Source organism: Balaenoptera ricei, chromosome 14 (genome assembly GCF_028023285.1).
Source record: "Balaenoptera ricei isolate mBalRic1 chromosome 14, mBalRic1.hap2, whole genome shotgun sequence".
In the NCBI taxonomy this organism is placed as follows: Eukaryota; Metazoa; Chordata; class Mammalia; order Artiodactyla; family Balaenopteridae; genus Balaenoptera; species Balaenoptera ricei.
Genome location: NC_082652.1, coordinates 78084135 through 78363301, shown reverse-complemented (window position 1 = coordinate 78363301; position 279167 = coordinate 78084135). Strand labels below are relative to the sequence as shown.

Below are 279167 nucleotides of genomic sequence, written 5' to 3'. Positions count from 1 at the left end.
GACCTCAGGGGCGAGGGGCGCAGCTGGGGTGGGGGAGATAGAGAGGGATGTGCGCCAAGGATGGAGGCTTTTAGGCTGGGCTTTGCTGGAGGGGACCGGAGCCCGGATTGCAAAGGACCTCTGATTCTCAGACTTTCCCCCTTTGTGGACCACCTCCCTCCTCGCGGTCCCTGCCCATGAACCTCCCGACCTTTGCCTGCCTCCCACAGGGCGCCGTCGCTTCACCGCCGCCAGTAAGACCCTCCCTCACCCCACCTGGGGTTTCGGAGCCGTCCCTGCCCATTTGTAGGGTGCGACGGAGGCTGGAGCGGGAAAGACATGTAACGTGATCGGAGTTAACAATACTAACAATAGTTTTACTATACTCCTGGGTCCTTGCACCAGCATACGGCATCCACATAATAGATGAAGCGTTTGTGGCAATTTCCCTAGGCTGCCTCTACCAGAAAGCTCAAACTGTCCCTAAACTGCCATTTACACACTTCTCTAGAGCTGCCCAACCTTCCCCAGCTCCTTCTGTTCTCAGATATGAGGAATGGTCACCGGCCCAACCCCCGAGGTTCTCAATGCCATGGATACAAAGGGGGTGGGCACCATAGCAATGCAACAGTGAATAGAAGCTGGTAGGACGCTGTTGCCCACGATTCGGCTGTCAGAGCTGGGGGTGTGCTGGCGTGCTCCTGCATGCCTATTCCTCACCGAGTGCTGGTGAATGGTCTCGCTGGTTCCTGCTGGTGTTCCAAGTCAGTACTGGGCGTTGATACCAATTAGGTTGAAATCATACATCTTTCGGGATATCTGGTGATTCAATACATCTGTGCCGTTCTTAGAGGATATGTGCATATTGCATGACTGAGTATTCTCGGGCTTGGAAGAGTATTTCCATGCATGTGTCTGGCTAGAAGGTTAAATGCTAATTTCAAGATCACTATTATTAGCCAAGCGATAGAGTAATACTATCCTGAGGGAATACCCCGGGTGAAAATCAAGGGGAAAAAAAGCCTACAATTGGCTTGGACTCCATCCTTCCGGGTTCCCAGGCTCTGCTCATTAGTAGGCAAATGTTCCACAGTCAGGTGATCATCCGTAGGCTTACCACTTCCCACTTGGCAGTGAGCTTGCAGGAACACAGGGACTTGGTCTTGTTCCCCTGTGTGTCTGCAAAGAGCCTGGCTCACAGTGGTGTTCAACAACGATTTGATGAATGAACAACTAACCTAAGAAATGCTTGGGTCTAAAGGGCTTTTGCAACCTTGGGCCTTTGGAGGGGCATTAAACCTTTAGCTCTCCAGACTAAGTTATAGAAAAATGTCCTTTCCCCTTAGTTTAATCAAGATTATTTTAGAATCTTTTAATGAAGTTTTCCCCACTATGAAACCAAGGGAAAACTACTGTAAATACAATGAAGTGTGGGAACAGCTCTACAGAAAGTGCAACTCTCCTGCAAATTCAGGCAACACACTCTTGGGTCTATTGCAGACCAGGAGCTACCCAGGTTCCTCCATTCACTTCAGCTCTTGCTCTAAGCACCCTAGTCTACAGGCTTTCTGCACCTGGTCTCGGGCTTAGACTTGTCATTTGCTTTGGCATCCCACAAGGGCAGAGAGTGTGTCAGTCTTGCTCAGGGCTGAATCCACAGCGTCTGACCCAGTCCAAGGTACAGAACAGGGACTCAAGAGATGTGAATGGCTGCATTGTCCTCCGGGTATAGCAGCCTGAGTCCAGTCCTCTAACCAGAAAAGACAATGGATTGTTACAAGTTAGAGAAAGAAACCATTGCAGGTTTCATTCAGCCAGTACTGAATGAGCCCCAGTAGATCCTGGCTGGGTATCTTTTCATATCGCTTTTAAAATCTTAAGCACAGCCCTGCCAGATAGGGATGTCTTGTTCCTCTTTTTTGTTATAGTCTAGCGCTCTGTTCCACGTAGATATTCAGGAACCCAGGTTCATTCCATCTTGTGCCTCTACCCCTCCCTAGTGCTCTGCTCCTCAAAGGGATGCTCTGCAAGGAGATAAGGAGCTTGTGGCAGCATGTAAATCAATGCATTGCTTCCTTCATCGAGAATATCTTGCTTTGTCAGCTGAACACTGTGTTTAATGATTTGTGTTTAGTGCTGTTGATTTGCATTCTGGCATAAACTCTTTATCTTGTTGTGGATGGGTTACAAACGGTTCAAGGATGAGCAGCTGATGCATGGACCACACTTAATTAGCAGTGTCCTAAGTGTACTGTCCCTGCCTGCATGGCCTAGATAGCAGCTGGCACGACAGGGCAAATGGGGAGGCACGCCGCTCTCTTAATGTACCAGCCCAAATGTACCACTCATCTTTTCTGCTCATATTTTATTGGTAAAAACTCAGCCACAGGGTCACAGGGAGCTGCAAGAGAGGCTGGGAGCTGTAGCCCTGATAATCAGTCAGGTGCCTGGCTCTGATTGCACCACTGCGGAAGAAGGAATAAGTGGAGTTTGATGGACGGTTGATAAACTGCCAGAACCAGCCTAGTGTGCCTCAGGCACGTGGAGATCTTACAAATTCTATTTAATGAAGTAAAACCTCCCCTCATGGGGAGGAAAGACTGGGTCTCCAGTCCATCTCCTCTGCCCCAGAGTTCTGTGTCCCTTAGAGAATCTCTTGCTAACTACCATACCAGCACCCCTTAGGCTCAGTGGGGCATTGCACCCTCTTATCACTGTGGCACAAATTAGGGTCCCCCTTCGTTGGATTCCCCATTTGGGAACGTTTAGTCTAGTCTTTCTATAATAAATGGATCTTAACCCTTTAGCTATTTCCACAAAAGATCTATGTAGCCAGCAGCCATGATATTTCAGTGGCATTTTTTGCACCTATGTGGGGTGGGCTGGGGTCCTGGCCTCCTGTCTTCCACCTCTGCTGGAAACTGCCTCCATCTCTCAGTTTCCCAACTCCTGGTTTCCAAGAGAGAAACACCATAGACCCAGCTCATTATTGTGACCCAGCTATACATGCTCTAGATTGCCCAACAGCTTAAAGATGAGTGAGTCCACAGTGTCCAATCCACTCTTCTAGAGGCTAGGACACATGGTGGCGGATATGGCAGCGTCCACTCCACAGGGCTCTGGGCAAAACAGTGTTCCCTGAAAAGAAGGTGTGGGTAGGGCGGGCACCCTGATGTCTCATACATAATGGCCCTGCTCCCCAGGTCCTCAGGCACATGCTGTCTTGTGCCTGATATTTCATGACGTCTGCTCTTTCTTTTTAGCTCAGTGACTCCCAGACATCAGTAAGGGCATTTTTTTTTTAACATCTTTATTGGAGTATAATTGCTTTACAATGGTGTGTTAGTTTCTGCTGTATAACAAAGTGAATCAACTATACATATACATATATCCCTGTATCTCCTCCCTCTTGCGTCTCCCTCCCAGCCTCCCTATCCCACCCCTCTAGGTGGTCACAAAGCACCAAGGCGATCTCCCTGTGCTATTCGGCTGCTTCCCACTAGCTATCTATTTTACGTTTGGTAGTGTATATATGTCCAAGTAAGGGCATTTTTTAAATTATTCTCTTCCATGGAGTTTAGGTTTTGATGGACTTTTTACTGTGAAACAAGCCATATTGCTTAGATTTCTCATTTTTACTCATCAAAGACATAGGAACTGTCTGTCCATCAGAATTTCTAATCAGGTTGAAGTCACCAGTATTACCTAGAGAGTAGATGTCATTCCAGCTTAAATCAGTGAAACACTGCATCTTAATTAATTTTTTCAGCTTCATCAGGGGTAAATGTATGGTGTTTTTTGTTTTGTTTTTTTTTTGCCACACCACGCGACTTATGGGATTTTAGTTCCCCGACCAGGGATGGAACCCAGGGCCCCGGCAGTGAGAGCACAAAGTCCTAACCACTGGACTGCCAGGAAATTCCCCAAATATATGGCTTTTTGAAATATTGAAAATAGCTCATGGATCTCTATCTTTGCCCTAAGTAGAGTCTAGGTTAGGAGTCTTAAGGTTTAGGGGGCTGTTTTTGCTGTCACTGGTCATTTATACCTTGGTGCCTATGAAGGCTTTGAGGACAAGTCTTGCTGCAGTGAGATGCTCCAAGATCCCCAGATCCAGTTCAAAGCCAAGGAAGCAGGCTGTGAAGGCAAATGGAAAGGAACAAGGAGGCATTGGTGTCCTGCAAGCACATGGGTTCTGATTCTGCCTCTGCCACTTAGGAGCTACTATGTTACCAGGCCAGTGACTTAACATCTGCATCTCAGTTTCTTCATCTATAAATTGGTAATATCTCCCTCCCTAGGGTGTGTATCTGTTGACTGACAGCTACTTATTTGTTTTAATTAATAATAATGGAGAACTATAATTAGGGCAAGCTAATTTTTATCTTAGATGTGAGTGTCAAGATGGCATAATTTTCTTGCTCAATGCCTAACCCAATGTCACACGCTATTTAGATCTCCCGAAGAGGTAATCATACAAATAATAGCTGCCACTCAGTGAGCGTCTGGCAGGTACCAGGCGTTGTGCACTTACTCGTGTAACCCTCACAGCTGTCCTATGACATAGATATTATTTGTCCTGTTTTATAGATGAGGAAACTGAGGCACCGGAGGGTTAAATAACTTGCCCAATGACCCGCTGGTAACTGACAGTCGAGAGTCAACCTCAGAGCCATCTGATTTTCAAGCTTTGAGTGTGATAAGTCTGGCAAAAATGAGTTTCTTTATAGTCACAGGACTTTTCTGGGGGTCGATCAATTTCATCACCCAGAAGGCATAAAAAGTATATTAAAATAATTTTAGAGGAGATATTGGGAATAATTTTTAGAGGTCTTTGGGTGAAACCTCACTGCAGATTCCTCCCTTTGCTTGTTTTCAGCTATTCCCCACCCCACGCCCACCCACCTCTAGCTCTATGGACATGGTTTTGCAACCTGTACGTGGAAGTGGGTGGAAGTGGTGGGAACATATAAATTTGCTTTTTGGAGAATAACATGCTCATAGTTTTGGCTACAGCAGGGATGGCCAGAGTCCCAAAATGTAACCCTTGATGTCTGAAACTGCAAATATATTTCTGATGTCAACTTGAACATCCTATTTTGCAATCTTCCTTGAAATCCAGTTATTTCTGGCATTTCACTGATTACCTTCCATGGTCTTCTGAGCTCCTGGACAGATTGCAGGGGCGATTACCCTAGACTCCAGCCTTGGGGGCTTTCCTGGTGGTGCAGTGGTTAAGAATCCGCCTGCCAGTGCAGGGGACATGGGTTTGAGCCCTGGTCCGGGAAGATCCCACATGACACAGAGCAACTAAGCCCGTGAGCCACAACTACTGAGCCTGCGCTCTAGAGCCCGCGAGCCACAACTACTGAGCCCGCACGCCTAGAGCCCATGCTCCGCAACAAGAGAAGCCACTGCAATGAGAAGCCCGTGCACCTTAACGAAGAGTAGCCCCCCCTCGCCGCAACCGGAGAAAGCCCTCATGCAGCAAAGACCCAACGCAGCCAAAAATAAAATAAATAAATAAATTTATTTTAAAAATATTAAATTAGGCTCCAGACTTCCAGTTTATCTACTCCAGGGTTTCTCAGCGCTGTTCAGATTTGGGGCCAGATAGTTCTTTGTTGTGGGGACTGTCCTGGACATTGTAAGGTATTTAGCAGCACCCCTGGCCTCTACTCAGTAGATGCTAGTAGCACGTCTCAGTGTGACAACCTAAGAGTCTGCAGACATTGCAGTATTTCCTCGGTGGGGGAAAGTCACTCCCAGCTGGGGGTCTGACCTAGCCCAGCTTCTCATCCTTAACTCCTTCCTTGCCTGGTGCTCCTGGTGGTCTCACTTGAACCTCTCCAGCGCTGGAGAACTCACTTCTTCTCATCTTTGGAGACTACTGATGTTGGAAAACTCTTCCTTATAGTGAACTTACTTCCTCATAGTGTCTCTCTAGCTTCCCCTCATCGTGTGGATCACGTGGTCCTCTTCTGCCCTGCCCGGTCCTCCTGACCCCCCCTCATGTTTACAGACCCCATCGCGCCTGCCCCGTTCTTCTCTTCGCTAGATATTCTCTGTATTGTCAACGCTTACTCAGATGCAAGGACTGCTCCTCCTCTCCCATCCTGACTGATCTGAACATCCTCCAATGTTCCCTTTATTGATTTATTACTTTTTATCGAAGCATAGTTGATTTACAGTGTTTCGGGTGTACAGCAACGTGATTCAGTTTTATATATATATATACAGATAGATAGATATTGAATATAGTTCCCTGTGCTATAGAGTACGTCCTTGTTTTTCTATTTTATATTTAGTAATGTGTATCTGTTAATCCTAAATTCCAAATTTATCCCTCTCCCCACCTTTCCCCTTTGGTAACCATAAGTTTGTTTTCTATGTCTGTGAGTTTATTTCTGTTTTGTAAGTAAGTCCATTTGTATCACTTTTTTTTTTTTTTAGATTTCCACATATAAGTGAGATATATTTGTCTCTCTGTCTGACTTACTTCACTTAGTGTAATAATCTCTAGGTCCGGGACTTCCCTGGTGGCGCAGTGGTTAAGAATCTGCCTGCCAGTGCAGGGGACAAGGGTTTGATCCCTGGTCTGGGAAGATCCCACATGCTGTGGAGCAACTAAGCCTGTGAGCCACAACTACTGAGCCCACGTGCTGCAACTACTGAAGCTCACGTGCCTAGAGCCTGTGCTCTACAGCAAGAGAAGCCACCGCAGTGAGAAGCCCATTTACCGCAATGAAGAGTAGCCCCCACTCACCACAGCTAGAGAAAGTCCATGCGCAGCAACGAAGACCCAATGTGGCAAAAAATTAATAATAAATAAATAAATCTCTAGGTCCATCTATGTTGCTACAAACGGCATTATTTCATTCTTTTTTATGGCTGAGTAGTATTCCATTGTATATATATACCACATCTTCTTTATCCATTCATCTTTTGATGGACTTTGAAGTTGCTTCCATGTCTTGGCCATTGTAAATAGTGCTACTATGAACATAAGGGTGCATGTATCTTTTTGTGTTCCCTTTAAAGTTGAGAAAGTGAGAGACACGGGTGCTGAGCATTGTTCAAAGGATCCAGTGAGCAAGGGGCACTATTCTCCAGAACTTTCCACAGGTATATGCCTATGTCACTTGGCTTCCTGGGGAAATGAAAGCTACTGTACAAGCAGCTGCCTGTGCCAGGTCAAATGTGCCTGGAAGGCTGGAAGGCTTCAGATGTTGCCCCCACCCCTCAGGTAGTAGAGAGTTGAGCACCAAGGCAGCAGGAGGCCGAGGACAGAGTTGGTGATGGTACAAAGGGCAGGGCCGTTCTGGGCTTGAGCGACTCTGGTTCTTTCTTCTAAGGACCTATCCACAGAGGCTGTGCTCCTCATCCTGCCACTCCCCTGGGGTATTTGTATGGACAAGAATTAAAAAGACCATGAATGTGAACCATTTTACAGACTCTATGTGAAGAGCCAACTGCACACATGTGACATGTGGTTATCTCCAAATCATCGTCCCCCCAGCCTGCCAACTTCTCTGTACCAGAGTCTCTCAACTCCAAGCAGGCCAAGCTGCAACCGAGTTTAGTAGCAAGTTCATAAGGAAAATATTATTCAGGAAAATCTCTGAAATTCCATTAGTTTAATCTGATTTGACTTATCGAATCAACATACATTTGTCTATCTCTCTTGTACTCCTCTTGATGGCACCTAGCGCTGTGGCACCCAGGTATTCAGACCAGCATATTACGTTACCGCAGAAACGAGGGTGTCTGGTGGGTCATGTACACACATGGAGCCTCGCAGCACAGTCCCCTGGGAACACGGGGGAAGAGGTGGGTCCTGATGGTAGAGCAGTGTCATGGGGCATGAGTGCCCGCTGCCAACAGTGATGACGGTAATAGGTCAGCTCAAAGGAACTATCTGGAAGTTGCTTAAGACTACTTATCATAGCACCAATATTATAACAGTAAAAAATACAGGAAATATAATGATAAATTACAGTTTCACAAAGAATTGTAAACATTTTGCATACTTGTCAGTCCTTTCTTTTAGGCAAAGTGCTTTTTTTTTTTTTTTTTAACAATGGTTTCATGAGCAGTGATGGGGGGCCTCTGTGTTTTGTTTTTTTTTGTTTTTTAAATTTATTTATTTTTATTTATTTATGGCTGTGTTGGGTCTTCGTTTCTGTGCGAGGGCTTTCTCTAGTTGTGGCAAGCGGGGGCCACTCTTCATCGCGGTGCGCGGGCCTCTCACTATCGCGGCCTCTCTTGTTGCGGAGCACAGGCTCCAGACGCGCAGGCTCAGTAGTTGTGGCTCACGGGCCCAGTTGCTCCGCGGCATGTGGGATCTTCCCAGACCAGGGCTCGAACCCATGTCCCCTGCATTGGCAGGCAGATTCTCAACCACTGCACCACCAGGGAAGCCCAAAGTGCTCTTTTGATGACAAATAAATTAACAGATACACACTCGAGTGAACTATTTTCATACAATACAAAAAAGTTTTAATTTGATAAGTTAAATAATCCTTTCTACCAAAATTGGAATTTGAATCCAAGTTTAGTGTTGGTCCTCTTAAAGTTCAAAGTAGTGTAGACAGTTTGGTTGTCATTTAAGACAAAGGAGGGGATATTATATAGGTATCCAAGTACAGGCAAAGAGCAGTGTTCCAGAAGTCGAGAAGCTTAACTATGCAACCCTCTTGTAGTCAATATCATCTATGCTAAAGTGAGAATTGCTTTGTGTCAGTATCTCATTTAACGTTTATTAATGAATAGATGATTTTATTTTTCCCTTTTGCGGGGAGGAAGAGTCTTAGAAAACATAAGCGCTTGTCCATGGTCAAGGAGCTGGCATTAGAACCCTGGAAGTGTGGTGCACACAACTCTTCATTGCTAACCCTTGTGCAGCAACTTGTACTTTGAGAGCCTAGAGCTCTACCTAATTTCACAGCTCTGTCTTACCTGTCTGCTTTAGTCAGGGTTCTCCAGAGAGACAGAACCAACAGGATGTGTGTATGTGTTTATATATGCAGATACAAACACACAGATATCTGTATCTATAACTATATCTAACAATTGATCGATTGATCAACTGATCAATAGATAGAGGTTTTAAAGAATTAATGGCGAAGGCTTGGCAAGACCAAAATCTGATAGGGGTAGACCAGCAGGCTGAAGACACAGGGAAGAGCTGCAGAGTCCAAAGGCAGACTGCGGGCAGTATTCCTTTTTGCTTGGGGGAGTTCAGTCTTTTTGTCGTAAACCCTTCAACTGATTGGATGAGGCCCACCCATATAGTGGAAGGCAATCTGCTTTACTCAAAGTATACTGATTTCAATGTTAATCTCATCTAAAAAATACCTTCACAGAAACACCTAGAATAATTTTTTACCAAATATCTGGGTCCTAGGACCTAGTCAAGTTGACACATAAAATTAACCATCATCCTGTCTCTCCCTGTTGTCAAATGTGGGTAACTGCCATGAATGCCCTCTAATCTCTAAGGCATTCTGCATTTCTTGTAAGTATTGGGAAAATACCACTTTTCTTGAAGTTCTGCCAAATAAAGTTGGAATTTTCCAAAAGGAACTTGGCCAGGAACAAAGGAAACAAAAGGAAGAAGAAAAAGAAGAAGGAGGAGGAAGAAGAGGAGGGGTAGGAGGAAGAAGAAAACATGAAAATGAAGACATAGATAGGATTTTAAAAACAAAAATCAACTTTACTGAGTTATCATTTACATATTAAAATGCCCCCATTTTAAGAGTATACTTTTTTGAGTTTTGACAGATATATGCAACCACCACAATCAAGATCTGAACATTTCCATCCCCCCCAAAATTCCAGTAAATCACTGATAAACTTTCTGTTAGTACATATCAGTTTTGTCTTTTCTAGAATTTCATATAAATGGCATTGTACAGTATGTTGTCTTTTGCATCTGGTGTCTTTCATTTACCATAAAGCTTTTGAGATTCAGGCACATCATTGCATGTACCCGATGTTGGTTCCATTCTACTAATAAATAGTATTCCACTGTGTGGCTATTTCTCAATTTGTTTCCTCATTCACCAGTATCCAGTTGATGGATACTTGGGCTGTTCCCAATATGGGGGGGTTTTGGGTTCTCTTTTGTTTTTTGTCTGTTTGTGTTTTGGCTATCATGAATAAAGCTGCTATGAACATTCATGTCTTTGTGTAGACATATGTAACATCATTTCTCTTGAGTAAATACCGGGGAGTGAATTCCTTGGTTGTATAGTAATTATATGTTTAACTTTCTAAAAAGCTGCCCAGCATCCGCTCCTGATACAGAAGCCAGTTCTCCCTGTTTGAATGATCCAGTTATTACTGTATGTTTGGGATGTCTCTAATTCTGACTTTATTTACTGGCCAAAAATGCCCGGTAGATATTTACCCTGGTGAACATTCAAATCCCTCCATGAATGCTGGCCCCTGCAAAGGAATGGTTTTCCAGAACCCATTCCTACAGATTTGTGATTTAAGTTCCTTTGGAAACACTCTACTGAAAATGAACACTAGAAATAGGCACATCTTAGCTCTTTGCTGGCTAACACTTTAGCCAGAACACGTCAGCTGCTCAGATCAAGGCACTGTTGGAATCAGGTTGTTTGGCTGAAGGGAAAAGAAGAGAGAAGGAAGTCATTGTAGATACATATAGTTGTCTACCCAATGGCTGATTCAACTCAGTCATAACAATCCTGTTTCCTACTTTCCAAATCTCTTCCCAGGCAGGTGTGCTCATGTGACCCATTTTGGCCAAGGGGACCTTAGTGGAAGTCAGCTTGTGGTGGCTTCTGGGAAAGCTTCTGCCTTCATGGTAAAGGAAACTCCCACCTCCTTCCTGCTTTGAACACAGACACTCCACCCAGCTCTGGCACCATCTTGCAACCGTGAGAGAAAGATCAAGAAACACACAGAGACGTCAGCCCAGGCATTGCTGAAATGGGTAATCATCACCAGTATCTACCTCTGTCTTCTTGTTACTTGTGACAGATCAAGCCCTATTTGTTTAAGCCACTGTGAATAAGGTTTTTCTTACAGCCAAATAAATCCCTAACCAATATAGGGAGGTTCTGAAAAAGGAAATAGGAGCATATTGAAGGCAAATGTCATGTTTCTTTCACTAGAGCCAACAAACAGAATTTGCCTTCAAATAGAATTTACCACTTCTCTCAGATTTGCCAGGAAACTTCTAGGTTTTCTCACAGATTCCCCCTGTTACAGGTTGTTCCTCAAGGAATATGGGTTGATAATCCCCTCTCTGCCGGTTCCCGCCTGGCTCTGGGCAAAACACTTAACCTCTCTGCGCCTCGGTTTCCTCACTTGTAAAACATGGCAATTGTAAGGATATTTTTTATTTTGTTTATTTTTATTTTTTTAATAAATTTATTTATTTATTTATTTATTTATTTATTTATTTATTTATTTATTTTTTGGTTGCATTGGGTCTCCGTTGCTGCGTGCGGGCTTTCTCTAGTTGTGGTGAGCAGGGGCTACTCTTCCTTGCGGTGCGTGGGCTTCTCATTGCAGTGGCTTCTCTTTGTTGCGGAGCATGGGCTCTAGGTGCGCGGACTTCAGTAGTTGTGACATGCGGGCTCAGTAGTTGTGGCACATGGGTTTAGTTGCTCTGCGGCATGTGGGGTCTTCCCGGACCAGGGCTCAAACCCATATCCCCTGCATTGGCGGGCAGATTCTCAACCACTGCGCCACCAGGGAAGCCCAGGATATTTTTTAAAAGCTAGAAAACTAACTGAAGCATTTTAAAGTTCTTTTATATTATTCTATGTTATCAGGGAAAGAAGTCTTTTCCATTACACTGGTCTTTATCTTCCTCTTATATATTTTGCTAGGAGTGCTCTGTTCTTCGATATACATGTATATGTTTAAGTAACAAAGTAATGTTCACCAGCCTTTGTTTTAAATTTTTTTAAACAAAATAAAGTCCTTATGACAGAATCTGGGCTATCTGTAGGAACTCAATAGGTGATGATGATGATGATGATAGTTTGCAAAGCACTGAATCACCTTGCAGCCATTACTAGAGTATCAACTTCATCAAATTTCCATTTTCCTCTAGCAAAACTCTATACCCCTGAACTAAGATTGCAGGGGCAGCAGATTCATATCAGCCACGTCCCACTTCCTCTGCTGCAAAATCTCCTTCAGACACAATATGCTAAGTTATTAAGCCGATCTTCCAAGGTGTGTTAGAGGAATACCAAGTTTCCCTTTAGTTTATCCACCACCATCCCGACCTCTCCCTCGTGTGTGTTATCTGATTACGCAGACCGTCAAGTGTAATCAAACCTGACCATGTAATAGCCTCCCTTTGCTCATTAAATTCCATCTTATTAACTTCTGATCAAGATTCTCTAACGTCCAGGTCTTTGGTAATTTTAACTTTAATTTATCTTCTGCATTTGCCATTTGTCACTCATTTTTTATTATCGGCAAATTTAATCTAGGTCAAATTTACTTTCCCCTCCAGGTTGTTAATGAGCACTGTCTATTGGATAATACAGTTTCCTGTCCTGAGCCCTCTGGGATCCTTGATTCTTATTCACATTCAGATTTAATTTAAGATGCCACTAATTTTTAGTTCTACTGACCATTTGTCAACAAAACCCAAAACTATGTTACCGTCAAATCTCCCAGACCCTACTTCTTTAATTGCTCTATGAATTGCTTGGGTCAGATATTTCACATCAAATAAATGTTTAAATGATTTCCACTGAATTCCCCTGTGGGGTTTCAAGTCCATAATTGTGTTCAAAAATGGCTGTGCCGGTATTAGGGAGAATAATTTGAGGCTTTTGAATTTGCCTGGCTTGTTGTTCATTAGATTCTCTTCTACCATGCACGGACAGATCAATTTTCTTATTAAATTTCTTGAATTCTTACCTGGAATGGCAGGCAGACCATGAGAATATTCATTTCCTGAGTCATCATGTTGATGAATATTCCTCTGCTTCTGGAGTTTGGAACCTTCCCAGATCCCAAGATTCTGGTTCTCTCCACAGTATGTGCAATGGTTTTGAGCACCCCCGAAAGCCTGAAATGTCCCCCACTTCTGTTTAAGCACTGGAGTTTAATTACTCCTTACTCAGTTAGTAGCTCATCGTTACCTTATCTTCTAATCCAGTGGTTCTTGACCTTGGCCAGTTTTGCCCTGTTCCCCACCGCCATCCCTTTGTCCCGAGACACTGGCAATGACTAGAGACATTTTCAGTTGTCACAACTCAGAGGTGGGTGGTGGAGGCAGAGCTACTGACATTGAGGGGGTAGAGGCCAGGAATGTGGCTAATCATCTTAGAGTGCACTGTAAGTGTTTTCTGGCCCAAAATGTCAATAGTGCTGAGATTGAGAAACCTCATAAAATCTAAGCTATTCTCAAATCTGCCCCTCTCCTCCCCCCTCACCACCACCCAAGAAGGATGGAGTAGTTAACCTAGTTGAAGAGTGAAGAGGCCTGTTCCCCTTGGCTGGTCACTTACCTCTCTGGATGGCAGCGTTATGTTTGGGTGGGGAGGGGGATTGAATTAGAGATAGCATATTTCTAAATCTCATTTCAGTTCTCTCCCTCCTTCCCTCCCTTCTTCACATCCTCCTTTCTTCCTTCCTTCAACGAGTGTTTATTGGGTGCCAACCATGGGCCATGCACTTCCACAGACACTGTAGATACAGATGTTAACAAAACAGTTGAAATCCTTACCCAGTGGGAGCTGATGTTCTAGCTGGGGAGTGAGACAATACTCAAGAGAAGGCATTTCAAAGACCATTAAGAAAGAGAATGAAGAAAAAAGGGCAGGGTTCTGAAATCTGTACCATGACCACCCTATTTCAGTGGCCTGAAACCCAGTTTCCTTTTTATATTCAAGTATAGTTGATTTACAATGTTGTGTTAATTTCTGCTGTACAGCAAAGTGACTCAGTTATACATATATATACATTCTTCTTTTTATTTTATCCAGTCTTGAGGAAAAAGGCTAAGTGTTTTATTACAGAGGTGTCTGTTGTTGTTATTGCTAGAGTATGGCTATTTTTTGATTACATGCGCTAAGACATAGTTATTTTCCATGGAGAAGAAACTTTCCAGCCAAACATGAATTTAAGCTATACTTCATCTGCAGAGCTACCATGATTTTTTTTTTTAACGTCTTTATTGGAGTATAATTGCTTTACAATGGTGTGTTAGTTTCTGCTTTATAACAAAGTGAATCAGCTATACATATACACATATCCCCATATCTCCTCCCTCTTGCGTCTCCCTCCCACCCTCCCTATCCCACCCCTCTAGGTGGTCACAAAGCACCGAGGCAATCTCCCTGTGCTATGCGGCTGCTTCCCACTAGCTATCTATTTTACATTTGGCAGTGTATATATGTCCATGCCACTCTCTTACTTTGTCACAGCTTACCCTTCCCCCTCCCTGTGTCCTCAAGCCCATTCTCTACATCTGTACCATGATTTTTATCTAGGCCATGCAAAAGCTTATGGAGACAGACACTAGGATTTGACACCTGGCTTTGCTACTTATGAGCTATGTGACCTTGAGCAAATTTCTTAATCTTTCTGATGCTTAGATTTTAAGAAAATAACAACACCTATCTCATACAGTTACTGTAAGGATTTAATGAGATGCTGTATATTGAGAGTTTAGCACATTTCTCAGTACTTTGCAAAGCACTCAGTTAAGGGCTTATGTTCATATGGGGGGGAAATCCTCACTCACATTTCAGCTGTCTTTGGCATAGTGAACCACAGCTACCCAGTTCTCCCTCTGATATTTACTGGGAGGCAGAGATTAAGTAATTACCACGAGGGTAAATGCCAAGGCCTCCCTTCCCCATGGTCATGGCTTTCCCTTTGATGAAGTCCTCCCTCACCAGTGGTGTCAAAGAGAAACAGAGGTGTATAACAATTAAAGGTGACAAGACAGATTTTATTGAGACTACTGCAGTAGGGGAGAAACTTCAGTATAACACTGAGCCCAACACCACTAAAATAAGAGGTGAGAGACTTTTTAAACACTGGATTGTGCTAAAAGAAAAGTACTAGAGGATATATAAGGGGGGAGGTGGTCAATGTGATTAGGCCATCTGTGTTTGCTGGCACTTATCCAGAGGAGAAACAAACTTCTCACATCTTTATGACAGGAGGTAGTTTGCAAATTGGAGCAAGGCACCCACCAAGTGAGGCCCCTCCCCTCCCACAAGACCAGGAGACATGGGACTTATCTCCCTGGATGTTTGCATTTCGAAGAGATGGCTCCCAGATCCTTGAGGAGACATTTCTGGGTGGTAGAAGGTTTACGTCTCAAAGGAGCAGAGAAAGGATTTATAATTGCAAGTTTTCTAAAGTGAATGCTCTAAGAAAAAAGATGTCAGGAACCTATAGTCAGGTTTTAGCCTGAAAAAATGATAAATCCTTTTGACAGTGTTGTTTCTTAGGCAGGCATTTTAAGGGGCTGGGGTCATCCAAGCAACGTGGTCTTGAGCTGATAGAAGACCATGCTTGAGTTTGGTCAGCTCACTTAGTGTGGGGAGCTGGACAGAGTCATTTGTGGTAAGATTTTTGTGGTTCTCAGTGGGCCTTTTGGGTCCTGTGGACCAAGAACTTTCTCTCCTAGGAGGAGAGTCTCAGGGTGTCTAGGGGTCCTGATTGAACTGATAAATATCTTCACCTTTCACTAATCCTCAGTCAACCAAGGGTGCAACCAGAGTCATCATCTGTTGATAGATGGCTTCTAGCTCAGAGAGAACATTTTTTTTTAAATCAGTTTAAACATTCTTGCAAAAAAAAAAAAAAAAAAGTTTGGAAGTGAATACGGTTAAAAAAAAAAAAGTTCTCCTCTCCCCCAAGTCTAGCTCCCTGAAGTTGATCATTATTAATAGTTTGTCTGATATTTTATGTGAAAGCCTATCATGTGTCTATGAGGCAGGTAGTCTTACCGTTTCCATTTTACGGATGAGAAAACCAAGGCCTCCTCCACGTGCTTATGCTGACCAGCTGGTGCTCAGTAGAGCAGGAGTTAGAGCCCAGGCAATCTGACCACAGGGTGTATACTCTTACATACAACAGCATGTGTTGATGCTTTTCTTTTTTCTGATTTTCCACTGAGATCACATTCTAGTCTGAAGCTTGCTTTATTCACTAAAAAATATGCCAGGAATGTTTTCCTGTCACTACATAGAAATCTACCTTCTTCTGAAGAAATATTATCCCTTTGTGTGAAGGTACTATCATTGATTGTTATTTAAGTCACTGCCCACTTCTTGTTATTGCAAGTGACATGGTGATAAACATCCTTGTGCATGATCTTTGTACGAATTTTTATCTCTAAGGTAGAGTCCTAAGAATGGAATTTCTGTGTCTAAATACACGCACATTTAGAATTTCCTGATTATTTCCAAATTGCCCAGAGGACACCTTTAAAATAGTGCTGTGTCACTGGGACCTGATGATGCCTCACTTCTTTCACTTCTGTCTGAAATATTTGGCCTTTCACCATGGACTTCACAGGTAAAACAGTTGGTGTGCTGTCAGTAAATTGGTGTGCCGGGCCCAGTGTACCCGGGGAGACTCTCTAGAGTGCCTGTTTATATTGATTTTGAATTAAAATTAACTGTTAATCCTTCTGAATGGGGTGGGGATTACAAACCTGGCTTCAGCTTGCCTAGAGGGGATCCCAATCACCTTCCATAATTCCTGAATAGTGGCATAAATTTAATTGCAACTCAGACTCTGTTTCTCCCTTGGTGTTGAGTTTTACTCTTTATCTGAGGCTTAAATATCCTAAGAAGACAGGTTGAATTAACAGCAGAGTTGGCCGTGAGGAAATTCTTTAATTCAAGCCCAAAATCCATGACTGCTAGACTTTCCTGTGTATTCTAAAGAAGACAGATAAACCAATTTTAATTTACTTTAAGAATATGAATACCAAGGAATATCCTCCTAATTTAAAGCAGATGCTTTACTGTTTGGGTTTTTTTTCAACCTCAGGCAAAATTATCCGGGAATGAGCTTGGGAACAGGAAGACGCTGATGGCTTAATGCCCGTAATCTCATTGCTTTGCCATTAAAATAGTAGGTATGGAAATGACAAAAAATGAGAGATGAAAACTGCCACATATTTGTCATCATTCAGCTCTCAACATGGTGGCTACCGTGACTTCCAAAGGACAGGGCTGATAAGATCTGAATATACTAGGATCCGACACCAAAGGACATGACTGTCCACGCATGCTTGATGCAATGAAGGGAAATAGATAGAAAATGGAGTCAGAAAGCACGCCAGCTCAAAGTCTTTTTTTTTTTTTTTAATATGTGGATTTATTATCTGATTTCTCAAAAGTTTGTAATCTTTTTTTTTTTTTAATTTATTTATTTTTGGCTGAGTTGGGTCTTTGTTGCTGCACGCGGGCTTTCTATACTTGTGGCAAGCTGGGGCTACTCTTTGTTGTGGTGCGCGGGCTTCTCACTGAGGTGGCTTCTCTTGTTGCAGACGGGCTCTAGGCACATAGGCTTCAGTAGTTGTGGCTCACGGGCTCTAGAGCACAGGCTCAGTAGTTGTGCTGCACGAGCTTCATTGCTCCGCGGTATGTGGGGTCTTCTCGGACCAGGGCTCGAACCCGTGTCCCCTGCATTGGCAGGTGGATTCTTTTTTTTTTTTTTTTTAATTACTTTATTTATGGTTGTGTTGTGTCTTCGTTTCTGTGCGAGGGCTTTCTGTAGTTGTGGCAAGCGGGGGCCACTCTTCATCGCGATGCGCGGGCCTCTCACTATCGCGGCCTCTCTTGTTGCGGAGCACAGGCTCCAGACGCGCAGGCTCAGTAGTTGTGGCTCACGGGCCCAGCTGCTCCGCGGCACGTGGGATCCTCCCAGACCAGGGCTCGAACCCGTGTCCCCTGCATTGGCAGGCGGATTCTTAACCACTGCGCCACTAGGGAAGCCCCAAAGTTTGTAATCTTTATGGAGAGCTAGGTTAAGTTATATTTTTATTAGCAGTAGAATTCTTTAGCCCTTTAAACAAGGAATGACCAAGCAGGAAAACTCCTATCCACTTGGTGAGACCCCAGTTTTCCTAACTCAGGTGTGGGTTTTGACCTGACAGGACCCCACCCAAGCATGTCCTGCTTATCCTTTCTGAGGTGTCACCCTCCGCCTGGACAAGCTGCCTTGACATTCCTGCCCTTCCATGCCCTTCATTTCTTCCCCGCCCCTTGAGAATTCAACATGTCTTTCACCACTCCTGGGAGTCTGACTCTGAACTTCACCCTGTGAGAAACTTCCCAAGGTAAAGCCTCGGCTGGGACTGACTCATCCCTCGACAGACACAAGCACTTAATTCAGGGGAACAGGTCTCCCCCACTGAGTGATCCAGGCTCCCCGTTCTATTCTTGCTGTTCTGCTGTCAGGAATGCCCTCTCCACTTGCTCTGGCTGTACAGACCTTGCCCTTCAAGTGCCACTCCTGCAGGGGGCTCTGGCTGCCCCAGCCCTGGGGTCCCTGTTACCAAAGCACCGTGAGTCCACAGCACCTCCCAGTTCAACCTGTCACCATCTTCTCATTGCTTGCTGGTACTTAATCTCCCCACCCTGACAGTATATGGCTTGAGGGCAGAGACCAGTCTCAACCTGGAATCTACTTAATTATCATTTGGCCTGGAAATGAGGTTCCTTTACCGAAGACAAAAATCCACAGATATGATTGGAAGCTGAGCCACCTGCTTCCGTAACTGGCAGGAGGATCATGCTTCACTGAGGTTGGTCACCGTCCTGGACCCGCTCATGGGACCCAGAAGTGCCTCTGGGCAGGGTCCTGAGCCTGTGCATCCCTGTGTGTTCATTTGCCAGCCTTGGCTGCTGTGTTCCTTTCCTTTTCCCCTCTTTCACCTTCTCCGCCTTTAAGCCCCTCAATTTCCTCTGAGTTCTCTTTTATTGTTCTCTTATATAAGTAGAAATTCTGCCATTTATGTGTTGAATGAATCTTTTACACTCATTTGCATGGGTGGACTCATACTCGTTGCTATTTGTTGATGGTTTACAAACGTGACTGCACAAAAAATGTATGGGCTCCTTTAATCCCTGCAAGGAAGGTGTAAACTGTAGTCCTCAATTTAAAGATTAAGAAGATGAGGCTCAAAAAGTGATAGAAATCACCTTAGAAGCAAATGTCAGAGCTGGGATGGATCCCAGGCCTCACAGAATCCAAAGCCTGTCCTTGAACTTCTGTGTGGTGTCATCTCCCTTGGTGGGCCCTGCTGCGTTTTAAGCCTTATCTCAAATTGTGGTATAAAAGCATTTCTCTGCTACAGACATTTTAGGCATTGACCAAAAAAGAAATTATCTTTTTATGGGGAAGCAGAGGGGGACACAGAGAGATCCCTGAAATTGTAATTGGCTAAGATTTGGAGGCTGCCCCCGAATCCCATGCTTTGCCAGACCCTTTTACACACAGGGCCCTGACCCACTAGGAAACCTGTCTGTCCTAGTAACCAGCCATCCTGGGGTTATAGGGGAACCTGTGTCTTTTTCCATGATCTCTCTCAGCACCTGGGACCCCCATGCCACCCCACACTCCCTAAGCACAGCTGGTCCCCTTTATTCCAACCCTCCTGGCAACTGGTTCAAAATCAGGCCCTTCTTTCTTCTTAAACCCAAACCCCCCTTTCATCTGAACCCAAGATTCCCGGCGTCAAATATACGTGTGTGTGTGTGTGATTCCACATATAATGATATTCCGTAGTTCCCACATATCAACACTAATATACCGCCCGCCTCACTCCCTCTCTGCCTCTCGTCTTATTTCTACCTTTGCCTGGGACGGTTCTCAGAGCGCCGGCTGTCCTGACAGCACAGCCTCCTAATCAACTGAAGAGCAGCTGAGGATTTTTCTTGAGTCTCCACAGCAACACGTGAGGAGCAGAGTACAGGAATCAAGCAGGAGTTCAATAAACACCCCCTAGTCGGGTGATTGCCCACCAGCTCGGGAAAAGGCGGGTCTCTGCTTCTGGCTTCACGAACATAAAACTTACACACACACAGCCATAAAGTCCAGGGAGAAGTAGGGAAAAGCCAGCAGGAAACACATATGTTTATCCCACTTAACTGGCTACAAGCACAAGAGGCTGTCATACATTCCCCGGGACACAGCCCAGGCCAGGCTCATCCGTCTCTGCTCTGAGCTGTTTTAGTGGCTGCGTCCATGAGGACCCTCCTCTGACTGGCATCTTCAGAGGGTCGGTTTCTGGGTATCGATTACCAGCCTTGCAGCTGAATAACTTCCGTTTCTTTCCTGTCTATAAACACCATCTGTTTGGGAGAGCGTGGTGACAGGGAAAGGAAAGAGTGCTAGGCAATTAGAGAAAGGCAAGCTGAGTGTGGGGTGGAGCTGGAGAAGGGGGTCTACTTCAGTTGAGAGCAAGCTCCAAAGGCAGGCGGCTGCGATGGGATATTTCCAAGCAACTCGAATTCCCCCAATGAGGCAAAGGTGGGGAAAAGCACTGGCATTGAATAACCTTCACTGTGACCTTGAGCACGGTCTGTAATAAACTAGGGGAAAGATTTTATGTCAGGAGGACATGGGGGAATGTCTCCACGTGTGTCTCATTCCCCCCAGATCCATCAACCTGCCCCCACTGTATAGAGAGGATATATCTCCAGGGGGGCTGCTCCTCCCGGCACACACCCACAGTTACCCCAGTCATGGTGCAGTGGTGGCATCTGAATACACACTGATTTCCCTTCTCTGCAGCTGTGTTTCCTCAGGACCCTGAGCTTTTGGAACTCACACCCTCAGGCTCAGTCCTCAGTGGTGTGTTTTCCCCAGAGTCATCAACAGATCCACCGTGAGAGCAAACAGAGGCGTGTCAAGGGTGCCGGTTACCCAGTTCTAACTACATTGGATCTGCCGCACTGGATGACACAGGGATAATCTAAAATACTCTTCCGGGCAGGAGCTTGGAATAGAGTCCACTGGAATGGAGGAAAGCAGGAGTTTCACAAAGATCAATGTAAACTCAGTTGCACAAAGAGAAGCTGTGATGTCACAGCAGTTTTTGTAAAACAAGAGATTTGGGGGACTACTTCCTAACAGAATCTGCATAAGGCAGTAGTGTCATATAGGCTGCTAAAGGAGCTGAGGCCATTTTAGGCCATGTATTAACAATTATGGTACTTAAGCCCAGATTAACTAGGGTGGATCAGTTCTTAATGCTGGTGAGATTCTGGATCATGGGTGGGCATCTTGAGCAACGGGAAAGACTGATGCTGAATGTGAAGATTTGGGTTTGCACCCAATTCTTCCACTTAAAGGTTGGTTGATTTGGAGGGAGGGGGGCATCCATTGTACTGAGCCTCAGTTTCCTGATCTGTAATATGTGAGCGCTAATGCCTTTCTTACATATTCAGTGGTTTGGAGAGAGGATCAAATAAGGTAAAATATTCTAACGGGCTATTAGAAGTCATGACGTCATGTCCAGTTCTCAGTAGCACATCCCAGGGTGCATGTTTGAGCACGCAGGGAGCAGGAGAAGGCAGGGTGGGCTTGCAGGGTCCTCCGAAGACCACACATCTCACAAACAACATAGAGGAGCAGAAAGCCCAGGGGCTTAGTCAAACTTGCCTAGATTTGCTGCTTTATTAACCTTAGGATCTTAGGCTAAGTTATTTCAATTCCCTGAGCCCCAGTTTCCCTATCTGCGATGCAGATAATCACAGGGAATTTGAAGATTATCACACCCTCTATCTAAGGCACTTGGCATGTATAACAGGTATTCAAGAATTGCTCGATTCTTTCCATTCTGAAGGAACTGAGGACGTGTTACCAGCAGGAGGGAAGTCTGAAGAGGGACCAGATTGTTGTTTTCCAACACTTGAAGGGTTGTCATCTGGAAGTGAGTAAACTTTTGATGTGTTGCTTTAGAAGCTAAAAGCAGTGGGTGAGAGTCCCAGGGACTTCTGTTCAATAGGAGTTGAGCTTTTTCCGTTGTTCCACAGAACACACTGTTCCATGACATTGTAAAAGGCCTCCCTGTCGTGGGAGAGAGGACAGACAGGAGTTCCCTTTCCACCTTAAAATTCTAACGTCATGTTCCTTTAATTCCCTCATATGTTTTCACGCACAGAGACAAAACCCGTGAAGGCAATCCTGTAGAGGCTTATGACAGCTACTTCAGCGTACATATGGCTTTAGCAAATAAACTCCCTCAGCTCTACTTACAGGAGGATGGGTGCAGTAATTTAGGGACATTCTTCTGCCACCTTCTCTGTAATAAAAACAGCAACTTGATGTCTTTGCCAAAAAGCTAAAGCCCAGGCAGGTCAAGTAAGGAGCCAATGGCCAAAATCAGACTCTGCCCCTGAGAATCTGGAGTAAACTTAACGCTGGCAAAATTGTGATCTAGGCAAAAGCGTTTTCCAGCCCCTCATGCCCAGTATTTTACTTTACTCTTTCAATCACATAGAAAAGTACAGAATAATATAATATATACTTCATGTATATACCAGACAGATTTAACAAATCTTCACTTGTGTCATATTTGCTTTAGACCTTTAAACAAAACTACTATTTCTTTGTTTTCTATTTTATTAATTTTCCCTTGATTTTATGATTTTCTTCTCTGTTCTTTGGGTTTTCTCTGCTGTCTTTTAAGAATCTTAAATTTTAAAATTCATTAATTTTTATATCATCAGTGTATGATTCTATTATTGAGATCCAATTCTAACTATCTTACCACTTCCATCATGGAATTATCTTTAAACCATGAGTTCTTTAAGAGTGCCTGCTTTAGTTTCCAAGTATGTTAAATTTTTCAGTTGATTTTTCATTTAATTGCTTTTAAAAATTGAAATTTGTTTGAAAACTGTGTCCTTATGTGTGATTCTTAATTTTTCATGTGTTCTTTAAAGGATACATATTATCTATTTTTACTGGAAGCAGACCTCTATATCTGTATTTCTTATGTCAAAATTTTTTTCATCATGTTGAACAAATCTTCCATACACTATCTAATCATTGTTTACTTGATCTGGCACTTTCTAATAAAGATGTGTTAAAAATCTTCCATGCTGACTGTGCTTTAGTTGATTTCTGATTCTTTTAATTTTTACTTTATATATGCCAGGGTTTTATGTTACGTGCATACAAGATTATGCTTACTGTACCTTGTGGATTGATTTTTAGCATGATGTAATGTCTTTCTTTATCCTGAGTAACTTTTTAAAAAATTAAATTCTATTTTATTTGTCATTAATACTGTAGAAGCTCCAGCCAATTAATATATGCCTTGAATATCATTTCCCAGACTTTTCTTTTTAACCTTTCACTGTTCTAGAAAATTTCTGGATTTGGTTTGTTGTTCATTTGGTTTAATCCAATTTGATGGTCTCTGTCCTTTAATAGGTAGGTTGATTCAATTTATAGTTATTGTGATTAGTGTTGATACATTTGAACTTATTTCTACGTTCTGGTTTCTCATTATCAGCTTTTACTTTTCTTCTCTTTCTTCTTCTCTAACTTCTGTTGGGCTAATACAATTTTCTATATTCTCTTTGTTTTCTTCTCTTTTTTCTGATACTCTTGATGGCATTTCTATCCTTTTAGCATTCACCTTATTTTTATCAGTATCTCTTGTCCCCTAGAGAACAAGGCAAAAACCTGAGTATACTTGCCCATTGAATGTCTGCTTCTACCCGACCTCATTCATTCATTCATTCATTCAGTCAACAAACACTTACTGAACACCCCCTGTGTGGCAGGCACTGCGCTAAGGTTTGGAGGTACAGCAGAAGGCGAAGCAAAATCCTGTCTCTTGGGTGCTGATATTCTAGTGGGAAACTGATATATACTCATGCCTATTTCCTCTTATTATTATCCAGAACTTCATCTTTAAAAGAATAAAATGCACAAAAGTTTGCTTATTTTTCTTCTTCTAGTAATCAGTAATTAATTGAGTTAGCCGATTTCTACCAATTGCTTGTTTATTTCTGTGTTTGCTGTTGTTTCTTGATTCCATTTGTTTTTCTGTCTGGATTTCTTCTTGCTAAGTGGCTCTTCTGTGAGGCTCAACGGGTAGTGAGCTTAGTCTTTGTCTACGAAGGTCACGCATCTGTCTCCACACTTGTACAACACTAAAGCTGAGCAGAATTCCAGGCTAAGAGATATTTCCCCAGCACGTTGCCCATTAACTGCTAAAATCAACTGCTGCTCAGGAGAAGCAGGCTTTCGACCTAATTGTTCCTTTATAGGTAACAGGTCATTCCTCTCTGATAGGGCCAAAGATTTTCTGTTTATCATTGATGTTCTTCAGTTTCACCAAGATGTGTGTATGTGTGGATTGAATTTTATTTATTTTTCCCAGTACATAGAGAATACCTTTAATATGAAGTCCACAGCTTTATTCAGTTCTGGGATACTCTTCTTTTATTCTTCTTACCTATAAGTTCTTCAAATAATGCTGCTCTGAAATTTCCTCTTTGATGCTTTCTTGGATTTCTATTGGTGCATGCTAGAGCCTCTCCATCTAGCTTCTGTCTATCTGTTTCTTTCTCAATCTCTGTTTCTCTGGCCTTCATTCTGTTGTATAGTATTATCTTCATTTACTCTTTGCCTGTTTCTAGTCTAGATTTTACCCTATCCATTGAGTTTTTCAATTATAATCACCATGTATTTTTTATTTTTCAGATTTCCAATTGCTTATTTTTCATATACTCCTGTTCTTCATTCATTTATGGTTGGTTATTGTTTTGTCATATTTTGTTAATGTCTATGAATGATTTTTCTTCATGGGCATTTAAAGATCCTAAACATAATGAGTTTTAAAATACTTTTATTTAGTTATATTATTTTAATTTCAAGTTGAATGAATGATGAAATTGATCTTCCTGATGAAATTTGCACAACATTTTATTTTTCTGCCTAGAGTTCAAGTTTCCAGTTTTGTTTTCTAGGCTCCTGTTTTGTGGGAAGTTTCTCTCTGCCTCTCCTAGTTCTGCTACTGTCTTTCCTGGCTCCCCACATCTCCATAGCAAACAATTCAGAACTGGGTCCTACAAAAACCTCAGGGATGTTTCAGAATCAGGCAACAGCTCAGCTCAGGTCCTCTTAAAAGGATGTGTCTCTGTCTTCCCACCTTCCTCCCTGCACATCAGCTATGAAAAAACAGAAACCTTGTCACCTGTTGTGGCAGCTTTTTCCAGCCTTTCGTTTTTCACACGGGGGAAACTCTGCTTTTAGGCAGAGACCCTGTTTCCATTTCCCTACCATATAGCACTCTCTATCCCTGTGGTCCCTGGGGAACTGTACCCCAGACCAGCACTGCCTACTTATGGCCAAGAGCCCAGCAGGCCAGCAAGACTTGTGTTTGGTGCAGAGGTGCTGGTAATGAGGGGAAAGTCTTCAAATCCTGAACAATCAGTGCCACCAAAGTCCAACCCTCTTCCCATTTTGGCAGATTCTCCCCAGGCTCTCAGATCGCATCAGCAGTCCCAAATGGCACTTCATAACGGGTCTTCCCTTCCCGCCAACAAAATATGCCCTTCTTCAATATCACTCTGCTGGAACCCTGATCTTCTCTATGCAAAAGTTAACTAGACTTCCCTAATTCCACTCACACTGCAGCTGTGAAAAATTATACGTAAGGGAAGGAGGAGTCACAAGTGTGATTTCATATTTGTAGCTCTCTCTGGTTCCAAGATGGTGGAAACCGTTCTTAGGGACCAAATTCAATGTCAGTGAGACAGAGAATCTCTGATGTCTTCATTGTAATACTCCACAGATATCTGAGTTGCTATTTTGTTGTATTTATTTTTAAATTTTATTTCTATATTTGATTTCAGCTACTGAAACTTGTCATAGCTAACAACATTAGCCTTTGTCCAAAACTGGAAATTAAAGGAGTACATTTATTAATGTCCTATTTAGACCTTTTTCTTTTTTCTTTTTGTTTTGGCTGAGTTGGATCTTCGTTGCTGCGTGCAGGCTTTCTCTGGTTGCAGAGCAGGGGCTACTCTTCGCTGCGGTGTATGGTCTTCTCATTGCGGTGGCTTCTCTTGTTGCAGAGCATGGGCTCTAGGCGCACGGGCTTCAATTGTTGTAGCTCGCAGGCTCTAGAGCGCAGGCCTCAGTAGTTGTGGCACATGGGCTTAGTTGCTCCACGGCATGTGGGATCTTCCCAGACCAGGGCTCAAACCCGTGTCCCCTGCATTGGCAGGTGGGCTCTTAACAACTGAGCCACCAGGGAAGTCCCTATTTAGACATTTTGACAAGGATATTCATTTTTTCTCAAGAAAGCAAGAGCTTTGGTGTTTACTACAAGTCACTTAATAAACCCCTCAGCAAGTGAAAATATATTTAAATTCCACAAAGAGGTCTCACTTTCATATACTGCAGGGACCAGCAGTGAATCCTATTGAGTGCTGACCCCTTATTAATTCCCAAGGTCCCACTAAAATCACCAACGGAACTTTGCATTATAATTGACACTAAAAATAGGACATGGTGGAAGGATTTATTTTTTAATTTAAAATAATAATATTTAGATTCCACATGTAAATGATATCATACAGTATTTGTCTTTCTCTGTCTGATATTTCACTTAGCATAATGCCCTCCAAGTACAACCATGTTGCTGTAAATGGTGAAATTTCATTCTTTTTTATGGCTGAGTAGTATTCCATTGTCTGTCTGTCTGTCTCTCTCTCTCTCTCTCTCTCTCTCTCTCTATATATATATATATATATATATCACATCTTCTTTACCCATTCATCTGTTGATAGACACTTAGGTTGCTTCCATATCTGAACGTTGAGGTACATGTATCTTTTCGAATACAACCAACTAGTGAATATAATAATAATAAAAAAAGAAGCAGACTCATAGATATGCAGAGCAAACTAGTGGCTACCAGTGGGGAGAGCAAAGGGGGAGGGGCAATACAGGGGTAAAGGACTAAGACATACAAACGGTATAAAATAAGCTACAAGGACATAATGTACAACACAGGAAATATAGTAAATATTTTACAATAACTATAAATGGAGATTATAATGTTTAAAAATTGTGAACACTATATTATACACCTGTAACATATAATATTGTACAGCAACTATACTTCAATAAAAACAAAATGAAGCATGGACTTCCCTAGCGGTCCAGTGGTTCAGACTTTGCCTTCTAATGCAGGGGGTGTGGGTTTGATCCCTGGTCAGGGAGCTAAGATCCCACATGCCTCATGGCCAAAAAACCAAGACATAAAAGAGAAGCAATATTGTAACAAATTCAATAAAGACTTTAAAAATGGTCCACATCAAAAAAATCTTTAAAAAAAGAGAAACAAAAGATAATAATATTTATTATTGTTGTGCTCATGTGAAGTCTTCAGCTATAACAGATTCACATCAAGTATGCATGTCACAGATGTCACCCAACCATGGATGCAAGAAAAGGTTTGTGTCCACCATAGATAAACTGGATGCCTTGAGTTGACGAGCAACAGACAGTAACCTTGGAATTCTTCACTGCCCACATTTTTCCCACCAGAACTTTGAATGAGTACAAAATATATTGACTTGAGTTTCATCTCCCTTCATTTTTCTTCATTTGCATACATTAGCCAGAAGCAGGCAGCAGAAAAATTCAAATGTTTGGCCCATTTACAGACAGGATAATCAATCCCTAAATGTGCAACTTACTTGTCTTTTCACAGAATTTTTAAATGGAGATGGAGCCAGTGTTTCTGGGGGACAATAATATAAGGAAATTAGAAGTGTAATATATTGACCCATCATAGTCAAAGAATTCTGAACCAGCTAATCGAAACCTAGTGTACTTTTGCAAATTCCAAGGGACAAAGGCAAACGAGTTTCATGCAGACTTTAAATATGCTTTCAAAACCTACAATTTATTGCTATGCTCTGGCTTTTAATACTTTTTATTAATGTTCCATTTTCTGGTACAGGAACTTCACTCGTCATTCTTAATATTTCTGCTTTACTTGGAGCTGTCAGTAGTCATTTCCTTGTGGTTAGAGACGCAAATAGCTTCAGCCTTCTTCAGAGGGTCGCCAGGTCCTGCCTAATCCCTCTGCCGGGGAAACGGCTGAATGAAGAACCACTGAGAAGATGGCAAGAGGCTGAAAACTCAGCAGCAATGAAAGGCAGTGTTTGGGGAAGAAATGAAATCAAAGAAATCTTTTCAGTGGTAGCTATCACGGAGATGATCGCAGCATGGGGCCCTGCTGAATATTTCCTGTTAAATGACACCACTGCATTCTGCTGCTGGTGCTTTGGAAATATTGAGCAGAATATTCGAGCAACTTATTTTATTCACATTCACCCAACAAATGTATTTATTGAGCACCCACTCTCAGCTCGAGACTTTTATGTACATTGCCTCCTATAATGTCTCCTGGAGCTTTTAAGGAAACAGGCAGGGTAGGAACTGGCTCGTGCTGGAGGGAGAGGTGAGAGCAGGTGATTCCAGTACAATCAGGTCAGTGTGAGCGCAGATGGCGGCCTTACACGGGCAGTCACAGAGGGCATGGGAGGCGGTGCTATCCTTCCATGTTGCCTGGAGGTCAAGGTTGATTTTCTGTGGATGAGGTCACAGCTCTGTCACCAGGTCCAGAGAGGACACACCTCACCTGGGCGCTAGTCTAGAGCAGCATCACGCCTGCAGCCTCGTCTGAGCCGAATCGATATAGTCTCTTCCTACCCTGAGTAAGGATGCCAGGCCCCGTCATTCCTGGTCCCCTAACGTTTGAAGCCACCTAACCCAGTTGGTCCAAACCCCAAAAACTTCCAAGAAAGAGGTGGAGGGAAGTAGCAACCTAGAGCCTTGCTATTCCAACTGGCGGCATCAGCACCACCTAGGAGCTTGTTAGAAACGCAGAATTTCAGACCCTACCCCCGGCCTCCTGAATCAGAATCTGCATTCTAACAAGATGCCCAGGCGATTCCTATGCAGAGTCAAGGTTTGGGAAGCACTGACTTAGGGACTCCTATACAGGTAGGGAACAAAGTGCCCACCTCCCGCCCCCCACCCCGGCCCCCAGTTTCTCCATACACTGCCCCAAGTACCCCTCCCAGATGTCGACTGCTGTAGGCAGGGAGGAATTTGGTGAGATTGCTCCAAGGAGGAGGTGGGCGAAGAAGGCTGCTCTCCGGGAAAGGCATTTGCCCCATGGTAAAGGCCAGGTGGGTAAATCAGGTTCCAGACGTTCTGGCAGCTGAGAGGGCTGGGATGCAGGGATCTCGTGCCCTAGAAAGATCCTCCGCAAGAGGAACTCTTGACCTGCTTCGTGGACACCCCGTCCCATGCAGGGTAAGGAAGCTGCTCTCAAGCCAGCGAGGCCCCAGCTGCTCACTGGAGTCACCTGGGAGCTTTAAAACGGCAGCATCGGGTCCCACCTGCAAGGACTCTCTTTCAAAACGGTGTGGGACAGGACCTGGAAACCCTGATTCTTCAAAGTGCCCATGTGGTCCTAATGGGTGGCCGGGACTGAAAACCACTGAGGAAGGCAAACTTAGAAAAAGTAATATAGAAACTCAAGTTAGAAATGCAGAACTCTAGGCCTACTCTAGCTGCTTCCTTCGCACTGCTGGCCTCTTCTTCCTCCTCTTCCTAACTCCCCACTCGGCAAAAGCTGGAAATAGTGACGGAGGGAAGGAGAATGTGGTCTAAGGTGCAGTGGAGGCTCCAAGAGCTTAGGTTCTGGTGGCAGACATCCTGTCACATCTGTCGTGGCCACAGGGCCTGGGTTCAAGTGAGAGGCCTTTCTGATGGGAAAACCCAGCAGGGCGCTGGAGGGGACCTGGTGCGGCTCCTGCGGACCCAGGGCGCCCAGCTTAGAGCAGGGAAGAACTAGAGCATCTGTGTGGCACTCCACTCCCACACAGTTTCTCCTGGATCGTTCTATCTTCGGCTGTTTTTCAAGTTTCCTCTTAATCTCCCTTTTACATTTTAGCTGTCAGAGTCCCGCTGGGATTCTCATTTTGTAAGTTCATATCACTTGCCTGAGTGATACAAACTTGTTACTTTGATTTTTTTATTTAACCAATTTCAGACCGAAATTTTAAACTAGCTAATCCATCAAAAGCCACTTACCTGCACACATGTGGGCGTGTGTATGGCAGCAGGGTGGGTTGGTGGCAGGCATTTTGCATAAATCCGTTTTCAGCAGGTCGTGGGCATGAGCAGCTGTGCAAGGGCTGCATCAGCTCAGACATAATCCCTGCCATGTAACCAAAGCAAAAGTGTGATGCCAAAGACTTGGGGAACTCCCACTCCTCCAAACCTCTGATTTTTCTATCTCAGCTATTCGGGCATCCGTAATGACCCCACATGTAAGGCCTTGAGCTTTTTCACAAATTCATGACTAAAATGTAAATACTCCTGAGAGGTAGACAATAAGCCCCTATTAGTTACTACTGTTTGCATATTCGTTTAGGAGCTATGTCCTCAAGGCATGAGATCCCAGAGAGGCCACCTGGGGCCCCAGAGCACCTGAGAGAACCAAAGAACATTTAGGAGTGGAGTAGAGAGGGTGTCCAGAGGATTTTCTTTTTTGTTTTGTGGTGTTGCTTGTTTTACATTCTGTAAAAGGCAAAACTATGGAGACAGGACCAAGATCAGATGTTGCTAGAGGTGGGGGGAGGGATGGATGAATAGGCAGAAGATTTTTAGGGTAGTAAAACTATTCTGTATGATACCACAATGGTGAATACATGTCATGACACATTTGTCAAAACTCGTAAGATGTACAACGCCAAGAGTGACCCCTGTAGAGACACAGATGTAGAGAACAAACGTATGGACCCCAAAGCGGGAAAGTGGAGGGCGGGAGGTGGTGGTGGGATGAATTGGGAGATTGGGATTGACATGTATACACTAATATGTATAAAATGGATAAGTAATAAGAACCTGCTGTATAAAAAAATAAATTAAATAAAATTTAAAAAAAACCAAAACAGTGAGCCCTGATGTAAACTATGGAATTTGGGTGATAACTTCGTGTAATGTAGGTTCATAAATGTAACAAATATACTACCATGCTGGCTTTGATAGTAGGGGCTTTGATAGTAGGGGAGGTTGTGCGTTTGTGGGGCAGGGAGGAACGTCTAGTACTTTCTACTCAATTTTTCTGTGGACCTAAAACTGCTCTAAATTGTTCCAAAAAATTCCTGCCATATGGCAAAAGCTAAACACCTGTGGGGAGACGATTACACCTGACAAGAGGCATGTAGTGGATAGTGTTTGGGTGAGGATTGAAGGGGAAGAAGCCCAGAGAAAACTCTACAACAGAAGGCTTCGCCACCAAGATCACGTGGCAAAGGGCCTTCCCCTCTCCTACATCTTCCTGAAGGTTCATGTGGCTAAAAGCAAAGGCTCTGGGGGCAAATGTCCCTATCATTGATATGTCTGCAACAATGCAGGGAAGCAGATTTAAAATCCAGAGAAAATGTAGGTAGAATTCACGGCCAAAAATGATAGGGAAGGATGTTCAAGAGGATTTGGGAGCTTAAAAAATAAACAAATTCTAAGTGGTCAAACTCCAGTGATCTTGAGGAAGAAAGCGTAAAGCCCTGTTTGATGAAAACCAAGCATCTAACAAATCCTTCACCCCCCTGGACACTCATTCTGGACGTAAGGAAACTGAGTCTCATCAGTTACAAGCTACATGTCTAGTAGGTGGAGGCAAGGCTTAAACCACGGTGACTCCAGATCCTCTTTCCACCCCCCGTCCCCATGCCTCTCATGGGAAACTAAGGGAACTGCTGAACCCACAGAGTGGGGATGGATGGATCTCCGCCTGGATTTTCAGGATGAGACTAAACAGACCAACCAGTGCGCTGGGCCAAAGGCTACTTAGTAAGACGAGGTACTGAAGCAGAAACCGGGAGACCGCTAATCGAGATGGCTAGCATCAGTTGGGTGTGGGAAATGGAGGGGAGAGGGTAGCACATAGAAACGGTGCATGTCTGGCTTTTTCCTACCATGCAATCTGCAAATGACTTCATGAAGACGAAATGGAAGATGTGAACAATCAAGCATCCTAATCACATTTCCTCCCGACTAATCTGTGCGGACATTTCTCAGTGGTCTTCAACCCTGGCCGCATGAGTCACCTGGGGAGTTTTCAATAGCGCAGAGGCCAGGCTTGCTTCTCTTTATTGAAAGATTCTTCTGCCCGGCTTACTTAGAAGTCAGACTCCTTCCACTTCACAAGAATGTTTCATCTGCCCAGGCTTGCTTGCTGGGGACAGTGGCAAAAATTTTATAGAGGAGTTTAGAGCCCACTATCTGGTCGTTTCAGGGTGTGTGTGTGTCTAGCATCTGCATAGGACTGACACATTCATTGTCAAAGGGAAAAAGGCAGGACTGAGACCTGTGGGTTGGGAAATCCGCTAACCTTTTTAAAAAACTGAAGCTTAATTCCACAGTAGAAAATTTCCAGTTTCTGATAGAAACCTAAATGGATCTTAAAATACAGTATAGCAAACACCATTTAGCTTCTGTGTAAGTGTCCTTGTGTTATCACTGAGGCCTTTGTGAACTGAGACATGGGCTGTCTGTCCCTCCACTAGGTGGTGTCTTGAAATCCTTCCACTGTTTTGTTTTTTTTTTTATAAATTTATTTATTTATTTTTGGCTGTGTTGGGTCCTCGTTTCTGTGCAAGGGCTCTCTCCAGTTGCGGCAAGCGGGGGCCACCCCTCATCACGGTGCGCGGGCCTCTCACCGTCACGGCCTCTCCCGTTGTGGAGCACAGGCTCCAGACGCACAGGCTCAGTAGTTGTGGCTCACGGGCCCAGCTGCTCCGCGGCACGTGGGATCTTCCCGGACCGGGGCACGAACCCGTGTCCCCCGCACCGGCAGGCGGATTCCCAACCACTGCGCCACCAGGGAAGCCCTCTTCCACTGTTTTTTATACTTGGTCTTCTCCCTTCTCAGTGGGTACCCTTGCTTGGCCAGTGTCCACCAGACACCTTCACCTCGAGGTTTCTAAGCTGTCGTGAAGTGGAAAAGCAGTTGCTCAACCACGTGAGAAATGTGTGTCCCAGAGGCATACAGAAGCTCCCAGCAAGAGGTCCTAGCCGGTGAATCCACTGCCACATCGCAGTGCTAGTTTTGTCTGCCCAGATACAGGCCTGGTTCTCGTTCCAGACATCGAGGCTGCAACTGAGACTCCAGATAAAAGAACATCGATCCAGCATTAACTCCCATCATTTCCATTTGATAAAGACCAGTAGCCTCTAAAAGGCCAAAAGAGGTCATACTTTCTAACGAGCCACAATCAAATGGCACTGGCTGAACTGTGTCTGGGTTCTTACCTGTCTTTGTGAAGTTTATTTCAGAATGTCAGGCATGTTCAAAGGATTACCGAAAAGCTTAGCCACATTACGGAGCTTTTAAAAGTTTCTATTAACCAACTACAGAACCCCAGAAAGATGATAAAATAATAAAGTTTTGACCCAACATTTTGAAATTCCACCTTTAGTTCAGGGAAGAAAAACTTATTTTTCTTAAAAAAGAGTTTATTAAAGGGCACCAGAGAATAATGTTTTTAGAAAGTATCCTGTAAATTTTTTTTTCTTTCACTTCACTGATTTCAACAGGATGAGGTCCATTATTGTTGCAACAGCCTATTTTAGCAGAGATTAAGGATTAAAGGGCAGGCTGTCCGCCACGGGTCACTCCTGCTGGTCTTCACCAAACCAGAGCTCAGTCAGAAAGTGACCGTACAGGTGTGTGAGGGCACAGGTTATGCCGAAGAGGAAAACACACGTAACCACGGGTGACATGTACTGAGTGCAAACTGCGTACATGGGCAGCATCGGGCTAAGGAATCATCTACTAATTCCTGGGGACACGCAGGGAGGTGAGAGCCGTTCTCATCCTCCATCTGAGGTTGAGGGAAGCTATGCTCAAGGCCCATGGGTGGTTAAGTGACCAGGCAGGATTCTAAATTGTTAGATCAGAATTGAACAAACCTGAAAGAATGAGGTAGATTTCTAAGTTCTGACTGAAAAGGATGTCAACATTGTATTGTTCGGTGAAGAGAGAACGTTTTGGCAAAACTGAAGAGAGTATCTGAAAATACCACTGGCCTCCTTTTTATTCCCTTGACACTTTGCAGTGTGGTCCAGGCACCAGCAGCACCAGTGTTCCCTGGGAGTGTTCCTATTTTTTTCTTTTTTTTTTTGGCCCTTAGTTCCCCAACCAGGGATTGAACCCTTGCCGAACCCTTGCCCCCCCTCTTGCCCCCTGTAGTGGAAGCACAGAGTCTTAACCACTGGACCACCACGAAAGTCCCTTCCTCTCGTTTCTTTTAACTCTGCTCAGTGTCCCCTCCTCAGAGGTCTTCCCTGACCCATGTGAAAAGCACCCGCTATCTGCTTCTTTCCCACAGCAACTGTTCCTCCTGAAATCACACGTCAGTTTATCACCTGTTCCTTCTACTACACTGGAACCTCCATCCAGGCTGGGACTCAGTATCCCCAGCACCTAAGGCAGCAGCTGGGACACAAGGGTCTGAAAGATGGTTTAACGAGGGACTATTTTATATTCAGGATTGCGTATAGTGCAAAGATAACGAAACTAAACTGTAACAGTGGAGATCCCTGGGAAATGGAGAGGGAGACTGAGGGGAAAAAGGACACAGCCCTTCTACCCTTCTGTGCTTTGTGCGGTTTGTCAAAGGAGTATGCACTGTTGTTATAATTTATCAGACACTTTTCAAATAATTTATCCAACCATCTCAAGATACACCAGACCACAAGAACAAAGCAGATTACACCTTTCCTTCTAAAAAGGTTTTAGGTTTTATTCATTTATCAGACTACACTTCAATAAATAAGAAATCATTTTCTTTTAAGGGCCTGTTTCCCCTGGAAATGCTATGAGCAGAATTTTATTTTTGAAACTCAGGTGTTACAACTATATCACGTTTGGACTATGCATTATCCCACTGGCAGGCCAGGCCCAGAGACGGCCTGCCTGATTCTTGAAGTGCTGCAGACCCTCAAGCTTGGTTTAGAATGATTACCACGAGAAGCAGAGAGACTGAGCACATTCAAATCAGAATCCACAAAAGAAAACAATCTTCACTGATGAATCATTTATTCAAACAAGACAAAAACGTCTCCACATTGTTTCCTTTTATACAGAAAGTGGAACATTTCAAATATATTAGCTTTTCTCTTTTTCAACAGAATTTATTTCTGTCTGGTCCCAGGAATTGCCTTTCATTTTAGGATTCACGTTTTAGTAACACATATGCACCCATTACAGCCAAAAGAGCGTACTGCAAAGAAAACACAGTGGAAAATTACCGTGAGGACTACAAATAAATTTGGTCTATAAATGTATTCAGATAAAGTCTGGTCAATACTGGACTGAGGAGAGGATCAAAAGATGACCTCTTCCACATGCTTTGTTCTCCAAATGAGCTGCTTAATAACACATTAACAGTTAAAACCCCCAAATATATTGATGGACCAAGGAGCACACACCCAACACACACTGCTAATGTACTACTCATTCATGTGTAGGTTTCCTACTGTGTTTCAAGTGATTAAAAAAAAATATGGATACTATTTTTGTTGAAGTTGGGAGATGAGCATTACTGGGCTTATTGTACAACTTTTTTCATATGTTTAAAGATTTCCATAATAAAAAGCAAAAAATATATAGGTGCCATTTTAGAACACACTGTATAAACATAAAAGGTGGAAGTACTTACTTTCAATAATTAATTTCAATAATTTAAAATTGATAATTTAAATGAGTATATTAATTTGTAATTAACTACAAATACTCTGCAGAAGAATTAGCTAGCAAAACATTCTTAACAGACTGCATCTTTACAGTTGCATGTGTAAAAGCGCCAATATTTTCTTAAAAAATAAAGACGTACACATAAATTCCTACCTTGAATTTTGGATAGTCGTTCATTATTATGGTGACCATACCAACATATGGTAAAAACCTAAATTGTGGGATAAAAAGCCAGAAGTGTAAAAAGTGTTTGTAATATAATGATAGCAATACTTGAAAACACTATAAATCAGCATAGGAAAAAGTCTTCCTTGGGAACAACACTGATTGGGGCCATAAAAACAATATTCACTCCTGCCTCAGAAGGTTTTATTAGTAAAAAGCATCAGCGCTAACAGCCAGGACAACTTTTTAAGAAGGCAAATTAGGATCTAGAGATGCTACTTGTCTTCACTTGCTGCATTTCACCCTAACAGAATGAAAATAATTAGTTGAGCCACTTGTACAACAGAAAGGGCAAATCGAGTTCTTAATTTTTCTTAGTAGAGATGTAAGATTCAGATAGCCTATATATAAACTGCTGTGAGAGAGAGCTTTGAAAGCACATGAATAATTATTGCCTTGGCCAAAAAGTTCGTTCGGGTTTAGATCTTACTGGAAAACCCGAACAAACTTTTTGGCCAACCCAACAGTTTGTAACTGAAGGAATCCTCATCATTTTCATTGCACAGCACTTTTCAGATGTAACAAAGAAGTCGGTTGGGCAGTGAACACAAATGTGAATCCCGTAATTTATACCCAAACATGATTATGATCCCAGAGAGAATAAGCCAGGATAAACCAGCCAATGATTATGCTAACAAAATTAATGTTAATATGGAATCAGTTTGACCCAAGTCTCAATCATGTCACTGATAGGAAACAAGGTAACACCCCCTTAGTACCCTCCAGTCTGCTTAAAAATCAGTAGCATCAACCTCTCACTTATACAAAGCCTCTCACCAGAGTGTCTAAAGATACAGGACTGACCAGCTGCAGGTCTCTCTCATCTCCCTGCAGATATTCAGGTGGAATTGCAATAGAGTAGAAATGGTTAAAAGGTGAGCACAGGGAGAAAAGGGGTAGAAAGAGGCCTTAAACTACGAGCTGATGAATAAAGCTGTATCTTAGAAAATGGCCACCGGTGTTCTCCAGCCTTACACAGCTGGTGGGATTTCAATAAAAGGAGACATTTCTAGCAAGGGTTAAATATAAAAAGGGTCACCAAGAGAGGGGGAGAATCTCCTTTTTTGGTATTTAATAACAGGACAGACTCTCTGCTGTGTCAATCAGAAGCAGAACTCATGGCTGGAACAATTATGCAAAGATGGGTATTAAAAATTTTATCACAGAACTTTTCTTAGTAGTAAAAACCAGGAGATAATCTAAATGTTGACCAAAAGAGGACGAGTGAAATCAGCTATGATTCTCAGAGGAACACCATGCAGCCGTTTAAAAAGATATAGGTGTAGATTTGACACAGAAAGCTATTTGCAACTTTCTGCTGGGTGAAAGAATAAAACTCTTCTATGTAAAATTATGTATTACATATGCATACACACATCTATATAGGTACAAGGAATATCTAGAATATTCATCACAGTGTTACACAGTAGTTATTTCTGAAAGGATTTCTTATAATTGTTATTTTAAATCTATAAATAATCTCTAGGTGAGGATTTATTTCAAAAATAGAATTAAACCCATGATATAGATAGCGTACTTGCATTCAGCTTTAGATTTTAGGTCCTTAGGAAGTTCTGAATTTTGTTTAGTCTTCACAGTACAAAGTAAAACTGCTGACAACTCTCCTGACGTATAATCTTTGTAATGAATGATTCTATTAACCTTGGTTTCTTTGTTGCTGAATATTTTTCTGGTTTCTGAATCTTCTGCATAACTTAGAAGTTAATCCTCACTCACCCTCTGGCTCTCCCCACCACATCCTTCTTTTCGAGCCAGTTCTGGCCTTCTTTGTACAAGCCTCTGTCGTCAACTTCATTATTATCTCCTTTAGTCAGAAATTTGATGTCTCCATTATCTCTGGAAAGCAAAACAATGTCCTTTCAAAAATTATTTTCAGCACAGCATCGTTAGAAAAGTATTAGCTTGGCCAACACTTTACAGGCACATATGGGCAATGAGAAAAGCAGTCAAAGATAACTTGATCTTTCTTGGTCTAAGATGCTTGCTGGCAGACAACCATTCAACCAAAGCACAAATCTAATGACAATTTTGTAGACTTAAATTCTAAAATACTTAAGTTACCCTGATAACCAAAAAGCATGCAAAGCACAAGGGCACCAGGAAGGCAATGATTAGCTCCAGCATCTGTTTCCATCCATTCTTCATCCCCATGGACCAACTGGTTAACACAGATTATATTCCTCTTCACTCGACACATGAACTTGGTCCCAGATTACACAGATTTGAGCACAAGGTAATTCAAACACAAATGTGCTCTTAGCTCTCCCCAAGCTTATTTTTCCTTACCAAATGTGGGATGTGTTAATGCCTTATTTCCTTCACCACTGAGCAAAGTGGATTACAATCCAGTTTGCAAACAAACAGGAATTACAAACGGCATAAAACCACTGTGTTAAAGAGACAGGGGGGATTCATTTTAAACATTGTAAACTGGTGCTTACACAGCCTTGATACTAGAAACACAATATTATAGCCTTATAGAGCTATAAAGAGGGTCTTTTTTCAACAAGACAAATGAGAAAATGCACTAAATAATTTGATAAAATATTAAAAGCCCACAAAGATTTGAAACCACGCCAGAAAGAGTAAGCTGATTTGCAACCATGGTTATAAAAGAAATTAAGAGTAGAAAAACCCGGGCCATCTCTCACAATTCATGCAAATTACAGCAAAGCATCATTATTTCCTTAACTTTGAACAACTTCTCATCTTTGTTTTCTTTTTATTTTAATAATATATTTTATTTAACTCAATATATCAAAAATATTCCTTCAACATATAATCAATCTAAAATTATTATTGAGATATTCTCTTTTTGGTACTAAGTCTTTGAAATCTTGTGTATATTTCACACTAGTTACATTTCAAGTGCTCAGTAACCATATATTGCTGGTGGCAAACTCATTGGCTAGTGCAGCTCTACAGGGAATGCACAATTTCCCATCTTTGGAAATTGTTTTAAAATCAGGTGAGAGTTCTGTCGCATCATGACTGAGCATATTTCTTCATCAGTAAGTTAACAAGTACTACTAACAAGGTAATGTTAGTGCAGTACCAGTGTATTAACACAAACTGAAACAGGGTCATTCTAATGTTTAGAGTAAAATGAAGTGAATATTTTTAGTATCAAACATCTTTGGGGAACACCTGGAAGCAGTGAATGGAATGAGAATCTCATACCAGAAATGCACAAATAGTTAGACACACAGACACAGACAGACACACACACACACACAGAGGATGAGCAATGCTCCATTATTCAAAAAATACAAATATATATACCTAACTTTAATCCCATAACTCATGCAGGTAAAATGTTATACTAAGCTGCATAAAGGTAAATGAATAACCACGTATGTAATGTTTTCGCTAATCACGTGACTGTACTCTCTCATGGAAACTTAATATGTTTGAGCTAGAAGTCATTGTTTCTGGTTCCCAAGAGGTGTTTTAATAAGTCATCACTGGCATTTAAGGAAAAGGCAAAGCCATTTGTGGCGGGGAGAATTAATGCAGGATATGCAATGATCAAATCATGGGAAGAGATGGGGAAAGGAATTTTTATTCATCCAGGGGTAATATAACTGCTGAGAATGCCAGTTTGTCCAAAGTGACATGAGAAACAGGTAGCTTTCTGCATTTCAGAAGATAATTCTCTTACGAAAATTATCCTCACTTACCATGAGATCTGATTTTCTTTGAGACTCCTTCAAATAACTAATATTCTGCAAGAATACATTCCAGCGTACATTGTGCAGCAATTCAAGTTTTTCAAGTGCTTTAGTAAACATCAGTTCATTTCATTCACATAATCACCCTGTGAGTTACTGTGGGTAAAGTATTATTCCCATCTTACAGACTCAGTTAAGTAGCAGGTCCAAAGTCACCCAATTACTAAATGGCAAAACTAGGAACATAATCCAGTGTTTCTGCTACTTTCTAATCAACCATTCAAACTGTCCACAGTTTTGTCTACAAAACAAAACCAAAGAGAAGTAAAGCCTCTTTACTTTTCATGAACTTTGATTACTCTGTGAACTATTGGAATGTCTCGGCCTTCGACTTTAAAAACAACGATTTCACCAGCTCTAATCGGGTCTTCCCGGAAATTTGTTAGGAACAGAAGGTCGCCCCTGTGAAAGGCTGGCTCCATGCTGCCACTGGAAAGAAACACAAAGTCACATCAGAATTATGTTCACACCAGGTGAACATTTCAACCCGTAAAGAATACAACAAACATACCACTTAGAATATCAACTTTCATCAACAGTCAAGCAGGTCTATGAGCTATAAAACAAACCACAGCAATTTCTTTCTGACTGCTCAAGGTGATAATAGTGAGAAAGGGAGCGATTTCTTCTTGGATTTCAGTATGAGAAGGGCACTAGCGGGTCCCTCTGCAGTTTGTATTAGGTAGAAAAAGAACTAAGAAAAATGTGGACTCTTTGAAGTAAAAGCCAATGACGGCTAAAATGCTTAGGATAATTTCTTCATCTACTGCTTCATCTTTATTCCTTTGACAAAATTCCTGAAGACACGCAGTGGGAAGAAGTTTCTAGAAAACCATCTCAGTCTGTGATAACAAGGACAGCAGTTTTAAAAAAAACCTCCCTGAACAAGTCTCAGAGGCAGGATAAGTGCACTGTGGTTTGGCAGCAGGAGTCATTATCGTGCCCCATTAGGAAGGCAGTCCTTTGAAATGTTTCACTAATAACAACTTACACTTGCTTTCCTCAAGGGCCAGGGATTTTCCCAAGGTCAGTGTTCCCCAAGGTCACACATCCCTCGTGACGTCAACAGTTTATGCTGACAAACCAAATTGCTTTAGAATTGTAAAGGATGCTTTAAGAAAAAAAAAAGTCCCCATGTACTGCAATTTCACAATAATCTCTGCACGCAAGTGTGTCTGTGTGATTGAAGGAGGGCCGGAACACCTCGGACGGAGTTCTGGCTCTGCCGAAAGTAACTGAGATGCAGGCGACTTGGCCTTGTTGGACCTCAGCTTCCATATTTGTTGAGTGACAGGGCCCATCTGAATTTGAGGGGTTTAATTTTTTCTTTTTTCAAAAGCCTTAAAATCCTTCCTTCAAATGAAATCTTACCAGGTAAAGTATAGTCACATAAAGTACATAAAAGTGGAGCTGTCACAACCGAAGCAAGGCTAAGGCGTCTATAGTCCGTGAGCTTGGTCACCTTTTCCCTCCTAACCCATCCACCTGGACCCTCGGGCACCCCTGGAGCACAGTGTAAACACCAGTGAATTAGAGGCCCCCTCAGCTCTGTGTGTGAACTATGTCATCCTCAGGCTCCTAAGTTTATGAAAATGCTGCATCTCTAGAAGCAGGTCCCTTGGCCAGCCACAGAAGGGCGGCCTGGTGAAGCCCGGGCCAGAGCTGTTGCCCCATCACGTGACAGCGGGGCCCAGAGGAGGGAAAGGGCACTGGCTTGGGAGCCAAGAAACCTGCGTGCTGGTTCTCCTGCTCTGGCCAGCGGTGACCCTGGCTGCGCCACTGCTACAGCCCGCTGCCCCCCCTGTGGAATAACAGGGCTCTACGCCCACTGCAGGGAGACTCAACGACCTAAGGCACCATGAGCAGAGCATCTGCAAGCTCCTAATGGCTCACAAACATGCTACTTCATTTCAAGTTGATTGTGAAGTTTCTCCCCTTGGATGACTTCATGGCTCTGGGAAGTTAAAGTATAAACTTTTCTCAGATGAACACGCTGTGCTTTCTAAGAGTAAAAGTCTTGAGAAGAGAGGAGTCAGCCTCCACGCGCTGCTGAAGAAACTTGAGGAAACACCAGACACCATGCTGGGCACAGACTCCCTGCCCACGCGGGACAAAGTGAACCAAGTAAGAGCTTTAAATTGGCTATGTTTAAAAATCAACGCGTAGGGCTTCCCTGGTGGCGCAGTGGTTGAGAGTCTGCCTGCCAATGCGGGGGATGCGGGTTCAAGCCCTGGTCTGGGAGGATCCCACGTGCCGCGGAGCAGCTGGGCCCGTGAGCCACAGTTACTGATCCTGCGCATCTGGAGCCTGTGCTTCGCAACAGGAGGGGCCGCGACAGTGAGAGGCCCGCGCACCGTGATGAAGAGTGGCCCCCGCTTGCCGCAACTGGAGAAAGCCCTCGCACAGAAGCGAAGACCCAACACAGCCATAAATAAATAAATTAATTAATTAAAAAAAAAAACAAAAAACTGCAGATTTCATTTAAAAAAAAAAAATCAACGCGTACACAAATAATGCATTGTTACTATCTTATTAAAATGTCATTTAACATGGATTAAAACATTAAAACATGAAAGTAAATCACACTGCACTGGACCACCAGCATCAACATGATGAAAGGCCTCAACTGTCTATTGAAAAAGATTTTTCAGCAAAAGCCAAAAAAAAAATGAAACCTTCTCAAAACAGGTATCAATAAAGAAAACTATAAAACTTTATCCAATTAAAACACCGAGTTTGGGTTGTCCACGCTGCTCCTGGGTCCTGGGCAGCAGCAGGACGGCCGGCGGGACCCACCTCAGCACCACCACGATGGGACTCTCGCTGCCAGTGAGGACGATCAGGCCTTTCCAGATCATGAGCGCAGAAGATACAATCATGGCAAAGTTTAAGACCTGGTAATAGAGCTGGAACGAAAAAGGCCAAACCAAAAGTAAGAACCGGTGACAGAATATTCACTAACCCAAAGCTGGAGATGTGCTTGTTTAAAAAAAAAAAAAAAAAAAAAAGCTGTTATTTTAGGACATGAAACTAGTTCACACAAGCTACAAAATTAGGCAGAATTTCAACTTCTGACCATGGAATGCCCATGTATCTTCTCTCCTTCCATGAGAGAAAAGGAAAAAAATAAAAAACCAGAGTAGTCTGTGGGACCTGCTTTGTTAAGGCCTCGGTACAACTCTTCCTACCTCTCCAGAATCCCCCAGAACCTTCAACCCTGAGGGGCCCCACCACTCAGGTTCTATGGCTCGGCCTCCCGCTCTAGCGCAGAGGCCGTAGGTCTAACCTGAGAGCCCCGACGTGCCCACGGTTCACCTAGAACACTCCGCAGCCCCACGGCCAGAAGGGTCCCAAATGAGGGCGCAGAATCCTAGTCTCACAGCACTCTGTCCTACATGAGGTTATTCTTCATCGGAAATTACAATTCAAAAGGGAACAGAAACTGTAAACACCTAGATGTTTAGGGTTTTCTTAAATGTTTTAAATGATGAGCACCCAATATGTGGTGAAGAACACGGCAGGAAGGCCACCCGCGTCCGCATCTAGTCCTAAGCCGCCCTCGCTCCACCCGAGACCACGGAGCTAGGGCCCACAGGGCTGCCCGCCCTCACTGTGCTCCAGGACGGCTCCGACTGTGGTACCTGCCTCAGCCCGCCTCCTGCAGGTGCTCTGGGTGATGTGAAGAGTGTGGATGGCCCACCCAACACTCTGGTGTCTCAATTCCTGGACCTCCTCACCTCCAGTGACCCTCTCCCTCCACCTGAACCGTCCACTCTCAGCGGCATACCTGGCCCTGAAACTACTCAATCCCCCACCACGTCTCGAGCTCAAGTAGCCCCTCCACCCGGGCACGTGAGCCTGCTCTTCTGGCCTGTGTGTTCACCTACACGGCCAGACTCTCGCCCTCCAGGGGCCTCCACCACCCACTTCCGTCTCTCCACCCTCGGCATGCAGCGTGCAGCCCCCATGAGGCCTGGCAGCCGCCCTACTACAAGACCGTCTGTCTACCCCTCCGGAGAAGAAGCTTTCAGACCTCTACCCGCGAGGGGAAACCTCTGAGTAGAGTCGGAGAGGACAGCTTGGGCTCTAACTGCTTCTCAGCTTTTCTGCCCATCTCATTCAGTTTAGCCCCACCTCCCCCTCACCCCTCCCGCCCGTTCTGGAGACACCTGGAACTGCCGGCTCTTGGGTCTTGGAGGCACCTGCAGCATAAGCAGTGGAGACTTACGCCTCCACGTCGCCCCACTGCTGGTTCCAGCTGTCAGTTGCCACCCTTCTGTTTTCCAGCTTCTAGTATTTGATTGCTCTTGTTTCCCTTTCTGGGCTGTCTATCTTGGAGTAACTGATGACTTTTTAAAGTCCCTTTACTATATATAGTTTTAGTGGTGTTTCAGAGCAAGTGAGATTAGATAGGTTAGATCCCGTCTTAACTACCTGCCAGCTTTCCAGAACATCCTTTGGAAGTGAGTTAGGAACTAGGACTCAGATCACATGGCTCTGGACAGTACTGTTTTCCTCAAATATCCAATGATAATTTTAACTGAGACAGAATGCAGGGTTATGGACTCTTTTTGAGGATCGAATACAGTTTAAAATGCAGTTTTAAGCACAGCTTAAATATAGTTTTAAATAGTCTTTAAAATGCACAAGGCCTGGAGAAATGGGGGCTGAAGACACTCAGGAAGGCCCAGGAGGCACGTGGCAGGTGGTTTTACACGGTTCTGACTTCTGAGAGTGTAGACCAGCCTTTACAGCAGCGGTTCTCAAACTTCAGTGTGCACCAGCATCCCCACGTGGGGCCTGAGAATTTGCACTTCAAACAAGTTCCCAGGTGATCCTGAAGCTGCTGGTCCGGGGACCACAGTTTGAGAACCGCTGTTCTCTACCATCGGTTCTCAACCTTGGCTGCACGTTAGAATCACCTGGGGAGCCTTTGGAACATGGTCTACCTGGTCTCCATCCAAGACCGAGGGAACCAGTGGGAGGGGAGGGGTGCTGGCATCCCTGTTTCTCAAACGGCTCGCAGGTGGTCCTGATGCAGAGGCTGGACCACTGTTCTACACCTTCTCCCTCCCCTGGGCTTCAGTCTCTCCCACCTTCAATCCTCCTTCCACCTCACATCCTCCATAAGGCTTCTTCACTCTCTCTTCACAGCCAAACCTCAGGAGCTGCTACCCCAGGTTTCTCCCCTTCCTCACCATCTACAGTCACCCCTCAGCCTACACACCCAGTCACATGCTCACTAAATCCAACGGACAACTGTCAGTCCTCACCTTGCTGACCTTTCGGCAGCGGTCAACACAGACGATCACTTCTACAAACTCTCCGCCCCTGGCGTCCCGGGTGGCACACTGCCCACCCTCTGACCACTTTCTTTCTAATCTTCCTGCCAGTTCCTCCTCCTCTAACTGGACCTTCAAATGCCGGCACCGGCACCATCATGCTAACCGCTCCCAATACTGAGATTTCCAACTGCCTCCCTGACAGTCTCACTCGGATGTCTGTAAAGGCAGCTCCAACCCAACACGGTCAAAACTGGACTTATCTTCTCCAAAAAGGCTTCAGTGCTCATGATCTCATCTCAATACATGGCATTCCCATCCACCCAGCTGTCTGCAGTCACCCCCCACCCATTCGTTCAATCCTCTCTATCTTCTAAATATGTCTGGCATTTGTTCAGTTCCTTCTATTCCCACTGCCACCACGCTCCTAAGTCACCAGCACAGCCCGCCGGACACTGCGAGAGCCTCCTAACCAGGCTCCCGATGTCCACGCATGCATCTTCCGACGTGTTCTCCACGCTACACTCAGCACTGGTTTTCAAATGCACCTCTGGTCATCGGGTCATCTCTATGCCCTGCATAAGGCTCTTTGATTGCATCCCACACTCTGTGCATGAATATGGTCTCTAAGTCCCTGTCTGATATACGCCCTCTCCTCTCCAGTGTCCGCTAGTAAAGCTCACTGCACTCCAGCTCCACTGCTGGGCTCTGTCAGTGATTCAGAAAGCACATGCTCCTTTCCACTCCAGGACCTTCACCGGCTACTGTCGTGGCCCAGAAGGCTCTCCTTAGGCTCCTTAGCACACCTAATACTCACTCACCTTTAAGTCCTACTTTAAACATCAGTTCCCAAGGGAAGCCCTCCCTGACCCATTAGACCAGGAGTTAGCAAACTTTTTCTGTAAAGGGCCAGGTAATACATATTTTAGGTTTATGGGCCTTATCATCTCTGTTGAAATGACTCAACTCTACCATTGTAGTGGGAAGGCAGCTACAGACAATACGTAAAAGAATGAACATGGCTGAATTCCAATAAAACTTTATTTATAAAAACGGGCAGTGGGCTGGAGTTTGCCAACCTCTGCTATAGACCAACCTGGGTCCTCCTGCTATATATTCTCACTGCATCCTGTATTTCTTTATACCATCCATCACCTTGATAATTATGCATATAATTATTTAATGCATCTTTCACACTAAACTGTAAGCTCCACAAAGGCAAGGATCATTTCAGCCTTGTTCACAGCTGTATCCCCAATGTTCAACACAGGCCTGGGAAAAAGTAAGTATTCAGTTTGTTGAATAAATAGTGAGAAATACACGGTGGACACATACAAACTAGTAGTAAGAAAAACACTAAAATCTCAACAACAAAAAAGAAGTACAAGCTTAAAACTATTAATATTCCAAAGAAGAAACACAAGTGGCAAATAAACACAAAGTGTTTAAACCAAATCCTGCCTCCCCCTTGCCCCTTTTCGGCCTAGTAAATGTAAAGGTTTTTTGTTTGTTTCTGTGTGTGTGTGTGTGTGTGTGTGTGTGTGTGTGTGTGTGTTTTAATGCTAATACTCAGAGCGTGACAAGCATGTATGCAAGTGGTGGGGACGCAAGTTGGTATAACCATTCTGAAAGCAATTTAGTGTCAAGCATTAGTATCAAGAGGTTGCTCTTGGCCCAGTAACCCTACTTCTAGGAATTCAGTCTAAAATAAAGGCAGATAGGGAATTATGGCGCAAAGATACTTATTTTTAATAACAGGGAAAGGGAAATAAATGAGCAACAACAGAGAAATGACTGAGTAAATAACGGCAAATTACTGCACTATTTGAAACAATGAATAAAGAACTTTAATGGCAGGACCGAACACTCAAGATATATTAGGTGAAAAATGTAGGCTGCAGTAGGATCTCCACAAACTGTAAAACAGTTTATAAAGCAAACACAAGGAGCTCCCCCGAGATGCTGAGTCTATCTTAGCATGGTGGAATTATGAATGATTGGACTGTCTTATTTAAACTACTTTAAACTACTCTCTATTCTTTAAAATTCCTATGATGAGCATAGATTAATTTCAAAATCTGGGAGGGGGTAGGGAAGTATTTAAGAAGAGCAATTTGACAAGATAGAGGCCGTTAAAATAATCATTTTGAAGAGTGTGACAAAACATGAAAACATTCTGATATGATAGGAAGGAAAGAAAAGCAAAGCTCAAAACTGTCTCTTGCTAAAATTACAACTGTGTGCAAGTATGTAATTTGATTGAGGTAATCGTGAAGGTTACAAAAGTGGGGACAAAAGGTGCATTAAAATAACTTATTTTGATGTAATAAATGAAAATAGGATAATAAATGTAATTCAAAATTAAAGTTACATAACATTTTTTTAACTCCTTGGCTTAAGTGCCAACAGCAAATTATCAAACTAAATTAAATTCCCAGGAGAGCAAAAAAGGAAACTGGAGTGCTAAACGGACATTGTTCAAGTGTTGGGCTATAATATGTTAAACTGTTGCTTAAAGTAAAATCAGCCTTGCTAGTCACATCAGCCTGAAGCAGAAGTTGTTCACCGGAGTTCACGTTCAAAAACTTCGCCACCTGCTCTGCTTGACTTAAAGGATTTAATAAAGAACTGTTGTTTCATTATGAGCTGCAGCTCTGATTAGGAAACCCCCAAGGCATGGTTTTCTACAGAGATTGCCATCTCTATACACGTTTTCAAACCATCGGACTCCACCCTGATAAAAGCAAATTATACAATATTGCCACTTATCTAATAAAGACCATGTACTAAGAATATAGTTTCCAGTATGATTTTCTATGCTTGAAAAATTCATTGAGAGGAAATAAAATCAATTCCTCAAAAAAAAAAACTTCTCTGAGCAAGACATTTGCTCAAGAGATAGCCAATTATATAGAAACCTAACAATCAAGCTAACTGCAAAACCACACATCACCCTTCCAGCACCCTATCTTTAAGGGACTTAGTATCTAAGTCTAGGATTGAAATCCTGGAATCTAGAAAATGTAATTTTGATGGAACTACTGACAAGCTGATTGGAAATATACACCCCACATTTCACTGGTGCCTTTTCTTATTGTTCATCTTTGCCTACCAACTCTGTATGCTTGGCACTTAATCATCCCAGCAGAGTTTAGAAGCAAGCTCACAGTCTTTGTCAAGCAAAGATGAAATAGCCAATGTCTAAGGGTTTTAAACAAACGTTTCAGACCAGATATTGTGGCTGACAGAGCAGCAGAAATGCCAGTGGCTGTTTTTCTTCCTCTCTTCCTCACTGCAGAAACAAAGAATCCTTGTTTTTGCATGTGGCTCTTTCCTTAATTAACTGTAAGCAAGGGCAGCAGAAACAGGAGGTCCCTCTTCCAAGACTGGTGGAGCGAGCATGCCTGACAAGGTGTCATAGGATGCTATTGTGGAGGGAAAAAGAAAAAAGCAAAAGGACAAAGCTTTAAAAAGAAAAACAAAGTACAAGGAGGCAGCAGATTTGAGCTTCTGAATTTTAATTAGAAGACTAGCAAAACACAGACAATGCAACCAGCTACTAACAGGCCTTATCACTGAGAGTGGGAATATACAGAGCTTTCAAAAGGCAAACTGGCTTAGCGACTGACAGATTCATCAGAAGGCCTTCACTGATAGTCTGCAGTCGGTAATCAGTACCAATTTCAGAGACATTTTTAAAACCTACCCAATTAAGTCGAGATTTTTTAAGTAAAGCTCTGCTTCCTGGAGGATTTTCTTGTAAACCACATCAATGTTCAGGGCATTAGCTGTTGGTTTTTCCAGGTAGTGAGAATCTCTGCCACAACTCATCTTAATCACAGAAATTCCCAGGAGCTCAACTGACATGCACACCTAGAAGGTTCTCAACACGGTTCAGGAGATTCAAGTCACCAAATTCCCCCACGCTACTGCACTAGTCTGAAATTCTACTCGGAAAAAAGAGAGAGAGAGGGGGGACGGGGGCGGGCTAAGGAGAGGCAAAAAGGAAGTCTTCTTCCGAGGCCCTCTCCCAGAGGGATGAAACATCAACTCCAGCCGCCCAAAGACCCCACGCTAGCTGCCTCCGATATTCAAGGTGCTGCCAGACGACGGAATCCAAGAATGAAGTTAGAGAAGACATCTGGAATCCCTTTTGGAATACTGATTCAGTCCACAATGATGGAGCACCACCAGTGAGCTCTCCCGCGCGAGGAGTTTTATTTAGTCCCGACGCCCGGCCGGGAAAACACTCCCCGGGATGGGAAGAAACCGCGTCGGGAGGCATGACTGGACAGCTCCCATCGCTAGGAAGTTCTCCCCTTTCGCCTGCCTTTCTGCCACTTCCATCCGCGGGCAGCCTCCTTCAGGACGTCAGGCCTCAGGAACCCCACAGAGAAATCTGTTCCCTTTTCCACGGGATGGCCCTTCAAATACGTGCAGAAGGCTGTCACTCGCGGTAGAGTCATCTCTCCCCGCTTTCTCAACCACACGACCTCCAAAGGACGGGGTTCCTATTCTCTTCCCCTTCCGGGCCACCCTCCCCTAATTGCGCTTTTGTCAGTGCAAGAAAGTGCCCACACGTGGGTCTGCGCGGATTTGAACCCAGGGCCTCCGAGAGCCCAGGGCGGGAGCCTCGGGTCGCCACCGGCCCCAGTCGCGGGGCGCTGTCCTTGCGGGAGCCCCATCCGGGGAGCTCCGACTCCCCGCTGTCTCAGCCGGTCGCGGCTCCCGGACGCGCCCCCCACGCGGGACTCCGTTACCTGGCGCTTGTTCATCTTCCTCAGATCCCCAAAGATGTCCAAGCCGGACGCAGGGAGATGCGACCCCACGGCGCCCGCGCGTACCATGCCGGGCTCTCTGGGGGCCGAAGCGGCCCGCGGGCTCCGGGTGTCACAGACAGCTGCGGAGCACCGGCCAGGCCCCCGCCCAACGGCCTTGCCGGCCACATGACCTGAGACTCGCTCGGGCGTCTGGGAATCGTAGTCCTGCGAGTCTTGGCCACCAGGGTACCTGGAAGGAACCAGGAGGAAGAAAACTACCACTCCCAGAATTCCGCGGGCCGAGAGCCTCGTCCAGTGAAGACCCAGGGCTCCCAGAGAGGCGGGCGACCGGGCTCGGGAGCTTCGTCTGACCCTTGCGAGGGAACCTCGGGAAGCTGGTGATGCTGCATATGGCTCGGCCAGCTCGGGGAAGTGACTACTCAAGAGCAACCGAGTTCCCCAAAACTCTGGTCAGGCGCCAGGAGGACACCTAAAGCTCCCTCGGTATTCACCTAGCCGTGTATCTAGCCTATTGGATGACTGCGACTAGGGAAGGCGGGGCTTCTGCCCTGGGGTAGGCTGTGCGGACTAGGGGAGGAGTCTAAACATGGGCTTGGCGGGTGGGCGGGGCCTGGAAGAGGCGGGAATTTTGAAGCCTCCGAGTTACGCGCTCTGCAAGAGTAACAGGATTTGAAAGCAAGGAAACAAGAGAATACAATGATGTATCCTCTGATCATAGCTGTGTCGCAACGGATGTTAATTGAATGAAAAAATAGCCAATTAATTTTATGCACGAGGAAACAGAAGCCCAGAAAGGTTAAATGACATGGTCAAGGTAAAGTGGCAGAGTCTGGAATAGAACTCAAATTTTAAAATTTCCAAATACTGGATTATGGTAATCCTGATCCTAGATTATATTTAGTTTATTCACTCACTCATTTATGCATTATTTATTTCATTCATTTATTCACAAATCTTTTTGGAGCATCTACTATGCACCTGGCCCTATTCTAGACACAAGAAACAGTGAACATCTAGCAGCGGGAAACATAATAAATAAGTAAATTATACAGTACCTAAGGAGCGGTGGTGCTATGGAAGTAGGAAAAGCAGATAAGAGAGAGGAGAAGCTCTGCGGGAAGGGAGCAGGTGGCAATTTAAAATATCCCACAAGTTGACTTACCAGGAAGCTACTGAAACGTACACTTCGGGACACTTCACTTGCAGAGGCCCCTTCCGAAGCCTTGAAGAAAAATGGTCATATGGTTTTGTAAGAGTTTAAAAAGCAAGATATTTGGGACTTCCCTGGTGGTCCAGTGATTAAGACTCCACGCTCCCAGTGCAGGGGACCCGGGTTCGATCCCTGGTCTGGGAACTAGGTCCCGCATGCTGCAACTAAAGGTCCTGCACACGGCAACGAAGATCCCATGTGCCACAACTAAGACCCGGTGCAGCCAAATAAATAAATAAATTTTTTAAAAATTATTTAAAAAGCAAGATATTTGAATTGCTATTGGTTGATTTCCATTTCTTTGTGTTCCAACTTCCCCTCCATCATACTTCCCTTCATGCCGGAGGGACAAGGAACGTTTTGAGGATCCAGCTAAGGAGAAGTTGAGTTGGAGATACATTTAGTTTGGGTTTAGTAGATATATTTCTGTGGTTCATGGCTATTTCCTGCCATCCTTGTGCAGGAATGGCTTCTAGGAATACTACCACCCACTGTACCAATTCACCTGACATCGTGGCAGGAAGTTGCACTAGAGGTGGTATCCTGATATGAGGGTCTCCTACAGCACCTGGTCTTGGAAGTATGTGGATAATAGAAAAGAAACAAGGTTTGAAAGGTATGGAGCCAGAAGCTAATCTGCATACAAATTTGCCAAACATCAGATGTATAATATAAAATTGTCATCAGTCAATCAGGAAGATAGGGTGATCATTAAAACCAGCACTAACAGTTGCTGGAACCAAGATGGTAGAAATGAAAGTATTTAGATGTGTTCAGATTCTGGATATATTTTGAAGGTAGAGTCCTCAGGATTTTTTGAAAGAATAGATACAGAGTATGAGAGAAGAAAAGAAGTTAAGGCTGACTCCAAGGTCTTTAGCCTGAGGAACTGGAAGGATAGAGTTGCCCTCAACTGAGGCGAGGAAAGCTATGGGCAGAGCAGGTTTGCGGGAGAAGGGTGAGAATTCACATCGCTGTGACCAACAAACGTGGCGCCCAGGTTTTACCCATCCAATATCCTTAGGGCACATCCTTCAGACTTTGCCTCCATGCGCCTGCATATGTTGAGCACTGGGTAAGAAGCAATGCAGAACGACATGGAGTGGAAATCCCCAGGTACCTTCCAATCTTGGACTAGTTGATTAACTTCCATGAACCCTTTTCCTCATCCATAAACTAAAAACTACATTGGTTACAGTCACTTTGGAAGACAGTTTGTTAATTTCTTACATAGTCTTAACTATAAGATCCAGCAATCATGCTCCTTGGTATTTACCCAAAAGAGTTGAAAACCTATGTCCACACAAAACCTGCCCATGAATGTTTATAGCAGCTTTACTCATAATTGTCAAAACTGAGAAGCAACCAAGATATCCTTCAGTGGTCAGATGGATAAACAAACTGTGATACATCCAGACAGTGGAATATTATTCAATGCTAAAAAGAAATGAGCTATCAAGACATGAAAAGACATGAAGGAAACTTAAATGCATTCTACTAAGTGAAAGAAGCCAATTTGAAAAAGCTACATATGATATGATTCCCACTATATGACATTCTGGAAAAGTCAAAACTATGGAGACAGGAAAAAGATCAATGGTTGCCAGGGGTTAGTGGGGACAATGAAAAGGCAGAGCACAGAGGGCAGTGAAACTACTTTGTCTGATGCTATACGGGTGGACACATGTCATTATACATTTGTTCCAGTGGCATGTGAGACACCCAGTGATCCTCAGCCTCCAACAAGTCTCCTCGGCACCACAAAGGATGGTTCTCTAGCAAGTGTAAGTAGCACTCCAGGGTGTAGCTTCCCAGGGAGTCTCATCAGCTTCCTCCTTCCCAGCCCCAGTCTGTCACACCTCAGAGAACTTCTCCACAATCAGGTGGCATATATCTTAACTCTTTGCCTAGGACCTATGGCTATTTACAGGAGTGACTGCACACTGAGGAAGAGGAAATACCCAGGTCTTTGGGAGGTTACTCTACATTGTCTCTGAATTGACTTTATATTCCTAGAGACCTAAAATGTGACTGTGCCCACAAGTCAAAGTAGGAGCTTATAGTGATCAGGTGATAGACTAAGTCTTAGCTCAAATTTGACTCACAGTGGAACTTGTTGGTGTATGGACTCACCTGTGGTTATTTCCTCAGTTCTTGGATGTGTATTTGGAATAGATATACTTGCCCACTCTCAGAATCCCCACGTTCTCTCTCTGATCCAGTAAGGGCCATTACTGTAGGGAGAGCTAAGTAAAAGCCAAAAGAATGTCCCCTCCCTACCAAGATATTAAACCAGAAGCAAAATCCCATCCCTGGGGGAGTTACAGTGATCCAGGCCACCATTAAAGGATTAAAAGATGCAGGGATGGTGATATCCATCACATCTCCATTAACTCACATGTTCAGCCTGTGCAGAAGTTGCATGCAGAACAAGAAAAAAATTTTTTTAAAAAAAAAGCAAAAAGAAAAGAAAAGAAAAAAAAAAAGAAGTTGCATGGATCTTGGAGAATGGCTATGGACTACTGTAAACTTAATCAGGTGGTGACTCCAATTGTAGCCGCTATCCCAGACTTTTTCCATGAGCAAATCAACACAGCCCCTGGCACTTGGTATGCAGCTATTGTCCTAAATAAGTCTTTTTCCATGCCAATTTGTAAGGACCACCATACGCAATTTGCTTTTACCTGGCAAGGCCATCAGTATACCTTCATAGTCTTGCCTTGGAATTATGTCAACTTTCCTGCTCTCTGCCATAATGTTGTTTCCAGAGATCTTGGCACTCTTGACGCAGCATGACACTCTGAAGAGCATCACATTGTTCCATTACATTGATAAAATTATACTGGCTGGAGCTGATGAACATGTAGTAGTAAGCAACTTTTTTTTTTGGCTGCACTGTGCAGCTTGTGGGATCTCAGTTCCCCGATCAGGGATTGAACCCAGGCCCCGGGCCACGGTAGTGAAAGCCCAGAATCCTAACCACAAGACCACCAGGGAACTCCGAGGAAGTAGTAAGTACTTTTGATGCCTTGCATGTTGCCTCAGAAACATGCAAGCTAGAGGGAGTGAGAAAAAAAACTTTTCACTTTTGCCATCTTAGTGAAGTTTCTGGAAGTTCAATAGTCTGGATCGTGTTGAGATATCCCTTTCAAGGTGAAAGACCAGTTGCTGCACCTCTAAACAACTACCATGAATAAAGAGAACAACACTGGGGGGTATTTTTAGAATTTGGAGTCAATGCAGACCACTTTGAGTGCGTTATATTGACCCACCTACAAAGTGACCATAATGCTGCCAGTTTTAAGAGGGAACCATGACAAGAGAAGATTCTGCAGCAAATTCAGCTCCAGTGTAAGCTGCTCTACCACTTAGATTGTATGAGCCGACAGATACAATAATAAAGTGTTATAACACAACATCAAAGTGTTGGTGGCAAATAAGAATGCTCTTTGAAACTCCAGCAAGCACCAAAAGAGCATCACAGAGCAGACTTTTAGGATTTTGGAGTTAATGTATGCCCTCCTCTGTAGACACCTATTCTTCTTCTTCTTTTTTTTTTTTTTGGCAATGCCCCTTGGCTTGTGTGTTCCCCAGCCAGGGACTGAAGCCCAGCCATGTCAGTGAAAGCGCCAAGTCCTAACCACTGGACTATCAGGGGACTCCCATAGATACCTACTCTCCTCTTGAGGAACAACTTCTGTATTGGTCCTCCGAAGATCCTTAAAGCCCAACTGTGGTACATCAGTCGACCATGCAGCCCGAATTTTCCATCATGTACTAGGTGTTTTATGACCCACCAAAACTACAAGGATATATAGGTGCAGCAGCAATAGATTCTCAAGTGGGAATGGAAACTAACAAGATGGGAGAAGTTTCCTGCCCTGAGCTTGATGTGTAGTCTTCCAACCCCAGTCTCTTCTCTCTTGTTAATTTGTTTCTAATTTATGCTGCAGTGAGTGTATATGTATATGTGTGTGTATCTGTGTGTCTTGCTAGTTCTATAAGATAAAATGCCTAGAAACTGAATTACTGAGCCAAAAAGTATGAACATTTAAAATTTTGAATTCGTTCCAGAAAGGCTAATTTCTAATTCCATACAATAGAGATTTTGGACAGTCATGGGCTGTCAAGTTTGGAAGAGACCATAGAAATCACATGCTTAAAAGCTCTTTGCCTTTTTGGTGGTGAACGTAAGGCTCAGAGAGAGAGATGACTTTTCAGTGTCACACTGTTAGCTAAACTTGGAGGGGGCAAAATACTTAAATTGTTGTACTAGGCTTTAAGGAATTATATTTACCATAATGGTCAGATATTGAAATCTTGTCAACCCAAAGTAAAGTGGAGCCCTGAGGCAATTCTTGGTGTGACACTCTACAGTCACAGAACAGTCCTACGTTTCAAATGAAATACTCTGTGTGCTTCAGTCGTGGGTGATTTTGGAGCCTGAATCACCCAGCTATTGACCAACTGCTCCATTTAGAAGCACAACCTCTAATACTTCAAAGGGATTCAGAATCCATCTGGGTCAAATTTCAACCCACAGGGGACGTCCCCTCTGAAAGACTGGACAACCATCAAGCCTCTATTGAAACATTATTGAACAGCTCCTAAATTCTCTAGGTCTGACAAATCCAAACAGGTACTCTGGGTGGTGCAGCCTGTCCTCTGCTCTTTTCTGCCCTTTGAAACCCCCCGGGACTGCATGAGCAGACACAGTTCCAGGTGGGAGTTTCAACTTTCAGTTCGTAAGTTCAAGTTGCCACCTACAGACCAATGGTGTTGGAAACCAATGTCAGCCCCGCATCACGAACACTGAGGAACCTCGGCTCTACTTGTGCTTCGCGGAGAGAAATGGGACTCAAATGGATGACAAACAGGAAGACATCTGACAGATGACTTGGAATCTGGTCAGCCCAGGCAGGAACACTGGAGCCTGGCTGGGTAGGAATGAATCTCATCATCTCAGATCTGAGTCAGCTGCACCTGGTTCATGGTACCAGACACCAGCTTTCTGAGCTGCACTCTGCCTTCACTGTTTTCTGCATCTGTGGAAGGATACGGCTCAGAAGGACTGCACTGTTACCCAGGGATGTCATCATCAGAAGGTGGAAATTTGGGCTGCCTCTCCCTCCTCCTCAATCTCTCTCCCCCTCGGATGCCTAAGCGCGCCTGTCAAAATAAGCCACTTCTCAAACTGCCACCCTCTTGTATCCCAGCTGACTCTTCTGAACGCCTCCCTGTGATTTAAGGTTGTTACAACCAGCCTTGAGGAATTGTATGCTAAGAAATGTGTCAGGAGTAGAAAGGAGAGAGGGTGGGGAGGGGGAGGGAGAGAGAGAGAGAGAGCAAGAGGGAGAGAAAGAGGGAGGGAGGGAGGGAGGAAGATGACATTCATTAACCAAAAATGCTCATTTTGATTTATGTCTCTTGTTACTTGACCATCATGAGACAGTGAAATTTGGTTTCTAAGCTTAACTGTATGCTCTATTAAAAAAAAAAAAAAAAAGCTAGAGAGATGTTTTCTTACATTTGCTACATCTGTGAGGCTGATACGTTCTGCAAGAGTTTGATAGACACAGGAAGCAACCCTCTGTGATGCTGGGTACCCTGGAATAAGACTCAGAAGTTCTGGGCTGTCCTTCTGGCTGTGCCCGCACATAGCAGTGTCACCATGAATCACCCATCTTTCTCCTTGGGACACAGTTTCCTCATCTATAGAAACAAAGTTGTGACCTCCGATGCTCTATGGTAAGTGTTAAGTCTCAATCATGGCTGCTGGGGAATAAAAATCTATATTCCTATAACTTAGAAAAGTTATATTAAAGCCCCTTTTTTCCTGGTTTGCAGTCACTTTGAGTTTTAAAACTAGGTCACTTTGAGATTTTTGAAACATTCTCTCCTACCCCCTTCATTGCTTCCCCAGATGGCAACTGAGGTAAGGGACGCATACCCTGAGTTTCAGGAGCCATTGTTTGCATCTGCTTCTCCCTCTTGATCTGTCTCACACCTGTTCTAGCATCTTTGGAAATGTAGTCTGTCTCATCCAGCCCTTAGATGTGACCACTTCCACTGCTGAGTCACTGGCTTCTGTCCTCACTGCCCCCACTGAAGTGCCCGTCATGGCCTCCGGGCTTCATATACACGTGCATCACCTCAAGTCCCAGGCTTTTTTGGGTCCACAGTTCTCTCTCTTTTGGTCTTTCTTGGCTAACTTCCTGAGTGTTTCTGACGCCCAAGTGGTTATCCAGGTGATGGATGCACTTCTGCTCTGGAATTCTCCATCTTAGAAAAAGCATATATCTAACCTTGCTCCATCTTCAGGACTCAGATGGAAGGGGGTAGATGCAAAGACAGCCCTTTGTAATCTCTACTGATTCTCCTCTAAACTTTCCTCTCCATTCTCTCACTTAGAATTTTGAAGGGGACTCAAAGAAAAATTGATTACGCTAAATAGCATCCCCCTTCATAACTTTTTGGTTTTACATCGGAATGGTAACTTTGATCTTAGAAGTCAAGAATTCACCACCTTAGTCTCAGACTTTGAAACTAACTCACCTTAGTCTCTCATCCCCCAAAGTGGGTAACTCATCTTTGGCTGTCTATGATGGGACAAGGACAGACCTTGGGGAACAAAGGAAGAGGTTTAAAAAGTAGGACATAAACAGGAGGTGAAAAGCTACTGATAATACATATGACAACTCTACGACTGGATGACTTGACCCTACTAAAGATGACTTCTAAGTTTAAATTTAAAGGTTTGTTGTTCTTAAAGATACTCATTAAAATGTATATGTTTATTGAATCCTTACTACCTGCATCGTTCTTAAACTTGGAAATTAACAGTGCAGAAAACAGGTAAGGTTCTTGCTTGCGTGGCATTTTAGTCTAGTAGGGAGAGAAACAATGAACAAGTAAACAAGTAAATAATTAGGATAATTTAATTTTTTTAATTTTTAAAATTTATTTTATTAAAGTATAGTTGATTTACAATGTATTAATTTCTGCTGTACAGCAAAGTGATTCACTTATACATATATCTACATTCTTTTTTGTAGTCTTTTCCATTATGATTTATCACAAGATATTGAATATAGTTCCCTGGGCTATACAGTAAGACCTTGTTGTTAAGATAATTTTAAACATTCATGTCATGAATCATGAGGAGCCAGCCATGCCATCTAAATCCTGGGAAGATTTAGAATCTGAATTCATGTCTACCCTCTGGGGCAGGACAGCTTTGGGGTCTTCAGAGCTCATGGCAGGTCCTGGGAGACAGTACAGGGCAGTATCGACATGGTCTAGTGCCCCCACATGGTGGAAGAGAGAGCTGTAAAGCAAGCCAGCCCTCAGCCGGGGGCTACCACCCAAGAACAGGGTATGGAGACGGGTAGGAGAGCAGGGAAGAGCCAGGGGCAGGTTGGCCAACCATGAACAGGAGCAGCCCCCGTGTTCCAACAGGATCCCAATCCCAGCCACAGATCCTGGCGTAGATGCCCGACCACACTGCCTATCCGTCCCCTCATGGCTTTAATGGTCCAGTCCAGCGGTGGGCACTGACGCAGTTTCCACGGTGAGTTTTCCTCCTGCATTTTTGTGTTTAGGAGTCTTTCCCTCAGTGCCTGGAGCTACCTGCAGTCATGTTTCCTCCATGAACCAGTAAAGAAGAGACAATGTGAAAGAGCGAAGGAGAGCCTGATGGGATGCACAGGGCAGGACAGAGATGAGAGACGGAGCGCGAGCCCTGACCACACTTGAGTTCCATCTTCCAGAAAGTCCAGGCAAGACTCCATTCCTGTCCTGGGTTCCATGAGATCCCTGGTATTTTTATTTATATATTTTTAAATAAATTTTTAAATTTATTTATTTTTGGCTGCACTGGGTCTTCGTTGCTGCGTGCGGACTTTCTCTAGTTGCGGTGAGCAGGTGGGCTACTCTTCCTTGCCGTGCGCGGGCTTCTCATTGCGGTGGCCTCTCTTGCTGCAAGCACGGGTTCTAGGAGACCGGGCTTCAGTAGTTGTGGCTCGTGGGCTCTGGAGCACAGGCTCAGTAGTTGTGGCACACGGGTTTAGCTGCTCTGCGGCATGTGGGATCTTCCCGGACCAGGGCTGGAACCCGTGTCCCCTGCATTGGCAGGTGGATTCTTAACCACTGCATCACCCCTGGTATCTTTATAATGAAGTCCCCTTTTGGTTTTTTGTTTGTTTGTTTTGGTTTCAACTGGATAATACTAGGTTTCTGTCACTGGCTACCAATAAAGGCTTAATCAATAGAGAACACTCTTACAATTGTACAGGTGGGCTCGGATGTAAAGAGGGAGAATGGAAAAGTGGTGCTGGCCTTAATAGAGACATTCTTCCTTTCTTACCTCCTGTTGACCCTTTCTCTGCCAGGGGCAGCCCAGGATGAGAAGCACCGCAGGCTGCTGCCTGAGGATATGCTCAAGGGCCGATTTACTCAGAAGCTGGTAAATGGGTCACAGAACAGATGCTACCCAGAATGTTATTTAATTTCATTAGCAATTTTGCATTAGCCAAAACATGTTTTTGCCAGAAGTGCCAGCACATCAGGGTTGTGTGTTCGTTAAAATTGAATGAGATCCCAGGGAGCCCTGGAGAGGGTCACAGCCACCTGGCAGATTGTCCCCCAGTTCCCCGCAGCAGGGAGGAAACACAGTAAGCCCCACAAAGCTGAGGCTCCCTCCTCATCCCACACTGAGCTGGGTCTGCCACCCCGCAGGCTCAGTCTCCCCAACATCCACACTTTCCTGGACCCCATGCTGCTCGTTCCCCACCCCTCCCCAAGAGGGAAAGTCGGCCGCACACTTTTATCTGCCATTTATACTCAGTTCTCTGTGATAATACTGCCTTTCCTTCTCTTCTTCGCTACACTTTCAATGATACTTAATCCACCACTCCCTCCCCTTACACATGCGACAGAAAATAATGCTCTTTCCATGAGGTTTAGTTAATTTCTTAGGGCTTTTCTTTGAGGCCAATTCTCTTCTTTAGTAAACTTTGTTATAAATAATAATGGGTTCAAATTTGTCAAAAGGAACCTCTCAGCGATGTGCATACTGCGTTTATGGCAGAACTCAGCCTCCATCAACGGCTTCACACACCATGAGGAACACGGTCCTGACAAGTTCAAGGATCTTCATGAGACATCCGTCACCAGCAAACGTGCCCCCCCCCCAGGGGGGTGTTTTAGTCCTTTTCTGGATTTGTGTGTTTATGAGTATGTTTTCATACACGAGAACTATATATTCCAAATAAGAGTCCCTATATCTTCCTTGTCCCTGAATGCAGAAGCTGCTTAACACTGATGATTTTGTCATATATTTACATAGTACTTTTAGCTTAAATTTACATAATCCTGTGGAATCTAGAAATAATCCTCGTGGTCAGGAGTCACCAGAATTGTCTGGGTTGCAGGTGACGGAAATCTGACTCAAAGTTGATTATTCACAGAGGGGCATTTATTGGTTTTATAGCTTGTCTGGGGGAAGAGCTGGGCAATTGGGCCTCAAGACCCAGGCTGTCTCCCTTCCCCTCCCCCTCTCCTTCTCACTCCCCCTCCCTTCTCCCTCTCTCTCCCTTCCCCTTTCCCTTTCCCTCTCAGCCTGTCTCTCTCTCCATCTTCCAAACATGTCAGTTTGATTCTCTCAGATTGTCTTTCTCCACCTGCCCCACTTCACCGATAGAAGGGAAATGAATTATTTAATTCCAGAAGATAAATTATGGAGGATTCTAACTGGTTTGGGATATATGCCACTCCTGAGGCCAGGGGTAGCAGAAATCATGACTGGAGCCCCCTCCAGAACCCCATGACTGGGGGGCTCCAGCGGGACAGGGGCTGTTCCCCAAGTGGAGGGGCTTCCAGGCGGAACCAGGGAACAGACACCCACTCTGGAGGGATTTCTGCATTTACAGAAGGGGAGGCAGAGACTGAGAGGGAGGGTGACTTGTCCGTGCTTATTTAACCAGTATATAGCAGATTCCAGACTAGAAAGAACGGACATCTTCTGGGTACAATTACATAGTTTCCAGTGCAAACATGGAGACAAAATTCTGACAGCTACTCTGATATTGGGGCAGAATCTTTGAAATCAGGACTGAATTGGAAAATCTTCAATTTTTCCTTAAGAATCATTTACTCCCCAAGTAGCTCTTCCCATATGGTAGGTGCTCAAAAACACTGAACTTCACAACCTGGAAGTGTTTTATGATTTTACCTTTATTTTAAATTCCTTATCCTCCCTTTGCCAGAGTTTGCAAGGGGCAAACTGAAGGCTCAGAGCTTCATGGCAGTACAATCAGGACCACAAGCTCAGTCCCAGAGCTGTTACCTTCTCTCGTCTGCTCGTCACAGGCAGTCCCCAGAACCCAAGGAGCCAGCAGGACTCTGAGAGTGAACGCGGTGCAAACCCAGCCTTGGTGGAGAAAGCACGCAGTGCAGGGGTCCTCCAGCTGGGGGACAGCACAGGAATCCACTGCCAGCCCCATGGCTCGGGAGGCAGCATTTTTGTTGCTGGTGATGTTTTTTACCCTCAACAGATCCAGGCACGTTGAAGTTCCAAGTTTCACTCTAGGGGAGACCTTGGGTAGGGGTGTGAAGCGCCTCGCCCCCTACAGCTCTTCCCTCCTTCCTTTGTCTCTACCCTCACTCCTGTGCCTTAGGATCCAGAGCCTCCATGCTGCCCAAACCCAGGCTCAGAATGACCCCACTCTTTCCCTTCCTACCTCTGCCTTCCTCCCATCCTCTAGGGCCCAGAGCTAAACTAGAAGTGTGGATGATGAGAAACCCACAGAGGCATTTTCCTTGTCCAGGAAGGTCCTGGTTAGCAAAATATAATGAACATCTAACTGCTTAAAAAGTCAATTGGGAGGACTTCCATTTTGATCAATATGGCAGACTAGATATTCAGAGAGATCTCTTTCAACACAGCACACTGAACTTTTTTTTTTTTTTTTAAATTTAATGTACAGTTGAACTGTCGGGAAAGTAACGGAATCCCTTCGAGAGCAGAAATGATGATAAAGCTTGAACTCAGAGGACCAGCAATACTGTTGTTGGTATTTTTTGATCCCTGGTAGCCTAGAGCTTGGATTTTAATGGGCTGCGTGCACTGAAGATAGGAATATCCAAGTATACTTTCCAAAATGTTGAAATACAGTCTCATAAAATACATAGGGAGCACATGTCAAAGTTTTATGTAACTCACTAATGAGAAAACCATCAGACTGACAAAGCCAGTTTAAGGGAAGATACAAGAAATTCGGGTAGGTAAAGGGATACATAGATAGATAATAGATAGAATAGATAGAATGTTGGATTATGATTTCTGAATTATATTTTTTAAGTGGCTTAATATCCTATAGGGCAAAAAAAAAGTCAACTTTTGGATTTATCTCCTTTACCAACAAAAATCATTTGCACTCATCAGCAATTTTATACAAACTAACATCTAACTTTCTAGATAAGGTTCTGGGCCCTAGTCAATCGGAAATAATAATGGGAACAAAGTTGCATTCCCCTATCTAGAGAGTCAGATGATCTTTGGGAAGCTTGTAAGACAATGCCCTAAAATGACAATGAAATTAGGCCCTTTCACTGGTGGGCTTGTCCTACTAGATGAAATGAGATTTATTCTCAAATACGACACTCTTAATTGCATCTTTTTAAAACAATATTTATTTATTTATTTATTTGGCTGCATCTGGTCTTAGTTGTGGTGCAGGCTCTTCGTTGCGGTGCACGGTCTTCTCTCTAGTTGTGGCGTGCGGGTTTGCTCTCTCTAGTTGTGGTGCGCGGGCCCCAGGGCACGTGGGCTTTGTAGTTTGCGGCACGCGGGCTCTCTAGTTGAGCTCAGTAGTTGTGGTGCACAGGCTTAGTTGCTCCGCGGCATGTGGGATCTTAGTTCCTTCCTGGACCAGGGATCAAACCTACGCCCCCTGCATCGGAAGGAGGATTCTTTACCACTGGACCACCAGGGAACTCCCTTAAATGCATCTTAAATTGTGCGTCCTGCCTTTGACAGGGAATGGGGTAGAAGTCATTAGGAAATTCTTCCTTCTATTCTAACATAGTAACCTGGTTCTCAGACTCTTCCTTGCATCTTTTGACTGTCTTAGGGCATCTTCCTCTGAATGATTAAAGATGATCTGCACTTGGAGCAAGGATCTATACCCACACATGCTCTCCGTATTTGGTGAGCAGACCTTCCTCGGTGCCGCCAATCAGTTGAACTTAATTTCAATTTGCAAAATAACGTTATTACCCATCACTTTATTTGCCTTGCTGGTTAGAGGCTTTCATACTAATACAGGATTCCAGCTATTTAACTGGCAAAGAAAGCAACAATATTCTAGGGCTGTTTGTCTCTGTGAAGCCTGGCTATTAGCCAGAAGTGTGTTCCTGCATTGAAGCAATGGAGGTTAACAGGGACCAACCTTTGCAAACAGCAAACAAGGTCCAGCAGAGAAAAGCAGGGACAAAACTGTGTTTGCAATTACCTATTTGTCCAGAAACCATGTGGCCATGTCTGGGGAGCCTTTCATTTGAAAAACACTCCCCCATGCCTGTTGCCCTTCTTGGCATCAATCATCAAACTTGGCAACAGCTATGTTTTTCCTGCCTCTTCTCACCACCTGTGCCAGGAACACAGAAGGTACAGAAAACAAAGTCTTGAGGGTCAACTCACCCAACGCCACCTCTCCCCATTCCCAGTGGTTCTTCTAGAACACACAGAACTCTATTGTTTAATGTGTTGTTTAGGACTCTGTCTTTCCCGCCCAGCAGCCTGCCTTGGCCTCACAGTCTGAAGCAGGGACACTGGAGCCCGGCCTGGATTTGCTACCTGGCTCTATTGCAGGCCAGGTATACTTGTTTTCTAAGGCTAACGCACCAAAGATCCACAGACTGGGGGGCTTAACCAACAGAAATTTATTCTTTCACAGTTCTGAAGGCAAGAAGTCTGAGATCAAGGTGTGGGCAGGGCTGGCATCTTCTGAGGGATGTGAGAGAGAATCTGTTCCAGGCCTCCTTCCCGGCTTCTGGAGGTTTGCTGGTCATTTTTGGCATTTCTTGGTTTCTGCTGCATCACCCTGATCTCTGCCTTCATCTTCACATGTTATTTTCCCTGTGTGCGTGTCTGTGTCCAAATTTCCCCTTTTTATTAAGACACCAGTCCTATTGGATTGGGGCCCACCCTGCTCTAGAATGACTTCATCTTGACTAATTACCTTACAATGACCTTATTTCTCATAAGGTCGCAATGTGAGGCACTGAAAGGGAAAAGGACCCTGTGGTCCTTCCCCACCATGTCCTCAGCCTACCTTTTATTTATTTATTTATTTATTTTTGGCTGTGTTGGGTCTTCGTTTCTGTGCGAGGGCTTTCTCTAGTTGCGGCGAGCGGGGGCCACTCTTCATCGCGGTGCGCGGGCCTCTCACTGTCGCAGCCTCTCTTGTTGCGGAGCACAGGCTCCAGACGCGCAGGCTCAGTAGTTGTGGCTCACGGGCCTAGTTGCTCCGCGGCATGTGGGATCTTCCCAGACCAGGGCTCGAACCCGTGTCCCCTGCATTGGCAGGCGGACTCTCAACCACTGCGCCACCAGGGAAGCCCCTCAGCCTGCCTTTTGTCTGTGGAAAAACCTTACCCAAAGAATAAGTTTAAGCAGAGAAATTAGAAAATACAGAAGCAAAGAAAAGCAGTCAAACAGGACAAAACAATAACAGTTTAGTCAGTAAGCAAAGTCAAGGACCTTTAGCTCCTCTTCCTGGGCCATGGATAATATTCTCAGCCATATCCTGTGAGCTGTCTTTTATTCAATAGATACTGAAATGCCCACCAGGTGGAAGAAGTTAACTACATGATGACCAGACTGTAACCATGACATAAGCTGCCACGGTTCCAAGAACTGGCCTCAAGAAAATAGAAACAAACTGACCCCGGAACTGAAGATTAATTGTACTTAAAACAATCAAGATGATGCTGGTCAGACCACTGCATGACCAGTTTCAAGATGCCTGTCAGAGCTGACTGTGCTGTTACTGCGTGTAGCCCCTTCCCTTCACCTATGAAAGCTCCTGCCCCCTGATTGTCGGGGGAGGGAGAGTCGGCCTTTGGACAGGAGTCCGCCCCCCCCCCATCCTACCCCCCGGTTGCCAGCATCCAAAATAAAGCAAACTTTCCTTTCCACCAACCTTGCCTCTTTATTGGCTTTTGAGTAGCAAGCAGCCGGACCCCACTTTCAGTTACAGTACTGGGGGTAGGATTCCAACACACGGATTTGGAGGAGACACAAGCCAAATTCATAACACAGAGTGAGTAACCCGGACAAGTTTCTCAACCTCTTAGACCCTTGTCTTCTTAGCTCTAAAATTAGAACATGCCTATCATGTGGGCACCTGGGGCAAGTGAATTTGCTAGTTTAGCACTGTACCTGGCACACAAAAGACATTCGAGTTCTCTCACATAATCACAGGACTTCAAGCTTCTTATTCTATTGCAACTAGATCAGTTTGGTCTTTGATGGTTTTATTTCCTACGTTCCACTTCTGTTTAGAGAAAAAGTTCTGCTGTTTTAGAAAAACAAAACACACTGATGTGAGAAAAGTAGCACACTTCACAGCAAAGAGTCCTACACTAAGATCAGAAAAACAGGGTCCAACCTCAGCTTGGTCACATTCTAGCCAGCGGGGTGACCCTGAGCTTCAGAGCCCTCATATGTGACATGGGACACCTCCCAGCCCTCTCCACTATATGGAGCAGTAAGCAAATAATTTACATAAAAGCCCTCCATGAAATGTATATTGTGAAAAAAAAATGTAACGTGCTGTCCTGCCACACACTGAGATCAGAAATACGGGAGGGGTTCACTGCACATCCGAACAAGTTCTCTCCGATTTGCAACTCCGTATTTCATTGGTCCCGCCCATCATGGGGTCCACTGTTTCATATTGATTCACAGGGGCGAAGGAGACCTGTAAAGCCCATGTCATTCATTACACCTCGTGCTGCCGCAAAGTCAGTATAAATGTTCCAGGAAAGCTCAAAAGTCTTCACAGTCAGCTTCACACCCATAAACTAAGCAAAGTTCTGGCATCTGCCTCTCAATTCAGCCATAAAGTGAGAGCAGGAAGCTGCAGGGAAGAGAAGGAACAATGTCAAGACAAATCAGGGTCCCAAACACAAGGCTTTGGGACTCCGTGGCTCGCAGTGGGTTCTGGAGCTTGGTGGGCTCTTAGATTCATGGCCCTCAATGATTCAAAGTTTTTCCTACCAAACCATCCATGTAACCCCAAAGACCTTCCAGGGAGAAGAATCCAAGTTCTAACACAATTTAACTAAACTATTTTCCATGGATCAGGTCGACCGTGGTTATGCAAATCAGATGCCTTTTTCAGTGATGACCAAGGTGAGCCAGGTCCTGTAAGAGCCTTGGGAGGAGGGAGCCAAGGCAGATCTGTCTTCAGGTGCCCACAGAATGGTCTGGAATGAGAGGCACTTGCTCGTACAGGAGATCTGCCAGGCCAACCAGAAGCCGGGTTTTAAATACCACCTTAGGCCTTCCGAATCCACCCAATCTCAGCAGATGTCTCTCTCCCCATTTCATCCAGATTCAACACACGTGGTTTCTCACTTCCATCCACACCAGCCCCAGCTGGCTCTTGTCTCAGGTTTTTCTCAAGCTGGGGATTTTGCTATTTCTTTGGCTCAGATTTCAGCACTGATTCTTGACATTTCCTTCCTGACAAAGGCCTTTCCCACCTAAGCTCGACTCTCCTTCAACCCGTCTACCCATGTCTGACTCCAGCACGGGTGCCAGTCCCTGGTTACAATACTCCCGCTCAGTCTACAGATTCTAGAAGGACTCCCATCATGAGCAATGGGATGATCAAATCAGATTAACAACCAGGAATCCATGAGAAAGAGGGGGTTTGAGGCAAACCAGGCAGAAAGTTAAAACAGAACCCTGAGAAGAATATGGACATTGGGGAGGAAGGCAGGGCAGTCAGGGGTTGAAGGGCAACACGATTCCTGGATAAACAGGAGGCTGGCCAGACATCCCTGAGGACCCGGGAGAAGCAGGTCAGGAAACCCAGGGACAGTCCCAGCACCATATCGTGTGCACTGCTGTTGAACAGACAAATTGACCCTGGAAGTGAAAAACAAGAAAGCCTTGACCCTAAGGCAAATGTTGAGCCCATCAGAGGAACTTTTCTAGAACTCTTTCTCAGGGAAAGGTCAAGACAATGGAGAGAGGAGGTGGGTAATGGCACCTGCCTGGACGCGGAGAAAGGGCAAAGGCAGGGATGAGGCAGGGCGTGGACACCAGTCTGCTTGGTCCCCTTCCTTCCTTAGCGTTCAGCCAGGCCACACAACGGGTGTTGGAAGCAGCCCCATGTGCCCAAGTGAGCCACCAGCCTTATTCCAAATGAGGTCCCAGTCCCAGTGAGGGTGATGTTCCTGTAGCCAAGGGGCAGGTATCAGGTGGAATGGGGCTGCCCAATGGGTTACAGCCTCTTTCTGTACTTGACCATCTTTGTTCTCGGTACCTGCAATCTACTGCGCTAAGGACTGACTTCTATTCTTTGTTTGAGTTCAGATTAAGAGCAAAAGCCCAAGAATCAGCTGGCCCTTGTTCAACCCCATCTCTGTCAGTTAATAGCTGTGTGACCTTGGGCAAGTTACTTCACCTCTCTGAGTCTCACTTTCCTCAGTTATATTATGGAAATTATAGCAGTGACTTTGGGTCGGGTTTTCAGTCAAATAATCCATCTTAAAAGGATTAGCACATCTTCAGGTACACAGCAGGCCCTCCATCCTTGTTAACGCCTTGATAGGGTCACTTCCACACCTGATAAAAATATCACCCCCCCTCCCCTCCCCTCTGGAAAACATCCCCCATCTTGCTTAACCAAACTCTTTCTCCTGTTCACAGCAGCAAGTGAAAGTTCCCTCTCTGTTGTAGTGGACTGGAGCAGACCCCATTAGAAACTGATCATGAGATATCTGTTAGACTTATTTTTATTAGTGGATGAAAGGAAATCGTGTTTAGTGGATGAAATGGAAACTCTCCCCACCCCATCTAAGGTACAGGAGCAGTTATCTGCCCATCCACAGGTCAGAGAATTAGCCGCTTGTTCTTTTGCATATGCAGAGGGACCATTTTTATGCTTTAAGGAGATATGGCATAGAAGTAATGTGAGTAAGCTGGCTGACCAGAGAAACACTAGGAATTGCATTCTTTCAGAGCTAGTCTGCATCTGAATTCGAGAGGAGTAGAGTAACTAAGAGCAGATGAAATGGGTGTTACTGAATTCATAAACAGCCAGCACATCTCTGCCCACACAGCCAGGTGTCAGGCAGACTCCACCTGGATTATACAGAGCAAATGTGTCTGTCTCTAATTGTTGAGTCAGGAAATACTAAGTACTTTTATTGGCACATGTATTAAATAAATAGACATGGATTTTTGGTAAACTACATTAAAGAACTTTTTTTTTTAATACTTTTTTAAAAAAATTTATTTATTTTTGGCTGTGTTGGGTCCTCGTTGCTGTTCATGGGCTTTCTCTAGTTGCGGTGAATGGGGGTTACTGTTCACTGAGGTGTGCAGGCTTCTCATTGCGGTGGCTTCTCTTGTTGCGGAGCACGGGCTCTAGGTGCTCAGGCTTCAGTAGTTGTGGCACACAGGCTCGGTAGTTGCGGCTCGCGAGCTCTAGAGCGCAGGCTCAGTAGTTTTGGCGCATGGGCTTAGTTGCTCTGCGGCATGTGGGATCTTCCTGGACCAGGGTTCAAACCTGTGTCCCCTGCATTGGCAGGTGGATTCTTAACCACTGCGCCACCAGGGAAGCCCTAAAGAACTTTTTTTAAAAATTTACTTTATTGAAGTATAGTTGATTTACAATGTGTTAATTTCTGCTGTCCAGCAAAGTGATTTAGTTATACATATATATACATTCTTTTTCATGTTCTTTTCCATTATGGTTTATCACAGGATATTGAATATAGTTCTCTGTGCTGTACTGCAGGACCATGTTGTTTATCCATTCTCTATATAATAGTTTGCATCTGCTAATCTCAAACTCCCAGTCGATCCCTCCCTCACCGCTCCTCCCCCTTGGCAAGTATAAGTCTGTTAAAGAACTTCTTAATATACCAACTTTAATTTTCTTATATGCCTGCCATTACCGAGGGATTATTTTTCTTTTTTATGAATTCATAGATGCTTTTTTTTAAATACCAAAGAAAAGAATTTTCCTATCATGTGCTTTCAGAGTTATCATTTGTTTTGTAATGTCAAAATCAACAACTGAAACATGAATATAAGACACAAATTGATAAAGTTACTCTGGAAGCAAATTTAAATGGATATTTAAATTTGTTTAAGGGGAAAATGAATGCCTACGTAGAAAAAAATCCTGCAACTGTACACACCAAAATGTTAACAGTTATCTCTCCACCACTTTGGGTGGTACAGTTGTGAGTGATTTATTTTCTTTGGTTTCTTTCTTTTTTTTTTTTTAATTGAATTTAATTTATTTTTTTTATACAACAGGTTCTTATTAGTTATCCATTTTATTTCTTTTCCTTTAGCTTTCATTAATATCTCTGAGTTTCCGAGTTGAAAATTCCTCCTTTTTAAGGACCTTCTGGGAGCAATTTTAGATTCACAGCAATACTGAGCAAAGATACAGAGATTTCCCATATATTCCCTGCCCTCACACATGTACAGCCTCCCCCATTATCAACATCCCACTTGAGTGGGACATTTGTTCATTGATGAACCTACATTGACACGTCATCATCACCCAGAAGTCCGTAGTTTATATTACAATTCACTCTTGGTATTGTGCATTCTACAGTTTTGGACAAATTCATAATGACATGTCTCCACCAGTATAGTATCATACAGAGTGGTTTCCTGCTCGAAAAAATCCTCTGTGTTCCACCTATTCATCCTTCCTCCCCAGTAACCCCTAGCAACAACTGGTCTCTTTACTGTCTCCATTGTTTTGCCTTTTCTAGAATGTCATATAGATGGAGTCATACAATCTGCAGCCTTTTCAAATAGGCTTCTTTCACTTAGTAATACACATTTAAGATTTCTCCATGTCATTTCCTAAGTTGATAGCTCATTTCTTTTTAGTGCTGAATAATATTCCATTGTCTGGACATACCAGTTTATCCATTCACCTACTGAAGGACATCTTGGTTCCTTCGAAGTTTTGGCAATTATGAATAAAGCTGCTATAAACATTCATGTGCATGTTTTTTGTGGACATATGTTTTCAGCTCTTTTCGGTAAATACCAAGGACCGTGATTGCTGGATCTTATGGTAAGAGTATGTTTAGTTTTATAAGAAGCAGCCAAACTGTCTTCCAAAGTGGCTGTACCATTTTGGATAATAGTCCTTTATCAGATGTGTCTTTGGTAAATATTTTCTCCCAGTGGGTTGTCTCCTCATTCTCTTTCCAATGTCTTTTACAGAGCAGAAATTTTTAATTTTATAGTCCAGCTTATCAGTTTTTTTTTTCATGGATCATGGCTTTGGTGTTGTATCTAAAAAGTTATCACAGAAAAAAAAAAAAATTATCGCCAAACCCAAGATCATTTAGATTTTCTTCTATGTTATTTTCTAGGATTTTCATAGTTTTGTATTTTACATTTAGGTCTGTGATCCTTTTTTTTTTTTTTTAATTTATTTATTTATTTTTGGCTGTGTTGGGTCTTCGTTTCTGTGCGAGGGCTTTCTCTAGTTGTGGCAAGCGGGGGCCACTCTTCATCGCGGTGCGCAGGCCTCTTACTATTGCAGCCTCTCTTGTTGCAGAGCACAGGCTCCAGACACGCAGGCTCAGCAGTTGTGGCTCACGGGCCTAGTTGCTCCACGGCATGTGGGATCTTCCCAGACCAGGGCTCGAACCCGTGTCCCCTGCATTGGCAGGCAGATTCTCAACCACTGTGCCACGAGGGAAGCCCTGTGATCCATTTTGACTTAATTTTTGTGAAGGGTATGAGGTTTGTATGTAGGTTCATTTTTTTCTCTTTTTTGCATGTGGATGTCCTGTTGTTCCAGTGCTATTTGTTGAAGAGATTATCTTTACTCCATGTATTGCCTTTGCTCCTTTGTCAAAGATCAGTTCGCTATGTTTATGTGGGTCTATTTCTGGATTATCCATTCTGTTCCATTGAAGTACTTGTCTGTTCTTTTGCCAATATCACATTGTCTTGACTACTGCAGCTTTTATAGTAAGTCTTGAAGTTGGATAGTGTCAGTCCTCCAACTTTATTCTTCCTTTGTATTGTGTTGGCTATACTGGATCTTTTGCCTCTCCACGTAAACTTTAAAATTAGTTTGTTGGGGGCTTCCCTGGTGGCGCACTGGTTGAGAATCTGCCTGCCAATACAGGGGACATGGGTTCGAGCCCTGGTCTGGGAAGATCTCACATGCCACGGAGCAACTAAGCCCGTGCGCCACAACTACTGAGCCTGCACGTCTGGAGCCTGTGCTCTGCAACAAGAGAGGTCGTGATAGTGAGAGGCCCGCGCACCGCGATGAAGAGTGGCCCCCACTTGCCACAACTGGAGAAAGCCCTCGCACAGAAACGAAGACCCAACACAGCCATAAATAAAAAAAATAAATAAATAAATTTAAAACGCACCTCAAAAAAACAAACAAACAAAAAAAAAGAAAATGATTCAAGAATCAAAGTAAAATTAATTCATTGGAATCATGCACAGTTAAAAAAAAAAATTAGTTTGTTGGTTGCCTCTTTGAGAGGCTATGCATGGTTGTGCTTCTGAAGCCCCTGGGCCACTGTGGGGTGATGGCCCCCAAACCACCAGCCCAGGCTTCCCAGCTCAAGAGGAGGAGAAAAGTCAGGAGGGGGAGAGGTGGTTTTTGCACAGGGAATGGAGGGGACCAAAGTAAATGGTCACTAAATACTACCTGTCATTAATAGTCCTCTTGTAACACGGTGAAGGCAATAAGTAAATGGTGCAAAAGCAAAAAAAAAAAAAAAAAAAATCAGTTTGTTGATATTCACAAAATAACTTGCTGGAATTGGACTGAATATATAGCTCAGGTTGGGGAGAACTGATATTTTTAAAGTATTGAGATTTCCTACACACAAACATGGATTATTTCTCCATTTACGTAGTTCTTTGATTTCTTTCACCAGAATTTTATAGTTTTCTTCATATAGATTTTGTACATACGTTTTTAGATTTATATCTAAGGATTTCATTTTTCTGGGTGATATGTACATAGTGGGTTTTTTTTTTTTTTTTTTTGGTTTGGTTTTTTAGTTGGTGGTTGTGGTGGTGGTGGGTTTTTTGTTTTTGTTTTTTTTGCCATGCCATGCGGCATGAGGGATCTTAGTTCTCCGACCGTGGATAGAACCCGTGTCCCCTGAAGTGGAAGCATGGAGTTTTAACCACTGGACTGCCAGGGAAGTCCCAGTGTTGTATTTTTTTTTTTTTTTTTTTTTTTTTTTTTTTTAAATTTTTATTTATTTATTTATTTTTAATTTATGGCTATGTTGGGTCTTCGTTTCTGTGCGAGGGCTTTCTCTAGTTGTGGCAAGTGGGAGCCACTCTTCATCGCTGTGCGTGGGCCTCTCACTATCGCGGCCTCTCTTGTTGCGGAGCACAGGCTCCAGACACGCAGGCTCAGTAATTGTGGCTCACGGGCCCAGCTGCTCCGCGGCATGTGGGATCTTCCCAGACCAGGGCTCGAACTCGTGTCCCCTGCATTAGCAGGCAGATTCTCAACCACTGCGCCACCAGGGAAGCCCCCAGTGTTGTATTTTTAAATTTCAAATTCCACTTGTTCATTTTGGAAAAAGGATTTATTGGAAAATGATTTATTTTTGTATATTGAATGGGAAATTATTTCTTTTGTATATTAACAAATGAGTTATTTTTGTATATTAACCTTGTATCCTGCAACCCGGCTATAATCACTTACTAGTTCCAGTATTTTTTTTATAATTAGAAAATAATTCACTTTTAACAGTTCTTTGAGATTGGTCTTCTGAGATGGAGACAGTCAGCTTCACATTCTCCCTTTCTATTAATTAAGGTAAAGGGAGCCCTCACATTTATGTGATTGTCAAGAAGTTTCAAGCAGAGCTGGTTCTAGGACCCTGCGGGTCGATGGGAGGTGACGATGGAAAAGAACGAAGAGTGTGAAGCAGTAGAGGCGGGGACAAGGCAGGGGGGAAAGCTGTATCATAGGGCCATACAAGGCTGCTCTAGCAAAGAGACTCAACAGTAGAGTGTTTTAAAGAACAAAGTTTCTCTCACTCTCATGAGACGGGTTGCAGGAAGGCTCCCCTCTGTATCTTTTACACTGGCACTGGCATTGTATGGCTGGTCAAGGATGGGTCTCTGCCATGTCCAAGGTCCGGGCTGCAGGAAGAAGGAAGAGCACACAGGAAGCGGGCACAGCAGCTGTTACACGTCTCAGCTGGTGGTGCACACCACTTCCGCTCATCTTCTATTGGTGGGAGCTTGGTCACGTGACGATACCTGCAAGGAAGGCTGGGAAATGGCATCCAGCTGGGCAACCATGTGCCTCACTATTAAGTATCTGCTCTTACGTGTCTGCTCTTATGAACGAAAACGAACATGGGTGTTGGTGGATAAATAACCATCTCTCTCACAAAGAGGGAAAAGGTGAGAAGATGGAGGCAGGATTCTAAGTGAAAGAGAAATGAGAATGGAGAAGAAGAGAAAATTACAAGTGGAAGAAAAAAACTCCGTTTGCTGAGGGAAAGCCCTGGGGTTAGATTTCTACCAGTCCCTGCCGTATCATAGCCCAGCTCTGGTTGTTATTCTGGGGCTTGGGGTGTGGGAAGGTCTGGGACAACAGTGGGGAAGGAGGGCCAGTTTTATTGCTCTGGCCATACCGGCCTGCGCACAGGTTCATCTTATAGCTTCTAAGTTTGTGCTTCAGACTTTTAAAATTGTTTTCCTTTGGTTCTCTCTTATTCGACCGCTTTGGTCGAACAATTTCACCAGACAACTTGAACAGAAACAGTAACTGGGCAGAGATGATGGAAAGTGTGGGGTGAGGTGAGGGCCTACCACCAGCTTGAAAGAATCGAGTGCGTTTCCTTCCCTTCACGTGGTGGTTTAACTTTTCCAAAAGGTTCTTACAGATGTTGTTTCATTTCTTTCTTATAACATAACTGCAAGGTAGGAAGAGCCACTGTCAGTAATAAGTCATGTGGAGGGCACATCCTCTGGGGGCATATGCCTGATAAGAATCCCAGCTCCGCCATTTACTAGCTGTGTGATCTTGGGGAACTCACTCAACTCCTCTGAACTTTATTTCCCTCAATATAAAATGGGGGTATTAATAGCATCTACTTCAAATGTTGTTTAGTACTTATTTCAAAGGGTTGTTATGAGGATTTGAAGAGGTAATCCTGTCTGGTACACGGTAAGCACTTTACAGATGGGGAAACTGAGGCTAACTCAGGTGGCTTGCTTCACGGTTCAAAACCAGGCCTTCCAACTTCCAATTCTACTAACCCTCAAGGCAGAGATTTTGCGGGGCTCAAACAAGACAGGGAAGTGGATCGCTGGATGAAATGAAAATTAAGATTACAAAACAGCACAGTCTCTCTCACAAAGATGGAAAAGGTGACAAGATCAGTGAGAAGAATGAGGCAGGAATTAGAGAGTGAGAGAGAAATGAGAATGGAGAAAAAGAGAACATTATAAGTGGAAGAAAAAACTCCATTTGCTGGATCCAAGAGAGAAATTCAAGGAGTAGGGATAGCTGTCAAACAGAAAAGCGCCAGAGAGTAATGAGAGGAGAGAAAAGGAATAAAGATGAACAGAAGGGGCACAGTGGCTGTCTGGGGTAGGAACACCCCAAAGTGATCAATTTCCAGAAACAGAAACTGAGGCACAAGGCAGCCACACGCCCCTCTGGCAGCGAGAGCTGCAAAGACCTGGAAGGTATCACTTCACGCTGGTGAACGTTCTCATTCCAGGTGTGGGGAGCTGCTGATCGGCCACCTGCATCAGCTTCAGCCTCCTGGGCTCCTGGTGATATTTTCGGGAAGCACTTCGGAATCTTCCCCCTGACTGTCCACAGCGGCAGTCAGCCAGGCCCGGCCAGTGGAGGGAGGAAAGCACACACCACATATCACAGCATGTTCTCCTCTCTTTTGTTTTATTTTAATCCCTATAGGAACAGGAGGCAGATAACCTTTCAATAATCTGAAATTCCAATAAAAAGAAACTCACTCTGAAAAGTACACAGTGTTTGGGAAGGCTTTGGTATTTAGTAGACTTTAAAGATTTTCATCAGTTCTCCAATTTCTCTGTGTGCTTTGGAGGCCATGAGAGGAGTAATATTAGCTGAATAAAAGGTCACTAACCCAAGAGTTGTTTTTAGCCAAATAAATTTGCCATAGCAGGGTGGAAAGCTCTGGATAGATATTCAGCTGCTGACAATGTTCTAGAGCAGGTGCAACTTATAGTTTCCCACACACCCAAGCAGGGAGCTCTCTTCCCCTACACTTGCTTGAAAATGTTTCTCTTCTCTGTTTTTACTCTTTTTTTATATTCTCACTTTCGTTTTCTCTGTCATTTACTTCCAGCTTCATCTGGCTTAGCAACCATGAACAAACCACTTAAATATTGCTTTGCTAGTTCTTAAACTTGAGTGTGCATCAGAATTATCCCGAGGGGCTGTGGAAACACTGACTGCTGGGCTCCACCCCCAGAGCTTCTGATGCAGGTGGTCTGGGGTGGAAACTGAGACTTTGCATTTCGAGCATGTTCCCGGGTGATGCTGCTGCAGGGACCGGGCCAGAAAGAAGTACTTGCTCAGCCAAAGCTCTGCCTTAGCCAGTGTCACGCTGCACTGTTGTCTCATTGTGATGCCAAGGACAGCTTCATCATCAGTGTTGCAGGACTCCGTTCAAGACCCAAAGATGTACCAATGAAGCTTTTAAGGGGGACTGTGGAAATCAGGCTGAGGGCTGCGCAACACCAGAGGGCCCCAAGTCTTGAGCATCTGGTCCCAAGTGGTCCCAGAGGCACTTGAACGTTTCCTCACTCCTCAAGTGGGTGTGGGTTCCATGTTTCCTTGGGTACGTGATATCTCTGAGCTGACCCCCACGGTCGGCTTTGATCAGAGGTCCTGGAACACCCAGGGCAGCCTGGAGCTGAGCAGTTCCCCAAGCTGTCCTCTCACCAGAAGCACCAGCGCCCTCCACGACGTCTCCATCACCAAGGATGGAGGTCCAGCATCATCCCTCAGCTCGGGTGGGGGTGGACGTGGGGAGGGCACATCCGGGCATTTGTCTGATGCAATGGGTATTAAAAGATGCAGGAACTTTGAGGTCAAGTCAGACAGGCAGTCCTCATGTTAACGATTGAAAAAAAAAAATGAAACATTAGTTTCATTTCAACTTCCTTAGGAAGAAGGCAGTGGAAATCACTGAAAAGACATAAGCTGTTTTCAGTTGAAAACTATCAGACATATTAGGTTAGAAATCATAGGTATATTTCCAAAAGGATTAAGTAGAAACCTTATTTTGGTCCTCATGACAATCAAAATTTCCTCGTAGGCTGGAAACCATGAATCCTCTGATGCTTCTAATTCACAGTTCAAGTCTGCAGTTTTTCTAGGAAGCTTCTGGTGAGTTTCAAAAGGCAATGGAGCCCTGCCCTGTTCTCTCAGGTGCTGCCCTCTCGTGGCCACCTGAACACCTGCAACTAAGGCTTTCTCTTGGATTCTGCACGTCTATTCAAATCAAAGCAAGCAGAGCCCAGGAATTGACTTCTCCCACCAAAGGGAGGAAAGATGATGAAAGTCTGCCATAACACAGATCCACAGGTCTGAAACTGTTGTTATGCTTGTTTCATAACGTCTTGCGAGCAGAGAAGGTAAGAGAAATCATCGAAGCAGGTAATAGTGATTTTTCTAGGCTATGTTAAGAGAAAATTTGGAAGGTAAGAAAGAAAACATGTTTACGTATATGAATATATATGTCTGTTATATCATATATATATGTTGTATGTATATGAGTATATGCAGGTATCTTACCATGTCCTTCATTTTTGCAAATTATAAATTCTTGCTCAGTAGCTGTTGTGTTGGGCTTTATCCCAGAAACCCTCTGTTAGGCAGGATATATTTATGACCAGAGTCATTTATTGCTTTAATTTGCATATTATTTAGAGCAGTGATTCTCAAAATATGATCTTGGTACCCGCCCATCACTCCACAACCCAGAGTCCCTGAGAGCCTTCCAGGGGATCCACAAGGTCAAAACTATTTGCATAATAATACTAAGACATTATTTCCTTTTTTATCCTCCCATTCACTCGTGAGTATACGCTGGAGTTTTCCAGAATCTACACGATGTGTGATATTGCAATAGACTGAAAGTAGTAGACGATAGAAGAAGCAGATATATCTTCCATTAAACTGGACATTACAGAGATTTGCAAAACTGTGACACAATGGCATTCTTCTCACTAATTCTGGTTTTGAAAATATAGGTACTTTCTCATTAAAATATGTTATGTTAGCATGTAATAAATTTATTATTGTATTTAAATAAATTAATATTAAATTTTTTCAGTTTTAGTTTCTAATACAGTAATATCAATAGGTATAACCCTCATAATAAACAAAGGCTCTATGGGACCCCAGATAATTTTGAAGGTGTTAGGAGGTCATGAGATCAAAAGTTTAAGAACCACTGACGTGGAGGAGCCGTGGGACTGTGGGATTATTCCCGAATCTCAGTTTGCACACGTGTCCTGGGCACTGATTTAATATTGGAGGAGAGATTTGGAAGGCAGAGGTGAGATAAACACAAAAATTCTGCTGCTTCTGTAGTATCTGCTGGAAAACTTCTTGAACCTGCTTGGTTCTCTGTGGCAGCTTCCTGGCCATGGCTATTCATAGGTGGTTCCCCAGGACCAGATAACTAAGAAGAAGAGGTTGATTCTGAAACAAGGCAGAAGACTGATGTGGTATTATAGCCCCAGTCAGGGGTAGCCCTGCAAGACAAAGAAATCCTTGCAATGAGCAGAACTTCAACTTCCTTAAAGGAGAGATGGTCAGAGATATGGTTCTTCACTAATTCCTGGGCAGCAACTAACCATTTGGCTGGATGATTGGAAGCTTGGAAGGAACAAGAGCAGAGGAAGTATTGACACCGTCTGCGGGAAAGTGACATGTAAAATACTCTCAGAATGAGCCCCAAGTGTGACAATGATTGTATCCCATGTGACTGTCACCAAAGAGCACCACTGCATATGAGGTCCTTAATAATCAGGTGAGCAAGATGTCTGGTACATTGGATGTCAGCCAGTCGCTCCCTATGCAGCCAACAGGTCACCTTGTTGATGAGTTTTTTCATGAGCAAGCACTGAGTTTCTGGAGAAAGAGGTGGAAGCAAGGGAGGCCTGGAGATTTTGCAGCTCCTGTTGCTCTGGTAACAGCACCGTCGGGGGAGGTACCCAACGGCGGAAGCCTCCTGATGCTAGCGCCTTCCTTCTCCTCATCCCTCTCCGTGGGGTGGGCGCTGATTTAATATCCTATACTCCTAGGACCATATTTTGGAACATCCTGCCCCTTAGTGTCAATATCAGTGTTTCTTAAAGTGTGGTCGTCAGAATCACCTGCTTTATGCTTGCAAACAAGCAGGAATCAGGAACCTGATTTTTATCAAAATCCCCAGGTAATTCTTACCTTCACTAAACTTTGTGACAATGTAGCCTTGAACAAAGGAAAGTATTTGAGGTCTCTCTCTCTCTCTCAACTCTATGCTGCCCTCTTAGTTCAGTTTTCCAGTCTTAGGACTTCCTCTTCCCTAGTAACTGGCCCCAGGAATAATCTCTTCTTAGGGGCAGAAGCCCCCCAGCAGCAAGGTGGAGGCTTACACTTCAGGAGAACCATCTGCCAGGTTAGCGTAGCCTCGATGTTCCCGTGAGAAATATTCCCATCCAAGAACAGAGTGGGTTGAGCCCTAAAGCACCCTCTTTGCCATCCCAGGAATCAGCATCATGACACAGAAGTCAGGCAGCTGGGGAAAAAATGCTGGAGATCTCTGCTAACCAGTCACTCCTCTCTGAGACGGGGCTGAGATTCAGGCCATCCTCATAGGAGACACAACTCCTAGATTCCCAGCTGGGACGGCACAGTCTGGGGAGAGAGGAGCTCTCCTTGCAAATCCATTGCAAAGTGCAGAAAGCGTTCTCCTGTTGCCTCCAGTGTATAGCTTTCTGCAGCCACTCAGGCAGACACTGCTGCTGGCATTCCCATTGCATCCCTCTGTCACCAGCTCCCCACCTACTCCTTGATGAAGTCCTGATGATACTTGCTTAAACCTAGACACTCTCACCCTTGTTATCCTCTTCAGCAGGGTCATTGCAACCTGCCTCATTTCTCTGTACTGAATAGTAACTGACAAATCAAATTTCTGGAGCTGGGAATGGTTACTTCCCCAACCAAATGTCTACAGGTCAGACCACGCTGGAACACAATATTCTGGAACCTTAACATTTGATGATTGGGTAAACAGTGTTTTGCTAACACTCCCAACAGCAGGCACTGAAGGGTAGAATATCTAGACAGTTAACAGGCTCCTGACCCTTATAAGACAGACCCTTATAAAATCCCTCCTAGGGGGGCTTCCCTGGTGGTGCAGTGGTTGAGAATCTGCCTGCCAATGCAGGGGACATGGGTTCGAGCCCTGGTCTGGGAAGGTCCCACATGCCGTGGAGCAACTGGGCCTGTGAGCCACAACTACTGAGCCTGCGCGTCTGGAGCCTGTGCTCCGCAACAAGAGAGGCCGCGATAGTGAGAGGCCCGCGCACCGCGATGAAGAGTGGCCCCCACTCGCCGCAACTGGAGAAAGCCTTCACACAGAAACGAAGACCCAACACAGCCAAAAATAAAAATAATAAATAAATAATAAATTTAAAAATTAAAAAAAAAAATCCCTCCTAGGATTTTTATTTGTTTGTTTGTTTGTTTATTTATTTATTTATTTATTTATTTATTTATTTATTTTTGGCTGTGTTGGGTCTCCGTTGCTACACGCGGGCTTTCTCTAGTTGTGCTGAGCGGGGGTTACTCTTTGTTGCGGTGCGCGGGCTTCTCACTGCGGTGGCTTCTCTTGTTGCAGAGCACGGGCTCTAGGCATGCGGGCTTCCGTAGTTGTGGCTCACGGGCTCTAGAGCACAGGCTCAGTAGTTGTGGCGCACGGGCTTAGTTGCTCCGTGGCATGTGGGATCTTCCTGGACCAGGACTCGAACCCGTGTCCCCTGCATTGGCAGGCGGATTCTTAACCACTGCGCCACCAGGGAAGCCCCCTCCTAGGATTTTGTAAAGTGAGATCATGGGGTATGATCGTCCTTCCAGTGCAGATCTAGTTAGAATAAAAGACACTCCTTGGTTGATTGCTCATGTCGGACACCGATTTGCTGTGTGTCCTGAAGCACAGCTTGCCTCAGGTCCAGTCTCTGTAAAATAAGACGTTTCCTAAGATGGGGCTCCTCCATGTCTGAGAAGGCTTTCCGAGGCCATGAGCCTCATTTGATGCCAGAGGAAGAATTACCAGCTGTCTAGTCACAAGTGCATCCCATTCCCAGCGTGGATCTGGAAACCACAGGGCGCTAACCTCTTCAAGGGTCCTCTGCGTTTTCTGGCCCAGAGCCGTGAAGACCCTGAGCATGTGTGCAGAACCGGGAGGGAGCGAGGGGCCTCCTGGGGGCATGCGGGGAGACTGAGCGAAGCTGTGGAGGAAGCAGCACATTCAGAGGAGCCCTGGCTTCCCAGGTCTGATGGCAAGACCCTCCCTTAAGCTTCCTTGGTCCTCATTCTCCTTCAAGTGTTGAGAAAACACAAAATTCCTCTCAAAATCCTCAAGGACTACAAACGTGCTAAATCATTCCCACCTTCAGCGCCCATAGCACACTGCAGCAGACAAACTTCTGGAGAGGATTTCTCATAAACCCCCTGAGAGGTTAACTCTACTCGTCTGAAAGCCACCAGAATACGGTGGCCACAAGTGTGGGCTCCGGACTCAAACTGCTCGGATTTATATCCGGTGCCCCCACCTGGCTGTGGCCTCGGGTATGTGACTTATCTCCGTGCCTCAGTGTCTCCATGTGCAAATGAGGATGAGAGGGGTGCTTATTTCAGAGTCTGTGCTGGGATTAAATCAGCCTTGGTTTCTGTCAAGTGCTTAGAACAGTACTTGGCATGTCATGAGCCCTCAACAAATATTGCTTATTATTGTTTTTCAAATTCCAGTTTAAGGCTAGTTTCCCAGAAATTCTATCTCCAGCCTCCCACTTAGGATCAGGCTTTCAGAGTTCTCAGGTCACTGTAATTAGGTACTTGGGGCGTGGTTTATGATCACCCTCACCCCAGGACACTAAGAGCAGGGAGAGCAGAAATTGCGTCCATGCTTGTCAACGGTGTATTCCCAGTGCTTTGCACAGTACCTGGCACAGAGCAGGGGCCAATAAACACTTGCTGAATGCACAGAGGAGGGGGTGAATGAATGCCCACCTGTGTCCATGAATGAATGGAGGCTGCTGCAGGGACCCGGCGTCCCCAAATCCCTTCATGAACTCACAGTGGCAGAGACCTTTGGCCAAAGGATGTCCAGGGGTTGAAAGGCTGAGGATGGCTCCCGAGGAAAACCTTTTAAGAACCCTCTTCAGGCACAAGAAACTCACTTTGAATCAAAGACTGTTCATGGGGGCTTCCCTGGTGGCGCAGTGGTTGAGAATCTGCCTGCCAATGCAGGAGACACGGGTTCGAGCCCTGGTCTGGGAGGATCCCACATGCCGCAGAGCAACTGGGCCCGTGAGCCACACCTACTGAGCCTGCGCATCTGGAGCCTGTGCTCCGCAACAAGAGAGGCCGCGATAGTGAGAGGCCCGCGCACCGCGATGAAGAGTGGCCCCCACTTGCTGCAACTGGAGAAAGCCCTCGCACAGAAACGAAGACCCAACACAGCCAAAAATAAATAAATGTAAATAAATAAATAAATAAAGGAATTCCTTAAAAAAAAAAAACAAACTGTTCATGTCTTGGAGAAGTTGCTATTCACTCATGAATGTCATAAATCCAGACTCCATGATGTAGAACCAGTCCTACCACTTATTGAGTCCAGTGGTTCAAAACCACCATTAGTAGGATTTTCCTGGTAGTCTAGTGGTTAAGACTCCACGCTTCCACTGCAGGGGGTGAGGGTTCGATCCCTGGTCGGGGAGCTAAGATCCCACATGCCACACGGTGAGGCAAAAAAGCAAAACAAAACAAAACAAAACAAACCACCATTACTCATTAGAAAGCTTCGGGAAGTTTTGAGGAAAGTCCAGATTACTGAGTCCCACCCAAGCTGTCAATCTCCAGGAATTTATCCTGTATTTTTTTTTTTTTTTTATCCTGTATTTTTTAAAAGCACCTCAGATGACTCTGCTGCAAGCAGCCTACACAGACCAGCATCTGAGAACCATGAATCTTGTCAAATTCCAGCATTTTTCAGAGAAAGAAACAGAGGCATGCTGACACCACATCAGGATGGAGAGCATGATTTTTTTAATGAACAACGAAGTGAACCGATAACTTGTTTGGGACCAGAAAATATGATACATGCTGTGCCTTTCCAGAAACAGCACATAATACATTTTAGGGCTCATTAGCATGGCAGTAAGGCCTGATTAAAGAGCTGTGGCAGCACCGCCTCCCCTCCTACTGTGATTAGAGCAAATACTAGGTTGTTTGGCAGATTCGGTCAAGTTCCCTCCTGTGTAGATTTAACGCACTTGGCTTGGGCATATTTACCAAGTTCAACACAGAATGACCCAGTGTTACTTGTCTAAGTGCTGACAGTCCCAGACACGACCTCAGTCCTCCCCACACAGGAGCTTTGAATGTGAGGGTCCTGGTTTGTGTGAACCCAGCAATCATCACTGTTGTTCTCTAACTCAGAGTTTCTCAACCTGGGCACTATGGACATTTTTTATTGGATATTTCTGCGATTGAGGTTGGGAGGTGGCTATCCTGTGCATTGTAGGATGTTTAACAGCATCCATGGCTTCTACCCACTAAAAAACAACAAATGTCTGCAGACATTGCCAAATCTTCCCTGGAGAGACAAAATGGCCACCCTCCCCTATCGAGAACTGCTCTAACCTTACAAATCCACCTTACAAAGAACTCAAAGAACTCGCAGCACGAGATCAGGAACTTACATGGAGGCTTTTCTCCCCCCATGGAAAAAGTACAAAAGAACATTTCTATGGATTTCATGAACAAGATCCGAAAAGTGCAAGCCAAAAGGAAAGGATTGATAATTTTGCCTGCATTAAAAGGTAAAGCATTCATATCATATATGAAGTTTCCACAGCCTAGGAGAACGTATTTGCAGCACAATCGATAAAGTAATGATTTGTCTTCAGAATACATAAAGGACATCTCAGAATCAATAATAAAAAGACACACACCCAATAGCAGAATAGGAAAAGGATAGTCAGGCAGCCGGAGAAGGGGAAACTCTAAATGGCCAAAACACACATGGAAAATGCTCAAGCCCCTTGGTAGACAGGGACATGCAAAGTGAAGTGATGAGATGCTACCTTAGACTCATCTGGTATTTAACAGTAACTTAACAGGTCAATAGCACCAAGTGTTGGGGAGGATCTCTGAGTCATAATATCTATCCCCAGTCACCACTAGTGAAGGTGTAAATTTGGAAAATCACTTTAGGAAACTGTGTGTCATTATCAGGTAAGGTTGAGTATACATACACGCTATAACTCTGCAATGACTCTCCTGACTATATACCCTGGAAAACGAATGTATCTCCATGAGGAAACACATACAAGGAGTTGGTTACAAACATGTTTGCGATAACAAAAAACTGAAAACAAACCAAATATCTACCTACCAGCTGGTGAATTGATAAACATTTAAGGCACACATGCACACAATAGAACACCATTCGCATTCAAAGTGAATGGGCGAGCTAGGTGGACTATGTTTAAAGGGGAAAATCATGTTTCCCAAGGATATTACGGTATGGATCAAATTACATAGCGTTTAAAAACAAAGTACTATATACCATTGATAGACACGTGCATGTTATTAGTAAAAATATAAAAATGTGGGGACTTCCCTGGTGGTCCAGTGGTTAAGACTTCGCCTTCCAATGCAGGGGGTGTGTGTTCGATCCCTGGTCGGGGAGCTAAGATCCCACATGCCTCGTGACCAAAAAACCAAATCTTAAAACAGACACAGTATTGTAACAAAATTCAATAAAGACTTTAAAAATGTTCCACATCAAAAAAAAAAAAATCTAAAAAAAAATGTGGATGAAACTTGGATGAGAAGGGAGAAGCAAATGGGATGCAGGGAGATCTATCATTGTGCTCACAATGTTTTATTTTTTAAACAAAAAGAAACACATCCAAAGGAAAAGTGGCAAAATGTTAACCTATGTTTATTAGGCATGATGGCTATGTGGGGTACCCATTGTTTCATTTTTTAGACTTGTCTGAATAGTTGAAATATTTTATATTTAAAAAAAAATAAACATTTAAAAATAAATACATCTGGAAAAAACAAAACTATAGAAATGAGAAGCGGATAGTTAGTTGCTAAGGGTTGGGGGTGAGAACAAAGGTTGACTATAAAAGAACTCCAGAAATTTTGAGGGGTGATGGAATTCTTCTATATCTTGCTTTTGGGTGGTGATTACACAACTGTATGCATTTGTCAAAACTCACAGAAACATATACTTTTATGCTTGAATTTTACTCTATGCAAATTATATCTTAATTTTAAAGAAAGAAAAATGAAAACATAGTACCTAATAGTGACAGGAACAACTCTAAATAACACTGTACTCTCACAAGATTAATAGAAGTGAGGACAGAAAGGACTGTCTCCTTGAAGCTCCACCCTCCTCCATACTCAGGGAAGACAACCCTTCCTAGAAATCTCCAGCGCACTTCTCCTTACATCTCATTGGTCAGAGCTGAGTCACATGACCACACTTGGACCAACCATCGGCAAAGGCACACGGGAAGATGAAATTGTCTTATACTAAATATGAAACTTTCCCTCTGTCTGGGCACATTGATACTAGAACAACTTCAGAGTTTGTTTTGCAAGAGAGGAGGGGACACGAATGTGGGTAGGTTACCAGAAGCGGCTGCCTCCCAGCCTGTATCAGCACAGCGTTGATTCAAATTCCACTCGGGGTCCAGGGACTAAAGTTATAAAGGCTTCTCACCCCTTCAGATGCCCTGGGGCTTCTCAACTTTGAGCTTCCCTGGAAGGGGTCTGGTTGGGTCATTTGGGGGGAAGATTCCTATAAAATTGAACATATCTGAAACCTAGTTGAGAGAGCCTGCCTATCTGTGAAAGAAGCCTCCTGAAAAAAACAAACAAAAAAACTCATCTAAAGGAAGAAAGGGTTGATTCCATCACTGTGTCAACTGACACTTCTTTCACACCGACTGTGTGCCAGTCATGGTGGTGAGGTAGAGATGTACTGGTGAACAGGACAAATGTAAAGAGGAAGTGATTGCCACACAGGTCGCCTCCATACCAGCGGCCATAGACTTAGGGCATCCAAGGGAGACAGACCTATATTAGAAAGAGGAAAATTGCAAGAGCAGTTTCTATAAAAACACGATGAGCACCCAGCAGCCCTGCGTCAAAGCCTGAATGAGAAAGCACAGATGGCTCAAGTCGGGGCACGGGGATTTATCTGCTTGTGGCATTTGTGGAGACCCTGAGCACCAAGGCAACTCAGCCCACATCCTGCACAGACAAGTCACGGGAGGAGGCGGCATGCTTTGGAGAGTGGCGTGGGGACATCAGCGGGTGTAGGAGGCTCTGGCCACCGCCAGCAGCTCTCAGCAGCAGCTCTGATGGCAGGGAGGGGAGGGGTGGTGCAGCTGAGGAGAGCCGGCTCATTGAAAAAAGAAATAGCAGAGCCCCGGTGTTCTCAAAACAAGCAAGATGTCCCTGGACTCTCCCAAAACCAGTCAGGAGGAATTTAAGGAGGGCTGAGTTCCTTTAGATCTGCTGGGGGTGATCCTGTACTGTTGATGTGACCTATTTTTATCCACAGGTAGGTATGTGGGGATGAAACACGGATTTCAGAACTTAGGAGGAATTAGAGGAGACACCCATCAATTGACACTCTACTCCAATCTTGCTGCCTCTATAAATTTGACTTTGTTATTATACACGCTTCAAACATACACAAAAATAAGAAAATAGTGTAATGAGGTCCCATGTACCCATCACCAGCTTCAAAAACTATCACTAAATGGCCAATCTTGTTTCATCTATCCCACTTCCGATATTATTTTGAGATAAATACTACATTTTATATCATTTTGTCCATAAATACTTCAGTCGGCATCTAACAGATAAGCACTCTAAAAACACGTAACCACAATACCACTATCACATTAAAAGATTACAAAGTCCTTCATATCATCAAATACCCAGGCAGGGCTTAAATTTCCAGTGGTTCCATAAATGTCATACGCTTTTTTACAGTTTGTTTTAGAATCCAAATAAGGTCCACACATTCTATAAATCTTAAACTTCTAGGGAATTCTGGGTTGAAACAATAGCCAGAACAAAATTGGACTTCTTTATCCCTACTTTATGTTTTGTGAAATTGCAATCGTGGGGAGAGTATTTTTTTCTTATTAAAGAAACGTTCAAAGGCTTTGTTGGTAATTGGAAAGCTGTTTCCAAGGGCCCCGGGTTTCCTGACTCATAACTAGAAGCACTTGGCAATTGGACTGCCGAGCAATGTTGGCAGGCGAGTCATTTCCCACTGGGGTCCATCGGGATGGCAGTGTTCCTTCTGTAAATGTCACCCACCCTCAAGTTCTCCTCTGAGGCCTAATTAAGTCAGAGGGTGCAGGTGCCGAATCGGCCACCAGGGGGCTCCCGAGGAACCCAATGAACTTCGCAGTCGCCCAAAAAGCCAACTTGGTGCGCGTTTTATTACAGACTGAACACACCCGGGTGGGACTTGGCTTCTCACTCAGGTCAGATTCTGCCAGCAGAGCAGATCAGACCTCGGGGAGATGTGGTTCGTTCCCCAAGGCCGCCTGGAAAAGGACAAGATTAGCTGTCAACTGCCCTGTCAAAGGATGTGGGGATGGCAGCCCTCCTCACCCCAGTGGTCTTCCTTGCAAATTCACTTGAAGGCAAAGAGAGCCTACACAGATGGGGAGCATTCTGGGCCAATACGCTCCTGGTAACCCCATGGTTGTTAATAAATCCTTTGATTATTAAGTACACAAAAGGCGTTATTATAAGTAATGTTAGACATATGTAAGTAGGGACGGTCAACATGAAATTACACCCCCTCCCCCAAAAAAAGAAGAAATTACACACTCAGGAAGGAACACAAGCCTGAGAACTGGGACATCCATGTTCTCCACTTGGCCTTACAAGTCTCTCCCATCTCTCTACCTCTTTGCTGGAAACCGAGGGGGTTGGGATAGAAGCCACTTACTAGGGTCTCTTCCTTCTCTGTTAGAGGTTGTGTTGAGGGACTGTGTGCATTTGCTAGGGCTCCTGTAACAGAGCACCACAAACTGGCTGGTTCAAAACAACAGAAATGTATCATCTCATTGTCCTGGAGGCTGGAAGTCCTAAATCAAGGTGTCGCCAGGGCCATGCTCTCTCTGAGGGCTCTAGGGGAGAATCCTTCCTTGCCTCTTCCAGCTTCTGTGTCTGCTGGCAATCCTTGGTATTCTTTGGCTTGCCAATGGCCATCTTCTCCTTGTGTCTTCACATCATCTTCCCTCTGTACACGTCTGTCTCTGTGCCCAGATTTCCCCTTTTAGTAAGGACACCAGTCATATTGGATTAGGGCCACCCATTCCCCAACCCCCATGATCTCATTTTAACTTGATTACCTTATTTCCAAATAAGGTCACTTTCTAAGGTACCAGGGGTTTAGGACTTCATATCTTTTTCAGGGGACACAATTCAACTCATAACATAGACCATCTCGGGAATTCCCCGGCAGTCCAGTGGTTAGGTGCTTTCACTGCCGTGGCCTGAGTTCAATGCCTGGTCAGGGAACTAAGCCGTGAAGCGTGGCCAAAAAATGAAACAAAACAAAAACCAAAAACAAAAAAACAAAAATAGACCACTTTGTAAAATGAACAATGTTTGAAAGACCTATAATGACAAACCCATGAATCGTGCACACTAGTGGGTCGTACCATCCAGGATAAAGTTACGAGTCTACAAAGGTGTCATAATAACACAAAAACAATTATAATGTACAAAACGACATACTGTGATTTTACCAAGAAAAGTGAGCATTAAAACCTGAAGTACATTAAATTCACTACATTTGATGTTCTCCTATGATCACTGATATAGAAAATACATGCAGTATGAGACTCAAAAAATCCAGATTTTTTTGCTAAAAAGTTACATTGGAGGGCAATTACTGTGCTACTAAACAGACTAACACAACTCTTTCATACAGTAAACACTCAGAACTTTTTTATATATTAAAGAACTTGTATACCTTAAACATTCACAAAAATCAGATTCATACCCTTTTTTGGGAACACAAGCATTCATTACATAAACAAGGCCACACTTGCCTTTGCTCATCAGCACCCACAAAGGGCCATCCACTCTTTCGGGTTTTACCGGAAGCTCACGGCCCTGCAGGCACTGATCCCAGCAGGCACCGCTTCAGTTCCTGACATGGTTTCTCAATGAACAGCGTAAGGGCCAGCCCAGTGATGAAGGTCAGCAAACAGTGTCCAGAGAAAAGATAGAACTAGGGAGAAAGAGGGGCAGAGTGGACACAGTCTTACTACAAGATTCCTATTGCATTTGGAATAAGTGTGCCATCCTGGCTATATGAAATAGATCTGTAAGACAAACAGCCCTAAACATTAAAAATAAAGAGAAGAAAAGAAAGATATTATCCTGGGCTGAAGTCCTCCCTCCAATAAAACAAAGAACAATAGGCTTTTGACAAACAAACAAACAGAAAATAAGGTTCTAATGAAGCCAATAGTTTGCTCTGCTCCAGGGGAGAGCAAATTGCGTTGCTACAATGAGCTGAGAGCTGGGGCTGCCTCACCATGTTGATGTCGGTGGAGTGAATAAGCGTCTCCTGAAGCCCAGGCAGAGGATGATGAGGATGGGGTGCACCAAGTAGCAAGCGTAGCTCAAGCTGGCCAGGAAGCTCCAGATATCCCAGGAAAGCAGCCGGTGCCCCAGACCTGGAGGGACTAGGCACCGATTCATGGAGCTTCGAGCCCCTCCCTGGGCCTGGGAAGATGCTGTACCATCACTGCTCCCCCTGGGTTCTGCCTCTAAGTCTGTGAACTTTCTACTGAGAAGGTCTTTTTTCATTATAATTTTTAAGAGAGTGTACTGAAACCAACAAAAACAAAAAAAACCCAACTTCCCATTGCAGCAATATGAAAATAATAATAAGGGAGGCTAATATTGAGTTTACGGCCAGTTTAATCCTTAGTGGGTTTCAACCTCTGAGCACAAAACATTCCACATATAAAACTTGCAACCTCAGAATTGGAAATAAGGGTCTTTGCAGATGTAATTAAGGTAAGGAATGGGTGGTGAGATCATCCTAGATTACGGTGGGCCCTAAATCCAAAGTGTCCTTGTAACAGACAGAAAAGGAGACACAGACACAGTGGAGAGACACAGGGAGATGGCCACGTGAAGATAGAGACAGAGATTGGAGTGATGCACCCACAAGCCAAGGAATGCTGAAGACATAGGAGAGGATGGAAGAGATTCCCCCTCAGAGCTTCCAGAAGGACCTTGCCAACACCCTGATTTTGAATTTCTAGCCTCCAGAACTGTGAGAGAATCAATTTCTGTTGTTTCAAGCCATCAAAAAAAAAAGAAAGAAAACATTCAGAGTAATCTTTTAAAATCACAAACCAGATCACGTCCCATGGCATTTAGAATAAAATCCAGATTCTTCCCCATGGCCGCGAAGGCCCTGCATGCCCTGACCACTACCTTCTTCTCTGTCCTCATTCCCGTCTCTCTCCTGCCTTGATCTTTGATCCCCATCTCACTGGACCTCTTGCTGTTCCTCTCACCCACTAAACATATTCCAGACTGAAGAACGCTGCCTTAGCATTCCCTCTGCCTGGAGTGCTTTTGTGCCACATATTTGCAAATGCACCCCTAATCCAGTTAACCTCCCACCCCTGATTTTTTTTTTTTTTTTTTTGCTTTTAATTTTTGGCCTCACTGCACGGCTTGCAGGATCTTAGTTCCCCGACCGGGGATCGAACCCACATCCTCGGCAGTGTAAGCACGGAGTCCTAACCACTGGACCACCAGGGAATTCCTCTGATTTACTTTTATTCACCATATTTATGTGCATCTGAAATTATATTACAAATACATTTACTTAATATGGCTCTGGATTCATTTCCTATGGCTACTGTAACAAATTACAAAAACATGGTGGCTTAAAACAACAGAAATTTATTCTCTCAACATTCTGGGGACCAGAGGTCCAAAATCAGTATCAGTGGCCAAGATCAAGGTGTTGGCAGGGTCACATTCTCCTTAGAAGCTCTAGGGGAGAATCTATTTCTTGTCTCTTCCAGCTTCTGGTGGCTTTGGCATTCCTTGGCTTGTGGTCGCATCACTCCAATGAACATCAGCATTTTCATATCTCTCTCTGCCCCATCTTCATATCACCATCTCCTCCATGTGTGTGTCAAATCTCCCTCTGTCCCCCTCCTATAGGGATACATGTGATTGTATTTAGGGCCCACCCAAATAATCCAAAATAATCTTCCCTTCTCAAGATCCTTAACTTAATCACATTTGCAAGTTCCCAGGGATTAGGACCTGGTAACTTGGAGGCCATTATGCAGGCTACTAGAGTCTCCTGGTCTCTCACTTCCCCTTTCCCATTGCAATCTCCTACAAGAGGGGGATTTTTCTTGCCTATTGTGATATCCCCAGCATCTAGAGCAGTGCCTGGCATAGAGCAAGCATTTAATAACTATCTTATATAATCAAGTAAATAAATAGAGATGGACTCATAGACAAAATGTGCATTTGCACCCAACTGAATCCCAAATGATAAGATGAACCAAGATATTTACTGTGGAACAAACAAAATAGCTGTAGAATTAAGTCAGTAAAAAACCCATGTCATACAGGTAAGCCAAACACAAAAGAATGTGCCCCAGCACAAACAATACCATGTCATGAACTATGATTGGCTCCAGCCAATTAATCACATTAAATTAACATTAATTCAGATTTTATTGGTTTTATGGTTACTTTATAAATTTGTTTTGGCTTTATAAATATATGTGCTATAAACATAAAAATTTGCATCTAGGTTTATGTTTGCTAGTGTTTAGGTAAAATTAGGATTAAAATAATTTAAGCCAATACTAAGGATCCAAAAGAATTCTTATTCCTTTAGAATGGGTCCGCCTATTATTAAAGTTTGAGGACCGTTGGTGTAGGTGACAGGGCATCACTGAGAAGTTTGTTTGTTTGTTTTTAATATTTATTTATTTATTTATTTGGCTGCGCAGGGTCTTAGTTGCGGCATGTGGGATCTTTTTTAGCTGCGGCATGCAGGATCTTTAGTTGTGGCATGCGGGATCTAGTTCCCTGTCCAGGGATCGAAACCAGGCCCCCTGCATTGGGAGCACAGAGTCTTAACCACTGGACCACTAGGGAAGTCCCAGCACTGAGAAGTTTTAATCGAAGGAGTGACATGGTCAGAAGGTGATTCTTGCAACTCAACAAGACCAGCATGGTCTGCATTGGCCATGACTGAAGATGATGGAAAAGATGATCTGAACCATCAAGATCCCTCCTTGTCCTGACCGTCTCAACTGAATTCGTCTTCTTCCTCAAATGTGACCACATGACCCAGCAATTCCACTACTGGGTATATATCCAAAAAACCCCAAAAACACTAATTTGGAAAGATACATGCACCCCAATATTCATAGCAGCATTATTTACAATTGCCAAGATATGGAAGCAACCTAAGTGCCCATCAACAGATGAATGGATAAAGAAGATGTGGTGTATATATAAAATGGAATACTACTCAGCCATAAAAAAGAATCAAATCTTGCCATTTGCAAGAACATGGATGGACTTGGAGGGTATTATGCTGAGTGAAATAATTCAGACAGAGAAAGACAAATACTGAATGATATCACCTATATGTGGAATCTAAAAAATACAACAAACTAGTGAATATAACAAAAAAGAAGCAGACTCAGATATACAGAACAAACTAGTGGTTACCAGTGGGGAGAAGGAAGGGGGGAGAGGCAAGATAGGGGTAGGGGTTAAGAGGTACAAACTATTACATATCAAATAAGCTACAAGGATATATTGTACAACACAGGGAATGCAGCCAATATTTTATAATAACTATAAATGGAGTATAACCTTTAAAAATTGTGGGGCTTCCCTGGTGGCGCAGTGGTTGAGAGTCTGCCTGCCAATGCAGGGGACATGAGTTCAAGCCCTGGTCTGGGAAGATCCCACATGCCGCAGAGCAGCTGGGCCCGTGAGCCACAGTTACTGAGCCTGCGCGTCTGGAGCCTGTGGTCTGCAACAAGTGAAGCCGCGGTGGTGAGAGGCCCGCGCACCGCGATGAAGAGTGGCCCCCGCTTGCCACAACTAGAGAAAGCCCTCACACAGAAACGAGGACCCAACACAGCCATAAATAAATAAATAAAATAAATTTTTTAAAAAAATTGTGAATCACTGTATTGTACACCTGTACCTTATATAACATTGTACATCAACTATACTTCACTAAAATAAATAAATAAAATTATGAAGAAGAAAAACATGTTCTTTTATAAGTATACTTTTCTAAAGGTCATCAGGTGGACACATTTTTAAAAAATTTATCTAACCCATCACCTCCTACATTCACCTACTGATCAATCTTGGTATCTTACAGATAGTGCTGGAGATACAAACCTAGAACGTCAGTCACACCTATAATTGTGGTTGGCTAATAACAATACACCTTTGAATGATAAATTGCTCAAGAATGAGCCAGAGGGCTTATTCATCGTTTGGATTAAAAGAGGTATGTATTATACACACTCAGGTTAATGACTGATAGTATTTACTAGCTCCACCGTACTGGTAATACTGCCAATTCGTTTAATCTTCTAACGTAACCTAAGTCACTCCTCTCTAATCCTGCTGGACATTACCCAGTTTGACCCAGCAGGACTGTCACCTTAGACAGGGATACTGTGCTGTTTGTCACCACATCAGAGGTGGCCTGTACCAGGCCAGGGGGAGCAGTTGTGTATGTTCTGAGGCTCTGTCAACAGCTCAGGGCCACCGTCACCAAGTGGAGGTCATGTGATCCAAACAGTGGCCCATAAATGCAGATACATCAGTCAAGGAGAACGCAACCCGATGCCTCTTCAACGTCATTTCTCCATAGAAGGGAAAGCTTTTTAAATGGAAGTGAAAGAACAAATCCCTCATCCTTATATACTCATAAAACTCAAGAACAATTTGAACAGTCAAACATCTTGGGGGTGGGCGTGGCTAGTGTACAGAAATGAAGAGCAGGGCCTGTGGGCGGTGCCCTCAGGCCTGGGCTCACTTTCTAGCTGAGTGACCTTCCCACGCTGCTTCATCTCCAGGCACCATTTTCCTCACTGAGAAACAGAGCTAATTATAGTTCTACCTGTAGTGGTGTGGCCAGTGTTGCCCGAGACCACAGGGGTGAAGTTCTCCACGGGGCCTGGCGTAAGCTTGTGCTCAGTAAGCAGGACTTTGTTATGTTCACTTCGTCAGGCTTCTCCAGCCACCTTTGCTGAGGTTAACGGCTTTGGGTTCACAGGAGAACGTTTTAACTCACCCTGCTCATCTCCCAGGGGTATAAAGTTGTGTTGCCTCCACCTGGCTCTAATTCCGTCGTTTCAGGGCTCCTGGGCAGTGCAGGGCCAGAACCTTTGCTGGGTGATTCCCACCAGCCTTTCTCTGTCATTTGCTGACACCTCAAGCACCTCATGCCAAATAGAGAGGAAAGGTGGAAAACGTCGGGTGACTTGAATAGACAGTTCTAATCTGGAGAAGATCCCTTTCTTTCCATTTAAGCTCTTTTTCTGCCCGACCCTGAAAGCCAGGCTCTACAGAAACAGTGTCCCCAGTCATCAGAGGGCTGAAGGGGGTGTTGCCAACTCTTCAGTCTCTACGCTCAGATGAGGAGACCGAGGCCCAGGCTGGGTGTGGTCAGTACTCTTGTCCCAGCGCTGGTAAGTTTTTTTCTCACGACATTACCCCTTACCCGTTCTTTTCCAATTTCTAAACTAGCTTCATTGGAGAGGCTGCAATTTTTTCTTTCAGAGCCTGCATTTGTATATAAACCAGTGTAAACATCTAAACCAGAATATGTGAGTGGGTTTCCCCGAGTGTACAGACAGATGGATGTTTTTGAGTCACTATCAGTCATTCAGCATCAAATAAAAGTCTCTCTGGGTACATGCATTTTCACACCGTCGCCTTTAACAGGCCAGCGTGTGAGCCCGGAGCAAGCCCCGTGCTGCGTCACCGCATCCTACTTGCGTGGCTTCCTGACGCGCGAACGATACCCAGCCCTCAGGGGCCGCCCACAGGGGCCGGTGGAGGGCACGGTGACAGCAGCGGCAACTAAGAGGTGGCAGACGCGTCACGCACCGTGTATGCCAGGGCAGCCACTAGGGACAGGGTCGACAGAGAGCAAATCCACTGCAGCAGAGCCTGCACCTACAGGGAAAGGAAAGGCACCGTTCACAGCCCGTTTTGGCCATTGTGTATTTAATTCTTTTTACGCTCACTTTTTGTGTGTTATTAGTGACTTTAGGGGTCTATTTGTAAACCTCAGTCAATGACCAAATCTGACCGAATAGAAAGTTCAGATTAGTGGTTACTGGGGTGAGGGTCGGGGTGGGGTAGGGGACAGTAGGCGGTGTGGCCATGAAGAGGTAGCACAAGGGTGACCTTTGTGGTGGCAGAGGAGTTCTGTACCTTGATTGTGGTGGTGATGGTTACACAAATCTACAGACGTGATAAAATTGCACAGAACTATACACACACACAAACGAGTGCACATGGAACTGGTGGATCTAAGGTCTATGGATTGTGCCAGTGTCAATGTCTTGGTTGTGATCATGTGCCATAGTTACCTTAACATGTTCCTGGTGGGGAAACGCAGGTCAAGGGTACACAAGATCTCCTCTACTATTTTTGTGACTTATGGTGATTCTTGAATCATTTTTAGATGAAAGTTAAAAGAAAAAAGTAATGCTCTAACCCACTCCCACCACTCCTAACCTCCCATTCTGTTCCTTAGCCAAATAAGGCTCCTTGATTGCTTCTGCCCCCTACCATAAATGTGAGGGGCCCCAGCACACAGCCTGTACCTGGGCTGCACCTGTCACTGGGGACATAAAATGGCAGAAGGAATGGGAGAATGGAGATGTTTCCAGCTCACAGAATAACCCTGTGAGATAAATCCTATTACTGCGCTCAGTTCAAGATCTTAGATGTCACCTTACTTGACCTTTTTAGACCCAGACCTATCTTCCAAGGGTCTCTCTTGCTTCTCTGTTCCAGTTCTCAAGGTGCTATGATGACATCTACATCAACCTGAGCTAGCATCTTATCACGCTACCGTCTTGTCTCTAAAGAGAAGCTCTCCCCTCCTTGGGTCTCAGGTTCCTGCCCTAGGTTCTGGCTACAGGGAACAAAGTTACTTCCTCAGGGGCTCTCCACAAGCCTCCTCTTAGCCTAGGGTCCCCTTCACTCTTACTCAGAATGCACACTGACTTACTCCTACCACATGGAATACGCCTCAGCTGCCTCCAGCTGGGACTCTGTGTTCTTATTTTCTGGCTTCTACAGTTTGTGCTTGGCCTACTCATCCCATCGAAGTCATTCCTCCAGCTCTGCTTGACTCGGGTTCTAGCTCCATGCTCCCTGGTCCTGACCTGGTCCTCTGAGTGGTTCCCAAATGCCCCGTCATCATCTTAGGCTTTCCCCTCTGCTCACACCCAATTTCTCCCTGGGCACCATGAACCTGGACTCTGCTAAAGCACCTCTTGAATGGTCCTCTGTTGTAATCTACAACTGAATTGTGCATTTTCAGGGGAATATCATAACTCCAACCTATAGGAAGATACACCTGTAGCACCTGTGTATCCATTCCTTCCAGTAAAGCCCTAGCTCCTGTTCCTGCTATGAGCAACACAAGATTTTCCAAGGACCAGCGCCTCATCTCTAGAACGTTTTGGTGAGGTACCCACAAGCCCAAGGCAAGCCAGGGTAGGGCCTAGCAGTGGGGATTTGGGGTCAACATTGCCCCCTAATAATGCAAGGGAGTTCTTGGCCCTTCTTCCATTGAGAAGCAAATTATCCGTCATTCATTTATGGAGTGATTTCAGAACCAGGTGCTAGAAATTCAGAGGTGAATAAGACATGTTCTGCCCTCAAGGTCTTATGGACCAACAAAAGTCATATGAAAAGGTTTTGCACAGTTCAAGGCCAAGATAGTATTTTAACTAGATTGCCCTGTGGGTGGACTTGAGATCAAGAAGACAAGAGGCAAGAAAACTAGCGAAGAAATCCAAGTAAGAGATGAGACGAGCTTCAACAAGGTCAGTTGGAAAGGCTACGAGAGGATGGCAGGAGAAACAACCCATGGGGCTTGGTGGGTGATCGGATGGGGAGGAGCGGGCAACGAGGAGGAGGCATCCCACCCGTCAGAGCCTTGGTACAGAGCCAGAGAAACCACTGATATGGGAAAACACACCCAGTAGGAAGGCAATGGCCATGGTTCATGGTTAGGTGGGTTGGATTTTTAATAGCACAAGCTCTTTGGTTTCCAGAGATAAGATTCTTGGTCAGATTGGACAGTTCCATCTGGGAATCAGGTCGTGAGGTGTCTAGAGGGAGGAAAGCTGTTACTTTGCCTTCCAGATGGAATTTCTTTCCTGTGGGTAATCATTCTGATTCACCATCCAATGTCATTAGTCAAGCCAGAAACCTGTGTTCATCTTGGACGCCTCCAGTCCCAAGCAGACCCAGTCCTTACAGTGAGGTATGGGGAAACCATATACCTCGGTTTTGAGAATGTTTGCCTCGTGGTTTTGGTGCATGAAAATGCTCAGAAAGAGGCCCACAAGGAATGGCCCAAATTGGCCGCAGGGCTTCGTGTAGTACTCCAAGATATATAACACAGCTGCATTTTCACTGAAGAACACAAGGACGTAAGGCCAAAGGTTACGTTTGATCTGGACATGGAAAAAGGAATCCCTCAGATGTCCACTGGGGCAATCAGCAAACCCAAAGGAAAACTGGGTGTACATTTGTTCATTTCCTCAGTAATAATCCACAGACAGTGACCTCATGATCCTGCCTTGGGCCACAGCTGGCTTCCGAAAATTCCAAATTCCCTTGGGCCCCTCCACACTGGATCCCAAGGAAATATGACGGCTGTGTTCATTTTAAATAGTTGTTTCTGGTGGCTGGTATGCTGGGATAGCTCTAAAAATGTGGTTCCCAGAGGTGAACCTCTTCTGAAAGGAGTGAACCTCTTCATGGAAGCACTGACAAAATTCGGTTGCTTGGGCCACACCCCCGGAGATTCTGACTCAGTTGGTCCAGGATGGTGCTTGCTGGAAGCATCAGTGGGATTTCAAATCTCCCCAAGTGACTCTCATTTGCATCTGGAGTTGAGAACCACTGGGCTACACAGGAGCGATCCTCCTTCTCGGTCACCTGGCTATGCCCACAGAGGCTGATGTCATGATGAGAAGGGCATGATGCTTCCCTGGTCAAAAGGCCTGGGGTGTAGTCAGTCACTCATTCATTCATCTATTCCACTCACAATACATTTTGAGCACTTTTGTGCCAGACACGGTTCTGGGCTATTTTACATCAGGAGGTCAGTGAAGGCTGCTCTGAGAAGGTGATGTATGCACAGACACCTATAGGAAGTGAAGGAACTAGCCCTGCCAAGATTTAGATCCTAAAGGAAAAGTATTCTCCTGTGAGGGAATGGCAAGTGCAAAGGCCCTGAGGAGGGAGCATGCTGGGTGTGTGGAAGGAAGGAGGCCAGTGTGGCTGGTCCTGAGTCAGCAAGCAGGGAAGTGATAGATGAGGTAAGACGGGGATTCTGCCTTGACACCAATGGAGGAATTTGAGCAGATGACTGACAGGATCCGATTTTCATTTTCATCTCTCTGACTGCTGCCTTGAGAATAGATTAGCAGGAAATCTTACCAATTTTTCCTGTAGAAGACACAGGGTGTTTATAAGGAAGAAGTGTTATATATACCCCCATTGGAAAGGCAAAATAGCATAGTGGGTAAGGTCCTAGGTTCAGCTCACAACTGTGTCACTTACTAGGCGTGTGACCTTGAAGAGGTAACCCCAGCTTCCTTAAATTTCAGTCTCTCTATTCCATAATAGAGATTCCAAGCGGCAGTTCGCCGCTGGAGGAGAAACGCAGTACGGCCACTTGGGGGCGCTCCTTTCCTCCGAGAAGTACTTCAATGGGCAACAGTGAGTTCCCTGTGTTTTCAGAGCAGACCCCCAGCACAAGCTGAAAGGTTCAGCAGTTTGGAAACAAACACGCAATCAACTTTCCCATCAAGGCCGAACAGTTCCCACCCAGTTTTTCCAGGAGCCGATGTGCACGGTGCAAAGAGCCTGGCATCCATACAGCAGCCCTGCCTGGGAGGTCCTGGCCAGTCCGAGGGCAGGCGAGGGATAGAGCAGGGAGGGCTGGGAACCGCGGTTACCTTGCATCTGACGGAGCTGCCACTGGAAGGTTATAAGCCAGTGTGAGCAGAGCAGAGGCGGTGAAAGATGCCAAGAACAGCGTGGCCCCGAGGAGGACAAGGGTGTGTTGATTTCTGCAAAGAAGAAAGGACGTTCACTTTCCTTCACCGCAAAATTTGTGGACACGAAAGACTTGCAACCTTGGCCATCAGAGGCGCTTCCTGCCAGCCTGCCTTTGAGAGAGGCTGCCGTGGGCGCAGCTGTGGCCGAGTGGGGCCGGAGCTGGGCTGGAGTTAGAGAGCCTCAGTTAGCCTTTAGTCTTGACCATTTTACTAGCTGCCGGGCCCTGGGCAGGACCTTGAACTTGAATTTCTTCATCTTCACCCTGAAACTTACTGTGCAGCTCAAAATGAGACCATGCCTGGGAATCTCCCTTGCCACGCATGAAGCGCTGTATGGACAGATGTGGTGGTTGATTCAGGAGAGAGGTGACTGTCAGGCACAGGTGGGACACAGGGATCCTCCGCCCACCCGAACGGAGAATCTGACAAATATCAGGGTGCAGGTAGTTCATGTGGAGGTAGGAATAAGGGATGGGGTTGGAACAGGGAAGCAGGGAAGGCCAATGCAAAGATGCAGTATCACGGTGGCCAATGCCAGAACGTTCTGTGGAGGCTTATGAAATGCAACTCAAAACTAACTGTCCTGGGGGATGAAAGAAATAAGCATTTTCCTACTGTCTTCTATACCCCCTTGGGTCAAAGGTGGCCCCACAAAAATTAATTCCTCCACAGTCTGGGACTTTGCATGTGTAAGGCTGAGAGGGTTCCTGAAGGAGTCCCAGCTGTAGTATGTGGGCAGTTCTGGGGCAGGAAATGAGATTTCGGGACACAGGCTCAGAGCAAGGCACTGTTTGGTTGTATCTACTTGGAATTGTGAGGGTCGGGACCAGGAGGCTCTGCAGTGGTATGGAAGAATTGTCAAACATGAGTGCCAAACCAACCAGCACAACCCTGCCTTTAGCAATCCTATTCCAGTGCTTGAAGTTGCCATGGTTCTTCACGAGGAAGGGATGAGATACCGTTTGCTTAACACCACAGTGATACAGGGAGCAAATTATTTTTATCTAGAGTGCCAATTCTAGTTTAGTGTTAATGCTTGGAATGGAAGAGGAGTCCTAGCTCAGTGGTGCAGTGATTGACTAGTAATGTCTGCCATGAGTGTGGGCATGAGAGGTATGGCAACAATGCTGTATGTTTACCGTGCCTTTTGCCAGACCCTCCAGTTCAGTCCTCCTTGAATTATTAGAATTCTATAAGAGTGTGTTATCTGAAGGAAAAAAGCCCTATCTTTTATACCTCTTTCCATTTAGAGGCTAAATGCAGTAGCATAGTCACAAGTTTGGGTAGTGCTGGTTTTTAGCTGAGGAATTGAAATCTACCTTCCATGACAACCTCTCGGAAAGATGCTGACATTGGGGCCAGGATGCCTCAGTCATAAGGACACTCAAGTAGGTTCCCACCAGGTCTAGAGTGGGGAGGTACTAAGAACTCACTGTCCTCGGTGGGTGGTAAACCATCCTGTCAGGCCATCCAGTAAAAACCCACATCCACCCAAGGAAATATTTGTTTAACTCCCTGGAGGACTGGAGCCCAAACCATGGCACCTCTTCTCAGGAGTCAGACAAGTCTCCACTAGCTACCACCGCTACAAAGACTCTAATAAAATCTTCCTAATACAGACTATTAAGGGCTGGATTGTGTCCCCCCCCCACACACACACACCCACCCACCCACATTCTAAACCCCGGGACCTCAGAGTGTGACTCTATTTGGAGATGGGGTCTTTAAGAGATAATTAAGGTGAAATGAGGTCATTGGGGTGGACCCTAATCCAATATGTCTGGTGTCCTTATAAGAAGAGGAGATTCAGACACAGATACCCCAGAGGGAAGACCATGTGATGACCCAGGGAGAAGACAGCCATCTACAGGCCAAGGAGAGAAGCCTCAGAAGCAACCAACCCTTTCTCCACTAAACACCCTGACCAGCAGTCAGGGCATCCTGCTGCCAATGCACCTCGGAGGGAGCCAGCAGAGGCTTGCCCTTTCTCCTCGGCCGGGGCTTCAGGACTGGCTGAGCCACGCACCTGCCCACCTGTACCTGCAGGCACCCGCCATGTGTCCAGAGCCCTTCCAGCAGCCATAGCCCATCACAGAGGGCACTGTGCTAGCTCCCATATGTACGATCTCGCTTTCTCCTCTGGCCCTGATGTGAAGTGTATCATCTCCATCTCATAGACATGAACAATGAAGATGAGAGTCCAGCGACTTACACTGGGTCCCCCAGCTGGTAATTTATCAGTCATGATTTGGACCACATCTTCTGACTCAAGCTCACTATACCAGCAAACCACCTCTGTACCTAGTGGAAGCATGGAACGATGTTTTTTAAGTGGTCAGCCAAAAACTCTTCTACATTTGAAGTTAAGAAGCTTCACGTACTTCAGATATGCATGTAAATAGACAGATCTGCCTTTTTAAAAATTGTTCAATTCTCAGGATACATTAAAATTTGGAGGGACTTCCCTGGCAGTCCAGTGGTTAAGACTCCACACTCCCAATGCAGGGGGCGTGGGTTTGATCCCTGGTTGGGGAACTAAGATCCCACATGCCGTGCAGCGCCACCAAAAAAAAAAAAATTGGATGCATTTTCCTTGCCCAGGATGCTTGAGTCTTTGCATGTGGCTGGAGTGGGCAACATCATGGGTCAGCCTGTGATTTAAATGTCTCCTTGCAAAGGGCATTAACAGGTAATCGTGAAACAGAGCTGGTCAACACATATTTGGAATTCAGCTCCACTGCTAGTAATCAAAGACTTACAAATTAGATGTGAAAAATGAATTTTTCTTACATACCTTAAAATAACAAGGTTTGCATTTTGGGGTTTTGTAAAATTATGAATAGTCCATATTGACAATGGTGTAATTAGATGGCCAGAGGACTGAATATTGATACAACCTTTAAGGAAAGCAATTTGTCATCATACTTCAAAAGCCCAAACGACTCATGCCCTTTGACCCAGTAATTCTTCTTAAGGATATGCATTCTAGAAATATCAGAGTTGGAGACAAATGGTTACCACGAAAATGTTTATGAGACTGTTATTTGTAAAATTGGAAATAATCTAAGTATTTAACACTAGGGGAAGATATAGGTAAACTATAGTTCATTCATGAAATGGAATGTTATACAGACATTAAAAGTATGTTAACTTAAAAAATAAAATAATATAGGAAAATGCTTATATCATAAAACTATTAGAAGAAAGATCTAAAGTATATATGCAGAATCCTTTCGTGTATAAAACACTGTGCAAAATAAAAGATCAGAAGAATAAACATCAAAATATGGATAGCAAAATCACCTCTCCCTGAGTGAGGAAACAGGTCTAAAGTGATTGTTTTTTCCCTTTTTTATCCTAATATTTTCCAATGTTTCTTAAATTGAACATGTATTTTAACAAAAAGAATAATATATCTTTTAAAATATGGCATGGACAATCCACAAACTATAATTCTCCCGTGAAATACCGAGGCCTTAAGAGTTTTTCTAAAACTAACAAAAATTAAGGTGATAAACATGCAGCGTGGGGAAGCAGGTACACTGATGCATTGCTTGGGACACTATAAATTACTCCACTCTTTCTGAAGAGTAATCTCACAATATGTAACAAGCACCGCAAAATTGTTCCTACCCTTTGACCTAGTAATTCCACTTGGAAATAACCCCCCAAAGGAAATAAATACAGAAGAGGAAAAAGTAGCATGTTCAAAGACATCCGTTGAGGTGCCATTTATAATCATAAAAAATTGGAAACAATCTAGGTGCCCACCATAAAAAATGGTATATAAATCCTGAAACTGACAAGTAAGCAGGTCATGTCCAGATGCGGAAATGTTTCTAAGAACAGTGAAATGGAAAAAAACTGAGACTAGATATAACAGACACACTGATTATAACTCTGCAAAAATACAGACTGATTGTGTAGGACAAAGATTAGAGGAGAACTTAGAAGAAGTAAACAGTGGCGGGTTTGGTGTCCACGCTCTTCTGGAAAGTTCGTTTCCTAAATCGTGAAAGCTGCTTTGCCCAGAACTGGATACTCTCTTAACAGTCTTATGAAAGAGGCCACACGGGGAGAAACACTTGTTCCAATTAGACTCACTTTCCGTGGAAGAAGAGGATCACCGGGGGTCATGAGATGGAACTGAAAGTCATTGGCAAGATACCACGTCCAGCCGTTGCACTGGAAAGGATCCAGCAAAGGTCACTTCTCTCCTTCATGTACCAGCTCTGCTCCACATCGGTTCACCTTCCTGGACCAGGGGGAGGAACTCAGTAGGCGGGTGGGCGAGATTTCCACGGGAATAGAAAGGACTTTGAGTTACAGACATTTCACATACCTCATCTCAACTAATCGTTATAACAATCCCGGGGGAGTAGATATTATTACCATTTTACAAACTGGAAATTCAGACAACTTTTCTCTCTTGTTGCAAACAACAATAATAGCTAATCTCCCAGGACAGTGGTGGGAACTAAATTCCATCACGTTTCACGGATGTAAGGATTAATTATCCTTATGGTGCGCTGGAGTCAGAGGGTCGATGTTGTTCTCTCTTCCTTGCCTTCCTGCCCTCCCGCAACTCCTGGTGGAGAGAATGTGTTCATTTAGAACGGAGGCCTGGCTGCAGGCGAGCTTTTGTGGGAAACCCCAGAGGTCCCACGCATGATTGACAGGAGATCGGCCGGCCAAAGCCACCAGGCGGTTACCTGTATTTCTAACTCAATGTGAGGCAATTCCTGCGGGCAGTTCTCTCCAGGGCTTCAGAGATAAAAGGCGCCTTGGCCTCTCCTCCCACGCCCTCGGTCCCAGGGAGACCAGACTTATCCGAGAGAAGTGACAGCTTTCCTTGTCCCACGTATGGCCCAAGCCAGTCTGACTCTGGGAAAACAGCCCAGCCTCTCCTCCTGGACCCCGTCACAGACGTGGGTCCACCTGAAGGCAGTTAGACAGCGATGTGCACCCCGTCGAAGCTGCTGGGCACTTGGGAACTAAAGGCAGCCGTCTGGTTGGCCAGCGGTTATGCGGCCCCGCTGTAGCGATGCTCCTTTCAGCTGTGCTTTCCAGGCGAAAGCAGTGACATGGTTTAATTACAGCTATTTCACTTCCAGTTGCTCCAGGCTCATTAGGAGGAAACTAGGGCTTTAAGGAAGCCAGGACCAATATATACAGGCGTTGTTGCTCTGTCAGATCTGGCTGGACATGGGATAGGATTCATTCTGGGGAGGGGGTGGTGCCACGTTCCGTCTCATTACTGGTTCTCTGGGCGGAGGTGAAGAAAGCGTCCTTCCCCCTGGGGCGACATGGACCGGAACGGAACCGTGATGGGGCAACAGCAGCTGCATCCGGGGCAGGCACAGAGATGGTTGCCCCCCCAGACCCACTCCCCTGCCCCCGCTCCGCTTTCACAGCAACTGCCCCGTCAGGGATGGTGCCGTAACTCCCACCCCATCACCAGAGGCGAGTCTTCCCACCCACAGCATCACTATTACTCCAGAGAATATGCCAGAAGAAAGCGGATCAGACTCAGGTTGGCTCTGGGAAGGTTCACCAAACCACGTGAAGGGAGACACCGGATTGCACCTCTCTGCCTTTTCACGGCCAATGACTTAAACTCACCGCATCCTGGACCGACAGGAAGTTATCTAGCAACAGCAAATACGGCCAGCACGCTTGCTGGCAGTTCTCCAGGTGGAACTCGGGCACTTCCCAGACGGGTCTCCAGGGCACAAGGGAGAACAATCTAACCGAAAAGCACGCTGAATACAGGTGAAGAGGCTGCAACCTGGCAGGAAAAAGCTGGGCAAGAGGGTGACTCTCCACAGAGGCTCCGTTCGGTCCCCTGGGTGGGCACATAGCGATGACAGATAAGATGTTCGAAAACAGATTGTACTGCGTGGGCGACCACCTCCCCACACACCCCTCAAACCTGCATACATTTGTGTTCAAAAGCTTTTCTTGAGCACCTGTCATGTGCTGGCGCAGGTGCTACTTATGCAAAACTACTGTTATTCACTGAGCAAGTCATACGTGTCAGCCACTGCGCTAGGAGCTTTCTAAAGCTCAAAATACTCCTGTCAGGTAACTATGACCTCGATTTTACTAATGAGGAAATTATAGCTCAGAGAAGTTTGAGTCACTTGCCCCAGATGGTCCAACCACATAGCAGTACTGAGATCTGACATTGTTGCGTGTTCCTTCCACGAGGCCTCCCTAGACGAAAATCGCTTTCCAGTCTCCCTCTTCTCCTCCCTCCCTTCCTCACTTTATTTCTTCTTTCCATCCCTCATATGCTACCTGCTTCCAAGCAGGATTTGCAGCAGCTACAATGATGATGAATAAGGCACTAGATGTCTAGACCGGGGCTGATCAATAGAATACAACTGGAGACAAGTCGGCCACTTAGCTAACATCTCCTAGTGGCCACATTTTAAAAAGTCAAAAGTACAATTAATTTTAATAATATACTTTTGTAGCCAATATATTCAAAATATTATCATTTCAACAGATAACCAATATAAAAAAATATTGAGCTATTTTACATTGTTTTTCTTTTACTGAGTCTTTGTTTAGCCGCACCATGCCGGCTTGTGGGATCTCAGTTCCCGAGCCAGGGATTGAACCCAGACCACGGCAGCGAGAGTGCAGAGTCCTAACCACTAGACCACCAGGGAACTCCCTTACCAAGTCTTTAAAAGCCGGTGTGTATTATACATTTGTAGTACATCTCACTGGTCCACCCGTGTCTGGTGGCCCCTATTGGACACCGTGGGAGGCGCGTGCAATTCTGGCGTGGATTCTGGGTGGGCCTCCATCAGAGCCCTCTTTTTTTAAAGAACCTATGTAAGACTGCAGGTTTGTGCAACAAGGATAGAGCACGTGGCCCAGCAGCACCTCTGAACATCTTGGAAGGGGCGTCAGGGCCTGGGGTGGGGTATGACAGACAGGGAGGGCAGGGTTGCTGGAGGAGCAACCCCCCGCAGAGATGGGGGTCAGCACCCTGCCTCTGGTCTGCACCCAGACCCGGACCTGTGGGACTCTTCTCCTCCCCACAGTGATAACATCCTTCACAGAGAGCGCCAGGTGGGCGGGAGGGTGGTGGGTATTGAGGAACAGAGCTGAAATTGCTGATCAGATTCAGAGAGAAAGGACACCAGCTATGCCAAGATGCGACTTCCCAGATCAGCTCAGGCGACAGCCACAGAGCCCTCACTGGGTCCTGGGTCCTGCCAGATGAGCCATCTGACCACGCTGCTTTGCAGCTGCTCCCACAGGCCCTGGGCTCTCACCTCCCGGCCTCCCTTCCCACCATCTGTCCCCTCCATCTCCCCAGGGAGAGTAAGTCAGCGCCCTGCTCCCCTCTGAACCAGGGTTCAGGTCAGATGTCCTCAGGAGGGAGCAGGGTAGAGGCCAGTGTCCAGCCCCAGGCAGCCTCCGAGCTGGGGCCAGTGGGGGTGGATGGAGGCTGCAGGGTGGACCGTGCCTGGGGAGGTACAGGGGAAGGAACGTGAAACATGATTTCTAGTTTTGTCTAAATTTTCCACACTGAGAAAATCATATAATTTCTCGCTTTGCTCTTCTATGGAAAAGGGGGCCAATGGTTCCTTAAATTCTTCTAAGAAGGTGGATGATTCCTGCCTCCTAAGATTCTCTGAGAATCAAAGGAGATCAATAAGAAAACTGAAACGTGGGAAGCGTCATATAAATGTACATGCGCTTCATTTTTGTCCGAGCTTGAAGATTTAAAGTTAAAGTGGGTTTTCAAAGATTAAAAAGTGTGATACCAGCCAGTGTCACGGGGCTGTGAGAAGCAGGCCTTCTCGTACCTGGCGGGTGGGAAAGTCCATTGGAAGACATCCATCAGAACGTTAGATGCACCAAATTATGGATTCCACTTGTAGGAATTTACCCTGCAGACGTGCCCAGACAACTGCGCAAAAATGTATAGACTTTGTATCATCGTCTAAGATTACAAAAAACTTGGAAATTACCTTCATGCCCATTCATGGGGACCGGTTAAATACGTGATAGATGGGCCACCCACATGGCGCCATCCCAGGCAACCTTAAAATCAGTGAGGTGAGCCCTTGCATGCAAATAGAGAAACATGCCAGCACTAAATCGTTAAATAAAAAAAGCTATGTGCAAAATAATGCTGCATTAAGTGTAATCCTATTCATGGGGACAGGGTAGGGGGTGGGGAAAGTACATGTAAATAATACGTGGAAAATCCCTGCAAGAATGAATTCATAAACTGTTAACACAGGTGTCCTGTGGGAGGTAAGACTGGAAGATGTGCCTTTATTTTTAGTACGTGACCTCTGTTTTAGTTAGACATTATTATCAACAATTTTTTTAATCTACTAAACTAATTTTTAACATGTGGCTCCTAGTTGGAATAATCACACAGCTGTAAGGGTCTGGAGCCTCTACTCTCCTCGTTCCCGTGAGATAACATCTGTAAGGGCTTACCCCTAGAAAGTGGGTTTTTGCCTTTTCTCTAATTTGCAGTAGCCCGCACTTGGGCCCCCCTCTTCTGCCCTCTCCCCAGTCTATTCTCTGTCCTGCAGCCAGAGTGATGCTTACAAAATGTAAATCTGACCATGCCACTCCCCTACAGGAATCCTCCGAAGGCTTCTGCTCTCAGAATAAATGGAAAGTCCTAAAGACAGCCCACTGGCCCTACAGACCTGGGCCATCACCTGCTCCCCCTCCCCTCCCCTCCCCTCCACCTCTCTGCCCTCATTCCTTCTGTTCCCCAAGATGCTTGCTCCACTCTGGCACCTTTGGGCTCTTTGAGATTCTGCAAACACATCAACCATGGCTCCCTCCTCAGGACATTTGCTCTTGGCTCCCTTCCGTGGATCCTTCTTTGCTCACGGAATTTTTTTTTGCTTAGAACATTCCTTTAATTCCTTCAGGGTTCTCGATAAATGTCACCTTCCCTGACTACCTTTCCAGAGGAAGACCCTCTGTCTTGCTTCCTTCTCCAAATTATCACTTTGTGGCACTTATCATCACCGACCTATTATAAATGGATTTGCATATTGCAACTTAGTGTTGCATATTTGTTGATTTATCTATTGTCTATCTCTAGTCACTAGACTGTAACCACCATGCCAGAGGCACTTGCATGGCTTCTCAACTGCTGAATCCTCAGAGCCTAGAACGGTGCCTGGTACATAGTGGACCCTCAATAAATACAGAAAGAGCGAGTGAGCAAATGATCTCACTTCCACTCTTCTTGGCGTTAAAAAGGCAAGTAATAAATCATAATTGAGTAAGAACAGTGGGTCTTGCCATCATGAATGAGAACATCAGAATAGCTAGGAGCTGGCTGCTTTTTCACTGGGTTTACCTTAAAGAGGGTGTTTTAAGGTTGGTGATGCTTCCCTTATTTTTCTTTTGTGTGTGTGTTTCTTTTGTTTTGTTTTTGGTGTGTTTGCTTGTTTTATTAGCCACACCACTCAGCTTGTGGGATCTTAGTTCCCCAACCAGGGACTGAACCCGGGCCCTCGGCAGTGAAAGCGCAGAGTCCTAACCACTGGACCACCAGGGAATTTTCCTACTTCCCCTATTTTTCAACAAGGTTTTGCCCCGGGTTGGGCTCACTCTCTTCCTGGCTCCCATCTGGCACTCTTCCAGAGCTCCCCATCTCAAAAAATCATTACCATCCTCCATGTCGCTTGAGCTGGAAAAGCTGAGTGTCCTTGATTGGCCCCCTATCCATTCCCACTGCCCATCGCCAGTGCACATCCTGCAACAAGTTACTCACTGGGGTCCTCGCCACCATCTTGCTCCGTGAGGCCTCACCACCTCACCCCCCCGCCCTGTGCTCCCTCTGCCCCCCACGACTGCTTTATCTGCCTAGTAAAACACGTCTTGCTCTTCAATCCCCAGCTCCAGGATTTTTCTTCTGAAGCAAGTTTCCCAGGCAGAACCCACCATGCCATTGGATCGCACACCCCAACCCCTAACAACCCGTCTTGGCATTTATCACTAAGAACCCTTGGCCTGCATGCCAGTCCCTCTCCTCCAGAAGACCACAGGGCAGGACAGGCTACTCAACCCAGTGCCACGTGCCCAAAAGATATTGAAAGAGTTAGCATTCTGTCAAGCGTTCAGAACGAGGACTAGATTTATAGAGCTTGGGGCATGCGGGATCTTCTGCCGCGGCACTCAGGCTCTTTGTTGTGGCGCGCGGGTTCTCTCAAGTAGTGGCGTGCAGGTTTTAAAATTTTTTTCTCTCTATACTTGTGGCGTGCGGGCTCCAGAGCACGTGGGCTCTGTAGTTTGTGGCACTCAGGCTCTCTCGTTGAGCCGTGAGGGCTCAGTAGTTGTGGCGTGTGGGCTTAGTTGCCCCTCAGCATGTGGGATCTTAGTTCCCTGACTAAGGGATCGAACCTGCGTCCCCTGCATTGGAAGGCAGATTCTTTACCACCAGACCACCAGGGAAGTCCCTATTTTCATTTTTGAGATGAGAAAACTCAAGCACAGAAAGGTTGAGACACTTACTCAAGGTCACACAGCTGGTAAATGATTGAGCCAGAATGCAAGCCCAGGCAGACCAGAGTCAGACCTTACCTAGTCCATTTGACGAACTCAGAAGACTGTTTCAACGCTTCCCTTCCTGTTTTGTGACAGTGCAGTGTAACAAGAGAGCCATGGACCCTAAGTAATGAGATCTGGGCTCAGCAACAAACCATGATTTAGAAAGTGTATAAATGAAGGGTTTGGGTTACGTGAGTTGAAGTTCCCTTTTCTCCTTAAACTTCTGCTGTCTCATTACATGACTGCCACTCTGCTGTCCCATTGGTTCCATATTCTGTCCCAATATTGTATTCCTTTCTGCTCTGACCAACCACACATTAATTCTGCTTGACAGCGGAATGACCATCATCCCAAGCTTCAAACAGCCCCTCTCCCAGTTGTATCTTATTCTATTTTTATCATTACCATTAGTCTCTTATTTACAGGATCCAATTGCTATTAATTTATATGAGCCATACAAATTCTGTCGACCATAGATTCCATGAGAATCTGACTGTATGTTTATTGAAGTGTGCTGTCCATCAGCTGAGGAATAAGGGTGTTTTTGCTGGTTTAATATAGTTCAAATTCTATTAGGACAAATACCATGAATAGGGCTTCCCTGGTGGTGCAGTGGTTAAGAATCTGCCTGCCAATGCAGGGAACACCAGAGCCCTGGTCTGGGAAGATCCCACATGCCACGGAGCAACTAAGCCCGTGCGCCACAACTACTGAGCCTGTGCTCTAGAGACCACGAGCCACAACTACTGAGCCCGCGTGCCACAACTACTGAAGCCTGCGCGCCTAGAGCCTGTGCTCCGCAACAAGAGAAGCCACTGCAATGAGAAGCCCGCGCACTGCAATGAAGAGTAGCCCCCACTCGCCACAACTGGAGAAAAGCCCGTGTGCAGCGATGAAGACCCAATGCAGTCAAAAATAAATAAATAAAATAAATAAATTTAAAATAAAATAAAATCTTAAAAAAAAAAAATACCATGAATACTGGTATCTTCCACTGGCAAAAGCCATTACACCAGCAAGAGCAACAGTATTTAAGGAAGAAAACTATTTTTCTCAGTTTATTTTTCTTTGAAAATTCTTTTAAAAGAGGGTTAAAGACTAACAAATAATAAATGATTACACAGCAATAATGAATTAAGAAGTCATATAAATAACCTACCTTGTAAGGCGACTGAGAAAGTATCTGAGTATGACTTTAGGGGTTTTTCCTTTGTCTGAATTCTGATGCATCTTTAAAAAGGACCTTGCACTTAACCAGCCACTGAAAGAAAGAGAAGAATAGATCACAGGAATGATTTATCAGTGATACAGTTCATGGGTTAATTTGGTTGTCTCTATCAGGACACAGTAAGTTATGCTGCAGTAACAAAACATCTTCAAGGCTTAAAACAATAATGGTTTTTTTCTTGTTCATGGTACATGTCCATGGCCAGTCACCTTGGGCTCAGCAACTTCCTCACTACGGGAGGCAGGCTGATGGAGCAGCCACTATCTGATAGTTCAGCAGTGACCATGGCAGAGGATAGGACAAGAGCGTTCTGGAGGGCCTCAAGTTAATAAGTAAATGTTCTAGCCCAGACGCGACATGCTTAAGGTTGTTAGCATAATAGCAAGACCAGGTACTACTCCTGGGTCAAACCTAGTGATGGAGCCCACCCAACCATCATGGGGCCAGGAAGTGGAATGTTACCAAGTACCTGGAGGGAGGAGAGCCAGAAATACTTGGTGATTGACACTAATAACTACCACATTGGTCTTTTGAAGTCATAACATCAAGGCTTTGCATTTCTGTAGTGTCACATCATTTTCAAAGCACTTTCACTAACGGTGTTGGTTTTGCTTCTCCAGCCATACCAAACCACTCTGCAGTAAATGTTTGTTGAGTGAATGACTGAATAGATGAATAAACAGCCCTGCTAGGCAAAAGGGAAAATATTACCATCCCTGCCTACCTAGTCAGGAAATTGAGACTCAAAGACTAAGTGGGTTGCCCAAGATCCCAGTTAGAATTCTTCTTAACCAACATACCCTGATGACAAATTCATTACCCAGAACATTCAGCTCAAGGAACTGAGGCGATGCCTTTGGGTTATAACTTGATGGTAAGCAAGTATGTGAGTGAGCTTCCCAACCTTTTTTTCCCCAGTTTTGTTGAGATATGATTGACATACAGCACAGTATAAATTTAAGATGTACAGCATAAGGATGTGATTTACATACATCATGGAACAATGATCACAATAAGTTCAGCGAACATCCATCATCTCAGAGACACAAAATTAAAGAAATGGAAAAAAGATTGTTTTCCTTGCGATGAGAACTCTTAGGATTTCCTTTCTGAACAATTTTCATATAAAACACACAGCCGTGCTCATTATGTTTATCGTGTTGTACGTTACATCCCTGGTACTTATTGGTCTTATTACTGCGAGTTTGTACCTTTTGAGTTTCCCAATCTTTTGACACTTATACCGATGACCCTTGTGGGTGTTTCACTAAAGAACAAATGTGTTGGACTTCCCTGGTGGCACAGTGGTTAAGAATCCGTCTGGGGCTTCCCTGGTGGCGCAGTGGTTGAGAATCTGCCTGCTAATGCAGGGGACACGGGTTCGAGCCCTGGTCTGGGAAGATCCCACATGCCGCGGAGCAACTAGGCCCGTGAGCCACAACTACTGAGCCTGCGTGTCTGGAGCCTGTGCTCCGCAACAAGAGAGGCCACGATAGTGAGAGGCCCGCGCACCGCGATGAAGAGTGGCCCCCGCTTGCCGCAGCTGGAGAAAGCCCTCGCACAGAAACGAAGACCCAACACAGCCAAATAAATAAATAATAATTAAAAGGTGCTAATAATTTAAAAAAAAAAAAAAAAAAAAAGAATCCGTCTGCCAATGCAGGGGACACGGGTTCGAGCCCTGGTCCAGGAAGACCCCCCATACCGCGGAGCAACTAAGCCTGTGCACCACAACTACTGAGCCTGTGAGCCACAACTACTGAAGCCCGCATGCCTAGATCCCATGCTCCACAACAAGAGAAGCCACCGCAATGAGAAGCCCATGCACCACAACAAAGAGTAGCCCCCGCTCGCCACAACTAGAGAAAGCCTGCGCACAGCAACGAAGACCCAGTGCAGCCAAAAATAAATTAATTAATTAATTAATTTTTTAAAAAAAGAACAAATGTGTTTCCTCTTGCAAAAGAAGGCTGTGTGTGTGTTGGGCAGGACTTGGAAGGGATCAGGGAGGGTTGGAGAATGCCTTTATTCTCTTCCAACAAGAGTTTCTTTTGAGATGCAGCAAGTTGGATTCACTATAATAGGAACAAAATTTATAGAGACATGTAAAAGAGAGTGCTGAGTTGAGGAAGTAGCACAGCCAATTCTGATTCCAGCCTCCTCTTAATTTCCGGAAAGAATGAATCAGGGTCTCACTCTGTGTGCGGGCATGCACCATCCTAAGTTCACAAAGACAGAACAAAGAGAAAGGCTGGCAGGAAAACAGACTCTGAGCAAGAGAACTCGTTCCAGGAGGCTAAACAGACCCAGTGACCTAAACAGACTGGGAAAGAATAAAATCCTGCAACACAGATGTATGAAGTCAGCCTGAGAGATAGAAAAGGATTGCAAAACCATCACCAGTGATAATCAGAAGTCTTTAGTATTACTGTGTAAATATATTAGTGACATAGTGGTTAAGACATAGATTTCCCATGAAAAAACATTATATTTCAGTTCTGATTCTAACTTCCCTAACTGGGAGGACTTGGGCAAGTTATTTCATCTCTAAACATCAACTTCCTTATCTGTAAAAATGGGCCCGATATTGCTTCCAACTTTATAGGTTCATTGTGAGATTTGTATGAGAGAAAAGATTTTAATCTCTTAGCACAGTGGCAATACTACGTATCACTGTTAGTAATATTTCCATTGTTCGAATGAAAATTTTATTTAAAAGACGATGTGCACTTTCTAAAGTAATAAAATGAAAATTGGAAGGGGAAAAAGAAAAAACAGTTACTGAGACTGGCAATGAGAAACAGAAGCAAATAGGAATAAAGAAAAAAGAAACGTATGTCTTGGTCTCTTGCACTGTGTCAGGGTCTGTTGGCACCCACCCTCTGCCACTCTCAGCTTTGCACGCCAGGGCTGGCACGGTGGTTCTCAGACGTTAGCGGGCAGCAGCATCACCTGGAGGGCTTGCTACAGTCAGAGGGCCCGATTCAGTGGACCTGGGGTGGGGCCCGAGAATCTGCATTTCTGACAAGCTTCCAGATGATGCTGGAAGAGACCATATCCTGAGAAGCACTGATAAAAGCAAGCACTCTCTGGGCCCCAGACTGAACCCAGGGTCAGGTATGTCATCTTTATAATAAAAAGGGTGGGGCTTCCCTGGTGGCGCAGTGGTTGAGAATCTGCCTGCCAATGCAGGGGACACGGGTTCGGGCCCTGGTCTGGGAAGATCCCACATGCCGCGGAGCAACTGGGCCCGTGAGCCCAGTTTCTTGGACATCTGAAATCTCTGTAGCCTTGGCCTGTGTTTTGGATAACTCAGGGCTGACCCAATGGCTCTCTGTTGTCTCTGATTCCCACTGATGGCCCTGGGATGACCAGTGGCCTTTCGTGCCCTTCATTCTTCCCTCCTAGTGGCAAGTCTCCAGCTTGAGTTTTGCTTTGGTTCCAGCCATCCTGGTCTGTCCTTGCCAGCTCCCCTCCCCGGGCTTGGAGCTCTGCCAACCAGTCCTAGCCAGCCTAAGGCGTCTTTTTCTTGTTCTTACTAGTCTCCTTGCAGGGAACAGAGTTCTGGTCTTTGAACTGCTGTCCCCTGGGCGGACCTCCCCACCCTCCAGAGCCTCCCACCCTGCACTTGGACTTCAACTGCCTGGTTAGACCCAGCTATGCCCTCTTGGAATGTCTGGTGCCCAGTGGTTCCCATATCATGGCCTTGTTCAGTGCAGACGGTAGGCTCTGACCCTTGCCTGTCTGGGCTACTCTCTGTTGTCACTCTGGCCACCTCCGAGCATGAGCTGCTGCCCTACTGGTCAGGTCTCAGCTCATTCTGTACCCTACTTCCTCTGCATTACCCCCAAGAACCTACCACACCAGAGTCATAAAACAATTAAGAAGTCATTTCGACAACTACTTATTGAGCAGTACTATAAGCCTAGCGCTGCTTTAGGCGCTGATGACAGCAGCACCCAAAACAGAGAAAAATCCTGCCTTCTATTCCAATGGAGAGAGACAGAAAATAAATATATAAACATATAAATAAAGTGGCATCTATAGTTTGTTAGATAAAGAAAAATGATAAATCAGGGGCTTCCCTGGTGGTGCAGTGGTTGAGAACCCGCCTGCCAATGCAGGGGACACGGGTTCGGGCCCTGGTCTGGGAGGATCCCACATGCCGCAGAGCGACTGGGCCCGTGAGCCACAACTACTGAGCCTGCGCGTCTGGAGCCTATGCTCCGCAACAAGAGAGGCCGCGATAGTGAGAGGTCCGCGCACCGCGATGAGGAGTGGCCCCTGCTTGCCGCATCTAGAGAGAGCCCTCGCACAGAAACGAAGACCCAAAACAAGCAAAAATAAATAAATTAATTAATTAATTAATTTAAAAAAAAAAAAATGATAAATCAGGACACATGAAGTCTTATATGTGGAATCTAAAAAAATGCAACAAACTGGTGAATATAACAGAAAAGAAGCAGACTCACAGATAGAGAGAACAAACTAGTGGTTACCAGTGGGGAGAGAGGGGAGGGGCAAAATGGGGTGGGGAAGGGTGGTACAAACTACTGGGTGTAAGACAGGCTCAAGGGTGTACTATACAACACAAGGAATATAGCCAATAGTTTGTAATAACTGTAAATGGAAAGTCACCTTTAAAAACTGTATAAACATTTTTGGGACTTCCCTGGTGGCACAGTGGTTAAGAATCCGCCTGCCAACGCAGGGAACACAGGTTCGATCCCTGGTCCGGGAAGATCCCACATGCCGCAGAGCAACTAAGCCCGTGCGCCACAACTACTGAAGCCCGTGCACCTAGAGCCCGTGCTCTGCAACAAGAGAAGCCACCGCAATGAGAAGCCCGCGCACAGCAACGAAGAGCAGCCCCCGCTCGCCGCAACTAGAGAAAGCCCGTGCAGCAACGAAGACCCAACGCAGCCAAAAATAAATTAAATAAAGAAATAAATTTATTTTAAAAATTGTATAAACATTTTTAAAAATTAAAAATATATATAAAATAAAATAAATAAAGAGGACAAGGAAGGCCTGCTGTGAAGGTGACATCTGAGTAAAAACATGAAGGAGGAGAGGGAGCAAGCCACCAGGATAGCAGAAAAGTAAGTGCTGCAGAAAACTGATGGTTATTTGTAATCCCTGTTTGGGAGCTAGTTCTCACCTAATCCAGTGGCTCATACACTTTTTAATGTCATGAACTTGTAAAAAATTTTTTTTAATGAGGCACGATCAGAAGATGGCTCTGTTGTTTGGCCAACACCAAGCTCTCCAGCACCCATCAGTATGTGTCTTCCTTTTCGGCCATTCCCAGCATCCTACATAGACATGTCCTTGAATCGCCTCTCTTTAATGACCCCTCTGATCCCCACTAACCATCTTGCTCCACTCCCCAGTCAGCGACTCCACATCCTTCCATCCTCGCCCCGATCCAGCCAGGCTTCCTTTTCCATCGTTCCCCGGCGGCACTGTGGACAAGGTCACCAGGAGACCTTCATGTTGCCAAAGGCAAAGATCACTTCTTGGCATATTCAACTCCCCCAGTGTGAGCCCCGTAGACCACACCCTTCCTTCTTGAACTGCTGTCTTCTCTTGGTTTCCTGGTCCCTGAGGTGTCTTACTTGTCCTCCCATTTCACAGGTCCCTCATTCTCAGACTCCTCTGGGGCTCCTCCCCTTTTTCCCTGCTTCTACAGATTGGGACACCAGAGGTCCTAGGATTCAGTGCCAAGGCTTTAAATGCTGCGTGGATCCCAAGGACTCCAAGATTTCCATCTCCAACCTTGACATTTCCACTGATCTCCAGACTTACACAGCGAACTGCTCACTTACCTTCTCTACATGGATGTCTAAAAGGTCCCTTTATCTTAGCTTGTCCAAAAGAGAAAGCTTGATTTTCCCTTCCAAACCCTGCTTCTCCAGTGTTCTCTGTCTCAGTGAATACCATCACCACCTACTCAGTTACCAAAGCAAAAAGCAGAAATCGTCCTCAATGCTTCTCTTTTTCTCACACTTCACATCCAATCCATCAACAGGTCCTAACATTTCCGCCTCTAAGACATATCTTGAACATGACCTTGTCTCTCTATTCTAACCACCACCACTGCAGTCCAAGCCTTATCATTTTTCATCTGAAATATGGCAAAAGTCACCTGATCGACCTCCCTGCTTCTGTTCTTGACCTTCTTAGGTCTATTATTAACACAGGAGCCAGAGGGATTGTTCTTAAAATGTCAGATCATATCACTTTCCAGATTAAAGCAATCCAGCAACTCCCCAGTCCGCCAGGACCCATGTCCAAGCTCCTTAGTGTTGCTGCAAGGTCCTACACAGTCCAGCCCTGCCTGTCTCTCCTGTCTTCATCCCCTCCACCTTCACCATGCTTCAGCCTTCCTTCTGGTCCTTTAACAAGGCTCTCCCTCTCTTGCCTTAGACTTTGGTACTAGTTGCTCCCTCTGCCTGAAACTGTCTCATCCTGATTTTCCCATGGCCGGCTCCTTCTTGCCATTTGGGTCTCAGATCAAATAGCCTCTCATCAGACAAGTCTTCTCTGACCTAGTCTAAACAGCTACAACCCCCTGTTCTATTTCTTTCCTGATGTTTATTACTATCAGGTTGTTTCTTGTTTATTTATTTGTTTATTGCCAATCATGCACACACACACACACACACACACACACACACAGAGACATAAATGGAGGCCCCATGAGAAGCCCTTGTTTGTTTTACCCATTGATGTATCCTCAGGACCTAGAACGATGCCTGGCAAATAGGCATTCAATAGACATGGTTAGATGGATGAATGCTTAGCATTTAATAAAAATAGCTGCCGCCTACCAGCACCATCTCCCTACGAAGGAAGGGATATTTAACCCAAAAGAGGTAGAGGCAGGCCAGCACAGTGGCTAGAACACAGACTCTGGAGTCAGATTGCCTGGGTTTAGAGGACGGGTCCACCAGGACTATCCTCTTCAGTCTCTATCTTCTTATCTTTAAAATGGAGATTTTGTGGTCTAGCCATATAAGGAATATTACTCACCCATTAAAAAGGAGTGAAGTACTACACTTGTGCTACAACATAGGTGAACTTCAAAAACATCATGCTAAGTGAAAGAAGCCAGGCACAAAAGGCTACATATCGTGTGATCCATTTATATGAAATACCTAGAACAGGTAAATCCTCAGACACAGACAGCAGATTTCTAAAAACTGGAGGTAGGGGGCACTGGGGAGAAACTGCTTAATGGGCATGAGGTTTCCTTTGGGGATGATGAAAATAGATAGAAGTGGTGGTTGTACAACATTGTAAACGTACTAAATGCCACTGAATCATTCACTTTAAGTGGTTAATTTTATGTGATGTGAATTTCACTTCAACCAGAAAAAGAACGAAAAAACTGGGGATTTTATTATAACAGTTGTCCCTACTGTATAGGGACATTATGAGGATTGAATGAGGTAATGCTGCAAAGGACTTAACACCGTGCCTTACATTTATCAAACATTTAAGAAAATCTACCTCTTAGTAGTTAATTTAAATAAATATAGCTTTATGTAATATCACATCATTTTCTTATTTCTTCACATTTCACTGTAGTGAGAACTGACAACTTGATCATGAATTTGCATCATACCATGAGCCAGAATTTGAGAACCACTGAAATAAACAGTTTTGATAAATAAAATCACCTTTTGTAAAAGACCCATTTTAGAGAGCCATCCTAAATCATTTAATAAACTGAAGATATGAAAGAGAGGAACCGGTGAGAACAGCACTGTCCAGAGACACACAGAAGCAAAGGCCAAGGTGAGTCAACGTGAGCCATTCGATTTTTCTCACTAAAGTGAGAAGAGCCACACATCCGCATCCACACATCCCCGAACAAGCAGCCACAAGCACAACAGCAGAGAAAACACCATATCACCTGATCAGGAAAAAATGTGTCAACGCCAAGATAGAATGGGCCACTCCGAGAATAAAGGTACAATGGATTTTTAAGCACTCTGTCTTTCCATTCAAGCACATTATCTGTCACAGACATAAAAAGCAATATCTTTTTATCTAACAGAAGAAAACCATGTGATTTATCTTTTCAGAAAAAGCAAGAAGAACACCTTTAGCTTTCAGTTGTATTGAGAGGGTTTTATGCATCCCCGTAATTCACTTAAGAGGAGAACTTGGATTGGGAATAAGACATGGTGAAAAACAAACAAACAAACAACAACAACAAATACTTCAATCAACTATACTCCAATATAAAATAAAAAGTTAAAAAAAAAAGAGAGAGAGATGGGGGCTGAGGTAGCTAATCGTAACCAGGGCTTAGCGCTCCTTTGTGCCTCTACAGGGCCAGCAGCGCCCTTGGGGCTATAGCAGCATCACCTGTCCCTCATGGTTCAGATCTCCTGGGAGGATCTTCAAACTACCCCGGGCTGGCTCCTCCCCTCAATTCTGATATGTGTGTTTGGTCCCCACTTAGAGAGTTCCACTCTGTTGATGGGAGTGCGTCAAGAGTATAGCAACAGAAAGAAGGTCGAGAAACACTGATTTCATACTAGTGCACAATATTTATTTATATTTGCCAATTTTTCCAGGAGAGAAGAAAAAAGTTTCTGGATTCATTAATCATGACGAGAGGGAACCCGGCTCTTTGGACGATGAAAATACAATACTCAGCTATCACTATTCACCTGGTAATCAGGTGCCTGATTTACACCCAAGAGGAGGTAAAACAACCACTGGACACTGGCCTGGAAAACTCATTTATGGGAAGTCATGGCTCTGTCTCTAAAACAGAAGGAAGGCTGCTCGAGTGGAAGGCTGCAGCCTCCCGTCCTAGGGCCCAACGTGATCCCCCTACACAAAAGCTCCTCTCTTCCTCGACGGCTCGTAAAGATTCCTCAGTTTTCCACACCCAAAGACAGCCATGCGGTCATCTGACCGGTGCGCCCAGACGTGATCCAGAGAAGGCTCAATACTCAGAGGCCGTTCAGGGCAGAGCACGTGCTTCCCGGCATCTTTGTGGTCCAGAGGGCCGGCACGTTCTTCTGCCAAGAAAAGCATTTCAGAGCACGGCCCATGGCTCCTAGAAATCCTGGGCGGGAGCAAAGGTGTTACTGTCCACACTGAAAGCCAGACCAGTCCACAGGCCCACCCCGCAGGCAAGAGGCAAAAGACACAAACCAGTGATCCTGGCCGCCACACGGACGCTCCCTCCCTGCGACCCTGGAAAGCTCAACTCGGTTCTCCGTGGTCCCCTCTTGATCTATCTGTGGACCTTTGGACTTGGTCTCCCTCCCCTATGAACCTTGACTTTCCCTAACAGTCTTGACCTGAGGTTGGTGACCCCACTGTCCCGTACAGAATACGCTCCCCAAGCTCAGTCCCCAAGAATGCCAACGCCTGCCACCCCCCGACCCGGTCCTGTTTTACAAAGGGTTGGGGCAAGGGAGATTTAGACATCATTAAGAAATCACATGCTCCATAAGGCCAGCATGTCACTTGAAATGGCATCCTTAGTGCTTTCCCAAGAATGAATCACTTGCCAGCAACATCCCTGCCTGTCACGGTATGAAAACAGAGCGGTCAGTGGAGAAGCAGTTAAGGGTGCAGACCTTACAGTTAGTTGGACACTCCTGGCTCTGAATCTAGCTGTCACGTATTAGCTGTGTGACCTCTGGCAAGTGAATTAACCTCTCTGGCCTAAATTTCCACATCTGCAAAATGGGAATCAAAGTAGATCTTATAATCATGGGATTATTGTGAAGAACAAATAAGATAGTGTCACAGCTACTACCACTCACTCTTTTAAGCCCTATTGCTTTAAGAATGGTAACTCCCTTCTACTTAATTTATTCCCTTTAATTTAAAACAAATTTGATCTGGCTCATCCTGAGAGCCGATTAAGTGTCTGGAATTGTGAAACAGGAGCCTCCAAAACTCAAGCCGGCTCCAAGAGACTCATTTCTTCTCCAGGACGTAGCCGGGTGCCTTAAACATTGTGGGCAGAAGAAGTCCTTGCAGAATTGAAACTTATTCACAATCGAGATCTGGCTTATAACTAAGCTCTGGAAATCTAAATCCATTTCTTAAATGGAAGGGCGTAATTAACTAGCATTTTGAGGTTCCAGCTGTAAAGATGAGTTTTTCCATGAGCGTCGCTCTCAAATGTGCCTGCCTGAAGGCATGAAGCACACCCTTGCATTTAAAAGAATTTTCTCTCCCCAAGAATTGGCATTATCACAGCACAACCAGCAGTGTCCTACACCTCGTATCCTGGCTCCCCTCGGTTCCCCGAGAAGCCACAAACTGCAAAGCAGAGTCACGGGACTTGGCTTCGCCCAGTTCTGCCAATTCCTTTACCTCTCTCCTCACTTTTAAACCGAGCACATTTTTGGCAGGGCTGTTGTGAGGATTCAAGAACAATATTTGTCAAATATCTGGCCCAATGCCTAACTTGGCAAGCAAGAACTGAATACATTTTGCTATCATTATTATTGTTTTTCATCTAAATTCTACTTGCGGGTGAACTTAACTAAGAGTAGCTATCAGATCGTCTGAAAATAACTGGCCTTTAGAGAAGACAGCCTCTCTGAGTCCCATTTCGCTCATTTGTAAATGGAAAGTATCGTAAACCACAGGAGCACAGGGAGCGTCAGGTGGAACAATGCATGTGGTTCCCTAAGTGCGGGTCCCTAGACCAGAAGCTTCAGCACCCCCTGGGAACTTGTTAGAAGTGCACAGTCCCAGGCTCCACCCCAGACCTACTGACTCAGAATCTGAGGGGACAGGGCCTGGGAATCTGTGTGGTGACAAGCCCTCCAGGCGATTCAGGTGCTCACCCAAGTTTGAGAAACATGGGTGTGACAGTGCTTCGAATTTCTGGATTTTCTCAGTGATTATTACTGTGAGCCCAGTTTAAGTAACAGACCACAGAGTAAGAGCCCTGGGGCCGAAATCCATAGCTATTTACTTCATGAAGACGTCCTCAAACGTTCGCTGGTATTTTTCTCATCTAAATAGTAAACAACAGGCTCACGTAACAGGAAACCATGCTAAGCAAATGCAATGATTATTTGGAGTATAAAGAACTAGGAATCCGAAATACCCTATTTGGCTCTAAACATCTAGAAGACACAGTGGTCTTATGTTGATTTGACTTCCTGGTGAGTATAAAAGTGGAGAGAAAAAAATGCTGAACCTAAGGGTCTCTCCATCTTGATTATTTCCAAACATTCAGGAATGTGATATTTTACTCTGATGGTATTAAATACAAAAAAAAAAAAAATTGCTAGAGCAATGGAACACAGAAACCCCCCATTTTGAGACCACAGTTAAATGTAGCTGCTGAAAAAAGTTAACACAACCTTAGTGTCCCGATCAGGGAGAGCCTTACTTTGGGTGAAGAACCTAAAGTTTCAGGGGCTGATTCCTAGAACCATACCAGGTGTGTCTGCCTGTGATCTGGTCTTAAAATGCAGGCTCTGTGGGTTAGCCTTTCACCGGATGATAAGCAATGGTGAATTTTGGTGACTGTAGGCTCACCCTCAAGCTGACAATTAGAAGCATGTGACAGGTCCCTGGAACCCAGTTGACCTCAGCAAGGTCAGTCTAGCTGGTCAAGAGGTCTTGACCAGTTAAAGCCCCTACCCATTCCTCCCTCTCCTGGTTTAACTGGGAGAACAAGGAAAAGAGGAACGAATTAGGAGGAGGTGAGGACACATTATCTCATTGAATTCCTTCAACAAATCCCATTAAATGTCCCCATTTTACACATGTGGAAACTGAGGTTCCTAGAGGTCAAACAACCTGACCAAGGGCAGAGTTAGAAACCAAGGCAGGTTTGCCTGGGGTTTGCTAAGCATATGCTCTTTCTGCCAAGCCCACCCTGGAACCTTCTAGATGGCAGCCAGGGAGCAGAGAGAGTTCTTGAACCACGTGAGGTGAGAAATAATGGAGAGGTCTGAGGCTTGGGGGAGGCCAACAAAACTGTCCTCAACATCTGACAGGGCCGTAATAGAAACAAGAGAGTAAGCAGATTTATTTTCTGAGACCCCAGAGGGCAAAAACCAGGAACCAAGAGTAGAAATTATAGGGCAGCAGGGATTGCCGCCGTGCAGAAGCCTGACAATGAAACTTCCCGTCACGATGGGTTCCGAGGGCTTCCGATTTGGGAAGGAGGTTGCACAGGGACCTCTAAGCCTTCTCAGCGCTTATATTTTATCATCTTTATACAAACATGCTTTTGCTGTTTTTCTCATTGTTGGGGTTTTTTGTCGATGTTGCTGCTATTTTTGTTTTTGCCTGAAGATCCAAATAGGATCTGATAAAGTCATCACTGTGCCTTCCACACTGGATGCATTCCCTGCAGCTACTTGAGCACATATTCATATTCTTCTGGTCCAGTCATTGAAATTTTGTTTTGTTTTTTTCCCTCTCTTTGGAGTAAAGGAAGGACAATCGCGTGGACCTCAGAGGCTCTGCCAGAAATTATTCCACATCTTCTAAAAATACTTGCATGTGAGGCTATTCTTGTTTCAGAATGTGTGTGTGTGTGTGTGTGTGTGTGTATTTGCCTTGCCATATGGGCAGGTGGAAATAAAGGTAACGCTCTTGATTTTTAACTAAAACTCAACCCGCTATGACTTATCCCTACCCAGCCTGTCACGACGCTGTGCCAGGTTGTCTATTTCCATTGTAATCCCCTCATGTTTTTTGCACACTCACTCCCCTGGCTTCAGCTTATATGTAAATCATTTACCTCAGGAACCCCAGGAAGGTTCTGTGAGTCATCTGTGTAGCTGTGACACTGAAAATAGACATCGTGCTCATGGGATGGTCCCTTAGAGGATTACCGTAGTGCAACCCAATCTCTGTTCTGACCTAGACTCTGAGTTGCACAAAAACACACTGGATAATTGTACCTAAGAAAGAAAGCAGCATTTTCAGCGACCTCGCCTGAACACACTGATGGTAAACAAAGACTGAACTGTGAAGAGCAGAGACCCAACCTTCACTCCAGCTTTTAGAAGCTCTCGGGCATCACTAGACCCCAGCTCTGCAGGGGTTATTTTCTAATAGCGTCGTCATCTAAGTCACCTCTCATGAGCGGTCTTGGTTTGTTAGCATACCTACTTTTCCCTCTGCTCGGGGTTCCTGACAGTGAGGGATGGGCAAGGCAATCAGTCCGTTGGATTCTATTTCTTCGCTCACTCCTCACCCGCTCTCTCAAAGGCAGACTCCCGTAAGTGGCCGGATGCGCTCCGTGTGTGGGCGATGCCTTGCGGTCTGACCTCCACCCAGTGGCTGCCACGTAGACAGTTCCAGCCAGAGGAAGGGTGAGGCCCAGCAAGGTGAGGAACCTGCAGGGAGATGACACGCATGTGACCAAGCCTGACCTCACCCCAGCACCACCGTAAGATGCAGAGAAAACAGCCCAGGGGGAAAAAAACCCTCTCCAGCCCCCTACTGAAATGTAGGCAAACATTAACAGGTTTAAGGGTTAGGAGTGGCTTTCTAAGAAGAAATAATGAAAGAAATTACAAAGTCAAAGATGAATGGATTCCACTAAAGTCCTTATTATAATTGTAAAAAAAAAAAAAATCATAACAAACAAAAAGCAACCAACACATTGAGGAAGAGATTTGCAGCTGATATGACTAAGGAGTCATATCCTTCATCTGTAGAATGAACCTTAAAAAATCAGTAAGAACCCAACTAACACAGACATAGAAAAGGGAGTGAAGAGTATGAATAGCAGGTAAACTTAGAAAGAAAAACCCTTATTACCAATTTTTTTAAAATGTAAATTAAACCAATTTATGAATCTATCAAATTGGCACTAGTTTTCATAAAGGGAGCTTTTGATGCTGGTGGCAGGGTGATGAAACAGACATGGGCATCTCCTACTGGGGGCAGAATAACGAGGTTTTCAGGAAAGCACCTTATAAAAGATCCGACCTCTGGGCCAGCAAGCCTACTGCCATTAGTTTGTCCTAAGAAACAATGTCTAAGACTTAACAGGCAAGTTTGCTGAGGTGTTTGGGGGAGAAGCAATGCCTCAAATAAAAGAAATTCATCTTCAGTGGTCACATGATAGGAACAGGAATATTTGGGGGTGGAATACATTTCTCAGTGATCCCAAAAGCCCATCACATTTGGGTGTGGCCGGCTCCCTCTGGAACACGTTTGAATTTTCTTGTTTAAAGTAAATGGTGGGGCTTCCCTGGTGGCGCAGTGGTTGAGAATCTGCCTGCCAATGCAGGGGACACGGGTTCGAGCCCTGGTCTGGGAAGATCCCACATGCCGCGGAGCAACTAGGCCCGTGAGCCACAATTACTGAGCCTGCGCGTCTGGAGCCTGTGCTCCGCAACAAGAGAGGCTGCGATAATGAGAGGCCTTCGCACCGCGATGAAGAGTGGCCCCCGCTTGCCGCAACTAGAGAAAACCCTCGCACAGAAACAAAGACCCAACACAGCCAAAAATATAAATAAATACATAAATAAATTTTAAAAAGGACACACTCATCTTTAAAAAAAAAATAAAATAAAAAAATAAAAATAAATAAATAAAGTAAATGGTGGACTTTCCTGGTGGCGCAGTCGTTAAGAATCTGCCTGCCAATGCAGGGGACACGGGTTCAAGCCCTGCTCCGGGAAGATCCCACATGCCGCAGAGCAACTAAGCCCGTGCGCCACAACTACTGAGCCTGCGCTCTAGAGCCCACGAGCCACAACTACTGAAGTCCGCGCACCGCAACGAAGAGTAGCCCCGGCTCACCGCAACTAGAGAAAGCCCGTGCGCAGCAACAAAGACCCAACTCAGCCAAAATAAATAAATTAATTAATTAAATTAAAATTCACCTTTAAAATAAATAAAGTAAATGGTGATCAGACATCATTCAATGAATGAAAATGAAATGGCCAAGTATAGCTAGTAAGCAAAAGTTGATAAAACAGTCCAACGTGCACATCCCAACCTGGTACCTGAGATGCCTATACTCACAGACACATGGCAACAGACATGTCCAGGGGGAATAATCCAGTAGCACATCTGGCCACACCCCCACCAGATGAGGAGAAGGAATTTATTGTAAAGAGAGGGAGAGAAGGAGCCAAAAATGAAGCATTTCTGAATCTTAAAATATCTACCAAGAAGAAAAAAAAAGATTGCATTAGTAACACTTTACTTTGCAATAAATACTTGATGCTTTTCCAAGAGCTTTCATATTTATTATTTCAAAATCAAACTTTGACAGCTTGGGCAGCTGGCTTTTAATATATCTGATTTACACATGGGGAAATTAGAGCTCAAAGGTGCAGAAACTCACAGAACTAGGAACTCTTAGCCCAGCTGGAGGTGGACCACGGGTCTCCTGAACCCTCAGCCTGCCCAGGCTCTGCATCTTTTCCCAGCACTCAGAACTGGGAATGGCAATCCACAAAGGCCTCATTGCTGGCTCAAATCTTTCTGTGAGCAGGTCTCCACAAGAGAGATATATGCGACATGAGATGGAAAAATAGGATGGAAGCCACAAGCTGGGGAAAGGTGCTGCCTGATATTGAAGTTAAGATGCACCAACTTAGGACACAGTTAATTAGTCACCACGAGAAATAGTTTGTGAAGATATAAGTGATAAGACTAGGGAGCAGAGGTCTCAAGCTTTAGCGTGCCTCAGAATTACCTGAAGGGCCTGGTAAATAGACTGCTTCCTGCCTCCCCTCCCTGCAAGCTCTGATCCAGTAGGTCTGGGGTGGGGCCTGAGAATTTGCATTTCTAACAAGTTTCCAGGTGTTCCTGCTGCTAATTGGGGTGCACACTTTACCAGACCAGGGGACTTCCAAAATCTCAGCAAAGGATGGGGGGCACAGCGTGGTCTAATAAAATAGCAACACTGGTTATAAATAACAAAAAACACTGCTGTTTATTAAATGCCCACTTGCTATGAGGCAGGTCTTGCTCATTATTTCTACTTTGTCAACATCCCTATAAGGAGCTATTATTTACCTTATTTTACAGACAAGGAAAATTCTCCTCAGGTAAGTTTATGAATTTGAGCATAGTGGTTAAGAATACAGGATCTGCAGTTTGAGAGCCTGCATCCACCCCTGACAATCTGACCATGGGTGAGTTAGTTTAATTGCCCTGTGCCTCAGTTTCCCCCTTGGTAAAATGAAGATACCTACTTCACAGGGTTGTTATGAAAATGAAATGTAGCGAGAACTCTAAAGCACTTAGAAAGTACCTGGCCTTGAGTAAGAGCTCAGTAAATGTTGGTTGTCTTTTTTATGATTGCTGCTGAGTAGCAGGGCCAGAACTCGCCCCAGGTCTGTACGAACTTGAAGGATGTGGTCTTTTTATCCCCTCAAGCTACCTCATCTCACCACACTACTAGACTCGCATTCAGGAGTTTTGGGTTCAAGCCACCTTGCTGTGTGACTCTGGGCAAGTCACTTCAGCCCTCTGGGTCTCATTTTCTCATGTATGTAATGAGGAAGGGTGGGTTGGACACAATATATTCTCATGTCCCTTCCACCTCCAGCCCCCACTGTTCCCATGAGTGTGACCAGAGGGTTTCTGAAATGTCCAAATAGGCCACTAAAAGGTTAAAAATGTGTGATTCCTGTGAGTCTTATTGTGACCTGTTAAGGGTGGAGACAAGAAGCAGGCGTTGTTGGTGGGTCCTCAGCGCTGGCCAAGAGTGAGGGGGCTCCACCAGGGGACCCCTGGGGGGACACAGCAGCAGAATTGCTTTACCCAATTCCAACCGCTTTGAATTGATGCTCCCCGAGCTACTTCCTGGTAGTATTCAATATTTTAATTTCCCCAATAAACTCTCATCCTGAAAACTGACAAGCTGACAAGTCTGCTCCCCTTTGAAGTTCTATTCTAATTTTAAAAGAATCAACTGGAGTTTTGTTTTTTCAGTGAACCACTCAAGAGCCTCTGGCCGGCTGATCAGGACCCCAGCCTGCAGACCCTGGATGAACTGAGAAAACCAGCTTCTTTGGCCTGCAAAGCAAAGCCCAGCTCCTCCCTGTGGCGACCTTCTGCAGACATCCTGCGAAGCCACAGCCACCATAACCTTCCTTGTCCCCTTTAACTGCACAGCACATATTGGAGGTCACGGGAAGATCCCAAATCAAGATGTAAAAGCTTTGTAGTTTCTCTACACTATTGAAAAAAACTTTTTTTTTTTTTTACTTTAATTAAGGGCCCTCCATGCAACAAAGAGTCCAAGACAACAGAATTAGGAATAAAACGATAAACTGTACTTCTGGGCTTCGAGATTACATTTTCTTCACCTTCCTTTGTTTTTAAAAGTGTGTTTTTTGTTAGATCTGAAGCCTCCCTTTTCAAGAAGCACAGGTTTAGCAGCAGCTGGAAAATGTACCCCAGTTGTCCCAAATGATAGTCTTTCCGCGTCTAAATCATAGAGGAACTGCCTCACTGGCCCCGAAGCCGATTAAAGCAAGTTAGAATAGACATCACCTCAGCTGCCCCGGGGGAATCCCTGCCCGCACAGTCAGCAGTTTGTCTGCGGATGAAATCTGAAGCGTTGGGCAACAGTGTCCAGACTCTGAAGGACACGGGAGGCCCAGGTCCTCACTGCTAAGCGGGCAAACCCGGAAGGTGATAACTTCTTCATCCATGGGGTGACCACTGCCCCCCTAACCCCAAAGATATTCCAGGCAGTGTACTAACTAAATGACATTCCTGGCTCTGCCCCACTCCATCACCATACCACCCTGTAGTTTGGCAGTGACTTTTAAACCTCTGAATAGCTCTGGCCCAACCAAAAAGCCAGAATAGTGCTGGAAGTGTGTGTGTGTGTGTGTGTGTGTGTGTGTGTGTGTGTTGGGGGAGATCACAGAAAGGGTTAAGCGTGGTTACACTGAAGACATCATCAGCTTAGGTCTCCCAGACACTCAGGCCCATCCCTTCTACCTCGGGCCTAGGTCAGGAGTACATGGGGGCTTCTGCAGGATCCCACCCCCTCCCCCCCCAGCTCCGGTCCCACCCCTTTTCCCCTCAGATGCTCTGTTCCTATACCACCAACTGCCTTATGGGCAGGAGTATGGACCATCTAAGCTCCACCCCGTAGGCCCACCCCCGCTGCAATTCCCAGGTCCTAGACACTCAGAGTGTGGCCTGGAAGACAAGGGGCAGGCTCCGGGGGGGGGCATGTCCCATTGGCCCTGCAGCATCTCATCCCATGCGGGGGACACCGCCAGAGGAAGGCCAGAGAAGTGTGGCGTCCCTTAAATATGGGTCCAGGATAGGACCCCTCTTGGCTAGGTCTGAGGGCTGCCTTGCAGACATCACTCCCCCTTCCTGCAAAGCGCCTCTCGTGTCGATTACAAGACTCCAGGGAGCCTAAGGGTCAGACGAGAAGGACAATGAATAGAATGTAATTGAACCCTAGAGGTCCAAACTCAAGTTCAAAGGGACCTTGAGAAGAAACTGTTATGGACTGAATTGAATCGCCCACCCCAAATTCATATGTTGGAACCCTACCCCCCTGGTACCTCCGAATGTGACTCTTTTAGAGGGGTGATTAAGTTAAATATTCCATTGACGTGGGCCCTAATCCAATCTGACTGGTGTCCTTATATGAAGAGGAAATTTGGACGCACCCACGTGAGCACGCAGAGGAAAGACCACGTGAGGAAACAGCGAGAAGGTGGCTGTCCGCACACCAAGGAGTGAGGCCTCGGGAGACACCAGCCCTGTGACACCTCGATCTAGGACTTCCGGCTGCCAAAAAATGTGAGAAAGACATTTCTGTTGTTTAAGCCACCCACCCTGTGGTACTCTGTTAAAGCAGCCCCAGCAAACTAACACAGAGACTCACCAAACGCTACGCTCAGGGGGGCAGCGCTTGGGCTGGGAACCGGGCCAAGACTCTCAGAATTGGACTGCACATGGACGGTTGGGCTTCCTGGGCTTGTCCAATGTCACCAAGTGACCCAAGCCAGTGTCCTCAGGTCCCAGGAGCACTGAGAGGAAGCACCCATACCTGACTCTCCGTCCTGCCAGAGTAAATAAAACCAACTGGCGGCCCCTGCACATTCAATCAACCTGAAGTGCGCCAGATTCCAGGTCTACACAGGGGAACATGACACCTTTGCTTGAAACCAAATAAATGATCTGTTTCCAAGATTTCAGCACAGCCCACCCCCCAACCTCTGCACTAACACAGGCCAGCTCAAGCCCTCCTTATAAATGTTTCCTGTTTACCCAGCCTGGTTCTCCCTGCCCCCGCTGCCCCTCACCCCAACGCTCCTCTGCAAGTGGGCCTGTCCCCAGCGCTCAACGCGGGGCTGAGCATCTCTCTCCTGACAGTGTTTCCCAGCAGCTCAGGCACACAGACACTCCTTCCTAACTAAATTGTAGGTTTCCCAAAACGAGTAACTCCCCATCCTTTTGATTCTCCCCCAGCACACACATGTGATGTCTCACACAAAGGCCAGATACTAAAGTGCTCAATAAATATTTTCTGAATTAAGCTGAGAACAGAAAATGGTATTCTGTGAAATGTTTTGGGTTCCTTTTGAGTCCTTAGTTGGAAAGGCATTTCTGGGGGTAATTCAAGTTATTATTATTAAAATAGGTCCATTTTCTCAGTCAGTGCTCAGGGAAATCCATGAGAGACAGCAGTGGGGGAAGAAGTCAGCCCTCGCAGTGCTAACACCATTGTTCCACTATCTAGGCCTCATAATTCTAATTATAGTAGGCAAAGTGAGATGAAATCGGCCTCACAGAGCATAGGAAAGAGAACAGCGCAGAGGAGCAAAACATGCCACCCCAAAATGTGTCTCTTTGGCACGCAGATTATTTCAAGCTAAAGACAATCAAGGCCCAAAAGTCTCAGGAAGAACCTTGGACCTTCGTCCTAACTGCCAGAAAGAATGTAGATAGCGGACATGTTCCAGAGACGGAGTCATCACCATCGATAACTACAGTATAATAGGAACTAGGGGTGTGGCAGGAAGGAACCCGGCAAAGTCTGTTTGTTAAAATTCCTCTCTGAGGGCTTCCCTGGTGGCGCAGTGGCTGAGAATCTGCCTGCCAATGCAGGGGACACGGGTTCGAGCCCTGGTCTGGGAGGACCCCACATGCCGCGGAGCAACTGGGCCCGTGAGCCACAACTACTGAGCCTGCGCGTCTGGAGCCTGTGCTCCGCAACAAGAGAGGCCGCGACAGTGAGAGGCCCGCGCACCGCGATGAAGAGTGGCCCCCGCTTGCCACAACTGGAGAAAGCCCTCGCACAGAAACGAAGACCCAACACAGCCATAAATAAATAAAATTAAAAAAAAAAATAAAGCAAATAATTTTTTTAAAAAAATCAACATTTGTTAAAAAAAAAGAGTACAATTAAAAAAAAAAAAAAAAATGACATAGCCATAGAACATGACAAAAACTGGTTAGAACCAACTAGGTCCAAGGTGGCAGAAGATTTGACTTCCAGTGGACCTTGAGCCCCATTACACGCTATTGTAATACATTAGCATAATCTAAGTGACACACCACCAGCGCCATGACAGTTCCAAAGCCGACCATCAAAGATCAAAAAGTGGGCAGTGGCCCAATTCCTGGAAATCTCCACCCCTTCCCCAAAATACTTGGAATAATCTTCCCACTCATAAGCCTATGAAATTACCCAGCCCATAAAAATTAACCACCCCATATTTCAGGGCCTCTCATCCTCTGAGATGGCCCACACTCTGTCTGTGGAATGTGCTTCTCTCTAAATAAACCCACTTCTTACCTATCACTTTGCCTCTCACTGAATTCTTTCTGCGATGAGACATCAAGAACCTCAGCTTCTTTAAGTCCTGAGATCAGGTGTGTGATCTCAATTAAAAGACCATGGGTTCAAATCCCAATCTGGGTTCTGGCCGGGTTTGAGTCCCGGCACTTGTATTCAAGTCCCAATCTGAGGTCCATGGTTTGAATACTAGGTTAGGGTAGGTCCTAAATCCAGTGTGACCAGTGTCTTTACACAAAGAGGGAAATTTGGACACAGAGAGACACACAAGGAAGAACACTACCTGATGATGGAGGTACAGATGGGAGTGATGCATTGTAAGCCACCCAGTTGGTGGTACTTTGTTACAGGAACCCTAGGAAACAGAACACAGTAAATGGTGCTAAAATACACAGACGTGAATTGTTAGGGAACTAGCCTATAACTAGGTTTGTGATCATCACACCCAAATTTTATCTAGACCCTCTGGTGTTCCATATTTTCATTATCGGGAACTCACACAAAGTCTGTTGGTTGAAATTTTATAACATCCTATGGCAGCCACACTATGCAGTTTTTTGCCTAAAAGCAATATGTTCTGACCTGCCCAGAATATTCCTTCTCTCTGCTATACCGGGCTCATTTCTTCTTGGCTTCTCTGCCACGGTCTTCTCCTCATGTTGACTCCTACCCTCGTGATCTAGATGAAAAAAATCCGCACAAACAGCTACTGCTGAGCTGGTTGCCTCCACATCTGTAATGGAAATATTGGCAACCCATCAAAAAGCTTTAAGGAATAGCTGACAAATCCTTTCCAGATGGAGACCTTTTCCCCTGGGCACAGTTGCTCCCATTTCTATCTGCTGCCTCTGTGCAGAAGCTGGATAAACACCTTGGCAGTGAGGACTAAATTCCACTAATATATTCACCTAAGTCAACTCTGCTCACCTTAATCAGGGCCCTTTATTTTTCTAGTTCCTCAAAGAGAATCATCAAAATATCTTTGTATTGATAATAATTTCTAACCTTCCATTTTATTCTAATATCAACTCTAGCTAATAAGCTTAGCATTAGGCAGAAAAACTAGACTAACAGATGAATCTCTTAAATAATAATGACCATTAACTCATTAGAGAGTCATTTATTCACTTGCTATGCTAATATAATAACAACTCTGCAAGTTTTTCTTTGTTTCTAGGATATTTATGGCTTATCCAACAAGAACTGAAATTTAAATTTGATATATAACAACTGGTTTTCTTTTTAATACCACCTGAAATATTTGGTTTAGATCGAGAGGTAATGTACCTGAAGCTGAAGCTGTTGGGATAATCATAAATTCAGAGGACAATTTAAGGTTATTGAAAACTAACTGCAGGCTTCCCTGATGGCGCAGAGGTTAAGAATCCACCTGCCAATGCAGGGGACACGGGTTCGAGCCCTGGGCCAGGAAGATCTCACATGTGGTGGAGCAACTAAGCCCGAGCGCCACAACTACTGAGCCCACACGCCACAACTACTGAAACCCACACGCCTAGAGCCCGTGCTCTGCAACAAGAGAAGCCACCGCAATGAGAAGCCCGCGCACCGCAACAAAGAGTAGCCCCCGCTCACCGCAACTAGAGAAAGCTTGTGTGCAGCAACGAAGACCCAACGCAGCCAAAAGTAAATAAATAAAAATTTATTAAAAAAAAAAAGAAAACTAACTGCAATATCAACACTTAAAAGAGGCTTTTAATACCGTGTGTGATATTGTGATATAATAAGAAATATATATTTGGTCTTCATTCCCAGTTCCTGGCACAGAACTCCTAAAGCCTTGGAATTTCCTAAGTGATGGGCTGAGAGGAGCACCTGTTGTTATTCATTATAAGCCCCTTTCAACCACACTTGAGTTTAAGCTAATAAGGTGACTCTTGGAGGAGAGGGGCTGGTTGTCAGAGGAACCAACCATGTGATTAGAGGGTTGGGAGTTTCAGACCCATCCCCAACCTCCGGGGAGAAGAGAGGGGCTGGGGATTGAGTTACTCACCAATGGGCGGTGATTTAATCAATCATGCCTACATAATGAACCCTTCATAAAAACCCTAAACAAAGGGGTTCAGAGAGCTTCCAGGCTGATGAACACACTGGGGTGCTGGGAGGGTGGTGCATCCTGAGAGGGCGTGGAATCTCTGTGCCCCTTTCCACATACCTTGCCCTCTGCATCTCTTCCACTTGGCTATTCCTGAGTTTTATTCGTTATAATAGGCCAGTAATAGTAAGTCATGTGTTTCCCTGAGTTCTGTGAGCCATTACAGCAAATTATCAAACCCGAGGAGAGGATCCTGGGACCAAATCAGAGTCAGGGGAATCCCTGATTTGTAGCCAAGTTGGACAGAAGTAGTGGGTAACCTCAGGACCCACTACTTACAATTGGTGTCTGAAGTGGGGAGCAGTCATGTGAAGCTGAGCCCTTAATTTGTGGGGTCAGCACCACCTCCAGACACTTAGTGTCACAATTTCATAATGTGAGGAGGAAACCCACACATTTGGTGTGGGAAGTTTCTGTATGTAGAGAAACAGTGTTTTCCTTTTAATGTGTCACGTTAGTTCTTATTTGGATGGATGACAAGAATAAGTACAAAAGACGCTCGCAGTAAAAATTTTAGGCTTTAAAGCTCTTCCTTTGAAAATTTTGAAAGACTTAGAGGAAATCTACCCAGTTTCCATGTGGACTAAAATGTTTTCATTCCACTTGGCTAAAGTCAGAAGGGGATTGTAAGCCTGCAGAGAGTTAGGGCCAGACTGAATAGCATGGTCCACCCCTCTTTGTACAGAGGAAGAGTCTGGAGCAGGGAGAGATTAAGTGATTTGCCCAGGATCACACAGCTGGGAGGTGAAAACCAGGACCAAATGCTGGCCTCTTAGCATTAATCCATCACAGCACATGGGCTTCACACGATGCCAGCTCAGAACGTCTTTCCGGATTTGGCATCTGACTGATTTCCACACATGGGCCACAGCAGAGAACCCTCACAATATGGAAACCATATACCATCCAGCTCCTTTCTTCAGACCTAACCAGCCAGCTGAGGCTGATTAAGGCAGTGAGGGAAGATTAAGTTAAAAATGTTATTACATAAAGATTCAGCTCCTACCTTCTCTTCAATGTCTTTCCCTTCCTTTCCACCCACTCCCTTCCTACTCCTCCACCTCCACTACCAAGACCCCCCAAACTCCATTAGTCTCGGTTTATTGGATTTAGCAGGATGAAAGTTTGGTTCAATCCCAGGAGAATGGCCAAGAGGCTCCAAGGGGCTGGGGTTTTTCAAACTTGATGCTGAGACAACAGGTTCACTGGGTATTCTATTGGACCTACCCAGCCGAGACATCTCAGTCACATCTTCTTCAGCACAAGAACTGGGGACACACACGCCCATGCTGTAGTCAGCTCCATCCTGGGAACACAATGCCACAATGTCCTTTAATGTCAGCATTCATAGAATATACGCACGATCGTTCCTAAGTAAGGCTGCTGCTGTACTACCCATGAATCCAGCAGACTGGGAGAAGGAAAAAAGAAGTTATTGAAAGAAGAAAAGTTTGCTGACTTCTTTGGAGATGGCTTTTCCATTACAGAGTATTTCAAGTCAACTTACAGAACATCAGATGCACCCATATTTAAATAAAAATATGCTCCAAGGGTTAACATAGCTGCTTATTTAGAAAGCAGCCTCGGGGCTTCCCTGGCGGTCCAGTGGTCAAGACTCTGTGCTCCCAAAGCAGGGGGCACGGGTTCGATCCCTGGTTGGGGATCTAAGATCTCTCATGCCCCACGGTGCGGCCAAAAAATTTTTTTAATTAAAAGAAAAAAAAAAAAAAGCAGCCTCTAGTGTGGGGTAGTCTGCCCCAGTGCATCTCTCTCCTATATTACAGGTCATTAAGAGTTAACAACTCATACAGTTTTCAACAAATTTGCCAAGCTGTCATTTCTTTGTAGCAGGACACAATGTACCAAGTAAAGATTTTATTAATAAATAATCAAGCCAATAATTAGAATGCCGGTCCCAATAAAGCAAAGATCAAATTATAAATAAAAATTGCTGGGATGCTTCTTCTAAGCGTATAACTTACATGATTGTGTAGGTTTCACCTTTTGCTCTGATATCAAAATCATTAGTCTGCTTGGAAAATAGGATATGAACCCTCAAGCAATCATTGTCAAATTCTCAGCGTGACAAATGGAGCTGGGTGATAACCTCCCTATCTCCATTGGTTAACAATTGTAAGACCATTTTATAGCATTAACATCAAAGAGCTTGGTTTTCTTATCGTTATTTTATACAACTGTTATTAGCCAACCAGTAATGTATTTTCTCTTAGTGTTGTGTGCCAGACATAAAGTATATCTTTGTATTTAATAGGAGGCTGTGCTGTTCCTAGCTTTTTCCCCCCCAGAAGTAAAAGAATTAACATGCTTTGAAGATAGTCAGCCCTGTGACCTCAGTCAACCTATTTAGTGATGTATTTGTAAAAGTTCCAACCCATCTGCTAGGATAACCTCAGATTCACGTCTCAGAGCTCTGTTTCTGGGAAAGGATTATGGGTAATGGGAAGTCCATTTCCTTTGGTATTCCAAACACTGATGGTGAGTCAGGAGTTAATGCTCAGGAATATTGGCTGGAACTTGACCTTGGATTCCCCACAAAGGTCATCCAGAGGTCTTGTCCCATGCAATGTGGTAGGAGGAACATCTGAAGACCTGTTTGGTTGGTGGACAACTACCTCCTATAATGTCCCATACTCAGGACATGCAAGCAAGTTTCCACCGACTGTTTAAAATTTAATTTTAACTTTTTGCAAAACATCTTAATAGTTTGGGTTTTTTTCAATGAAGATAAGCAACCAGTGGAGTTGTATCAGGTTTCATATCATGAGTCCCATGTTCACCAGTCTTTTAAGAGTGTGCGCGTAGATCCCACGCTCACATGCAGGATGTGAAGCTTGCAGTACTGCCCTTGGAAACGCCCCGATGGAGTGTGGGTGGAGAGACACTCACTGGAAGATCCCAGCCTGTCCACATTTCCATTAAAAATACTGCTTCCCATGGGCTTCCCTGGTGGCGCAGTGGTTGAGAATCTGCCTGCCAATGCAGGGGACATGGGTTCGAGCCCTGGTCTGGGAAGATCCCACATGCCGCGGAGCAACTAAGCCCGTGCGCCACAACTACTGAGCCTGCGCGTCTGGAGCCTGTGCTCCACAACAGGAGAGGCCACGATGGTGAGAGGCCCGCGCACCGCGATGAGGAGGGGTCCCCGCTTGCCGCTGCTAGAGGAAGCCCTCGCACAGAAATGAAGACCCAACACAGCCAAGAAATAAATAAATAAATGAATAAATAAAATTAAAAATATATATATTGCTTCCCAGCTTCCCGAAAGAGTCATACACTGAATTTCAAAGCAAAAGAAGTGGGCAAATTTAGCTTCCTTGTGTCACTTTCAAATGAATTTATCAGCATTCAGCTCCACCTTCTAAACCTCTAAAATTTAAACGATCGAAAAAAGAAGAGACGTATTCAGATGGCACTCTTGAGCCTGCATTCTGCACCCACAGCCCATCTCTTCACTGCGGAGAACCATGACGTACGTCCTCACACATGACCTGTTGCTGAAAAAGATGAAGAGTTTGAAATGTTTTAAAAAATAAATGCTTTGTGGGAGTAAAAAAGATGTAACTAAAATTCGGTAGCTTTTCTTTCTCCTCCATACAGCCAGGAGAAAATACTCCTGTCTTAAAATTTTTTTATCCAATTTTGTAGGACCTTATTTTGGAGAGAGGTTTTTGATTGTTTGTTTGTTTGTTTGTTTTTTAATCTTGGGAGTAAAAGCGTGCAGTAATCAAGTTCCACGGTTAATGCCTCTCTAGCCCTGGTCCTGGAAATCTCTTATTTGGTTTGTTTGTGCTCGTATATGTCCTCTTCCCTTTCATTTTAAATAATTCATTTCCTTTCCTCTTTCTTCATCTCTCCCTTTCTCTTTCCTTTCCCCCAATTCCCTCCACTCCCATGTTTGATATATATCATCTCATTTGTAGGTGTTTTTATTTTATGTAAGTGTATTTGTAATTTATATGAATGGCCTGTGCTTCAGATCTCCTGTTTCCACATATGTAACTCAGAGCTACATTTGTACTATCTATGGTGTTACTGTGCTCACCTAGTCCAGAGCTTCTGATTTCTGTGTAATAACTCATCATCATCTTAGACTTAGCTATTCCCCGGGTGATGGACACGTAGATGGCCTCCAACACACAAAAACACACAGGGACAAACTCCTCACACGTGTCCCTGTATAAACCTACGTGAGGCTTTAGCTCAGATATACACACCTGTGAGTGGGCTTGCTGGATCAGAAGGTATACAAATACTGTGTGTAAATCCCACCGGATTGTGTTCCAGAGTGACTGCCCCAATCTACATCCCCAGGGACGTTGATTCCTATCTCTTCTTTGCGTTGCCCAGCTTTCCCATCTTTGGTGGTTAATGGATATAAAATGATATCCAGTTGTTTGGATTTTTGTCTATCAAATTACAAATAATTCAGGATATTTTTGTTTAAAATAGCTAAGCCATGTAAATTTTCTCTTCTGTAAAGTACCTGTTTGTATCCTTTGCCCATTTCTTAATGAATTTTCTTTTTTTGATTTGCAAGAGCTCCGTATTATTCTATATATTGGTCCTAGTCTACCTGAGTTATCGAAAATACTTACTCTCAGTCCGTTATCTGTCAGTTCTTTATCTATGGTTTCCTTATTGGATAGAAATCTGTTCTTTTGAGCCTGTAATTTTTGTTCTAGTCTTGAACAATCTTTGTTCTAGTCAAGACTGACTACATAATTTGCAGGGCTAATACAGAATGAAAATGAAGGGCCTCTTGTTTAAAAATTAATTAAGCATTTCAAGATGGTGACACCAAATCACGCTAAAGGAAGCATGGGGTCCTTTTATGTATGGGGCGCAGTGTGACTGCAAAGGTCACATGCCTACGAAGCCAGTCTGATTCTAATAACAGAACCATATGGTTTTTATTATTACGGATTTGAGGTATATTAAGTATTCAGCCTTTAGTCATCGTTTCAAAGTTGAGCCAGTTAATATTTGTGGACTGTTAATCATTCATACAAATTTCAGAAAATTTGTATCCAGAAAATTTCAGAAAATTCATATTCAGAAAATTTCAGAAAATTTTTAGAAATTGCAGAAAATCTCAGAAAAAGTTTATTGAGTTCCTCAAAACATCCAACTAGAATACTGATTGAAATTGCTTCAAATTTATAGATTATAAGGGGGAAATTGACATCATTGTTGTATCAAGTTATCATTGGATGTCATGCAATTTACTAAAATCTTCTTTTGTGTCCTTATTTATAACTTTATATTTTTCCTTGATAATCTTAAGACAGATTACATAAACAATTCCTAGGTAGTGTAGAGTTGACTATTTTCCTCAGTGTTTTATTTTCAATGATATTTTCCAACTGATTGTTGCTGGTGTGGAAAAATTCTATCGATTTTTGTAATTTGTTCTGGTATCTGGAGAATTTGCTGAACTTTCTTAATAGTTCTACCTTCTTATTTCTTTCTTTCTAATCTTTAGAACACTATTTTTTTTTTCCTTTTCTAGTTTTGGAATCAAAGTTATAGTCAAATTTATAAAGTGAGTTTATTTTCTGGAACAACTGTCATTATAACCGTTTGCCAAGGGTTAGTGATGGTGGAGGGAAGGGGCTGCTTATGTCTATAAAGCAGTAACAAGAGGGATGTGGTGACGGATAGTTATGGTCTTGATTGTGGTATGAGTTACACAAATCTACACATGTGCTAAAATGACATAGAACTATACACACACACACACACGTACCAATGTTAGTTTCTGAGGCATAGGGAGGTCAAATCACTCGCCCAGGGTCACATCATTGTTAAATGATAGAACAAGTGAGAAAACCGAAGCACAGAGATGATATGTAATATATACAGCAATACAAATCTACCTCTTTTTAATTGCTAGCAAGAATCAGAGCTGAGTATTCAAAGCAGCTAATAAGGATCAGAGCTGTGTGTTCAAACCCATTTTAATCTGAACCCATAACTTCTTGCCCTCTAAAATATACAAAAAGACCCTGTTTTTGTTTGTCAGTTTGGTATGTTGGTTCTTATATATAGCTAAAGATAATGATCTTCCTTAGAGTGAGTGGGGAGAAAACCCCAAATACAGCTGGGCAAATTATACAGCTCCTCTTGCATTTCTGTCTCTGTCTTTACTAATAATTGGGTTCCCAAGGTGTAATGTAGAAGTCAGGTTGAAGGAACTGCATTTTGCTTACATGAGTGCTTTTTAAGAAAGTAATATGTTATTTTGAAAACCTCCTGGCCATAATTGTGCAAATGGTCTTTGCTGAGCTGCCCAGGGTAAACTGGCTTTCACCAGGAACCCTCTCCTCTTCTGGCAAGTTCTGCTGCTCTGGCCACTTGGGCTCATCCAGTGGGTGCCTGTTATCACTGGCCTCTTTTTTATGCTTCTAAGTATTCCAGGTTATTGCTGTGATGAGCGAAACTTACTCTCCCCTTTTCCCTCCCGTGAATGTGACCCTCCTTGGCTCTGACCACACCCAGAACCTTAGAGCTGGTATCCACAGTGACTTGTAGCCAGTGATCATCTTTTAAGCTAAACTGCCTGAGTCACAAGATTGACCACATCCCTCCTCTCCTTACAATGCTTCCAAGGCACCATGAACAAAGTTAAAAGGTAACTCTTAAGGGAGAGGTCATATTTACTGTATTAATAACTCAGATAAAGAATTGTATTCTGATCATATAAAAAACCCTTACAAATCAGTAATTTTTATTTTTATTTTTTTCATTATTTTTTTGCATTTATATTGGAGTATGGTTGATTTACAAATCAGTAATTTTGGGGAACTTCTCTAGCAGTCCAGTGTTTACGACTTGGCACTTTCACTGCTGTGGGCCCAGGTTCGATCTCTGGTCGGGGAACTAAGATTCCACAAGCTGTGCGGCGTGGCCAAAAGAAAAAAAAAACCAAAAACAAATACAAATCAGTAATTTTTAAAAAGTCAAAGAAACTGATTTAAAATCTGCTAAGGATATGAACAGGCAACTCTTAGAGAAGGAAATCCAAGTGACCAATCAATATGAGAAAGTTGTTCAGTCTCACCAAGAAACCACAATTAGACACCAATTTTTTCTAGCCATCTGATTGGTAAAAATTTAGAAGGTTGGTAAAATTGAATGTTGGTAAGAATATGAAGAAATAGTTCTCTCAATCTGGCCTCCTGGGAGCTAATCTCCTTCCTAATAGCAACTAAATTTTCTTTTGGAAAATTGCCACTTTCCAACTGCATGGAGTCTTGAAAAAAACTCAAGGTGCTGTGTCCTCTCATTACGGAAGCTGATGGGATCCCTGGAGGCGGCTCCTGCTCTGCCCTCCTGCTCCCTGTGACATGAGGTCCCAGGACTAGTGCGGAGTGAGTCAAGGCCTGAAGAGAAGCTTGGGCTTCATTCATCCACAGGTGGTTTCCTCAGAGGCTGTAGAATGTGCACCACTGTGGAGGCTGTTTGGACCTCACTGGTCCAGTGACCGGTTTCAAGCCTGCTTAACAGGCCTTACTCTCCCTTCTGTGAGCTGCCCATCGTCTGCCAATAAACTCCCCTTTTCGCTGAAGGTTGTCAGGGTTGATGTCTGTGGTTTAACCGAAGGCTCCTTTCTAACCGTATCCCCAGTGGCCCAGCATTTCAACATCTCAGAATCTGCTCCAGGGAAACACATAGGAGCACAGAATTGCCAGATGCTTGTGGCATTAATGCTTGTAAAAGCAGAAAAATGGACAAACTGTTAGGTTGAACCACATGAAAGATCCATTTTATGGGACAAAAACAGTTTAATGTCAGTAGTTTCAAATCGTTCAGCAGGAAAAAGTTAAATGAGTTACAGTACTTTCATATGCAACAACTAAAATGAGATAGATCTATATTTGCTGCTGTGGGAAATGCTCCAAGACACTATAACACGGAAAAAAAAAATATTAAGAGCAATAGATATATTTTTCAATTTTACAAAACAAAACAATATCTTTCTGGTAGATATAGATGAACAAAAATGCAAGGAGAAAGATCTGGAAAGTTCTAGAAGGATACACACCTATTGCTAAATAGCTGTTATCCAGGAAGGGGACTAAGAATTGAATGAGTGAACAAAAAAGACTTGAGCTTTGTCTGTATTGTTTCCATTCTTTTACAATGAGAACAGAATCACGTATTTAACAAACATAGTGTATAAACAATAAAATATGAACAGAATTTTAAAATCAATATTTTTTTAAATTCTTCAAAGGTATTCCATCCTCTAGAGTAGGAGTTGGCAAACTATGGTCCTGCTGTTTTTGTAAGTAGTTTTATTGGAATACAGCCATCTCATTTGTTTACATATTGTCAGTGCTGCTTTATTAATACAGGCAAGGTTGAGTAGTTGCAACAGAGGCCGTATGGACCACAAAACTGAAAATATTTACTATCTAGTTCTTTAGAGGAAACCTTTGCAGATCTCTTATCTAGAGAGGGGATTTTCAATCCTGGGCAGACATTAGAATCACCTGGGGCAATTTTTTAAAAATACTAACGCCCAGGCTCCACCCTCACAAAGAATGACCTAATTGGTCAGGGGTGAGGCTTGGGCATTAACTGTTTTTCAAATGTTCCCAGGAGATGCTATGTGCCGCTAGCCTTGACTGCTATGCTCTTTCAGATTAATTCCAGACTCCGAGCTCGGTTTAAAAGGCCTTTCGTGACCAGACCTGCCTCTAGTTTCATCGTCCCACACCCACGCCCATTTCCTCTGCTCCATTATACAGAATGCACCAGGCCCGCACTTGTCTGTCTTTCTGCCTGGAATGTCCCTCCTTCCTGTCTGCCTGGCAAATGCTGAATCATCCTTTGAGTCTGGGCTGAAAGATGGTCTGCCCAGGAAGCAGCCCAGACTCTAGCTTAGTGTATCAGACTAGAAGGCCTGTAGCTGTTGGCCTGTCGTCCCTGTGAGGGAGGGGCTGTGTCTTCATCAGTGGATATTTCAGAGGAGGAGGTCAATAAACATTTGCTGAGTTAATTGAATTAACTTTTGAAAAAAATAAGTGCAAATGCCCCAAATCCAGCTCCACAAATGTATTATAAGGTCCTCTCTGTGTCAAAAACAAAACTGGATGTACTTATTATACATAGACTGCATGATTCCAAATTCCCTTCTCCATCACTGAGTATTCCAAACTTGATAGCCTAAAGTTTAAGGATCTGGAACTATAAGAGCCTGTCTTGACCCTTGGATAAATCCCTGAAGGACAAATGTAGAGAGATACCTAATTCTTCACTTGAGAAGATTAAACTCTAGTTCTCTTTCCAATTGGTGTTTTGCTTTGTAAATGGATTGGATTTATGGTTTTCTAGCTGAGGTTATTTTGTATGCTGTGCAGATTTTCAATTGCATTTGTTTCCTTTCTGGTTATGAACTCGAATGGACAGGTTGTTCTTTTCCTGCCTTATCCTTAATTAGCTTCTGTCAAGAACCTGAGATGCCAGGCCATGGGCCCTATCCAAATCTAAATACATTGTGATGGTCACAGGAGGGAAGGATAGAATAAACTAATGATTAAACCCACCTGTTACTTCAAACTGCATGGCAGTTGTTCCAAGTTTTCATTTCCAAAAGATTAAAAACAATTTGTTTCAATTCTGCTGAGCTAATTAGCAGACACATTTTCTTTCTTGGCAATGATATGCAGATATTAAAATGCAGAATTGATTAATTTCTGGGTTTAAATGAAGGAAAGAGAGACCTTGGTCAATGGTCTTAAATTTTAAAATATGGATGCACTTACATCAGGAAGGTGAAGGCACCAGAAGCTTCTAGAATGCTGAGCCACAAACAAATCCTGAAAGCAGCGATCATCTTCAGCATTTACAGCAAATATTTATTAAGCACCTACCAGATGGCTGTGTTACACTGCAGATTTTTCAAAACTAGAATTGAATAGTCCTTGCCCTGCATTGGATACACATTAAACGCTGAGCATCAGTTGTCAGTGATCTCCTTGTGGATGAAAGATCTGAATGTGCTGTCGATTTGATATCCAAGTTCCTGAAGCAGGCTCTTTACAAACACCTCTTGGCAGTCCCCCTTGCCTCTGACCAACTATTAATCTTGGACTTCAAGAATGAGAGTAGTATGTGTATTAGTTTCCTGTGACTGCTATTACAAATTACCACAAACTTGGTAGCACAGAAATTTACTCTCTCACAGTGTTGGAGGCCAGAAGTCCAAAATCAGTATCACTGAGTCAAAATCAAGGTGTCAGCAGGACTGTGCTCCTCCTGGAGGCTTCAGGGGAAAGTCCATCCTTTGCCTCTTCCAGCTTCTGGTGGCTGCCAGCATCCCTTGGCTTGTGGCCACCTCACTCCGATCCCTGCCTCTGTGGTCACATCTCCTTCTCCTCTATGTGTCAAATCTCCCTCCACCTCTGCCTCCATCTTCTAAGGATACATGTGATTGCATTTAGGGCCCATGTGGGTAAGCCAGGATAAACTCCTCATCTCAAAATCTTTAACTTAAACATACCTGCATAGCTCTTGTTTCCATATACGGTAATATTCACAGGTCCCAGGGATTAGAATGAGATATCTTTGGGGATCCATGTTTCAGCCTACCACAACATGGATATTTGAAATCCAGCTAACCCAGAAATTTCAGTGAAGCCCCTTGTGTCACCCTTTCTCTATTCTGAGATTTTCTTGGTTTCAGCATCTTTTCTGCCCCTAGCTCCAGCACCAGTGGAGAGGCTGGGCTTGAGTAAAATGCCCTCTAGACTGACAGCCAGATGGGAAAAGAGGCAACATTCTGAGAACGCAAATCATGTAGATGGTCAGTCCTCCACTGATGACCAGAGAACAAAGGCAGGGCTGGGGCCAGTGATTGGCTCCCCCAGTGAGTGCCACCTATGGATTACCTCCTATGCCAGGAGTGTAAACACAGGCCTTGGCTTCCAGGGGAGAGGATGAGACACACAGATAGGAGACATGAAATAATCACCTCAAGAGATAAATGATGAAACCAAGGGAGTAAGTGATCAGAGTAGGAAGTTCGGCAACCCAGCCATCAGGGTGGGCTGAGGGCTGAGGACCAGGGAGAAGGGACTTGAAGGGTTAAGAAAGTTTCATAGCAAAAGTAGCTGCTTGGGGAAGATTTCACGGCTGTGAGGAGATTAGAGAAAACAGGAAATGAAAAACCCTGCAGGCTGCTTGGGAACCAGAAGCCTCCCTCCACCCGCCTCCTTCTTTCCCCCGAGGAACAAAGTACAGGAAAATGCAGACATCATGTGAAACCATCAGGGCCTCGATATGCTAAGCAAAGTTTTAATTCCATATAAACAGATTCCCTCTGAAAGCCCTCCGCTGTAGACAGTGCTACAAATGGGTCTGCTTGGACTTGATGAAATGACCATGGGTGGGCCTGGTATATCTCAAGGAAAATGAATTCCAGGACCTACCTGAGACTGCTTGTTTTGCTTTTTCATTTTTGTCTCAGATAATAAACACATGCTTTTTTCTTCTGGATGGTGGTTTTGAGAGGCCATAGCTCCCTCTATTTGTTTCCTAGGGCTGTCTTAACAAATTTCCACCAACTGGGTGGCTTGAAACAACAGAAATTTTTTGTCCCACAGTTCTGGAGACTAGAAGTCTGAAATCAAGGGGTCAGCGGGGTTGGTTCCTTCTGGAGGCTCTGGAGGAGAATCTGCCCACTCCTCTCTCCTCGCTCCTGGTGGTTGCCGGCCGTCCTTGGCGTTCCTTGGCTTCTAGACACATCACTTCAATCTCTGCCTCAGTCGTTACGCGTCAACTCTCCCTGTGTGTCTCCGTGTCTGTGTGTGTAGTTCCCTCATAAGGACACCAGTCACTGGGTTAGGACTCTTCCAAATCCAGCATGACCTCATCTTAACTTGATTACATCTATAAAGAGCCTATTTCCAAATAGGATCACAAATCCATGGTACCAGGGGTTCGGGATTCAACATATCTTTTTGGAGGACACAGTTCAACCCGCAACACTCTCAGAGTTGGGGTTCTAATCCAAGCCAAGGACACTACTAACTAGCTTGTGAGGGTCGTTGGGGAAGCTGCGAGCCTAGAGAGAAGCAGCTGCCCTGTGCTCGGCGAAGGTCTGACAAGTTCATGGAGAGGTAGGACCCCAGGAGGGTGGAAATTAGAGAACACAGTGGGCCATGGAAAGACCTGAAGAAATAACCGATCGGATGCCTGATGGGACCAAAGACACACAACATGGCTTCAGAGCCCCCTTTCAATAGTTTTTCTATTGTGTGTTCTGGTCATCTGCTTTTTAAATTATATACATTTATACCAACTGCCAACATAGAAGGCCATAAACCCTTCTTAGTTTCCAGGTGCCCTTCCTCCAGAGAAAAGATGGAACAAGACAAGATTTTCAGACAAGAGACGTGAAATCATTATTCTAGAACACATATGATAAAGCCAAAGGTATTAAGTTCCCAGATTAGAATGACTGAAAAGGATATATGGATATATAGATATACTTCTACCTCCACATATATTTAATAAGGATCACATATTTACTAAATAAATTCACCATTTTATACTAGAGTCCAATATTAAAAACATAGCAAGGAAAACAAGTAGGTGTCAGGAGTGCAGAACCAAAAGTGGTGATAGAACAAAAGGGTAGGAAAAACTGTAAGAAATGGGGTCACCGGGATGTGTGGCCACACTAATCAAAGTGAGCTTCCTGCAAGTCTGTATGAGTTTCCTATGGCTGCTGTAAAAAAATGTAACTTTGATTGCTGTAACTCTGTGGCTTAAAACAACATACATTATTTATCGTATTGTTCTAGAGGTTAGAAATCCAAAATGGGCTTTTACAGGATGTATGGGCTGAACTGTGTTCCCCACACCCACCTCCCCCCATCCCAATATTCATATGTTGAAGCCTTAACCCCCAGTACCTCAGAATGTGACTACATTTGGAGATAGGGCCTTTAAAAGGAGGTGATCAGGTTAATATTTATTTATTTTAATTTTTATTTATTTGTTTATTTATTTTGGCTGCACCAGGTCTTAGTTGCAGCATGCAGGATTTTTTTAGTTGCGACATGCGGGCTTCTTAGTTGTGGCATGTGGACTCCTTAGTTGTGGCATGCGGACTCTTAGCTGCGGCATGCATGTGGGATCTAGTCCCCCAACCAGGGATCGAACCCGGGCCCCCTGCATTGGGAGCTTGGAGTCTCACCCCCTGGACCACCAGGGAAGTCCCGAAAAGGGGTTTTTAGGTTAAAATGAGGCTGTTAGGGTGGCCCCTGATCCAATCTGACTGGCGTCTGTATAAAAGGGTATTTGGACACACAGAGAGACACCAGGGAGAAGGCGGTCATTGGCCATCTGCAAGCCAAGGAGAGAGGTCACAGAGGAAACCAACCCTACCAGCATCTTCATCTTGAACTTCCAGCCTCCAGAACTGTGAGAAAATAAATTTCCCTTGGTTAAGCCCCTCAGTCTGTGGTACTTTGTTACAGCAGCCCTAGCAAACTAATACAGGGGGGTGGGTATTGTGTCTACTTTTGGAATCTTGTCTGATGTATGTTTTCACCAGTAATTACCAGTAAAACTGACATCCCTATTTTCAGCTAACCATCACAATGATCAGAATCAGGTAAGAAGCTTCCTTAAAATTCAGATTCTTAAGTCCAGCTCCTAGGGACTTCCCTGGTGGCGCAGTGCTTAAGAATCCGCCTGCCAATGCAGGGGACACGGGTTCGAGCCCTGGTCCGGGAAGATCCCACATGCCACGGAGCAACTAAGTCCGTGTGCCACAACTACTGAGCCTGCGCTCTAGAGCCCGTGAGCCACAACTACTGAGCCCGTGCACCACAACTACTGAAGCCCATGTGCCCTAGAGCCCTCGCACTGCAACTACTGAGCCCACGTGCCACAACTACTGAAGCCCGCATGCCTAGAGCCTGTGCTCTGCAACAAGAGAAGCCACTGCAATGAGAAGCCCACACACCACAACGAAGAGTAGCCCCCATTCGCCGCAATTAGAGAAAGCCCGTGCGTGGCAATGAAGACCCAACGAAGCCAAAAAAAAAAAAGTCCAGCTCCTAGAGGTTTTGCTAGCAGTGGGGTGGGGCTGGGCAGTGAAGATAAATGTTTAATAATCTGCTCTCTCCCCAAAATGAGGGGGAAAAAAATATATATATATACACACACACACACACACACACACACACATACACCATAAATTATACTGATATAAAGGCTATATAGCATAGTGTATTACTTTGCTCAGGCTACCATTACAAAATACCACAGACTGGGTGGCTTAAACAACAGAAATATATTTCCTCACAGTCATGGAGGCTAAAAGTCCAAGATCAAGGTGTTGGCAGGGTTGGTTTCTACTGAGGTCTCTCTCCTTGGCTTGTAGATGGCCACCTTCTCTGCACCTTCACTTGGCCTTCCCTCTGGGTGTGTCTGTGTCCTAATCTCCTCTTCTTATAAAAGCAACAGTCATATTAGATTAGGGCCCATCCCAATGACCTCATTTCACATTAATTATCTCCTTAAAGACCCCGTCTCCAAGTACAGTCACATTCTGAAGTACTGGGGTTAAATCCTCAACATATGAATTTGGGAGGAACACAATTCAGCCCATACCATGCACAGATTACAAATAATAATTAAATCAGTAATATTCCTTGTTATAAATTCCATATATAGCCAACTGATTCTCACAGAATGCGTTCACTAATTTTTGCCAGACTCTCATATCTGTAGCCAACCTATGATTTTACCTACGACACCAGTGAGTGTCATCCCCACATAAATGTTGGGTCATATTTTTGTCCACCTTAGTGAGTAATATGGATATGAAGCCAGAAAGATATATGTCAGAACTTCACTCATTTGTCCATGATGTGAGCAATGTTTTTGCTGAATAACAGCTTTTGGGTGCTATTTATAATGCAAAGGCTGTAGACGTAACACACGTTTAAGCTTTATTTTAATTTGTAACATTTTCTCCATCAACTTCTGAAGCCTAGACAGTCAACAAAACATCAAGCCCTGACCTACAGCGATTGCTGACTTGTGTGGTGAATATACTTCTGCCACAGCTGACTTCAAGCTCCCAGCCTGACATCCCTGAACTTGAGCTTAAAGGATGATGTGCAATAGCACAGCAATACATTTCCACCACACAGACTCTGTTCAGGAGTACAGATGATGGTCAAGTGCGTACAACAGTTAGGAAGTGGTGAATGTGGGGTATTCATTCCTTTTGCTCTTAACATAGTTTACTCAATTGTTAATTTATGTGATTCAACCATTAAAAGTCACTGTGTTGGACAACCAGACTGAACATTTAACCCCGGCTGGAGCAGGTTGGTGGGTGCAGGAATTAGAACATTTTTTAAGCTGCTGCAGATTTTCAGACTTTGAGAAACACAGCCTCTCCACTTCATAGGTGAGGAAACTTGTTCAGCAAAGTGACATGGCTTGGATAGGGCCAATCACACAGCTGACTATCGGCCTAAACAGGATGAGAGCCCAGGCATCAGGACTGCCAGCCCAACACAATGTCTGTGGGTCAACACCTTGTCTCTAAAATGTGATTTGTTTACAAGAAATGTACAATGAGGAAAGGAACAGGTGGGAAGGTACAGGCGATCAGGTACAGAGAGAAAGGGCAGGAGAGAGAAGGATCCCCATCAGGAAAGAGCATCCCTGAATTAGAAACAGACGAGTTTTAAGAAGGAAGTTAATACCACAGTGGTCAAGGAGAAAGAAAATTGAGAGAAAAAAATGATTCATCCGGAGGGAGGATGCCAGAAATTTTTTTTTGAGTGTTTTCATAGTCTTTTATTAATCATTCATTTATATATATATATATGTGATTGATGTGGTATACACCTAATACACACTCTGAGTTCCAGGCACCATGCTAGGTTTTGAGTTAGCAAAGGAAAACAAGATAGACAATCTCTCTCTACAAAAGAGACATAGCACCTCTCTCTCTCTCTGTCTCTATAAATATATGTTTCTGTATAAATATATATATATATCTATATTATATATATATACATACACACATATACACACAGTTATCTCTATATGTTTTCCAAAACAGGTATTATATTATACATATTGTTTTGTATCCTGATGTTTCTCCTTAATAATATACTAAGATTATCTTCCATACCATTAAATATTTTTCAAAGGCATTATTTTTAGATCATGATATTTTATTTTCTAGATGCTCAATAGTTTTTAATCGAATTTTTCTCTTCTTGAAAATGTAAGTTGTATCTACTTGGTTACAGAGATCTTTTAGGCTGCAATTTTTATATGTGATAAGGGATTCAATGTAGATTTCTGTGGATTATGGAGTGTAAAAACAAAACAAAAAACAAAATCAGAAGCAGAGGGGCCAGAACACTGGCCTGAGGACTTCAGAAATGAAAGAAGGGATACAATCAGACAGGGACCCAAGAGGGTGGCAAAATTAAAGCATACAGATACGGTTTGATGGATTCTGTTCCCGTTAAGATGGTGGGCGTGAAAGTGAATGGAGAAGGATGGTGGGAAGGAAGCACGGGAACTTCATTTTGGAGCTGTATTACTATACTCTTCCTTCTCATAAGCTCCATGCTGTTTAATCCATCCTCCCACTGCCAGACTGAGTGTCTGTCTCAGGCTCTAATATCAGGCTCTCTCCTGCTCCTGAGCAGCAATTATGCCGATTCCCTTGTGCAAAAACATGTCAGCCTGAAGTTCAAGAACACTTTCTCTCTGCTTTATTCCTCAGACCCCACCCATATTCAGAGGTTCTCCTACTGTCATCTCTGTGCTTTGGATTGGGGATGGAGTTTTGAAACATTATTATGCAACATTTAATATCTTAAAAAGGCATAAAGAAAAACACTAAGAAACACCTACCTTTCAGTCATCCAGCTTAAAAAAACACAACTTGACCCATCGTTTGAGATCTGATGGGTCCCCAATTACATCTGCACCCTCACCATGCCCACTGCAAGGCAACCTCTAACTGAATTTGGAGGTTATCATTCTCATGAATTTCTTTCCATTTGTACTACATACATATGTCTCCCGAAGAAGTAGAGCACCTTAATTTGCATTTTTTAAACTTTACATACTATATATATTCTTCTACAACTTTTTTTTTCTTGACGTTACTTCAGTGTATTCCCTCCATATTGATACATGTATCTCTGCTTCATTCCTTTTTTTGCTGATGACTATTTTTTTGTCTTGTTTCTCTGGTTGCTGCTTATTTAGGCAGTGATTGAAAATGCAGGCTCGGGAATCAGATGATCTGGGTTGAAATCCTATCTGCATCACTTATTTTGGCAAGATACTTTACATCTTCGTGGTTCATTTATAAAATAGAGGTGATAATAACACCCTACCCATGGTGGTGGGGTGCATTAGGACTAAGTGAGACAACTTTTGCATAGGGCTGGGGACAGTACCTGCCATGTAAAAGTACTCTCTAAATATTGACTCATTTTTTTGCATCCACATGACTGCCAGGAAAACCTTGCTGAGAACAAAGGTCAGAACTACGTTCTGTGCTCAAAAATCTCAGGCAAAATGCCAAAGCAATGACGTCAAGTGTTTTTGGGGTGCGTTAGAAAGAAAATCAGTTAAAACACTAGATAGTAGTATTCATCTGTTAAATTAAGTTATTGTCATCTATCCACTTATGTACATCATTCAATTCTTTCTTGGACCATTCAACACAGGGAAATATTTTTAACTAAAAAAAAAAAAAGAATTTCAACTTTCAGATGCCTACAGATGAAACATTGTTGGTACATGACTAGAGTAAATTATAAGACAAATAAATGCTTTTTTCCTTGAAAAGCATCAACAAGGCTGTGACTAATGATGACAATAGGTACCACCACCGCATCACCAGAAATCATTGCACCCTTCTGGATTTCCTTGGCCAGCTTATTTGGCCTGGGTTTGTCAGAATGTTCCCTGTCAAACATCACCAAGTGTTGTAGCAAAACATAATCAATTCCAAAATACAACTTGAAGGTGGTTATTGAATCCATTGGATTCATATCTCCCTACCGTTTCATAAACTATCAGGACATATAATTCAGTGTAGAATGGCAATTGCTTCAAACCATTTGCCATTTTGAATTACTCAATATTAGATCAAAACTTTTGTTTTCTCTTTATAATGTACATTATGCTACTAAAGGTTTTCCAATACAAAATAAACTAGTCATGTGTACAAAACAGAAAAGGAAATTGCTATGATAGTGTTTCTGGCTTTGGAAAGAGTGAGTTTTTACATTTTTCCTTGTTAGTGGTTTACATCAGCATCAACAATGAATCATTCTCCTAGAGAGGTTATCCCACCGAAAATGAACCTGATTTCCTGCCCCTTTCCATCAGGAAGATATCAATATATGTCCCTTTATTTGTGAAAATAATTTTGGGAAACTAACAAAAATAATTACAGCAGCCTGATGTCCACCCATATCACATGCAAAGAGGTCTGGCTACCATTGAACTTCTTCCAGCTTGAGCCAATGCATTCACCAGAATACTCCTCAGAATTTACTATCCAACATATAATGGGCAAGACCTGTTTCCTGAATAATGAAGCAATTCTTTATCAAAAGCAGACTAAATGTCTAGAAAAAGAAATAAACCAAGCCATCCCCTATGACAGTGAAATGTTATCAACTTCAGAATAGTAAACAGCATCATACAGTTTACAAATAATCCTCGTCTTATTAAGAGATTGGTTCTGGCTAGATTCCTTCTGGCTAGAATACCACCCCCTCTATTGCCTTCTGCAATAAAAATTCCTCCTCCCTCCTTGATTCCTGGAGCAATTTATAAATTGAGGATCATCTTCTCTTTCCTATTTGGTTCTGGCTTTTTAATTCTCAGGAGTTTTTCTAGCCCCCAGCCCAAACCTGTCTGCCCTGTGTTCACCTACCCAACGGGTTAGGAAAAACCTACCTACTTCTTTGAGCATATTCTTTGGGTTCCACTGAATTCAGATCAGAAAGGAATTCATCAGTGTCCTGCATGCACTTGAGAGAAATGTTTCTTGCAGGAAAAACAAAAGGCAATTGAAACTGAAAAGAGAGAAGACAAAATAGTAAGGTCAGGACCATCTTTGGTCAGGATCTTAACCTGTCAGGATAAAACTCCCCTCTTAGACAAAGAGCCTCATATGTATGAAACACTAGTCTATAACGTGTTGTGGGGAAATGTGACATTCTCACCCCTTAACATGCAGAGACAAGCTGCGTCTCCTCCGCCACCTGCAAAGCGGCTGCAATGAACAAACCATGGAAACGGATTTGTATACAACTTGTTATTGTTGAGCAAAATCGTGCTGTGGGTGTGAGGGCCGCTGACCACCTGGCTTCCTTTAGTTATGCAGATTAACATTTCCAGCTAACATGGATAAAGCTAGATTTTCTCTAGTTAGATGTCTTGTGTATATCTCTGGGTTTAAAAAATAAATATACCGAGGATGTTAAGTGGCAATATTTGGTTTTTATCTGAGAATGAGTGTGAATCCAACCTATAGAACATTCAGATAAATGATAAGCAAAGAAGGACTTCTACGTCATCATCTGGGCTTTGTATGCATCTGTTAATGTGTTTGCCGGACTTGAAAGCCACACGTGGGAGTGATGAACTCCCCCATGGAAAGAGACGGCATTGCGGTAGGACAAATAAACACACCCGTCCTCTTGTGGGAGCTTAGGACTCATGTCCTGGGAAGCAAATTATGATGACAAAAGACGGTGGTAACTGCGTTCATCTACTTTAAAAAAACATAAAATGTGTGGATCTGGATTTCTCATGGTGTAAATATTTTCTCTCCAGAAAGTCTGTCCTTAAATAATAACCTCGCTAATTACATTTAAAATGTGATGCAAATTTTGTTTACACTAATGGAAAACATCCACTGTGACTCAGTTGTACTTCCTGGCGTCACAGCAGCCTCTAGCCTCCCAGACCCCTACCCTTTGTCTGAGTCCATTGGGGCTGCTATCACAAAATACCACACACTGGGTGTCTTATAAACAACAGAAACTTAGGGCTCACAGTTCTGGAGACTGGGAAGTCAAGGTCAAGTTGCTGTTCTGGTAAAGTTCCTCCTGCTGTCTTAGCCAGCACCTTCTGTGTCCTCATGAGACAGCAGGGAAGGGGGCAGGGCACAACCATTAGCCGTTGAGTACAGGACATAAACTGGTTAGAACCAATTAGGCCCAAGAAGGTGGAAGATTCGACTTCCAGAAGACCTTGAGCCTCATTATACGCTCATTGTAATATATTTGCATATGCTAAGTGACACACTCACAGTTGCCATGACAGTTCCGAGGCTGACCATAAAAGGTCAAAAAGTGGGCGGTGGCCCCGTTCCTGGAAATCCCTGCCCCTTCTCTGGAATAGTTGGAATAATCCTCCCACTTGTTAGCCTGTGAAATTACCCAGCCCATAAACACTAACCACCCCACTTTTCCAGATGACCTGACACCCTGGGACCACTCTCGCCTTCTGACAGACCACGTTCTGCCTATGGAATGTGTATCTCTCTCAGTAAACCTGCTTTCACTTTACTATGGCTCACTCTCTTGAATTCTTACCAAGGACTCTCACTTGGCAGCCCGTCCCAGGGACTCACCCAAGACCTGGGACGTGACCATCCCCTCGCACCCCATTTTCCTGGAACACTCACAGGATGGAGGTGGCAAGGGAGCTCTGTGGGATCTCTTTTAAAAGAGCACCATCCCAATCATGAGGGGTCCACCCTTAAGACCTAAGCACTTCCCCAAGGCCCCACCTCCTATTATCATCTTTAGGGGTTAGGATTTCAACATCTGGATTTTAGGGGGACACAAATATTCAGACCAGAGCACCCTTCCTTGTACACACTCCACTGTCTCTCACCTCTATTCTTTTGTTCCTGCTGTGCCCTCTGTCCCAGTGCTCTTCGCCCAGCTCACCTCCTCCTGAGCATTACTAGCCTACTTATTCTTCTATGCCCTCTCATCCAGGAAGCCCTCCTGGACTTCCCCTTGGGTCAGAATAGGTGTCTGTTCGCTGTACTCCCCACTCGCCTGGCATATTCTCTTTATCTCCTTACATTGAAGGCATCTGTTTTCTGTTTCCCTCTCTCCTACAGCCTGGACGTTCCATATGGGCAGGCAGTGTGCCCTTTTTAACCTTTTGTGCTTTTCTGAGAGGCAGTTCATATAATAGCTAAGACCCAAAGCTGACACTTCCTGTGTGACCCAGGGAAATCTCACTGCCTCAGTTACTTCATCTGGAAAATTAGGAAAACAAGTAGTCTCTACCTCTTGGAATTGCTGCGTGATTTAATTAACATATTTAAAATACTGCCAGTATCTGGCTCACCATAAATACTCAAAACAATTAGCTGTTATTCTCTTTATATTCAAAATGCCTACTACACACATGGCAGATGATAATATATATACCAGACACCCAGATAATGTATATACAAGGGGGCCTTGCAGGGTCTGACCTATAGTAGACCCGTAATAAACAGTGGCGACTGTGGCGATTTATTATTATTCTTTGTTATTGCTGTTGACCTAAAGAAAATGATTCAGGCACACAAGATGAAATAGTTACCATGCTACTGGTGAAAAGTTCCTTGAAAAAAACAGATCATTAGATCCACGTTACAAAGGGACAGTTTTGAAATAATAACGAGCTTTCTCGTCAAAACTCCCCAAAGACGAACTGGGCTCTTGCCAGTGGTGTAGAGGTTTCCAACCTTGGAGGCATCCAAATAGTGGTTGAGCACTGGATGAGAGTGTTAAAGACAAGATTCAGCATCAAAGGGTCTTTATAAAAATTACCTTTAAGGTCTTCTCTGACCTTGAAACCCTCTGAGTCTACCTTCAAAATTATTTTCTGCCATGAATACATTGGTTGTGACTACGCACCAGGGAGACTGTTCTTAAATTGAAGTAGAAGCTGAAATTTCAGTGCAAAAAATGAAGGATAACATCCAATCTGGAACTACACAGAGAAAGCAACAACTTGGACTAAAAAAGGGACCTAATTTGGCACCAGAAACCAGGGTTTAAGCTCTTCACTTTCCCCATCTGTAAATTCATAAAAGCACATAATCAGCCTACCTCAGTTGTTTCCTAGTATTACGTTAGAGTGATAGACAAACATTAGTCAGTGTTTACGGTCTCAATTCCATAGGTATCTCCTGTGCTTAACTCTCTTTCAAAGTTAAAAAAAGGTGAAGAAGGGGGAGGGTTGAAAATACTGGAGGTTTAGGTACTTTGAATATTTAAGAATGATTAAACAGAAAAATCTCTGAAACCTAGATTTATTTCCAAGTCAGTTGTTGATATTGTGTAGTCATTGAAAATATGAAATTGTTGTTAGAATTCAGTATTAAGTACTCCATCTTTTGTCAACTGGGGGCAAAATATAATGAGCGGAACACATATCCACATTTTAATCATTAGTAATAAAAACCACCTAAATGATTTTTTAAATTCCACCTAAATAAAAAGGAAAAAGAGAATCTTACTTTTCAAGATCCTTGTAATGTTTGTCCCAACTCTTAAGAATAAAATGACAAATCAAGTTTCAAAGAGACTCAGCTGTTTTATGAAGACATTTTAAGCACCTGCTTTCCACAAGGCAATGAGCTGGGCATAAAAATAGGACATGAAAATAAATAACGCCTTCCTTTCCTGAAAGCAAGCCTCTATCATTTCCTGAGGCAGCGGTAATCACTAGCTGATGCTGTTATTAATGCCACAGTCGTTTTAGTCAAGTAACTAGCTCTACAGAAAAGGAAAGAGCATTCGGCCTCTCATCATTTGGCAATGGACTTGAGAAAACAAGGCTTTGTCTTTGCTGACAAGAATAAGGATCAACCTGATGGGAAAACTAATATCTGCTGCTCCCAGGATGCAAAATTTTCGAAAAACGCCTCTTGCAATGAGAGGAAATGGTGAATGCAGATCAGAAAGCAGGCAAGAGCTTATGGAACAGCTTGGAATGTTTCACCCAGAGGATGGCACAGGGTTAACAAATAAGCATACAGTGGCAGGAGGGATTAGTGCTGGGAAGAAAAATAATGCGGGTAAAGAAATGGAGAGTGTCGAAGTGGGTGTGTGCTGTTGGCGGGCGTGGGCACTTTGAGTGAGGTGACCCGGAGATCCCTCTGAGCAGGTGACTTCAGAGCCAACCTGCAAGAAGGGGAAAGAGCCCCCATGGGAATAACAACAGGGGCACGCAGTCCAGGCAGACGGATCAGCAAGTGCCATGTCCTGTGATGGGAGGAGGAGGGGTTGGGGAGGGAAGGATTGGGAGTTTCGGATTAGCAGATGCAAACTAGTACACATAGGATGGATAAACAACAAGGGCCTACTTGTCCCTATAGCACAGGGAACTATACTCAATATCAATATCCTGTGATAAACCATAAAGGAAAATAATATGAAAAGAATGTATATATGTATAACTGAATCACTTTGCTCTACAGCAGAAATTAACACAACACTGTAAATCAACTATACTTCAATAAAATATTAAAATAAAATAAAATAATTGATATTGTCATGTTGCTTGGATGGTGTCTTATTAAGAGGGAAGGAAAAGCTTAAGCTTCAAAGTGTCCCACCATGATGGCACCCTTGGGTCCAAGATGGTCAGTGGTTCCCGGGACGCAGACTGGTTCCCAACTGGCAGAGATTCCGAGGAATGTCTACATTCTTTTCTTCCAGATCTTGGTTCTTCCTTTTCCCTGACCAACAAAAGCAATGCTCTGTGTAATTCTCCATCTGCAATCACCATGACCATCGCCCCCGTGCCACCAGAATGGGTACATTTAAACTGTCCCTACTTTGTTGTATCACCTGCTCCAGAGTCAAAGCAGGAGCACCATTTTGACCAAGTATTGGTCATCCCATGGCTAAGGTTAGGCTGCTGGGGGTCAGGGAGAGTGATCTTCTGGTTTCGGGAGTAGGAGGCAAGAGCCATCTCTCAGAGATTCATACAATGGTAGATTTCCAACCCCAGAAAGGGATCAGATACTGAACTGACAAAGTCAAGATAAATGTCCATCACCCCTACTTAGAGATGTGTCTTCTACCCTTTCCAAGACAGGGTCGTTCCCTTTGACACATGCAACTCTGCTTTCTCCTGACTCATGTCAACCTCACACCATTCTCTCCAGTCAGTGGATCTCTGCCTTCTTTGTTCTTTTTCAAAAAATAGATGATGTTTCTTCTCCAGAAATAACCGATCCAATTAAACTTGAGTCGACCTGAAGGTCAGTACAATTACTCTTAGGCTAAACCCACACTTTCTGGAACTGAGTTGGAGGTGTGATAGGGTGAACTCTAATTATAGAGTGCCTCTAGATAAAAATATCGTCTTGCAAAGGAGTGCGCTTAGAAACAGACTTGCCATGGTAGTGTAATTTACAATTATAACTGTAAGAAAAGCTCAAGGATAGCAGCTTATAATAAAAAGCAAAGCAAATTAAATAATCAGTTCCTTTAAATACTGTGAAACGGTATAAATAGTGTTGCTTTCTGAGTCAAAACTAACCTCATAAATTTAATTTGGAAACTAGCTAGGGAAGACTGACAGTAGCCAAGTCTCAAATTCGGCCTTACACCCAAAACGTGTGGACCGAGACCAGACTGTTCAGAATCAGTGCTTTGGGAGTAATGGTGACTACAAAATTACAACTGGCTAGTCCAGAAGCTTCTAGCAGCAGGAAAAGAGGCTCTTTGCAGAGAAATAAGTTCACATTGTCATATCCCAAAGGTTTATGATTAACTCTGTAGGGATGTGAGGTTCCTCACTGCAAAAAGAAACTCAAACAAGAAGGTTCAAGGATCCATTTAAGTAAAGACTGCATTGTGCAAAAGCAGAAGCCAAGTTTTTAAGGAAACTAACTCCAGGTTCTTTATTTAGAAGATGTATGCTTAAAAGTAAGAGCTACAATCTGGGATCCTTACAGCATCTGATTTGCAGAGAGAGAGGGAGAGACAGAGAGAAAGAGAGAGAGAGGGAGGGAGAGAGAGAGAGAGAGAGAGAGAGAGAGAGAGAGAGAGAGGGAAACTAAATGGCATAAATAGCATCCTGCATTTGGCACTCCCCTCTTTATTTTCAGACAATTCTCTGGGACAGATCAATGGTTCCTTTAAGTCATATTTTATTTATGAAGTTCTTTAAACACATTTCTTTTTTCCCCTTCCAAGTAGGCATCAAAAAAAAAAAAAAAAAAAGAATAACAGTGCTCACGGCATGATGAATATATTATGAAATAATATATTAACCTCGGCCAAAGTTTTCAACAGGAAATTTCCGTTGGTCAAAGATCCTGGGACGGAACTCACTAGCCCACCGACCCTGAAGAGAGGCACCCATCAGAGCTTTGGGCTGGAACAGTTGTTCTTTGGAATACTTACTGGAGCAGGAGTCAGGGATTTGCAGAAAATGTGTTCGGGAGGAAGCAGTTGTCTATGCCAGGGATTCTAAGCCTGCATTGTCCTTTTCTTCATGTTTTACCACCTTGATGGCATTCTTCTTTATGCATTACTGTTACTCAATTATTGATAATAAAATCACCCAACCACACACATTCAAACAAAAACTAACCTTGAATGTATATCTAAAGTTCATCTTCCCCATAAACAGCTCTTAACTGTGACTTCCGTATTTCTATTTAAGTAATCTAAATGTTGGGAAAAAAATCACCTAGGTTTGAACTTTCAGGCTTCTCTTCTTTCTCTGTACCCCACAGCACGAAATTTTCCTTGATGCTCCTTCTGAAATGCTACCCACAACTGCAGCCTCTTTCCAAGATTACTTCCCCCACCCTAAGCCGAGTCCTCAGGCCCATGTGGACCACTATGTTGGCACCATAGCTCCTTCGATTTAAACTTTATTCCTGTGACGGTCATTCATGCTGTGCAAATATTTTCAGTCTTCTGCCTTCTGGGCACATGGTAGGATCGCACTTCTTGACCTCCTTGTGATTAGGTGGGACCATGTTACTGGCTTTGGTCAATGAAATGTGAAAAGTGACATCTGTCACTTCTGTGCCAGAACATTCAATTGCACTTTCCATCTGCCCCAATAAGCAGCAACTTTTGTTGAAAGTGGGTTAAGGGGATAAAGAGATTTGGAGCAATGTCTCCAATCTGAGCAAGAAATAAGTCTCAGGGGACTTCCCTGGCAATCCAGTGGTTAAGACTCTGCACTTCCACTGCAGGGGGCACAGGTTCAACCCCTGGTCAGGGAACTAAGATACTACATGCTGTGGGGTGCAGCCAAAAAAAAGTCTTGTTATACGTCGTAAGATTCAGGGTTACAACCTCAGCATAACCTAACTTATGCTGATTGATACACTCCCACCATCTTTTTTTTTTTTTAATATATTTATTTATTTATTTTGGCTGTGTTGGGTCTTCGTTGCTGTGTGCAGGCTTCCTCTAGTTACAGTGAGCGGGGGTTACTCTTCATTGCGGAGCACGGGCTCTAGGTGCGCAGGCTTCAGCAGTTGTGGCTCGTGGGCTCTAGAGCGCAGGCTCAGTAGTTGTGACACACAGGCTTAGTTGCTCCACGGCATGTGGGATCTTCCCAGACCAGGGCTCAAACCCGTGTCCCCTGCATTGGCAGGCGGATTCTTAACCACTGTGCCACCAGGGAAATCCCTCCCACCATCCACCTTAAGCACCGTCACCAATTAATCTGGTTGTCACTCCCTTGTCCAAATAACTCATCTCTATCAGAGTACAAACCCCCTAGATTGTCATTCAAGGCTTTTTACACCTTGGACCCAGCCTACTCTGTCAGCCTCACCTCCCCTTCCCCACCAACAGAGGAAATGGGATTCCTAAAAATTCATGGAACATGCCCCAGTTTTCTACCTTTGGTCTATGTCCTGTTTCTCAAATGCCCACATTGACAACCACACCCAGTATCTTCAACTAATGAAAAATGGGTAGAATTCACAAGTCCTAATGTGGATTTTTTGCTCAGCATTCACCATGTTAACCCAAGTATTCATGTCTTTTCATTAACAGCCAAGAATTTTCCACACTGGCTCTCCCCAATTCCTTCTATTCCCCCTTCTGGAGCTCCTATTAAACTTGTTAGAGCTGCTTATTTTGTCCTTCCGGACTCCTATGCTCTTTCATATATTTCATCTCTTTATCTCTTTGCTGCATTCTAGGGAATTTCTTCACAATCCATCTTCCAGTTCATCAATTCTCTCTTCAGTTGAACCATCCAGGTTTCCTCCCAGGGCTACAGCATCGGGTGCTGTTTTTCTACTCTGGATTTTAGTTTCTTCTTCATTTTGGACCTCTGGGCATATTTTAAAACTTTCCTGGATGCTCATCTAGGCATTTAATAAGATGCCAATTTCATATTACCAAGCACATCTGGGTATTTATGAGTAGACAGAGTCCCAAGTTATCTTATAAAAGTCATAGTGCCACAAACAAAAATTTCTAATATTGTGTTTTGCACATACTTTTTATTTGTTGAATAAAGGAGTATTTGTGAATATGTACATAAACACATAGAGCGAGCACTAGATTTAGAGCAAGAATATCTGGGTTCTAAGACGCAAAGCCACTTACCAGCTCCGAGGCCTTAGGCCAAGAACTTAATGAGTTCAGCTTCCTCGACTGTAAAACTAGGCTATTAGACCCGTGCAGCCCACTGCACAGGTTTATTGCAAGGTTCAAATGCAGAAACATATGAAAAGTGCTATGAATACAACTAAAGAGCAATACAAGTATAAATACAACGAGTAACAGCAATTGAATTTCAAGTTGAGGCGTACTTAATCACACCCTCGGGTTATACCGATGTACTGATGGAGTCAATATGAAAGTGACAAAACAGCTGATTGCTAACGAGAATGAAAATGCCGCTCTTCTGAGCAGGGAGAATTCTGCAATATCCCGTAGGCCATCCCTGCAATCAATCACTCCCTAAACTTCATGAAGATGTCAGCGACCCACCATCAATAACTCTCTCACGGAAGCACAAGGGCCAAATGTCCCACGTTTATTTACATATGAAATGTGTTTAATACAGTTAGGATGGATATGGTTAGTGCATGACACCTGACAGCAGCAAGACCTTTTGAGGAACTGAACGTCGACTACAGTATATCATGCAAGTATATCTATATATACACAAAAGAATTTCTTCTCTTAAAAAAAAAAAAGTACAAAACATGTTTAGGGATAAATACAAGATATAAAATGCAAAAGAAAACACAAAACACAAAACCAAAAAGTATAACTCTCCCAGAGAACTATAAACGTTTGGAAGGGACAGAAGAGTACCTCGGCTGCACTAAGAAAGCGGAACTACCGATGTTAAGGATACTTATTGAAATGGCTGAACTAAACCCATGTGGCTCAGTGCTGACTCGAACGGCCAACTGCGACACGCCGGCTGCTGCATCAATAAGGTGGAAGTTGTGCATCCCAAGTCTAAGTACCAGGACGTTTGGCAGTAGCACCCTGAACAGGAAACGCCAACTCTTTAGACAGCAAAGGGTTAAGTCAACTGTGATTTTTTTTTTTTTCCCTGTCAAGAGCCAGAGAAATACTTGATATTTTTAGTTGTGTCTTTGCAAGAGTTAATAAATTACATGACAAAAGCGTGACTATATAAATCTATTGGTCTAACTACGTATTTGTAACTTTTACAGTAGTCCAGCCCTTTCGCTGCTATATCTCCTTGTGCTCTTTAGAAGTCAGCCTTGCAAATCGGCCCCGAAAGCCACCGCTGCCCCCAGCCACCCCGCACCCCCGTTTTTTCCCTTTAGGATACCCCTTCTTCCCCATTCTGAGACGGAATTAATCCACGTTCCTTACTGGATTTGTGGCCCAAGTTTTCATCCCCTCACTGGGAAAGAAGCGACCTGCAAGGCTGCTTTCGACACAGTTTGGCCTGGAGAAGACGCCACACGCCGGGCCGCGGTCCTGGCGGGGCCGGCACTCCCTGGCGGAGGAGGCACGTTGAGGATAGTGCTAAGACACTTAAAAGTCCCTAGTGTTTTTGAGACCTACAATCACCTACGATTTATGTAGTGAATTCTAAAAATTAAAAACACTAAAAAAGGCATTATCGTAGCCTGTAATTAGTTAACCCATTCAAATCTGTGACATACAAAATGGTTTATTTGAATTCAGGAACTGCCCCTGTTACTAAGAACTCTGTTTTAAAGAAACAGTACAAAAAGAAAAAGTCTAACCCAAATTAGAAAACAAAAACCAAAACAAAAAAACCAAGAACGAAACAAAAAAAAAACGTTCAAAACATTTTCCACTAAATACTGATATAAACATGTAACAAAGAGTATAAAAAGTTATTCATTTAAATATATACAAACTCTTTTCAACTCAAATACTGTTTTAATACTTAATCGGGGAGGATATACAGGAGGAGGCGGAGAAGGGAGTGGAAGGAGGATATATTGCAACAGCCTAGACAGTACTGTTAACTCTATGATAACTGCCAACTTCTTGTAAGAAAACTGTCTCTTTGCTTCCAACGCGGACCGGGACTCTCCGCGGGAAGGGTGCGCGGCTATTTCTCGGCCGAGCTCACTCTTTTGGATTTGATGAAGGCCATGCCGTGGGTCCGCATGTGGGCGTTTAAGGCAGCTTCCGTCTCGAACGTCTTTGCACACACTTTGCACGTTCTGTCCGACACGGGGCCGTCGGCCGGCGCGTCCTCCGGGCCGGGCTTGTTCTCCTGCTGGCTCTCCTCGCCGGCCCCGTTCTGCTTGGCCGCCGGCTGCGGCTCCTTCAGTTTGTGGACGATGAAGAGGTGCCGGGACAGGGAGACGTGCGACGTGTAGCAGAGGCCGCACTCGCGGCACTGGTGGGACGAGCCGTCCGACTTGTGCTGCGGGATGTGCTCGTGGAACTGCAGCAGGTTCTCCGTGGTGAAGCCGCACACGGCGCACTTGTGCACCTTGAACACGTTGATCTTCAGCTTCTTCAGGGGCTGCGTGATGGCTCCTCGGGGAGGTCTGAACTCTAAAACGGGCTCTTCCAACTTCCGCTTGGGACTGGGAACCTTGGAGAGAAAAACAGAGCGGGTGATGCACTGAAAACCGGTCTCTGGGCGGGTGACGGGCGGTCGGTGCTCGCGGGCTCCGGGGCTGCAGGGAAACGTGTCCCGGGAGCGGGGGGTGCGGGCTCCTCACAGCTGCGCGGCCGCCAGCTGTGAGGAACATTCCAAGGGTCGTGCCTTCCAGCCCCCGACAGAGGTGGACTCAGCCCCGGGATGACCCGGCATCCTCCATCAGCCGGCTCGGTAGGACAGACAGGTCCCGGCCCTCGTGGGACGCAGGCGCCAATGGAGTGACAAAGAGCCACGAAGGAGCCAGCGTGCAGTGTGGCAAGGACGGCCTGAGTCAGCAGGCCACACGGGGAAAGGGGCCCAGGAGGCAGGCCAGGGGGGCCGGGGCAGGGTGACCAGGTGAGTGCGCAGATGAGGCCAAGGAGAGGCAGGGGGCGGGCGGACTGAAAAGCACCTCGTGGAGGAGAAGATGTCCGCACGTGCGCTTTTCCCGAGACTCAGATGGAGCCACCTGAGCCTCACCGGGTCTCCTAAGCGCCCTTTCCTGCCCACTCACCTTCCTCCTACTCCTTCCCCTCTGGCCTCATCAAATCCCCTCCCTTCCAACTCTCTAAAACTCCAAGCCGAGGGGACACCCCTCCCTCCCAGCTCCGCGGCCGTCCTGGCCGTCCTGCTTTTCCCCCTTGACCTAAAGCTGCTCCTGCACATACATTCTTTAATTCCACCCCCGCCTCCCCATCACCTGAGGGAAAGGATTACAATTTAATGCGACACGAGTCTGACTTGTATTCTGATTTCAACGATTAACTCCTTGAAAGCACACACAGGCTTTTACCCAGGAACGTTCCAGACGCAGCACAGGGCCAAAGACAGCAGGTCTCCTAAGTGTCTGCTTTACGGCAACAGCACTTGCAACACACACGCAGTGTACTCAGGTTAGTATACGTTCTGTTGTCTGCTTCAAGTTCACTACCTACTGATAAGGCACTATCTACGAATCTTATCTTAATCCTTTATCAGTACAAAGAGAAGCTAAATGGAGTCAATTTTGATTAGGTACCTCTCACAACCAATACACCGCCAATGAAAAGGAGTCTAGATTCATACAATCCCCTGGCTAAGAGACAACTTCTGTGAGTCAACATAAAATTTTAAAAATTTTATATGTAAGTAGATCTATCCCTAAAGTCGTGTCTGGAAGGATACAGAAGAAACTTAATAAAGGTTATCTTTTAGGAGCAAGATGAAAGCTCAGAATCAGTGCAGAGAGAGCGTCCCTATTATTTTAAAGCTTCATGCACAGTCTGAATTTTTAAAACTGTGTAACCGTAGAATAATTTAAACGCAAAAAAAAAAAAAAAAAAAAAGGAAAAAGCAAGTGAACACAACTTCACTGTAAAGAGAACACATGCAGTGTCTGACCTTGGTATCTTCTTTTATTTCTGTTTCCTCCTCATTGGTGGCTTCTGTCATTTCTTTCAAGTCAGGATCCTTAATTCCGTGCATGAGTTGGATATGTTTCTCCAGCATTAACCGTTTCGTGAAGGTACGCCTGGAGTCTGGGCAGTGCCTGTGAGGAAGAAGACAAGGAAATAACCTACTTGCTTTAAAGGGACTCACTGAGGCACACATTCACTGCTGAAAGCCCTCAGCCGGCCGACAGCCCGCTCAGAGGGGCCACGGTCGTCCGCATGAGTACCACTGGTCCAAAGCGAAAGAGTAATTTTGCTATGAATCATAGTTTCCAAATGGTGGAAAAAAGAAAAACTCTTGCAGCTTTTGTTAAAAGTTTTCTATCAGTTTTTGTGTCCTTACAGGACCAGCCTAATTTGGGTCAGATGGAGTATTTATTTTCTGAGTTTGGTTAAAGTATTACTTAATTCGTTATTCAAGATGGCTGTAATTTTAACATGGAGAACATTAAATTTCAAAAGTTTTCTTTCCAGTGACTCAGACTGTTCCCTCAGAATGTACGTCATGAGACACTTTAATAGGAAGGAAGTCCCTGCCTGACTCCTTCACGCTGGTGTTAACAATTCCTGTCCACTCTGCCGTAACACAGACAAGACAGACTGTCTCCCCATCAAATTCCTCATCAAAGCACAAATGCAATATGCGTGGTTAGAACCGCAGCGCTCAAATACATGTGCTCAGTCAGTCGATTAAAATGTAGAAAACTCTGAACAGATATCCAAAACAGGTCAATTATTTAAATTGTCATTTCAGCTTGCGCAAAATTATATTATGATTACCGTCTTTCTTTAGAAGATATGAATTTATCGTTTTCTTCATCAAACAGGCCAAAAACAGGTAAACCAAAGCTAATGACCACGGTGATTACAGATACTCTAAGCCAGACATCAAGAATACCACTGCAGCGAGGGTGGATGGAAAGTTCCTCATGGCTTATGCAGAACCAAATTTGCTGTCTTCAGAGAGGCTTCTAAGAATTTTATAAAGATTGGCTCCAAACTCTGACGATTTCATGTTAGAGACGCTCTATGGGGCAGCAGTGGGAGCCAGCGCCAACACCAAAGAACAGACGAAATTAGCTGGACAATCCTGGCATTTTACTGCCTTACAGGCACTTCACGAGGAAATGAACACACCTGTTAGAGGAATGACTGTGCCATCCACGCCAGCCTTCCTTTCCATTTTCTCAGCCCAGGGTTTCCTCCTAAATTCACTGATTCTTTCAATGTGGTCTCAACATACAGACTGTATTTACAGAATGTTCTCATCTCACCAAATCACTCCCAGCTTCAATTTCACGGAAGGAGGGTCCCTGTTTTCCTACCCAAGAAACTTTCCTTAACTAACCAAGACACAGCAAAGCCCTGGCGATCGGGCAGCCGACTGTCTCACGTTCCCTCAGCCACGTGGTACACGGAGCCCTGCTTTCATCACGGCCACGCACTGGCTATGTGGCTTCTGTGTCGTTTAGTCCTCTTTTATGAGAAGTGCCTTAAAGTAGGTAACCCTGTTCTATCACCTCACTTCAGGCATGTTCTGAGTGGGTGAGAAAGCTTTCTCACTAATGATAATATAACAATCTCTGACCTTCATATACAAAGAAGAATCTCATGGACTGTCCTCTCAGTGGGTTGGCCCCACTCAGTTCCTTGAATTTGGTCTCTAACCAACAGTGTGTGCTGAGATGAGGGACGCACTGCAGCCGAGGGGCAAACGTCCAGCCCAGGATGACTCCATGACTGGCCCCACCAGGGCCCACCCTGAACCCTGAGTAGATCGACCAGCCCAACCGGCTTACTGATACTGCCGACTCACTGTGTGTAAGAGACCGAACAGCATCTCATCCACCCGTGCACCTACCTGCCGCGAGCCCCTTCTCCAAAGTTCTCAGTCCTAAAATGCCTAGCTCTGTATAATGGATAAGAACAGAGGTGGGAATTCCCTGGCAGTACAGTGGTTAGGACTCTGTGCTTTCACTGCTGAGGGCCCGGGTTCAATCCCTGGTTGGGGAACTAAGATCCCACAAACTGTGTGGCCAAAAAAAAAAGAACAAAGGTAACAGATAAGAACATACAAAGGGTGGGCAAGGGACTGCTCCTTTTTATTTTAATATTGTTAAGTGTTACAAACCAAGCAAGAATGGTCTGTCAAAACAAAATACAATTCCGAAAGGAAATCCATACACCATGGAGCAGAGAATGGGAAAATGGAAAGTTAATGGTGAAATGGGAAAAACCTTCGAGAAGTTCCAGGCTAATCCTTTCACTGTGCTTCCCACATTAGAAATCACGACTTACGAGCAGGTATAAACTTTCCTGATGCCTTTGTGCTTGATCCGGTTGTGACGGCACAGGCTGTGGGATGAGCTGAAAGACTTGTCACACTGGCGGCAGGGGTGCTTCTTCATTTGCTTTATTAGGAGAAAAGAGAAAGAAAGTCGCTTGAGAGAACAAAAACAGAAACACTTTACAAATTAAAAACTCTTTTGTAAGAGTCTAAGTATCACTACTGGTTTAGCAATACAGTGACAAGACTAGAAGATTTTAAAGATGTAACAGAGGACTTCCCTGGTGGCACAGTGGTTGAGAATCTGCCTCCCAATGCAGGGGACACAGGTTTGAGCCCTGGCCTGGGAGGATCCCACATGCCACGGAGCAACTAAGCCCGTGCGCCACAACTACTGAGCCTGCCTGTGCTCTAGAGCCCGCATGCCACAACTACTGAAGCCCACGCACCTAGAGCCAGTGTTCTGCAATAAGAGAAGCCACTGCAATGAGAAGCCCGCACACCGCAGTGAAGAGTGGCCCCTGCTCGACGCAACTAGAGAACAGCCCGCACGCAGCAATGAAGACCCAATGCAGCCAAAAATCAATCAACCAATCAATCAATTAAAAAAAAAATGTAACAGAAAGGGTGGGCAGGGCTGGAGTATTCATGGAGGGGCTCATTTCTAGAGAACACATTTTATCATAAGACTAAAAAACTATTTTTTTCCTTAAAAACACTTATGATTTTGATTCAACACAAACACCCAGATAGCTGAAAAGAAAACATTACACAAATTTTCTTTGCGTAAGAGACGTTATTTTTAAAAAGCAGATAACCCAGAGAAACAATTCTTCAGCAGATACCAAATAAAGCCATTACTTAATTTGTTATATCCAGAAAGAACAGGTTTCCTTCTCCAATATGTCATTTTAAATTACATCTCTGGCTAATTTTAAACATTTTAGCTTCTCCCACTAATAACTAATTATTCCTTAAATAAGGAAAGAGTTTTCCAAGAATGCTTTTTGTTTTAAATGATACCATTTGGTTATCTCAAGAACCCAAGTTTGAAACCACTTTGGGGATATTGCCTGTTGGTATATGTAGAGAGTGTGTGTGTGTGTGTGTGCATGCGCGTGTGTGTGTGTGCATGCGTGTGTGTGTGCGCGCGCATGCGTGTGTGTGTGCGTGTGTGTGTGCATGCGTGTGTGTGCATGCGTGTGTGCGCATGCGCGTGTGTGCATGTGTGTGTGTGCATGCGTGTGTGTGCATGCGTGTGTGCGCATGCGTGTGTGCATGCGTGTGTGTGCATGCGTGTGTGTGTGCATGTGTGTGTGTGCATGCGTGTGTGCGCGCATGCGTGTGTGTGCGTGTGTGTGTGTGCATGCGTGTGTGTGTGCATGTGTGTGTGTGTGTGTGTGTGTGTGTGTGTGCTGGGGAGGGACACTGAGAAAGCAACAGAGCACGATCAAGAGATATATAAAAATCAAAGTGAAAGTTTCCCACTTTGGCTAAGACATAATGTTAATTCAACAGATTCCCATGTGGAACTTTTGAAGTCAAATTAGTGGCTTAACATTTAAAACAAATTATTTGGGCATGATATGTACTGCAGTCTGGAAGTAATGTCATATCACAAGGAACTGAAATCAAGAAAGAACTGTTAGCCTCATGAATGAAACAAATTTGGCTCAGCCCTCGTAAAAAATAGGGATGAAGAAGGAATAAGTTCTCACGTGAAACTGTGTTACTATTTTTGGCAATAAGAAGAGATAAGCAAGCAACTGTGACCTAAGTGATAAAGAAATGATAAGTTTTTTTAAAAATTATTTTTACATTAATCACCTGACAAACGCATCCTTATTCAAGCTGGTAAGCAAATCTATTCAAGCGGCTGAGAGGAGCCCCAGAGGTGGGCTGGCACATTTTCTCCACCACTCACGAACCACGTGATGGGGGAAAGTGCCCCAACCTCCATAAACACCCACTCCCCAAGCTGTCAAGTGGGGATCACAGCAGTGCTGTCCTCAGAGAGGGTGCTGGGGGGAAGGGGGCCGCTGAAGGGCTAGCACAGTGTTTGGGACACAGAGAAACCCTCAATACGTGTTATTTTATTAGTAATAATAAAGTTACATATCCAAGTTTCATTTTTTTAAAAGTGGAAAATACTATCTTTTAAATAAAGCAAATCAGTCCGGCGGACGTTGAAAAGGTCTTGAACCCAGACAAAGGCAAAGGAGGAAGTTCCTTCTCCAAGTTAAAGATGAAAGTCGTACCATTGCTTGTACTGTTTTGCTAAGCATATCCCCGGGATATATGCATATACATCATATATCCCAGACTGTAAGAATCATCTCTGGGGAAAAAAAGAGAGACAGAGAGAACAAAGCAAGTGACCAACTAGTGCCTGAGATATCCTGTCCCTTCTCCTTCACAAACATTTTCAATCACATTAAATAGGCCATCCCTAGTCTCTTTTATTAGCATATGCAGCCAGAGAATGAATAAGAGGTTTCTTTTACAATAAAACTTGAAGTCAAGAACAGTCAGTTATGAATAGTTCTACTATGTTTCAATAAAGGTTTTTAACATCTACAAATACCTAACTCCTGTTGAATTTCATACATATAAGATGGACAATGTTAAGATCACTTGGGAAAGCTGAAACACAAGACATCTTTCTAAAAGCAAGACAGTTGTAGCAAATAATCATAAAGGAGGGAGACAATGGAAGTACACCTTTCTAAGCACAGAACAGGGCAGAGGCCTCAGAGACATGCAGACTGGATTTTCTATTATGGTAAAGATTTTAATATTCTACTTCTTGTTACAGTGTAGTTATATTAATATCAAATCAAAATTGTAAGAGAGAAATATCAATAAAGAAATCCTCAGAAGATAATAAAATAAATGAAGAGCAGCTTAGCTAAATCAATAATTACTATTTTCAAAGAGTTGACGATGTATGAGATACTCTTTTTCAACATCCTTATGAAAAAAAAATGCAGAAATGAACTGTGCAATCCCAAAACAATGGGGCAAGGTTTCAAAATCACTGGTGACAAGAAAATTACAAGTTAAACTCCAGTTTCCAGATCAAACCTGCCATGTTCACAATACCTAACAAGATAAATGACTTTCTTCTTTGTTAAATTTTAAACACTAACTTGTTTAAAGGTGCTTTGCCTAATTTATCTTCATAACTTGTATCTTCAATATTATAATAGTTCATACTGCTACCTTATGACACAGGAAGCAATTTTTAATCAAACATACATGGGAAAAAAACAGTATTAAGAAAGTGTAGGACTTCCCTGGTGGCGCAGTGGTTACGAATCCGCCCGCCGATACAAGGGACATGGGTTCCAGCCCTGGTCCGGGAAGATCCCACTGCCCGTGGAGCAACTAAGCCCGTGCACCACAACTACTGAGCCTGCGCTCTAGAGCCCGCGAGCCACAACTACGTAGTTGAGCCCATGTGCCGCAACTACTGAAGCTCTCGCGCCTAGAGCTCGTGCTCCGCAACAAGAGGAGGCATTTCAATGAGAAGCCCGCGCACTGCAACAAAGACCCAACACAGCCAAAAATAAATAAATAAATAAATAACTTTTAAAAAAAGGAAGAAAGAAAGTGTAAAAGTCTATCATCATTCTGTTTTCAAGACTTTTAACGTCCTTTACTTCTGCTGGCTCCAAGGCTGCATAAATTGATATTAACAGAACCAGGGCCTTAAGTGGACTTTTTATAGTTAACTAAAATCAGAAAAGAAATTTATGAATTATAAATTATTTTGTTCTTAAATAGAACTCTTTAAAGAAATAGTGAACTAATAAGCTGGCAGGGTCTGAAAATTTTGCTAAAACTTTAGAGTAAAATATCAAATACAACACTTGGGTACACCCCCTAAACTTTCTCTCTAATCTCCAATTTTTGACTCTTTTATCTTTGTGTCCTTTAGGAAAGAAAGCATTATTAACTGCTCTTACCAAACAAACTCCTTTGTTCTAAATGCCCCAGCCCTGGGCTCAGGTCTGAGCTCTGGGATTTAAAATGCCTCTGAAAGCCATTCTTTTCGGATGGCACTTGGTGGATGCGGGCGCTCTCACGATCAGACATTTCCATGCGGATAACCAGTCCCTTCCTGTCTTTTGGCTTGAAGGCCTCTGTTTCAGGTGACTCTGAAGAAGTTAGAGGGAGAAAAGCCACAACTTCACACTCCCATCTGGCCAGACACCCACTCATCTCCATCTTTTCTGAGATCCCCTCCTCCGCGAGATATCTGCCTCACACCAACATGCACAGGGCCTCCTTGAACACCAGCACACGCCCAGGAACAGCCACAAGTTTAAGATTAAATGGGAGTGAAGTTATTCCCAAAGCACGCTGACACACATCCTTCAGCTCTATCATAGCGGTTTTTATGAAAAAGGAAAACCAAACCAACTGCATAATTTACGCCTACCACAGCAGCAATCCCTCAGAATTTAACTCCTAAAACCCTGGACCCTTCCACTTGGGAATCTATTCTACAAATAAACCCACACATGGTACAGTCAGTTCTGATGTAACACAACATACATAGAACACGTGCTCTAAATCACTGAACTATGCAGAATCAGGCAACAAAACCCACAAGACTTCCAGCAACAATGAAGTTCAGGGCATAACATTCAAAAACTGCCAATGACTCATTTAATAAAAACTAAAGTAGCATGGATTTACACATGTTAAACAGTTAAGAAACAAATATTAGGTGCTGCAAAAAATGTGGCACTTTACCTTGAAAAAGACCTTCAGTTTGCTTGTGGAAGTGAGTGCCAGGGGGCTTGCTTGAGTTTTTGTGAAGTGGTGTAAGGAGGGTTATCTGAAATTGGAGGTATGGACCTGTGTGACTCAGCCCACGGGGAGATGAGGTCACTGGTGAAGGCAGAAGGTGTGTGCACAACTGTGTCAGGTGTATTCCTACACAACTCTGTTGCACGGTTTTCTGTGCTCACCTAGTGTTTCTCAGGGATGGAATCACACGAGCAAACTCAGAATTCACATTATGCTTCAATTGTTCCCTGATGTATCAACTACATTGGAACAAATCTGTGTTTTGAACACAGGCGTTACAGCAGAACTGACTGTATACACAAGGTTATTCACTGCAGCACCGTGTGTAAGGGGAAAAGATGGGAAAAAATGTGGGTCCATCCAAGGAGGAATGGTTAAATAAATGATATGTACTCAAAACAATATTCTTGTCATGCAGCTGTAGAAAAGAATGAAAGATCTCAAAGCACTGATATGAAAAGAACTGTAACATAGATTACATGGAGATGGAACCGGTGCAGAAAATTATATTAATAAGCTGTGTTCTGTGTTAAAAAGAGGTAAAAATGAGAACACAGATGCAGATAGGATGACACTGGCAGAGAGAAACTTCAAGGGTGGCAAGGGTAGAAATGAGGCTTTTAACTGCATTCCTTCATATCATTTGGATTTTTGAACCATGTGAATATAGCTCATATAAAAAAAAATTTCTTTTCTGTTGCCTCAAAAAGATCTTAGGTCAGGTTCACTGAGGTATTAATTTACGAAATGTAAAATTCACTTTTTAATGAGTTTTGGGAAATGGATACAGTTAAGTAACTGCCACTACAATCAAGATACAGAACAACAGTTCGATCACCCCCCAAATTCCCACGTGCCCCTTTAGAGTCAACCCCTCCTTCCTACACCCAACTCTTGAAAACCACTGATCTGTTTTCCATCCTACAGTTTTGCTTTTTCCATTTGTCATGTACATGGGACCATGCAGTATAGTGTGTGTGGTTTTGGGAGCCTGGCACCTCTCACTCGGCATCACGCATCGGCAGCTCCATCGAGTGTTCCGTTGTACGGACAGACCTCTGTTTGTTTATCCATTTACCAGGTGAAGGACTTCTAGGTTGTTTCCAGTTTTTGAAAATTATTAAAGTTACAGTATAAACTATAAACATTCATGGACAGGTTTTGGTGTCAACATATGATCTTATTTCTCTTGGGTAAATACCTAGGAATGGGATTACTGGGTCCTATGGTAAATGACATAAGAAACTGTCAAAGTGTCCTCCAGATGGCCGTACTCTGTTTTTCCACCAGCAATGGATAAGCGCTCCAATGGCTCTGCAGCCTTCCCAGCATTTGATATTGCCACTTTATTTTATTTTATTATAGCCATTATCAAGGGTGGCTAGTGGTATTTCATTGTGGTTTATTTATTTATTTATTTTTGGCTGTGTTGGGTCTTCGTTTCTGTGAGAGGGCTTTCTCCAGCTGTGGCAAGCGGGGGCCACTCTTCATCGCGGTGCGTGGGCCTCTCACTATTGCGGCCTCTCTTGTTGAGGAGCACAGGCTCCAGACGCACAGGCTCAGTATCATTGTGGTTTAATTTGCAGTTCTCTAATGACTAATGGTATTAAGGTAAAAATTTTTTCAGTTAACAGATAAAATACCTATTTATGTGGTGTGCCTCTTCCTCCAAAGAAAAGCCCTGAACTCTGTTTTTGGTTTTTTTTTTTAATTTCAGGAGGAATTTCACTCTCTTGTAAGGTCCTTGAAAACAGAAGCTGCGGATCATTCATCCTTATAGCCCTGGCATTCAGCATACAGAAAACACTCAGTAAACATTCACTGTGTAAATGAATAAAAGAAAAAAATAACTGAATACACAATTATCTGCTGGAAAAATTTGAGCATGTTCTACAAGGTGATCATAGAATAACAAATTTACCATAAAGTCCTGGCCAGAGAGCAAGCACTGCTTGTTTCTGGAAGATGGGTGAGACGCGGGCATGTTTAAATCCTGATAAGAGCCTCTAAAAAACAAAGACACTGAGGACACAGGTGGGGAGACAGGGAGGGACTCACACAGAAGGAAGAGCACATCTTCCTGTGTGACTGGAGGTAAGGCTCTGTCCATAAACAGGTGCAATGTTTACACGGCCAGTGGTGGGTGGGTGAAGAAGGGACTGGGAAACTGAAGGAACTCCTGCCTGGCAGCTTCCAGATCAAAGTGAAGTAATACGATGCATCTAGATGCTGCAGCCTTCACTTTCTTTCTCTTATTGTTGCCAATTATAAAAATAACAAATGGTTATTGCAAAATAAAAGAAAATGAGATTGTTTCTAATCTCACCTATTGAGGTAACCACTATCAATTTCTAGCTATATATCCTGCCCATGTCTTTTCTGGATACACGGATTCACGTGTATTTATGAGTCTATATTATACACATTGATTTGTCACCTGATTTTTTGCTTGTAAAGCACACACAGCTACACATATTTTGATGATTCCACATTCTTCTTAATCCATCATTGTATTCTATTGTATAAATGGACCATAATCCATTTAACTATCTTCTATTAATGATTTAGATTGTTTCAACTTTTCAACTTTTACAGATAAAATTTTCTATAGTCAACCAATTATTTCCTTTGGATAGATTTCTGAAAACAGACTTTCTAGTTTAGAAGTTGTAAAAATGTTAAGGCTCTGTGACCCTTCTTGCCACACCGTCCTCAAAAAGGACACCAGTGACCTAAGTCGGTGTCTCTTCATCAGGAGTCTTCAACACCAGGTCACATTCTTCAACTCTGCCAAAGTGAATGGTAAAAATTCTACTGCACTTTTCTTTGTTTCTCTTCAATACCTAGTGATGTTGGACATCTAGGCACATACTCCTGAGCCATTTATATTTCCCTGGGGAACTACCCGATCACATCCTTTCTGCAGTTTTCTATGCAGTGAGGGCTGGAGATGGCAGGTGGGGAGCTCAGAGCGCAGACAACAGAGCCTTGTACACCATGGTGAGGGCTCCGGATCGTCCACGACTGTGAGGAGGGGGCACTGAAGGGTATGAGCAGAGGACTAATATGACCGACACAGTTTAGATGGGTCACCCCGGCTGCCAAGTGTGGAAGCAGGGAGCCAGGGCACAGGCTCCAGGGGAGAGATCCTGTGCCCTGGGCTTGGGGAAAAAGGGTGATGATAAGTGCTTAGATTTGGTATGTACCTCCAGGGTAGATGTATGGATGGGCTGAATGTAGGTGACAAAGAAGAGAAAAAGAAGGGTCAAGCGTCACTCCAAATTCTTTGACCTGGTCATCGGTGGAGCAGAGTTACCAGTTACTAGTTGGGAAAACAGGGGAGAAGCAGGATTAGGGAAGGAGAGGAATCAAAAGAGTTACGTTTTGGATACGTTAAGTGTGAGAAGCCCATTGGAGATCTAAGCAGAGATGTTAAATAAATAGGTGGTTAGCGTCAAGTCCGGATCTCAGGGGAGAGGTCTGGCTGCAGATATAGATCTGTGAGTCACTAGGACATAGATGCCACTCTGAGTCATGGGCCTGGATGAGAACCGTCTGAGAGACAAAGGACACATCAACGTTCATAAGATGATAAAGACCAAGAAGAGCTATCGATGAGGCAGGATGAGAACCAAGAGAAGACAGTGCTTAAGAGGCCCAGCAAAGAAGGCACTTCTAGGAGGACAGAGCAGACGAGTGCGTCAGGCAGGTCAACGAAGACGCCAACTGAGAAAGCCAAGCCCCCTGCACTCAGGGACACGGACGCACTGGAGAGGTTGGCAAGAGTGGCTTTGGTGGTGTGGTGGGACGAAAGTCTAAACAGGAGAAGGAAGCAGGGAACAGAAGGACAGAAAACGATTCCAGGGAGACTTATTATAAACGGAGGGAGAGAAAAAATGGCAGTAGGGAAGGGGGGTGAGGGAAGGCTGCTTTGCTAGGATAAGGGTACCAGGGCAGAGCTTTATGATGCTGAGAAAGATGCAGGAGAGAGCGGACAAGTGCGGCTGTGACACCCTCGAGTGGTCAACAGGGGGCTGGATGGAGCGTGCAGATGGATGGGCTGCCCTTATGGGGGGCGGGGACACGGGATCATCCTTTGTAATGGGAGACGACACAGTATTTGAGATCAGACGCAACAGGGTTTTCACTGCACCGTCTCCTTATGTGTAAGGCAAAATCCAAACTTCTTGGCTTTCGAGACAGTCCACAATCTAATCCTCAACCCACCATTTTGACTACATCTCCTGGGACTTTATAAACCTTCCATTCAAAGCCTCCCAAACCCGCATCTTCTGAAGACCATGACACATTCCTCCCTGCTCTTCTGAGACAGCCTTCCCTCTCCTGGACACGCATTCACACCCTTTCCCCCTCCAGCCAGCTCAGCTCTCAGGTCCTTGGTGGGCCTTCCCGATCTCTCCAGCCACCTGCCTCTCCTTCTCTTGCCCACGTCCCACACAGCTACGAGTGAACCTCTGGAAACACACATCTCAATGTGTCCCTTCTCTCCCTAAAGCCCCCCTGGCGTTCTCTGTAGCTTCAGGGAATGAGGCCGTTGGACTTGCCTACCTCACCCGTCCCAGCCTCCCATCACCCCCTTCCTAGAACATCACACTCCGGTACTACGTGCTGGCAGTCACTTGGCAAGCCGTGATGGTTTGTACCACATATCCATTCTCTTCCTGCTCCTCTGCACACAGGGCAAATTCCTCTTGTGCATCCTCCAAATACCTCTGTGGAGAGTATGAGGTAGCGTTTCTTCTGTGCGGCCTTCCCTGGCATCTCCCACCCTGCCGATTCCCCATGAAACAGTGACGCTCAAATCTGCTTCCCTGTACCTTAGATGTGAGTCTAATTCTTCTCTTCCACGTATCAAAGCCAATTTTAATTTTTAATTTCACTCTATCCTCCTGTGATTTCTTTTAAGGCTGGACTGTATTTTATTGCTCGCTTTATTCACAGAGCCTCAACAGGTACTGAGCTGAAATCTGAATTGAATGCACCTTTCGCTTAGCATTTAATTACGTTAACACCTTGTGACGCTCCTAAGACTCTTGTTTCATACCCAACTCAAACTAGTTTTAGCTTTAAAAGTATTTATCCTTTCTTTTTCTACCCAACTATAAGCATCTATAAGGGCAAGAATTACATTTCACACTTTGTCTGAGCTCCCTCATAGCAAATGCTATGCAATTTGATAAATACTTATAGAATAAAAGAAAGATACATACGGAAGAACAAACATGGTGTAAAGCTAAACACTCCTTAAGTATGAATGAATGGCCTGTTCTAAATAGTTTCAGACCTGTACATTATTCTTATAATACGCAAGTACCCAGAGGCACCAAAGACTTTAAAAACAAAACAGTATAGACTGATAACCTGAACAGGTGAAAACTCTATAGTCTAATATATGCCTCCTGTAAAATAAACTAGCTTTTCTACAGAATAAAAATGTACTAAGATTACATATAAATTATAACTCAATAAGTTGATTATTAAAAAAGAAATTCACTAAAGAAACATGTATCATTAGCATATGTATTAAATAAATAAAAGGTATAATTTGCATTGTGAGAATTCTTGAAACTTTTCACCAGGATAAATAAAAATTAATGCTTCATTAAGTATTTAATTCATCTATTCATGTTAGATCTGGATATAGTCAGTATTTGCCCACAAAACTGTAAAGTTTTCACTCTATATGAATATTACCTAGTCACGGATGGTGAATCATAAGAAATAAACCTGCTCACCCAAGCCACCTATGCTCTCTTAGAAAATGGTCTTGTATGCACATAAGTAGAGTAGCCTTCCTCCGAAATCTGGAATACTGTGGGTCATAAATTCTAGTCTTCTCTGAGAGAATTTAATATCTAGGACACTAGTGAGATTTTCCAGTTTCACTACATCTAAGAATAGACAAACCAAAAGGTATTTAGATGAACACAGCACAGGAAGCTCAAACTTCATACATGTGAAAGCATCAAGAAAAATAATTTTTGAGCACTAAACCATCCAAGCTTCTACAAATTGGAACTGAGTGGTTTTGGGGAAATATATACAGAGTATAAATTTAGACCAGAGATTGGCAGACTTTTTGTGTAAAGGGCCAGATTGTAAATATTTCAGGCTTTGCAGGCCATAAAGTCTCTGCTGCAACTACTCAACTCTGCCTTGTAGTGCAAAAGCAGCCACAGACAATGACGAATAAATGAGTGGGCGTGGCTGTGTTTCAATAACTTATTTACAAAAACAGGTGGCTGGCCTGTGAACCAGTTTGCTAACCCAGATTTAGATCCCTTTCTCGTATTCTATAGAAAACAGAGCCAAGTCTCAATCATTCAGAACCAAATCTATTTAACAAAGTAAGTAATCAATCCGGGTAAAAAAAGAAAAAAGTCATAACTATAAAGTGAGGAGAATGGTTTCCTTTCACAGGAAGTGCTTAGAACATGCCCCGCACACCACCAGGATCTAGATCACGGGATGAGCACTGAGTGGGAATCTGTGACCTCTGAGTCACCGTCCAGAGCCATCTACTTTATGATTCTTATCAAGTCAACCACAGCCAAGATGGCCTTGTATTTTCTTTGATGCCCCTACTTTGGGATGTAAAATTATTTTCTGGTTGTTTTGGGCTTCAAGGTAGTATCAGCTTACTGAATCGGGTGCTGAATTCTTTTTTTTTTTTTTAATTTTAATTTTAATTTTTTATTGGGGTATAGTTGCTTTACAATGTTGTGTTAGTTTCTGTTGTACAACGAAGTGAATCAGCTATATGTATACATATATTCCCCCCCTCATGGACTTCCCCCCCGCCCCATCCCACCCATGTAGGTCACCACAGTCAGATGCTAAATTCTTAAAACTTAAAAATCTGGTCTGCCAGTTGGACTCAGGAACGTATTTTCCTAAAGAGATTACAAATGGATGTTGCATTCCTGGGCAAGCACACAAAAGCTTCCTCACATCACACCACAATACCGTACCAATATTCTAAAGCCTCACCACCATTTTCAGATCTGGTTCGATGAAGAAACCCAATCCCAGAGCAAACCTGGACACCTCAGGTCATAAAAGAAAATACTCTCCTCCCCCAGCCTCAGCCCATTGGATCTATACCTACATCTGCCTGCCGCGGATGCCAGGGGCAGGGAGGGGACGCTGGGGCACAGGAAGGGACTGAGGTTTGACAGAGAACAGGGGGTGGGACCCTGGGAGGCTTCAGTCTGGGTCTGGGGCAGTGGAAGCGGAGAGGAGGAAAATTGCTCATTGGTGACAGCGAGGGAAATAAGTCCCCGGCTTCAGGCAATGTTTTTAATAACAAATGTTCTTAGGCCAGCAAGTCCTGGTACATTCACCCAAAGCAGACGGAGATGGCCAAGTCTCGTATTTCTCCCATCTGGCAACAGCACCAGCCCAGCACGCAGGGAGCCTCCACCTCCTAAACCTCGAGAGATAAACAGAGCCCAAGGAGGAAGAGTCTTCCGCGGTCTCCAAAATCACAGCAGCCCTGCTGGGCCGTGCACCGCAGGCACCCGAACGTCTGCGAACACCTCAGTCCCTGCAGGGGCGGGAGGCAGCCCTCTCTGACCAGGTGCTGCCTGCACGCTCTCAGGGCAGAGGACCACCGAGCTGTACTTCAAGTGCAAAGACACGCTGCGCTGCAAGGAACTATATTCAACATCCTGTGATAAACCATAATGGAAAAGAATATGAAAAAGAATGTATACACGTATAACTGAATCACTTGGCTGTACGACAGAAATTAACACAACGTTGTACATCAACTATACTCCAATACAAAAAACAAAAAAACAAAAAACCGTTGTGCTGGTCGGCAGCACCAGCGCTTTAAGTTCAATGAGTTCACGCTGATCCACCCCCTTTTGGCCAGAGGCTTGCACCTGCCAGGCGGCAAGGTAAAAAAATACAGGTGCCATCCACACTTACAAAAAGGAGTGAGAGTAACCAGCCAGAGCCTGGGCCTGGCCACGCTGAAAGCCCAGACAGCCTGGTTCTCCAGCACCGCATGGGGCCCAGGGCTCTCTGATTCATTCCACAGTGTTAACTGAGCTCCTACTTTCACTCACCAGGACCTCCCTGCTCTGTAGCGGGAAGATCACAGTCTGCTGAAGAAGACAAAAAAATAATGAAGAGTGGATGTCCCGTTTACGACTGCAGTGGTCACAGGCAGGCGGAAGAACACAGAGGGGCCCCGCGGGCACAGGGGCACTGCTGCAAGCCATGAGCTGGATCCACCGGGGAGTTAACCAGGCAGTGAGCCAAGGACAGGGATTTCCAGGCAGAGGGAACTGAAGTGGCAAAGACAAGGAAGAGTGTGGTGTGTGTGCAGGGACTGTAAGCAGCTCTTTTTGCTGGAACCACAAGGCCTGGCAGGGCAGGTGTGCAAAGGCCCAGGTGAGACACCAAGGGCTTCAGGATTCCACCTTAGACAAGCCCACAAGGGTCCACCCGGGACAGACAGACAGCATTCCCAAGAGATGCTCTGGCAGTTGTGTGGGGATCTACCACTAAGCTGTGTTATCTGCTGCTGGGTCTGATCTCCTGAGTTCTGACTGCAAGGCAATTGGTTCTGTTGGGGACCCTCTATTGGGACCACTAGCAGCTCCCGCTCTGGCTCCACCAGCCCCTAAATCCTACAAGACTTTCAGAGGCAACCTCACTGACCTGATGACTGAGACTTAACACATTTGTCTACTACTTTGTTATTATGTTTATTGTACATCTTTTTTTTTTTTTTTTTTTTGGTCATGCTGTAAAGCTTGCGGGATCTCAGTTGTCCGACCATGGATTAAACCCGGGCCATGGCAGTAAAAGCGCCAAGTCCTAACCAATGGACTGCCAGGGAATTCCCTGTACATTTTTCAATTTGGGGTTTTATACTTAATACCCAATGGAACGTGCAGTAACATACCATGTCCTACAGTGAATCAGAAAACGTTCACTAAAGGAGCTCACAGAGAAAGCCATTATTATCCTTTAGACCATGTAAGTGGGCATATATAAATATATATTTAGGGCTTCCCTGGTGGCGCAGTGGTTAAGAATCCGCCTGCCAATGCAGGGGACACGGGTTCGAGCCCTGGTCCGGGAAGATCCCACATGCCGCAAAGCAACTAAGCCCGTGCGCCACAACTACTGAGCCTGCGCTCTAGAGCCCGCGTGCCACAACTACTGAAGCCCACGCGCCTAGAGCTCGTGCTCCGCAACAAGAGAAGCCACCGAATGAGAAGCCCGCGCACCACAACGAAATGTAGCCCCCACTCGCGGCAACTAGAGAAAGCCCTCGCACAGCAATGAAGACCCAACGCAGCCAAAAATAAATAAATAAATTAAATAAATAAATATATATATATATATATTTAAAGTCCTTCAACTTTGTTTGCAGAAACCTCTGGTGAGTTTACAGAAAAATGTCTCCTAAAATAGCTGCAACGGACATACGAGCAGATATAAATGTTTTACATCTAAGATCAAATCTTCTGAAGCAACTGAAAAAAAAAATCTCTTCTGGCTATAAACAAAATTTGGAATAATATTTCACAGTCTTATTTGAGTCACATTTTCAAAAGAACTTATTAATCTTTCTTGAAGGTTTTTTTTTTTTTTTCATTTTCTGTCCCTCATAAATTTCAGAAGTGGAAACTGGTCACTCAACTTGTCCTTTCATCTTCTTTGAATTTAGTGCCAAATCTCATAGCTCCTTCTCTACATCTGTAACTGTATTTTGGTTCAGTAAAACAAGGCAGAATTGCCTTGTACCGGGAAGGCAGGGGCTTTCCAAGTTCTTGTTCAGGGTTCAAAAAAAAATAGGTCTGCTAAAATAGTTTCACTGAAATATATTAGAAACTAACATCAAAGAAGTAATTATTAAACTTTTTTTTTTTGGCCGCACTGGGCGGCTTGCAGGAACTTAGTTCCCTGACCAGGGATTGAACCCAGGCCCTCGGCAAGGAAAGCGCGGAGTCCTAACCACTGGACCGCCAGGGAATTCCCTAAACTTTTTAAGTGGAAGGTAATGCCCAAGATAAAAACCTGCTGCTTTCTACCTATTCTGAAAGATATATTCACTGCTAAATTGAAGTTATTCTCCAGTGCCCACTCCCTGCTAGGCATCAGTAAGAAGTGAGTAGTGAATACTCTCAACAACTCACCATGCAGGGTCGACCAACTCCTTTAGAGCAGAACTTCAAGGGACGAATCGAGGGGAGGAGTGTGAGTAAGTGTGACGGTGTCGCAGCTACCCATGGTGGACCCCACCCAGGTCCCACCCGCCTCTCCACGCGCCAACCCCCCAGACCCAGACCATCAGCCGAAACTCTGATCCTGATTCTACCCTCCCGAGAGCCTCTGCCGTAGGTAACTCCTAGCGTCAGGCAGCGGACTCCCGCACGCATTTCTGCAGGTTTCCGAGCTCTCTTTCTGCAGGAAGATCCTCTATCTCCCAGGAAGCCCACTCACGCTACAATCCACTCAGTCACAAACACAACGCAGGCAGTCTCTAAGAAAGGGGAGCCACCCCAAGCGTCCCGAGACCCCGCAGGAAGACCCGCACAATGAATTAACGACACCTCCTGTCACTGCGACCACGCCAGGAAAGCCCCGGGTCCCAGCTAAGGAATCTGAGACTGTTACACTCAACCTTCTCCCTAAACCAGAGACACGTGCTCGTTTAAGGATGACATAACCAACTTCAATCAAGACCAAACGCCTGAATTAAAGTGATGATGGATGGAAAGCCACACATTTGCTAACTGTTCCACATCGGTATTGAAAGATCCAATGAGACGAAAGTAAGCTATTTCTGAAATATCAAGCTTTCCTGCTCTGCAGACAGTAGCTGCTCGGCATTACACTGGGGAGTCTGGATTGGAATCCTACCCCTGCTGCTTACAAGCTGTAGAGCCTGGGGTAATAAATCAACCTTCCCTAAGGTTCCATTCCTCGCCTGTAAAATGGCATTCATAACAACGTCCACCTGAGAGCCTGCTTCAAGCACAAGTGCACTACTTATTAAAATGGTGCTCACCACACAGGCAGCAAGTCCTCAACCCCTGTCATCTCGTCACCCCGCCTTCCAAATCAGCACAACTCACCAACATCATCAATAGGTGTGTCTTAATATGCTTTGAACTAAAAACTTTGACATTTTTACATTTAAAGTTTTTAAATCACATAGAAGACTTTTATAAAACCATATAAACTATACTAATAAACTAATAGAATAAATAAAATATACTAAAATGATAATAAATGTATAATTTAAATTATAAATATACATATAATATATATAAAATATATAATTAAAATATATTCTAAAATTTTACATATTAAATTATAATTAAATTATAAGAATAAATATATTAATAAAATATCAATTTCAGGGGCCAAAATTAAAAATAAGTCTCCTAAAACCAGCAATGATGTACATTTCTTGCACAAAGCATTAATATACAAACTCTAATTTATGTGACTTTCAACCCTTGGGTTCAAATCTGATGCCAAACATACAATCAAGTGGGAAACCATCCTTCACCAACAACTGACCAGGAGTAGTGCAGAATACACAACTGACTTAAATACACTTCTGAGACCCTGAGCAATCACAAATAAGTTCTAAGCCAAAAAGATAGGAGAAACTGAATTTTTCACCTCTTGCCAGGGTAGTATAATTTTGGCAGAGTTAACATCACCATAGCTAAAAGATTGAGTTTCAGGATAAAAATCTATTCCTCTTCTTACATTCATATTAATTAAAGGCCTTTTCGTATTCCTAAGTAACGCAGGCATAATGACAGCAGGATGAACTCTAAGGCTAAAAGAATGAAAGTGAAACCATCTGGCAATTAACTGCAAACAGTTCATTGCAAACAATATTTTCATATTCTTAACTAATAATCAACATCACAGTAAAGCAGGAAGACAGAAACAAAAAGGAGATGTAACATTTTATTACGTAATTTTCTCTAAAAATGTTTCAGAAAGATTAAGGGAAAAATGTATGCCCTATCATATATTTTATAAGCATGGCTAGGACCCAGGTTGGATGGGTGCTTTAAAAAAATACATACATAAACACACACACAAACGTATACACACACAGGAAACTCACCATCATTTAAAAAGGCAAATGACAGCATGCTCACATCAGTAGCTCTGCTTATCTCCCAGACACTCTCATTGTTTCATTCTCCCATTTTCCGTTTCTGCCATTGCCCCCTTTTCACCTACATCTCTGAGTATGCTGAAAGTGTATTTCACAACAGAAGAGACGAAATCATATCAAGTATTCCAGATCACGCGCAACCAGTACCAAAAAAGGAGGCGATGAGATCTGTGGACTTTTTAAAGGGTTTACAAACTCATTAGAAACAGAAACATTAAGACATCCTGGAATAGTTTCCAATTAGGCATTAAATAGTGAGACTCCAGGCCCAGCTGCTCATCTACTCACTAACGTTGAACTTCCCATGAGTTGTGTCACCTGCATTCACCCCCAACAGTGAGCATTAGGTGGAGTCTCGTAAACAAATGCACTTGGGACCAGCCTCCCCTGCACCATAAACCAGCAAAGGTGTGTGCTTCAGTCAGATGAGCGAGGGCCACAGCAGGTCCCTGGTGGTACCAGTGCTCTTGACCCTGCCTACACACCAGAATCACCTGGCTTAAAATGCCAATGCCAGGTCCCACCCCCAGCATCGCCCAGGAAATTGGCCTGGGGAGCACATGGGTGCTGGGATTTTAGTGTTCCAGGTGATTCAAATGTGCGGTCACTCTGTTGGACTCAGTTCCACTGGGGGTCACAATGACTTTGTTCTGCAAGTTCTGCTTCAATTTACAGATTAGATCACCTGTTAGAAGAAATGCTTTTTGCAGATGGATGGAATGACTTTTAGACTGTGATCGCATACAAATGCCTACTTCCTGGTAGCTATGCCACCACTGCATGTATTACTACAGACGCTTTCATTTAATCCCGGTGTGAGTCTGAAAGGCATCCTTTCTATTCCATCCCTTTACAGGTGGTCACTTGGCTGCTGCCTGAATCTACCTGCCCATGACAAGCAGGTAGGTATTTCACCCACAAGGCTCCAGCTCCCCTGTAATTAATCATGCACTGGTCCTTCTATGGAGGATACAGGTATCTAAAGACAGCTATCAAAGGTCCCTCTGACTCCAACTTCTTTTCCTCCTTACATTGTTTCCAGACCCTCACCCTTCCGGTTACCCTCCTAAGTGCTAGTGTCAATACCCACCTTCAGTCAGTGCCATGAGAACCCGGGCACACCACTTCTGATGCCGTAGCCACCGCACTGGGCATGGTAAACATTGCCTGGAGTTCCACCCCGCCGCCCCCCAGCCGGGGCACAGTGAAGACTACACTGCCAGTGGGTCTGGTCACATGACCTATCCTGGCCAGTGGTATGTGTTGTATGTCACAGCCAGAATATAAGGGCATGTGATTCTCTAGTCTTTTTTCCCTACTGCAGGGGCTCCTATGTTGAGATGATGGGGCTGAAAGAAACGGTCTTGATCAGAGTCACTGGAAGGAAAGCTGCCCCAGAGAACTGTCACACCTGTAACAAACTCTGCATGGGCAAGAAATAAGACATTTCTCGTACAAATCAATGGGCTCTAGGGGCTCTTACTGCTACCTAAGGTACACCAACGGTTCTCAAAGTGGAGACCTATAAGAAATGCAAATTATCAGGCTCCATCTCAGACCTACTGCATCAGAAACTGTGTGTGTGGGGGGGGGAGGGGGTGGAACCCAGAAATGAAGATTTTAACAAGCCCTCCCCCAGGGGATTCAGATGCACAATCAAGTTTTGAGAACCACTAGCTAGATTACAGTGCCAAATCAAAGGGCATTTGCTTCCTTGATGTGAATGCTATCTCTGCAGCCAAAAGGATGGTGGTCTTAAGATGGGCAAACAAAGGTGGAATGTTTTTTCACGTAAGATAACTAAACCCTATCTTCTCCACATAATATCAGTGTGCTTGATTTTTTAAAACCTAAATGAAAAGTCTGTTTACTTGTTAAGATTCACCTTGTGAAATCCCTCCCAGTTTCTTTCCCTATAGTCAAAAGTCATTGATAGAAATATTGGGTAAAATCTGATCCAAAATGGAAGCTTTCTCTCCAACAGAGCAATGAATCATGAGTCAGCTATAAATTCAACGTCTCATCTAGGCCCTTTTGTGCGATCCTACACAAAGCAGTACTGAGTGACTCTGTCAAAGGTTGTGCTGAAACCCCATTACTCTCCATCTCTGGTGTTATTCTACCTACCACCAAGTACCCTGGTAAACAAAAGAAAATAAAATTTACCTGGAACTACCTGTAGTTAGGATTCATCACATTCTTTTTCCTGGTGCTCAGAACCAAGCTACTCAACAACCTGTTCTCTGAAATGGTTGGGCTCCGTAAGGCCAGAGAAAGAATACAAACCCAAGTCTGTCAGGCTCTGAAACCCCAGGCTCCTCCGAACTTCTAGACACAGAACTGGACCACATCTATACCCCGAGAGAACCTCAGAAAGTCTCATAAAGTCCATTTTGATGGCATCTGAGTTCCAGAATTCAGTAAATTCAAGTCTGCTTTAGGATCTTTCTATTTAAAAGTTAATAATGGTCCCTTGATGGGTAGGGGTACCTGGCGGCAAATGAGAAAATGGCTACAGTTATCATGGATCACTGAGTAATTCTCAAGATATGAACAAGTACAGACAACTCTCACTTTTTTATTTACTATCAGGTGCCTTAAATTCTAGATTTATTTGATCTGTGAGAATGACCTCAGACACTATCTCATTGAGGGGATCCTAACTTGAGGTCCCTAGGACATCCCTATAGCAACGAAGAAAGTATCTCAGGACGTACGTGAGCCCCTCAAATTGTATATAAAATTCTGTGTATTTGTACATTTATCTGGGAGAAGGCTCATAGCTTGGACGAGATCACTGGATTAATACTACTGACAAGCTCATCCTTCTGATTTTATATTTGAGAATAGTTTAAGTTCCTTGTTGAACAGGCTTAAAGCTTCTGTAAATGATACAAGAAGCTGAAACACTTGATAAGTGGCTGGATTTCAGGGACTGGAATACAGGCAAGAAACCACAGCTGTAGACAGAGATTTGGAAGTTTTCGGCACATATATTGATATATGTGAGAAGCGAAGCTGTGAGGATACCTGAAACTTCCCAGAGAGAGAACTACCAGGAGAAAACGCAGGAGAGAGTGTACTGTTTCACACTTAAGAGGAGAAAATGCTTTTAGGAAGAACTGCCAGTCGGGTGAAATACCGCAGTGGGTCAGGGACGTAAAGACGGAGAAACGACCGCCTGCCTCCACAAGCAGGGCACGAGGGAGGTGGGTCTGGTGACGGAGCCCGCGGTGGTCAGCTGAGGAGCACAGGGGGTGGAGATGTGCGGACGGCAGGGTGCCTGCTATCTGTCTGCAGGCAGGAGAGAGAAAAGAAGGGGGCAGGAGATCTGAGGTTTGGGGACAGGAGGGAAGAAGGAAAGAGTGGGAACAGACACAAGGACGTCTGTAGGTGGGGTGTGGAAGCAGAGGGTCCAGTCTGACTCAGCACGGAGAACTCACGCTTTGGTTTCTGACTCAAGTTCAACACTCTTTTCATTTCAAAACAGCTTATAAAGACGTGTCTTTCCTTCCCTCCCCACCTCCCTTTAGTTCTTTCAGGAGGCCCGAGTGAACAGAATTGAAGCTGTAATCTAATCTGATGTGCCTCACTCCAAAAGGCAGAGAGTCTCAACTTCTTCAAAGCTAATCCTAAAATCCTGCTAAGCCAAACATTTGCTCGGTGACGAGCGGTGCCCCGAACGTCAGGGCTCACACCGCGTGCACGGCGCACATGCGCACACGGCCGGCTGTGGTCCCGCAGGAAGGTGCGACAGACATTTCATCCCACCAACTCTTTCTCCGAGCTGTCTCTTCATGTTATATTCTAGAACCAATAATTGTCAGACGTGCAAGATAAAGATATTTAAAAAAAAGAAGAAAGTAAATAATTCTGAAAGGTTCCAAGTTAGTTACAGAAATCTCAAATGTATAAGAAATGAACGGTTCGGACTAACAGATAATTATTGCCGTCTGCTCTCCTTTCAACATTTGTTAAATCCAGTTTGGGTGCCAAGAAAAGAAGACTTTTCCTAGAATCATCACATTGGGCTCTGAAAGAACTACAGGTCGTGTATTTATATAGTAGGTTTATCAAGTATTGCTGCAAAAGAACTACCCAATATTTAGCACGAATATTCTAAGATGCTACAGCCCATGAGGGGAGCCTAAGGCTGAGACAGTTAAATGAGCGATGTGCTTGCTACTAAAGCCATTTATATTCTATAAGTAACTAATTCTTATATGAGAAGATACTGAATTAAGGGTAGCTAGACAAAATATAATAAAAAAACATCTTTTTGCCATCTGTGATCACTGTGATCAATGCTCAAAGGCAAGTTTACATTGTTTGGATGGCAGGAAGGTCAAACATGCCAGCTTCATGAGTACCTCAAATAAACAGCATAAATGAGAATACAAAGTAATGCTTTTAATTAATTTGTAAATGCTATAGGAACAGACTTTTCAAGGACCTAGTATATATTAATCACAAACCAATTCTTATGCACTTTTTACACAGGTTCCCCAAGAATAACTATTTGGTTTTATTGGCTTAAATTAAAGCAATAAGATGGGTTTCTTTAAAAGTACAGTGTATCTGAACCAAAAGTAGGACAAGCTGGTATTAGGTGCCTTGGGATGTGAAACAAAAATACAGCACTGATGACGTATTCCCATCTAAAAAATTCAACCTGAATCTAATCCAATTTCTAGGAATTATGGGATAAAGAGAAACAAACAATGTCAAAAGGAAGCAATTACCTAAGTCCAGGAATGTGGGGGACAATCTACAGGACAGATAACCCAATTTTTCCAACAAATACAGCACGTTAAAAAATAAAATGAAATGGAAGGAGGAATGCTAGAGAATAAGAGATTTAAGTTATACAACAACCAAAGGCAAAGCAGACTCTTTGGATCCTAACTGGAACAAACCAACTTTGAAACAATGAGAGTTATATTAAAAAATAATCTTACTAGTTTTATTAAGTCTAATAATGGGCATTAAAAATAATCCGTAATGGTTAGAGATGTACACTTATTATTTTAAAAAGAAAAAATATGCACACTCAGATTTTTCAGAGATTTTAAGTTACAGAGCTTCTCCTGGCTGGTTTATGGATGAGGTCCTTCTCCTATCACCAAACTCAGGAGAGAATCACAGAAGTCAGACAAATGTTACAAACAGTTTTCAAAACACCCACTTTCTTTCTCTCCTCCTTTCTCCTTTATTTGTCATAGAGCTAACAGGCAAATTCAAATGTTTTTAACTTTGTCCTCAGCTATAAACACGGGTGTGGTAGATAACTCCCTGCTGGCCTCGGGGAGCACAAGTGAAGGCGTTATCAGCAAAATCACACAACAAGATTCTAAGGACTTGGAGAGTCTTTCTTAAAAATTCTTTTGGCCACAGCACGTGGCATGTGGGATCTTAGCTCCCCTATCAGGGATCGAACCCGTGCCCCCTGCAATGGAAGTGCGAAGTCTTAACCACTGGAACACCAGGGAAATCCCAGAGAGTCCATTTTATAGATTAAGAAACTGAGGCTCAGAGATAATGAGTGATTTTCGAGGTCATCCTACTCATTACCAGCAGAGCCAAGCAAGCACCCACGTCTTGGAGTGTCCTCCTTACACTGACAGGGAGGATTTCACTAGTCACTTACCTTCCCATGCTCCTTCCTCACGTGGGAAATGTAAACATCTCTTTGCGTGAATAACCGGTCACACTCCCAACACGTCCACCCAGGACTGGCCACTTTCTTGGGTTCCAAAGATTTTTTCACGGGTGATGGGGATTTCTTTTCCAATTTCTCTTTCCCGTTCACGGATCTGGTGTCCTCTTTGTTTTGATTTGCTGAATTTTGAGTTGTAGGCTTAATGCTCAAAGGCAAGTTTATACCCAAGTTTGGAGGCCCTTCAATACTTTTCAATGTTCCATGCATAGACTATGTTATAAAAAGAAAAGAAATATCTTTCACAAGTCACACCACTAAAAGAAAGCACATGTGGACTATCTTACTACATTATAGACATTTCAGTACAATTTTATTTTCACTCAGAAATATTTCTTAATACAGCAAGATGAAAATCTAAGCAAAATATACACATAAAAAGAAATAAAGGAGTATTAACTTTTATAGTTGCTCTAAGTTATGCATTTCTTGTTCCAAATAATTTTTTAAAGCTTATTTGCTTGTGCCATTTTAAAATTTGAAAAGAAAGACTTCTGTATTGAGTCCAAATCATTCCTGGCACTCTGTCATCCCCCAATGTACCAGAGTGAGTCCCCTCTACCACAGACCACTTCTGGGGAAGAACATTTTACTTTCACATCTACCCAGAAATGTTTAAATAGTCTAATATACTGGTAGGGTTTCAAAACCCTTAGCTAACCAACTTTAACAAACACCTGAGACCAATGTGTTAATAGCAAACCTTTCTCCCTCCCTTGAATGTCTTTCACATTCTTGAAATACTTCTCACAGTTTGGGTTTTTGCTGGGGGGATTTTGGGTAATTTTAATCTCTCTACCCCTATCCCAATCCATCGCTTCTTACTGATAGCACCCAGACATGTGAACTATACACAGTAGCTGCTCAAAAAGCCTTTCTAAATTGCCTGTTTATTATCATTAACATAGTAGCCTCCATAGCCTCAACTTAAACTCACAGGATTTCAAATTCCACTGGCGTAAAACTAGTGCAATTTGATCCTGAAGACCTCACTTTGGTTTCTGTTTTGTTTGTGTTCCTAGAAGCCTGGAGTCCAAAAAAAGCAAGCAAGCAAATATGTCTGTGCCTCAATTTACAAGTTATCTTTGGATGGGGCCGTCTCTTATCAGTATCCTCTGAGTTCTTGAATCTTCAGAAAGACAGCAGGACGCGCGTCCTAACTCATGTTAGCAGGGCTAGTGCCCTGGGCCACAGAGACTCACACCGCACAGACCTCAGCTCCCTACTCTGAGTGTTCAGTAAGAAGCTGTTCCTTTGGCGAACTCACCAGCATACTTTCTCAAGGCAGGCTCTTCTCTAAACTGTACCAAGAATTAACCAACCTTCTTCAATACTGTCTCACCCCAGAGGGAACAATGGGGCTTCTATAATTTCCTCATGAGCAGAGGTTATAGGTCTCCCCAGACAATCGTTAAACTGGGCTGTGAAAAGGGCCTGGGCTGAATGTCTAATGTGCCTTTGCAAAGAGAAAATCTGGGGAGAGATGTCATCTCTTGACACCAAAAACTGTGCATTTGCTTCTTTTCCACCATGCAGTGCAGAGGCCTCTGTGTTTAAAATGGTCCTTTTCAAAACAGAAGCCAAATTTTTACATTTTTAACCATTTAAAACCCAAAGAAAACAAACCCCAAATCTTCTGATATACTTTTCATAAGGTTCTAGGCAAATGCACTTTTACTAACTAAAAAGTTGAAGAGAGGGTAAAATATCAAAGTATTCTAAGATAGCCTTATGCTATAGAAACTCCAGAAAAGCAGCAAAAAGTTCTGCTGTGACCACAGAGCAATGGAATGTGTGCAGAAATGAGAATTTCTGATTTACTCCTTTTGTTTTTATATTTTAAGTAAAAATAAAATTATTTTTTTAAGGATGAATGTCTTTTTTTAATAAAAGAAATACAACTTAATTCTTCTGGAATTAATGCTTCCTTAGCTCCTGCAACAATAAAAAAACCTGAATGACCATAACTTGAAGGTTTACTTTAAATGCAGATGCCAACACGGAGCACAGGGGTCCCACACAGCGAATACATCCACACTGTGGTGGAACCAAGAAATGATACAAATTGGATTAAACTGGGCAAATAAAAATCTACCTCTAAATAAATATGTATGTAGAGAAATACGGTTCCTGGGCTCCTTTCTCTTAATTTCTTCCTCATGAAAAACTGAACAGCGCTGGTATTAGACAATGTAAATAAATTCACAAGCTAGATATATACATACATTTAAAAAAAAAAAAAAACAGGGTGCCCCTGAAACTATCTTTATTCTTACCCAGCCCCAAACACATAAAGGCAGGATAATATTTTTGAACATATAGAACATACTTGAAATCAGAACATAAGAGAGCATTCCCACTGTTTTTGTATCATGGAGTCTCGTGGAGGTTCGGATGAATAAAAACAATTCTCTCATCCTTGTGGCCACAGGGTTTTACCAGTCTTCTTCAGTCTCTATTTCTTGGAACCCTGTATTCCTCCAAATTCACTATTAACACAAGGAAGACCCTAACCACAAAGTCGGATGACCCCACTTCCAGATGTTACATGAGTTCCAGAAAGCAAATACCTTTTAAAAGCCTCTTAAGAAGCAACTTTTCTTCTTTTCCTCGCACCCCACCCAACCCGCATATCGTACATTTAAAATATCTGGGTCTAATTCCAATGTCCCTGCGTTTTTATTAGCAGTATGTAGTTTTTCCTCATCATTCATTAAATATTTATTGTCAAGATAATTTTGTAATTTTAGTAAGAATCTTTAAAACATCTTAAGAGGATTTTATTGTACTTAAAGTGAGAATGATGAAACACTTCTCCTATGCATTTTATTCGCCCTAGTAATGCCACGCCATCACTACCTTCACCTGGCTTCTAGTGAGTGGCCTCTCTGAGAGGTTTTAAGCCCTTTGCAGTAGGCAGTTATGCTCTGTGAGCTCATATACACTCAACACGGGAACTTTCAAGAATTAAGAGTCCGTTCATTTAACTAACATGAGGTTAGAATAATTTAGAGACTTGGTTTGCTCTTTAAACTGACCTTTTCTGTATAATACATTTAAAAACAGAAAAACTAAGAGAAAGAGAGATTGAGTTCATGATAATATTGGGTTTGTTGTTTCTCTTTTTAAAAAGAAGTCACTTTAATCTCTGAGAGCCGATGGATATTATCTCCTGATGACACAGGAATCAAACTGCTTAACCTCTCACAGTGGACAGTTAAGAGGCGAGGACTAAGCTCTGTCCTTAGTGAGCTTAAAAGGCTATAAAGAGATTTAGGTGCCCCTTTTGGGGACTGGAGAGTGGGTCGTCCAAACTGGACATTTATTCGTTTCATTAACTGAACACCCAGCAGGTGCCAGATACTGTGCTGTATCCTGGACATTTCACTGTCAGTTTACATGCAAACTTGATTTAAAAAGAAAAAAGACTACAAGATCCAGGGCATCAATTATAATGCAAACTTAACTGCTTAAGTAATTTCAAGGGAAAACCTTCATTTTTCTAAACACACCAATATTTATACAAATTAACATAATTCATCAGAGTCCCTGTCTATTTCTAAAGCCTACATAACACCAAGTTCTCAAAAAAGTAAACTTCACAGCCTTCATTTTCACATATAGGGGGGAAAAAAACCCTAAAGCTTGATTATTCTTTTAAAGTCAGGGCATGCATTTGTTACTTTGCTTTGATTTTTCATGGTATGCAGACCAGGGCTCGGGAATAAAAAGCATCCCTCAGTTAAGTGAACTCGTGACGACAGCATGTTGTAAATTGCTCATTACCAACGACCGGCGTCCATCCCTTCCTTCGACAGAGCACATGCTTTACCGTAATCTGCAGCTCAGCCTTGATTTATGACCAATGAATGGATCTGCGGTTCATTTAAAGGACATAAGAGATGCGCACACACCTTGATATGGTCCATCATGAGTTGCTTCTGTGCATATAAGAGAGAACAGTCTGGACACTTGAAAACAGACACCTTCTGGTTTTCGATGTGTTGGTCAAAGTGGCGATACAGCAGGGTTTGCAGGGTAAATACAGTGTCACACATGGAACACTTATATATTATTCTAAAACAGAAGAGGTGCAGGGAAATGTCAGTCAGCCCTCATCTCTCAGGCCAAAGGAACCACTACTTCACATCCAAGAATTCAGGAGGCAGAAGCAGCAAGAACAAACACACACAATAAAAAGAATAGAGCAGTTTAGCTTTGAAACAAACTTTCGAAGGCAGAGGGCATCACTGGAGTGCAGCTCAATTTAACATTTTGGGTATAGAGGCACGGGACCACATTTGCTTAAAAATCATTCTACTACTCACAGAGCTACAACTGACACATTTTTACAAGGTCTTCACTTGTGAGCTACTTTAACACAGAGCAAAAGCAACCTTGATTTTTTTTTTTTTAATATTTTTTAAAGATCAGACAAGGAACACAGCCTGATGGTGGTACCCTAACTTGAGAGAGAATTTGACTGATGAACTAAGCAGGCCCACACATCTTGGATGCCTGAACACATTGTTACTTGTTGCAAGTTTTCTTTCAGAGTTAGTAGTAATTTTACACTTGAATGTCACTATTTCTGTACCTGTTCTTAACAATGAAAGCCCTGCACCAGGAAGCAATTATGCATGAAAATAAAGACGCATAAAAGAAAATCCACAAATCAAATGTTGCTTCAACACCTGAATGTCTACTGTGCTCTAAATGGTTTAAACCACTCCCTGTCCCCTACAAACCATTTCCCTACCTAACATAACCATTTCCCTCCTTATGATAATTCAGCAGCTCTGAACCTTCTGGACATAATTCCTTTATCCATCCACACTTTCCTCTGGCCCTCAGGAGAGAGTCCTCTGGGAGAGAGTCCTCCCCGCTCCCAACCTTTGCCCCCAGGGATTTGCTGGGTCACTGGTGAGCGCATCTGCCCACAGGAGGTCACCCTTTCCCAATAGCGTCGTCCTGGGCCTTAAGGGAGGCCCTAGGGACACCTGTGTTTCCTCTGAAGAACCAGGAGCACCAGAACAAAGAATCCCAAAGGGCAGCTTAGGAAAATGGCAGAGAAACACTGACCAAAGGTGCGAGCCACGTAAGAAAAAGCTGAGGTTTTGTTTGCTATTTCCACAGAAAAGTTAAAAAAAAAGGAATGGCTTTCTTCTTGAAACCACTTGTCTCCTCGTAGGGTCTTCTTAAGAGAGCACTTCTCACGTACCTTTGGACCTCACTCTGTATTTCTATACCCCAAAATTATAGATTTAACTTTTTTTTCTCTTTTTCCACATGAAATTTATAAATTTAATTGGCGTGAGTGACATGCTTTTAGAAGGTCCTGACATGCCAGTTACCCTGGCACAGAGCACAAGCACCCTTGATGGGAGAAAGGGGGGATTTTTTTAAGATCAGACAAGGTTTACAGGATTTCATCATTCAGCCCAAAGGTGGTACATTAATGATGTGTCACCATTAAGTCTACCAGGTGCGACAAAGATGTGCATTTCCTCACTGTCTGAAATAGCTTAGAGCTGGAAATAACCCAAACGTCCAGTAATGTAAGTAGTTAAATAAGAGCAATAATGTATGAATTTTTAAAAATTATGATGTGGACATACACCAATGACATGGAATGATCTTCATGCAAATTAAAAAACGTAACAAGACAGTATGTGGGATACGATCACATTTGTTTAAAGGGTATAGAAAAGAAACAGATGGCATATAACTATCATCATCTCTGCTGGATGGTAATTTTTTATTGTTTTGCTTGCTTATATTTCCTGATTTTTCTGTAATTAGTAGAATAGCCTCAAGAAAAGTACTAAGACTTACTAGTTGGGCTAAGTATTTTCTCAGGACTCTATTCTTACACTTTCAGAAATAACTCTTTCATGAAAAATGGCACGGCTTGTTTTAGTCATGCTACATTCCTTTCAGGTTTTGTTTGTTTTGCTTTGTTGCCTTCTACTGAACTGCAGAGAAAGTATAAAACAGGACATAATCTATTTACTTCAGCATTTTTCTGAGGAACAGGTTTTTGGTGTAATACTGGAATACACCCTACAAACCACGAACAAATACCTAGGGGAAGGGACGTCCCTGGTGGTCCAGTGGTTAAGAATCCGCCTTCCAATGCAGGGGACGCAGGTTCGACCCCTGGTCCGGGAACTAAGATCCCACATGCCGCGGAGCAGCTAAGCCCTCGCGCTGCAATGAAGAGCCCGCGTGCCGCAACAAAAGACCCTCATGCCGCAAGGAAGATCCCACGTGCCTCAACTAAGACCCGATGCAGCCAAATAAAAAAATTAAAAAAAATAAAAAATTAGCTATCCTTTAAATAAAAAAACCAGGGGGAAATGGTGACCTGACAGTGCAGAAATCTAGCCGCTGCCAACCGGACTAGATGATGGAGGGTAACATCCCTAGAAGGGCAGGTAGGCGGTGAGCATCCTCGATGGGATGTGATGAGGAGATTCCTGCCAGAGTACGTATCCTGCGTCCAACTATGAGAAAGCGGGGACGGGCCGGGAAGGAGGGTCATCCTCAGAACACAAGACCGGTATCGTCTGCTGGATGAGAGGGGGAAAGACTGAGCAACTGCTCCAGATGGAAGCACGCTGATGGGACAGGACAATTAAATGCAAAATGTGCTCCTGGACTGGATTTTGTACCAGAAAGAAAGAAAAAAGAAAAAAGACAATATCTCAACAACTGGAGAAATTTTCATGGGATCTATGAACTGGATGGTAATGTGATCCATGCTGGTTCCTGGCTGGGAGGCTAGATGGTGGTAATAATGTACATGAGTGTCCTTTTGGGGAGGAGAGGCAGAACACACTCATATATTTATGTCATGAGGCCCCATTATTCCTAAATAGGAGAAAGAGAGGGAGAGATACAGAAAGAAGAAAATGAAAGGATGAAGCAAATGTCAGAAATACTAACAACTGGGGGATATGGGTGAAGGGGACACACGAGTTCTCCACAGTGTTCTTCCAACTTTTCTGTAGGATAGAAACGATTAAAAAATTAAAAACTGGTGCTAATGTCAAAAAAGAAAAGTCCAAATAAGGGTACCACGAACTTCACAGACATAGTGATAGACCATGACCACAGAGCAGACTCTCCAACTATTGCTACAGTGCAGGAAAGAACCACAGGGAGACGGGCACGCAGAGAGGAGGGAGGGCTTTTGTTCAAGACAAGGAGACCAAGACTTCCCTGGTGGCGCAGTGGTTAAGAATCTGCCTGCCGAGGCAGGGGACACGGGTTCGAGCCCTGGTCCAGGAAGATCCCACATGCTGTGGGGCAACTAAGCCCGTGTGCCACAACTACTGAGCCTGCACTCTAGAGCCTGCGAGCCACAACTGCTGAGCCCGCGCACCTAGAGCCCATGCTCCGCAACAAGAGAAGCCACCGCAATGAGAAGCCCGTGCACCACAACGAAGAGTAGCTCCCGCTCGACGCAACCAGAGAAAGCCCGCACACAGCAACGAAGACCCAACACAGCCAAAAATAAATAAATAAGTAAATAAATTTATTAAAAAAAAAAAAAAGACAGGGAGATCAGTGCGCACAAAGGCGGAGTCTACACGGGCACAGCATGCTGGGGACAGTGTGGCTGGACGCAGTGGAGGTACTTTGAAAGCTGAACCTAAAAGTTTGACTTGACCCAACTGCAAGACTGAGTGAACAGCAGGATAACTGGCCTAGAAGAAAGGAGGGAGGAGGCGGCTGAAAAAAACCTGCAGGGGCGGGGAGGCAGGGGATGGAAGGCAGGGGAAGGAAAACAAGAGGTGGGAAAGAAAAAGTAAATCCAAAAACCCACCCTCAGTCAGGACAGAGTGGTACCCTTGAAACAAACGTAAAAACACATGAGTATAGGATTCTAAGCTCAGAATTGCTGCCAACTGCCTCCATCACCACTGAGTGAGTACAGCCAGGTACAAGGCACCGTCCGAGTGGGACACGTCCCCACACCTCCATTAGGTGAATCTGCACCACTGCCCCCTCACAGATGGGACACGGGCTCAGAGATTAGAGAATCTGCTTGATGCTGTGTAAATCCCAGGGCCGTGCTTTAAATTCAGCTTCGTCTGAATCAAAGTCCTCCACCACACCGCTACTGTAGTTTTGTACTGTTTTATTTCTTAGGAACTTGCTCCAAAACTCTGTCTTTTGGGACTTCCCTGGTGGCGCAGTGGTTAAGACTCTGCACTCCCAAAGCAGGGGGCCCGGGTTGGATCCCTGGTCAGGGAACTAGATCCCACGTGCCGCAACTAAGAGTTCGCATGCCACAACTGAGGAGCCCGCGTGCCACAACTAAGGAGCCGGCGAGCCGCAACTAAGGAGCCTGCCCGGCGCAACCAAATAAATAAATAAATAAATTTTTTTTTAAAAAAGGAAAGAAAGAAAAGAAAAGAAACTGAGACATAAAAAATTAAACAACTTGCCAGTAAATGGCAGAGCGAATAATCTGGATTCAGGGCCCACATTCAACCACATAGCAATCAGCTGAGCACTAATGATAGGAGACCCAGGACTGCCATGGATGAGGGCACTCAGATTCTTTAAAAAAACAAAACAAAACAAAAAAAGAACAACTCCGTCTCATACAATTCTTCACTTTGAAGTCCTCATTGCTCTATTTATAGACATTTAGAAGAGGCAAATAGAAGGAAGGGAAAAGCAGCCAAAGAAACAGCTGGTTAATCAGACGTCAAGGAAGATATAAAAACAGTCACAAGACTGTATCACCATAAAATCTAGTAGTGGACATTCAAAATGATCTTAAATTACCCAGAAAAGATTAAAGGGTATTCAAAGTTCCCTTTGACACAGCAGGGAAACATGCCTGACCACACACTGGAAAACAAGAAACAAAGCACTGGAATGGTACCTGCACATAGTAATCACTACATAAACATCTGTGAAATAAAAATCTTATGTTGTGCTTTTCAAGTTGAGGTGCTGGGACTGCAGGTCTTCATGGGTATATTTTCAGACTGCCATATATTCTCTAATGAAAATGGGAGGTGGGATTTTTATATTGATCTTTAAAAATTAACGTAAATCATCTGCATAATTTTGAGTCATTTGCATAAAACCACCTGTTAACCAAAGACTGCTGGGAGATTTCATGCCTGACATTCTACCGGCGTGGGAGCTACTTATTTATGTGGCGCTAACTTTAACAGAACAGAGATCTAACGTCAAACGAAAGCTTCTGGGTCAAATGTAGGCCGACCAGCTTCCAGCATGGCACAGGAAGCCAGGCTTTATAGGAGTGTGCATAGGGAAAGGTGGCGCCTGTAGTACAGGGTGACAATCACAGGGCCCGAGGAGCAGCACCTGCTGCTGCAGTGAGGACTTGACTCATTTCCCTGAATTAATGCTGTTAACTGTGTTCACTGGTCTGGGAGTTTTGTTGTATTTCACCTGTAAATTTGTTTTAGTTTTTTTGTTTTTGTTTTTTTTTTAATTCATTAATTTATTTTTATGGCTGTGCTGGGTCTTCGTTTCTGTGCGAGGGCTTTCTCTAGTTGTGGCGAGCGGGGGCCACTCTTCATCGCGGTGCATGGGCCGCCCACTATCACGGCCTCTCTTGTTGCGGAGCACAGGCTCCAGACGCACAGGCTCAGTAGTTGTGGCTCACGGGCCCAGCTGCTCCGCAGCATGTGGGATCTTCCCAGACCAGGGCTCGAACCCGTGTCCCCCACACTGGCAGGCGGATTCCCAACCACTGTGCCACCAGGGAAGCCCTGTTTTAGTTTTATAGTTTAAAACTCAATCATTAATGACTATCTTTGGGCTTGCACTTGTTAAAAAAACCATTGTAGTAGAGAAAAGTTTTTAAGAAAATACTGGAATGATTATTTTCCTATACATTACTCAAATTTGAGGAATATTGTTTTAGTTTACTTTAATCGTTTGCTGTGCTGTATTCCCAGGTAACAACTACTGTTCCAGATTTCATGCACATTCCAGTGAATAAAGTTTTATTTACTTGAATAAAAAAACCAAGTCAAAAACTATATTCACCGGGGGGTTGGGGTGGGGAGAGTAGGGGGTAGGGCAGACTATGCTAGTGTCCAAAAGGCTGATGACCAGGAACACTGAAGGCTGTTTAACTGATGTTTCACTAATGTCTGTCTTCGGAGTCAAGACACCAAGTCGTATGTGGATCCCCTAATTTGTAATGTGTTTCATTTTGAAGATCTACAAAGATCAGAATGAAGGTCCTATTAGAATAAAATTCCATTTTCTCATAGTTTTTTAGTAAACAGAGTCACTTCTATCATGTTTAGCCAATGACATGTCCCCCAAACTAAATGCTACATTAAAGCCAGACATACATAATACGGCATATCCACATATCTTCCCCCAATACTTCCTTGATTATAGAGTTTAGACAAAACACACCAATAGGTTTGAGGCAGCAAATCTAGCCTCACATAATTATCAAATTCCACACTGCCACAAACAACACAGGAAGAAAGTAAACATCAGGCCGGGCATCTGATCCAGGGCTGTGTGCACATCCAGGGACCGAGGAAGCAGGGAAGGAGCCGAGGCTACGGGCCCTCCGTGCGCCAGAGAGAGGGGCCACGTGCCGTGCATTTTAAAGACCTCACCCTGCTTTATCCTCACACAAACCCGGCGACATAAGCATGACCCTCACTTTACAGGGGTCAGTGCCGGCCCAAGGTCACTCAGCTGGTGGGTGGCGGCAGGATTCTGACCCCAGCGCCCTCACTGCCTCGTCTTTGCTAAGCTGGCCACCACTGCAGGCGGGCAGCCCGTAACTGCCTGCTGAAACACCACCTCAGGATTAAAGACTCAACAAGGCAAACACTGACAAAATTAAGAGCGAGATCAAGCAAAAAATGAAATTTACTTTTTACTAATCAAGGATTTACATCGGCTATGAAGTTAAATGCAGGGACCAGTGTCTTAAGTTGACTTCATCTTATACATGTTACTGTGAAAAGTGTATACTATAAGAAACTATGAAAATTGAAAGAGCACAGTTTTTTACAGTCTTCCAAGAACCTATTAAAATCATCTTAAGAAAAAGAACAAAAATGATAAACATTCACTTGTTTAGCAGAAACTGATGACAAGAGCATAAATAGTAAGTGACATTTTAGGACAAAGATTTTCCCCTGGACAGGACTGAAAGGTTTAGGGAGTTATGAGCTATACTTCACAGAGTGTCAAAATCTGCACAGTGGCATAATTTTTCATATCTTAAATTATATCCCACAGAACTACAACCTCTTCTAAATTACTAATAAAGGAGTGGGGTAAAAGTCGAAAGGCAGCATGACTTACTTTGGCTCTCCTATCTTGATGCCGGGATGCTGCGTGTAGGCATGAGAATGTGTACTTGGGGCAGACTTAAACGCCATTGGACAAATAGGACACTTGTAGAAGACTTCACAGTGAGAACCTTGAATGTGAGACTTCAGTGCGGCCACATCAGAGTACACAACATTGCAATGCACACATCTGTTAGAAAAGAAACACACAGTCGTTAGCACGAGACCACTAAACATGTATAACTTAACTGTGTACAACTGGGTAAAATGAACAAATAGCCCTTTAAGGTTCTTAATGGCTTTCTTAAGCGTGTGGGTTTTTCTCTGTTTATAACAGATGAAATTATTTTTATGTATTTGAGAAGGAAGATCATGAAGAAGAAAAACAAAACTCCAATGGACTGTTTTTTGAGCATCTTTAAAGTTTCTAAGAATGAACATCCAGACTCCAGGCTGTGGTGAGACCAATGGACCATGGGGCCATGTCAAGGCCAGCAGCACAGCAAGACCCTACGACTGCTGGCTTTGAGAGGACTCCCGCACGCTGGATTCTGAGGTTCCCACCCATCCCCAATACCCAATGGAAGAAACCTTTGCTATCTAATCCTATATGCCATCGACACAGGGACCCAGAGGAAAGAATGAGTACTGGCTCCGAAGCCATAGCCACTGTGTCCTGACCACACTGAGGCACTGAACGTTCCTGGAGGCTACAGGGAAGGTCAACCACCTAGTGTGTTTGTCTCCTGGAAATTCAATTTAAGTACATTTACATTTGTTTAACAAATGACATGAAAGATGAACGTCTGAAAAACCAACCTCCCTATGTAAATTGCCTCTCTATCTAACCTCTTCTTGAATTTCTAATAATCTGATGATTATTAGAAATAATAATCAAATCAATAATCAATAATCAAATCAAATCACTCAAATCTAGTCCTACAGAAACACACTTCAGAACTTGGAGACACTCCTCCCCAGCCTCAGCCTCCTCATGCAATGACTCCCAGCACCACTTACAGCCCACCCATTTATCACCTAGTCTTCCTTCTTTGTTCACACCTGAAAATTATTTGAGAGTGGTCTCTCTGTCGACCCTCGAGGGTCTGCAGGGGTAGACCTTTCACACACCTGGCAGACGTGTCCTGGGTGTGAATGTGAGAGCCGACCTGGGGGAGGAAGACTGCAGTTGGGGCTGCCTTCCAAGGGCAGCGCTCGATGGCGTCAACGTGAACCTAAGACACTTCTGTTCTTAGAACCTCCCTCCAAATTCAAGGAGCAGCTTCCAAAGTCGTACAGGAGTGACACACTCTAAATGACATGTGCTCTATAAAGCATGCCATGTTAAGCTTTGCGGGCATTTCATAAAAATCATAATTAATGCCTTAGCATTTTAAATGACTTAAGGCATCATGTTCAGCAGCATATACATTAAAAGCACTGAATATAGGAGAATAAATACAGAAAGCTCCTCTGTCCTATCTACTTGACCTACTGTTTTAGGCAATAAAGCCACCCAAGCGCACTGAAACAATTTTGAGTTAACTAGAACTTGGGTTGTCTTGAACAGGTTACTGACCCTCTCTGGGCTGGTTTCTCATTTGTTAAATGAGAAGAGTTGGACTAGATAATTTTTTAGTCCTTCCCAACCCTAGAAGCCAGTAATTCCTATGAAAGAGGAAGATCACACAAAACAAAAATAGATGGGTTACTAACTATTAAACAAAAGAATCTGCTACATCGTGAATCATAAAGTATTTTCCCCATCAAGAGTACAAAGGTGTATTCAAAGGGCAAAACACCAAGGAAGGGCTGTTTCTCTGAAGTCGCCTGGAGTGAGAGGAAGATTTAATCTCTAAGAAAATAAGCAGGAGGTTAGAGAACCTACAGCTGATAAAGGAGGTGGCTAAGGCTTGGTCCAAGGAGCCTCATGGAGGCCAAGGGAAAGCCCCCCCCTCCCCTTGATGTGAGGAAAGAAAGTAGAAAAATTTAAAAGAACTTGAAAGAAAGTTGTAAAATATCTGCCTACAAGTGGAAGAAAAGAGGTCAATATGGAATGCAAATAAGATAGAAAAATAGAAGGAGAATGTGAAGGGTTCATACCGCATCCTAATGCTACTAAAAATCCAGTCTATTAATAAATATTTAATATAGCTGAAGCCCTGTGTGTTCTGGGTACCTAATTAAGTTTCTCTTCATTAAAAAAAAATTTTTACAGTATACAATCCTATAATTCCCCTTTCTAGATGCAGATCTAATGGATCAAGAAGCAGAAAAATTCAGAGAAATAAATGACTTTTACCAAATCAACCAGAAGCTAGAAATGACCCCCTCAATATTTGGGAGCTGTAATATGATCAGGAAGAGAGTAAACAAGGCACACTAAACCCAAAGAGACAAAGTCAGGCTGGGAGCCATGCTAGAGATGCTCCTCTGGCTAAAAATAAAATAAAATTTTTAATTGGAAAAACTATAAAGCCAAAAAAGGAGGGGAAAATGTACAAGGTCAACGGGCTGCTAAACCCCAGACAAGTAGCAGACTGGACCATTATTTGAAACAACAGGAAAAAAACTCAGGTCAAATTCTGTTCTATTACCTAAAGAGGTAAACATGAACTAAACTTCAGAACGTACAAACACAGTGTTTTTATAGCTCTTGTAACCCTCAAATGCAAGAAAAAAAGTCTATACTAAACACAGAAATTTTAGTAAAAATTCAAAGTGCCAAATTTAAGCAACTCTGTGAATGAGGGGGAAAAAAAAAGAAAAGCAAAGCAAGGGATGGTCTTTTCCAAGTTGAGTTAATTACTTTTAGCTTGCCGGCAGAGCTTTTGTTTTAATTTAGAAAAGATACCAGGAATAGCTAGCATTATAGGAGTCTTACTTCCTTTATTCATTCCAACTTAAGTTTACTTTCATTATATTAGAAAAATCAACTATAAATATCTGAGGAAATTGGCATCCGTTAAAAGAACTGCACTTGTAAGTTCTATATTAAATAAAGAATCCAGTAATAAGAGTTTCAAAACATGGGATAAGAACCAAAGTATCACTGTGTATGAATTCTGTGGAATCAAGGGCACCTTCAATGTGGAACATTCCTCTTAAGCGCTTAGCATGCTTTTGGATTATCCTGTTTTACTCTATAACATACCCACAGAGAAGGAGGCAAACATCACACCAATTTTACAGACAGGGCACCAAGGCACAAAGAACACATGAATTACCACACAATGAGGAGCAGAACTGGTACAAAAACCCTGGTTTCTAAATTTCCAAACCAAAGGTTTTCTACTAGGGTGGTTGCCAATCCATTAAACATCTGTGCATCACAAGTTTGGAGGCATGAGATAAAAATGTGAAATAAGTCTTAGTGTTAGAAAAATGGACTGAACCACCTAGAAATTGGTGATGCCATAACGTAAATTTAACTGAAATAAAACTTTTAAATCATACCGACTGGCCTTCGTTTTTATAAAACATCATATCTGTATCACAACTAAAAAAAAAAATCATTGTATATTAACAGTCTAACATTAACAATACCAGGTGACCAAATGTTCAAGTTTAAGATACATACAGAATACAGTAATACCTCTATTAACAAAGACACTGTATATCAATGGCATGTTTTCTTGGTGGACCTTCATTGGGTCAAAATATACAGGAATAAAATGTTTCTAAAAGGTACAGGAATGCATTTCAGAAGGTCACAAAGTGGAGGATCAAGTTCAAATGCATCATCACTCAATACTAAACTAACATTTAGATTTGTCAGATGTTGTAAAAGACTAAACTAACATTAGCCTTGTCAGATGTTGTAAAAGACACATCTGAGAATATTAAGGGGCAGTGAAAGGGGTCACGGTTAAGATGTGCAGAGATGAGGGAGAAGCCTGGACTCAGGTAATGGAGAAGAAGGAATAAAGGAAGGTGATCTGGGGTGGAAGGCTCTTCCACAACGAGCGGTGGTAGGAAAGGACATACACCCAATCCTTCAACAAGACAAGATAAAAGTAAGGGACCATCCACACCCTTTCTGTTTTGATGAGAGCAAGTATTCAGAGGTACAGAAATGCACTGCATTCTTGCAGGGGTTAAAATGCAGAGAGCACGACAACAGAAGGACGCTAGAAAGGGTGCAGAAAGTATAAAGGCTCTAACAGTCAATCAAAGCCAAACCTTGCCACCTGCACACTTTTGCCTGGAAGGATGGGCCCCACTGACCCTCGGCTTCGTGTGGACCAGAGTCAATACCACATTGCAGGATTCACACAGATCAACTCGACTATAAATGAGCCAGGTTCCCAGAGGATCTGTTAATCGAGGTATCACTGTATGACCCTGAAAACGATGTGCACAGACCACTCAGAACCTTGTACCCTCAGGCGTGAATCAGCTTTGTTTGCACAGAAATGAACGATATACTGACCGAAAACCAACTCTCCGCGTGTAGTGCAGACAGTTCTTGGTGACGTGGGTCTGGAAGTGCACCGACCTGCAGATGGCCCCGCACTCGGGGCAGGTGTAGGGAGATTTGTGCTGGTGGATTCTCTGATGAGATGCGTAACTGCACTGGTTAGGAAGCAGCATCTGGCAGACAGTGCAAGTCTTCTAAATAAACCAAAGGGGGAAACAGGGTTGGTCCTACGAAGTATTTTCTAATATGCAAAGAAGCTTGGTTAAACCTCAAAATAAGTATACAGTGGTCATTTCAAATACTACGATAATTGATTTCCAAAGAAAAAGCAAACTTACAAGTTAAATGGTCAATGTAAAATGGCCCTGTAAAATACAAACAATATGCAGTCACGCTCATCCCTCAGTACGATGTGAAGAGACTGTTAGCATTAGGTAGACTTCCAATTTTGTTACTTTTACATTTTTTTTTTTTAGTGTGAAGAAGAGGTATCCTTATAAAGTATGATAGTAAATCTACTTTAATGTATAATTAACTTTAAAATACAAGTTTATGGGCATCTATCTTGACAGTAGAGTTCTCACAACTCAAAAAAGTTTCTTCAAAATAATAAAAATTAATTAGTGGCTAATCCAGCTTTCTTTCTTTTTTTTTATTTTTTTCACTTCAGTTATTTGAGATCTGAAATACAGGAATGCAAAAAGAATGGCCACAGCAATCAGTTGTTCTTTTTTGCACATGAATTGGTTTCCTAAATGGATGAACTGAACGTTATGATTTATGATTAAAACCAACGAACCAAGTTTAGATACATAAATTCAGATATTAAATTGAAACTTCATAGAGCTTAAAATCTGATCACATATAAACTAAAACTGAGACTGAAATTCTCTTTGGAAAGGGCTCTACACCATTAACTAATAACCAGGAAAAACTGAAACATGCTACATATTTTTCATCCCCTTAGATATAAGCACTAAACATGGCATATTTTTAAAACACAAAAAACTTAAAGTAAATATAAATAGAGGACTCAATTACTTCCATTCCAAAAATAAACCTAACATAGCAGAAGACAAAATGTGTCTGAATACTATCTGGACATTCGTGCAACAAGTATCTTACTACTATCTTCTAAAATATGTAATTTTTATTAAAGTCAGTTAAAGAAAGCCTCAAAATACAGACTCCAGCTAAAACTGAAACAACCTTTTGTAATGACAACAGAATTAAGACATTTTCAAAAGACTTTTTATTCTTTTAGCTATTGCATCAAACAAATTAAGGTTTAAACTTCTGAGGAACCTAAACTAAGAAAAATCAGAAACTCACTTGAAAACTCTTTCTTGGTTCTCTCCTGAAAGGACTAAAATACAAATTTTATCCCATAAAATGTTTATTGCAGTCACAAAATAAGAACATTACAGGCAGCTTTGATGAGGTTAAGCATCATTTAAAAATAGCATTCCTTTTCTAACACATATCCCAAAGGTTAAAACAAGCCACAGCAATGAAAACCAATCAACAGATGCATTAATTTTAAGATCCTGGTGACATCTACATTATCACAGGTAGTCTGCTTCTTTGAACGAAGGTCTTCTATTCGCTTTTACCACACCGTCATTCATCCCAGGCAGTGAATTATAATGTCTGAATTTCCACAGACATCTCAGAATGTCTTGTACTTACTTAGGAATAAAACCAGTGTTTTCTACACTCAAGTCAAAACATTTTATGTTTATCATATGTATTGAGCCCATTCCACTCTAAGCCAAGCGGTGAACTAGGTCCTTTAAACAGACAAACTTCGATACATCACCTCATCTGATGCTCATAATAACCTACGAAGTGGATAATATTATCTCCAGTTTACAGACAAGGAAATGAGGGTTAGAGAAGTTAAGAAACTTGCCAAGGCCTCACAGCTATGAGGTGGAAGAACCGGGATTTGAACTGGGCTCTGAATAATTAATTCCAAGGCCAAGGGAGGAGTAGGATGGGGGTCACAAGGAATAAACAAGCAAAAATGCCACCACCACCACCACCCCCCCGCCGGGCAAATGCACGTGAAGGCCAGAGGACCGCTGTCAGGGTTACAGGCCACCCCCCATCCCACCTCCGCAGCTTCTCCTTCATGGAGAGTGATGTGGTTCTACCACTTTTATTATAGGGAGAGACAGCAACAAAAATAAAACAGGAGATCTAAAAAGGAGACAAAGTATGTGCTCCCTAAAAGCTGAAGAGAAGTTTCACATGATCTCTCATCAAGACATGTTAACACACCCCCTTCACGATACACATAAAATTCACCATGAATTACTTAAACATGCTCCCCTACTGGATGCCTGTGTGTTTGTAACTCACGTAACTATATAAATAGTTATGGACGGGTTGGTGGGGGAAGGGGCTCTGTTACTAGCAGGTCAACTAAAATAAGTATCAAAAGTATTCAAGAAGAGGTTCTGTTAATTAAAGTGCTCTTTACGATAGAAATGTCTGACTGCAAAGACTATGAAAAATGCTTTAGAGTGACAAGGTCACCTAATTACCAACGTTTCAATAGCGACCTCTCTTGCACCAAGTCCTTGGAGAGGGGACGCATTCCCCTCACACTGCACTGTGCAGCGGGGCGCTCCTTGTGGCCCCAGGGCTCTGTGAGAGCAGGTGGCAGCCTCTGCCCTCCCTGCCCCCTCCACCACTGATGAGCTACAGGAATCTGCACTCAGCCATTTCCATGGGCTGAGGCTCCTCACCCACTTTAGGTACAGAAGTACAGGCGAGAGTGGGAGCCGGAGTGGGCTACAGCCCCAAATCACAATGCTTCCATACTGCTGAAACGGGAGAATTCAGTCCCTGGGAAATCACATCAGATGAAGTTCTAATCTTTAGTTTGTACACACAGATGCATATATATTTGTGCACATACTGTGCTGACTCCGATGTTTCCGTTTACCTGCTCCCACTCCATTCCATTTTGAGAACAAGCAAGCTGTCTGGACTGCAGACGTTCTCTTCCTGGATACTTGCGTGATTGCAATAGTTTTAGGGTTTACCTAACTGTTCTCCCTCCAGTTTTATCCACCGCCCCTGTTTTAGATAATGTGTCCTCTCTGCTTCCTGAGACAACAGTGACGGATCTTCTAAGCACAGAGGAGCAGATGCCATTAGCTTCTCTGGGATACTGGGAATTCACAGTAATGACACACGCTCTCTGGATCTGGGGAAATGCGTTTGAGCATGGGGGCAGGCCAGGATTTCTCTGTGGTCTACAAGAATCTGACTGTCCTTTTTTTCGTTGTTTTAAATCAAAGAAACGAAAATGTATCTTAAAACTCTAACTCTCTACTATACAAGTTGAGGCTACTTTCGACAGGATAAAGCAGTTTAACATGACAGTACCTGCTTCTGAACAGAAAACAGTATAATAAAATGCACTTAAATAGTCTCATGTGTCTTTTGACAGTTTACTTATGTCATCTGAAAATGGAAAACGTTTGCAGTACTTAGGTAATAAGCGGCTAATTTCTAGTCTGGGGCAGACTCATTTGCCCAGCGAACTGCTACTTTTTAAAGTAAAATATTATTTTTCAATACTCAGGTAACATGAGAAAGCTGAAAATAAAGCTGAAAGGTAATCACACTCATAACTTGACAGCTACCTGTATTGCACCCTTCTCTGCCCAATCCTGGCACAGAAATTGAAGGATAGGCCTCCAACGCAGGCTGTGAGGAAGGGGGAACGGGGTACACCAGGGCCCTGGTAAGGATTCAGAGAGCCCTAGGGCTTGGCACCCTCTTTGTAGACAGGAGGAATTATCTGAGTAACAAGGAAAATAATTCTATGTGTTTCAACTCATATTTTAGGGAGAAAAGTAGCAAGGGAAAAGATGAGGAAGGCTAGGGAAATGTGAGTAAATATAGCATCTACTTATGCTTAAATTTCAAACAGACCAAAAGCCTGTGACAGCATGAAACCCACTGATCCAGAGGTCAAAACACTGTCAACTTAACAGTCAGCCCAGATGCTAAGTACACTGTTTCTGCCTCATTAACAGCAGTTTCGTAATTTTCCATATACAGTATAACTACCAAATAATAATAATAATAATAAAAGTATACCAGTTTGTTTTCTGGCTCTCACTTTCACCCAATTTCACAATGAGAAAGCATTTGCACAAAGCATTGCATTTTAGATCTCAGTTAAATGGAAGTAACACAAAGCAAGCATTATAGCAGAAATAACTGTATATACCATTGTTCCCAATGCTAGCTATTGGTGCTGGTTTTGTCCTCAAATCATTCTGCACTAAAAATCCCTAATAAAAGTTGACAGTGAAATGAGCAAATTCACAGAAAGCAGTATGGTCCACACATATAATCTACTCAGATGACAATTGCTCAAGAAGACAGATAAATTAAGAGTTGATAACACTGAAATATCAACTGGGACAGGACTAGCCTGACCAAAATTAATAGTAAACATTTAGGAGAGCAGGACCAAAAACCACGCTAATAATGGTGTTTCGGGTGGGTGCGGGAACTGAGGCAGCCCCACGGCCTCCAGAAGCAGCTGCTGGAGCAGAGTACGTCTAGAAACGAGACCTGGGGGAGGCTGCTCGGGGTAATTTAATACGCCTGGTATGTTCTATTAATGATGCCCATAAACTCCCTGAACCTAAACTGGATCAGCAACCCCCCAAAATAAGGACCACTGCAGATAAGTCACCTTTATCTGCACCCTTGAAGCTAATCTGAATGTAACCCCAGGGTCCGTTCTCAGAAGACTCCTATGGTCCCTGCAACTGTAAAGTTCTATGCTTCTACGTCTTAGGTTACCAGCATCACAAACTGGAAAGAATAACTAGCAATAAAGAAATCTTGCCTCAGGTTCTGAGTTGGCCACTGATTGGGCATTTGTCTCTTCAACTGTAAAATAAAAGAGTTGAGCAAAAGACCTGTAACATCCTCTGATTCTACGGGAAGAAAACTGATTTTACCAATTCGGAGGTTATAATACGCACTTCCAGTCTGTACTTGGCTAAGTTTAGTTGTGGTTTTACCAAGAGGTGAAGCAACAACATTCCAATAAGTTTAATTTTCAATTATTAAAACTACAGTTGTCAGCTCTTAACTACTTCATGGAGAGAGGGAAACTTCTCTGGCCCCTCCACCCACTCCTTTTCTCAGTGTGCCCCAAGGCAGGAATTATTAACGGGATAGAGTGGAATATAAACCGCCAACCAGGGCAGCTTTACCGGTGTTAGAAGTCGATGTCCACGTGCTCCATTTTTATTGCACCGCTTGGTTCAGTGCGGCTGGGAAGGGCATGACCCACCCCAGACGCTCCATCTCACCCCCCACTCCTCGCGGCCTGCTCCTCGGCAGGGTAAGCAGACGCAGGCAGGGCAGGCTAACCTGGGCCCGAGCATGCCTGGGGTCCTGGCTCGGATTCAGGCTCGGGGGACGCAGGGTGAAGAGGGCTTCGAGCTAAACCACAGAGACCTGCATGGGGGTTTGCTGAGCACTGGGCCAGTTAATGATAAAGCAGCATTCTGAGTCTCTGAGTCAATCATTACCTTGTATAGACTGTCCACAGAATATCTTTAAGAGAAGGAGTAACTGGCAAGGCAGAATTCAGCAAATGCCACCAAAACCTTACTTTATCCCATGACGTGCTGGCAAAACCTCCAGAGCCTGAACACGTATGTACGGGGTGGCGGTGAGAGGAGGTTTCGCACAGACAGCCACAGCTGGTGTCAAAAGAGAAAGAAATCCTTTACTGGGTTCAAACAAGCACCCCTGGACCAACTTGGAAAAGGATCCTTTCAAACCATAAACAGGGGTAAAAATATAAGTGGGGAGAAAATGAAAGATAAAAAGAGAAGGGAGATGGTGCCTGCACTAAACAAAGAAGTCATTCTCAAGAGAAGGGCTGAGGTCTTAAGAGGCTGGGTTCAACACACGTGAAAGGGAGAAGAAGAGATGCTTGCTCCTGACAGCTGTCACAGATAGGCCAAGACAGAGGTGACCTCACTGAGCAGGGGACATGCCTGAGGCTCAGAGAGGAGAGGAGTCCAGAGTCAAGTGGAATGCTGTCCTCCTAGGAAGCCTGACTCCAAAAAGTGACTGAGAATCACAGGCCGGAGGCCTCAGGCAGAGCCCAATGATGTAAACTACACACTCTCTCCTGGAAGACAAAACAGTTGTATTTGAAAAAATAGAGTGAAACTTCCACTTCCAGGGAAATGGAATAGAAGTACGTCTCTCTATTCCTTCCACTAAGTACAACTAACACTCCTGGGTATTATATATACAACAAACATAAAGAGACTCTGAAAGGCAGAGAGAAGGCAGGCTGGCTAGGCACCTCAGGTCCCTAGTGATGAGTTCTCTGGGGTTCTTTTTGCCTCACGGATCCCAGATTTGGAGCTGAGGAAACTGGGAACCCAGAAACGCCAATGGGCACAGACAAAAAAATCCCCAACAAAAGCCTGCTATCTCTAGCCAAAGGATCCGGAAAGGGGCAGCCTAGCAAAAGACACAATTACTGCTCTACTCCAGCCAAACACCCCAGGAAACACTGTGGCCTCACCCATAGCACACCAAGTCCAGGTGGAGCCCAGACCTCCGCTCCTGAGGCTGTAATAAGGTGTCCTAATACCCTCACCCAGATGGTATCAGAGAAGGCAGCAGGGAAGTGGGACTTTCATCCCCACCAAGTGATTATGAGTCCCTCCACCAGCCCAGCCGGTGTTTAAAAAAAAAAAATCCCAAAAAAGAAATTTCCAGGCCCAGATGGTTTCACTGAAGAATTCTATCAAATATTTAAAGAAAATCTAACACCAATTATAAGTCCCTTCCTATATGAATACAGATGCAAAATACTAACAAAATATTAGCAAATATAATTCACAATATATAAAAAGAATTACACACCTTGATCAAGTGGGATTCATCCCAGAGATGCAAGGCTGGTTCAATATCTGAAAAAAAAATCAATATAATCTTTCCCCCAAAAAAATACCCTAAATCCAATAATGAGCTTAACAAAGACAAGGAATACATGATAAATACACAAAAATTAATTGTGGGGCTTCCCTGGTGGCGCAGTGGTTGAGAATCTGCCTGCTAATGCAGGGGACATGGGTTCGAGCCCTGGTCTGGGAAGATCCCACATGCCGCAGAGCAACTGGGCGCGTGAGCCACAACTACTGAGCCTGCGTGTCTGGAGGCTGTGCCCCGCAACAAGAGAGGCCGCGACAGTGAGAGGCCTGCGCACCGTGATGAAGAGTGGCCCCCGCTCACCGCAACTAGAGAAAGCCCTCGCACGAAACGAAGACCCAACACAGCTAAAAATAAATAAGTAAATAAATAAATAAATAAAGTAGCTATTAAAAAAAAAAAATTAGTGAGATTAAAAAAAAAAAAATTAATTGTGTTTCCATATATTAGCAACGAACATGTGAACAATGAAAGATATAATACCATTTACACTTGCCCACGTGGAAGGGGGGGCAGGGGGGAGGGGGAGCACCAACAAAACATGTAAAGAAAGAAGGAAAGCTAAAGCTAGCAAACAAAACATGTATAAGACTTGTATGATAAGAACTACAAAATGATAAATCAAAGAAGATCCAAATAAATGGAGAGACATTCTTTGTTCATGGACTGAAAGACTCAATAAAGAAGAGTTCTCCCCAAATTGATATACAGGTTTAACATAATTCCTATCAAAATTCCAACAAGAATTTTTTTGTAGCTATAGACAAGACTATTCTAAAATATATATGGAAAGGCAAAATAACCAGAATAGCTAAAAAACGATTTTGAGAGGAAAGAATAAAGTTGGAGGAGTCAGTCCACCAGAGTCCCAGAAATGGCTCCACAAATATGCCAGCTGATGTCTGACAAACTGCAAAGGCAATTCAATGGAGGAAAGACAGTCTTCTGGACAAGTGGTATTGGAGAAAAAGGACATGCATGGGGAAAAAGAAATCTCCATCGAAGTCTGACACATTATACAAAAATTAACCCAAAACGGATCACAGACTTAAACGTAAATCATAAAACTAAAATTTTTTTAGAAAAAAAACATAAAAGAAGGTTCTTAGGATCTACAGCAAAGCATTCTTAGACCTGACACCAAAAGCACAAGCCGTAAAAGAGAAAACTGATAAATGGGACTTCATCAAAATTAAAAACATTTATTCTGCCAAAGACCTAATAAGATGAAAAGACAAGCCACAGACTGGGAGAAAAGACTTGCAACCACATACCAACAAAGGACCAGTATCTAAAATATATCAAGAACTCTTAACACTCAACAGTAAAAACAAACAAGAAAACTAATTAGAAAATGGACAAAAGAAGAGACATTTCACCAAAAAGGATCTGCAGATGGCAAATAAACATAAAAAGATATTCAACATTATTAGCTATGGAGGAAACACAAATTAAAACCACAAGATATCACTACACACCTATCCGGATAGCTAAAATACAAAATGATGCCACCACCAAATGTCAGTGAGGATGTGGAGAAACTAGATCACTCATACATTGCTCTTGAGATTTAAAATTGTACAGCCGCTGTGGAAAAGAATTTCTTAAGAATATAAATATGCAACTACCATACAACCCAGCACACAAAAAGGATTTATCCCTGAGAAAGGAAAACTTGCGTTCCCACAAAAACCTGCAGACAAATGTTTGTGGCAGCTTTATTCATAATAGCCCCAAACTGGGAACAAACTAGTGACATAGCCAACAACCTGGATGAATCTCCAGGGAATTACGCTGAGTGGAAAAAAGTCAGTCTCAGAGGCTACACACGGTATGACTCCATTTATATAACATTCCTGAAATGACAAGATTACAGAAAGGAGAAGAAATTAGTGGCTCCTAGGGGCTAAGAGGGAGGCGGGGGCGGGAGGGAGGTGACCGTGGCTCTAAAAAGGCAGTACGAGGGGTCCTTACGGTCGCGGAAAGGCTCTACGTTATCAACAGCACCAGTGCCAACAGCCTGGATATGATACCGTTTAATAGTTTTGCAAGATGTTGCCATCGGGACAAACTGGGTAAAGGGTACACAGGATCCCTCTGTATTATTTCTTACCTGAATCTACAATTACCTCAAAATAAAAAGTTTAATTTGAAAATGGGATGATCTGAGAAGACTCAAGGCATTAATTAGCACGGGATACTTTCGGCATTATCACGTAAAATTTTTCAACTACCTTGGCAATTATAAGTAGAAGGTGGGCAGGAGAAAGGAAGGGAGGAATATCCCGGATGGGAGGAAGGGAGGGAAGGAGGAAGGAATATCCCCGCTGCCAGTGAACCGGCACACCTTTCTCTAGGTCCGGTAAACTCACACGTGGAAAGGCACGGAGCAAGGGCCAGTGGGCCTGTTAGTCTTGCCAGGGCCCTGAGGTCACACCCTTTAACCTCCAGAATCAACGCTCGCTGGGGTCAGTACAGGAAGCTGTTGTACATGACTCTCTAAGCCTACATGCAGATGCAGGGAAGCCCGGCCTGGGCAGACCTGAGAAGAGCCCGGAGAGAAAACGGGCAGCCGCGGGCCCGGGGCTGACCCTGTAACGGTCCCCACCCTCGGGCAGTGAGGCAGCCTCCTCTGGCTCAAGTTCACCCACAAGTTGCCAGGAATGGGGGGGCCAACGGAGAAACGGAAAGTAAGACAGAAAGAAGGCGCTCAGGGAAAGACTGGTGCTTGAGGTGCCCTTAGATCTTCTTACAAAATTGAGAAGTTGAACTAAGTGTTGTAAGTGCCCTTGTCAGAGAGGAAACAGTTTATACAGGTGGACTTTTCCCCCACACTTAAATTTAAGGTCACAAACTGTAAACCGGCCAGCGGTCGTGTGAATAGCAAACTGGAGAAGACGAAACGAAGAATTTTTCTCTTTTCTCTGCCGTCCTTCCTGTCTTCGGCCCCAGCCTCCCATCGCCATGGTTACCTGACGCCACGCGGTGGCGGGGGCGGGGGGGGGGGGGGAGGGGCAACCACAGGTGGGGACCACCCGAGCTCCCGCTACACGTGAGGCTAGGACAGCAGGAGCCGCACGGATGCCACGGGCCTCCTGGGCTGCAGGAGGGACTCGAGGAGGGTGTTAAGGAGGCTGAAGAAGGGGCAGCTGCTGCGCGCCCAGGGGCGCAGGCGGGGCGGCTGGGTGAGAGACCAGGCTGCCCCCGGGCGCGCAGGACCCCTGGCTGAGCCTGAGAAGAGTGGCAAGTTGTGGAGGGTATACCGCGGTGAAGGGCAGGGCTTCGGAGAAAGCAGGGGCAGTGAGGAGCAGGGGGGGTGCCACGGGGTGCGCTGATGCTGCCAGCCAGGCGGTGGCTGGATCAGACAGCAGCTGAAGCGCACTCGATAGAAATGCTCTTCTCAGGTGGGCTGAGCGGACCCTAGCTCGGCAGAGTCAGAGGAAGGAACCAGGACGGGGTGACTGTCCGGCCTAGGGTTACCTGGCCCTGGAGTTAACACATATTCTGCCCTGACTCATTCCTCAGCGCTCCAGGGGAAACGGGGGAGCTGCACTACACACCCGTCCCAGCAAAACACAAAGAGTGAGTCAATCAAGGCAAAGCACCACCCACACAAGAAGAGACGTCAATCTCTCTCCCTGAGAGAAAGCGCTTCCCTATTTGACCCTAGTTCGGCTGATGCGCCTAAATGGTTAACAGAGAACAAAAACGAGGGGAAAACAGGGAAGAAAGGGTCCCCAAGGGAACAGACATCTCTCAAGGCAGCTCCACATGCCAATACAGACCGGCCCACGCGAGCCGGGACATAATCCACCACCTGCACAAAATACCCGCAGGACAGAGAGAACTACAGAAACAGCTTTTTCTTTTTTTTTTTTAACTGCATCCTTTTAAGACAGAAAGAAAAGACTGCCCCTTTGATGAAGTGGTGACCAAATAAGAGGAACCCAGACAGAACCCAAGCCTGTCACCAGGACGCGCCTGGGGGGCTGCATCAATCACTTCTTCTTAAACCAGCCTAGCCACCTGAGTACTTTACTGTCAGAGCCAATGAAACATGTAACATCCAAAGTTCTCGATGCAAGAATGTTCTCGAAACTCTTTTATCGTCTCCATTTCCACTCAACTGAATGTCCAGAGGAAAAGTCACTGAGGTATTCTTGATCTTTTGTTCCCCAAACTCAAATCCTACAAAGAACTTAACTCAGCAGTTGCCCTTGGGGAACTGATCACGGTGACAGTACCAGACGGTGACAGTACCAGACGTCTGAACCACAGCATAAAGCTCCTCGTCACAAGATAGTGGAGGCAAATAAGGGAAAGATCAGTTTACCACTGGGTCTTCAAAAACAGAAGTTTGAGCCAGAGTATATCAGCTCAAACTAGCACCCCTTCCAATATCACAAGTTTCCTGGTTTGCAAAATAAATCATATGGTCTTTCTAGCTTGAATTAGTTTCATTCAACATGCCCAGTTACTTCCATATATCTGTAAAACACATTTATCTACTGCCCAGAAGTTGCCTCATGGAGAGAAGCAAATGGTAGAGATAAGATCGCTGACTGACGCGCATTGTGAAATACATCTCACCAACACCAACCTACACTTCACCACAAAAAAACAAACCAAAAATGCCAGAAACAAGGGATTTCCCTGGTGGCACAGTGGTTAAGAATCCACCTGCCAAGGCAGGGGACACGGGTTCAATCCCTGGTTCGGGAAGATCCCACATGCCGCAGAGCAACTAAGCCCGTGCGCCACAACTACTGAGCCTGTGCCCTAGAGCCCACGAGCCACAACTACTGAGCCCACGCACCCTAGAGCCCACACGCCACAACTACTGAGCCCACGTGCCACAACTACCGAAGCCCGTGCACTCTAGGGCCCGTGCTCCGCAACAGGAGAAGCCACCGCGATGAAGAACCAACGCAGCCCCAAAAAAAAAAAAAATGTCACAAACACAAACTCAAAGGTATTCTATATTTAAGTGGAGATGGGCTTTCCGTTAGCAGCTTAAATTCACTGCAGTGGAGAATATTACTGAATATACCAGACCAACACCTTAAGTAAGCAGACACGCCTGAAAAGTGGGTATCAACTGGGTGTGTTTAACTGTAAAAGACAATAATTATAAACAACAACAGGAAATTTTTAAATCCCAAAATGGTCACTAATAAATGACTCAGGAACACTGGTGACGTAGCCTGACTTGAACACTTAATCCAATGGGTCTACACTATCACTCGCTAGAGCTCAGACTTCCAGCATAAATTCCAATCACCCAACAATTAAGAACTCCTTTACTTACCCTAAATCTAAGGTGCCATGACCCAACTAGTACACAGTTTCTAACTGTCTAAAAGAATCATCTTCCAAAAAACTGATTTTTAAATAAGATTCATATTTCAACATCGCTCTATGAAAACAATCCTCTCACGTGGGAGTGTGTACACAAATATACACACACATCTCCCCATTTAACTGAGCTCCCGCCCCTAAAATCAACGGCATGGTAGAGAGCACTCATGTCTACAGACCCATCACCGAAACACCAAAATGTAAATGATACTCTACTTGTCCACTTGTATCTGCAGCCTGCTGGAAATGAGTGGCCAGCGACGTCTCATCCTGGAAAACTTCATTACACTCCAAACATTTCAGACTATGCCTACAGAGCTTGGATGGGTCTTCATCCAGAGGCATAGCTGGAATGATGGGTGTGCTGGAAGGGGCTGATATGACTGTCCCGGTTATGCCAGACTGAATTTTTGTTACAGTGTGTGTGCCGGCTCCCGAGGAGCTCGGGAGGGCGGAAGATGAAGCAGGAGTATTGCTTGATGGAGAAACAATCATCTGATCTGCTGGGACTGGCTTCAAGATCAAGTGTGAACACTGCATCACCACTCCCTTCTCCTTGTGCCCGCGGGCATGGGACAGGAGACTGCACTTGTTGTAAAAAACGAGGTTCTTGGTGCAGTGGTTGCACGTTACTTCGATGCGCACGCTGCGCCTGTCGTAGTGCTGGGTCAGGCTCTTCTCGAGGGCGAAAGAGTCCCCACACTCCAAGCACTTGTAGCCGCGGGTCGGTAACGTGATGCCCGCGTTCGCAGGAGGACTGAGGTTGGGGATGTAAACTGGGACTGGGTTGACGCTGCTCAGCACCTTGTTGAAAGCTTCCACCACAGAACTCTGCAGGGAGGACACCACCTGGACCCGCGACACCTTCTTGGGTGGCTGCGAGGCCGCGGCATTGATTATTGCCTGCTTTATTTGCTGCTGAGGTTTGGTGAGCACCTGGCGGAGCTCGGAGGTGGCCTGGGCGCCCTGAGGCAGAAGGTTAAGGTTGGCAAGGTGCACAGTCTTTGGCACGAGTTTGGCGTTGGCCAAGCTGGAGGCCGGCACCACGACGGTTTGCTGCTGGATGGCGTTGGCGGCTTTAATGATGGCACTGCTGGCGCTCTGCACGGAAGCAGCAGATATGACCGTGGCTTTGACCGTCGTGTTGTTGGCGAGCTTCAAATTAATGACTTGAGACCCGGCCGTCTTCACGGCCGACACCGGGAGGAAGGCAGTCGCCACAGGCTTGATGGTGACCTGTTTGGGGGTCAGCTCGGCGGGGGCCACCGCGTTGGTAACGACCGCCGATTGCAGAGGCGCCCTGGGCGGGGAGGAGAGGACGGCAGCCGAGGTCGGAGACGACAGCAGCGACGTCACGGACGCCACCATGGGCCCCGTCTGCTCAGAAGGCTTTTTTCCGGCATCGAGATCGACTTCAGGCAACACCCTCGTCACTGTTCTCTTGATTTCCCCAGAAGACGTCTTGATGGTTTTTATGCGGACTTTGGGAATTGCTGGTGTTGACCCTGCAGGAGAGGATGGCGATCCCTTGCTACTGTTCTCACTGGAAATGCTCCTGGGACTATCCGGCTGCTTGAGGGATGCTTTTTTTGTCCCATCGATGAGACTCTGGGATTCCGGAGACTTTTCAATGGCTCTAGGGCTATCGTTTACTTCTTTTGGTAACGGAGAGGACTCCCGGGAGTTGGTCACTGGTTCTTTACAGGAGTCGGAAGCGGCCTTTTTAGCACTAAGAGCCGCGATTGCAGCGATGCAGGAAGAAAGCTTGGAGGATGGCTTGGTCCTCGAGGGCACCACACCGCCGAGGGAGGCGTCACTCTTCTCCGAGGTCAGCTTCCCCTCGTGGACCCTGTTTTCAAGCACCTTTTCAGAGTTTTCCTTCAGTTTATCCTCCATTTTTCTGACTTTGAAAGGTTCATAAACACTCAGATTTATAGAATTTGCTTCCGTTTCTCTCTTAACAACTTTGTTTTTATCTAGGCTGCCTGACGTCGAGATGCCAGTCTTGCTTAAGCCTTCTCCCCCGAGCGCCTTCAGTTTCTCATAGTCCTGCTGGGGAACCGACCCTGTCAACACGTTCGATCTGAAACCGGAGCGCGTGTCCTCTTTGTCCGGGGGGTCGTCCACCTCTATCTTCTCATCGTCGTCAAACTCCTCAGCACTGGAGATGGGGCTGAACTGGCTGAAAGCGGAGTCTTTTAAAGTCACCTCTGAGGTAGGCACGTCTCCTTTCAAGGACTTCGATCCATCTTTACCGTAAGCGTCAAGAGAGGACGCCGAGAGAAACCCGTTGTGCAGGCCGTTGCCGGTGGGATTGTGGCCGTCCTTCTCCGCGCCCTCGGAGGAGTCGATGTTGCGAACGTTCTTCACGATAACACTGACGCCGACGTCGGAGGAGGACGGCGTGTGGGAGTCGTCATCCACGTGGGCGTTCTGCTTGATGTGGCTTTCCTGGTCGTCGTGTCCAGACTCAATAGCTGCTTTGGGATCGACCATATCTGGGATGTCAAATGCTGCCAGGAGGTCATCAAAGTCTGGGGTCTTCATATCCCCCATGGTCATGAATTTGATCAGATGTTCTGTCAAACGAACAGAAAATAATTCCATCAGCAATGAACATGCAGATAAACATCCCTATGGGACTCACGCGAACACTGACGATTACCACGAAAAGAGCGAGTTGCCAACTGCACTTATTATGATGTCGGGACACTGAGCCAAAGTGAACAAGCGTCCGGAAAACAGGTATGAAGCCCTGATGATTGCAGCTTTGAAGTAATTCCTCCAAAATGCCGCACACCACTGCCAGCGTGGAGCCTCTCTAACAAGCTGATCAAAACTATTCTAGCACGAAGAGCAGGTTCTGGTGTTAACGACTAGAAAATGTTATTTATCATTGGATTCATCTCACCATTTTCACAAAAAGCTACTTCCAAACATATTTTGATCTTGACAGCATTTAACTCTACTGGCAAAATTATTGCTCACACAGTCACCGTCAGATTTGGGATATCACATTAAAAGCAATATATTACAGGCAAAAAACCAATTACAGATTTCAATTCATCCACAGAAGTGAGCATCCCAACCCAGCACAGGCCGTCTACTGCTAATAAAGTTCCATCTGAGATTTTCAAAACTCCCCCAGGAGCTCATTCCATCAGTTTTTACTTAATCTTAATTCCCTCCATTACGTTGGGGGAAAAAAACACTCTCCAGGCAGAAAAGTGTAGTGTCCCTTCCATCTCCCTCCCAAGTCCAGTGGTTTCGCTGGTTAAGGGAACGCACAGCTGTTTCCTAATCACTACTCAGCCAACACAGTCTTGCAAATGGCTGTGGCAGCTGAGAAAGGCCTTCCATGAAATTACTCCCAGCACGTGACAACATGGACCCAAGGACGTGACAGAGCCCGGGGGAGGAAGGCCCTCTCTTTGGCAGCCAGCCTAGATGAGGGTGGACAATAGTCTATGAAGAAGTGCTTGCATTAATGTGCACGAAGCCCTGGATGGTAGGAGGATGGAGAGTTTTAGGAAAATGGACAGTCACAGCCGTTACTAAAGATGAAGGATATATAAATACACAGACTGCTTAGGGTCTTTACAAGGGACCCTTCCACTGTAGGGGAGCTCTTCCTCCTCCCTGAACCCCCAGAGTACTCCATCTTATGATTCGATTATGCTCTGTATGTATTACAGTGTGTGTGTACTTGTCTCTTCTTACCTACTGGCCTGGTCAGCTGCCTGAAGACAGGCAATGTCTCACTTGCCTTTGCACCATAAATGCCAAATAACCAACAGGACACAAGTCAGGGACCAGAACACAGGACTTACAATAAGAACAGGCCTTGACCCCGCTCTGCCGACAACTCACTGCCTCTGAGACCCTCAGGAAGTAAGGGGATCTCTCTGGGCCTGTTCCTTCCTTCTGCTGTGGAGGCCAGCAGCCAGGAAGAGAAGGAAAGAAGGAAAGGGAAGAGGGAGAATGAAAAACTGGAAAAGGAAGGAGAGGGAGAGAAAGAAAGCAAAGGAGAAGAAGGGAAGAAGAGAGGGGAATCAAGCAACAATCAATGTCGGAAGAAACGAGGATCACAGCTGATCTTAGGCAACTTTCAATGGAAGAATCGGCCTAAGTGATTTGTAGACACCTAGACTCTTTCCTCGTCAATATTTACTACATCATTCCTCCTTTAAATCTGCTTTAAATCACTGAGAAGTTGTCTTTCACATTTTACAAAAGTATTTAATGATTTTTTTCTTGTACAATCTGTAAAACATCATGCATTCCTAATAAAAATAACTATATGAGGATCAAAGTAGGATTTCTACTCAGGCAACAATAAACATACCCGTGAAAATTCACATTAACCATAAATCCATCATCAGCTGCTAAGACACCCTCAGCATATTCACCCACTCTGGGACACATCCAAACACTTCAAAGAATTTCGTTGGGAAAAACTACTGTTGAAGATGAAACAAACACTTATGGCTCAACAGGAGCTGAAGAATAAATCACTTTCCAGGGCTTCCCTGGTGGCACAGTGGTTAAGAATCTGCCTGCCAACGCAGGGGACACGGGTTCGAGCCCTGGTCCGGGAAGATCCCACATGCCGCGGAGCAACTAAGCCCGTGAGCCACAACTACTGAGTCTGCGCTCTAGCGCCTGCAAGCCACAACTACTGAGCCCACGTGCCACTGCCACTGAAGCCCGCGTGCCTAGAGCCCGTGCTCCACAACGAGAGAAGCCACCACGATGAGAAGCCCACACACCGCAACGAAGAGTAGCCTCCGCTCCCCAAAACTAGAGAAAGCCCGCGTGCAACAACGAAGACCCAAAGCAGCCAAAAATAAATAAATTAATTTTTTTAAGTGCATTAATAAAAAGAGATAAAGCAACAGAAAAAAAATCATAAAAAAAAAGGAATAAATCACTTTCCATGCACTTATGTCTCAGAAGTCACATGTACTTTTCTCTAGATGGTTTGCTTAGCCTAGAGAGAGAACACTCTGGGCCACTTTTCTCCCAGATGGGTGCCTGCAGGACCAGACAGGGAATAATGTACCCCCGGCATCAAAGTACAACACTTCTAAGCATATAATGACAGGAAAACATCTATATGAAGTCAAATCTAGCGAGAAAGTTTGATATTATGATTGTTTTTTAAATGAAGCTGAACTGTAAAATGTGGGCAATGAAAAATCCATCTGTCAGACAATATATCCACTTAAGAGTCCACCCACTTAGGAATAATCCCTGAATGTCACCAGTTTTATTTATTTATTTTTTTAATTTATTTTATTTATTTATTTATTTATTTTTGGCTGCGTTGGGTCTTCGTTTCTGAGCACAGGCTTTCTCTAGTTAGGGCGAGCGGGGGCTACTCTTCGTTGCAGTGCGTGGGCTTCTCATTGCAGTGGCTTCTCTTGTTGCGGAGCACGGGCTCTAGGCGCGCAGGCTTCAGCAGCTGTGGCACACAGGCTTAGTTGCTCCGTGGCATGTGAGATCTTCCCGGAGCAGGGATCGAACCTGTGTCCCCTGCGTTGGCAGGCGGATTCTTAACCACTGCGCCACCAGGGAAGTCCCTCACCAGTTTTATTTTTAAGCATCATACTGCCTTTATAAATTGAATACTCACAATAAAACCACCATTAGCGAAGCATCCCTGCGATCTATCTTTACCAGCCATGATGATCCAAGTTTGTAGATCATTTTTTAGAGAATTCAAAACATAGACTCATGAACCACCCCCAAAACCCCACTGGAGTCGAATGGGCCTGAAAGGTGGTTTTTTAATGCCACCACTTATCCAAAGCTGGGATCCAGGCTCTGGAGGTCCCCAGTGGTGGCGGGGCTCTGCCTAAATCCCTCAACCCTTTCTTTACAGCTACATGGGATTTATGTCCTTTGCCCTCTTCTTATGATTTTGGTGAGCAAAAGACGTCATCCAGTTTCACACCATTCATCCTAGAGGGCAGTCAGTTCAGGAACAAAAAGAACGTAACAGAAAATTCAAATACTCAGTGGGTGGTAGGCCCAGAACACGCAACCACAAGAAATGATAAAAGGGTCACCACGTGAGACACAACTTGCTAAGCGACTGGCAGTTCACACTGGCAGTGCAGCTGGCAGGCATTCTGATGAATACTTGGAAGATTAATACATGATTCGTACTATCTCCCTCCTGTTCACACACAACAGGGACCTGCCTGGTTTATGGACACACAGGTGCTCACATATGGCGGCGGCAGCAGCAGCATTAAATCTTACAGTCAATGGTAGGATGTCGCCCACCACACTGCCGGTATCTTTTCCTATCTGCACAACTAAAGCAGAGTGAAGGCTTAGAAAACCCCAGAGAGGAATCTCCACGTCTGCAAACCCCCCAAGGGGTCCAGAAGACATTCCTGATGCAGGAACAACTTTCTCTGTGGACATGTAGCCCTACCTGCTCCCACCCCTCAGTCCTCTAAATGCCTAAGATGTATATACTTTCTCTTTAGGGAAGAAAATAAACCCAGATGAACTCTTTGGGGTGAAGTACTGGGACACTGTGGAGAGGTAAGAGTGAATTAGCAGCGGTTTAAAAACATATGAGTCAGGCTTCCCTGGTGGCGCAGTGGTTGGGAGTCTGCCTGCCAATGCAGGGGACACGGGTTCGTGCCCCGGTCCGGGAAGGTCCCACGTGCCGCGGAGCAACTGGGCCCGTGAGCCAGAACTACCGAGCCTGCGCGTCTGGAGCCTGTGCTCCGCGACAAGAGAGGCCGCGATAGTGAGAGGCCCGCGCACCGCGATGAAGAGTGGCCCCCGCTTGCCGCAACTGGAGAAAGCCCTCGCACAGAAACGAAGACCCAACACAGCCATAAAATAAATAAAAATAAATTTAAAAAAACAAAAAACATATGAGTCAGCTCTCCTAGTTCACCTGAATCCTGACTATAAGGTGAAAATGCACAGCGGGCATTACAGGTCAAGTGCAGCGGCCGCTGAAAGCACATCGCGTTGTCTGAAACCCAAGACCACAGTGGCGGTGAGTTCACCTCTCCTGGGTTGTATAATCAATGTAATAAACACCGCTGTCTGTAACTTCACACTTCTTTTTTGGTTTATAGAAATGTTTTTCATGCCCACAATCACACCGTCCTATTACCCTCACCCTTCCCACATTCTGGAAGGCGAGAGTGAATTTACCACTTGGGGGAAAAAAATGCTTAACTCCTGCTTCATTTCTCCGTTCTATCAAATACAGAGAGAAATGTTTATGTTTGAAAGTTTTCTTTACTGTTTTTCTCCCCAATTCCTAAGTACTGTTTTAAAAATAGATTCTTCTGCTTTAAAAACATTACAAAGATAAATCTCAGTCTTCTCGTTTAAAAGATAAGATAAAAAGATCTCATTTTAGCTTCCCTTTCCCTCAACAGCTTGACTTTCAAACAGAATTAGTTTTAGTTATTGCAATAATGTCTTTCATCTCATTTAAACCCTGTAAAATACAGCTTCCTTCAGAGGCACTAACAGTCTTTTAATTTAAAACTAAACCCCCTATAAATAACGTATAATTCACTAACAGCATTTGTGCTTAATGTATAAAAGTCCTTTCACCTTGAAAATGTCTGGGGGGGAAAATGCTAGGCCTGTTTATAAAAAGAGAAAATCAAAGAGCTCAAGTCTCTCACATGGTCACTCTATTCCCTCCTATGACACAGACAAAACACTTCTTTTCCTACCAAAGTCTCTTAAAATTATAGTAAGCTATTTCATCTTTGTTGGTAAAAGTCAAAAGTTATCAAATCAAAAGAAAAACTTAAAAACCCATTCACCCCTTAATCATACTTCTTATACTTTGCAATAAAAAACTGTTCTTCATGGAGCCACTTGTCAATTTCCAACTAGAGGATGATGGCATAGAAGCTCCCGGTCATAATGTAACCACTGAACCCAACTGCAAATAATCCCCAGATACATGCCTGCAAAATGAAAATGAATATGCAAAGGTCAATGTGACCGGTGACAACACATCGGCTTCCCCATGTAAATGGAGAAACTAACATTTTCTTTAATGAAAATCAATAAACGCTAAGTCATAATAATCCTGAAGAAAAACAAATCAAAGTCTATAGATCGCCTCAACAGCATTATACAAACTTCAAAGAACAACTATGATAATCCAAGGTCTGTTATCCTTTTGGGGGACTATATTTGTCACTGTTTTCTGGCACTTATCAGGCCACTGAAGCCCTTTTCGAAGAAGTAATTCAACAGATTAATGAATCTAACTCACATTTCTAACCTTCTTTTCTTCAAATATGCAATGTTCTTATAATGTGTGTTTATATTATGCAATGCTTCACATTTAGTTTGTTCCTCATAGAAAATGACTTAGCACCCTCAGGTTTCATGTCTTCAAAGAAATAAGCAGGGGGTTGGCTTCTCCCGGCCTCTACCTCCCAATCCCTGCCTTTCCCCTCATACTAGTACACACACGCCCTTGGCTCTTCCTTCTTCACCAATCCCTTTTCACCTTTAGCATTTTCAACGCTCTCCATCATGACATCTCTTCAACCACAAAAGAGAAAAAGACATCACATCTCTTTTTCCCCAACTGACCATTTCCTTCTCCCTCACTTCAATCTGAATTGCTTATCAGGGAAAAATATTTTCTCACTGCAATTCCATCCCGAACAGCAGGTTCAGTTACACAAATCTGCTTCATGCTTCTTTGCTCGCTCTTCCTAAACCAGCTGGGAACAGATGTCAGTTTTGTGGAGTTTAAAACAAAAAACAAAAACAAAACAAAACAGAACACCTGATCGGCCACGTCTCTGCCTCAGTGCTTCTCTCTAGGAAAGGGTGGGGGACGGACAAGGAGACTGGGCCCCAAAAACGGGCAGACACTTAGGTCTCAAAAAAATAATAACTAAAAAAGAAAATACACACACACACACACACACACACACACACACACATACATGAATGGCTACGTGTGTATAGCTTTGAGGGAAAAAATAAGCAATAATAAATGGAGCTATGGAATCTCTTAAATACATGCCAACTGAAGGCCCCATACAAGTGCCGAAACGCCAAAGAGAAGTGTTTACTTCATCTCCATCCTCCACACTAATCAGGCCCTGGGTGGATCTGGACGGTAAGCCAGGTCACCGTGTAGGTCTGAGGCTCCGCTCCAGCCACTGGAAAGAAGTGTGACCCAGGACCACAGAGCGCCCAGCCCCTCTCACCTTCCCGCAATGGCGGGCGCTCCCCCAGCTCCCTGCACACCGCCTGCTGAGGCCAGAAGAACTTCACTTTCTAAACAGCCTCCACCAGGTTAGCTGCCCGTGTGTAAGAAGACAGTCTGTACATAAGGTGAAAAGAAAAGAATATGCGTTTTAATTCTGTATGAGTTAATAAGAAATTAGCTAATGCAGCTGCTATCATCCAGAATAGATATCTTCTTGTTTCACTGAATCCTGATGGTATCAATATTGACATACAGATACTCTGGCCAAGGCCGTGTTTTCTTCTTCAGTTAATACCTAATATTCCTGATCTGAAAAACCACCGATGTGAAAGTTCAAACTGCTCCGGAAATATAAACACAGAGTCACTTAATCAGGGCACAACCTTGGGAAAGACAAGAATATATCCAGCCCCTGCCCTTCCCTGTGGTTATCCTTCACTTTTCCCTCAAGGCTATACCTACGAGCGCCTCCCCTTCCCTCCTCCACCCCCCCCCCTTCCTCCCACAGGAATAGAAGCAAATGGTCCCTACAAAGCTCAGCCTTTTCCAGAAGCTCGACTCGCAGTTCTCGGCCTACTCCTTGCATCACTCCCCCCAACTCCAAGCACTCACAGGTCAAACAAAAGCTCTGCAGTAAAAAGCTCCTTTGCGTTTTCCACATGGTTCTGCAGCTGCCCAGGGTTCCTCTAGAGAGGATTGCAGCCAATCCCTGCTCCTCGTGCCCCAGAGCACCCTCTGTGCCACTCTGCCCCACCACCCTCTCTTTTCCTTCTCATTAACTCCCACCCTGCCAGGGGACAGAGGCTGTTTCTAACCTTCCCCTGGTACCTACCCCACACCTTCTTCTTTCCACAGTCAGCTTCAGAGACAACAGGCAGGACCCCTCCCCACGGTCCGCCTGCCTTCAGACCCTGCCTGATCCCGCACAGCTGGCCTTTCCAAGCTGGTCCTCACCGGGAGGTTGCTGCCCTGCTCCGGGGCTTTTGGCCGCTCCTATTACCTCTACCTACTGGCTAGAGAGACGTCCCTCAGCCTCAATCTGGCGACCCTACCCTTGTGCTCTGTCCATGGGCACACTGCCTTCACAGTTAAGTTCTCAGTCGTCGGGCAGATCCTACACCGCCCAGCTCCTTCCCCACCCCTTTGTTACCCACTGGCCTGAAACCACGGTTAAAATCCAGGCTGTAGGAGGAAACGTGGAGGTGACAGAACTGTTCTGTATCACAACTGTGGGGCTGGATACACACGTCTATGTCTTTGTCAAAACCCGGAGAGTTTTACTGTGTGTAAACAAAAAATAAAAGCAATCAGGAATGAGGAGAGGCCCAAAATAAGAGACCAAGTGTAACAAAGAACTAACTATATCACAAGCAAATGACATAACACCCACGCTGAAGAGGGTAGGGAGGAAAAGAACCCACCCAAAGTAACTTTGGAAAACAAAAGCTTGACTGTACACTGTAAGGCTACAGAGAAAGGGAACCGGACACAAATAGTGTCCTCCACTTAGGTGAAAACTGCTGAAATTTGAGTAAAGTCTATAGTCTAGTTAGCATTATACCAATGGTAATTTTTTAGTTTTGATTAATATGTTATAATTACACAAGGTGGCTAGGGAAAACTGGGTAAAGGGTACCTGGAAAGTCTTTGTATTATTTTTGCAATTTTTCTAGAAGCTAAAATTATTCCAAAATAAAAAGTTAAATGAAAATGCTTGCGTTCATTTAATAGTGTATAGCTACTAAATGAAATAAAGCGAGTGCCTCATAGCTAGAAAACACTCCAAAAACGGTCCATTCCCGTTCTTTGTTGCCTTGTGCTGGTCCTTGTTGCCTGTGTCCTTTCTTACTGCCGCTGCCTTTCAGCAGAATTTCATTTTCCAGCCATCTCGGCCTCTCGTGGACCCTGCAGGCACTGCTAGGGGCCCCTCGGGTTTCCCCTGACTCCCTGGCTCTTCCCCTCCTGGGTCCCTTCAGACTCTGTCATCTACCTTTGTCCAAAGGCAACCTTGGCCACCCCTGTGGTCACAACAATCCCATATATTCACAGAACTCACACATTTCTACCTACAGCCCTAATTCTGCCTTCAGAGCCACCTTTCCAATTGCCAGCTTTATATGCCACTTGACTCTCCCAACAGGAGGTCAAACTTACACTAAAGCCCTCCTTCGTTTTCCCTCCCAACCTGTCCCCCCTCCAAGTCCTATCCATGTTTTCCATGACACTCACCTCCACTAGGAAAACATTAAAAACCCTTCACGGGATTCCCTGGTGGCGCAGTGGTTGAGAATCCGCCTGCCAATGCAGGGGACACAGGTTCGAGCCCTGGTCTGGGAAGATCCCACGTGCCGCGGAGCGACTAGGCCCGTGAGCCACAACTACTGAGCCTGCGCGTCTGGAGCCTGTGCTCCGCAACAAGAGAGGCCGCGATAATGAGAGGCCCGCGCACCGCGATGAAGAGTGGCCCCCGCTCGCCACAACTAGAGAAAGCCCTCGCACAGAAACGAAGACCCAACACAGCTAAAAATAAATAAATAAATTTATAAAAAACAAAAAAAAAAAAAAAAAACCTTCACATGCTGCACTTCACACACTGCGAAACACAGACACCAGTTTTGAAGGACCTTACTACTAGGCTTTTCACAAATGCAGCACTGAAATACATATAGTGAATGCTGAATTTTTCTACGTTGAACAGATTTCTTTCTGCAGGACAGCCTCTATTATGCTAACAAATATTATAAGTCTCCAAAAAGAGGGATGGTATAGTTCCCAAATTGTGATCTAACCACAGGTCATTTTTTCTGATCTGTGAACACAAATGCCAGAATGATTTCCCAGACGGCTGCACCAATTCTGTTGCTGCCACCATGCATTAGAGTTACTTTAAGCCACCCTGCCCCCCAACTTTATAAATATTTATGAGACAAAAAGATGACTTCTTATACAATTTCCACATTACTAGAAAGTTTAAACTTTTCCTAATATGGTTTGCTTACTAGCTGTAAAAGAAATATTTGTTCTGTGAGTGATGAATGAATGCATGGAGGGAGATGATGAATTTCCTATTTACTTCTCTCTGCAGCTCCATGAAATCACTTACTGACCTACGTTCTTGTCACTTAACTAACAAGCAAGAGCATACAAAAACCCATCCACACGGTTCCCTACAATAAACTAGTTTCTATGGACAAACCCCGGTGAAGAGAATGAGCTTTAATGACAGTGGGCGTGAGGCCCAATGTCCCTCCCAGCACGAACATTCCCTGTGCTCTCTGGCTTCTTTGTGTCGGAAAGTTTTCCACCTAAAAATGGAGATAACAGCATACACCCAACCCCAGGGCTGTGCTATTTAGATATCTAGAAGGAACTCTGTCATGATCAAATACACTACACAAAAAGCACAGAAAGCATAACATTTCAAACACGGAGGGCAGGTGGTCAAGAGATTTTCAAGGAATGTTCCTACTCTTTTCATCCCACAACCAGACCAGAGACCTGCAACCACAGCCGGGAGACCTGTGTGGCTGACAGGTTCCTCGTCAGTGTCTGGATCTGAGCAAGAGGAGAAAGGAGCCTAAGTGGGCAGCACTCTCAGCAGGGGGGCTGGTAGCAAGGGGCTAGGGGGTCAAAGGTCAGGGGCTCACCTTGTCCAGCACAGAACCCACAGGCCGAGGCGTGAGCCTCAGTCGGGATCAGAATTGGAGGCTGAGGTGCAAATGACCCAGCGGGGTCAGAACCAGGGAGGGGGACAAAGAGATGCTCAGACCAGAGGCGCGGGGCACCGCCCTCACCTGAGCTCCGCAGTGCCCAAATGACAGCACGACTGTGGACTAGCTCTCCACGGTGGGCAAAGCTTCCCACAAGCAGCAGCAGCAAGCTTGGCAGTCACAGCTGAAAGGGCGCTGGCCGCTCGGTGCCCTGCAGAGACGCACTGTCCTCCACAGATGCATGGAAGGTCGGCGGTGAGACCTGCCTTCTCCAAATCCTCAGGGCCCTCACGAGTAAGTTTTCCCCACAGGAGATCCAAGAATCTTATCAAGCTCTAAGTTTTGAGTCTCAGTTAGTAAAATAAAAAAAATAAAAAAAAAAAAACTGATTAATAATTAATGTGAGGGCTTCCCTGGTGGCGCAGTGGTTGAGAGTCTGCCTGCCAACGCAGGGGACACGGGTTCGAGCCCTGGTCTGGGAAGATCCCACATGCAGCAGAGCAACTAAGCCCGTGCGCCACAGCTACTAAGCCTGCGCTCTAGAGCCCGTGAGCCACAACTACTGAGCCCACGTGCCACAACTACTGAAGCCTGCGCGCCTAGAGCCCACGCTCCGCGATGAGAGAAGCCACTGCAATGAGAAGCCCACGCACCGCAACGAAGAGTAGTCCCTGCTCGCCGCAACTAGAGAAAGCCCGCACGCAGCAACGAAGACCCAACGCAGCCAAAAAATTTTTAATTGACTAATTAATTAATTAATTAATTAATTTAAAAAAGCCAGATCTGGGCAACCATATGAAAAGACTTGATAGGAAAATGAAGAAATGAGTCATATGAGGTGAACCCAGCACTGGGGCAGATGTCTGGCAAAGACCAAAAGTGAGGACAGCCAGCACCGAGACCTGGGTTTCTAACACTGCTCTCCACTAGAAAAAGAGACCAGCGCTCCTTGAAGAAATGGCCAATTCCAGCACTGGGCAGGAAATGCACAAAATGAGCCTGGAGCATTCTGTAGTGCCAGAAATTAAGGAAGTGCTCCAAAACAAGACAAAAAGAAAAGAAACAAACTGCATTGAGAGGAGCATGTCAGAGGGACACAGAGGTGAACAGAAAGAGCTCCCAACGGCTCAAGCTGGTACAATTTGAGCAACAAATAAAGCAATACTGGGTTATAACCTGAAATATAAAATAAACATCCATGAGTCCGTACTGATACAAATGATTGAAATGATTGAATAAGTGGGGAAAGGCAAACAAATCTCCTGTGCAGAACTCCAAATAATTTATGTAGATGCCCTACCCTTATGGAGGTGAAGAAAAATCCCACTCCTTAAATGACTCTCCTCCAAAGACGACAGTACGGAAAGGGGAGAGAAAAGAGTAACTCCACAGTGGAAAAGCCTCACCAACACTACCTGAGCCAGGTGACCAAGGTCAACATCAACAGTGATAAGTCATATGGATAGTACGTCCCCTTGATGTGACAGAAGAGCAGGTTATCCCAGAAACACATTACACCCCAGCCTAACCACAGGGAAAACATCAGACAAATCCCAATTGAGGGACATTCTACAAAATTACCTGACCAGTCCTGCTCAAAACTATCAAGGTCATAAAAAACAAGGGAAGTCTGAGGAACTGTCACAGCAAGAGGAGTCTAAGGCGACATGGTGACTAAATGCAACGTGATCTCCTGGATGGGATCCTGGGACAGAAAAAGGACACTGGGTAAAAACTGAGGAAATCTAAATAAAGCATGGACTTAAGTTTTTTTAAAAAAAGTAAGACAGAGATAATGAATAGTTAAGAGAGTGGGGGAGTATTAAAATGCAAAGAGGGGAGCTGGGATGAGCAGAAGTTGGTACTTCTATCCTTTTACTCCCAAAGAACGTTGGTGAACGGCATTATAAACAAGAAGTAATTCCTAAAATGTTTAAATAACAGCTCTGCATATGTGGAGATTAATTTTTCATTTTATCCTCTTACCAATAAGCTGCCTCAAGGTCAGCCACTGAGTAATCAAAACAGCTTAGCAACTTTTAAACCTAAGTTTATTAGAAATAGAATTTCTAAAAGTTTGCATTCTCCATGCTTTCTTGCACACAAAATGATGGAGATGGGGCTTCCCTGGTGGCGCAGTGGTTGAGAGTCTGCCTGCCGATGCAGGGAACACGGGTTCGAGCCCTGGTCTGGGAAGATCCCATATGCCGCGGAGCGACTGGGCCCGTGAGCCACAACTACTGAGCCTGCGCGTCTGGAGCCTGTGCTCTGCAACAAGAGAGGCCGCGATGGTGAGAGGCCCGCGCACCGCGATGAAGAGTGGTCCCCGTTTGCCGCAGCTAGATAAAGTCCTCGCACAGAAAAAACGAAGACCCAACACAGCCATAAATAAATAAATAAATAAATAAATAAATAAATAAAAGAACGTGAATTTCTTTAAAAAAAAAAAAAAATGATGGAGATGATCGTTTGCTACTACAGGCAGCCCCAGTCTGTGGCCAGTGACGATAAACGATTTATTTGGTTTCTCTTAATGCCCAAGGTGGGCAACTGGACTACTGAATCACTGACAGTTAGCCGTATAAAACAACAGCCTATATGCGGACGTCCCTGGAGGCCCAGTGGTTAGGACTTCGGGCTTCCACTGCAGTGGACACAGGTTCGATCCCTGGTCGGGGAACTAAGACCCTGTGTGCCGTGTGGCGCAGCCAAAAAAAAAAACAGCCTGAAAAATAAGTCCCTCCTAGCGATTTGGTTATACAGGTCGCATGGAAAGAAATGAATCATTTACCCCTCTTGTCATCCTTCAGGTGTCTTCTAACAAGGCCAGCCTTTCCTTTTTTACAATAACAGCATAACTGGGTTTTGCCATTCCAAAAGTTAACAGCTAAAATGGGAACTACTGTTTCCCTTTAAATAAATTATATGCAGTATAAGTTCCCAACCAAATATTAAAATCCACACATATCACAAAGCCAATGTAATTAATGGCCCACATACAGGAAAGCAAAGCAAAGTACACATTTCGCTTTTTAAAACTGTGATAAAATACACATATCATAAAATGTACCATCTCAAATATATACATGTAATTTTCATATGAAATTTTTCTCTCCCACCAAGTCCTGCATCTCTTCCTTGGCAATGTTACATCCATGCCGATCATAACCCCTGTCACTCCTCTCACTTTGGACCATCCCATCTTACACCCAGAAAGACACAACACCCCGCTCGTTCTCCATGCTCTCATTCAGAATTGCCAGATTAATCTTTCTAAAACTACACTTTAATCCTATCTATCACTCCCTTCTATTAAAAATCCTTGAATCACCTTCCAAATTAAGTCCAAATTCCTTGGCCTGACACCAAAGACCCTATTCAATCAGAGCCCCAACCACTGTTCTCCTTGGGGGGCGGGGGGGGAACGACACACCTTTCCTCCTAGGGCCACGCTATTTCTTAACCTAGAATCTCACACACACACACACACACACACCCCTCCATTAGCCAAGGATGAAGAACCCATTCCTCAGGTTTTTCTGAAGAAAGAGCCTCAATTTCCTCATCTTTAAAATGAGAACTAAAAAAAAAAAAAAAAAAAAAAAAAAAATGAGAACTAATAATAACTGCCATATCATAAGACTGTTGTATTTAAGAAAACAATATGTATGAAAAGAACCAAACACATTGGCACTAAAATGCTATTTTCTTCCTCTTTGTCTGTTTGCTAGAATAATAAAACAAACTAGAGGGAAAAAAGGAAAAATGAAGAAATGTTCTTGAGACAAGAAAGTGAAGTAGTTTTGAGGTGATGATGGTCTGAATGGAGAAAAAGGAGGAGGAGGAACATTCTTGGGTACTTTACAGAACGATGGCCCTGGCTCTTTATTACATCTCATTTCACTTCAAAACGCTGGCCCCTTTCCTAGTGTAGATGTGCCTCCAAAGGCCTGCTCTAGGGATCACCCATTGGTGGGTCACCTGGAGTTCATACATTGAAAAGAATACAGTTTCCTCTTAAAGGGCAGCAAAATTTCAACTCACAAAGCAAAATACCTCACTATGTCTCTGACTGCCCTATAACTCTCTCTCTTGATTCCGAAGCTCTGTCCTCCCAGTCGAGGATAACCAAGGACTAGCTGCGGTCTCACCCGCTCCCTGCCTAACCCTGGTCCAACCCACACCTCCGGACCAGGTTCACATGCTGACTGACAGGTCACCGGAGCCCAGCTCAGCCCAGGCCCGCCCCAGAGGGCTGAGCGCCAGCCTGAGCAGAGGCCCGCCCCAGAGGGATGAACGCCATGCTGGGAGTCCAGCATCGTGCCCCCAGCCAGGAGCCCCCCGTCCTAGAGAAGCAGTGTCCAAGTCCTAAACCAACACCCACAAGGCACTACACCAACAAAAGCTAGAGAAAAACAGGAATGCAGGCTGGGCTTGGAGAAAAGCCAAAGCACTAGTGGGCTAAGTGCCCCCCATGTTGTAGAAGCATCTACCTCGTAGCCACCCCGTTCTCTGGAAAGGTGAGTTCCCGTTCTTCAGGGAAAGAGGAAGGGAGGCAGTCTTGGAGGTGGGAAAGCAGAGGACCTCAGCCTGGCAGGCTGGGAGCGCAGTGGGTGAGGTACAGACCCTTCAGAGGACTCCTGGGGCCCAGAAGGGACGGGGGCAGGGCTCCCTGACAGCTGCCCCGAGGAGAGGTTGGTGCCCACTGCCAACCCCAAAGGCCCTGAGAGCCCGTGACCTTGTAGTCATCACCGTTTGTAACAGCTGATGCTGTCTGTCTGTGTGTTTGTCTTCTCTACCTCACTGGCGCAGTCAGAGCTCAAAAGTCCGTTTTCTAAAACTGCCCAAGAGCAGGTGCTGACTGACTAGTGAATGCATGGGAGTGAGAGCTGTCAAGTGACTGAAAGCAATACCCACTTTCACAAGTTCAGAGCCTCCACCTCCTCAACCTAGAAGGTACTTGGGGGCCTGGATTCAGAGGCTGACCTGCCAGCTCCAAGTCACCTACCCCATACAACCACGATTCAGACACTTGAAAACTCCAGAAGCCAAGAGAACATGAAGGCCACTCGTCTGGGCTTGGCCATTCCCAGCTCTGCAAGATCAGAGGTTCCGGTCAAGCAAGGGCATTAAACAAGGGAATATAAAAGGCGGGGGAAAAGAGAGAGAATAGAAGGAAAATTCCCACGTCTGTCAAAGGGTACTTTAGTCAATCCTCAGAATGCAGAAGTAGAGAAATGGGCAGAATGCTTTTACATGTTAATATTTTATACATGGCAAGAACTTCCCACAAAAGAAAGTTGACTGAATTCATGAGTTTCTTTCCCTTCCCTCCTGAAATCCTACAAAGATGACATTAAAAGTATTTTTAAAAAGATAAAAATAGCATATACAGACAGAAAGTAGATATGTGCTTGCTTAGGGCTGGAGAGTTGGGAGAACTAGGGAGTGACAACTAAAAAGCACTGTGGTTTTTTTTTTTCTTACTCCATTTTATTTTACTTTATTATTTTTTAAAATTGAGGGACCTCCCTGGTGGCGCAGTGGTTAAGAATCCGCCTGCCTATGCAAGGGACATGGGTTTGAGCCCTGGTCCAGGAAGATCTCACATGCCGCGGAGCAACAAAGCCCATGCGCCACAACGACAGAGCCCATGTGTCACAACTACTGAAGCCCGCACACCTAGAGCCCGTGCTCTGCAACAAGAGAAGCCACCTCAATGAGAAGCCCGCGCACCACAACAAAGAGTAGCCCCCGCTCACCACAACTAGAGAAAGCCTGCATGCAGCAACGAAGACCCAACATGGCCAAAAATAAATGAAAAAAAAAAGTTTTTTTAATAACTAAATAAATAAATAAAATTGAAGTATAGTTGATTTACAATGTAGTGCTAGTTTCTGGTGCACAGCAAAGTGATTCAGTTCTACATATATATCTACTCTTTTTCATATTTTTTTCCATTATAGGTTAAAGATATTGGATATAGCTTCCTGTGCTGTACCGTAGGACCTTGTTGTTTATCTCTTTTGTATACAGTAATTTGTATCTGCTAATCCCAAACTCCTAATTTATTCTTTCCCCACTCCCCTTCCCCTTTGGTAACCACAGGTTTGTTTTCTATGTCTGTTGAGTCTGTTTCTGTTTTGTAAATAAGTTCATCTGTATAATATTTTAGATTCCACATATAAGTGATATCATATGATATTTGTCTTTCTCTGTCTGACTTACTTCACTTAGTATGACAGTCTCTAGGGCCATCCATGTTGCTGCAAATGGCATTATTTCATTCATTTTTATGGCTGAGTAATACTCCATTGTATACATATACTACATCTTCTTTATTCATCTGTCAATATTCACTTAGGTTGCTTCCATGTCTTCGTATTGTAAATAACGCTGCTTTGAACACTGGGGTGCATGTATCTTTTTGAGTTAGTTTTCTCCAGATATACGCCTAGGAGTGGGATTGCTGGATCATACAGTAACTATATTTTTAGTTTTTTAAGAACCTCCATACTGTTTTCCATAGTGGCTGCACCAATTTACATTCCCACCAACAGACAGGGTTTCTTTTTGAGGTGATGGAAAGGTCCTATATCTGACTGTGGAGACGGTTACACAACTCTTGTGAAAAGACCAAAAACCACTGAACTGTATGGTACAAATGGGTGAATTGTATAGTATGTGAACTGTATCTCAATAAAGTTGTTACCAAAAATATACAGTATACACCCACAGGATAGGGCCACGAGAATGGAGCCAAAGCCAACGTAAGACACCAGTAAAGTTTTGGGAAAAGGAAGAGGACAGTGGTCGAGAAGTTATATCCCAAGGTCCTGCAGGAGGGGGCTGCAGACATAGAGAACAGTTAGTCCCAGGGACTTCAAAGAAGCTCAGGCCTTGGAATCAGCAAAGGGGACACCAGATATGGAAGGAGTGGGGTGGGGCTGAAAACAGGGAGTAGATGAAGTCCGCATGTCCTTGTATGATGGGCATGCCCCTGTAAGAGCCCTTGGAGGATGCCCTGACCTTCTGCCACCTGGCGTAGCTGGGGGAAGGGCAAGAGGAAAATTCTCTGGGTTAACCAAAGCCATGGAGGCTCAAGATTCAGAGCCCCCATGGTGAGGTAGGAGATGGAAAAGCCTAGCCTTCCCTTTCCTCCACCCCTAAGGCCACAAGCCAAGTTTATTCCCCAGGCAGAAGAATGGACCCTGAGAAACGAAAGCTCCAGGTGCTGATGTGTGGGACCCTTCAGTGGAGAGTCTGGTTCCATGACTGATCACAGAGAAGCCCAAGGACGGGTCTGGGCGGGCCCAGCTTCCAATGAGCTTGCCACAGCCTCGTCCTTAAAGATCACCAGACCTGTGGGAAAGCCTCCCACACAAGACAGACCAAAGTAAACACACAAATAAAAGAGCAAAATGAGGACAGAAATGCCTCAAAGAGTAGAGAAACATATGTACGTACGCAAACACTACCCTCAGAGGAAAAAAGCAGGAACTTATGGAGAAGCAGCACCCAAAGAACAAGAAGGAATGTTTAGAAAGAATAAATATTAATAACTGAAATAAAAGATAAAACAGGTAAAAAAAAAAAAGTCAAGGAAATCAGGGTATCTCTCAGAAAGTAGAACTAGAAAAGAGATCTGGACAATAGGAGAGAAAAGGCATTAAAAGTAAAAGTTCAATCCAGCGGGTCCAACATCTAATAAGAGTGCTTCAGAAAGAGAAAACACAGAGACGATATTATCAAAGAAATAATATAGGAATATATCTCCCAAGACTAAAGGAGCCAAGTCTCAGACTGAAAGGGTCCTCACAGAGCTGCCAGACACATCTGAATTTCAGATAAACGACAATCAGTCTTTCCCTAGAAGTACATTCCATTGTTTATCTGGGCATCTTTTTTTTTTTTCTTTTTTTTTGGCTTAACCTGGCAAGCCTCTACCTCTGATGGCCCAGCACCTCATATGACAAATGTCCACCACAGCATAGTTACAGAACACCCAAAATTTAAGAAACACAGCAAACAACAGTACAGGACTTGCTGTGCCGCAGGCACCGTGGCGAGAGCTCTGCTTGTGATTCCCCGCAACGGCCAGGGGCGCTCAGTACCTCTGCCTCCAGACAAAAGGAGCCTCTGCCCTGGGCTCGAGCTTCATACAACCCGTTTATCTAAACACGGAGGTGTTTCTTTTTTCTTTCTTCAGTCTCATAGCCAAGTTTTGTTTCTGTTGTTTTTTAACTTTGGAAACTGGCTGAGTGAATGGGAATCATGGGAAAGAGACAGATGGGGTGAGTGAGGGAGGGGCATTTGCATGCAGATCGCAGCCTCTGCCCCGGGGTGGCAGGGCCCCCGCGGCCCCCCTGCCTAGAAGGTGCAGGTTTGGGGAGGTGCTTACAACTGCCTGGATAAGTCTCAGTCAGAAGAAGCTCCAGACGATTATCCCACTGGGAGAATCCACCCACAGCCAGGATCCCTGGGAGGCCTGAGCCGCTCAGTCTAGTCTACAGCTGGTTCAGCGGGTCCAGGGCCAGCGTCCGGCGGGGCCGCCCGTGCAGGTTCCTGCCGTCACTCAGCTCACGCGGCTGCTCCAAGGATGAGGGCGTCTCCAGACTCCGGGTCTTGAGGGAGACACCGCAGGAGCAGGCTCCCAGGCCCTAGGTGAAAACAGGGGCCAGGCCATAGCCACAGCTTGATTTAAACCTTTCAAATATTTAGGCATATGGTATATACCTTTTAAATATTTAAATGTATCTCTTAAATATTTCATTATCCCTTTTAAATATTTAGCCGTCTGGCCTCCTTTTGTGCTCTTACCCCAGGCCCTGCAACATTAAGGGCAGGCCTGGGGGCCATTATTATCATTATCGCTATCATCCCTGTTTTATGTATCAGGCAGGGAAAGTTTAAGTGCGGCTGCTCAAGGACGAGATGGCCAGTGAAGGGGAGAGGATGGACGAGAACCCAGACCTTCTGCGTCCACAGCCCAGGCTCATCATCCCTACAAGAACAGACAGCCAGAAGGTTATTTCTAAAATGAAGAAGTCCAAATTCAGCAGTGTAAGAATATTATTTTGCAATGAGAATAACGGAAGAACAGATCAAAGAGTTGACACTGACGGCCTACAGGGATAAGGACTGGAAAGTACTGTTTGATTTTTTTTTTTTTAATCTCTGTACACATGTACTACTTCAACAAAAAATTTAAATTGTTAAAAATCATTAACCATCTTAACTTCACATCTCCTTCCTCAATGTAAACAACTCAAAAATCCCTCTGTTCCTCAAGCCTCATTTCTCCAAAAATACATCAAATGTGTTCATGGCTTTTCCTAAACAGAAATGCAAATATGAAAACAGTTCACTGATTGTAACCCGTAGGCTGTTACTGCACTTAGTGTGGTCTCAAAATTGTTTACAGTGAAATACAGCAAATTCTATTATTTGTCCCAAAATGTTATATAACTGAAAACCCCAAAATAGTCATTTTCGATTCCAAAATTAGGTGTCATGAGTATTCAGAAAGAATTTTTTAGATGTATTTTTCTTTGCTAGGTCTCTCTTCCCCAATCTCAATGCTTTTAGAAGACCCTTACTCAAGTGAGAGTTAAAACTCAAGGGAAGGAGGGACTTCCCTGGTGGCGCAGTGGTCAAGAATCCGCCTGCCAATGCAGGGGACATGGGTTCGAGCCCTGGTCCAGGAAGATCCCACGTGCCATGGAGCAACTAAGCCTGTGCAGCACCACAACTACTGAAGCCCACGCCCCTAGAGCCCGTGCTCCGCAACAAGAGAAGCCAGCGCAATGCGAAGCCTGCGCACTGCAAGGAAGAGTAGCCCCCGCTCACCGCAACTAGAGAAAGCCTGCGCGCAGCAACGAAGACCCAACGCAGCCAAAAATAAATAAATAAATTTATAAAAAAAAAATAGAGAGAGAGAGAGAGAGATGGTCTATCCAGTGATAGATTCAAAAAATAAATACATAAATAAAGGGAAGGAAAAACGGGGAGAGAAGAAAAGCTTTTGGCATTCAACTACTTTTTGGATGATCTATATTCTGAAAAAAATACCTACTTACAAAACTGCTTAATTCAGAAACAGCTTAACTGTTCTGTCAAACTTACCAAGTCTAAGAGCAAACATAATGAAATGTGAGTAACAATTCCCCCTTAGACCAGGACCAATATCAAAGAGAAATTCCAACCCAGAGAATTTTTTGTGTTTCTGTCCAGGACGTCCTGGGGGGTAGAAACAGAAAGAAAAAAGAAAAAGGCTTACAACTGAAGACTTGACCCCAGAACAAAACTATGGCCCTTTGAAGAATATATTCTGTGTAGCCTTTTATGTCTCTAGCTAACCAGGCTGCCCATTTTAAAATGGAAGGTCACACAGGGCTGAGATCTTGTCTCCCAACTTGTTCTTTTGCTGGTTTATCTCCATATGCTCTATTCCTCAGCCTACTCTATCTTCTTCCTGTTCAGAGCCTCCTGAAGACACCTCTCTCTGATTAGTCCCAACCTGCTCCAGTCCATCCAAGTTATTGGTCTTTTCAACATTTATGTATATCATATGTTGTTTTATCTATATAATACCTCTAAAGAAGGATCTGAGGTGGCTTACAGTAAGAGATTCATATATACGGACCAAAAACTGTGCAGGGGGGAGGAATATAAAGATGCATATGACCGAGGATGTCCCACGTATGTGCTGCAACCCTCCTTCCCACCGGACACCGGGGATGGCTCGGCTGGGTCACAGCAGACATGCCAGAAAAAAACTGCTATACTTTCCACTTATCTAAGGTGCCTAGAATAGGTAAATTCAGAGAGACAGAACACAGAACAGAAGTTACCAGGGGCTGGGGAAAGAGGGGAAGGGAGAGTGACAGTTTAATTGATCCAGAGTTTTTGTTGGGGGTGATGGAGAAGTTTGTTGAGGGTGATGCATTTAATGCCACTGAACTGTACGCTGAAGAACGGTTAAAATGAAAGCTATTATGTTATGTGTGTTTCACCACAATTTAAAAAACAGAACAAAAAAAAAAACCTGCTGCACCGAACAGGGAGAACAAGTTACAATCAATTTTTTAAATGAAGATTTTAGAAATGTATTCTAACGTCTGGTTCTCTTTTGCAACATCTTTGGGGAAATGGGCTGATTATCAGCAGAGGGCTTGTAACCTTTAACAACCAGCAGTCTGAGGGGTGGGGAGTCCTGATTTTTAGTGTTTATCCATTTCTGTGATTTAAATACTCCCACCATGATACATTTCCAGGTACTGATATGACGTCCCTGGTGGGCTGAGAAGAGGTACCCGCGACGGGCGGGTGAGCTGGTGAGAGGCAGCCTCAACACGATTCCCACCATCACGAGTCCCCAAAATGTGTTCTCTTTACAGATATTAGGAGGGAGGGAAGATTCTAGGGTCCAATGGTTAAACGAAGTTTAAACTGGCTTCTTTACCACAAAACGTTCCACAAAACGTGGGAATCTTTATTCCCACCTCCTTTTGAGATCTTTAACAGAGTAACGTGCATTTTGAATCACAAAGGAGAGCTGGAGTGCGAAATGTTTCCCAAATCTATTTGACCTCTGGACCTTCTTTTCCTTGGAGAACATCTCAGAGGTGCTCCATGCCTTCTGGGAAATACCACGTTCAAGAAATGAGTCTAGGAATTCCCTGGCGGTCCAGTGGTTAGGACTCCGCGCTTCTACTGCAGGGGAGAAGGGTTCCATCCCTGGTCAGGGAACTAAGATCCCGCAAGCCCCTCAGCGAGGTGCAGCCAAAAAAATTTTAAAAAAGAAAGAAAGAAAGAAGTCTATTCACAAGCAGAGAGCCCCACACAAAGCAGAGACGGCCAGGCGTCCAGAAGACGCCTAGTCTCTGCAGAACATCGCCGATGCCGGCTGCGATTGGTACACGCTGTCAGACAATCCAAGTGGGGCAAGCCAATTGGGGTCAAAATTTATTGACAATTTACACAGAAGAACCCAATTAGAGCCTCTGCTCATTGGCCCCGTGCCACACGGACATTAGACAAGAGAGGAAAATTCGGGTACAATTTCTCTTGCCCTTTCCTGTGGGATATTAACTTTTTTCCAAGTCCCACAACACAGTTCTTATGATTCCAGTAGCACCTCCCCCCAACTTTAATGTACATTAACGTCTAAAATATTCCAGGTAGGGCACAACATTAACCTAGATAAAACTGCCAAAGTATCCAGAAAATCTTGATAGGCTAGTTCTGATCATAAAATGCCAAGGAGTGCCCGACAATGAAGCGAGTAAAGGGAGGATCAAAACTGCAGAAAAGGGCTTCCCTGGTGGCGCAGTGGTTAAGAATCCACCTGCCAATGCAAGGGGCACGGGTTCAAGCCCTGGTCCGGGAAGATCCCACATGCCACGGAGCAGCTAAGCCTGTGCGCCACAACTACTGAACCTGCGCTCTAGAGCCCGTGAGCCACAACTACTGAGCCCGCGTGCCACAACTACTGAGCCCGTGAGCCACAACTACTGAGCCCGCGTGCCATAACTACTGAGCGTGCGAGCCACAACTGAGCCCGCATGCCACAACTACTGAAGCCCGCGCGCCTAGAGCCCGTGCTCCACAACTAGAGAAGCCATGACAATGAGAAGTCCGTGCACCGCAACAAAGAGTAGCCCTCGCTCACCGCAACTAGAGAAAGCCCGTGCACAGCAACGAAGACCCAACACAGCCAAAAATAAATAAATAAATAAATAAATAAATAAATAAATTTATTTTTTTTTTAAAAAAACTGCAGAAAAAGCAAATGATTAATTAATTCTTTCAGGAAGAGGAAGGAAGTCAATAGTCTTAAAGCCTCGCAAATTAATACCCAGAGCGAGCCATGGTTTATTGGATTTGATTAATGAGAATATTATTTTCACTTATTTTATTATTTAAACACTTCCTAAACAGAAGGCTTTCCAAGATGAAAATCATGGATTTATGCTTCTTTGCAAAAGTGCTGATAATGAGAAGACAAATGATGGACTAAGAGCAAGAAGACAATGGGGATCCACAACAGAGGTACCAGCAAGACAGTGCAGGGCCGTGGAGCATCTCTTCCTTCTCTAAGCGGTTTGAGTCTAGAACCAGAGGAAATGGCTCTTCTATCGCACTACCAAAGGCAGTAAGTACAGGAGAAGGACAAAGCCACAATAAACCCAGTGAACTCTGATGACTTTCCTGAAGGATTAGGATATTCTGGAACCACCCAGCTGATCCACAGTTAAATTAAAACGGTGCCACCATTCTACCCCACACAATCACTGCTCTCTCTGGCTTCCACACAGAGATGCATAGGCCAAACAAACCCTTTAAAGATAAAATACTAAAGCCAACCATTTCACAAGGAAGCTAGGTCTTCAAGCAGTTCTAATATATTAAGTAATAAGCACTTAGATCCAAAAATGTATACAGCTTCCTAATTACCTCATCTCTGAAAGCTAACCATTAACTTACTCCACAATGGGAAAAGATTCACTGATGTCTAAAAGTAATGAGAAACTTCTAATTACTCTTTTTTTTTTCTTTGAAGTACAAATTAGAAATTTCTGATTTGACAGCCTGGAATAACCAACTTGCTCTCAGTTTACTGACAAGCATTCCTTAGACGTTCTGTGTAATGAACACTACAGAAACGATAGGGCAAGAACCCCACCATTTCATTCATCAGCAGCAGAACCTTGAGTCCCTCTGCATGAATTCCGCTGCAGTAATAGTATCCTACCTCCTCTGTCTTTTTCACCCCCCACTCAGGGACCTTCCAGCCAACACAACCTCTTAAGATTCAAAATTTCTATGTGAACATTGCTATGTCGTCCTTAGAATCAGTCTTAACTCGAATGCCCAGGTAGCATCTTTGAAAAGAACTTTATTTAGACAACAGGCTGCCATTTATTCAAAATGCCTCTCTTTCTTTCCTGGATTTTTAAAACATTTTTCTTGTAAGAGTAGTATATGCTTTTTGCCAATATTCTAAAAAAACAAAAAAACAAAAAAAAAAAACACAGAAGTATAAGCAACAGAAAGTAAAAGTCTCCAGGAGGCCCACTTGAATCACTTGATAATATATGGGATACAGACTTCTAAATGCATATATAAGCATAAACATAAAAACACATATATAATTTTAACATAATAGGCTTTTTTTACCTTCAACAATATATCAGACAACTTTCTATGTCTATACACGTTTCCATTATGTCACAGACATACATCCATGTATTTCAACGCATACATTTGTCCAGGAGTACCCTTTTAAAATACGACTTTGATCTATTCCAAAAAGACTTTGCCAAAGCACAGAACCGCAAGAGAAAACTTTCTCTTCAAGAATTCTTGTAAAAACAAGAACACTTCAAAAAATAACCTTTAAGATATACAGTGCTGAGTTTCACCCATTTGCTTTAAAATTCTGAAGATGTATTTTTAACTCATGTGATAAAGTGAAAGATGAGGGAAACAGAGACATTAAAACCATTTACTCACGCTCTTAAAGCATAACCCTTATGTTTACCATGTCTCAAAGAACAATTTCTGTCATTCCATTCATCAAGAGACCACATATTCTTGACTTCATAGTAAACTAGGCTTGCCTACGGATAAGTATCCATATTTATGCATATGCCTGATATTTGGTACTCTTTCACTTTCACTTTCCTTAAAGGATCTTAGCCTGAAGGAAATCTTATCTAGGCAATCAACTACTTCCCCCAAGTCAAGCAAAGTATGAACCCAGGAGTTCACCAAGCCTCAGGAGAGAGGGCAAACTGGTTGAGGCTGGCACTTAATATCCCATCATGCCAGGATGAGACAGAAAATGGTATGGTCGACAATAAAAAGCATTGGTCAGAAAGACAGAATGAGGTAGCTAGTCAACTTTCCAAGGTACCTCAGACTTGGTATAGATAAATTCTTATTTTAAGTAAAAAGTCTTAAGACATATGCAAAACAATAGACCAAAACCAAGTATAAAAAAACTTTAAAACCCCATTTATAAAGCATAATCCATTTTATCTGGTGATTTTTTAAATATCCTTAAGTACAAAGGTCCCAGGTCCCAGGAAAAAGGAGGAAAGGGCAGGAGGAGGAGGGAAAGGAGGAGAAAAGAGGGCTGAACAGAGAGACAGAGGGGGAGGGAACAGAACATGTGTACAAAGATATTCACAGTTAAAATAGTGGCTGGTAGGAATGTAGGTAGTACTTGATATGTACCTCATCATTTTTAATTTTAAATTTAAATTATATTTTAATTTAATTTAAATTTAAAGTACAAAGTACTTTTAAATTTCTCAAAAAAAGGGGGCGGAAGAATTCCTTTGGGGGAAGGTGGCGGGTGTGATGAATTGGGAGATTGGGATTGACATATACACACTATTGACATTATGTATAAAATAGATAACTGGGACTTCCCTGGTGGTCCGGTGGTTAAGAATCCGCCTTCCAATGCAAGGGACGTGGATTCAATCCCTGGTTGGGTAACTAATATCCCACATGCCTCAGGGCAACTAAGCCTACGCACCGCAACTACTGAGCCTGCATGCCACAACTAGAGAGCCTGCGGGCCGCGACTACTGAGCCGGCACGCCGCAACTAGAGAGCCTGCGGGCCGCGACTACTGAGCTGGCACGCCGCAACTAGAGAGCTCGCACGCTCTGGAGCCCGTGCACCACAACTAGAGAGAAGCCTGTGTGCCGCAACGAAGAGCCCACGTGCCGCAACGAAAGATTCCCGCATGCCGCAACGAAGATCCCACGTGCTGCAACTAAGACCCGATGCAGCCAAATAAATAAATAAATATCTTAAAATTAAATAAATAAAATTTTTAAAATAAATAAAATAAAATATATAACTAATGAGAACCTAACTGTATAGCACAGGGAACTCTACTCAATGCTCTGTGGTGACCTAAATGGGAAGGAAATCCAAAAGAGGGGATATATGTATACGTATAGCTGATTCACTTTGCTGTACACTAGAAACTAACACAACATTGTAAAGCAACTATACGCCAATAAAAATTAAAAAAAAAAAAAAAGAATTCCTTTAACAGGGCAATTCAGAGTCACGGAGATTTTAGCAAGCAGATACCAGGTACAGTTAAAGGTCAAAAGAATAACTAGAAGTCATTAAAGAGGTAATAACCACCCTTCTGGTGAAAAACAGTAGGGAAGAATGTGGAAGCCCGAGGCACAGGAACATCTGGATATGCCCCGGTTATGACAGTGGAGCACTGACAAGGGTACTTCATTTTACTTAGGAGTTTATATTTCTTAAGCACCTGCTCCAGTCTGGGAAAATGCCCTTTCAAGTTGAATGTACAAGTTAATGTGATGCTGTTTTCTTAATAACTGTATTTTATAGAAATAAAGTCAAATATATATATGAAGAGGCAAGGAAAAGCAATATAAACAAAAAGTAAAAGAAAGACAGCCCGCTGGATGGAAGGTCCACCCTGACAAGCACCCTTCTTTATATGTGGCACCCACCTGGAAACGGGGAGCCCACGAGGAGTTTATTCACCTCCACTTACCTAACTTCAGAGCTTTTAGCTCTTAAGTGTTATCTAAATGCTTGGGAAGAACGAAAGGAAGAGAGGAAAATCAAGGAAAGAGAAAATATGGTCCACAATATGCTGAAGACGGGAGAAAAAGAGAAGGAAAAGTCTGAATCACATAATCATTTTTTTTAACCTCAAAATGAAAATATTCTATTTCATATTCACAAAATTAGAAAATATGCAACACTGAGCCATGACAGGGTACATCAGAAGTGGTTCTTTACTTTCACGTGGAGTTAACTGATTTAATATTTGATTTTAGTCTGCAGTTTGCTAAAATGTTCCAAAATGCCCCATTTTCCGCATTTTGCTTTATTAATGAATACCCAGGAGTTTTATCCTGAGTCTGCCTGCAGAAGATTAAATAGCCCATGAAAATTGTGTTTTATTATTCAAGTGACTACATTCCTTTAAAATGCATTTGAGTTTTCATAACTTAGCTCAGAGCATAATCCCAGAGAACCCTCTGTGGAAGACAAAGTCCTGCTCTTTCCATCTTCTGTTTACCCAGGTATAGGACATCCACAGAAAGACAACTGGAATGACAGAGCAGTAAGAAATAATTTTTGAAAGTGAAGCACAAAAAGATCAAGCAGAACTAACAGAAAGATGTCTGCAGAGGGCTCCTTTAATTTCAAAGCCCCCTGCTCAGAGGACAATCGATTTGCATGGGATGTCTGCTCCTCCCCGGCTGGCCACGTGGGACTCCTGGATAAAGCAGCTTTCACAGAGCTCACCCTCAGTCACTTCCTCAGGAAGTGGGACTAACCACAGCTCACACACACACACCCACACCCCCCGCCACCGCTCAGCATGGTCCTAGGATTTGGGAAAGGACACTTTCACCACGACTGGCACGTCCCGCAGGGCAGAGGCTCCTGCGCGCTCAGCCCTGGGGTTCTGGCTTGGCTTTGTGGAGTCCCCAGTGGGAGGGGACAGGTCCCGAACTGCTGCCGAGGACCAGTTTATGTCCCTCTTCTGCCACCAGACCACCTCCCCAGCACCAAGCGCGGGAGACTCAGGGTGCTGGATTGCCCCGTGACTGAACCCGCATCCGACATACCCAAATTAAGTAACTCCAGGCCATCCACATGACTGATGTTTTCTTTCCCTGCTCAAGAGTCAAAAATAGAGTTGTGCTGACTTGCCGTGAGTGCTAAGGCTCTTAAACAGTGGAATATCTACTTAACCGAATACACAAAGCTTCCAAAAATACCTGTCCTGTGTTTTTCTTTAGAAAGCAGAATGTAAATTTGAAGGGCAGGGCTGCCCTCGGGTTAGCATTTCAACATGACGGCTCTGCTAGAAAAGCTTGAAGGCCGAAGTCAGAGCTGACCAAATACCAAAGCCCTGCGTCTGAACAGCTGGCTCAGTTCTGCCCAGACAACCGTGTGAAGGAGTAAGCCCCTCACCGGCCGGCCAAACCCGGTTATTGAAACTCAGCCACCGGTCTTCCCGACGGGTGGCCTTCCTTTCACCTCCAGGAATGCCTCTGGGAACCAGGTCATCTACCTGGGCTGACCGTCTCTGCAGATATCTGGTGCGAGACAGTAAACAGGTGTTCAGGGCAAAGGGCTTGCCCAGACACCCTCCAAGTTTAATGAAAGAAAATCTTCAACTGAGGAGATTACAAACTGTGGGATTCTCTCTCCAAAACCACACTCACAACCAAGAAATTCTTAAAGTCCAGAAGGAAAAACCTGCTCTTTCCTTAGCTACTCCCAAGGGAAAAAGGGCCAGGATTCTAGTTGCTGTATCTGGAAGACATGTCATTGATCTTAGTGCACAGGCACAAAGCTTTAAACCAGAGAAATAAAATCTTCCAAAGTGAGGGGCATCTGTATAAAAATGTTTGGTGCACAGTTATTTGTAATACAGCAAAACACTGGAAAACGTGTAAATGTCCATCAGCAGAGAAATGATTATATCAATTATGGTACATTCTTTTTTTTTTTTAATTGCAGTAAAATATACATAACATAGAATTTACCATCTTAAACATTTTTTAAGTGTACAGTTCAACAGTGTTAAGTACATTCACATTGTTTATGGTACATCCTTTCTAATGGAGTGCTATGCACTTATTAAAAGTAAGGTAGAGCTATTATAGATACTGACATGGAACGAGCAAGATACACCATTTAGTGGGGGGGAAAAAATCAGTTCCTAAAACAATATATACACTACACTAAAATCAAAAAGAAAAAAATAAGCATATTGCATTGTACATGTTTATACAGATAGATATGTAAACTAAGCATACTGCATTTTATACATTTACACATATAGATATGTAAAATTTATAGATATGTAAAGTTCATAAAAAGGCTTAGGTTTCACACTAAACATCTGACACCTGAATCCAGAAAGGGCAGGGGATGGAAGGCAGGGGCAGGATGGTTTTCAAAGTTCACCCACCTAAGCATTTTCACAATCTCTTACCTACAGGGAAGTAGATGAAAGTTTACATTTCCTATGAACTCGGGGAGAGTCAGAATCATCAACCTTGGCAATTCTGTCAAAGGCACTTTTGCAAGCGCTCTATCTCCCACTGGATATTCCACATTCTTTTAACTAAAGGGCCCCTGTGCCGGCAATTCACTAATTTGTCAATGAGTTTATAGAAATACTGAAAGGGTCTGGGCTAAATCTGTCACCATTAATAAACTTCAGAAAAAGTCATTACAGCCTCTGCTTGAAGTGGGTTATTCAAACAGTTTCAATGATGAGAGAGCAAGAAAAAAATTTCTAAATTTCTTTGCTATTAGTTGGATACAAAATGCTTCGTGTTTGGTGAATTCCAATTATTTCAAAACTAAGAAATCACTTACAGACCCATTTAAGTACTAAAAACAAAAGATCCTGGTTTAAGAGAAAAACTCATGAAGGCTTCAGAAGCACTCCTTTGGCATTTTATAAATGCCACACTTTTTAGTAGCATCTCTATAATTCTAGCTTGAAGCAAAGTATAGATTTTCTAAATTAGAGGTGATATTTTGAGAGTACAGACAGGAGAACTTCAAAGTAATTTTCCTTTGTCACCTGAATAAGCCTTCCAGATTTTTGCACAAAAATCTTAAATCCTGCACAGAAGCCTTTGTCCCTGAAATGCTCCCATCAAACCAGCGGCTCTATTTTTTGCTGTTTTGTATTCATTTTACCAGCAACTTTTTTATTTTAAATACTAAACTATTTGCAAACATTTTTGAGACTTCCAGCATTAGAAAACACGGAGGCGGGCACTAGCAGTTGAAGGTATCTTGCTCTTCTCTGCGGATTTTACAGTCCAGCCACACGTGCTTGCTGGCGTCCCTCAGAGGTCTTTCCTTTGGAATTTTTACTACCCCAGTTCTGAAGTGTCGTCCTTGCTACAAGGCTTTGAGTCAGTGGTTCTCAACGGGGGTGATTTTGCCCCTCCTCTACCACCACAGACATTTCGCAATGTCCAGAGACGTTTTTGGTCGGCACAGCTCGGAGCGGGGCGAGGGGTGCTACTGGCACCCAGTGGGGTACTGAGTAGAGGCCAGGGACGTTGCTGAACATCCTACACTGCACAGACAGCCCCCAGACAAAGAACCACCCAGCCCCAAATGTCACTAGTGCTGAGGGTGAAAAGCCCTGCTCTGCATGAACAGACATTCCCGTTATCACCTGTTCTCCTGCCACCAACACCTAATCCTCCTAAGATCACGATAAACCCGCTCCCCTGGGCATGCACACCAGAGCCCCCTCCCAGCCTACAGAGGGTGGCGTCACCACTCCAGCTACCCTTCCACTTCCTCTCCCACCAGCTGAGGAAGGGTGTAGACAAAGGGGCTCCCGGCAGGGTTATCACAACTGGTCCTGAATTCCAAAATGAGGCCATTGCCTAGTCTTGCTAGATACCAAATTCACTTAAGGCATTTCTGGATTTATGAAAGGTAGTTCTTTCATCTATAAAACATGACTGAGAGCATCCCCCAAGCTTATCATTCACAGCACGTCTACAGGCTGCTGACTTTAAAAGAAAACTCACTTAAAGTTCTCTTCCTGGAGTAGACAGAAAACAGGAAAACACAGAGAAAGAGAATTAATCATATTTTGTCCAACGCTATGTTATATTAAAAGGAGAAGAAGGAAGTTGTTTATTTCTCACAAGGCCCTCCCTCATTTTTTACTAATTTCATCAAAGATAACCGACAGCTTGGAACAATGGTCCCCCAAGAATGCTCCTCCTGCTATTCAATTTTCCACCAAAAAGGGGAAAGAAGGGATTCTACAGTCTAGGAATTTGGGAAGTGCTGGATTAAACACCCACACGCACACCTTTTTTTTTTTTTTTTTTTTTTAAGAGCTAAGGGTATGGCTTTTTTTTTTTAATTATTAGCACCTTTAATTTTTTTTTTTTTTTTTTTTTTTTTTTTTGGTTGTGTTGGGTCTTCGTTTCTGCACGAGGGCTTCCTCTAGTTGAGGCAAGCAGGGGCCACTCTTCATCGCGGCACGCGGGCCTCTCACTATCATGGCTTCTCTTGTTGCGGAGCACAGGCTCCAGACGCGCAGGTTCAGTATTTGTGGCTCACGGGCCCAGCTGCTCCGCGACATGCGGGATCCTCCCAGACCAGGGCTTGAACCCGTGTCCCCTGCATTAGCAGGCAGACTCTCAACCACTGCGCCACCAGGGAAGCCCACACACACCTTTCTTTTAAGGCTTCTCTGAACTTGCAAGAGTTGATGTGAACTTCTAGGGTGAAACTTCATTGTGGGGATCCAATGCCCAGGCTGGGAACGCTACCCAAGCTTATCTGATGCTGGAAGCTTTCAGGGTGAGACATCTTTGGGACATATTTGAAACAAGGTCTAATCAATTATCCTCCTTGGAAGACGGTATTAGGAAATAGGAGTTCTGGAGCCAAGTGTGAGGGAGACTCTTCCTGCCCATGTTTCTGAACAACTCTACCTCCATGTTTTTCTTGGTACTTCCTCTCCAGGGGCACCTCTGCATCGACCCAAGACGACTTAAGGAAAGAACAAGAGAACAAATCTCCAAATATGGAGGAAGAACAAGAAGGCAGTATTTCTAAAGGGACTCTGCTATAGAAAAGACTATAAAAACAGTGTTTGGCTGGTTCTGTAAGTATTGCCAAGAGGAGGCTATCTGTGCTGCCAAATGCACGTGCACACAGGTAGGCACACGTTCACGGTAAAGGAAGAAAAATCAGAGGACCAAGGTATCTCTTAATGTTCACCTACTCTCAATAGCCATAGCCACATCAGTGTCAGGCAGCAAACAAGACACACCTCCTGAATCTTGACAATAGAAGAAATACTGGTTGACCCAGAAGCCGTGGCTTTGAACCTCAAAGATATTTGAGCCTCCCACTGATCAGCTATAGAAATGACACCTATAAACCACAGTACGTTGTGGTAGCTAAAACCTGGGCTTTGGAATAAGACAAATTGGAGCAAGTCCTGGCTCTGCTCTTTAAAAGTTACAAGATTCTGAGCAAGTTACTTCTTTAAGCTTCTGTTTTCTTGAGTAGAAAATGGAGATAGTAAGATCTACCCCACAGTTATTGTGAGAATTAGATAAAACAATCCAGGTAGGTGCTGTCTACAGTACCTGGAATATAGTAAGTACATATTAATGTGAGTTATTAAAACATCAAAACAAGGCCAGTGATAGGATTCTAGCATAGAGAAAGCCCTAGAAGAAATTCAGCCACAGCTCTGATGCCCTCAAATAGCGGATGATAAGGACACAGATGCCACCAGAATTCTCAACAACGACCTGGATTTAATAATGAGCATCCTTCACTCAAGTGCCTCTTGCAGAAAGGCAGCCCAGCAAGGTCTTCTAAGAAGCCAGCAGAGGCAGAACACAATTTTCCTATCCTCAACGACCTGAAATTAGAGCACTGTGTAACCAAAGAAGTTATAGTTAAATTTGAAACTCCAACAGAAGTCAACAATACCCTAATACCCAAGATTAGGAGGAAAAGAAATTTTTTTAAAAATCTATGAGTCATCTAAATCAAAACTAGCAAAGTCTAATTATTATTACTCAAGTGCTAAACCATGTGTTTAATCATTCCCTCAAATGAACGTTGGGACAGCTAAACCAGACTTGCATTTTGCCAAACAGACATACATCTATGAGGGGCCCCAAACATTCATACACTCACATCAAGCCTCCGCCACCCGCCACGCGAGCCCTCAGATACACATCTACGCACCCAGGAGTGACCCTAAACATTACGCTTGAACAATTCCTCCAGCCATTCGGCCAGTTTTCCTACCTCCAGTGCCCCAGTCCAGTGCATGCCTCAGACAAGCAGCACGTGCTATGCATTTATGGAGCAAATACTGAAAGCTAAATATACTGTTTTTGTGATTTTTGAGTAAACACAAAATAGAGAAAAGATTCCATCTCTACACTCAAAAGAGCTCGTACACCTTGGCTACTATATACTAAAGAATGTAAAGGGTATAGGCGTCGGGTCCAAAAGAGGCAGGTATGAACACCGACTCCAACAATGACTGGCCACTCAGCCTGGCGTATCTGTTCATTCTTGGGGCCTCAAGTGCCTCAGGCATAAAACGGGTTAAGGCCACCCACTTGTCAGGGTTGCTGTGAGGCCTAATGATTCAGAAATCCAAAGTGTCTCCAAAGAGACACAGTTTCCTTCACTGCACTTTCCCAAAGTGACCAAGTCCCCCTTCAGCTATCTTCCTTGCAACTCTTGTTTTCTGAGTCATTTCCTGCCTCAAAATCTCTGTCCCAGCCCGAAAACTCTGCTCGGTGTCCTCTGCACATGTTTTCTTCTCATGCCAAGTGCTAAGCTTTCCCATCATTTCCCTCCTTGGATCTTCTTTCCCTTTTTGTAAAAACTCCATCCCTCCATTTTTTCAAAACTGCACCCCAAGTTTATCTTTACTGGAACCTCTACTTCCATGCAATGTTTCCTTTTTTGTCGATTTCCTCCCACCTCTACCTTCAGAAGCCAAATGAGCCTATCAGAGAACAGTGTTAAAACCTGACACAAACTCCATTCGTTTATGGGTAAGCTATTTCCTGACGATAATGAATTATGGCAATGCTACAGACTGCACTCCCTAAACGGCGGAGTCATGTAGCAACCCCGTGCTCTAGGCTAGAGAGGAGGGCGGAGGAAAGACGGGACACACCAAGGAGAACCCATCCTGACCGGAAAAGCCAACAGCTGGTCCGCAGCGTCACCGTCACATATGAACAAGAGCACATTCTATAAAAGGTGGCCCCCTTCACTGCCTCCTTTTGGCCTACAGCTTGTTGAACTTCGCTAATAAACACGAGCAGCTCTTTATTTTCATAGCCTTTACTCATCTACTTACTGGTTTGCCAATGTGAGAACAAAGGCAGCCGCCAGATCTTGCTCTTAGGATGACATTCTCTAGAGAGCATCACAGTGTACGATGGGGAATGCCTGGACCACACAAACCAAAGATAGCTAACACGGCATCCATTTGCCTTTACGATCCCTACTGTAGTAGACATTCCTCAGGGTGTTTCACAAGCCCACTGGCCACCTCCTCTGAAACTACTGTCCCCCGTTTAGGGTCAGTAGTAACCCTGCCCTCCAAGCCACAGCGGATGAGACCAGGACCAATTAGGTTTCTGGTCTTGAGAACTGGCAGTGAGACTGAGGAACACAGGTGATGTCCACCGGCGGCTTCAACGAGGACGCGGGGACACAGGGGCTGTGGGACAGCCACGTGCTCAGGAAAGAGAACGCCGCTGTACCAAGGGAGAGGCACAAAGAGACAATTGAGGACACACGGCCCTAAAAAGAGCACAGAATAATCTTAGAGTAAGATGATGTCTGAGCTCCCGGTTTCAGGTCCTCGTGGCAGCAGCTGGGGCCCAACAGTTAGCTCCCTTTCTTATGGTGTTGGTTTAAACAGCCGTGTCCTGATCGTGTGTCCTCTAAAGTCAAGCAAACTCCAAACAATCTAGTGTTGCAATGCCTTCCCATGTGAATCTTGTCTACAAGGAGCTACTGCTTCTCCCAATCCATCTCCTCACCTCGGCCACCTGAGCTGTCCTTGGCTGTCACCATCCCAAGTGAAGGCCACCTCGTAAGGTTGGTTCCGATTCAGTTATCCAGGGACCATGGGCACTGTATCTCATACTGTCCTCACTCACTCACCTGTTCACTCACTCGCTCCACAACCATCCCGTGGGGCTCTCCTATGAGCACAGAGGTCATGCACATCTCCTGATGCCTGTGGTCCCGTACTCTTACACACCCATTGCTCTGCAGGCCGTGCACTCCTGGTTCTTTCCTAGCTCACTGGACTGGGGACCAGCCATCTTTGCTTTGCCTTCCGATGTTCTCTGCACATCTATCTGCCTGGTCTTTGACGCTGACTCCTGGCATACTCCAGTAAGGCTTCTGACTCACTACCCCACTACATCCTGAACTCACCCCCAACTCAGATTAACATCCACGGTTCCAACCCTTTTCTCCAGGGCTGTCTCCATGGCCGTGCCCGTCCTGAATGCCCAGCCTTGTCCCTGCTCCCCGCACGGCAATGTGACACCACGGAAGACACACTCACAGGCCCAAGACACATACCTCCACCACCCCAGGCAGGGATTCTGCACGAAACAAGGAGCTGACGGATTTAGCCAACAATTAATAAATCGTATTCAATGTGCTGGATCCATGTATCATAGAACTCTCAGTGTCCAAATGTCCAGTAAGATCTAAAACTCAACTAGGATTTCTGTGAAATGGGAGGCTTTCTTGTAGAGAGATGGGGTGGCAACCTATCTCATGGAACAGATACCATTTTATCCTTACAACTAATTTAATCAATGTCCATTCCCCATTTTAGAAACACACCAACTACAGTTCTGTAGTCTCTTACCGTTCAAACACATAACCAAACTCCTTCCTAGAACTCAATTTCTTGTTTGGCCCAGGCCCTGGGGTGACCTTTCCCAAGGCATCTGGATCCAAGGACTCCAGGGTAGTTGCCTTCATCATGCGCTGGACAAGCAGGTGGTGGTGATTAGCCATTCTTCAACACCGCCCTGGGAGGCAGCTCATTAGGACTCCCACTCTAAGAAAAAGTCACAAGTCACCCAATTCCTTGTCAGGTATGGAGGCAGAAATAGCTAACAGCTCTGAGTCCTCACCTCCCATCAGATCCCAAGTCCCTGATCCAAACATGGCACAGTCACTCTTACGTGTTGATTTAAGGCCTGAGAGTCTACATCACAATGACTTGAAATGGGTAGTACCCCTGTCGTGTATCTCCTGGATCTCATCTCAATATTAAAATCACCTTCTGTCTCATCAGACTACCGATGCCAAGGGCTCAAGGTAATAAAGCTGAAGTAACGCAGGTATGTGGGAACAAGAATAAACTGAGGATCCAGTCAGACCCCGTGTAACCAGAAATCAGTGTTCATGCCAGACTGGGCGTCCATGGCTGAAAACCAGGGCTGACCCCAGCTGCACTCACTGGCATCACATGCAAAGCGAGGGTGAGTTCCCATAGTCAGGCAAGGCTTGGAGAATCAGATCACTCTGGAAGCAGAGGCAGCAGGTCTGAAACCAAGGGAAACAGTGGAGACCCTGCTACTCAGTGTGGTCCATGGGCCAGCAGATCACCATCACCTGGGAGCTCATCAGAAATGCAGAATCTTGGGCCGATACCAGTCCTATTGAATCATTATCTGCATCTTTTAACAAGACCCCCCAGGTGATCTGTATGCAAATTAAAGTGTGAGAAGTCCCAGGAGGGACATGGGACTGTGGGCCGCAGGTACAGGACAGCAGCGGCAGGTAGGGAAAGGAAGCATGAAGCAGGGAAGAACTCCAGAGCCAGCCAGACCCTGGTCCAAGTCTAGGCTCAGTCTCTCACTAGTGGTGCCATCTTTGGTCACTTAACCTCTCTTAAGTCTCACTGGGGATATTCTACCTTTCAGGGGACAGTCAGCATAAAGCATCTAGCACACAGTAAACTTGCAGTAAATGCTAGTTCCCTTTCCATTCAGAAGCAGACACCAACCCGGCACGGATGTTTAAACCCCATAACCCAGGGATGAATTAGGAATATCTGGGAGAGAAAGAGAGCCCAGACTAGGGGAGAATGAGTTTCTCTAACAAGGAGACCCTAACGTAGTTCTTACACTATCTTTTTCAACCAAAAGAGGGACTCAACATCAATAAATATGAATACTGCAGGGCACCAGAGGAGTTTCACTGTTAAATTTATTTAGTTGTCCATCCAACAATCCAGACCAGCACTGTCCGACAGAAATAGAATGAAAACCAAATATATAGTTTTAAATTTTCTATTCCTATTTTTAAAAGAAGGGGGGGGGGACTGTTGTGAAATAAGTTTTAATAATAAATTTTATTCAACCAAAATGTCCTTTCAACATATAACCAATATTAAACAACTATTAATGAGATATTTTACATTCTTTTTTCGTACAGGTCTTCAAAACCTGCTGTATATTTTATGCTTACAGCCCATCTCAATTAGGACTAGGCACATTGCAAGTGCTCAAAAGCCATGTGTGGCTGGTGCCTGCCACACTGGACAGGGCAGTCCTAGACGGAAAGGTCCCGGGGATCCCTTCTCCACTCAATCTTCCATCACCTCCAAATCCCAGTGTACAAGACACGACTATCTGGTCCCTGCAAGCGAACGTGGGCAGGAAAGGGACGGAACAGAGGCTTGAGCTACCTGCCATATATTCACGATCAAATTTTGCTTGTTTCTAAACTCTGGTTGACATAAATTACACCAGTAGACAGACAACCCAGACTCTAGCCACTCGCCGACTGGGCTGACTTTTTCTGGGAGCAAAGACAGTTGTAAGATTACAACTACAAAATTTGTCCAAGATTTTCCAGCTACAAAAGGAAGTACAGCCAAGTAGGAACAAGTACTCTTGCCTAGATTTCACCCACTTTCACCAGATATAGGGCAGCTGTAACTGAAAACCTACAGACAAAGCAGGAGACACTTACTGTGTATGTTTTCATGCCCCACCCTCCAAAAACAAAAATCACTACTGATAAAGGAGGTAGAAGAACAGGAGAAACACCAAGACAGAAAAGATAATGTCAGGGCTAAGGGCCTTACCCTATAACAGGAAGCCTCAGGGACACTATAGCTAAGATTTTAGGGAGGTCTCACCACGCACCAGCCACTTCCCTAAGCACTTCATATGCATTTAATCTTCAAAACAACCCTCAAGAAAAGTATGGATTAGAATTTAAGTAACTTGCTTGAGGTCTCACAGCTAGCCGGTGGCAGAACACAGGTTTATATCATTGAGGGCTGGGCAGACAGGTATATATCACTGAGAGCTGGCCAAAGGCAACTGAAAATCTCCATGGCCTTACCACCCAGATTTAAGTAGAACACTAGCCATAATCAATTCTCAAGCTAGAGACCTCAAACTACCTTCTCCACTCTTGCTATGTTAAATCAGCAAAACTGCTAAGAACCAGCTGATCAATGAGTACCTATATGAGGGCTTCATTTGAATAATTCAAGCTCTCAGGTTCACATGATGTGAGGACTGTAGGTATGAGCTGGCCTATATATACCATCAGAACACATATGAGAAATTTTGGAAGGCAAAGAGAAAGTAATGATGGCAACAGTCTTAGACCAGGAGGTCTAGAGTGCTGGGTTCTAGTTCCAAATGTGCGATTAATATTAACTACCGGGCTTCCCTGGTGGCGCAGTGGTTGAGAGTCCACCTGCCAATGCAGGGGACACTGGTTCGAGCCCTGGTCTGGGAAGATCCCACATGCCGCGGAGCAACTGGGCCTGTGAGCCACAATTGCTGAGCCTGCACGTCTGGAGCCTGTGCTCCGCAACAAGAGAGGCCGTGATAGTGAGAGGCCCGCGCACCGCGATGAAGAGTGGCCCCCGCTTGCCGCAACTGGAGAAAGCCCTCGCACAGAAACGAAGACCCAACACACCCAAAAATAAGTAAAGAAATAAATTTAAAAAAAAAAAAAAAAAATTAACTACCTTAGAGTCTGTCATACAGAGTGAAGTAAGTCAGAAAGAGAAAAACAAATACAGTATGCTAACACATATATATGGAATCTAAGGAAAAAAAAAAAAAAGGTCATGAAGAACCTAGTGGCAAGACGGGAATAAAGACACAGATCTACTAGAGAATGGACTTGAGGATATGGGGAGGGGGAGGGGTGAGATGTGACAGGGTGAGAGAGTGTCATGGACATATATACACTACCAAATGTAAAACAGATAGCTAGTGGGAAGCAGCCGCATAGCACAGGGAGATCAGCTCAGTGCTTTGTGACCACCTAGAGGGGTGGGATAGGGAGGGTGGGAGGGAGGGAGATGCAAGAGGGAAGAGATATGGGAACATATGTATATGTATAACTGATTATAAAGCAGAAACTAACACACCATTGTAAAGCAATTATACTTCAATAAAGATGTTTAAAAAAAAAAAAAAAAATTAACTACCTTCTGAACCACCACCCACCGGCCCCGGCCGGCACTACCACCAATTTGGGCTCACTGTAGAAAATAAGGAGGTAACTGTAAATATTTAATGTATTTCCAGCTTTGTGATTTTTTTTTTTTTTAAACACAGAGCTGGAAATTTTCTAACCTAGAAGTTTTTCAAAAATTCTTACTACTCAGATACCTAAAGAATTTATTCCTCACAGAAGAAAATTATCAAAATCAATACCCATTACCAGACCCATGAGTCAGCAGGAGTTTGGCGCCCTAAAAGGTAAGGCTGACTTGAGAAGACATTCAAGAACCACACCACCTTGACTTTACCTTTAGGTCTCTATGAATCCTTCAAGATGCTCGGAATCTCTAATTATGTACAGTTGTAGTAATATCTGACTGAAAACAAAACCTGCATTTGGGGGTCCTAACGACCATCAACTAGAGGATACTTGGTTGGGAATACTTGGGACAGCTAAGAAGGCCACTCTGAGTTCATCTAAAAATTACTTATTTCAGGCTCCAGATTTAGATTAAGTAGAATTTGCTCTCCCTCCTCATTCTAAAACAGGCAGAATTTAGAACTTCCTGTCTGTAGCAGATGATTCAAAGAATTCTTTAAACTTGTGTTTCTGTGTTAGAACAAAACATTTTTCACAACACCACTTTCAGTTTCCTTTGATTTTCTTATCCTTTTCAAAGCATAAATAAAACAAAAACACCTCTTTGTTCCTTCTCCCAATTTGTACCTCACCCTAGTACCCAGAAAAAAACAATTAAGTCTTTCCAACAGGTTATTCCTAGCACTGTCCATCTTTGGTGTAGATACAGATTCTCCCCTCTCCGTGAGGGCTAAAGTCAGGAAAACCTGCCTAACTACAAAGGCCAGCTACTGTGCCTCCAGCTTCTCCATGACACACGCTCACCTCCACCGTCCTTAAAGGCCACTCCCAACGCAAGCGTCTTTGGTGCCTTCGCTGTTAACCCCCTACTTGTGTCTCTCTAGGCTCCTCCCCCAAGCACCTTCCATGGTTTCCCCTTGTCCCCAAGGCAGAAGAGCCCAGTGACAAGGGACAGGCTTCAAATTCTGCCTCCACCACCATTTCTTTTTTTTAACATCTTTATTGGAATTGCTTTACAATAGTGTGTTAGTTTCTGCTGTATAACAAAGTGAATCAGCTATACATATACATATATCCCCATATCCCTTCCCTCTTGCATCTCCCTCCCACCATCCCTATCCCACCCCTCTAGGTGTCCACCACCACTTCTGAGCTGGCAGACCTTGGCCAGGATCTTGGCCTGAGTTTCCCAACCTGCACCATGGGGATAATAGCACACAGCTCACCTCATCGTCTTGGTACTAAATGCACGGAAAGGCCACCACAACGGATTGTGCTGTCTGCAGGTGTCAGCTACTAACACGTGGTCTGCCTTTCTGGAAATGTTCTGCCCTCCAACTTTCTGAAACATGCATCTCAAGTTCTTCAGCCCCTACCTCCCCTTCATTTATGCTTTTTACTATATAAACCATTATCTTATGGGAGCCCGAACTCAAACCTTTTCATACCTTTCTTCTATCATCTCTGTTCTATATTAGTTGCTGCCAGTCTAGACCTCCAGCTCAAACAGATCTGGGAGGCAAAGGACACCCCATGGGCAACACAACCCAAACTTGAACTCACTGTATCAACACCTCCACCTCCCAAATCATTTCCGCCTCCTGAATTCAGACTCTGAGAGACAGGAGTAACCCGTGGCAAGTAACCTCAGAGACCTTCCTCTGCTCCGCCCCCTGCATCGCGCCGCATTCTAATCGGGGACCAGCACACACACACACACCTGCCCCTGACGCGGTCACCACCTACCACTCCCTCCCCAGGCCAACGCCTCGGACCGAGCCCTCCTCCTCTCTCCTGCACTGCTGGGGTGGGGCCTCCCCTCTGACCTCCCTGCCTCCAGCATGAAAAGTCCTCATTCCATCCTCGTGGCGCTGGCCCAGGACCTCTGTCATTCAAAGTCTTTCTGCCTCTGCTGTCTACACAGGGAAGCCCACGCTGGAATGGACGATATAAAACGACCTTCAGAAGCCTGGCCCTTGTCAGCCTCGTGGCTTCCTCCTGCTCTCCCCTGCCCACCGCACTCTCCCACCCCCACCTGCGGCACCAAGCTCTCCCAGGGCCTGTCCACACGCTGCTCCGTCGGGCTCTCACGCTCTCACCCCAAGTCTCTGCCTGCCTTACAGGTTCTTACTGGTTTTCCTCGGTCCGGCTCAGCAGCCACCTCTTGCAGGGCTCCTCCCTCCACGCTTGGCACTAGGTGGCCTATTCACATTCCTGTCATAGCATCTGTAGGCTACTTCCCACTAGGTTTTCCTCTCCGGATTCCTTCTCCCTCGGTCCTCCCAGTGCCTAGCACAACGTCCGGTGCTTAGTAAACACGCAGTATCGGCTAAATGGATGAAATAATCCCCAAATTAACAATGATTCCCACTTCCCGGGCTTCCCTCCCTCCCTCTACACATCACCATAACCTCTGTCTACTTGTTCTTCCTGATCCTGAACGCTATTTTATCCTCTAAAAAAAAACCAATCTGCTTCCAAAATCTCCCTCTTTCATTGCTTTGATATTGCTTAAATACTTTCACTTCTTTAAAAGACACAAAAGCTGAATAACTTCAAATATTAAAATAACACCAATATTTTGACAGTCAATAAATCAGACAAATTATCATTAATGATAAGTTCTTTCTGCAGCTAAGATTTCAACAGAGATCTTTCGTACCCCTTTCCAAAATTTCCATTCTATTATTGGTTGGTGTTTTATGGAACCTGAAGACAAATGTGAAAATTAAACTGCCAAATGCTTCTGAGGAGATTAGGAATAACTGCTGAAGGAAATAAAGGATATTTTACCACTTGTAGGTTCTTGTTTCCACTTTCGGCTAATTCCGATTAGTTCTGGGTTATAAAGCCTGTCATCCCGTTAGTGAGTGGTCTATTATCATGAACATCTCTCATGTGTCTTCAGATAACATTTGCTGTGAGAAATTTACTTGGGAAGTCTTAACTGCAGCTGACAAGGCTAGATCTTTTTTGTGAGCTATGACCAGCTGAATTCACTTTCATTCTAACTTCTAATTCTTATCTACTTACCATATGACCCAGCCATCCCACTCCTAAGTCCTTACGAAAAACTTACGTTCAGACAAAAACCTGTATGCAAATGTCTAGAGCAGCTTTATTCCCAAATCACCAAAAACTGGAAATAACCCTAATGTCTTTCAACGGGAAAACAGAGAAACAAACCGTGGTACATCCATAGAGTGGTCTACACAACTCGGCAATAAAAAAAAGAACCAAGTATGGATACAGAAAACAATATGGATGCCTTTCAAATGCACTTTGTAAGTCAAAGAAGCCATTTGTATGGCATTCTGGAAAAGACCAAATATAAGGACAGAACAAATCGCTGGCTGCCGGGGGGTTGGAGTGGAGAGAAGAGTCTGACTACAAAGGGACAGCAGGAGGAAAGTTTTTCAGGCAAGGGAACTACTCCCTATGGGTAGTGGTGGCGCGTACAAAGCACGACACGCTTGTCAAAACCCATAAAACCGTGGGTTTTACTGTATGTAAATTTAAAAGTAAAAAAAAGTTAATTATTTAACCATGACATAGTTAAAGATTATACGCCAAATACAGGCATACCTCCTTTGCGCTTTGCTTTACTGCACTTCAGAGATACTGTGCTTTTTTTTTACAAATTGAAGGTCTGTGGCAACTGTGCATTGTCAGGTGATAGTTGACATTTTTTTCAGCAATAAAGTATTTTTTAATAAAGATACGTACATTGTTTTTCTAGATTTGCTACTGCACACTTATTACAGTATAGTGTAAACATAACTTTTATATGTACCAAGAAACCAAAAAATTCAAGTGACTTGCTTTATTGCGATAATCACTTTCTTGTGGTGGTCTGGAACCCAGACCCACAGTATCTCTGAGGTACTGCCTGTATAATTAACACAAAGGTGTGGATTTCCTTGACGTTAAGCAGTGGCTGTTGTTATTATTTTGTTGCTACTGTATTGCATTGATGAGGAAGAAATGTTAGGGGGACGGGGTGGGGGGCAACCCCAAGTCTTTCCCCCCCTCCCCGTGCTGGCAACCTTTGCGAGGTTCCACAGGAGGGCAACCTCCGCTCCAGCTGTGAACAGCTAAATGGAGTTCCACCAAGGATATGGGAAAGGTTATTCAAAACCAACGGGAGACAGACGGTACCCCACAGCACAGCCCAAGAAAGCATTTCAAGGGAAGAAGTACAGGCGGGGGGAGACTACAAATCCTGAAGTTCTAACTCATCCTAGTCAAAGGTATCAGCAGAAAATTCCATCCACGTGTTGGCTGCAGCATTCCTAGACCCTCCTTTAGAAAGGAGTCAAGGTGGGAGGTGGGTGGGGAATCTCTTTGTGAGAAAAGACAGCAAAAGACAGAGAGAGAGAGAGAGAGAGAGAGAGAGCGAGAGTTCTCCTAAACCAGGAGGCTGAGAGTTCTAAAAACCCTGGATCCAACGTTCTTTAACATGGAAAAAGTGATGCTAAGTAGGCAAATGATAAAAACAAGCAAAGGTTCACCACCCAGTGACTCTTTCTTTCCAGTGGACCCTCCTCAGCCAAACCCACACATTCTTCCTCCAGAGGGGACGGCCCGCCTGTCGTCCTTGGAGACTGCCCCAGGCAATCCCGAGCAGGCGCTGGGCTCCGGGCTCCTGGAGCGGCCCCGGCGCCAAGGGTGGGTGCCACCCTACTCCCACCTGGCTCTTCTGGGCAAGAGGATACTGCGGCTTCTCCGCACTCACATTCCCGAGCCCAGAAAACTCTGTTCCTCTCCGGGAGACCTGGGCCTGCCACATCCTCAGAGCCCAGCATGAGATCGCCACCTGAGACAAACCTCCAGCCAAGATGGGCTCCTGATTGCAGCCCTGGAGAACCAGCTCTCCGACCTGCAACGGCTCTTTGCAGCTGGAAAGTGGAAAGACGGGCCTGCGTGCAAAGCAAATGCTATTTTCCAGGCGCCTTCTGGGGGGAGGGGGAGTAACAAATCTAAAAACCACAGAGAGTAAACCAGAATGTTCTGGGACACGCCACGCCTCACAAAAAGGGCTTTTAAACATCCTATCAAGAAACAGTCACTGCAGGGGGTTAGCTGTCAAAGTTAAATAAAAATCACTGACTTTCTAAAGATAGGAGTGAAGGACTCAATTATAAAACAGCTTATTGTAGTATTAAGCTAATTAAGGTTTATCACATTAGCCATCTGAGTTTTAGTTGGCACCAGAAAAGCAGGAACAGCATATCATGCAACGTGGATTGGGATCTGCTTTGCAAGCAGATTTCTGCCACATTCAGACACAGAACCTCTGGCAGTCAAAAATGTTGTAGAATTGAAAACCAATTTTCGCACAGTGATTTGTCAAGAATTTTGTTCCATCACATGAGCTATTTACTGGCCTCTCAGTCCGAGATTACATTTATCTCTATTAAATACCGCACAAAGTATTCTGAGCTAATCATGCCCTGTTGTTTCTCTTTTGCCAGTTTTACCACACGCCGGATGCTCTGAAATCGTATGAAAAAAATTTCAACAATAAAACCCTTGCATACTTGACACCCTTCACTGCAGATATTCTGCCCACCAACTGCCAGCACACAACCCATTCTAAGACCCTCGGCACTTCTGAAAAGACTGTTCTGCTGAATGCAAAGAGGAACAAAATACCCTCCACAGAGTAGGGGAGAAATTTGTTTTCAATCGTGTCTTCTATGGGCTCCTCTTGACTGTACTTTAACCAAACCAGAAGACAGAACTAGTTCTATCCGTTGTTGCGATCATCTTGGATTTGATTCTGGAACTGCTGGTTTCCTGTTTGGGGAAGTTGCAGCTCTTTTCACAAGGAACCCCAAGGCGAAATGTTTCGTATTCCCCTGTGAGGTCTCACTGCCTTTGTTCTTTACTTTGCTACCACTGATCACTGCTGCTTCTCTCTTCTCCTCTAAAACCTCTTTTGGTTTTGGAGGATGCATAAAAATGCCAGCTCAAGTCAAACTGTCATCCTTTAAGGCACTGGACATTTTCTACCATCCACTGCTGTAAAGCTCTGAGTTAACAGGCATCTTTGCACAGAGAAAGCCAGACTACCCAGTCTCCTCCTGGCATTGCATTAAGTATTCCATATTAAAACGTATGCCACAAATAATCCAATGGCAAACTCACGGTCAACACCCCACCCCCGCCCAAATCAATAAAAGCCATTCCACCACTTGACTTGGAGTGAAAAGCCTTTCAGGTTAACACACAGAGCAAGGTAAAAAGAAAGGTGATGAATGAACAAAAGGCAAATCTACCTTCAGGCTCCTCAAATCCCAAAAAGGTGGCTAGGCTGCCTGGATTTGGCAAAGTCCTTCCATTTTCCTGTAATCATTGGGAAAATGCTACATGTGTAGTGCTTTAGTCTTATGCAAAACAGTGCATTCCCCACAAGGCCCTGACGCCTACCATTCTCTTAAACTTGCTTTTCAGGCCTGCCTCTTCTAAATGACCAGCCACATGCGATTTAATGAAGTCATTCTGATTTCGCCTTGATAGCAACACTATCATAAAGTCACTCTAATCCCATTAAACTTGGCTGACGTCAAGAGTATTTCTTCTCCACTCTCCACCCAATATTATCTCCAGGGTACCAATGCTCTGTCAATCTGTGTCTGAACGGATCTTCAAATAAATACTTAAATTCATGCTCAAAATTATCATATCTCACCTTGTGAACCTTGACCTTTTGGAAAGACTTTGGACCAATGTTCAGTTACTGTCACACGGTTGCATTCTCTGCAAATATGAAAGGGTTAAAAGCAGCCCCAGTCAACAGGCCTACAAGGAAAAAAAAGACAGCATGTATGCCTTACAGCATCACTGGAACGCATTTATGCTCATTTCCTAGAACAATAGTGTTACCTTTTGGCCTTCATAATAGTCAGAAGTATCCCCAAAACCCTTTAGTAGCTTCTAAAAGGAAAAGCACAAAACAGAACATACCCTGCAAGAGAAAAAAAGCATGCAAAGTAGCATTCTCCAGCAACAAACAAACTATCATTACAAATCCATCAGTTCATTTTGGTTTTGTTTTGTTAAAAACGTAGAGAAGGAGAGAGAGAGAGAGAGTGAGAGAGAGAGAGAGAGACTGCAGAAACCAAGTGTCCCCACCCTAGCAAGGCACATTTTTTTCTTTAATAAGGGTCATAAATCTCAGCTCCTTGTCCATCCCTTAAGCAAAAGAAAAAGGCAGGAAAAGCCCAAGTAATCTCAGACCTTGCAAACCTGCACATTTTTCCCCATCTTCTCTACACAGAATCTTCTAGGGCTCCATTAGTCACGTACCAGTGCTGTGTGGTGTCTAAGTGTGCATTCACATACTGTGTTGGGATGGTCCCTTCCTGCAAGCTCCTCTGCTTTTGGCTGCCATGAAGGGAGGAAGCTGCTATCCCACTGTAGTAGCTCAGTGACTGCATTGTGCTCAGGAGCTGATCTGCCTCAAACCAGTTTCAACCGGTTCTGGTCACCCTACATAAAAAAGCTATGGCAACCCTCGCTGAGTTGCCAACAAGTCCCTGAAAATCATCAGCACAGGGAGGATCTCGCTGGGGGTGGTTGCTCCCTCTTAGGTCTTGGTGAGGACGGGAAGGTCATCGTGGGTCCCCTCCACCGCCGCACGAGCACGCAGCCCTGGAAAGGCTCCCCTCACGAGCACCCCAGAGCCCCTCGGGCCCATCCCCCCTCCCGCCCACCCCAAAGCCCACCGCAGACACTGCTGCCCCTCCTTCTCCTTCCCCCACTTACCTCCCACAACCTGGCTCAGATCTTTGTGTACGTGTGTGTCAGTGTGTGTGCTCTGGGTTGGTGGCTGACAAAGAGCCCCCAGGAAAGCGATCTATGTGTGTCTGCTCACCCTGGCTGCGTCGGCGGCAGGGGCCGGCCTCGGCCTCCTAGCAGAGTGCTGCGGGCTCGTTGACCAGGCTCCTCTCTGCCTGTCACCCCCCCACCCAGCCCCCTCCTCCCGTTCCTCTCCTCTCTCTCGCAGCCCTGTCACCACCACCAGCAGCCCCCCAGTCTCCTCCTCCTCCTCCTCCTCCGACCTTCTCTTCTTTCAAGCACCTGGGGGGAGTAGTCCAAATCCCTTCACCTCGGGCAAGAAGTCTAGGGCTGCCCGGGGTGGAGGCGGGGGGCGGACTCGGGGCCAGTGGGACAGAGGGGCACAGAGGCCTTTTAAAAAATCCGCTGCGCAGCGCCAGCGCCGGAGGGGGGGAGGAGGCGAGCGGCGGCGCTCACGTGGCCCCCCTCTCGGAACCTGCGGGGCCTAGCCAGACCGGCTGGTCCTCGGCCCCCCCAAGGAGGCCGGCGGGCCGCGAAGGCCGGCCGTCCCCAAGGCCTGGGTGGGACAGGCCGCGGCCGTCAGGCCCAGGGGCCGGAGCCTCACGCGCCGGCCCCGACCGCAGGGCCGGGCACGAGGGGCCCGCGCCCCCGCCCCTCGCCGCAGCCCGCCCGCGCCGCTTCCTCCGCGGCCCTGCACCCCTCACTCGGCCCGGCCGCCCCCTCGCCGCCCCCCGCGCCCCGGGCGCACACCCACCCCCTGCCCGGGGTTGGCCTTCGCAGCGGTCAAGCCCGGGCGTCTGGGCCGCAGCTCGGATGACCTTTGTTCAGCGCGGCGCCGCCGGCGGCTGCTGTAGCTGCTGCTGCTGTCGTCGTAGCGGCGGCGGCGGCGGCGGCGGCGGCGGCGGCGGCGGCGGCTTCCATGTTACGGGCGTGTCAGCCGCATTCCCGCTGCCGGGGTCGGGGTGTGCGTGTGCGGCGGAGGGGCCTCGCCGGCGGTGCCGCCGCCGATGCTGCCGATGCCGCCGCCGCCGCCGCCGCCCGGGCCGCCCCGCTGCCGCCGCCGCCGCCGCCGCTGCCGCGGCCTTGCGGTGCGCCCGGCCCGGGCCCCGCGCCTCCCCGGGCGCCGCGCTCTAGGCCGCACGGCGGCGGCGGCGGCGGCGGCCCGCCACGCCGGGGCCTACGATCGGGGTGCGGGCCCGGGCGGCGGCGGCGACACCGGCGGCTCGGCCCGAGCGGCGAGCGAACAAAAGGGAGCGCAGGAGAGGGGGAGGGGGCGGCCGGTGGGGGAAGGGAGGATCGGGGAGAAGGAGGCGAGACGCGAAGCCCCGCAGCCCGCGGGCGCGGACGCTCGGCCGGTGCCGACTCGGCGGAGGGAAGGCGAGCCGCGCGGACCTGCCAAGTCTCGCCCATATGCGGCCGCCGCATCGCGGCTTCGCCCCGGAGAGCGGGGTGGTGGTGATGGTGGTGCTGAGGGCCTGCTGCTTTTTCCAGCGGCATTGCAGGCTCTCACCCAGTCCTTTTCATGGCCCCAAGCCGCAACTTACTCGAGTGGAAGGAAGCAAGGCCTCGCCAAAGATGGTTGCAAAAGACCGCGAGCCTCTACCCAGGATCTTGAAGCCAAGGTGGTGTTTTGTTATCCTCGTAATGGTGGCCAATAAGTCAGAAGAGAGCACGCTATCTTCAGATGCATTAAATCTGGAATTCTCCTTGGAGGTGGAAGAAGGGGCTCTCTTCTGGGTAGTTAGTGGTTTGGAGCCCTTTTCGCCTTAAACTGAGCCACAAAAGAATGGAAGACACCCCCTGGGGTGGGGAGAAAGCCCTGGTGTAAAAGACACACGTTTTGCTTTCGGAGAAAAAGCCACTGGGGCCAGATTGAAACATGGCATGTTCAGTTAATGTAGCTTTTTTTTTTTTTTAAGGGGGGGATGATATTGAGTAAACAAGATGTAATAGCTAGATCTTTAAATTCACGAAGGGAAATGTGTACAAATGTAACAAGCACATATTGTACATACAGCAGGTGGTCACAGACTCCAGAACACACACACACAAAAGATACATACATAAACCCCGTAAAGACCACAAAGGTGTATAACCGTTACCACGTCCGAGATGGAGATAATATATTAGCACCAGATCAGGTATGCTGTTATAAAGCCTTGCGTGCTGGTTCGTACAAGGTTCACAGACGTGCACTCGGTTGAAAGGTTTTTTAAAAAACGAGGAACCCCCAAATCAAGCGAATTGTGCTTACCCTAAAATAGGACAAAATGGAAGGATCTGAAAACAATGTCACCAACACCTCTGAAAAAGGCTCACTCCTGTTTGATCGGACTCTGAAGATACTGACATTACTCGAGGAGCCGTGAAGACTCCCAGCACAGGAAGCGTTTCTGTGCTTTATTTTAAATTAGATTAATTGGTTAATATTTGCAAAGTGTGCTGCAAAGTTTTCTTTTGTTAGTTTTTTTTGGGGGGGGGGTTGTTGTGTTTTTTTGTTTTGTTTTGTTTTGTTATCTCTGTGCCTCTGCTTTGCATTAACTTCCATCGAGGAAGCCATTGTTCTCTGTTATGGGGTCATTGTCTGATGTAAATTGGAAGAAGCATTTTTGCTATTTAAGACTTTTCATGTAAATGAACTGAATGTTTCACGGAAGAGTTGTTGGTCTTTAATTTCAAACAGCAAATTGTTTGGAGTTGCACGTAAATTGGGACACATATTTACACGTGTTTAGAAACAGCTATGTAATCTGCAAATTTTGCCAGCCACCGGATCACATTTATCAATGTTACAAAATGGTGAAATTGAAACTCTTCTTCTTTTAGCCTGAAAACGGTGCCAGTACTCTGTGGGTTGAGTTTCAACTTTACCTGGGCTTGATTTCATTTGAAAGGAGGCCTTTTTTCTTCTCCCGAAGGTGGGCCTTTATTAATATGCATGTAAAAACATTACGTGCATTGGAAAGGATACAAGGCCTTGCTTATCTGAAATCTTGATCCACTACACATATTATGATGTATGGAATTTCATAATGTCCACACCATAGTAAATCCTAGCTTTCCTAGATTTAGAATCTTTGTTTACTTAGAATACCTTCTTACCCCTCCCCCAATTCCCTTCTCCTAAGAGTTGAAAGCACAGCACAAAGTGTTTGAATGGTTTCAAGAATTGTACTTCCAAAACTCAAGTCTGGATTGCTTATCGTAGAGAGCCTTCGGTTGTAGAACCACCTCACATGGCTTCAGAATGTCATATACTTTTTGAGCAGAGCTTTTTACAAAGCCCAGTATTTTGGTCAAGCTTCGGAAATTAGTTTGAAAGCACAATTCATCATTTGCACAAACAGCAACAGATAACATTGCATCTGCTTTTTAAAAACCTTAACCAGCCAGAAGTAAAAGATAATAACTTCTTGCAAATTATCTCAGTTCTGTTTTTACAAAGAGGATTTCAGAGAAATCCCTTTGCCAGGTAGATCCGTAGTGAAAAGCAAAGCACCCATCTTTATTCTATGAAATCACTGAATTTCACAGCAGAAAAAAACAATTTTTAGTGTAAGTTTAAAAAAAAATAAATAGCACTACCCCTCTTCCAAAAAATTAATATAAACGTTCATTCTATTATTGTGCATATGTAAGGGTATCTTGGGCACCACTCTGCTTTGGGCAACAATAGAAGTAAAGAATGAAATAAACTATTATTTGACTGCTGTAGATAAGAAGGGGCAGAACAAAGAAATCATATTATTCTTCTGTCAAATAGAAACTGAAGGAATTCCAAATCCTTTGGGATTTTGTTGTTGCTGTTTTTATTGCTAGCTCTTAATGTCTTCGTTTTTTTCCTCCAATCAGTGTATTGCAAAATCCCAGCTTTTCTTTTTTGCTTTTTTTTTTTTTTAAACCTTTTGTGGTTTGAATCTGACTTTGTAGGCGCATGTAGATATCAGTCTACACATCATACTGTTCCTCTGAATTCCACTATGAAATTGGGAAATTCCTTTGTTAGGCAGAGCACACAAAAGGTGTGTTCCTTGAGGGAAAAGAGAAGGAAAACAAAAAGAAAAGCCTTTCCTTTATCTCACCATCAAAAGGCCGGAAAAACCACTCCTTAAACTGACAGCCCCCTGACTTGAGCTACATATTTTTTAGCTCAAAACTAAGACTAGGCCTAGGAGTTTATAGAGTTTCATATGTTAAATTTGTTGGCTTGTTTTCAAAGGAAGTATTACACTATTTAACACTAACATTACAATTTCAAGATCTGTAGCTGAGTGGCCAGCAAAGGGGAAAAAAAAAAAATCCATCTTATGTCTTCAACAAAATATTGATAGAATCAGAATTTTTTAATATTTTCCAAAAACATACCTATGAAAGAAATCATAACCAGATTTAAATTATTATTATATTAACCTGCCAGAAATAGACTGAGGGGAGGTCTAGGCGAGGATTCCCCTTATTTTTTGTTAGTTATTTCATAAACAGATTTTCCATAGCAAAGCCACCTCCCCTTTCCCAAACCTTATCTGGAAATACCGCAAAGCCTTCACTCAGAGACCTGAAGGAGGTGGGGGCTAGGTCCTATTAAAAGATAAACTGAGACACATTAAAAATTTTAAGTGGGGATTTGAGCAGAAATCTATTCCAATAGGGCAGTGCCAAACCGGAAGTGGTAGGGGACTCCACCTACAGAAGCTGGGGAGAGGCATCGGGAGAAGGTGAGGACTCAAAGCAAGGAAATTATTTGGCTACAGCTTAAAACCTAGTTGGCTGTTTGTGATTGGCCATCCTTATCGGTTTTGATTTTGTAACCTGGAGGTATTTCCGGCCTTAGATTTTGGTTTATTTACATAAGTGGCATTAGAGCCGCCTCAGTTTAATGGCCTCCTCATTTAATTAATTTAACGGTTCAAAGTTGGGCATTATTTAAGAGTCCCCCTAAATATCCGAATGACCTCCTAATTCCTGGCCCCTGGATGAATTCACTTATCTTCATCTCCTACTGTCTCTTTAGGCCTAAATACTGAAAAGCCAGCCTTGCCCAAGGAAAGAGAAGGATAGGGACAGAGGAAAGGGTTGTTGTATGAACTCTAGAGAATCAAAGAAGAGCAAGAAATTTTGGGATTGGGATACCAGCAAAGAGTCATCTTCAGCAACTATGGGCCAACGGACAATACCTGTTGAGAACTTTGTAAGATTTCCTAACCCTTTGTAACTTTTAAATTATGTCTGGGCTTCTTTGAAAGGAACTGGTGTTTGGGCTTTTTCCTACTAAGTCCAAGAGGAGGGGAAGAGAAAGAGGAGAGCTAGGAAGGTATATGAGAAAAGGAAAGACAATCAGACTTAATCCTTTAAGGAGGAGAAGCTAACACATAAGAAAGGGGACTTACTTCCACCCGAGAACGGATCTCATTGGTTCCCTGCAGCACAGGGGCTACCTGGGCCCTCTGTATGTGAATCTTCATCTTTGCATCTTCTTCCCCCCCACCATCTGTAGCAGTTAGCCCAATACCTTGTACATCCCACACTTGAAATTAACTAGTTATTTGTGAACTAAAGAATGGATAATAAGCCCACAGGTACCTAAAAATAAGCATGTCCCAAGCTAAACATAAGATCTTTTGCCACTGTAGTGGATACTGTAAGTGCTTTGTCTAGAACCATCTTTGGGCTATACAACCCCATCCCCTAGCTGCTGAGACTATTGATAGCTGACCACTCACAACTGAGTCCCCGGCAAATTGCCTTGGCTACCATCTTGTGCCAGGTCCTGTGAACTGTCTCACCCAAGTTTACACTCCTCCCCCGGGAGCAGCCAATGTCTGGCTGATGTAGCAAGACAAAGGCTTGCCTTAATTTGGGCCAGTTCTAAAGAGCCATCCTAGCTCCAGAACTCCCTGGAAATTGGCTTAGGCCTCAGTCTCCATAGCACTGTGGGTCAACTCCTTCTACCTAATCTGGCCTTCCTCACTCCCTCACAGGTGGCTCTCCAGAGATTATCCAGAGCCTATTTCTAAGAAACAGCTCCAGAAACCAACCAAACCAGATCCACCTCCCCCTTGATTCCGCCATCTGATGACACTTACTACCTCATCTATTCCATCGCCATGTGCTGAGGATTCTACCTCCCAAGGATCTGTTGATTCCAGTCCCTTCTCTCCATATCCATCACCTGGACTCAACCTCCTGCTCATCCCCTCAGCTCAAAACTGGTCCCTAACTGATCTTCTTGCCTCCAACCTGGCCAACTTCCAATACATTCTCCACACTGAGAACTCTAGGAACATTTCTAAAGATGCCATCTTGTCACCCCTCTTCACAAACCTTTCCATATCTCTCCATTATCCTTAGAATAAGGTCCAGACTCAGAAGACTCTCCATGAATCAACCCGTTTGCCTGTCCACATCCCTTGCCCTCCCTCCTCACATTCTAAGATCCAGCCTTGTAGAACTTTTCGTTCTTTGAATGAGACCTGATGGCTCTCACTGTCAGGCCTTCACAGTGCTGTTCCCTCTTTCCGGAAGACTCTCCCCACCCTTCCCAATCCCATTCGTCTAACTAACTCCCATGTATCTTTAGGTCTAAATTTATGTCACTCACTTGGAGAAGCCTTCCTTGACCTCTCTCTACACATACAAGCTGAGTGGCCCTGACATGTCCCTAAGTTATTCTTTTCACGTGACACTTGCCGTGCTTGCAGGATCTTAGTTCCCCGACCAGGGATTGAACCCAGGCCACCATGGTGAAATCGCCGAGTCCTAACCACTGGACCACCAGGGAAGTCCCAACACCTGAGTTTTTGGCTCTCTCCCCATGTGACAAGAAACCTGTGAGATCAGGGACAATGATACTTTGGCTCACTGAGGTCTCCCCAATGCCATCATCATATATAGAAAGACATTGAAAAATTAGGTGTTCAGAACATCCAGATTGATTAAACGCCTGTAGGGATTTTTTTTCTCAATGACATTTGGAGATAAGAGATGATTAAATACTTTACAATTTTTTGCTAAACAATGATAAGTTTATTTAACACCAAAAGACCCAAAGCCACATATCACTAGGGAAACATTGGTTATTTCTGGAGAGGTAGAAAACACAAATATAAACCAACAAATGTTAAATTAGGAAAATAATAACCAGAAAATATGACTGCAAAATAAAATACATTCATTTGTCAGCAAACAGTTGGAAGATGCTTAAAAAATATTGCTGTAGATTTGAGCAAACACGTATTAGAATAAATTACACAGTGTGGGAAGATTGCTCTACTGTTGAAAGAGAAGAGCAGCTATTTCTAACATGCTACTGCTTAGGGTACATATGCATGATCCTGTTCCAATGATGACAGAGCTGTACAAACTGATTTTTTACGAACCACTAAATAAAAAGTTTAGCAGAGAAGGTATATTCTCAATAATAAATGATTTCTTTAATGGAAACAATATATGATTTTTTAAAAACTCATATATTGAGTTTATGTTATTGTAACAATAACAACCAAAGAAGCAGCCACTCTCCAGGAATTTTTAATTCTGGGATTAAATTACAAAAGTTCCACACACAAAATTGATCACTGAATCATTCACAGGTAAGCTACTGCAGCCAAGAAATTGAAGCCAAAATTTCAGAGATTGCTACAGGATATCATCAGTGAGGTTAATTTTATTTTTAAAGGGGGAGTGGGGGGGTATAAGAAGGACTTTCCTGCCAGAAAGACTCAATCCTGGACTTTGAAAGATGAGGCATGACTACTGAAATCTTTGTACCACACAGTGGTTTGCTGGATATGTTACAGCAAAGAACTTTATAAAGATAAGTTATTCATTGTCCTCTTAAAGACAGTAGTTTCAAATCTGCTGTCTTTTTCATTAGTAAATGCTGTCCATAACACACTGTCTGGCAGATATTTTGTTAGAACAAAAAATGTGTGGGAATTCCCTGGCGCTCCAGTGGTTAGGACTTGGCACTTTCACTGCGGTGGCCGGGGTTCAATCCCTGGTCGGGGAACTAAGATCCCACAAGCCTCTCGGCAAGGCCAAAAAAGAAAAAAAAAAATGCTTAATCTGTTCTTTTAAAGATAATGTTCTAACCACAAGAAAGAAAGTGATTACTTTTATAAAGAAACTCATGCTATGGAGAGAGCATTTTAGAAACAGATGTTTAGCAATCACTTGTGATTTGGTGCTAAAAATTATGTACGAATATTACCTTTAACAACTATCAACTACGTAGTTTATATCATAAAGTGAATTTTCTAAACTGTTAAAAAAAAAAATACAACTCCCAGATGAAGAGCTTTGGTATATTTGAACCTATTTGTTTAAAATATAAAAATGCAATTGCAACATCTTCCAATTTACAGGAACAACTGACTGATGTTGGGAAACAGCGATTCATCACCCAAATTTCCACTCAACCTTTTGCATAGATGGTAGGTGGGATTAAAAAATGAGCATTATCCTTAAGCACTTGGTGAAAATGATCCACCTGTTCCAATGGTACATAACATTGTGAAGCGTCTTTTCCCACTAAGACAGCGTTTAAAACAATCAACCTAAAAAGAAATTGAATTTAGAACAAGATCTTCAAATCGCTTTATCACAATGTGTTCTACCAAGATTTCCCAAAAAGATGCAGGTTGAATACTAAAAATTTTAATGAGAGCAAAATACTTTATACTGCTCATTAAGAAAATTAAATTTTAATGACATTGTTTAGTCCATAATAATTTCAACCTTCTTTGACTTCTGTTTTTGTGTATAATTTGTAATGTACAAGACATATCAGGATAGTACTCTCTGTGTTTAATTTATAAGTGAATATATAGGTGTGATTCATCAAGGGTAAAAGCCACTGGGGACTTCCCTGGTGGTCCAGCGGTTAAGACTCCGCGCTTCCACTGCAGGGGGCACGTATTCGATCCCTGGTGAGGAACTAAGATCCCACATGCCGTGCGGTGCGGTCCAAAAAAGAAAAAAAAAGAGTAAAAGCCACTGGATTTGAAAATTTTCCTTGAGTGGACAAGCTCAATTTTTGCTAGGTAGAGTGAAAACTTGTATTCCTTAATTTCACTGCATTGACAGTCCAGATTTGGGGAAATAAATAATCATGATCAGATAAATAATCATCATCACACCCGTCTTGAGTTTCCACCTCAGCCTCTCACCAAATATAAAAGCAATCAACTGTATCACTTCCAGAGGATTCCTGGATCCTCCCTTTCCATCAGTGCCTCTCCTCTGACCTTTCTCTCATTTTCTCCCTCCCAGTCCATCACACAGAGTGTTAAGTCAATTTGACTGTAGCACATGGGAAATTCAGAGCATAAACCACAACCAGTTAAACTACAGTAAGTCCCCTACCTACGAACCTTCAAGTTGCAAACGTGTGTTCGCATGTCCAATTACATGTTATTTCACATGTCTGATGTACACTGTCATGTGCATGCATCCTCTACAAGTGGTTGTGCTTTTGTGTACTTTACAGTACTGTATCGAGTACAGTATTACAGTATCTTTATTTCAAGCTAGATCTGCTAGAGGACAACTTCATTGAACTCCTTGCTGTGCAACACGAGGAGCTTACTAATGAAGACCTGACGGAATTGGAGGCCCAGAGAAAGGACCAAGAGAGACAAGGGGAAGAAGAAGTAACTGAAGAACCGAAGAGATTCACGATGCAGGAAATGGCAAGGGGATTTTCTTTATTTGAGGAGGCACTGTTAGTTTTTGAGGCACAGGACCCGAACGTAGAACAGTACATGAAGGTTGCAGCAGCCGTTCAGAATGCGATCCAGTGCTACCGTGTCATCTATGACAAGAAAAAAAGAGCTACTACCCAGACATCACTGGATCATTTTTTCAAAAGGGTAGATAGAATTGAATCCAGCAAGGAACCAGAACCTGTGCCATCAACGTCAGGTGTGAGTGAAATTGCAGCTTGCCCTCCATCTCCTGTTGCTGATGATCCTTCAGCTCTACCATCTCCCACCTCCTCTCCCTCCTCCAGTCAGTAACTCTTCTTGCAATACCAGCCCCTGTATGCCAGCTGTTGTACTGTACTACTGTACTTTTCAAGGTACTGCACTGTAAAATTAAAAATGTTGTATTTATCTTTTGTGTTTGTTATGTATTATTTGGTGAAAAGTATTATAAACCTATTACAGCACGGTACTATATAGCTGATTGTGTTAGTTGGGTACCTTTGTTGGAATAACTTTGTTGGACTTATGAACAAATTGGACTTACGAACGCACTCTCAGATGGAACTCATTCCTATGTAGGGGACTTACTGTACCTTAGCGCCAGGCACTGTGCACCACAGGCACCACTCAGTTGCTTTGCAAAGGGAGCAGTAACTAAGCCCCTCCAGGTGCTGCCACCCATCTTCCTAGATTCTTTTAACTAGCCCATCCTACCCTTACCCTCTAAGCAAAAATTCAGTCAAGAGGAATAAAGACCCTTTCTCTTGTGGCATAAAATAAACCCTCTACCCCCCTTTCTGGCTGCCTCCCTAATGAAACTATAGTCTGAAAGATTGTCCCTACTTTGGGAATTCTGCGTGGAACTCCTCACATCAGCCCCTTCTTGAAATCCTTTCTTTTCCTTAGCTTGACGCCGTTCCCCTTTCTCTAAAGATCATGCTTTCTCAGTCTTTCTTCCTAGCTGAGTTTTCTGCAGTCCTCTGTTTGTTAAATATGGATGTTCTCAAAGTTCTTTTTTTTTTTAAATAAATTTATTTATTTTATTTATTTATTTTTGGCTGCGTTGGGTCTTCGTTGCTGCGCGCGGGCCTTCTCTAGTTACGGCAAGGGGGGGCTACTCTTC

The 279167-nt window shown here is 44.2% G+C and overlaps 2 protein-coding genes across 10 annotated transcripts; both read right to left on the bottom strand.

The window, feature by feature from the left end:
• Positions 1-34860: 34860 nt before the first annotated feature.
• On the bottom strand, positions 34861-49972 carry SEC11C (SEC11 homolog C, signal peptidase complex subunit). Its single transcript, XM_059893728.1, has 6 exons — positions 49793-49972; positions 42547-42656; positions 40030-40179; positions 37736-37855; positions 35927-35984; positions 34861-35300 (listed from the first exon to the last, which is right to left on the bottom strand). The coding sequence occupies exons 1-6, from the start codon at positions 49877-49879 to the stop codon at positions 35247-35249; spliced, it is 579 nt and encodes a 192-aa protein (XP_059749711.1). The 5' UTR covers positions 49880-49972; the 3' UTR covers positions 34861-35246.
• Positions 49973-161739: 111767 nt separating this feature from the next.
• Positions 161740-269924, bottom strand: ZNF532 (zinc finger protein 532). 9 transcript variants are annotated; one of them, XM_059893720.1, is made up of 12 exons: positions 269095-269370; positions 267426-267507; positions 267232-267341; positions 239740-239998; positions 218610-220972; positions 206046-206227; positions 201627-201803; positions 194204-194366; positions 190221-190502; positions 167574-167686; positions 165226-165373; positions 161740-163797 (listed from the first exon to the last, which is right to left on the bottom strand). In XM_059893720.1, the coding sequence occupies exons 5-12, from the start codon at positions 220953-220955 to the stop codon at positions 163303-163305; spliced, it is 3906 nt and encodes a 1301-aa protein (XP_059749703.1). In that variant the 5' UTR covers positions 220956-220972; positions 239740-239998; positions 267232-267341; positions 267426-267507; positions 269095-269370; the 3' UTR covers positions 161740-163302. The 9 variants fall into 9 exon arrangements, with proteins under 9 accessions (XP_059749703.1, XP_059749699.1, XP_059749697.1 ...); XM_059893716.1 differs by lacking the exon at positions 239740-239998 and adding an exon at positions 227627-227742; XM_059893714.1 differs by lacking the exon at positions 239740-239998.
• Between the last annotated feature and the right edge of the window lie 9243 nt (positions 269925-279167).

Bases quoted from the DNA above. Each gene is read 5' to 3' on its own strand.
- SEC11C (XM_059893728.1), bottom strand. From the start codon at position 49,879: ATGGTACGCGCGGGCGCCGTGGGGTCGCATCTCCCTGCGTCCGGCTTG. The intron at 37,856-40,029 runs GTAAAGAGGCTT...TTTGCTTTCCAG, and splicing joins GTAATCAAAGTTCATGAAAA to AGATAATGGAGACATCAAAT. The intron at 35,985-37,735 runs GTGAGTGAGGAT...CCCACAATTTAG, and splicing joins GTGGTGGGGAGAGCCAGAGG to GTTTTTACCATATGTTGGTA.
- ZNF532 (XM_059893723.1), bottom strand. From the start codon at position 220,955: ATGACCATGGGGGATATGAAGACCCCAGACTTTGATGACCTCCTGGCA. The intron at 190,503-194,203 runs GTGTGTGCGCAT...TTTATAACATAG, and splicing joins TCATGATGGACCATATCAAG to TCTATGCATGGAACATTGAA. The intron at 165,374-167,573 runs GTAAGTCGTGAT...TCTTCCTCACAG, and splicing joins AGGAAAGTTTATACCTGCTC to GCACTGCCCAGACTCCAGGC.